The sequence below is a fragment of the Schistocerca piceifrons genome, chromosome 2 (assembly GCF_021461385.2).
Source record: "Schistocerca piceifrons isolate TAMUIC-IGC-003096 chromosome 2, iqSchPice1.1, whole genome shotgun sequence".
NCBI classification, from domain to species: domain Eukaryota; kingdom Metazoa; phylum Arthropoda; class Insecta; order Orthoptera; family Acrididae; genus Schistocerca; species Schistocerca piceifrons.
In genome coordinates, this window is record NC_060139.1 from 698,783,295 (window position 1) to 699,071,652 (window position 288,358).

At 40.2% G+C, this 288,358-nt stretch overlaps 1 protein-coding gene across 1 annotated transcript; it reads right to left on the reverse strand.

Annotated features, from left to right (window-relative positions):
• Window positions 1–115,919: 115,919 nt before the first annotated feature.
• LOC124776936 (neutral alpha-glucosidase AB) lies at window positions 115,920–236,339 on the reverse strand. The gene is made up of 17 exons (XM_047252156.1): window positions 236,116–236,339; window positions 224,000–224,095; window positions 212,155–212,391; window positions 211,881–212,054; window positions 208,751–208,957; window positions 207,288–207,389; window positions 199,890–200,139; window positions 190,463–190,602; window positions 176,242–176,429; window positions 167,877–168,115; window positions 167,366–167,623; window positions 147,184–147,433; window positions 137,232–137,383; window positions 136,972–137,085; window positions 122,444–122,553; window positions 116,349–116,452; window positions 115,920–116,261 (listed from the first exon to the last, which is right to left on the reverse strand). Exons 1-17 carry the CDS (start codon window positions 236,127–236,129, stop codon window positions 116,152–116,154), a joined length of 2,745 nt encoding a protein of 914 aa, XP_047108112.1. The 5' UTR covers window positions 236,130–236,339; the 3' UTR covers window positions 115,920–116,151.
• Window positions 236,340–288,358: the final 52,019 nt, after the last annotated feature.

A 288,358-nucleotide genomic window follows, 5' to 3' on the forward strand; every position in this document is an offset into this window, starting at 1 on the left:
TCGTGTGCGAAAACGTCGGTCGATTTGACCGAAGAAAACAAACTGATTCTAATTTCACCGATTATCGTCCGGTGTCTATACGTTCTGGAGATAAAATCGGCTATGGTGTGATCGCACACGTAGTGGCGTACTAATGTCAAAAGAATGGGCGTATACGGCCGATGTCGGTCGTCAGCGGAATCCTCCGATATTTATTTATTTATATTTATTTATTGAGTCCTTTGATCATATGTAGTACAGTGTACAGGATGATATTGGACTTATTACTAAGTGCAAAATGATACATATTTAAATAATCATTTTTCAACATGCTACCAATTTCAATAGTTGTAGTTCTTACAATGATGCAATGTTAAAAATTACAGTAGCTTTAGTTCTTAACAGTTATTCTGGTCCAAGTATTCCTTTACTGAGTAGAAACAGTGGTACTGTAGATATTCTCTGACAGATCTTTCAAAAGCATTAATATTTTGTAAGCATTTTATACTATTTGATAGTCTATTATAGAGTTTAATACCCAGATAGCATGTACCTTTCTGATACAAACTGGTATTGGCTGGAGGTACATGCAAGTTATATTTTACTCGAGTATTATAATCATGTATATCTTTGTTTTTTAAAGTATTATCATCATTTCCAATCATATACTTTTTTACTTACATTAGTGTGTCAACAATAAACATACACAGTAGAGGTAGTATATTCAGTGCTTTAAATATTGGTTTGCAGGACTGTCGAGCACCAGTCCCTGTCATAATCCTAATGGCTCTTTTTTGTATTCTGAAAGTCCCTTGAGCTGCTGGGGAATTTACCCAGAATATGAGTCCATACTTGAGATGGGCATTGAAGTACGCATAATAGGCACACAATATTGCCTGTTCATTTATGCATTGTTTGAGAACCCTAAGAAGATAACAGCCCGTGCTCAGCTTGGCATTAATTTGATCTATGTGTTTGTCCCATTTTAAGTCTCTTTGTATCCAGAAGCCGAGAAATTTTGTAGCTTTATCATTTGCAATAGGGTGTTGATTGATTTTTATTTCTGGATATATCAATGTGGTGTTTCGGTGGTTATGGAAATTTAAGGCTACTGTTTTGTTGTAGTTTATTATCAACTGATTTTCTGCTGTCCAGTTACTTAGATGTTTTGTAACTGTGTTTACTTCTTCTTGTATATCTTCATTTTTTGCTGCTTTAACCAGTATTGTCGTCAGCAAACAGTATTACTTTGTGGGAATCAATATGTATATCCAAATCATTGATATATAACAAGAAAAGTAGGAGTCCCATTACCGACCCTTGTGGTACCCCGTAAGTGATTGGGCTTTCTGATGATACATATTCTGTGATTATTCGTGCTTTATCATCTGTATGTCTGATGGATACTTTTTGTTTACGGTCGCTGAGAAATGAACGAATCCAATCATTTGCCAACCCCCTAATTCCATAGTGCTCTAGCTTCTTCAATAGGGTTTTGTGGTTTACCATATCAAAGGCTTTGGTTAGGTCCAAAAATATACCTGTTGTTTGTTGTTTTTCATCTATTGTTTTTAATACATTAGATATGCATTCATAGATTGCTGTCTCCGTTGATTTCTTGCTTCTAAAGCCATGTTGAGTATTAGATAGCACACTATTTTTGTTTATAAACTTTAACAACTTACTACACATAATTTTTTCTTTTACTTTTGAGAAACAGTATGTTAATGTAATGGGATGATAGTTTATTACTTCATCTTTGTCACCAGCTTTGAAAATACGGAAGACTTTTGATGTTTTTAGTTGATCTGGAAAGATGCCTGACTCTAGGGAACAGCTGCATAAGTGAGTAAGGGGGTCAATTATATTTTGTATACAGAGTTTTAGGATTCTGTTCGGTATACCATCAATTCCTGCTGAGTATGTTGTCTTTAGTTCTCTGACAGCCTTCAATGTCTCCTCCCTGCTTACTTGGTCCACAAACATTGAAAATTTATTACTGTTGCACTAGTTTACCACTTGATGCTGAGTTGAACTAAAATTAGTTTTTATTAAATATTCAGCTATCCCAGTGAAGTATTTGTTGAATATGTTTGCTGTTTCTGTAGGCTGTAAAATCTTTTTATTGTTGTGTATCAAGACAATGTTCTCCTCAGTTCTCTTATTTTTGCCATTTTCTTTTTTAATGATGTCCCACATAGCTTTCACTTTATTTGTAGAATTATTTATGTAGTAATCATTGTACATTCTTTTTGCCTGTTTAATGACCTTTTGTAAGGTTTTAGTGTATGTTTTGTAGTGAGTATGCATTTCCTCAGTGGCATTATTTTCTTTGCACATTATGTGGAGCTCCCTTTTTTTCTGGCAAGAAGTTCTGATTCCCTTAGTAATCCAACCCTTTCCTCTTGTCTTCTCTCTTATATTTACCATTTTTTGAGGGAAGGCTGTATCAAAATGCTTTACCATTTTTTCTAGAAAAATATTGGATTTTGAAGTCAGATTTTGCTTTTCATAGACATCAGACCAGTCTTCAGTATGCAATAGTGAGTTAAAGTGGTCAATGCTTTTCTGCCTGTAGATCCTTCTCTTGACCTTTAGTAAGTTATTCTTAACTGGTCTTCCTTCCTTTGTGGTGGTAAGTATTTGAGCTTTGTGGTCACTGTATCCTGTGTTAAACACTTTTACTGACCACTCCAATTTCTCTACAATAGTACTCAGCCAGAGTGAAATTGTGTAGGCAGACAGATTTAATTAAGTTCTCGTCAAGCCAGTGTTCTGAAAGACACATTACGGAAATATCCTCTAGTTCATGCATTAATAAAATATTTAGTTCTTCTACTTTATTGCTTAGGGACTGAACATTTTGGTGAAAGATCTTTATTACAGAATTTGTGGGAAAATCTACAGTACCACCTACCTTTAGTTTAAATGTTTCTTGTTTGTGCAATTTGTAGCTACTGCTTTTGGCAGTAAAAAAACATTCAGATGAGGAGGCTGCCTGATGTTTCTTCTAGTTGGGCGAGATGAGGCTTCCCTAGTGATCCATTTCTCCAAGGTACTCTGACCCGCAATCTTTTTGTGCTTCTTGTCACTCTTGTTTACAAGACGGCAGATTTCTTCAGCCAAGAACTGTTTACCGTAGTAATTCAAATGTAGGCCGTGACTGGTATGCATGTCTCTGTTTAATGTACTGACATCTATTAGATTCACATAAGGATATTTTTTGCACAGTTCATTTATATCAATGTTCACTCTTTCTATCAGTTTGTTTACACATGACCAGGGCGGTAAGTCATACCTATGGGGTTGATTTACCACAGTTACGTTTGTTTTGTTTAATTTGAGCAGTACACTGTCGAGAACTGTGATGAGTATTTTACCCTTATCTCTGCCAACGTCGTATGCGCCTGCACAAATCACGACACAGTCAGTGATGTCAAGATTTTCACATGATTTTGCAAGAGACTTCGTAACTTCTTCCATTCCTGCCCCTGGCTTTATAAAGGCTTGTACGCTTAGGTTTGACTGTTTGTCTGTCACTTTTTCCGCCAGTTGACGACCGTGACTATCGGCAAAAATTAGTACTTTTTTGTCTTTTTTGCGTTGGTCATGTTTTGAAACACTAGTAGATTTCACGGAACGTGACTCCTGCTGTTTTTTAATAGTTTCTTGAGTCACTTGTTTTTCAGCTACACTGTTTCCAGACTCGTTTGGAGTTTTGTTTGCCATCTGCATGGAAGATTAAAAGCGAGGCTTACTGTTAAAAGAAAAGAAAAATTCCTTGACGTCTATATTTATGTGCTGCTCCATGACTCTGCTGTCAATATCTTTATTCTTGGCTTGTGTGTAACTTCTGCTTTTTCTTTCAGTAAATGTGTTTTTTTTCGTATCCAGGGTGTAATTACAAAGCTAATAAAATGTTTTCTTGCCTTTAAATAATATTTTTCATCAGGTTATGGGCCCAGCACGCTTCCACTGCGCAACTCTGCTTCTTCTTCTTCACCTTCTCCAAGGCCAAAAAGTTCTTTAGCTTGGCACAACTGTTCTGGATAACCATCAAGTACATATCCCTGATTCTGACATGGGGCTGAAAGCATACGCTCCTTCAATAACCGAATCACATTCTCCTCTGCTATGCGTCCCATGTTTTCAGCCATTTCTGTTGTTAATTCTTCTAAACAAGCAGTGATGTCATCTATGGTTTCTTTTTCTTCTTCTTCTTCCTCCTCCTCTTCTTCCTCCTCTCCTCCTTCTTCATCATCTTCGTTCACCTTCTCCATTTCCGTGTAATATATGCAAACAATTAGGTCACTGGGCAGCAGAGTGTCCACAGAACACTCGTGACAGCAATAAAAGAAAAGAGAAGAAGCGAGAAAGTGAAGACGCTGCATTTACTTCATACGCTATGGGTGTGTGTACCAGTAATCACAGTGACCCAAATAAATGGTATTGCGACAGTGGCGCTACGAATCATATCACACTCACCAAACAGTATTTTGTTTCGTATAGTGAATTTGATGTTCCTCAAGTCATTTCATTGGGAAAACAAGATGTCAAAATGTGTGTGTACGGTCAAGGAAGAGTTTACATCCAAATTCGGCGAAACAATAAATGGTACAATGCTAGAATGGACAATGTTTTGTACGTCCCTGATGCAAGTGCTAATCTGTTCTCTGTGAGAGCCGTTGCCTGCAGAGGCTACAGTACTAACTTTAGTTATAATAATGTCTGTGTTCGAAAACAAGTCAGTGGCAATATTATTATGACAGGTTATGTGAAAAATGGGCTTTATGTGTTGAACATGCGTGTTGTTAGAAATGCAAAAATGAATCGTGTGAACTTGATGACTTCATCCGAAACATTGCAAGTGTACCATGATAGGTTTGCTCATCAAAATAAACAACATGTGAAGAATATTTTAAAAGGAATGAACATTAATGTGGAAGATGCCAAGAGTGAATTTTGTGACGGCTGTGCGGTTGGAAAGATGCATAGGCTGCCATTCAAAACACGAACAATACGCGCTGCCAGTACTGGGGAATTAATCCACGCAGATGTCAATGGACCAATGAGCACGAAATCTTTTGGAGGTAAGCATTATTATGTATGTTTCGAACACGATTTTAGTAAATTTCGTCGGATTTTCTTTTTAAGACACAAAAGTGAAGTGTGTACTGTGCTTAAGGAGTTTTTAAATGAAGCACAAACTAATGGACATGTTGTCAAACAATTTAGATGTGATGGTGGGAAAGGATTTACCAATAAGAATGTCTGTGAACTGCTTGCAGACAGTGGAATAGAGCTACTGATTCCTCCTTCTTACACTCCTGAACAAAATGATGTGGCTGAACGGGAAAATAGGACCATTGTTGAAGCTGCCCAGTCAATGCTAAATCCGAGTAAATTACCTAAAGGGTTGTGGGCAGAGGCATGTAACACAGCAGTCTACCTAATAAATCGTACTGGAAAATCTTCAGTTGAAAATAAAACCCCTTATGAATTATGGTTTAATCGACCAGTAGGACGACTTGATCATCTCAGAATTTTTGGCACAGGCTGCTATGTTCACATTAACAAACAATTCCGTTCCAAGTTTGATGATAAGGCAGTTTTTGGACGACATGTTGGATATGTTAATGACAAAGATGGGTTTAGAGTTGGATTCCATCTAAAAGAAAAGTGGTGTTGAGTCACGATGTGAAATTTAAGCCCGAAATTGTTTTTGATTTACATAGTGATCATGTTGAATATAGTGATCATGTTGAATTTGAAGTCCCTCAGGAAGAATTTAATGATCCGAATTCATCTAAAGATGACCAATGTAAATCTCCTAGGCTGTACACTTCTGGAGGAAGCCAAACTCAAGAAAAAATTGGCACTCTCGATTCTAGAGAAATTCAAGAGTCGAGTGAATCTGATGAAAATAAAGAATTAGCAGAATTTCTAAAAGCAGAATCTGCTGAATCTTCTAATGAAGAGAAACAGAAGAATAAAAGACAACGAAGAAAACCAACCTGGATGGAAAATGGTGAATTTTGTATGGCAACAAAAGTTGATGCACTTGAATACAAAGATCCAAACTGTTTTTCAGAAATATTGCAGTCAAACGAGAAGGAAAAATGGATGCAAGCTATTAGTGAAGAACTTCAATCACTAAAGAAAAACAATACCTGGGTGCTGGTTGACCATCCGAAGAATGCCAAAGTATTGCAAAACCGCTGGGTTCTACGGCGAAAGGTCGCAGTCAATGGAGGTACTCGCTTTAAAGCCAGATTGGTTGCAAAAGGCTGTATTCAGAAAGCAGGAATTGATTATGACGACGCCTTTAGCCCTGTGGCACGTTATGACACCATACGAACTCTGTTGGCTGTAGCTGCCTCAAAGAAAATGCTGCTAGAACAATTCGATGTAAAGAAAGCTTTTTTGAATGGAATACTTGAAGATGAAGTATATATGGAACAACCAGAAGGTTTCGAAGATGGTACAGGTCGAGTGTGTTTCTTAAAAAAGAGTCTTTATGGGTTGAAGCAAGCGCCACGTTGCTGGAACAAACGTTTTGTTGAATTCATGAAGAAAGCTGTTTTATCAAACAGTGATGCAGACCCATGCCTATTTTATCGTAGACAAAATGGAAATAGCCTTTATGTGGCAATCTACGTTGATGATGGCCTGATTGTCGGCAGTAACAAGAAAGAAATTGCTGTTTTTATGGATGTTTTACAACATGAATTCGAAATAACAACTGGCAGTCTTGACAATTTTCTTGGCATAAAAATAAAGCAATATGAAGATGGAGCCATAATGATAAGTCAAGAGAAATACACAGAAGAAATTCTGCAAAGATTTCGAATGGCAGAATGCAATACAATCTCAACTCCTATTGGACGTGAGGACAATAATCAAAACGAAGAAGTTTCGTCATCTGTACCCTACCGTGAAGCATTTGGTTGTCTCATGTACCTTTCAACAGTAACTAGTCCAGACATCACTTTTGCAGTCAATAAAGCTCCTCGAGCTATGGAGAAACCAGCCACTGAAGGCTGGAATAGAGTAAAGCGCATTTTCCGGTATTTGAAAGGGACCTTAAATTTTGGAATTGTATATAATAAAAAAGAAGAGTTAAAGATTTACGCTGATGCAGGTTTCGCAGGTGATAACCGGACAAGGCGCTCAGCAACTGGAATTCTTGCAAAGTACTCAGGTGGTGCAGTGTCATGGACAAGTCAGTTGCAGAAAGTAGTGGCCACATCCACAACAGAGGCGGAAATAATTGCAACTAGTGAAGGAGCGAAAGAGTTAGTTTGGTTACGTCGTCTGCTATCAGAATTAGTGGAAATGTCGGGGCAGCCTCCAGTTCTTTACATTGACAATGCTAGTGCATTGAAGTTGGCAAAAAATCCAGAATATCATCGACGTTCTAAACATATAGAGGTCTGACATTTCTACGTTCGTGAAAGATATCTGAACGGTGAGATTTTCTTGGAACACATTGATGGACACAACCAGTTGGCAGATATTTTGACGAAACCCCTTGAACGAGTTCGATTTGATTTCCTATGTTCAGAAATTGGCATGCAAGAGACAAAGCAATAATTTCAGGATTTTTTCTTTTGGAGGAAGTGTTAAAAGAAAAGAAAAATTCATTGACGTCTATATTTATGTGCTGCTCCATCACTCTGCTGTCAATATCTTTATTCTTGGCTTGTGTGTAACTTCTGCTTTTTCTTTCAGTAAATGTGTTTTTTTTCGTATCCAGGGTGTAATTACAAAGCTAATAAAATGTTTTCTTGCCTTTAAATAATATTTTTCATCAGGTTATGGGCCCAGCACGCTTCCACTGCGCAACTCTGCTTCTTCTTCTTCACCTTCTCCAAGGCCAAAAAGTTCTTTAGCTTGGCACAACTGTTCTGGATAACCATCAAGTACATATCCCTGATTCTGACATGGGGCTGAAAGCATACGCTCCTTCAATAACCGAATCACATTCTCCTCTGCTATGCGTCCCATGTTTTCAGCCATTTCTGTTGTTAATTCTTCTAAACGAGCAGTGATGTCATCTATGGTTTCTTTTTCTTCTTCTTCTTCCTCCTCCTCTTCTTCCTCCTCTCCTCCTTCTTCATCATCTTCGTTCACCTTCTCCATTTCCGTGTAATATATGCAAACAATTAGGTCACTGGGCAGCAGAGTGTCCACAGAACACTCGTGACAGCAATAAAAGAAAAGAGAAGAAGCGAGAAAGTGAAGACGCTGCATTTACTTCATACGCTATGGGTGTGTGTACCAGTAATCACAGTGACCCAAATAAATGGTATTGCGACAGTGGCGCTACAAATCATATCACACTCACCAAACAGTATTTTGTTTCGTATAGTGAATTTGATGTTCCTCAAGTCATTTCATTGGGAAAACAAGATGTCAAAATGTGTGTGTATGGTCAAGGAAGAGTTTACATCCAAATTCGGCGAAACAATAAATGGTACAATGCTAGAATGGACAATGTTTTGTACGTCCCTGATGCAAGTGCTAATCTGTTCTCTGTGAGAGCCGTTGCCTGCAGAGGCTACAGTACTAACTTTAGTTATAATAATGTCTGTGTTCGAAAACAAGTCAGTGGCAATATTATTATGACAGGTTATGTGAAAAATGGGCTTTATGTGTTGAACATGCGTGTTGTTAGAAATGCAAAAATGAATCGTGTGAACTTGATGACTTCATCCGAAACATTGCAAGTGTACCATGATAGGTTTGCTCATCAAAATAAACAACATGTGAAGAATATTTTAAAAGGAATGAACATTAATGTGGAAGATGCCAAGAGTGAATTTTGTGACGGCTGTGCGGTTGGAAAGATGCATAGGCTGCCATTCAAAACACGAACAATACGCGCTGCCAGTACTGGGGAATTAATCCACGCAGATGTCAATGGACCAATGAGCACGAAATCTTTTGGAGGTAAGCATTATTATGTATGTTTCGAACACGATTTTAGTAAATTTCGTCGGATTTTCTTTTTAAGACACAAAAGTGAAGTGTGTACTGTGCTTAAGGAGTTTTTAAATGAAGCACGAACTAATGGACATGTTGTCAAACAATTTAGATGTGATGGTGGGAAAGGATTTACCAATAAGAATGTCTGTGAACTGCTTGCAGACAGTGGAATAGAGCTACTGATTCCTCCTTCTTACACTCCTGAACAAAATGATGTGGCTGAACGGGAAAATAGGACCATTGTTGAAGCTGCCCAGTCAATGCTAAATCCGAGTAAATTACCTAAAGGGTTGTGGGCAGAGGCATGTAACACAGCAGTCTACCTAATAAATCGTACTGGAAAATCTTCAGTTGAAAATAAAACCCCTTATGAATTATGGTTTAATCGACCAGTAGGACGACTTGATCATCTCAGAATTTTTGGCACAGGCTGCTATGTTCACATTAACAAACAATTCCGTTCCAAGTTTGATGATAAGGCAGTTTTTGGACGACATGTTGGATATGTTAATGACAAAGATGGGTTTAGAGTTGGATTCCATCTAAAAGAAAAGTGGTGTTGAGTCACGATGTGAAATTTAAGCCCGAAATTGTTTTTGATTTACATAGTGATCATGTTGAATATAGTGATCATGTTGAATTTGAAGTCCCTCAGGAAGAATTTAATGATCCGAATTCATCTAAAGATGACCAATGTAAATCTCCTAGGCTGTACACTTCTGGAGGAAGCCAAACCCAAGAAAAAATTGGCACTCTCGATTCTAGAGAAATTCAAGAGTCGAGTGAATCTGATGAAAATAAAGAATTAGCAGAATTTCTAAAAGCAGAATCTGCTGAATCTTCTAATGAAGAGAAACAGAAGAATAAAAGACAACGAAGAAAACCAACCTGGATGGAAAATGGTGAATTTTGTATGGCAACAAAAGTTGATGCACTTGAATACAAAGATCCAAACTGTTTTTCAGAAATATTGCAGTCAAACGAGAAGGAAAAATGGATGCAAGCTATTAGTGAAGAACTTCAATCACTAAAGAAAAACAATACCTGGGTGCTGGTTGACCATCCGAAGAATGCCAAAGTATTGCAAAACCGCTGGGTTCTACAACGAAAGGTCGCAGTCAATGGAGGTACTCGCTTTAAAGCCAGATTGGTTGCAAAAGGCTGTATTCAGAAAGCAGGAATTGATTATGACGACGCCTTTAGCCCTGTGGCACGTTATGACACCATACGAACTCTGTTGGCTGTAGCTGCCTCAAAGAAAATGCTGCTAGAACAATTCGATGTAAAGACAGCTTTTTTGAATGGAATACTTGAAGATGAAGTATATATGGAACAACCAGAAGGTTTCGAAGATGGTACAGGTCGAGTGTGTTTCTTAAAAAAGAGTCTTTATGGGTTGAAGCAAGCGCCACGTTGCTGGAACAAACGTTTTGTTGAATTCATGAAGAAAGCTGTTTTATCAAACAGTGATGCAGACCCATGCCTATTTTATCGTAGACAAAATGGAAATAGCCTTTATGTGGCAATCTACGTTGATGATGGCCTGATTGTCGGCAGTAACAAGAAAGAAATTGCTGTTTTTATGGATGTTTTACAACATGAATTCGAAATAACAACTGGCAGTCTTGACAATTTTCTTGGCATAAAAATAAAGCAATATGAAGATGGAGCCATAATGATAAGTCAAGAGAAATACACAGAAGAAATTCTGCAAAGATTTCGAATGGCAGAATGCAATACAATCTCAACTCCTATTGGACGTGAGGACAATAATCAAAACGAAGAAGTTTCGTCATCTGTACCCTACCGTGAAGCATTTGGTTGTCTCATGTACCTTTCAACAGTAACTAGTCCAGACATCACTTTTGCAGTCAATAAAGCTCCTCGAGCTATGGAGAAACCAGCCACTGAAGGCTGGAATAGAGTAAAGCGCATTTTCCGGTATTTGAAAGGGACCTTAAATTTTGGAATTGTATATAATAAAAAAGAAGAGTTAAAGATTTACGCTGATGCAGGTTTCGCAGGTGATAACCGGACAAGGCGCTCAGCAACTGGAATTCTTGCAAAGTACTCAGGTGGTGCAGTGTCATGGACAAGTCAGTTGCAGAAAGTAGTGGCCACATCCACAACAGAGGCGGAAATAATTGCAACTAGTGAAGGAGCGAAAGAGTTAGTTTGGTTACGTCGTCTGCTATCAGAATTAGTGGAAATGTCGGGGCAGCCTCCAGTTCTTTACATTGACAATGCTAGTGCATTGAAGTTGGCAAAAAATCCAGAATATCATCGACGTTCTAAACATATAGAGGTCTGACATTTCTACGTTCGTGAAAGATATCTGAACGGTGAGATTTTCTTGGAACACATTGATGGACACAACCAGTTGGCAGATATTTTGACGAAACCCCTTGAACGAGTTCGATTTGATTTCCTATGTTCAGAAATTGGCATGCAAGAGACAAAGCAATAATTTCAGGATTTTTTCTTTTGGAGGAAGTGTTAAAAGAAAAGAAAAATTCATTGATGTCTATATTTATGTGCTGCTCCATCACTCTGCTGTCAATATCTTTATTCTTGGCTTGTGTGTAACTTCTGCTATTTCTTTCAGTAAATGTGTTTTTTTTCGTATCCAGGGTGTAATTACAAAGCTAATAAAATGTTTTCTTGCCTTTAAATAATATTTTTCATCAGGTTATGGGCCCAGCACGCTTCCACTGCGCAACTCTGCTTCTTCTTCTTCACCTTCTCCAAGGCCAAAAAGTTCTTTAGCTTGGCACAACTGTTCTGGATAACCATCAAGTACATATCCCTGATTCTGACATGGGGCTGAAAGCATACGCTCCTTCAATAACCGAATCACATTCTCCTCTGCTATGCGTCCCATGTTTTCAGCCATTTCTGTTGTTAATTCTTCTAAACGAGCAGTGATGTCATCTATGGTTTCTTTTTCTTCTTCTTCTTCCTCCTCCTCTTCTTCCTCCTCTCCTCCTTCTTCATCATCTTCGTTCACCTTCTCCATTTCCGTGTAATATATGCAAACAATTAGGTCACTGGGCAGCAGAGTGTCCACAGAACACTCGTGACAGCAATAAAAGAAAAGAGAAGAAGCGAGAAAGTGAAGACGCTGCATTTACTTCATACGCTATGGGTGTGTGTACCAGTAATCACAGTGACCCAAATAAATGGTATTGCGACAGTGGCGCTACAAATCATATCACACTCACCAAACAGTATTTTGTTTCGTATAGTGAATTTGATGTTCCTCAAGTCATTTCATTGGGAAAACAAGATGTCAAAATGTGTGTGTACGGTCAAGGAAGAGTTTACATCCAAATTCGGCGAAACAATAAATGGTACAATGCTAGAATGGACAATGTTTTGTACGTCCCTGATGCAAGTGCTAATCTGTTCTCTGTGAGAGCCGTTGCCTGCAGAGGCTACAGTACTAACTTTAGTTATAATAATGTCTGTGTTCGAAAACAAGTCAGTGGCAATATTATTATGACAGGTTATGTGAAAAATGGGCTTTATGTGTTGAACATGCGTGTTGTTAGAAATGCAAAAATGAATCGTGTGAACTTGATGACTTCATCCGAAACATTGCAAGTGTACCATGATAGGTTTGCTCATCAAAATAAACAACATGTGAAGAATATTTTAAAAGGAATGAACATTAATGTGGAAGATGCCAAGAGTGAATTTTGTGACGGCTGTGCGGTTGGAAAGATGCATAGGCTGCCATTCAAAACACGAACAATACGCGCTGCCAGTACTGGGGAATTAATCCACGCAGATGTCAATGGACCAATGAGCACGAAATCTTTTGGAGGTAAGCATTATTATGTATGTTTCGAACACGATTTTAGTAAATTTCGTCGGATTTTCTTTTTAAGACACAAAAGTGAAGTGTGTACTGTGCTTAAGGAGTTTTTAAATGAAGCACGAACTAATGGACATGTTGTCAAACAATTTAGATGTGATGGTGGGAAAGGATTTACCAATAAGAATGTCTGTGAACTGCTTGCAGACAGTGGAATAGAGCTACTGATTCCTCCTTCTTACACTCCTGAACAAAATGATGTGGCTGAACGGGAAAATAGGACCATTGTTGAAGCTGCCCAGTCAATGCTAAATCCGAGTAAATTACCTAAAGGGTTGTGGGCAGAGGCATGTAACACAGCAGTCTACCTAATAAATCGTACTGGAAAATCTTCAGTTGAAAATAAAACCCCTTATGAATTATGGTTTAATCGACCAGTAGGACGACTTGATCATCTCAGAATTTTTGGCACAGGCTGCTATGTTCACATTAACAAACAATTCCGTTCCAAGTTTGATGATAAGGCAGTTTTTGGACGACATGTTGGATATGTTAATGACAAAGATGGGTTTAGAGTTGGATTCCATCTAAAAGAAAAGTGGTGTTGAGTCACGATGTGAAATTTAAGCCCGAAATTGTTTTTGATTTACATAGTGATCATGTTGAATATAGTGATCATGTTGAATTTGAAGTCCCTCAGGAAGAATTTAATGATCCGAATTCATCTAAAGATGACCAATGTAAATCTCCTAGGCTGTACACTTCTGGAGGAAGCCAAACCCAAGAAAAAATTGGCACTCTCGATTCTAGAGAAATTCAAGAGTCGAGTGAATCTGATGAAAATAAAGAATTAGCAGAATTTCTAAAAGCAGAATCTGCTGAATCTTCTAATGAAGAGAAACAGAAGAATAAAAGACAATGAAGAAAACCAACCTGGATGGAAAATGGTGAATTTTGTATGGCAACAAAAGTTGATGCACTTGAATACAAAGATCCAAACTGTTTTTCAGAAATATTGCAGTCAAACGAGAAGGAAAAATGGATGCAAGCTATTAGTGAAGAACTTCAATCACTAAAGAAAAACAATACCTGGGTGCTGGTTGACCATCCGAAGAATGCCAAAGTATTGCAAAACCGCTGGGTTCTACGGCGAAAGGTCGCAGTCAATGGAGGTACTCGCTTTAAAGCCAGATTGGTTGCAAAAGGCTGTATTCAGAAAGCAGGAATTGATTATGACGACGCCTTTAGCCCTGTGGCACGTTATGACACCATACGAACTCTGTTGGCTGTAGCTGCCTCAAAGAAAATGCTGCTAGAACAATTCGATGTAAAGACAGCTTTTTTGAATGGAATACTTGAAGATGAAGTATATATGGAACAACCAGAAGGTTTCGAAGATGGTACAGGTCGAGTGTGTTTCTTAAAAAAGAGTCTTTATGGGTTGAAGCAAGCGCCACGTTGCTGGAACAAACGTTTTGTTGAATTCATGAAGAAAGCTGTTTTATCAAACAGTGATGCAGACCCATGCCTATTTTATCGTAGACAAAATGGAAATAGCCTTTATGTGGCAATCTACGTTGATGATGGCCTGATTGTCGGCAGTAACAAGAAAGAAATTGCTGTTTTTATGGATGTTTTACAACATGAATTCGAAATAACAACTGGCAGTCTTGACAATTTTCTTGGCATAAAAATAAAGCAATATGAAGATGGAGCCATAATGATAAGTCAAGAGAAATACACAGAAGAAATTCTGCAAAGATTTCGAATGGCAGAATGCAATACAATCTCAACTCCTATTGGACGTGAGGACAATAATCAAAACGAAGAAGTTTCGTCATCTGTACCCTACCGTGAAGCATTTGGTTGTCTCATGTACCTTTCAACAGTAACTAGTCCAGACATCACTTTTGCAGTCAATAAAGCTCCTCGAGCTATGGAGAAACCAGCCACTGAAGGCTGGAATAGAGTAAAGCGCATTTTCCGGTATTTGAAAGGGACCTTAAATTTTGGAATTGTATATAATAAAAAAGAAGAGTTAAAGATTTACGCTGATGCAGGTTTCGCAGGTGATAACCGGACAAGGCGCTCAGCAACTGGAATTCTTGCAAAGTACTCAGGTGGTGCAGTGTCATGGACAAGTCAGTTGCAGAAAGTAGTGGCCACATCCACAACAGAGGCGGAAATAATTGCAACTAGTGAAGGAGCGAAAGAGTTAGTTTGGTTACGTCGTCTGCTATCAGAATTAGTGGAAATGTCGGGGCAGCCTCCAGTTCTTTACATTGACAATGCTAGTGCATTGAAGTTGGCAAAAAATCCAGAATATCATCGACGTTCTAAACATATAGAGGTCTGACATTTCTACGTTCGTGAAAGATATCTGAACGGTGAGATTTTCTTGGAACACATTGATGGACACAACCAGTTGGCAGATATTTTGACGAAACCCCTTGAACGAGTTCGATTTGATTTCCTATGTTCAGAAATTGGCATGCAAGAGACAAAGCAATAATTTCAGGATTTTTTCTTTTGGAGGAAGTGTTAAAAGAAAAGAAAAATTCATTGATGTCTATATTTATGTGCTGCTCCATCACTCTGCTGTCAATATCTTTATTCTTGGCTTGTGTGTAACTTCTGCTATTTCTTTCAGTAAATGTGTTTTTTTTCGTATCCAGGGTGTAATTACAAAGCTAATAAAATGTTTTCTTGCCTTTAAATAATATTTTTCATCAGGTTATGGGCCCAGCACGCTTCCACTGCGCAACTCTGCTTCTTCTTCTTCACCTTCTCCAAGGCCAAAAAGTTCTTTAGCTTGGCACAACTGTTCTGGATAACCATCAAGTACATATCCCTGATTCTGACATGGGGCTGAAAGCATACGCTCCTTCAATAACCGAATCACATTCTCCTCTGCTATGCGTCCCATGTTTTCAGCCATTTCTGTTGTTAATTCTTCTAAACGAGCAGTGATGTCATCTATGGTTTCTTTTTCTTCTTCTTCTTCCTCCTCCTCTTCTTCCTCCTCTCCTCCTTCTTCATCATCTTCGTTCACCTTCTCCATTTCCGTGTAATATATGCAAACAATTAGGTCACTGGGCAGCAGAGTGTCCACAGAACACTCGTGACAGCAATAAAAGAAAAGAGAAGAAGCGAGAAAGTGAAGACGCTGCATTTACTTCATACGCTATGGGTGTGTGTACCAGTAATCACAGTGACCCAAATAAATGGTATTGCGACAGTGGAGCTACAAATCATATCACACTCACCAAACAGTATTTTGTTTCGTATAGTGAATTTGATGTTCCTCAAGTCATTTCATTGGGAAAACAAGATGTCAAAATGTGTGTGTACGGTCAAGGAAGAGTTTACATCCAAATTCGGCGAAACAATAAATGGTACAATGCTAGAATGGACAATGTTTTGTACGTCCCTGATGCAAGTGCTAATCTGTTCTCTGTGAGAGCCGTTGCCTGCAGAGGCTACAGTACTAATTTTAGTTATAATAATGTCTGTGTTCGAAAACAAGTCAGTGGCAATATTATTATGACAGGTTATGTGAAAAATGGGCTTTATGTGTTGAACATGCGTGTTGTTAGAAATGCAAAAATGAATCGTGTGAACTTGATGACTTCATCCGAAACATTGCAAGTGTACCATGATAGGTTTGCTCATCAAAATAAACAACACGTGAAGAATATTTTAAAAGGAATGAACATTAATGTGGAAGATGCCAAGAGTGAATTTTGTGACGGCTGTGCGGTTGGAAAGATGCATAGGCTGCCATTCAAAACACGAACAATACGCGCTGCCAGTACTGGGGAATTAATCCACGCAGATGTCAATGGACCAATGAGCACGAAATCTTTTGGAGGTAAGCATTATTATGTATGTTTCGAACACGATTTTAGTAAATTTCGTCGGATTTTCTTTTTAAGACACGAAAGTGAAGTGTGTACTGTGCTTAAGGAGTTTTTAAATGAAGCACGAACTAATGGACATGTTGTCAAACAATTTAGATGTGATGGTGGGAAAGGATTTACCAATAAGAATGTCTGTGAACTGCTTGCAGACAGTGGAATAGAGCTACTGATTCCTCCTTCTTACACTCCTGAACAAAATGATGTGGCTGAACGGGAAAATAGGACCATTGTTGAAGCTGCCCAGTCAATGCTAAATCCGAGTAAATTACCTAAAGGGTTGTGGGCAGAGGCATGTAACACAGCAGTCTACCTAATAAATCGTACTGGAAAATCTTCAGTTGAAAATAAAACCCCTTATGAATTATGGTTTAATCGACCAGTAGGACGACTTGATCATCTCAGAATTTTTGGCACAGGCTGCTATGTTCACATTAACAAACAATTCCGTTCCAAGTTTGATGATAAGGCAGTTTTTGGACGACATGTTGGATATGTTAATGACAAAGATGGGTTTAGAGTTGGATTCCATCTAAAAGAAAAGTGGTGTTGAGTCACGATGTGAAATTTAAGCCCGAAATTGTTTTTGATTTACATAGTGATCATGTTGAATATAGTGATCATGTTAAATTTGAAGTCCCTCAGGAAGAATTTAATGATCCGAATTCATCTAAAGATGACCAATGTAAATCTCCTAGGCTGTACACTTCTGGAGGAAGCCAAACCCAAGAAAAAATTGGCACTCTCGATTCTAGAGAAATTCAAGAGTCGAGTGAATCTGATGAAAATAAAGAATTAGCAGAATTTCTAAAAGCAGAATCTGCTGAATCTTCTAATGAAGAGAAACAGAAGAATAAAAGACAACGAAGAAAACCAACCTGGATGGAAAATGGTGAATTTTGTATGGCAACAAAAGTTGATGCACTTGAATACAAAGATCCAAACTGTTTTTCAGAAATATTGCAGTCAAACGAGAAGGAAAAATGGATGCAAGCTATTAGTGAAGAACTTCAATCACTAAAGAAAAACAATACCTGGGTGCTGGTTGACCATCCGAAGAATGCCAAAGTATTGCAAAACCGCTGGGTTCTACGGCGAAAGGTCGCAGTCAATGGAGGTACTCGCTTTAAAGCCAGATTGGTTGCAAAAGGCTGTATTCAGAAAGCAGGAATTGATTATGACGACGCCTTTAGCCCTGTGGCACGTTATGACACCATACGAACTCTGTTGGCTGTAGCTGCCTCAAAGAAAATGCTGCTAGAACAATTCGATGTAAAGACAGCTTTTTTGAATGGAATACTTGAAGATGAAGTATATATGGAACAACCAGAAGGTTTCGAAGATGGTACAGGTCGAGTGTGTTTCTTAAAAAAGAGTCTTTATGGGTTGAAGCAAGCGCCACGTTGCTGGAACAAACGTTTTGTTGAATTCATGAAGAAAGCTGTTTTATCAAACAGTGATGCAGACCCATGCCTATTTTATCGTAGACAAAATGGAAATAGCCTTTATGTGGCAATCTACGTTGATGATGGCCTGATTGTCGGCAGTAACAAGAAAGAAATTGCTGTTTTTATGGATGTTTTACAACATGAATTCGAAATAACAACTGGCAGTCTTGACAATTTTCTTGGCATAAAAATAAAGCAATATGAAGATGGAGCCATAATGATAAGTCAAGAGAAATACACAGAAGAAATTCTGCAAAGATTTCGAATGGCAGAATGCAATACAATCTCAACTCCTATTGGACGTGAGGACAATAATCAAAACGAAGAAGTTTCGTCATCTGTACCCTACCGTGAAGCATTTGGTTGTCTCATGTACCTTTCAACAGTAACTAGTCCAGACATCACTTTTGCAGTCAATAAAGCTCCTCGAGCTATGGAGAAACCAGCCACTGAAGGCTGGAATAGAGTAAAGCGCATTTTCCGGTATTTGAAAGGGACCTTAAATTTTGGAATTGTATATAATAAAAAAGAAGAGTTAAAGATTTACGCTGATGCAGGTTTCGCAGGTGATAACCGGACAAGGCGCTCAGCAACTGGAATTCTTGCAAAGTACTCAGGTGGTGCAGTGTCATGGACAAGTCAGTTGCAGAAAGTAGTGGCCACATCCACAACAGAGGCGGAAATAATTGCAACTAGTGAAGGAGCGAAAGAGTTAGTTTGGTTACGTCGTCTGCTATCAGAATTAGTGGAAATGTCGGGGCAGCCTCCAGTTCTTTACATTGACAATGCTAGTGCATTGAAGTTGGCAAAAAATCCAGAATATCATCGACGTTCTAAACATATAGAGGTCTGACATTTCTACGTTCGTGAAAGATATCTGAACGGTGAGATTTTCTTGGAACACATTGATGGACACAACCAGTTGGCAGATATTTTGACGAAACCCCTTGAACGAGTTCGATTTAATTTCCTATGTTCAGAAATTGGCATGCAAGAGACAAAGCAATAATTTCATGATTTTTTCTTTTGGAGGAAGTGTTAAAAGAAAAGAAAAATTCATTGACGTCTATATTTATGTGCTGCTCCATCACTCTGCTGTCAATATCTTTATTCTTGGCTTGTGTGTAACTTCTGTTTTTTCTTTCAGTAAATGTGGTTTTTTTCGTATCCAGGGTGTAATTACAAAGCTAATAAAATGTTTTCTTGCCTTTAAATAATATTTTTCATCACTTACAACGATAGAAACAAAACAAACGTGTAGCGTATCAGGCACTGGTAACAAAAGCAAAGGAAGTTGAGCCAAATGGTAATTGTGATATGGTTGTCAAAAAAAATTAATAATCTGCGTAGCTGTTACAGGAGATTATTTAAAAAAGTACACCAGACAAGTCGTTCAGGGGCAGGCAATGAATATACATGGTGCATACACTAATGTTGTGGTATTTTCAGCTTCTTTCTTATCCGCATGACCAGGAACTTTATTGGCCAACAACATCGAGCATTGACTCATCGGAATGTATGGTAAGCGAAACAATCTTGTAGACTTAATAAATATACCCTTTTTAATCAATGTGATGTGTTTGTACACATATAAAGAGTTATACAGATGAGATTAAGAAAAATGCACTTAGTGCTTAAAATACTCGACATTGCGAAGGTATTTCCAGTATTTCGATCATATTGTAGTGTTTTTCGCTGCGTAATATGCTATCAGTTTTTCTCGAATGGACACAGTTTCTAAAGAACAGTTTCTGTTGTATCCGATCAGTAATCATATTAGCTGACTTGTACCCTGGGATATAGATTCTTCCAAATCTTCTGATTTAATGTAATTTATATTAGATTAGATTTAGTTTTCGTTTCATAGACCCAAAACTGAGATGATTCTCGAGGGTCATGTCAGAAAGTATAGTCTAACATAAAAAATGTAGAACATTGAACAGAATACTCACTTCTGTGATCATCTGTCAGAAAACTGTCAAGCCATGTTTATATTACAGAAAACTGGAACTGCTAGTATTTACAGAATTATCATTGTGTCAGAATGGAACCTATTTACGCGCTTTTAATAAATTTATCATACACATAGTACCTAATCTTGGCTGTTGTGACCAATTGCTGTCATAAATGAAATCTAACAGTTATTTTTACTTACGTTAGTCTAACAATTCCTATTAATATACTCATCTGTAGAGTAGAGGGAGTTGCCTACGAAAAATTCTTTCAAAATCCTTTTAATCTGTGCTTCATCTGACACGTAAGTTTTTAATGGTTGTTGGCAATTTATTGAAAACGTGTATTCCTGTATATTGGACCAAACTGGACCAAATTAAGTGATTTTAGGTCTTTACATAAATTGTTCTTATTCTTAATATTGATACTATGTATTGAGCTATTGGTTAGAAACAGACATAGTATTTCCAACAAATTTCATTGAGGACTTGTGTCACAAGAAATTGTGCAGAACACAGTATGACATCACAAGAGCACCTGCGTGCTCTGGTTTCAAAGCAATTGCTGTGTGAAAAATCCTAAATTTTGTAGATAAAATCTCAAATGCGTTTTTCATAACTCTGCAAGCCCTTGAGAAATAGTTGTTGAAAACATGCCTGTCTTCTGTTAAATTGACTTAAGTGGTGTTCATAAATTTTGTTTGCAATGAAAACGCCTCACTCCAATGAAAACAAATGGTAGATCATCATCTAGTTTCAGGTTTTGGGAGTATTCAGCATATTTTTCTTTAGCATTATGTAGAACTCTGTGTATTTCAAAACACCTCCATCAGAAATGCGAACACTGACTCTAAAATCAACCATTATGCAATCGTAGTTAGCGTTGACTTTGTAGTTATAAAAGAATGAGTCTTTTTTGGTGGGGGAATAATCGATGCATGCTTTCTATCTATGGCCCCCAGGCATGTGAGAAATTCCATTTTTCTTCACACTCCTTAACGATGTGTCTCCTGTCTTCCTTAGAGTTTGGAAACTAAAAATGAAAATATGAACATATCTTCTAGTGACATCAAATAAATCGTAACAGAATATATTTCCTACTACCATACTTATTCCATAAAACTGTACATAATTTTTAAAAATTGATGTTTAATAAGTATTGTATTTCATAGTGTTTCAATTAATTTAAAAATAAACTGTCTGTAAGAGGATGTGGAAGAAACTCAACAACTAGACCGTTCATGAACCTGACGAACTAGAGTTTCTGCCAAAATATAGTGTTTGGGATGGAGGACAATCTTCAGTGTCAACCATAGACCCACCTACAACAAAACGTATAATGCCAAAAAAACAGTGAGCAAAAAATTAAATATGCTGGAAAAGAAGGTGCTACAGATGCTGTGGTGACAGTGTATGCTGATAAGCTTAGACTGTGGCAGCCATGCTGCAAAAATATGTGAACGGGCCAGAGATGCTCATGGCCTGCTCAAGTTATCTGCATTAGGTATTGGACGGTGCGCATACCTACCTGTAGGAAAAATTCTGACAACATTTGCCACACATGGGTGCAGGTAAGCAAAAAGCAAGTGCAGTGGAAACTGAGCCACTGTAAAGTACACCCACTTTTTTCGAGAGTCTACAATTTCAATCCACAGGCCACGTGAGTCGAGCTTAATGCAAGAGCACCACAGACGCCTACTGAAGTTTATTGGCGCTCTCTGTTCGTTTTTGCTCTCATTTCGTCGCGTCCGTGAAATACAAAGCGCTCCGGTATCGTTCCACAGATGCTTACTGAAGTTTGTTGGCGCTCTCTGTTCGCTTTCGCTCTCGTTTTGTCGAGTCCGTGAAATACAAAGCGCTCCGCTTCGTTCCAGACACGCGTCCATTGTTTTTCCATGCTCACACGATCAGACGAGGCAATTGTCGCCGAGGAGTGTACACCCTCCAGGATCAGTGTTTGAGAGGAACTGTTATGCGAACACAATTATGGCGATCACTAGTTAATAGACATTGCCATCTGATTTCAATTTTTTCATTTGTTCATTACTCATTTGTGCAGAATAACTACCTTTTTTGGCAAATGTGTACTTACCAATTCCTATTACCACTTTGTCACCTTAGCCTAACTCCTGAACATAGTGCGTAGGTGTGACAGTGAAGTTGGCTTACAGCACGACTGACATGTAAGTGGCGATACCCACATGTTCCATCTTCACTGGTGACCCCAACGTGATCACTAGGCTAAATTAGTATGAGTGACATGGAACCATGAGTGATTTAACACTTAAATCCTCGCGTGCAAACAGTGATTTGTTTGTGGACAAACCATCGAGAACTAGGCACTAATTCAAGATGATGACTTTGGAGGAAATGCAAAAGACAATAGACAAAAGACAATAGATGAGCTGCCAGCATGCAATTAATTCTTCAACCGTTTGTGGAGTCTCGCACTGTCTGACATGGTCCCAGACTATAGTTCATTTCTTTTATCTTGGCGGCTCACGCATGCCTGCCCAGATACGGGAGATTGCTGCGTTGCCAGTTGCAAACGACACACGCGCCAAGAGAAGCAGCGCCATAGTGTAGCATAGCTCGCAAACTTACGTTTATGGAGGAGCGCGCAGTTTATGAAGTAGAGCCACCACGGCCGCATTAACCCTTTCGCTGCTACAGAGACGTGCTCCCCACATTCCGCGCTGTGCGCGATTTTATCATCACTGCACTGCTCGCCTGTGCAGACACATGGTGTTCCGACTGCTTTGACACACTTATCATTCGATTTCACAAAAACTATTTGGGCCAAAAATTTGATTTTTACACATCTTCTTGACTGATACCTTCCCCCCATAAATGACTTAATTTTGTTTCAATGTTCAACGCAGTTATTGTGCAGCATTAAATGTAGTAAATCATTGCACGAAATTTTGAAGAGTTCGCAGAGGTAAAAGTTCACATCGTATACTTTCTGTATGGTAGATTTTAGTTGCCACAATGTTGAGAATGAAATGTGAACAAGATACACAAATTTCATATAAAATTTACTGTATAACAATATCTCATTTAATTTAAGTACCAGATAGGTGTCGTATGTAATATTGAGAAATATTCCGTCTTTCGCGACTGTAAAAAAAGTTTTATTTACACTGGGCGCGTTTGACTTTATTTTAAAGCACTTCAATCAATCAAAAGGAAGTAGACAAAATACATTGAACAAAACTGTGGGACATCCAATGATACCAAATCCGACGAATTTGTGGTCAAATTTGTTATAATTGGATGTCCCCTTCCGAGAGGAACTAATTTTCATTAGGTTGTCTTTTGGCTCTGTGTGTCATTTTCAAGAGATTTCAATGTCCCCAGTTAAAATGAACACCCTTTATAACATAAACAGTGTTTATAAATTGGGAAATATTCCATCTTTGGCGACTGTAATAAAACTTTTATTTATATCAGAGTCATTTCGCGTTTTTTTCTAAAACGTTCTGATTAAAACAAAGTTGGCGAAGTACACAAAACTGAATTGTGGACGTAATAAAACATAGAAAATAAAATGTATTGTCAGTGAGACGCAGTGTGCAAATAATTTGTGTTTGTCACAACGGACAGCAAATACTTGCCAAAACATAGATCAGTCGACGAAAACATTGAATATGATGTTGCCAAAGCAGAGAAGCAAAGAACTGCGTCAGACAATCAAGTAGCTTGGCAAAGTATGAGCCGAAATTCTGCTCTAAATAATACTTTTAATACTCTCGCAAAAGAATATATCTCAGTATGAACAGTTAAAAAAAATGGTTCAAATGGCTCTGAGCACTATGGGACTCAACTGCTGAGGTCATTAGTCCCCTAGAACTTAGAACTAGTTAAACCTAACTAACCTAAGGACATCACAAACATCCATGCCCGAGGCAGGATTCGAACCTGCGACCGTAGCGGTCTTGCGGTTCCAGACTGCAGCGCCTTCAACCGCACGGCCACTTTGGCCGGCTATGAACAGTTAAACAGCGTCTGCGGAAGAGAAGATATACAAACAAAGCAGATAACATGAATATTGTATGTGTGCCTTTTCACTGTTTTTAATTGCTGTGAAAAGAAATATTGGAGGACAAAATTAGAAAAACCGAAAACTTATTATGATTATAATGAAGAGCCAAAGCACTAGAAATTTAAAAGAATCACATTCAAACGAATAAAATTCATGAAGTAAGACACTTTGATATTGTTTTTAAATAGAGAAAATATTTTGCACCGAGCGAGGTTTGAATCCAGAACGTTGCAATTAGCAGCCATACACCTTAAACATTACACTAATGCAGCTTGTCATTCTACAGCACCACTGGAGGACTGTAAAATATCACGCAAAATACCGACAAACACTGTTGGAATGACTATGAATTACTCACGTTTCGTCGAAGTACAATGGGAAATAAACAATTACTGCTGTTCTTTATTGCGAAAAAGCGGTTCGTGAGAATGACACAAACACCTTTCCTTGCTAGCGCCTGAATGAGGAGGCTTATTGCATGTTTGATTTAATTAATTAATAGAATATGAAGCAATTGGTATAAAGAATGCTTTTTCCAAACTTTCTATAAAAGAAGGTCTGCTATCAAGACATTGCTTTTGTTCAGTTACTTTATTTATGACTGAACATTTCTAAAACTGAAGACACTCGTCCGTGCTCTGCACTGCAGTCGAGCTCTGGCAACATCGTTCACTGTTCATTGGCTGACTGTGTTTTGTGACGTCAGATGCGCAGAACGAACCTAAACTCGGCCGCCATCGTAAATGACGCTCACTGTAGCTGATGCATGTTGTCTGGCAGCGCAGCCTCTCAGCATAAATGCAGATGGTTTTCGCTGCGCAAACAGAAATGCAGCCGGACGCCATTGCAGACTTGGCTGATTGGATTCATGATGCTCTGGCAACATCGCCGATACCGCTCCCACAACAGCCTAAAATGACACAGGCGTTCCAGCAAACTTGACACTGCAACGACATGCATCTGCCGCAGCCACCTATCTGCACCACCTAGTTGAGAACTTGGCCACTCAGGTGGCAGCATTCAGCATGTAGGTCTACCACTTGGTTCAGTGTCACACAGAGGACAGCAGACACCGTAGCGGCAACAGATCCCACTATCACCGATCCGCCTCGCAAAAAATGTCCAAATGCGTGTGAGTTCTTAAGGGACCAAACTGCAGAGGACATCGGTCCCTAGACTTACACACTACTTAAACTAACCTATGCTACGAACAACACACACACCCAGGCCCGAGGGAGGACTCAAACCTGCGGTAGGAGGGCGCGCTGTCAGTAACATGGCGCTTCTAACCACGGGGTTACTCCGTGCGGCTCCGTCTCGCACAACTGGAAGTGCAGAACCAGCTAAGGATGGGCTAAATTGCGATTTTCCGATATCAGTGATTTCTATGAATGCTACTTTTCGTTAACAACGTGCATTCATCCACACTCCACTAATGCTGTTTCTGCGATTTCTGGAATTTCTGCGATTTCTGATCTTTACGCGATTCCTGTGATTTATCACTGGTAGATGTTGCACTGTCATTAGTCGCAAGTAAGAAATGAACTGCGTAAATACAATCAAGAAATATGTTATCGTCCATATAGGCGATTGCTTGTCAGGATCTAAGGTTAACGTTTCAACAACCCAACTGACAAAAAGTTACGTGAAATGATATTATTAATATTTCCAACGATTCTCCCTCATCTATTATATGATATACGAAAGACACGCTTGCCCACAGACAAAATTTCATATCGACAAAACAGTGAGCAGCAAGTACGTTTTACTTACGTTCTTAGCTTTAATTTTGTATTAATGGAATAAGTGTAAAAATACCGATAATATGACGTTGAGAATCATAACACAAATTACAACACAGTGCCATAAACGAGGATTCACACTTGCCAGAACGTCAGCGTCACGTTTTTCAACGTCGATGGTCAGAGGAATTCCTGGGCATTCACACTACATGGCATTTCAACGTCGAAAGAACGTCGTGACGTTACAGCTGGTTCATAAAATACTCACCAGAGGCGCTATTTCGTAGTTCATGGTAGATCGTCTTAAAACGCCTAAATTTAATTTAAAGCAGTTTGCAATGATTTCTGTTGCACTTGATGATGAGGAACAGAGAGAAAAAAGTGTCTAGGTTAGAAAAATGTTAAAAAATCGAGGCTGTGAAGGAGAGTTCCACACTTTATACAAGGAGCTGGAAGAGGAGGATCATCGTTCTATAAATATTTCAGAATGTCTATACGACCGTTTTTTTTTTACCTGTTAAGCAAGATACAAATACAAATTACGAAGAGAAGTTCAAGATTTAGTTGTCCAATATCACCTCAACAAAAGTGATGGTGTGCCTACGGTATGTCTAGATTGTCCGTTTTAGAGTACTTGAACTATGTTGACACATAAGTCTGATACCTACTGTTCGTCGTTAATTTCTTACGGATCTTATTTTAAACTTCTGAATGCCGCCTCAGCTTTACTCCCGGTTTTTCTCGTCTCTATTCCACTGGAAAAATCGTGAGTAAAGCACATTGGAAAATATATGTACCGTTTGCAGTGTATTCCTTCTGCGTATAAAATAAAACACTTTTACTTAGTATTATCTTCCAGTACACATTAAGATCTTGACGTGACGCTGACGTGATGTGGCGTGTCACGATGTTCTGTTGACGTCGTCTGTGAACGCCATCGCTGGAACTACAGAGGAGAATCTTTTGACCTGACGGTGATGTTCTATCAAGTATGAATCCACCTGAATTCATTATTAGAATACGGATTCTAACCACGTTGTTACATTCACAGGCATCTGAACCACATTTTCAGTCACTCGATATGGCGTCGTATCCATGATCAGTTTTCAGAAATTACTCTGCAGTTTTAGCTTTTATGACGAAAGGTGTGTTTAAATATGTCATGAAAATTCCAGGCTACACTATAGATCTATCTGTTAGCACAACCTTTATTTGGCATTCACATTCGTTGGTTGCACCAATTCTCAACCGAGTATAGAATTTTTCTCACAAGGGAACCTCCCCATCGCACCCCCTCAGATTTAGTTATAAGTTGGTACAGTGGATAGACCTTGAAAAACTGAACACAGATCAATCGAGAAAACAGGAAGAAGTTGTGTGAGACTATGAAAAAAAAGCAAAATATACAAACTGAGTAGTCCATGTGCAGTATAGGCAACATCTAGGAGAATCCGAGCTCAAGGGCGCCGTGGTCCCGTGGTTAGCGTGAGCAGTTGTGGAACAAGAAGTCGAGGGTTCAAATCTTTCCACGAGTCAAAAGTTTAATTTTTTTATTTTCGCAAAGTTATGATCTGTCCGTTCGTTCATTGACGTCTCTGTTCACTATAATAAGCTTAGTGTCTGTGTTTTGCGACCGCACCGCAAAACCGTGCGATTAGTAGACGAAATGACGTGGCTCTCCAATGGGAACCGAAAACATTTGATCGCAAGGTCATAGGTCAACCGATTCCTCCACAGGAAAACACGTCTGATATATTCTATACGACACTGGTGACGGCATGTGCGTCACATGACAGGAATATGTTGTCGACCCACCTAACTTGTACACTTGGCGAATGGGTAAAAAGATTCTTCTACCTTGCCCCATTTCGGTTTTCTTGTGGATGTGTCTATCACTCCCAAAAAAGTGATGAAAACATAAGAGTTTGTCACATAAACTGCAACAAATGAATGCAGCAGTTTCACAATCGGCGCAGTTACCTCGCATCGGACGAACGGACGGACAGATAATAATTGTCTGAAAATAAAGAAATTAACTTTTCACTCGAGGGAAGACTTGAACCAAGGACCTCTCATTCCGCAGCTCCTCATACTAACCACGGACCACGGCGCTCCTGAGCTCACATTCTGCTTGATGTTGCCTGTGTTGCACATGGACTAGCCAGTTTGTATATTTTGCTTATTTTTTCATAGTTCTACACAACTTCTTCCTATTTTCTCGATTGATCTGTGTTCAGTTTTTCAAGGCCTATCCACTGTGCCAACTTATAACTAAATCTGAGGGGGGTGCGGTGGGGAGGTTCCCTTGTCAGAGCAAATTACCTTCTTAGTTGATTTCTTCGGCCATAAGTATGTAATACATCCATATCGTGAGACACAAGGTTCTTACAATGGCGTACGAATGTAGGTCAACAGATGGCATACGGCATCTAATATTAACTGTTCTCTTTAGTTGCTACTTGCGACTTCTAGTTGCGACTTTTCACCGAAATCGCAGTTACACTTGATAGCGTGTTGCAAAGAAAAGCAGTAGAATGTTAACTGCATTTCTTAGTTGCAACTTGCGACTACTCACTGAAATCGCACCTAGACTCGGTAGCATAACACAAGGTTCACAGAAAGAAATAAGAAATTCGACCAACAGATGGCACACCACATTGAATGTCAAATGCTACCTGCGACTCCTAGTTGTGACTGAAATCGCAGTCAGATTCTGTAAAGTTATTATTGTGATATCTGTGACTTCTCAGTCACTGTGATTTGTAACAGATACGCGATTTCTTGCTCACCCCTAGTACCAGCCATTCGGGCAGTATGCCGCCTATGTCAGAGCAGCAGCTGAGCAGCTTTTGCTGGTACCATGCATACTTCAGCAAGAAAGTGACACAGTGTCGGCCTCCCTGCTCGAACCCAAATGCCAGCTGCAACTGGTTCTAGGCGCACCTGGCTGCAGTGCAACACCCATGCGTCTCTTCGCAATGGAACAGGCTGGCAGTGTGAACTATCTTGTCGAATCGGGTTCTTTTCTGACCGCTGGGAGGCTGAGGCAATGTCTCTTACAGTGGCAAATAGTTCAACAACAAAAACGTACAGCACACACATTGAAATCTGAACCTTGGATTGTGCCACACATTCGTGTGGACATTCACTGTAGCTGATGTCAATGAGCCAGTCCCGGGTGTGTATTTCCACAGCCACTACAACTTCCTAGCCAATTCACGAACACGTAACTGATTGATTCGGTAGCAAATTTGAAAATAAGGGAACAGCAATAGCAGGCCACTTTTTCAGTGTTAAATCAGTGAAGTCCCCAGGACTGTACATAGACGTACTATATAAATTTCCTGAGCTCACTAGCCTGTCTGTTGCAGCAGAGGACATCAAATATTTGACAGTCCTCCGTATCATGAATGCACCCAGTCCACCTTCCTCATGCTGCCCACGTTGACTCGTGTCCGAGTGACTTGCTTTAGCAAAGGCTGAGTTTAAGGGGATGTTGCGACTATCATGCAGTCGATGGTCCACTGCCTTGCACTTAGTCCCCAAGAAAGACAGTTTGTGGAGCCCATGCGGAGACTATTGTCCCTTAAATGTACGAACGGTGCAGGACCGATATCCTGTACCACACCTGCAGGATTTTAGCCATGCCTTCCTTGGCAGGCTCAGTTATATTTAGCAAAATTGACTGCACAAAGGCGTTCACTCAGATTGCTGTAGTGCCTGAAGATATTCAGAAAACAGCAATTATCACACCTTTCAGGCTTGTCGAAAGCTTATACATGATGTTTGGCCCTTGCAATGCTGCCCATAATTGGTAGTATTTCCTGGATGGCGTCTTATGAGGCTTATGGTGGTGGTTCGCGTATTTCGACGACATCCTCATCTATTTGACAACGACTTACACTGCTATCTTGGCATTGTAAATTTTTATCAGTGTCATCTGCCCAATGCCACCACGGTGCTGAAACTCCTGACTGTGGGGCTATACAGCCCTACCTCGAAGGGAAGGACTCCGGTTAACTGATTGGTTGCAATGGAGAGAAGCTTTACTGAGTCCAAACGGAGCCTTTTAGAAGCGACCATGTGCATGACAATGAACAGCCATAGGTGCAGTGCTTCAACAATGGTAGCTGGCAGCCACTCTGTTTCTTCTTGCAGAAGCTATCAGACTCGCAACGTGCCTGGAGTGCTTACGATTGTGACTTGCTTGCAGTGTTTGAGGCAGTAAAATACTTCCTCCCACCAGTAGGAGCCCACCCCTTCGTGATTTTCACCGACCACAAGCCCCTAACTCACGCGTTTCAGATCAGTAATACCATGTGTACACTGCACCAATTCCAGCAGTTGTGTTACAGTTATCCATTTACATTCACCAATTGAAAAAATCGTTGACGACTGCTTGTCCTGCACTTGTGCCATTATCTCTCCCCCTGTGAATTTTTAGAGGTTGCCCAAGAACAGGAGAATGGCAGACAACTCGACAGCCTCTGCCACAAAAAGTCTAACGGCCTACAGATCGAACTAGTGCCCATTCCCAAAAATTTTGTGCAATGTTTTAACAGGTATACACCGCCTGTTACTCCCAGACAAATTCTGAACTGTGCTTTCGACAACATCTACGGATTGTCACACCCCAGCATCAACACTACCAAGTCGGTCATGGACGTGAGATTCATCTGGCCCGGACCATGGCAATTCTGCCGTCAGTGGGCAAGCACCTCCACTATATGCCACTGTGCCAAAGGCAGAACATACCAAAACGGCCATCGCTGCCTTTCCTGACGTGACATGCCATTCTGAACAAGTTCATGTGGATATCATGGGTCCGCTCCCTCTGTCCCAAGGAAAGCGTGATCTGCTGACTACAGTGGACTGCTTCACACTGGCCAGAGGCAACGCCTATTGCGGTCATCATCACTGCCAAGACCATCGCCACCACCCTCGTTGATACCTGTGTGGCATGTTTCAGCTGCCCCAGTCACGTCATGATGGATCCCGGCCGCCAGTTTGACTATGTGCTGTTCACACAAGTCGCCGATTGTGTGGGGTGCAATTACACGGAACTAGCAGCTACTGCCTGGCATCTATGGGCATGGTTGAGTGGCTCCATTGAACACTGAAAGTCTCCCTAACTTACCATGAAATATCCTGGATGGAACCACTCCCACTGATATTACTGAGCTGGCAAGGAATGCCAAAAGAAGAGATCAGCAATTCACCTGCTGACATTGTGAATGGACAATCCCTCACAACCCATGGTGATTTTATGGAGCAAGTACCATCACCACACAATACCTCGGCCATGCCACTGAGAGAACATCTGCACACTCACATGGCCTGCCTCTGACTGTACACACCAACAGGGCATGGCACCAGCAAAGTGCTTGTACACGCCGACCTATGGTGCTGTATACAAATTATGCTGTGTATGCATATGGTACAGCCACCCCTTGGGCCGCACTACTCTGGGGGCCACCACATCATCACTTGTGTTGAGAGAATGCTCGACATCTAGTGCAATGGCAAGCTGTCCAAAGTGTCAATCGACAGAGTCAAGTCTTGACTACTCCTGCCACTCATCATCTCTTCAATCCAGTGGAACACATGTTACCAGACGATGCTTCCTCTGCAACCAGTCAGACAGAACCTGTACCTGTGGCCATCCATGATGTACAATGGCGCCAGCTGTCACCGCACCATCATGTGCGCTGCAGCCCAACCCCACCTCGTTCAGCTGGCTGATACAGCCATCGGGATCATGCCCACAATGGGCGTCAGCAGGCTATATCATGTACTCCAGCCACTACTTCCATTTCAAATGCCTGTGCTGCATCATAACAGTGCCCCAGCTGCTGCCTGCTGTAGACACACTATTTCCACTGTTCCGCATTGTCAGCATGTTTTCTCCAGCTGAGCTCCAGAAACTACCTCCCACTTAACCAGCTGCTTGTCTGTCATAGCTCCTGGACTCATGTTCACACCCCTGTGCCTTCACCGCATCAAGCATTGAGACCACATTAACTTCCGCACCAGTTTCTGTCGAGCTCTGAACATTGTACTTCATGTCACTGTGCTTTCCATCACAGTTACAGGCGTCACATTCACAAAAGGACACTACACTTGTGCAAGTATAGACACTTTGTGTGATCTCCATACCTCTACTGTGCTGAAGTGTCGAGTCCAGACTCAGTCCTGCCATGCTTCCACAACCGAGTATGTCAATGAACTTTGTACAATGCAACACATGAATGCTGTATTTCATTAACTTTTATTATTAGTGTTTTTTTGAGGTGACATCTTTTCATGTGAGTCACAGCCTTGAGACCAGCCACATGTTACCACAGGTAATTCACAGCCAGCACTACCTGCCACTATTGTCAGTAGCCAGCTGCATGAGGACATGCCCACCATGCTCCCACCAAGATCCATGCACTGATGACGTGCACCACCGCCCAATCACCGCTGACCAGCCCACCGCCATCGCGCTTGCACTGACATCACAATGGTATATGTAAAATCCAAACATCTGTCACACAAGCTGGATGCTCCACTTTCTCGCAGCTTCGAAGCCCTGCTCTCCAAGGGGGATCATGTGTGGCAGCCATGGTGCAAAAATGCGTGAATGGACCAGGGCCCCTCAGGGCCAGTCCAAGTTAGCTGCATCGGATATCCGTCGGCGTGCGTACCTAGCAATACGAAAATTCTGGCAATATGTGGGTCAGCAAAAAGCAAGTGCAGTGCGAAATGAGCCGTCATAAAGTACGACGCGTTTTTTGAGATTCTATAATTTCAATTCACAGACCACGTGGTCGAGCTTAACGTGAAGTCCCCACAAACGCGTATGGAAGGTTGTTTGACGCTCTCCGTTCGTTTTCGCTCTCTTTTCATCGCGTCCACGTAATACTTGGCGCCCTGCGATCGTGAGAAAAGTTCGTATCATTCCAGACAGGCGTACATTGTTCTCTCGCACTCACGCAATCGGACGACACTCTCGTCATCGAGGAGCATACAGCCTCCGGGATAGGTGTTCGAGAGGAAATACAATTATCGCGATCGGCTCTGATTTCATTTTTCTCACTTGTTCATTACTCTTGTGTTCAGAACAATTTTTCGGCAGATGCGTACTTAACAATTGCCGTCACCACACTGCCACCATAGCCTGCATCCAGAACAAAGTATGTGGGTGCAACAGTAAAGTCAGCTCACTGCACGGCTGTCGTGCGAGCGGCAATACCTGCACATTCCCACTTCAAGTCAGTGGGACCCATGCAAAGAGTTTTCGGCGAAAGGCTTATTAGCGAAGTTTTTTATGAGGCACAACTGCAAAACCTTACCAGAAACAGTATACAGCTGACAAACAGTACAAATCCTGAACATGGGAATTTTGTAACGCATGTTTTTGAAACGTACAACCCGAATGAGACTCTGTCTTACAATTTAATAGGCTTACATTCTCTATGTATAAATTTGTAAATAAATTTTTCTTACAAATTTGACAACTTCCCTTCACTGTACTAGAGTAAGAAATTCCATCACTCTAAAAATAAAATAATAAGGAGTTGTGATTAACTTCTGTTCTCACCTTCAAATGTTGCTGTCTTGATACTGATGTTCTTCGTCTATTCATAAGTAGCTGAACCAGTCATCTTTTCAAGATCATGGTTGCTTTAAAAGATTGACATGTGAGAGTGACATACATTTTAGAAGCCAGTCCATTGACAACTTTTGTGGACTCTTCCTTTTTTCAACTTCCAAAATAATAGCTGCAGACTGCAGGATTGCTTTATAAGTAAATTTACCCAGTTTGGTCATAGACTCTATAGTGTTGCCTGATGAATTCAAAACCAAGCAAAACTGTACCTATGGTCTGAACGTCTAAATGCAAAGTAAAATGTTCAGAGCCGATGCGCAGACGGTCGTGAATCTAGTCTGCACAGAAAAATTGGAAAGTGGAAAGGCTGCTACAGAGATCGTATTTTTTCTCTTGGGGCATAGTTACAGATCCTTCACAGGCAACAATTTGTCCTTGTACACAGTATCTACGCAGACAGATCGTTGGATGTGGACAGGCCTATAAGGCGTCAGAAAAACCTCTGGCAAGCGACTACACTCTCATACAGTAATGCCACAGTTGATCTCATTTATTCAGAAATGGCGGAAATTCTATTACGACTCTAGTGGTACATCTGGCTATAAAGTATACCAAGACGTCTCACTTTCCTCTTAGTAGACCGATGGAAGATGTGCGTGTGAAAATGTGACTTTAAATAGTAGTAGCATAAAAAGCATCTACCGTGTCTGGGATTGCTGGAATTTATGTGCAGATATGAGAAAGAAAAAAGCGAGCACAGAGCAGAAAGTGACGACAGAGGGGTCACTTGCACTTAGCTGTCGTACTTTGAGGTGCAGTGTACTCTAAAGAAGAAATAGGTCTGACGACAATGGTCGAGTACTAAAGAAAAATGAATGTTGTTGTTTAGACTCTGTACTATGCTGTCTCTAGTTAAGTATGAGCTTATGGTTTTGGTCAAGCACTGAAGCATCGTGTATGAACATGTTGTTTATTATCAGTTATTGGGTGTTGAGAACTTATTTGATTATAGAAGAATTGCACAAACAGTGTTTTGTGATTTCATAGTGAGTTGTTTAACCCTTTCAGGTACATAAGAAAACTAAAGTGCTAGTGATTAAGATTTTTGTATCTCTGTGGTAACTGGATATTTCAAAAACCAAATATGTTATTATTTCAAACATTTTTATTTGTACTGCTAAAAAAAAGCTGGGACATATTTGTCCCTGTGGTCCTTAAAGGACAGTTACAGAACACATTACACCTAATACATCGAAAAATTACAGAGGCTGTGTATATGTTGTCTATTTGATGTGAAATTCTGCAAAACAGTTTCTGCTTGAAGTAAAGCATAAATTAACACCACACTGTTCAAAAATATTGTATGTGCGGTTTTCAACACACTTTGAAGCACAATGAACACATCTCTTCCTTATGTCTGATTTTATCATTCGGTGTTCTGGACTCTTTGGATTGCAACTGGTCTGCAACCTTCTTGATGTTTTCACTACTGCTGATAAATTCCTTTGTCGACTTGAATAATTTCCAATTAGATTTCTCCCAATGCATTGTCTGAACTCTAGGGATGATAGTGTTGATCTGAATCCTGATTCTTCTGGCAATTTTGAATATATTACATACGCATTGTTTACACCAATGTCAAAAAGATCAAAGAAAATTCTCAGGTAATACTTAATCTTTGCCTTCCTGTCGATTTCATAGGTCACTTTCTTCTGGTCCACAAGGTCCACCCTTCCCATCCACTTGTTGTACTTTCTTATCATAAGAGGACACTGAACATTGATCTTTTCAGAAGGACCAGACTAACACCTCTTCACTGTCGTACATGGTATTGGGGAAATAAAATTAGTCTGTAGAAAAACTGGCTTGTTATCCATCCATTTGAGGATTGTCAGACCATTGCTACTGAGACTGTATGAATCACCTCTTTTCATTTCCTAGTCTGGAGGGTATGTCTTGGGATGTTTTTACGATTGGTGTGCACTGTTCCACAGGATCTGATATTTTGCAAACCAAGGTAATACTGCAAAGCTGGAGAGTTAAAAAAGTTATCTATGTAAATTTCACATCCCAGTCCAGATAGCGATTTTGTCAGTTGCAGAACTACTGACTCACCAAGACCTACTTCAGGACCTGAGGTTTTTTTTTTCCAGTGTATAAATCACACTCAAATACACTCCTGGAAATTGAAATAAGAACACCGTGAATTCATTGTCCCAGGAAGGGGAAACTTTATTGACACATTCCTAGGGTCAGATACATCACATGATCACACTGACGGAACCACAGGCACATAGACACTGGCAACAGAACATGCACAATGTCGGCACTAGTACAGTGTATATCCACCTTTCGCAGCAATGCAGGCTGCTATTCTCCAATGGAGACGATCGTAGAGATGCTGGATGTAGCCCTGTGGAACGGCTTGCCATGCCATTTCCACCTGGCGCCTCAGTTGGACCAGCGTTCGTGCTGGACGTGCAGACCGCGTGAGACGACGCTTCATCCAGTCCCAAACATGCTCAATGGGGGACAGATCCGGAGATCTTGCTGGCCAGGGTAGTTGACTTACACCTTCTAGAGCACGTTGGATGGCACGGAATACATGCGGACGTGCATTGTCCTGTTGGAACAGCAAGTTCCCTTGCCGGTCTAGGAATGGTAGAACGATAGGTTCGATGACGGTTTGGATGTACCGTGCACTATTCAGTGTCCCCTCGACGATCACCAGTGGTGTACGGCCAGTGTAGGAGATCGTTCCGCACACCATGATGCCGGGTGTTGGCCCTGTGTGCCTCGGTCATATGCAGTCCTGATTGTCGCGCTCACCTGCACGACGCCAAACACGCATACGACCATCACTGGCACCAAGGCAGAAGCGACTCTCATCGCTGAAGACGACACGTCTCCATTCGTCCCTCCATTCACGCCTGTCGCGACACCACTGGAGGCGGGCTGCTCGATGTTGGGGCGTGAGCGGAAGACGGCCTAACGGTGTGCGGGACCGTAGCCCAGCTTCATGGAGACGGTTGCGAATGGTCCTCGCCGATACCCCAGGAGCAACAGTGTCCCTAATTTGCTGGGAAGTGGCGGTGCGGTCCCCTATGGCACTGCGTAGGATCCTACGGTCTTGGCGTGCATCCGTGCGTCGCTGCGTTCCGGTCCCAGGTCGACGGGCACGTGCACCTTCCGCCGACCACTGGCGACAACATCGATGTACTGTGGAGACCTCACGCCCCACGTGTTGAGCAATTCGGCGGTACGTCCACCCGGTCTCCCGCATGCCCACTATACGCCCTCGCTCAAAGTCCGTCAACTGCACATACGGTTCACGTCCACGCTGTCGCGGCATGCTACCAGTGTTAAAGACTGCGATGGAGCTCCGTATGCCACGGCAAACTGGCTAACATTGACGGCGGCGGTGCACAAATGCTGCGCAGCTAGCGCCATTCGACGGCCAACACCGCGGTTCCTGGTGTGTCTGCTGTGCCGTGCGTGTGATCATTGCTTGTACAGCCCTCTCGCAGTGTCCGGAGCAAGTATGGTGGGTCTGACACACCGGTGTCAATGTGTTCTTTTTTCCATTTCCAGGAGTGTAGATAACCAATTTCCGAATCACATCTGCAGCACATTTTGAAACCACATTTGACTGGCTTATTTTGACATACTGTCACATAATATTATGTCCTTTGAATCTGATCATATGCTCATCTACAGATTCAGCCCTAGTTGCACTAAGAGATTCCTGGAAGGTTTTGTTCAAATGGGTAATTACAGGTCTCACATTGTATGTGTGGTCTTACTTTATTGACTGATCTGCATTGTTGGAAAAATGTTAGTACTTTCGAATCTCTCCAAACCGATGTAGTGGCATAATCTGAGCTACATAAGGAACACCTAAATCGGGTTCAGTTGCCCAGTAGCTTCTAAATGTAGGCAAAATATGGTACCCCGTTACCAGGTTCATACCAAGAAATGCCTTGATTTCATCTTCATTTGTGCTGAATGCATTTCCTGATTGTTCTGCATACAGATTACTTTCAGGAATTAATATATCATGTACCAAATCTTTTAGGCCAATAGTGGAAGAAAAAATTTCAAATAGCTGTGACATTTCACGATTTTCACTGATACTAACCAAAAGCACTCTCCCAAATTCATGATTCATGTTATCACTTAACTGTCTTGGTTGGTAAGTTCTGGATCATTTAAATTCTGGTAAATCTGGAAGGGAATCAGGTATCTCAGCATTTGGTTCTGATATTTCCTCTGTATGCCTTCTTTTGCTAGGTGGGATACGTATTTCTTTTTCAGGATCTTCTATAATAACATGTTCTCTTTCATCTTCCATATCTCCATCAAGAATAATTTTATCTTCTTCATCCAGTAACAGATTATCTTCGTCATCACTACTGCAAGCCTCCAAAATCCGCATAACACTTTCATCAGTGATGAAAAATTCTCTTTTTCTGGAGCACATGACGTAAAAGCAGATTTGAAATTATACCAGGACAAATTTTTTCCACTTATTTAATAAATCATCATCATCATCATTTAAGACTGATTATGCCTTTCAGCGCTCAGTATGGAGCATAGTCCCCCTTATAAAATTCCTCCATGATCCCCTATTCAGTGCTAACATTGGTGCCTCTTCTGATGTTAAGCCTATTACTTCAAAATCATTCTTAACCGAATCCAGGTACCTTCTCCTTGGTCTGCCCCAACTCCTCCTACCCTCTACTGCTGAACCTATGAGTCTTTTGGGTAACCTTGCTTCTCCCATGCGTGTAGCATGACCCCACCATCTAAGCCTGTTCACTCTGACTGCTACATCTATGGAGTTCATTCCCAGTTTTTCTTTGATTTCCTCATTGTGGACACCCTCCTGCCATTGTTCCCATCTACTAGTACCTGCAATCATCCTAGCTACTTTCATATCCGCAACCTCAACCTTGTTGTTAAGGTAACCTGAATCCACCCAGCTTTCGCTCCCGTACAACAAAGTTGGTCGAAAGACTGAGCGGTGCACAGATAACTTAGTCTTGGTACTGACTTCCTTCTTGCAGAAGAGAGTCGATCGTAGCTGAGCGCTCACTGCATTAGCTTTGCTACACCTCGCTTCCAGTTCTTTCACTATGTTGCCATCCTGTGAGAATGTGCATCCTAAGTACTTGAAACCGTCCACCTATTCTAACTTTGTTCCTCCTATTTGGCACTCAATCCGTTTATATCTCTTTTCCACTGACATTACTTTCGTTTTGGAGATGCTGATCTTCATACCATAGTCCTTACATTTGTGATCGAACTCTGAAATATTACTTTGGAAGCTTTCAATCGAGTCTGTCATCACAAATATGTCATCTGCAAATGCAAGACTGCTTATTTTGTGTTCACATATCTTAATCTCACCCAGCCAGTCTATTGTTTTCAACATATGACCCATAAATAATATGAACAACAGTGGAGACAGGTTGCAGCCCTGAAACTACTCTGAACCATGAACTCAATATACTGTCAACTCTAACTGCTGCCTGACTATCCATGTAAAGAGCTTTAATTGCTTGCAAAAGTTTTCCTCCTATTCCATAATCTCGTAGAACAGACAATAACTTCCTCCTAGGAACCCGGTCATATGCCTTTTCTAGATCTATAAAGCATAGATACAATTCCCTGTTCCACTCATAACACTTCTCCATTATTTGCCGTAAGCTAAAGATCTGGTCCTGACATTGATTTTCATCCAATTGGTCCTCAACTAATACTCGCACTTTCCTTTCAACAATACCTGAGAAGATTTTACCCACAACGCTGATTAAAGAGATACCTCTGTAGTTGTTACAATCTTTTCTGTTTCCATGTTTAAAGATTGGTGTGATTACTGCTTTTGTCCAGTCTGATGGAACCTGTCCCGACTCCCAGGCCATTTCAATTATCCTGTGTAGCCATTTAAGACCTGACATTCCACTGTATTTGATGAGTTCCGACTTAATTTCATCCACTCTAGCTGCTTTATTGCACTGCAATCTATTGACCATTTTCTCAACTTCCTCAAACGTGATCCTATTTCCATCATCATTCCTATCCCATTGTACCTCGAAATCTGAAACATTACTGATCGTATTTTCACCTACATTGAGCAACTCTTCAAAATATTCCCTCCATCTGCTCAAGGAATCCACAGGATTCACCAGCAGTTTTCCTGACCTGTCCAAAATACTTGTCATTTCCTACTTACCTCCCTTTCAAAGACTGCTAATTACACTCCAGAATGGTTTTCCAGTAGCTTGACCCAAAGTCTCCAACCTGTTTCCAAAGTCTTCCCAAGATTTCTTCTTGGATGCTGCAATTATCTGTTCGGCTTTGTTTCTTTCTTCAACATAACTTTCTCTGTCTACCTGAGTTCTAGTATGTAGCCATTTTTGATACGCCTTCTTTTTCCTTTTACAGGCTGCCTTGACTTTTTCATTCCATTATTTAATAAAATGAAAGATAATACATTTTCAACCGAATTTTAAATGCCATTCTGCTCGTTTTTCTTAACGTAACAGTAACGATTTCATGACATTCAAAAACAATTACACAAATTACCATTGTGGTACATTGGGACAACTACTCGTATGTCCCAAAGAATGAAAATAAAGATTTCCACTGATGAAATACAGTTATTTTCTAAATGAATGGTCTAAAGTAAAAGAGAAACTTACTTGAATATACTTTCAGGCTTTGACAGTAAGGCAGTGAACACAATACGCACACAATAAGTGAATAAATTTGTGTGTCTGCTCGAAGTGAGAAACACCAACAATAACCGACGACTAATGGTAGTTATAGTAATTGTTGCCACCAAAGATGTACGATATTAAAGAAAACAAATATCTCTGCTTCAAGTAGAGCATCTACAGCACATCAGTCCAATTAGTAAGGTGATTTATATGTGGGACAAATGTGTCCCATGTACGTGAAAGGGTTAAAATATGTAGAGGCTCTCTTATAGACCTCGCACCTCTGCAATTACAAAAGAAGTCAACGGTCAAATACATGGCACTCTATAGCAGGACCACGACATCAAGAGGAAACAAGACGGCTTTATGGAAATTCGGAAAAAAGGTAATTCTTATTACAGGGAAATAGTAAAGACTTGGTATCTCGCAACATATCGAGCACTTCAAGTCATTCCACAACAAGAAAAGTCCTAAGCGGACTAGTGGAAATAAAAGGTGAGAGCTATAACAAGAAATTAAAACCAAAATTTTATGAAAAACGGGAAGCTGTACATCGTTGACTACGGTAACAGAAGCAAATAAGCTCTCAAGAACTGTTTCGTAAGCATATTCGTTGTCACGGTATAAACGACAGCAACATTATTGAAATGATCGTATAGCATTCGGCCGACGTATTTCAAGTACTTTTTAGTTGACGCCACTTCGGCGACTTGCGAGTCAATGATAATGTTGATGAAGGACACACAACACCTAGTCCCTTGCCGGGAATCGAACCGGGGCCCCCTGCGTGCGAACGGCGCATGCGCGGTAGCAGAGAGAGGGCAAACGAAGTCGGCGTTGCCGAACTGCGTTGCTGCGGACAATAGTCAGACTCATTTGCCTATGGTACATCGTATCATACATTCAAATCTATGAGGGGAATAGTACATATTAAAACCAATTCCAATCAATCGTCACGAGAGAAATACTAATTCATGTCTTGACGACGTTGCGTCCACTGCTCCGATTTATTCTGCGTGACATCGGGAGGCGAGAACAGTTGACACAGATTTGTGGAGACGTGAAGTACAATTTTACTAAAAATGCTTACAATAATGATCATTTATTGCGATTTGAACTGTATTATAAGTACAAATTTACAACAAAATTAACTTCAAGCATAAACGGAAATCATTATATTTGCTTGGACAACAGCATCTACTCAATACAATTTTTAAAAATGTGTGAGGTATGTGTGTGTGTGTGTGTGTGTGTGTGTGTGTGTGAGTTTGACTATAGTTAAGTGCAATCACTGCACTTACAAAAGAAATAATGGTAGAAAAGACTAATGTAAAAGAATATTGTAAAAATGGTCAGTAAGATGTCATATTTTTCGCTGTTAATGGGCATTGTGACTGAAACCAACTCGTACGACATTGCAGTGACATACCGCATTCATAATCCATTGAACAAGCAAACAATTAACCAACGTCTGCAAATAACTCCAGGAAATGCTGACCAATAACATCGAAACCACCGATATCTCGACAAGGAACAGGTGCTGTCAGTTTGGTGCCTTATCCAGTTCATGCCTTGGGGTTCAAATGTGGAAATATCGGAATTCTGACGAATTTATCCAGCTGCATTCTCGTGTGTCATTAGAGCATACAACATGGTGGGAAAAGCTTAACCTCTCCTTGGGAAATATGTTGAACATTGTAGTCTGCATAATTCAAAGGATACAAAGTCCTAATCAAAAAGGCTAGGAAATTCTCATTATTATGTATGCAATTGATATGTTGACAGACATATTTTTTAAATCATAAGTTTTTAAAACCAAGAAACATTATTATTTTGTTCCAAAGTCTACATCGTAATTCCATTGTCACTTCTATTTGAGTCTGTTTCCAAACAACTTGATTTTAAATTTACGATGATTGGTTCAATGCTTATATCCATCATTGCTTCCCTGTCAAATTCTTCTCTCTGAAGCTTTGAAGCAAGCCGCACAGACTGTGCCCAAGCTATAGGTGGGATGTTGTTTATTGCCTCATGCGCAACTGATTCAGTATATGTTATCCTGAATGTTTTGTTTGTGTCTCCCACATAGTCTTAACCCATTGCCCAAATTAAATCCAAGGGGCTATGCTGACAGCAACACGTGAGTGAACGTAAAACTGTGTGACCCCATTCATGTGAAAGGAAGTCAAGTTTGTACGTTATCACCTGACTTGTATAAGTTAATGAGCTGCAGGAGATCGGCAGGAGTCTGGTTATACTGTGCTTATTATTTTTATTTTTAACCCAGGAAAAATATTCGTTTGTCTCGTGTTTATACTAGATGAAAAAGCAAATAAACTAGATAAGATGTCTAATAAAATGGAGCAATCAGATGAATTATCATAAAATAATAAAATTTAGACTATTTAGCCACAAAAACAGATAAAATTTTCAAATTAGAGGAAACCTTAGCTAAGTTATCTAAGCAGATCGAAACGAAAATAGCTGATCATTATGATATAGTTAGACAAGTAGTGAAAGTACAGTTCGAAAATGTAAATGATAAGATGACATAGAAAAATCACCTTTGAGGAACTATGAAACTATATATAATCATATCTCACAGATGCGAGATAGTATAGAAATATTAGAACCAAATAAAAAATCTTATTCAAATTTCTACTGATCCAAATACTTTAACTAATTTGGAGAAGCATCTAGAAGAAATGATAGAGCGAAAAGTACACGAAAAAGTAGATAGCAACAGCGCTATCTCTGATTTTGTGGACAATACTATTAATAATACGAGTGAATTATAGAAATTATGGCTACAATTAGAAGACACTAAACAGGAACTTAGAAGCAAAACAGCTACATTTAACATAGGATTAACGACAGAATTATTAGAAGAGTTACAAGTAGGAAATGCAGTTAGTTATGCTAAGCAGTTTCCAAAGTTTAAGCCAGAAGGGGAAGTACATCCAACGTATTTCTTAACAGTATTTTCTCCATCTATGCCTCAGAAATTGGATTATAGTTAAAAAAATTGCACTAGGACATTTACTAGCTGATATAGAGGAACAGGGAACATCTCATTCACAGGAATGTAAATTGTAGGAAGATATTCAGGTAAAATATTGGTCCCCAAGTTCGCAAGAAAAATTGATTCTAGAGTTATTAGATCCCAAACACTATAATAGTTCATGGGATACAATAAGAAGTATGCTGAGTGGCACCTGACGAGGTCTAAGAATTTAGATAACCTGCTAGATGAAAAACATTTGGTTCAAGTGGTGGAATAAGATTACCTTATTTTGCACGCAAGGAAATACTATATGGTGGATGGAATACTGTAGAACAATTATTGACATTTGTAGAAAGTTTGAATATCCTGCATAAAGTAAGAGTCGATTTTAATTATGCAGAAAATTGGAATACATGAAACAGAAATACAAGAAATGGGGGAACACTATGAATCTAAACTCTCCAGGAAAAAAGATAGTAATTTTTATTGTACAGATAGGAGAGCAAATAATGATACAATAAAAAAGTTTAAGTCCTCATGACAATCTGCCCTTTTTGCAGATTAGGTGCCATGACGACCACCACATTCTTAGTCAAAGCTTCATTTTAATTCCACTTTAGTTTTCTATGAGGCAATTTCTTCCTCTTTAACTGTTCTATTGTCTTTCTCTATCGTCTTAGAGGGATTTTGTCTTCATGAAGGTTATCTGTTAAAAAGGTACAGATTTACCTATATTTTGAATACACAAGTATAGTATAATCTTTGTAAGTCTTTGCAGGAGGGTAAATATTTACTATGATAACTGAAAAAATACCAGAGTACAGTAAAATTAGATATTTCTCTGTACACTCTTTATACAATGATCCAAATACTTTTATATGTTTTGTATGTGGGATTTTGTATTTTTTAGGTCACATGAGAACTCAATATAAAAGCGAAATTAATTTATGCATTGCTTATAATATAAGCCACACCGAATCTAGGTGAGTAAGTTATTACACACTACATCTTTCATCTTATTGGGGAAATCTGTAGTGGTACAAGTTGCTATAAAGGATAGCAACATGTCTCACTTTCCTTTTACTAGACTGATGAAAGATTTGCATTTGAAAAACGTGACTTTAATTAGTAGCATCGTAAAGAGTATCTTCTGTGCCTGGGTTTGTTGAAATATATGTGCATATATGACAAAGAAAAATATGGGCAAAGCGCAGAAAGTGACCATGGATGTGTAATTTGGACTAGCCAATGAGGGGTCACTTGCATTTTGCAGTCATGCTTTGGAGTTGGGATGGCCTCCAAAGAAGAAAGGGGGATGACAATGGTCAAGCACTAAAGAAAAATAAATGTTGTTATATAGACTCTATGGTGTGCTGTCTCAAGTTAAGTATGAACTTATGGTTTTGGTCAAGTATTGAAGCATCATGGATAAACATTTTGCTGAAAAGCTTTTTTAATAGCAAATTGTTGTGAGTTGCGAACTGTATGCAGTTATTATACATTAAGTGGCTTCTCAATTTTCACAATGAAGCATTTTCTCCTGTGGTGAGAATAAAAGATGAGATAGTGCAGATTCGTTAAATGATAGTTTTCTATCTCATGGGGATGTAACTGAACGAAACATGGTGGACATGCCCTGTCCCCTGAACACAATGCAATTAATGCATGAGAAAACAAGATATTTTGATATGAAATTGAACACTCATGCACAGCGATTCAATGATCCAAAAAATTTTACAATGAAACAAAAGCAAATATTTGACAAATTTGCTGAAAAAAATAGAAAATTTTAACAGTCCTAACCCCATAATGCGCAACACATTTCTCCATAGCTCCAAAAATTTTTATTTCACCAAAACCTCTTACTACTGTCTCTTTTCACTATTTTATATTCAATTTTAACACTTTTAACATTTTCCACCCCAAAATTTTAATGTAACATTGGTCACACCAGTCATTTAATTTTAATAGGTTTTGATCGCAAAATCTCTTTTATTCTTATTTTTGTGGAAAATTCTGTGTTGAAGAATGAATATATTATATCAGCTTCCTTTTAAATGCATTTACTTATAATTAATTCATATAGGATGAAGTAAATGGCTCATTATTATCGTACAGTAGAAAACCCCCACTTGCACAGCCAAGGTGTTATACACTACAAAACAGTAAAATAGAAAAAAGCTACTGAAATTATTAGCCAAGTCAGTTCGTCAGTTTTTATGTGAGAATTCTTCTGAAACAATTTCTGTCTTTAATTAATCACAAAAATGCATACATGTATGATACCATCCTGATACATACCTTGCACTGTCCACTTGTTTCATTCCATTAAGGTCAATGATAATATTTATCCTTCTGGCAGTCTACAACTGGGATAACTGTTGGGACAGCCCTCTTCTTCTTTCTTGACATTACATCTTTATTTGGGCGTTCTCATTTTGATTTGTCATTCCCTATCAGTACTTGTTCACCTGCTATTTCAGTTTGGAATTTGTGCAGTGTAATGTCATTCTTCAAGAAACTTCCAGTCGTTACAGTATTTGAGACAACTATTGACTACCATGACTTGGATTGTGTGCCAAAAGATGTATAAACACTACAGCCTTGATTTTATGTGGTACTGTAAAGCGATGACAGCATGTCCATGAAATCAATACCACCCATATAGGTGTTGTAAGCTGGGATCATGGCTGGTCTTAGGACAATGACATATTCTCTTTGGATTTGTCCCACCTGTTTGCCTTCTCTTGGGTCTCAACACCAACGAAAGATGACAGCAGAGTAAAAAGTTTGTTGTCAAACCATCTCACTACAGTGAATCGTCCTGTGCTGTCCACTAGGCTTGCTGTTGCTCCTAGTCCTTCACGTCCTTCCAGAGTGCCACCTTGAGGTGCAATTGGGATGGGGTGCCTGGGGCAGCCTCTGCTGTACTAGATGTGCAGGGGGAGGGGGAGGATGTCACAGCTCTCTGTCACTGAGCTGACCTCAGGTACGACTGAGCCGGCCAGCCCACCCTCACCTCAGTGTGGGTGGCGGAGTGTGTCGACGTCTCAAGCCTCAAGGTGAAGACTACATGGAAGATGCAGGGTCCTTCCAAATCCCATGCAATTTTGCTAATATATTCAATGTGCTACCTGATGCTTGTGAGGGGGAGGCTGAGCTGGATCAGAAAGCACTTTCTACCAGGATAGTGGCCGCTCCTTCAGCAAGATCTCGACAAGCATGTGGGGATAGGGCTTTGTTGGTTATTGGGAGCTCCAGTGTTAGGCAGGTCATGTAACCCCTCAGGAACATAGCGGCTAGGGTGGGGAAGAAGTCCAATGTTCACTTGGTGTGACTGCAGGGGGGCCTTGTCTGGGATGTGGAAGAGGCATCTTTGGTCGGAATTTAAAGGTATTGTCCACCACGAGCAGGAGAAATATGTGCCTAGCAAAAATATAAGGGAGGGAAAGGATCCACCTTAGTTTAACAAACATATTAGGAAGTTGCTGAGAAAGCAGAGAATTTTGCACAGTCGTTTTAAACGTAGTCACTGCCCCACTGACAAACAGAAATTATGCGAAATAAAAGCAGCTGTCAAAAGGTCAATAAGAGATTCTTTTAACGAATTTGAAAGCAATATTTTATCTGCATCTTCTAAAAATAACCCCAAAAAATTTTGGTTGTACGTAAAATATATGAAAGCTACAAATAATTCAATACCTTCTCTAGCTGACAGTGCGGAAAACGTAACGGATTATGATAAACTGAAGGCCGAAAATCCAAACCTAGCTTTCAAAAACTCATTTACAGTAGAGGACTGCAGCACCATTCCTCCTTTCAACCATCGAACAAATGCAAGGAGGACTGACATAGTGTTTAGTGTATCTGGGATGGTAAAACAGTTAAGATCCTTAGACGCCACGAAGGCCTCTGGCCCAGACGGTATCCCCATAAGATTTTATGTTGACTATGCTACAAATCCCCCACCATGAACCATGGACCTTGCCGTTGGTGGGGAGGCTTGCGTACCTCAATGATACAGATAGCCGTAGCGTAGGTGCAACCACAATGGAGGGGTATCTGTTGAGAGGCCAGACAAACGTGTGGTTCCTGAAGAGGGGCAGCAGTCTTTTCAGTAGTTGCAGGGGCAACAGTCTGGCCTTGTAACACTAACCAGAACGGCCTTGCTGTGCTGGTACTGCGAACGGCTGAAAGCAAGGGGAAACTACAGCCGTAATTTTTCCCGAGGGCATGAAGCTTTACTCTATGAGTAAATGATGATGGCATCCTCTTGGGTAAAAATTCCGGAGGTAAAATAGTCCCCCATTCGGATCTCCATGTGGGAACTACTCAAGAGGACGTCGTTATCAGGAGAAAAAAAAAAAACTGGCGTTCTACGGATCGGAGTGTGGAATGTCAGATTCCTTAATCGGGCAGGTAGGTTAGAAAATTTAAAAAGGGAAATGGATAGGTTAAAGTTAGATATAGTGGGAATTAGTGAAGTTTGGTGGCAGGAGGAACAAGATTTCAGGTCAGGTGAATACAGGGTTATAAATACAAAATCAAATAGTGGTAATGCAGGAGTAGGTTTAATAATGAATATAAAATAGGAGTGCAGGTAAGCTACTACAAACAGCATAGTGAACGCATTATTGTGGCCAAGACAGACACGAAGCTCACGCCTACTACAGTAGTACAAGTTTATATGCCAACTAGCTCTGCAGATGATGAAGAGATTGATGAAATGTATGATGAGATAGAAGAAATTATTCAGGTAGTGAAGGGAGACGAAAATTTAATAGTCATGGGTGACTGGAATTCGACAGTAGGAAAAGGAAGAGAAGGAAACATAGTAGGTGAATATGGATTGGTGCTAAGAAATGCAAGAGGAAGCCGCCTGGTATAATTTTGCACAGAGCATAACTTAATCATAGCTAACACTTGGTTTAAGAATCATGAAAGAAGGTTGTACGAGGTGTGGCTAGAAAAAAACCGGACTAGTACTGGTGAAACAATAAAACGAATGCAATAAGGCTGAAAGTCGCGTGGCCTGTCACATGACTCTCGCTCCGCCTACTGGTCGAGTTTCATCTGCCTCCTGCACTCAGTCTGCCCGTGGCGTCTGTTTTAAGTAGTTGACGTTTTGTCTGTACGTCGGAAAATGTTGAGTGTACAGAAAGAACAGCGTGTTAACATCAAATTTTGTTTCAAACTAGGAAAATCTGCAAGTGAAACGTTTGTAATGTTACAACAAGTGTACGGCGATGATTGTTTATCGCGAACACAAGTGTTTGAGTGGTTTAAACGATTTAAAGATGGCCGCGAAGACACCAGTGATGACACTCGCACTGGCAGACCATTGTCAGCAAAAACTGATGCAAACATTGAAAAAATCGGTAAACTTGTTCGACAAGATCGCCGTTTAACAATTAGAGCAGTGTCTGAGTTAACAGGAGTTGACAAGGAAAGTGTTAGGCAGATTCTTCATGAAAGTTTCAACATGAACAAAGTGTGTTCAAAAATGGTTCCAAAGTGTCTCACATTTGAACAGAAGGAATGCCGAAGAATGATTTGTTCTGACATCCTGGAAAACATTGAAAGTGATCCCACCTTCTTACAAAATGTTATTACTTGTGATGAATCGTGGTTTTTTTACTTACGATCCCGAAACTAAACGCCAATCGATGCATTGGAAAACTCCTGGTTCTCCACGACAAAAAAAAGCACGAATGTCAAAATCGAAATTCAAGGCAATGATGATTGTTTTTTTTGACATCAAAGGGATTGTGCACATTGATTGGGTACCAGAGGGACAAACAGTGAATCAGCATTACTACATTAGCGTCCTGGCTACCCTACGTGAGCGAGTACGGAGAAAACGGAACGATTTGTGGAGAAAAAAGTCATGGATCCTTCACCAAGACAATGCCCCAGCTCACAGTGCGTTGTCAGTGAAGACGTTTTTGGCAAAACACAACATTCCCATCTTAGATCATCCAACCTACTCACCTGATTTGGCCCCCTGTGACTTTTTTCTTTTCCCTAAAGTCAAGTCAGCTTTGAAAGGAACTAGATTTGAGACTGTTGAAGCAGTAAAAGAAAAAGCGACGGAAGTAATGTATGGACTTACCGAAAATGATCTGCAGCATTGCTATGAACAGTGGAAAATTCGTATGGAGCGGTGTAGAGACCGAGGAGGAGAGTACATTGAAGGAGATAACATGAAATTGTAAATAAATGTTTTTTCCAGCATCAGTCCGTTTTTTTTCTAGCCGCACCTCGTATACATGGAAGAATCCTGGAGATACTGACAGGTTTCAGACAGATTACACAATGGTAAGACAGAGATTTAGGAACAAGGTTTTAAATAGTAAGACATTTCCAGGGGCAGATGTAGACTCTGACCACAATCTATTGGTTATGAACTGTAGATTAAAACTGAAGAAACTGCAAAAGGGTGGGAATTTAAGGAGATGGGACCTGGATAAACTGAAACAACCAGAGGTTGCACAGAGTTTCAGGGAGAGCATAAGGGAACAATTGACAGGAATGGGGGAAAGAAATACAGTAGAAGAAGAGTGGGTAGCTTTGAGGTATGAAATAGTGAAGGCAGCAGAGGATCATGTAGGTAAAAAGACGCGAGCTAATAGAAATCCTTGGGTAACAGAAGAGATACTGAATTTAATTGATGAAAGGAGAAAATACAAAAATGCAGTAAGTGAAGCAGGCAAAAAGGAATACAAACGTCTGAAAAATGAGATCGACAGGAAGTGCAAAATGGCTAAGCAGGGATGGCTAGAGCACAAATGTAAGGATGTAGACGCACATATGACTAGGGGTATGATAGAGATTGCCTACAGGAAAATTAAAGAAACCTTTGGAGAAAAGAGAACCACTTGCATGAATATCAAGAGCTCAGATGGAAATCCAGTTCTAAGCAAAGAAGGGAAAGCAGAAAGGTGGAAGGAGTATATAGAGGGTCTATACAAGGGCGATGTTCTTGAGGACAATATTATGGAAATGGAAGAGGAGGTGGATGAAGATGAAATGGGAGATATGATACTGTGTGAAGACTTTGACAGAGGACTGAAAGACCTACTTCCAAACAAGGCCCTGGGAGTAGAACTACTGACAGCCTTGGGAGAGCCAGTCCTGACAGAACTACTATCTGGTGAGCAAGATGTATGAGACAGGCAAAATACCCTCAGACTTTAAGAAGAATATAATAATTCCAATCCCAAAGAAAGCAGGTGTTGACAGATGTGAAAATTACCGAACTATCAGTTTAATAAGTCACAGCTGCAAAATACTAACGCGAATTCTTTACAGATGAATGGAAAAACTGGTAGAAGCTGACCCCGTGGAAGATCAGTTTGGATTCCGTAGAAATGTTGGAACGTCTGAACCAATACTTACCCTACGACTTATCTTAGAAGAAAGATTCAGGAAAGGCAAACCTACGTTTCTAGCATTTGTAGATGCTGAGGGAATTGGATCAGGAAAAGAGACACTTAAAGTAGTAAAGAAGTTTTGCTATTTGGGGAGCAAAATAACTGATGATAGTCGAAGTAGAGAAGATATAAAATGTAGACTGGCAATGGCATATGGAATATAGTCGAATTAAGTCGGGTGATGCTGAGGGAATTAGATTAGGAAAAGAGACACTTAAAGTAGTAAAGAAGTTTTGCTATTTGGGGAGCAAAATAACTGATGATAGTCGAAGTAGAGAAGATATAAAATGTAGACTGGCAATGGCAAGGAAAGCGTTTCTGAAGAAGAGAAATTTGTCAACATCGAGTATAGATTTAAGTGTCAGGAAGTCGTTTCTGAGAATATTTGTATGGAGTGTAGCCATGTATGGAAGTGAAACATGGACGATAAATAGTTTAAACAAGAAGAGAATAGAAGCTTTCGAAATGTGGTGCTACAGAAGAATGCTGAAGATTAGATGGGTAGATCACATAACTAATGAGGAGGTATTGAATAAAATTGGGGAGAAGAGGAGTTTGTGCCACAACTTGACCAGAAGAAGGGATCGGTTGCTAGGACATGAAAAGAAAGCTTTTGACAATGTTGACTGGAATACTCTCTTTCAAATTCTGAAGGTGGCAGGGGTAAAATACAGGGAGCAAAAGGCTATTTACAATTTGTACAGAAACCAGATGGCAGTTATAAGAGTCGAGGGACATGAAAGAGAAGCAGTGGTTGGGAAGGGAGTGAGACAGGGTTGTAGCCTCTCCCCGATGCTATTCAATCTGTATATTGAGCAAACAGTAAAGGAAACAAATGAAAAGTTCGGAGTAGGTATTAAAATCCATGGAGAAGAAACAAAAACTTTGGGGTTCGCCGATGACGTTGTAATTCTGTCAGAGACAGCAAAGGACTTGGAAGAGAATTTGAACGGAATGGACAGTGTCTTGAAAGGAGGGTATAAGATGAACATCAACAAAAGCAAAACAAGGATAATGGAATATAGTCGAATTAAGTCGGGTGATGCTGAGGGAATTAGATTAGGAAAAGAGACACTTAAAGTAGTAAAGAAGTTTTGCTATTTGGGGAGCAAAATAACTGATGATAGTCGAAGTAGAGAAGATATAAAATGTAGACTGGCAATGGCAAGGAAAGCGTTTCTGAAGAAGAGAAATTTGTCAACATCGAGTATAGATTTAAGTCTCAGGAAGTCGTTTCTGAGAGTATTTGTATGGAGTGTAGCCATGTATGGAAGTGAAACATGGACGATAAATAGTTTAAACAAGAAGAGAATAGAAGCTTTCGAAATGTGGTGCTACAGAAGAATGCTGAAGATTAGATGGGTAGATCACATAACTAATGAGGAGGTATTGAATAAAATTGGGGAGAAGAGGAGTTTGTGCCACAACTTGACCAGAAGAAGGGATCGGTTGCTAGGACATGTTCTGAGGGATCAAGGGATCACCAGTTTAGCACTGGAGGGCAGCGTGGAGGGTAAAAATCGTAGAGGGAGACCAAGAGATGAATATACTCAGCAGATTCAGAAGGATGTAGGCTGCATTACGTACTGAGAGATGAAGAAGCTTGCACAGGATAGAGTAGCATGGAGAGCTGCATCAAACCAGTCTCAGGACTGAAGACCACAACAACATCCTGCAAATGTAGCACCATTCTTATCCATCATCTATCAGAGATAACTGGAACAGCGGAAAGTTCCATGGGACTGGAAAAAGGCCCAGGTCATAGCAATCTATAAAAAGGGGAGAAAACAGGATGCACATATTTATCGGCCAATTTCACTGACACCGTTTTCTTTTCAAGCCATGGAACATATTTTGCGTTCAGACATAAAGACCTTTCTAGACTCGGACAAGCTCATCTGCATAAACCAACACGGTCTTAGGAAACAGCGGTCATGCGAGACGCATCTGGCCCTCTTTGTGCATGATGTACAACAGGCTCTAGATACCGGCTCCCATGTTGATACCATATTCCTCAACTTATACAGGCGTTCGACTCAGTTCCGCACTGTCGCTTGCTCCAAAAAGTGGGCGCTTACGGTCTATCCGATGACGTATGCTTTTGGATAGAAAGTTTTCTAACAGACAGAGATCAGTATGTCGCCCTGAATGGGGAGACTTCAACAGAAACAAGCGTAACATCAGATGTGCCCAGGGTAGCGTAAAAGATCCGCTGTTTTTTACGATTTACGTAAGCGTTCTGGTTGGTGGTATTGACAGCGGCATTAGACTGTTTGCCGACGATGTTGTAGTATACAGGAAAGTAGTATCACACGAAAGATGTGAACAAATCAATGATGATTTGCAGAAAATAAATGTGTGGTGTAATGACTGGCAGTTATCTCACAACAAACCGAAAATCCCCATTAATATACGAGTACAAAATAAATGCCCAGTATTTGGAAGCGGTAACATCCGTCAAATATCTGGGTGTGACTATTCGAAATGATCTCAAATGGAACGATCAGATTACACAAATAACGGGTAATGCGAACTCTATATTGTGGTTTATTGGTAGAATCCTGAAGCGATGCAGTCCTTCAACAAAGGAAATTGCTTACAGTACTTAAGTTCGTCCAGTCTTAGAGTATGGTTCGTCTGGATGGACCATTACCAGTTGGGTCTAATTCAAGAGATTGAGACGGTCCAAAGAAGAGCGGCAAGATTCGTGACTGGTACATTTAGCCATCGCGAGAGCGTTACAAATCTCACAGGAAGTTAGAAGTGGGACACACTTGCAGATAGACGACGCTCTAAACGGAAGGGGCTGCCCACTAAATTCCAAAATCCGATATTCGCCGAGGATGTAGAGCATATATTATTACCACTAACTTTCAAATCGCGCAATGATCACCGTTCACAGATAAGGGAAATTAGAGCTCGTACTGAGGCGTTCAGATAGTCGTTTTTCCCTCGCGCGATCAGCGAGTGGAACAGAGGGGGGAAATATGACTTTGGCGCGAATAGTGTCCCCTGCCACACACCGCTTGGTGGTTAGCGGAGTATCTATGTAGATGTAGATATGTAGATGCCTTTTTCGTCATAATCTTTTATCGTCTTTGCTCTTACTGTTCCAATAAAATAGATACCTCTATTCGACATATACTTATCAAGTATATCACCCTTACAAAAGTTGTCAACACATACTTTGAAACCGCAGTTTTCTGGTAACGAATCTGTTAATTTTACAACCATTTCATATGCGAGCCTTTTTCCTGTTTCTCTCATCCTTTTTAGATTTTTTCCTGCAGCACCCTGATAGAATGTCAGAGTTATATAAGTAGCGAGATGCTCCTGCCCCACCTCACTTTTTGAATCCCCACATTACTGGTTTGTTTTGCATAAACTTTTCCAAGGTGTTTCCGCCTTTAAAAGTAACCATTACTTCATAGACACTGTGGTGTTCCTCTGGAACTATATTCAAATAATTTTTTCTGAATCGATTCAACCGTGGTTGAATTTTTGCAGAGTTTAAAATCAATTTTAGTTTCAAGAGCCACTAATAAATTATTTTTAGAGTGAGAACACTCAACAACTTTTCAAATCCATTTCATGCCATAACGCTACAAACCAAGATGTGGGCCATGTGGGTCTCCCAGTAGCAGTGAATGCTAAGGTTTTGAGCAAGTCCCATTCTCAGCTACATGCCTAATGTTTTTTCCAGTTCTGGCTTGTTTGTGTTCACTGTTGTTCCAGCCTTTTGTACACTGTACTGATTTCATTGGTCTATCAAGCTGTGAAGCATATCATCTGTCATCAGAGTTCGTGAAATATTACAGAGAACACATTAGTCTAGTCGGAGCTGACACAGGAACAAGAATAAATGGCTCAATAACTGGAGCAAAATCTTCCTTCTTGCACTGTAGTCGATCAAACTTGTCTGCAGCATTATCGTCCTTCTGTATGGACTCTTCAGCTTCTTCAGCTAAAAAACCTTCAGTATCATTTTCAGCAGAAAAAGGAATATTTGCAGATACTTGTTCATGTTCAAGTCTTCTGTCCTTTGCAGTTCTTTTATCAAAGTCATCATCAGCATCATCTGAGTACAAATCTTCTATGTCGCTGACATGAGGATGGTCCAGAAAAGGAAGTATGTCTTCAGTGGATAGCTACAAAAACGATGAACAGTGATTGCCACTTTAGCTTTTACAAGAGTCACACTAATTCGTAAAATGAAATAATTTGGGATTCATCTACAACTGTACTACTCATTGCCCAGTGTAACGTACTTGTAACATGCATTACAGCACAATACAGAATAGTTATTCCATTCCCAAACAATATTTACTATTTACTGTTTGGCATCATAAAATATCGGAATACACCAACAAATTGCAGTAATACCAAGACAGTGATTGCAACAATATTACCCGGCGTGACATGCTGCTCACAGCAGCAGTTGAATGACGAAACTACCTTGGTGCACTTTCTCTGCACCACTGATTCATATGAACGCCACCAGAGATCGATAAGGAGGCATTAACAGTAGCTCTACACAGGCTCTCTAATTGACACCTGTGTCACACCAGACATTCAGCAGAAAGGAAGCACATTTTAGTCTCTGCAGCACTTCAAACACAGAGGGACATATATGTCTCGCAGGGCACTCGAGGGTTAAAAATGAACGAAAACGGGCGTTTGACGGTATTAAAGTTAATATAACACAGCAGCTCAATGACCTTACTCAGAATTTACGTACTGAGCTGTCCAATAAATTAACGGGTAAACTCTTTAACAACAGAAAAAAATGAAAAGCAGAGTTGCTCACTGACTTATCCCAGGATACAAATAACTTGAATCAAAGAGTGTCATCCATAGACGAGGCACAAGGAAAGTTGGCAGGTACGTTGAAACGTGTAAGTGATGTACAAACTAAAACGCAACAGGCACAGTCGCAAATATGTAAGAATTTGGACACCCTGACAGTACTGTAAACGACTTGCAGTCAGTATGTAAAGGTTTACCAGAAGAGGTGCATGAATTGTCATTGCAACTAGATAATTTAAATTTAAACACTCAGTTTGTGCAAAAATAACAGGAAAGAACTGAGAAATTGTAAAAAAAAATGAAAATTCTAAAAGGTAGTTCAGGAGAACTGAACTCACATGGAAGTAGTCGAGGGGGTGATGCGAAAAAAATAGCATGAACCTTTGGCTAGGATAGATTCGGGCATTACAGCAGCGGAGGAAAATTTGCGGGGTAGCCTAAACAATGTTGCAAAAGATAAAAGAAGATCCGATTCCACGCAGTCAAGTGCCACTAGACCGGGTAGATAATCCTAGTACCTATCCGCTGTTTGTTACAAACCCGTCAGATGAAATAGACAGGAGCTACAAGATGCAGCAGGTGCTACCGATTACTGTACCTGTTGCATAGCCACGCTCAGAACATAATCTCATGTACCAAAACAATGCTACACCGATAGCAGACAGTGCTGCAAGTCTTTCCACCTTATTATCTGACGAAGGATTATTACAGCATAGACAGTTCCCTATTTTTTCATCAGAAGGCAAAAGACCGAATCCGGTGATGTTCATAAGGCCCTTTCACAATGTATTGCCTAGAAATTGAAAAGAGGCACAAAACATGCGTTTTGTAGTAGGACACACGCAAGGCGACGTCTTGCTATGGGCGGCAGATATGGCAGAAAGATGCCACCCTTATAAAAATTTCGAGAGTGGATTTTTGGATAAATTTTGGTCTGCCCCAGTACAGGAAAGTTGTAATATGAAGTCATCATTCAATAGCAAACATTGGGACTGAGAAAATACTTTGAGAGGTATTTGAATAAAACCTGGTACTGGACGAATCCGATCTCTCATGTGGAAGTGTTAAAGATTTTGAAAAGCTGTCTACCTGCACACACGTGTGAAAAATTAATTATCATTCCAGAATATGGCAGAGAGTATTTTTTATCAGTACTTTATTCCATTGACCTTATTTATGAGGAAGGACCAGTGCACACACAGAATGCCAATGCACAGGTTCAGGTCCAAGATTTAGAGAATAGCAGGGTGAAAATGGTAACAATGACAAACACAGCTGGCAACCCTACCCACTCACAACAATGGTAATAGCTGTTTGCCTGCACAAACGAGTGAAAAATTGATTATCATTCCAGAACATGACATAAGAGTATTTTTTATCAGTACTTTATTCCATTGGCCTTATTTATGGGAAGAGCCAGTGCACACACAAAATGCCAATGCACAAGTTCAGGCCCAAGATTTAGATAATAGCAGGGTGAAAATGATAACAATAACCAACATAGCTAGCAACCCTACCCACTCACAACAATGGTAATAGCGACCACTTCGGCAACGGGAAAGGCCAAAATTGTAAACGAATGAAGAACAATGAAAGAACAAAATTTTAATCAGTTGGGCTATAGTGATCAGGGAGGGTTCAGCACTGCCGTCTAGTGGCAATAACTGGTGCGGCAGTTGATGAGGATAAAACACAAACAGACAATCAAACACTCTGTCAAAAGCTGTTTATAGTCATTATAACCACAATTACATTTCAAATAGTGGGTAAGGCCATCAAGATTTCGAATCAAGAGTTGCACAAGACACCAATTGGAGGAACCAGACCAAAGCATACACTTAGTTGACATCACCTCAAATGAAGTCAACATTGTGGTTAGCCAGGAAAACTTAAACAGGTCTCAATAGGCCCCCGTTCGACGACCAATGAAGGGGGTGGGGGCATAAAGCTAATTAAAAACTGTTTTATTAGATATGATCAGAGTGGTCATATCAAAGATGAATTGCGCCAGGAAGATATCACTAATCATGAAAGGGAAAGTGAGGAAACAGCGCAAGCAATAGTTAACGCTCAAATATTTGACTTAAATGTACCTGTGGTACTAGATACCAGCATCACAACTGACTGAATATATCATGGAATGTTTGATGAATTGCAAAAGCGAGGCTGCATACCAACACTTCCAGTTCAGAATTGCAAAATACAGACCACAGTAGGAAGCAAGTCTAAGGGGGTCAAACTGCAAGCCTTAATCGCTGTTAAAATAAATAATACTTCTTTTCAATGTACTTTCCTTGTGGTTGAGAAATTGATAGTAGATTGTCTTATTGGTATGGACACTTTTAGCAAATATCAGGCACAAATTAATGTAGGAAAAGGGAAATGCTACTTTACAATAAATAACCAACAATTCTCAGTAGATCTGGTTAAAACAAACACCAATAAAAAAACAAGAGCACACCTCAGATATCTGTATACAATTATTTTATCCAGCCGTCAAGTTTTTAAATACACAAGGGGTTGAATAGCCACCAGAAGAGGACATACACCCTAACATCATACATAACAAGGTAAGTGAATCTGAGTGTCTGACCAAAGACCAAAAAGATGAACGTCAGGAACTGTTTGTCAGATATGTACATGTGTTTGGCGGATGCCCTGGTGTAATAAAAGGATATAAATAAAAAATGAAGGTGCACCTCCACAAAACCTTCTGTTTCTCTTCATACCCCAATCTTTGGGCGAGGAAGGAGGCAATGAGAGAGGAAATTATACATGATAGATTGGGAAATTATGCAGCCTTCTACCTCCCCATACTGTAGCCCTGTCTTGGAAACATCTGTATACAGGGCCATTTGTCATATCTAAAAATCCCACATCCAGGCCTATGTGAACAGTGGAAAGGACATAGGACTCTATCCACATAAGGATTTGTGGGAATTTGTGCACTAGGCAAAGTTAGCATCGGTTAAAAAACCAGGAAGTAGTATATATACGTATATATACACAAGGTGACACAGTTCATTTGAACATGTATATCACAATTTTATGCTCAGTATTAAGGAAAGATTTTTGTATACTTATTTCATATTTGTTAGTTGAATAGAATGTAAGTTTTAATTATTTAAGATTTCGATTAGATGCTCATGAGCCATAGAAAGCTCTGAACACACTTCCATAGCCAAGTGCGAGATTTATTTTTAATCATCTCTGCACTCTTTAAACACACTGTAGTAATATGCCTGAGACATAAAACGCATGATGCAATAAAGAGAGTGATACACTAAGCATGCACATTGGGGCTAGCTTACAATCAACAACTACTGTGCATGTGCACAGCACAATGTAGTGCGAGGCATTGCATAGCTGGCAGATTGAAGCAGCTTAGCAAGTGAACGCCAACTAAACTGTATTTTGGAAACTTTACAACATAACTTAACTACTGTAGAAATGAAGAGTCTAAACTACAAAACTAAAAGTAAAAGAAGAGAAGAATTAATCTGAGGAATATTCACAGTGGAAAAAAATCTACATAAATATCTACACACTATATTACTATGTACATTAAATATACATTTACAAGTGGCTATATACAAGCTACCCTAAACACTACTGGAGGATACGTATGTACAGTGAAGGAAGGAATAGATGTAACGTTTTGAATAAGCCATGAAAGAGAATGAGATTGTGCCCCGTCTACGACAACACTTTTATTTTCAGATGCGAAAGGTAAATCGAAACGACAGCTGCGCTATAAGCATTTGCGCTCTTACAAGACGAGATGATTGATGAACACAACTGCATACTGACGGAAAACGAATATGTTTACATTGAAAAAGTGATGCCTTAGTAGCCATTGAGCAACTATGTGCATAGTGTTAATGTAATACTAAGTTTTCTCCCAGCTAACGTGCTGGACCATAATTATAAATACACATGTGAATGTGATGGTGTGAATGTGTGCATGTGAAAAGGCTATATTACATCAGATGTTATAAAGGTTAAACTGAGGTCTTGTACTGCCATACCACAATGGGTCAGACCAGATACTATAAGTTGCTGATAAGAGAGCCAAGAGCATGTGTTCGTGGTGCATTTCCACATGATCATGAGCTACTCAAATATTGTTTTACAGGTATTCTCTGACATAAGCTTTGTAGCGACATATTTATGCACATAATAACACACAAGTGCGATATCCTGTAGTAAAAAGGTATAAGTCACAAACACTGAAGGAGAATCATTGCAGGTATTTTCAAACAGTCGATGTTCATGACTTGTATAACATGGTTTGTACTGTCAGAATTTACCAGTGGGTAGGAAACATAAAATAAGTGAGTTAACACAAAGCGAGTAAATGTTCACAAAGAATGTACTCAATGGTTCTCTTGTAGATAAATAGTGGGCTGTAGTAGCAGAGTAAAATGAATGCTTCTTTCCTTCCATTTAACCATTCCTGTAGGCTAGTAGACACCTTCTGAAGTGCGCGTCATTTACGACGGCGGACGAGTTTAGGTTCGTTCTGCGCATCTGACGTCACAAAACACAGTCAGCCAATGAACAGAGATCGACGTTGCCAGAGCTCAACTGCAGTGCAGAGAACGGAGGAGTGTCTTCAGTTTTAGAAACGTTCAGTCATAAATAAAGTAACTGAACAAAAGCAATGTCTTTATAGCAGACTTTCTATAAAAGAAAGTTTGGAAAAAGCATTCTTTATACCAATTGCTTCGTTTTCTATTAATTAATTAAACCAAACAAGCAATAAGCCTCCTAATTCAGGTGATAGCAGGTAAATTCATTCTCACTAAACGCTTTCTCGCAATAAAGAATAGCGGTAATTGTTTATTTCCTATTGTACTTCGACGAAACGTGAGTAATTCATAGTCATACCAACAGTGTTTGTCGGTATTTTGCGTGATTCTTTCAAGTCCTCCAGGAATTCAGTTAGTTGATAAGCTGCAGTAGCGTATTTGTTAAGGTGTTCGGCTGATAAGTGAAAGGTTCTGAATTCAAACCTTGTTTGGTGATTAGTATTTTCTTTATTTAAAAACAATATCGAAGTGTCTTACTTCATGAATTTTATTCGTTTGAATGTATTTTTTTGAAATTTCTAGTGGCAACTAAATTCGGCCATACAGAAAGTATATGCTGTGGACTTTTACCTCTGCAAATTCTTCAAAATTTCGTGCAATGGTTAACTACATTTAATGCTGCACAATAACTGCATTTTTGGGCCAAATAGTTTTTGTGAAATCGAATGATAAGTGTGTCAAAGCAGTCGGAACACCATGTGTGTGCACAGGCGAGCAGAGCAGTGATGACAAAATCGCGCACAGCGCGGAATGCGGGGTGCACGTCTCTGTAGCAGCGAAAGGGTTAATGCGGCCATTGTGGCTTTACTTCATAAACTGCGCGCTCCCCCCTGAACGTAAGTTTGCGAAGTATACTATACTATACTATGGCGCTGCTTCTCTTGGCACGTGCAACTGGCAATGCAGCAATCTCCCGCGTCTGGGCGGGCATGCACGAGCCATCAAGATAAAAGAATTGAACTATAGTAGGTTTGCAAGATTCATAGCTAAGTGTAACTATTTTGGCTTATCACAATTTATAGATCATGAAGTTTTCTCCTTTTCAGCATCTGGAATGACAGATGCTCTGTTTAGATAGGCCGCATGGATCGAGGCTTATGCACATCATGTGAAACTTATGTACACATATTCTCCTGTTAGTGCTGAAAGATGAAACTTAAATTGGGCGGACTAATGTCTTATGTAAAGCAGACCTATGTGAATGTGAAAATCCAATTGCTCATGATAAACATAAACAAAAAAAATGGTGTCGATCTTGAGCAAATGTTATAAAATTGCAACGTAATGCTAAAATGTCTCTGGGTCTGAGAGGGTATAAAGAATGTACACAGCAGTAATATTCTGAGTAGTTTAAAACAATAATGATACATTCTAAATTAATTTGTGTAGATTCCTTTGTAATTGAAGATTCTGGAATGCACCACTACTGTATACCGCTGTCCAGTGATAGTGGGCCATGTAAAAATACAGTAGTGGGGCAGTTGTGCAGGTACCTATTAGGTTTATCTCTAGTGACAAACGAGAATAATTCATACAGCTGCAAGTTGAATGCGACAAAGATAGAGGGTGTCCCACTCAAACCTCCCTGATTTCAAGGACCCAGGAGAGAAAAACCACAGTAGATACGACAATGAAAAATGCACCACATTGTAGAGCACCTCAAAGAATTTATAGTCCCTTATCAGAAGTGCCAAGTATCGTCGCCAGAGGGCAGCATGAAGTGAAAATGGCGACTCCACAGCAGTGCACTAGCAGCAGTGTGGTTTGCAGAAACAAATTCGCTGATTACTGTGCAAAGAAATTATCGTCGTGTGTATGAATGTGATCCACCTGATGTGAAAACAATTAAGAAATGGTATAGGAAGTTTCTGGCAACAGGAAGTGTTCTGAAACATTCTGGTGGTGCATGTTACAGAGTTTCAGAAGAGACATGGAGGACGTTTCTCAGAAGCCCACCTAAGTCAATTCTTCAAGCATCTAGGTAACTTGATGTACCTCGATCAACATAGCATCGTGTAGTTCACCAGCATCTTCGTATGTGTGCTTACAAAGTGCCAGTTCTGCAATATCTGACGTGGAAATACAAACCACGCTGGCAACAATTTGCTGCAGGTATGCGGCAGCGTATTGATGTGGATGCCAGCTTCCTGGAAAGATGTTTATTCTCAGATGAGGCGACCTTTAATCTATCAGGAAGGTTTAATAGGCATAATGTTCGGATTTGGGGTTCGCAAAATCCGCATGTCGTCCTGTCTGTGCAGGCTAATGCATGACAGGATTGTTGGGCCGTTCTTCTTTGTGGAACAAACAGTGAATGCGTCAGTGTACCTAGACATGTTGGAGCAGTTTGTGTACCCTCAGATACAAGACTTGCAATCCAACATCATTTTTCAACAAGCTGGAGCTCTGCCGCCTTGGTCAACGGCTATCTGCAAGTTCCTGGATAGGAAATTTCCCAATCGTTGGATCTGACATGGAGGACCCATTCCCTGGCCACCATGTCCACTCGACATTACGCTGCTTGACATCTTCATGTGGGGATTCATGAAGGACCGCGTGTATGCGACCAAAGTGGACGATATTTCTACATTGCGACATCATATCACTAATATAATTACATCAATAACAGAGGAAATGTTACAAAGAACTTGGTAAGAAATTGAATATAGGCTCAATATTCTTCGTGCTACAAATGGTTCACGTGTAGATGTGTATTGATGATAAATAAATAAATTCTTTGGGATGCTCTACAATGCGGTGCATTTTTCATCATCGTATCTACTGTGGTTTTTTTCCCTGGGTCTCTGAAACCAGGGAGGTTTGAGTTGGACACTCTGTATATTAGTTTGTATCACGCCACATTAACGTAATCTGAGTCAGTGGTGGAAAAATTAAAAACAATGTACCTTTTTTACAACACCTTTCTTGTATTAATGCTTGTAACATCGCTCTTTTGTTCTTGTCAGCCATTGTGTATGGATATATACTGTATGTTTTCTCTATGATTCCAACAACCAAAAAGTGGATAGCTCGTGAAAGAAAAGTATTTCATTTCTACAAGCTTCAAGTGCACCTGCACGTCATGAACCATTGCAGCAAATCTTCAGATGCACAGGAATAAGAAGACGACCACTGTTTCGTTATCGCCATTGTCGTACTACAAGAGAGAAGAGGTAATTATCATTAACAGGAAGAAAACTTTCATGACTAATCATTTCGAGTTCATGCTGCAGAGGATTGAAAGCGGTACCTATCGTCATATTGTGCATGGTGTTTTTTTGTAAAAGAAAAAACTTTACCAATCAACAGGCACTGCTGATTATGATACTATCCTCACACCTTTCTCCTTCTCCAAATTAATTGTATTTTTATACATAACAAAAGTGGTATCATCTGCAAAGAGTGTGGATGTGCAGTGCAAAGTGCCGAGCAAGTCGTTTACATGTATTATGAAGAGTTGAGGTCCAAACACAGAACCTTGTGGCACACCTCACATGATGTCCAAGACATTTGACGCCATATTGCTGAACTGCACAGGTTCTTTTCTGTCACTCAAGTAGTTTCTGATCAGAGGTGGTTTTCAGCCTCTGAAGTCATAGCAGTCGAGTTCTTCTAGCAATCAAACGCCTTGATGAGGCCCACAAGGATAGCACTAACAGATAATCTTGATTCAAATGACGATAGTATAAATGGAACAATATTTCCCAATATTTTCAACTGCTTTTATCATTTACAAACCGAACCTGCAGCCATACTGACAGTCACTGAAAATATTTTTCACAGCCCTATGTTGACTGATTTGGAGATATAAGCAATATTCCACATCTTTCAAACTGTTGTGCACAAAAGAGATTTGGCGATTCTGAGTAGTTTCATTTGCTATTGTAGTTCTAATTTCATACTATTTTACCTTTTTCCATTTAAAGACAGGAACTACAAAGAGTTTCCATAATTAGAGCTGTAGATGTTGTCATATTTAAAGCTATTTTCAATTTTAGGAGTGTTTTTCATATTGACAGCATTAATTAAGAAAGTTCTGGTATCATCTGGTGTTATGCAAGCATCACAGGAATTACGTTTGCACATATCTTTGGTTTCAACCAGATGGGTCTTGACAACCATCCAGTCTGCTTTACATTTAATTTGGGACTCATTCACACAATCGTAATTTGACTTGCACTATCTTAATCTAGTTTCTGCCTTGTATTTGTTCTTTAACCTTATGTCACTTGCTCTTTACACTTCACTATTCTTTGATTGGTCATAGGAAATTATTAACAGATTTCTAAGCCTTTGGAGATCAATGTGAAACAGATATGCACAGATGTGAGGCACTGTTTCTTCCTGGCAGTTCCCTTAATGTTTTCTCACTATTTTGGGGTAACATGTTTTGAATGTATGTGACAATGCACTGATTGCAGCGTACTTACACTGGGATACCTGAAATACTGTAATTTTTATAACTGTTTGTCTCATGTGGGATGTTGTCAATGTTATCTCAGTAATTTAAGTATTGTCAGTGTTCATTTGGTAATAGTTTTCTGTTAGTAATCACTTCCCTTGTTTCGGACGCCTCTACTGTATAATGTTTTATGGAGATGCTCTGTCTTTTGTGTGAAGCAAAACAGTGTGAACTTGTATCTCAATACAGTCTTTATTACATTTTTGGAGCAGAGTTTTATTTAGTAGGAGGAAAAAAATCCTATGTCGATTAAGATTCCTTCTACAGAAATTTTATATCACAAAGACGATGCCTTATCGACGTGATATGGTTAGAAGAAATTTATTTATCTAGTAAGAGGAAGGCTGCAGGAGAAGACTCTGGAGCTGCTGCTAACAAGAAGAAAGTTGGTAAAGCGATAACTTCCGTGGGCATTACTTTCAAGACATTGATGACAATTGGTAGTGTTTCAGGAGAATGTAAAAATAGCAGCTGTTTGTTCTGCCGCCCTCCCCTCATATCTTCAAAGACTTACCATTATTTATACACATTTTTAAAAAATGTATAACTAAATCATGTCACCCCTATTTCAACTGGTTACCAGTGACCAGACAGTGCTGAAGGAACATATAAGTGAGTAGATGAAAGTGCTATATTGCATACATTGCAAATTTTCTAAATATACTTCATTTCTGTGTTTCATATTTGCAGCTACTGTGTATGAATGAGACGAGAAAAAGCGAGGATGTAAAGAAAGCTACAGAGGAAAATTATCCTGATAATATACTGGAGGTAAACTGCCGAAAATATACAGACAACCATATTGCAAGACAGATAGGAAACATCCAATTATTACACTTGCATGATTATGCTTAGCTAGCATCTCTGTCAGTACTAAATCCAGCTGCTACCCTGTCCTAAAAATTTTGGAACTGTGATTATTATTATCAGCAGTAGTATTATTGTAATAAAAAATGCTTCACTACTACATAGACCATAATGCAGGCAACAATTAGTTGTCATTTGGACACAGTATAAATAGCACATAAAGTTTTTAAAAGTCTTATAATACATTGTAACAAATATTACTATTTTAATCTTACACAGAGATTTTTTAAATTGTCAATATGGAATCATTCAGTAAAGTTATTGTTCAGAATAGTGAAGAAAATTTAGGTGTAGAAAATGTCGCTGCTCACAGCCAGGCAACAAATGCTAGTGAACCACAAGATGTCTGGCAGCAGGGGAGTAGTATAATGGATCATTTTTTTTTCTTTTTTCGTTCTTTTCCTTTCATACATGTACTATACATAGATAAAAGCCATAGGTAATTTAAGGAGTTGCCTTGTGGCAGAGATAATGTTTTGATACAAAAAAGAGAAGAAGTACTGTTGATTAACTTCTGATCTTCACCTGTTTGTTTCTATAAGTGATAACGGGCAGACGTATGACGAGATCCGTCATACCAGTATTGTTTAAAACATGTTTATTTCAAATGTATATTAAAAGTATTAGAAAAAGTTACTAGGAAACTAAAGTTTTAATCATATATTCACATCGATCACGCGCCGAGAATCCTGCATCTGGAGGTTCGGAGCAGACAGGAGGAATTTGCGCGAGCAGTGGAGGAGCAATCCTGCATCGGCATTGTAATAATCAGGATTACACACAATGGCATTAATGGGAAGAAGTACATAGCTGAAATGATGAGTATTGATCTTAAATGTATTGACATCGATGGTCTGTTGATATTAGTACCAGTTAAAGTTCACCCACGATATGTGTACCTTCCAAATTCTTTCAATTATTCTTTCCAATTAACTTTTATAATTGTCGAAGCAGCAATTATTAATTAGTTTCCATTATTTATCCGGCCACCTATATGCCACTTTTCAATAGTCATGAACTTTATTTAAACTCCTCTCATGTAGGGGATGAAAATATACTGATGGGTGATGTAAAATTATTTACAGTAGAGGACATAAATTCACAAGCTACCCCAGGGAGCATTTTTTCCCAAGATAATAGCCGGAGACGCGTTAGCGTGGATTCTGAAAAAGGGATTTGTTCGATATTACATGAACAGAACTCGATCACGAGTGAACAAAATCTGAGATACACACAAGGCGTTATCAATGACCGTAATGCAAGAAATATTAAAAGCTATTTGTGACCTAAATACAAACTTGCGCAATTTGTGCACAGACTGGTACAATGACTTAACAGGTAAGTTTGACGATTTGAACGCAAAGTTACATATGGACCCGAGCAGAGATTTGGCGAGAGACTTAGGCACTGACATGCCCACTGACTTAAATAAGCTATATCAGAAGTTCTTGTCCATAGTTCAAAATCGAAAGGAAACCGTGGACAGGCTTAAAGTATAACCGAAGTTCAGAATAACTGATAAACCGCGCAGCCCGAAATTACTGAAACCGTGAAGGTTGTGAATGGAACTGGAATCCGTTTACAAGGACTTACTGGATGAAGTACAAAAACTATCAGGAGAGTAGGAACACTTGAAACTAGGTCACGAGTTCGTGAAAAAATAGCAAGAACGTACAGTGCTGGATATTAAGAAACTAATTCAAAGAGCCGAGGTTGGATTATTAGATAGCGACACAATGCTTGCGCAAAAGTTCACACAAGAGCATAAAACGTATGTAGATGTCGTAAAAAAAGTAATGACACAGAAGGAGAGCAAAATAGTTACTAAAATCGACTTAGATATTAAAGCAGCAGAAGAGCGAATACGTAAAGAGCTCGCGAATGGTAGCGGTAGCTCAAACGAGCCGACCGCAACCAACAATCAAAGCCGAATAGATATGTGAAGAAGTGGGAATGCCTACACGCATCCACCTGCGACTATATCTGGCGATGAAGAAAGAGAATATAATGTGCAACAATCTATACCAATGACATAGTTCCATAATGTGTTGCACACAATCGCATGCAGTCGGACACGGTGCCGCTGCCTGTGAGCATAGCACACATTTGGCATCTATTTTCGCAGATGGAGGTCTAATTAGGCATAGGCAGCTTCTAGTATAATAGACGGAGGTCAAGAAAACAAAGCCTGTCGTATTCACAAGGGCATTCTGGACTGTGCTGCTACGTAACTGGACGGAACCACAAAAGATCAGATTCGTAGTAGGCTATAACCAAGGTGACACTTTGCTTTGGAGCCGGCCGAAGTGGCCGTGCGGTTAAAGGCGCTGCAGTCAGGAACCGCAAGACCGCTACGGTCGCAGGTTCGAATCCTGCCTCGGGCATGGATGTCTGTGATGTCCTTAGGTTAGTTAGGTTTAACTAGTTCTAAGTTCTAGGGGACTAATGACCTCAGCAGTTGAGTCCCATAGTGCTCAGAGCCATTTGAACCATTTTGAACTTTGCTTTGGGCTGCCGACATGGCTGAGAGTTATCACATGTACGAACAATCTGAGCAGGCATTTCTTGAGAAATACTGGTCAGTCGCTATACAGGGTGTTACAAAAAGGTACGGCCAAACTTTCAGGAAACAATCCTCACACACAAAGAAAGAAAATATGTTATGTGGACATGTGTCCGGAAATGCTTACTTTCCATGTTAGAGCTCATTTTATTACTTCTCTTCAAATCACATTAATCATGGAATGGAATTACACAGCAACAGAACGTACCAGCGTGACTTCAAACACTTTGTTACAGGAAATGTTCAAAATGTCCTCCGTTAGTGAGGATAGATGCATCCACCCTCCATCGCATGGAATCCCTGATGTGCTGATGCGGTCCTGGAGAATGGCGTATTGTATCACAGCCGTCCACAACACGAGCACGAAGAGTCTCTACATTTTGTACCGGGGTTGTGTAGACAAGAGCTTTCAAATGCCCCCATAAATGAAAGTCAAGAGGGTTGAGGTCAGGAGAGCGTGGAGGCCATGGAATTGGTCCGCCTCTACCAATCCATCGGTCACCGAATCTGTTGTTGAGAAGCGTATGAACACTTCGACTGAAACGTGTAGGAGCTCCGTCGTGCATGAACCACATGTTGTGTCGTACTTGTAAAGGCACATGTTCTAGCAGCACAGGTAGAGTATCCCGTATGAAATCATGATAACGTGCTCCATTGAGCGTAGGCGGAAGAAGATGGGGCCCAATCAAGACATCACCAACAATGACTGCCCAAACGTTCACAGAAAATGTGTGTTGATGACGTGATTGCACAATTGCGTGCGGATTCTCGTCAGCCCACACATGTTGATTGTGAAAATTTGATCACGTTGGAATGAAGCCTCATCCGTAAAGAGAACATTTGCACTGAAATGAGGATTGACACATTGTTGGATGAACCATTCGCAGAAGTGTACCCGTGGAGGCCAATCAGCTGCTGATAGTGCCTGTACACGCTGTACATGGTACGAAAACAACTGGTTCTCCCGTAGCACTCTCCATACAGTGACGTGGTCAAAGTTACCTTGTACAGCAAAAACTTCTCTGACGCTGACGTTAGGGTTATCGTCAACTGCACGAAGAATTGCCTCATCCATTGCAGGTGTCCTCGTTCTAGGTCTTCCCCAGTCGCGAGTCATAGGCTGGAATGTTCCATGCTCCCTAAGACGCCGATCAATTGCTTCGAACGTCTTCCTGTCGGGTCGCCTTCGTTCCGGAAATCTGTCTCGATACAAACGTACCGCGTCACGGCTATTGCCCCGTGCTAATCCATACATCAAATGGGCATCTGCCAACTCCGCATTTGTAAACATTGTACTGACTGCAATACCACGTTAGTGATGAACACTAACCTGGCCGGCCGCTGGTGGCCGAGCGGTTCTGGCGCTTCAGTCTAGAACCGCGCGACCGCTACGGTCGCAGGTTCGAATCCTGCCTCGGGCATGGATGTGTGTGTTGTCCTTAGGTTAGTTAGGTTTAAGTAGTTCTAAGTTCTAGGGGACTTATGACCTCAACAGTTGAGTCCCATAGTGCTCCGAGCCATTTGAACCAACACTAACCTGTTGATGCTACGTACTGATGTGCTTGATGCTAGTACTGTAGAGCAATGAGTCGCATGTCAACACAAGCACCGAAGTCAACATTACCTGCCTTCAATTGCGCCAACTGGCGGTGAATCGAGGAAGTACAGTACATACTGACGAAACTAAAATGAGCTCTAACATGGAAATTAAGCGTTTCCGGACACATGTCCACGTAACATCTTTTCTTTATTTGTGTGTGAGGAATGTTTCCTGAAAGTTTGGCCTTACCTTTTTGTAACACCCTGTATAGGAGAGGTTGTGTCATGGGGTGTTTAACCTTCAGCCCTTTAAGAGTAAACAAGGACTATAGCGTTTATATTTTGAAAAATATCAACATGTGAGGTTGGAGTCATCTAGTAAGCCGTCTTATTGATCACGTTGGAATGAAGCCTCCAACCTCACATGTTGACGTCTTAAAGATACTCAAATAGCTGGCTGCCGCCACACATCAAGGACAAATTGCTGACAATACCAGAGAATGATCTCGAGTACTTCCTCTCTGTTCTCGACTAGATAGATCCATTTACGAAGAGAGTAACCTCCAGCTGAGAACAGGAATTTACAGATTGATACATTGCATAATGAAAACCACTGTAACAATAACAGTGGAAACAACCAGCACAACAGAACTATGGTAATATAGGAAACTATGGGTATCAGAGACGAGATATGAGAGAACATGATTAAAGTTACTGTGACTTAGTGCCTGTGGAACAAAGGGGTCCACATATCAGATTTCAAGGTCTGCCATCAGTAGACAATAAATATCGATATGGCAATTGGCCAGGACACAATAACAGGAAACACCCTAACAAAAAGAACAATGGTTACAGTCAAGGAAACAGGAAATATATAGAGGAGAAGGGACAAGGTCAAAGGGAAACAGATTCACGATCTGGGCAGGATACAAATTGGAAGAACACCGATCACAGTGCGCATTCAGTAGAGGTAACGCAAAGCAACGAAATTAATCCATCAGCCCCCACAGGAAAACAAGCCGGTTGTGATAAGCCCCCAGTCGTAAATCGAGGAGAGGAAGAGGAATTATGTGTGGAAAAAGATCGATATCACGTAAATCATACACTACATATATGAGGGACACCTTAAATGCACCTTATGAAAGTATCAGGTATTAAACACCTGATCAGAGCAATAAGATTTGGAGTTGCCATAGCACGATGCAAGTAATATATGCATGCCGGTCTTCGGTATGTGATTGCCATGATGTGGGACACTCCAAACACTACGGCTCGTGTCGGGAAAATTCAAGTATGCCCAGATGAAATGTCACAATTAATGAAACACACTGGTAATGTAATACCGCGCACGTACCAAACCTCTATACAATAAGCAGCGGTACTGACGTCAGCACAGAAATGAAGTTAATAAAATAACATGTCAATATGTATATAAAAGGATTAAAGTAATTTAGAAGGAGTATTTAAAAGGAATAGAGGAACGACAAAAGTATAGAGATAAAATAAAATAAACACTACTACACGAAACGGTAAACAAACGAACATCTACAGGAGAATGAAAGGGAAGTAAATTCAACAAATATTAAATCTAACTATGAGTTACACTAGTATTTACAGTATATACTGTGAGTTAAAGCTGAAGTTATCCATCATATAGTATAAGCTAACTACAGTATTTTAACAAAACTACAAACTGTATAAAATAACTGAAAACTGGATACCCTACATTAAAATAATAACTACTAGCTTATTTATGTTATGCAGTAGATTACAAAACGTAATACGGAAGTCATTTACATAATACAGTAGAAGTAAATAGAATAAGCGGCAGGTAAGTCGAGGGGAACTAGAATAACGATATTTGTGCTCATATTAAAAACAATACGTGTGCTCTCTAACACAAGGTTTAGAAAATAAGATTACTTTAAGAATTTAAGTCTGCCGAATGTATAAGTAAATAAAAAAGAGAATACTCTCACATACTGAGCCAGAATATAAGTAAGTGATTGACGGATGAATGTGATGCGAGCTGACCCACGAGCAGTTACGTACTTAGTACAGGACCGTATCAGCCGTATCAATGATACGCCCCCCCCCCCCCCCCCCCCCCGGGCTACAAGGGCTCCGACAGGTTTAGCAAAAATTCGTAAAATGTTTTCCATAATCTCACACAAGCTGAACGCTTAAGTCTTAGGTCTTACCCTAAACGCATAATTAACCAGGCGTCCACATGTTGGCAACACTGAACGTCTCAGATTTCCCGCGGCGCACGTCAGCAGACAACAATCATTACTGTATTTCTCTTTTTCAGTTAAATGAGAACAATCTATATACGTTTAGTTCAATCTGTGCACGTGGTTCATGACGTTCAAACGTTGTAAATCTAGCAATTATTTATTCGTTAATAAAGTTTAACTGCGAAACAAATGAGTGAAAGAAAGAGAGATTACACCAATGGAGGCCGGCCGGTGTGGCCGAGCGGTTCTAGGCGCTTCAGTCTGGAACCACGCGACCGCTACGGCCGCAGGTTTGAATGCTGCCTTGGGCATGGATGTGTGTGATGTCCTTAGGTTAGTTAGGTTTAAGTAGATGTAAGTTCTAGGGGACTGATGACCTCAGATGTTAAATCCCATAGTGCTCAGAGCCATTCGAACCCCAATGGAGCTATGAAAAGAAGAGACGAACAGAAGGAGGAAATGATAAAGAAATTGTCCAAAATTTCTTCATTTTTTTCAGTAATCAGATTCTGTGAGTGATTTACTTTGCAATGTAAGTACTAAAAACTTATCTCTCTCCACGGAAAAAATACTACTCGTTAGTAATTTACGTCACTTTATATAGTGTTCTACGCTGTGTTATCATAGGACTCTCAAGTTTCGTTACACGTTGTCGCGGAAATGTAAATCATATGTACGAGGGCAGTTCAATAAGTAATGCAACACATTTTTTTTCTGAAACAGGGGTTGTTTTATTCAGCATTGAAATACACCAGGTTATTCCCCAATCTTTTAGCTACACAACACTATTTTTCAATGTAATCTCCATTCAATGCTATGGCCTTACGCCACCTTGAAATGAGGGCCTGTATGCCTGCACGGTACCATTCCACTGGTCGATGTCGGAGCCAACGTCGTACTGCATCAATAACTTCATCATCCGCGTAGTGCCTCCCACGGATTGAGTCCTTCATTGGGCCAAACATATGGAAATCCGACGGTGCGAGATCGGGGCTGTAGGGTGCATGAGGAAGAACAGTCCACTGAAGTTTTGTGAGCTCCTCTCGGGTGCAAAGACTTTTGTGAGGTCTTGCGTTGTCATGAAGAAGGAGAAGTTCGTTCAGATTTTTGTGCCTACGAACACGCTGAAGTCGTTTCTTCAATTTCTGAAGAGTAGCACAACACACTTCAGAGTTGATCGTTTGACCATGGGGAAGGACATCGAACAGAATAACCCCTTCAGCGTCCTAGAAGACTGTAACCATGACTTTACCGGCTGAGGGTATGGCTTTAAACTTTTTCTTGGTAGGGGAGTGGGTGTGGAGCCACTCCATTGATTGCCGTTTTGTTTCAGGTTCGAAGTGATGAACCCATGTTTCATCGCCTGTAACAATCTTTGACAAGAAATTGTCACCCTCAGCCACATGACGAGCAAGCAATTCCGCACAGATGGTTCTCCTTTGCTCTTTATAGTGTTCTGTTAGACAACGAAGGACCCAGTGGGAACAAACCTTTGAATATCCCAACTGGTGAACAATTGTGACAGCACTACCAACAGAGATGTCAAGTTGAGCACTGAGTTGTTTGATGGTGATCAGTCGATCATCTCGAACGAGTGTGTTCGCATGCTCCGCCATTGCAGGAGTCACAGCTGTGCACGGCCGGCCCGCACGCGGGAGATCAGACAGTCTTGCTTGACCTTGCGGCGATGATGACACACGCTTTGCCAACGACTCAGTGTGCTTTTGTCCACTGCCAGATCATCGTAGACATTCTGCAAGCGCCTATAAATATCTGAGATGCCCTGGTTTTCCGCCAAAAGAAACTCGATCACTGCCCGTTGTTTGCAACGCACATCCGTTACAGACGCCATTTTAACAGCTCCGTACAGTGCTGCCACCTGTCGGAAGTCAATGAAACTATACGAGACGCAGCGGGAAAGTTTGAAAATATTCCACAAGAAATTTCCGGTTTTTTCAACCAAAATCGGCCGAGAAAAAAAATGTGTTGCATTACTTATTGAACTGCCCTCGTAAATTTCCAGAATGAGATTTTCACTTTGCAGCGGAGTGTGCGCTATAAGTATTTTTTTTTTATTTTTGTTATGGTAACAAACGCCAACACATCTGGTGTGGGAAGGGCGCTGAAAAATAAAATCAGTCAATGTAGATTTTATTAAGCACACATGTAATAAAATCGAATTTAATTTAATTACTGTTAACCTCGTTAGCGCGAAAGTGCTCAAGACGAACTCATGGTGAACGCGAAAAAAAATTTGGTCCAAACAGGAATACATTAGTTCTGGTAGTAAATTTTATCAGTTAACACGAATTTCGGTTTAGGCGAATTTCGAGCTCTTTTTTACAGTCCCAAGCGTACTTAAATTTCATTTTAACACAAACTTCCAATTTAACAGTATTTTTTCCGAATGCAAGAAATTTAACTACAGAACTATCCATTGCTGACTCGTTTCTAACGTATTGTAGGTCGGGAGCTTCGATTATCGGCGTGTAATATTCATTTTAACAAAGGATTTAAAACTATGTTTTACAGATATTTGCGCTTTGTCAGGCGTCATGGAAACAAAATAAGAGCTGATACCTCCAATAGCAAAAAATACTTCTTCGGGAGACCTGGCCCGATGGAAAATTCGTTATAAGTAAGGGCATCTTGCTCACTAGACGGTAGAGTTTTGTTAGGCCTGGCTCTCCCAAGGCTGTCAGTAGTTCTAATGTAATGTTGTCTACTCCTGGGGCCTTGTTTCGACTTAGTTCTTTCAGTGCTCTGTCAAACTCTTCACGCAGTATCATATCTCCCATTTCATCTTCATCTACATTCTCTTCCATTTCTATAATATTATCCTCAAGAATATCGCCCTTGTATAGACCCTCTATATACTCCTTCCACCTTTCTGCTTTCCCTTCTTTGCTTAGAACTGGGTTTCCATCTGAGTTCTTGATATTCATGCAAGTGGTTCTCTTTTCTCCAAAGGTCTCTCTAATTTTCCTGTAGGCAGTCTCTATCATACCCCTAGTCATATGTGCATCTACATCCTTACATTTGTGCTCTAGCCATCCCTGCTTAGCCATTTTGCACTTCCTGTCATCTCATTTTTGTGACGTTTGTATTCTTTTTTGCCTGCTTCAGTTACTGCATTTTTATATTTTCTCCTTTCATCAGTAAATTCAGTATCTCTTCTGTTACCCAAGGATTTCTACTAGCCCTCGTCTTTTTACCTACTTGATCCTCTGCTACCTAAACTATTTCATCTCTCAAAGCTACCCATTCTTTTTCTACTGTATTTCTTTCCCCCATTCTTGTCAATTGTTCCCTAATGCTCTCCCTGAAGCTCTCTACAAACTCTGGTTCTTTCAGTTTATCCAGGTCCCATCTCCTCAAATTCCCACCTTTTTGCAGTTCCTTCAGTTTTAATCTACAGTTCATAACCAATAGATTGTGGTCAGAGTCCACATCTGCCCCTGCAAATGTCTTACAATTTAAAACCTGGTTCCTAAATCTCTGTCTTACCATAATATAATCTATTTGGGTCCTTCCAGTATCTCCAGGCTTCTTCCATGTATACAACGTTCTTTTATGATTCTTGAACCAAGTGTTAGCTATAATTAAATTATGCTCTGTGCAAAATTCTACAAAGCGGTTTCCTCTTTCAGTCCTTAATCCTATTCCATATTCACCTACCACGTTTCCTTCTCTGCCTTTTCCTACTATCGAGTTCCAGTCACCCATGACTATTAAGTTTTCGCCTCCCTTCACTATCTGAATAATTTCTTTTATCTCATCATACATTTCATCAATCTCGTCGTCATCTGCGGAGCTAGTTGGCATATAAACTTGTGCTACTGTGGTAGACGTGGGCTTTGTATCTATCTTGGCCACAATAATGCGTTCACTATGCTGTTTGTAGTAGCTTACCCACATTCCTATTTTCTATTCATTATTAAACCTACTCCTGTATGACCCCTATTTGATTTTGTGTTTATAACCCTGTAGTCACCTGACCAGAAGTCTTGTACCTCCTGCCACCAAACTTCACTAATTCCCACTATATCAAACTTTAACCGATCCATTTCCCTTTTTAAATTTTCTAACCTACGTGCCCGATTAAGGGATCTGACATTCCACACTCGGACCCGTAGAACGCGTTTTCTTTCTCCTGATAATAATGTCCTCCTGAGTAGTCCCTGTTCGGAGATCCAAATGGGGGACTATTTTACCTCCAGAATACTTTACCCAAGAGGACGCCATCATCATTTAACCATACAGTAAAGCTGCATGCCCTCGGGAAAAATATTGGCTGTAGTTTCCTCTTGCTTTCAGCCATTCGCAGTACCAGCACATCAAGGCCGTTTGGGTTAGTGTTACAAGGCCAAATCGGTCAATCATCCAGACTGTTGCCCCTGCAACTACTGAAAAGGCTGCTGCCCCTCTTCAGGAACCACATGTTTGTCTGGCCTCTCAACAGATACCCCTCCATTGTGGTTGCACCTACGGTATGGCTATCTGTATCGCTGAGCCACGCAAGCCTCCTCACCAACAGCAAGGTCCATGGTTCGTGGGGTAGGTAGGGATTTATATCAGTAGTCAACTGTAGTTCAGAAGTGTTTAAAACTGAAATTTTTTAATACTATAAAGGAATATGGAATTGATTTGTCCAAATGTAGAGGGCAGGGTTGCGATGGAGCAAATGTTATATTTGGTGATGGATTACAAGCCCTTATAAATGAACATGCACCAAATGCATATTATATTCATTGTGTGGCATATGCACTAAATTTAATTTTAAATAATGCTGCTAAAATTGTTCCTGAAGTGTCAGTTTTTTTCGATACTTTGGAAAAAAATCTATACCTTTTTATGCAATAGTATAAAACGCTGTTCAATGCTGAGTAATGATAAATATTTAAAATATAAAATTACCCTTCAGAAAGTATACTCTACTAGATGGTCTTATCAGCTATAAAAAAATTATTCATTAATAATGAAAACTATGTGACAGGTAAGTTTAATTTCCAATAAAAAAGACAAATGTGATGAATGTAAAAGTATAATTAATATTTTAGAGATCTAGTGCTTGTCGCTGTTTTTAATTCATTATTTGAAATCCGGTTTCTAAGGTTCTCCAGCATGAAAATAATGACTTACAGAAAGCCAGTATTTTACTGAGTAATATTTTGATTAGACTGAGTGAAATAAGAAATCAAAAACTTATTCCATGGTATGATAAACAGTCTAAAGACCTTGCAAAAGAGTGAGGGGTAACAATGTTTTCAAAAATAAGAGATAGAAGATGATGAAGCTATATTTTGATGCGTTATCCAGGAGACAGACTTTTGGACCTGGAATCGTACTTCAAAGTCAATGTGTGTGATTGCTGTTTAGATATATTAATTCCTCTAACTCAACAAAGACTTCGAAGCCTCTATAGCCTTAGTAATACATTCGAAGTGTTACAACCAGAGAAACACTCTTATCATTTTCAAATGAAATAATGAGACAGGATGTGGGAAACTGACTGCTAAAATCAGTAAAGACATGAAATTTGATCTGGATAAACAATTAATTTCTTTGAAAACGTGCTTAAAAACTGAAATTCCATTAAGGAATCTACAGAATTATTACTGATTAAATTCAGTAGCCCTGCATCCAGTTTTCCTGATGTAATAACAGTACGTTTCCCACTTCTGACGCTTCCTGTAGCAACTGCAACAGCTGAAAAAAGTTTTTAGAAATTAAAGCTGATTAAAAACTATCAAATGAGCCAAGAACAGCTTTCAGACTTGTCAGAGCTGTCTACAGAGGCAGAACACCTCGAAAAACTAAAATCATCTTCAGCTATGGGTGATTTAATAAATATGTTTGCCAAAAAAGGCGAGAAAAGCATATATTTGAATTGTTTGGCTAACTTGGCTCTTAGGAGCATTCATTTTAAATAATTACTTCCCTATGTAACTTATACTTAATCAATAACTACAGTAATAATTTTACTCAAATTGAGACTTTTTGTTTCTTCTGTGAAAGATCTCAATCCTCAATTTCAGCTTCGCCACATTAGGGTAAAACGGCCCACCACAAATTTTGATACAGGGCCCACGAGAGGGGCAAGGTATTTCAGAAGTGTGCTGCAATCATGGAGCTGTCCAGACCCAGTTGATATTGCAGTCCAGCTAACAGTCAGCTGACAGAATTATGCCTTAGAAGCTTTTGCCAAGACTCTTATCAAACTGATAAGTGTTGACATAATTGATGAAATATAATATTATAACCACTGCTTCAGAGACTATCATATAGTGAATGTTACACTCTTTGTGTTTCACTCTCTTTGTGTCGATTTATACTGCTGGTAAAGATGAAGTACCTACAGTGATTTCTGAAGTATATTCAGAAGTTATCAGACTCTAAATTAGAAAGTCCAATAATTTGAGATTGGATATCTAGGAAAGATTAATTCTTCAAAGTGACTGGAAGTTAATTCAATGTAGGAATATAATTAGAGGTTCAAGAAAGGAGAAGAATAATTAATTAATGTAAAAATAAGAAAAAGAGGTTGTTACATACAGTAGTATCTCGAACTATAAACAGTTGGTTCAATAGTGGAGGTGATCATTTTTTGATTGTCATGTGGATTCATAGGCTGCACTTAAACTGTGAATTCAAAGGCAGAACAATTAAGAAGATCGAAGTAACTCATTATACTGAACATTCAACAGACAATTCACAATAAGTTTCTACTGAAATTATATTAGCAATCAGTAGTTTCAGTAAGAGTTAGTTGAGAACAATGTGTAATGCACTTCACTGATGGTTATGTCATTTAAAAAGACCGATTTGTAATCATGGGGTACACTGCACAAAGTTAAATGCCTTTTTTTAAAAAATCAATTTAAAAAAGAAATAGCGTTACTGTAGATATTGGACTTCTAAAAGGATTAATATCTCTGACTACGATTTGTAATTAAGGAAAACTGTGGTTGCAGATAAACTGAATTGTATTAATGGAATGCCTATGTCAACTGAAGATGTTTTTTTAAAATTCAGAATGTGATTTATCCAATTAGGGCAATCCAGAGTTGTGGGAAAAATGAGCTAAACAGTTATTGATATCAGAGACAACATTTAAAAATCTATATGACAGTTATGGCCTTTTGTTTCACGAGAATTCAAACTTTTTGGATAATGTTGATTTCATATGCCCAGCTGTAGGAAAGTCTCAGGGTTTTCTTTATTTGAGAGAAAAGGATCTGCAAGATTGAATTGTATCCATATTTGAGGAAGTTACATCATCATGAAGACTGATTTTTAAGCGTCAATCCTGTTGCTGAATTATGGTGACGCATATATTTCTACAGCTGGCAGCCAATGATCTAATCAAGAAGTAACAAATACAAACAAGGGCATCTCCATTTCGAATATCATTTCAAGGAAGATTTTAGGAGCACATTTTTATAACCATGCAACGGGAACTGAGTCATAGATTTGAAAACTCACGTCTACGAGTAGCATATTTCATGTTGGTTGGGCACAGTGTTTCATATTAGTTGTATGTCTGATACTAGGAAGTGACACATCTAGTGAACTGTGTGTCAACACTTGGTGGCAACCAAAGGAACAGTAAATCCAATACAGAGAACCAGAGAACTGAGTTGATTGTTGGTTGCCATGGGAAGGCAGAGACCAGAAGAATTCTTGGAATGAATGTGGAGAAATCCTGCATCCATCATGCTTTAAATTTTGTTCATATCGAGGGAACAGTTATAGCTGGGCATGCAGATTACGAAAGGCAGACTACTAGTGGTAGGAAGTGGAACTAGTAGAACTTCCACCACAATCCAAACGACGCCAAGTTTGCAGCAGTTGAGTGGTGGTCAGAGAATTGTAGTGATTGGGATGATGCATCAGCAGATCCAAGCCAAACCTACAGGTATCCAATAAAAGAGTGTTACCAGTGTGTCATTTTTGTAACAGCCTTTCATTTATGGGTGTAGTGGGAATATTAAGTGTGAAGTATATTAGCCAAAAGTGTAATACAATAGCCAGTAGTAATTAAGACAGAGGAGGAAGTTTCACGAATGTTAAAAGAAGGAGCAAATGGATAAGAATAGTTTTGAATTAAGGAAGGATAACTGGGACCTTAAAGCTGACTTTCAGGAGAGGATAATTGGTACCTTAAAGCTGACTTTCAGGTTTAAAACAGAATACAACTACTATCACAAATGATAAGAAGACACCCAGACAAGAAATGACCAAGTTTGGACAACAATTCCAGGCTCACACTAATGATTTGGAAGAAGAGAAAGCTCACTTACTTAATGAACTTAGTGGTTAACTGAGGATGTTTCTGGATTAAAAACTATAAGGGGTGTTCAAAAAGAAACGAGCTGCAGGCATAATTACAGAAACCAGTTCCTGTATGTTAGAAGTATTGACCTTTGATGTTGAGACACTTGTCCCACTGTGACACAAGGTGGTGAATGGCTGTCTCATAACATTCATACAGCTGGACGTCGTCGTCCGAGGTGAGTCATTTGCCCCTCAGAGCCTTTATAAGGGGACCAAAAATGGCGTAATCACAGGGAGAGAGGTCTGGACTATATGGAGGGTGGCCGAGAGCCTTGCATTCGAATTTCTGCAGGAGTGCCGCGACTGTGTTGGCCATATGGGACTTTGCATTGTTGTGGAGCAGAATGACCCCACAGGTGAGACTGCCAGGTCATTTTGATTTGATCGCTTGGCGAAAAGTCGTCAACGTTTGGGAGTAATGCTGGGCATTCTCTGTTGTCTCGTGTTGCAGGAAGTGAGTCAGAAGGGGGCCAAAACGAATCACTTCAGATGACGATGTCCAGCTGTACATGAGGAACTGGTTAACATTGCGCAGCCCAGGGAATTTTGTGAGACAACTGTTCACCCCCTTGTGTCACAGTGGGACAAGTGTCTCAACAGTCAGGGTCAATACTTCTAATATACAGGTACTGGTTTCTCTAACTATGTCTCTGGCTCGTTTCTTTTTGAATGGCCTTTATACTTTGGTTGGAGTACTAGAGAGTGAAACCAAAGTGATTCAGAAGGATTCGCTTCCAAATGTTGATGTAACTTCACTATAATTTATCGAGTCTATCTTCACTTTTCAGAGGTAAAACTAGAGACAAAAAAAAAGAAAAAGAACAAGTAGAACTTGAAGTGCTACGGAAGCAAGTCACCCCAGATGTGAAAAGAATTGATGGTTTATGAAGGAACAAAGTCATTGACACAGTAAGTTATAAAACTAGTTTGACCACATTAGAAGGGGTAATAGATAAACCAGTGGAACACACTGATTGTAAGCTTGGTGAGGAAGGAGGAACCATGGCAAACAAGTTTCACTAGCACGTTACAAAATGGTAATGGTGGACAGTCACCTTGCCACAGTATAACAATTATTGGCAAATGAAATGGCAGTGAAAGTGGGAGTACACATACTGTGCACATACTGTGAAAGCAGGGAAAATGTTGAGAGTACCAATGAGATAATTTCTGGGGCGAAAACATGATGTCAGACAGCCAAAGACCAGTGGGAAGTATTTTGTATTCAGCATGGGAGTCATTCAGCACAATAACTCCTGATCTTTAAGCCTGAAGGCACATTACACCCAATTATATTTCTTAGAACGTTTGAGGGTGTGTTATCCAGTTCATAGAATCACAGAAAAAGGGTCAAATTTGCAAAAAGTCATTTAGAAGGGGAAGCATTAGAGTGAAGAGTGTTACATACTGAAGTTTTTACAGGCTTAGAGAGATTCTGTAAACAGTTCAAAGAAATGTATTGGTCAGAAGCGGAACAATACAAATTAATGCCAGAGCTTTTGGACCCTAGCCCTTATAATCATGAGTGGGAAAGATTGAGGAAATACTTTGAGTGACATGCCACACACATGAAATTTTTGCTTGAGCCAGTCAGTGACAGACACTTAGTGAAGATTTTAACTATCCAATTGCATCATATGTAAGAGAGTATATGACAGAATGAGAATGTCTAATATCAATGCCATTCTGAGTTTTCTAGAACAACTAGATATATTAAATGAAACTGAGAAAGAAGAAAGGAATAAGTTCAGTTGGGATGAATATAAGTACAATGGAGGCAAAGGTAGAGGTAATAGGGCGGTCTGTAATGTTCAATATTATCAAGTTAAGAGATCTAAAAGCTCTGACTCTAATGGAGCAAAAGGGTGGTGTATGCAAGAAATTACCTATCAGGTTGGAACATTGATTATCGAGAATGCAGGAAATGTGGTATGTTTCCTGGGAATGGCCAACACCAGAGACCAAACGATCAAGATGGAGTGGCCAAACTGTTAAGCATAATCGGCCTGATGGAAGAAAAGTTGCTCAGGGCAGAATTACTGAAGAACTTGTTGCCTTGGTAGAAGTAAAATTTAATAAACCTATTACTTGGGGTAAAATACTATAAAATAAGGTGAATGTTATTGTAGACTTAGGAAGCATTATTTCCATAGTAGCTAAGACAGAATAAAGGCAACTATACAGTTCTAGCTGTTACAGTTATTGAGATTATTGGAATCACAGGTTCAAGGAGGAAGATGGTAAAGAATGAGGTACTTATAAACTTCACCTTAACAGACTGCAAGATGAACAATAGTTTGCTTGAAGTATCGTTGATGAATATTTCGTAACTACTGGGTTTAGACTAGCTGAAACAAATTAGCGTGATTTTGTAGCCAGAAGCAAACAATGTCTATTCCTTTATATAATCAAAGTGATGGTAATATAAGTAGTCAAGAAATGGTAAATTGGTGGTCTACACTACAGTCTAATGTAGCTGATAAGTGTGGTGATAGTGAATAAGTCATAACAGTGTTAACTCTGAGCTAATGGAAAGAACAGAATTGCTTAGTTTACAGAATAAGTATAAAGATAGCGGTTATGATAATTCAGGTAGTATGTAAGTGACAGTAGAATCCCATCGACTTTGAAATCTGCAGTTACATAAGAAATTCAAAACGTTGTTAAACAAGGCATTATGCAGGGTTTCTCAAAACCAATGGGTCAAATTGATGCAGGTGATAGCGGGTCCACAACCAGCTATATTGAGATAGGAAAATGGTCAAATATGCATATTAACATTGTTACAGACATGTACAGTGTATACAGCATGAAAACAATGTAGCTCACAGTAATTATCTAAAGCGATGACAGCCAATCTCAATGTATGGATGGCAATGGTGCATGAAGTTCTGCTACACTCTCTCAAAGACCGCTGGTGTTTTGTTGTACCAGGAAACAGGCAGCTTGGACCCTGGCAAGCAAGTCTTCATCCATTTCTACAGGGATTTCACACACCAATATCCTGATGTAAACCCAGAAGAAAAATTCCAGAGATATGAGATCTGGCTATATTGTGCTGACCATAGGGCAGGACCTCCCTTTTGAATTCAGTGATGAAGGTACACGAAGTTCAGTTGCCTGCAGACATTAACATCAAAATGGGCTGATGCACAATCATGTTGAAACCATATCCTTTCGCAAATATCAAGGTGTCCAGTCTCCAAGAACTGTGGCAGCACATCTCACAGGAACACCAGATAACATGAATCTCTCAAATGGCAAAGGAGCAAATAAAGTCCTATTATGTGATCTTGGACAATGCCCACCCATACATTTCTGATGGCCACCAATGTGGGTGGTATGGGGACTGTCCTCAATCCAGACATGGCTGTTGAAAACACCATCATGATGAGGCATCATCTGAGAGAAAAACATTGTATGAAATACATGAAATGAACAACCATCAGCTGCATAATGGAATGACAACAATGAAAATTTGTGCCAGACTGGGACATGCATGCATGTCCAAAGGAACATTTCAATGTGATTTGGAATAACACAGGCACTGCAATATCATGAACTGTTTGAAGTTGAGCACTCCAGTGGATAACCCATTGACAGAATTGAATGTGGGACTCAAAATCTGTTGGTCCCAGTGCTTGCACACATTCCTAATCATAGGTTTGTAATATTGTTCCACTGGTACTGTCCACACTGTGTCCTTCAAAGCTGGCTCTCTGTAGTGTGAATGCCCTCATCTGTCTTAAGTTGATATCCATAGAGATAAACTTTTTCCAGTTAGGATGACACCTGACACTATACATTCACACTGATTTTCTGATAATACATCTTGCCACACCATCCCTTAAATGCATGTCTGCCAACTCTCATGACAAGTAACATTCCATCTTTCACTATGCATCATGCATTGCACACAATAACACACCTTAATATGGACACAGCACAAGCTTTTCTGATGCTATGGACAACTGATACAAGAGATAGTGGTATGCGTGTGCAACAGGTTAATGCACTTGCGATATATGCATTTGCTACATGACATATGCACTACAGCTATGTTGCGTGCAATATGTCTGTCTGGTGCTCCTGGGTGCATGCTGTTTATCTCCTGCTGCCTGTTCCACTGTACAACAGACAGCCAGGATCTTTGTGAGAGTGCAGCATAACTGCATGCATTGTTGCAATAAATGCATTGAGACTGACAGTTGTTACTTTGGACAATTACAATGAGCTACGTTGTTGTTATGCGGTGTATGATGTGCATGTCCATAACACAATAAACATACATTTTTGATCATTGGTTCCCTATCTTAATTAGTTGGTTTTGGACCCACTATCAAATATTTCAATTTGGTCTAAAGAGTCTGAGACACCCTGCAGAAAGCTCAGAGTGTATATGCTGTAGTAATCCTTTACTTGTAGCGAAAAAACTGAATGGAGTGGTCTGCCTAGTTTTCGACACTCGCACTCTCAATCAGATTATTGATATGGAAAGAGGTAAACCTCTTCCTATGGAGGAGGTATTGGCAAAGCTTAGTGGGGCGAAGTATATCAGTAGCATGGATTTGACTCAGGGCTACTGGCACATAGCCTTACATCCAGATTCCAGAAAGTATACGGCCTTTTTATTTGAAGGGGGGTCCTTTCAATTCAAAGTCTTACATTTTGGACAGAATATATCAGTATTAGTCTGTGTAGGTGCTTTGGATATGCCTTAGGAGATGAACTGTTACAGAAAATCATTTTACACATTTCTAAGAAATGGATGGATCTCAAATCAGGATTCGAACAAGTCTTTGAAAAATTTCGACAAAAGAGTATTACTGGAAAGTTAGCAAAATCAGCCTTTGCAAATAATAAAAGTGAAAGTTTTAGGGCATATTATTGATGTTGATGGTTTATGACCAGAAACAAACACTGGATGTATGATTACATATTGTAAGTCATTGGATGCTGAAATGGAGGAGCAGGAAAACTGGTTGTTAAATTATTACGTACTGTACTGGAGTGGACGATTTGTGTGCCCAGCCATGCTGTTGATACACTTTTAGAGTACACATGTCACGGATATGGTCATTATGGAATACAAAGCTGTTTGAAACATATTCTGAAATATTAATCTTATAGAAAATTTGTAAGATTGTACTGGTTACAAGTGGTCTCATCCAAAAGCGTGAGATGATGTGATTCTTGAAATTTTCTCAGTGTTAAGAGTATTCCATGAAGTTTCATGATAGAAATGGGATGACATCTACTTCTTACCATGGTATTTTGGCTCACAATCATTAGCCTTCTTCAGATGAGTCTTTTTCACTGGAGATTGATAGTTCACATAATATTAAAAATTGGCACAGAGACATATGCACAAAGGCAGCCACTACACAAGCGACCACAGGCTCATAAATTGTTGTGGTATTGCATGTGCATTCTGTGTTAGAATGTGTGCTTGAGGATCTAAAATTCAAATGTCGAATTAATAAAATCAACAGTCACCAGACTTGTCATTAGTCATAATATGTTTTCTTTCTGAAGGTATTAAAGAAATCACCATGTCCCACACCACATCCAGCTGGAAGACGCCATTACAATTGATTATATCTTCCACGAGTTCCACCAGTTCTTTAACAATTGAATCCCAGAAGGATCTCAATGAGGCCAAGATCTCCATAGCAGAATAATCCATGGAAGGCCCTAAGGAGATACAATGCTTGGCTATGGCCAACTTACTGGACTGTGAAAGGCGAGTGTGGAGACAAAGTTCAATGCATCTTTTGCACACTGTGCATATTATCTGACCACTGTAGGCTTTGCCACATTGGCAAGGTAGCTACATCTCCATCTATACTCTGCAAACACTTTCAATATCCCAATAGACCTGTCTCGTACAGATCCCACACACACTCGAGCAATATTCTAGAAACAGTTGCACAAGTGATTTGTAAGACTGATTGCAGTTCCCCAGTATTCTATCAATAAACTGAATTCTACCACCTGCTTTACCCATGAACAAACCTATGTGATCATGCCATTTCATATACCTACAAAGTATTACACCCAAGTATTTATATGAGTTGGCCGATTCCAACAATGACTCATTGATATTATAATCATAGGAAAATAAGCTTTTTCATTTTCTCAAGTGCACAATTTTACATTTCTGAACATTTAGAGCAAGTTGCCAATCTCTGCACCATGTTGAAATCCTATCAAGATCTGTGTGAATACTCATGCTGCTCCTCTCAGATGGTACTTCATTATAGATAACTGCATCATCTGCAAAAAGACAGCTTACTATTAATATCATCTGCAAGGTCATTAATATACAACATGAACAGCAAGGATCTCAACACATTTACCTGGTGCACACCTGAAGTTACTTCTACATCTGACAATGACTCTCCATCCAAGATAATGTGCTGTGTCCTCTCTACCAAAACGTCCTCAACCAGTCGGAAATGTCACTTGATACCCCATACGGTAGTACTTTTGACAATACGCATAGGTGTAGTATTGATGCAAATGATTTTTGGAAATCGAGAAACACTGCAACTACCTGACTGCCTTGATCCAAAGCTTTCAGTATGTCATGTGAGAAAAGTGCGGTCTGGGTTTCACATTAACAATGATTTCTAAATCCATGCTGGTTGGCACTGAGGTCATTCTCTTCATGATAGCTCACTTGAGCTCAGAATACGTTCTAAAATTCTACAACAAATCGATGTCAAGGAGCAGTAGTTTCGTGAATCAGTTCTACTACCCTTCTTGTAGACAGGTGTGACCTGTGCCTTCTTCCAAGAATTGGTTCGCTATTTGTTTGAGGGATCTATGATAGATTATAGTGAGAAGATGGCCTAACTCAGCTGGAAATTCAGTATGGAATTTGATAGGGATTCCATCGAGGCCTGGAGCTTTGTCCAGTTTCAACAATTTCACTGACACTAAAATTTATTTCATTCATCTTTTCAGTGATACAAGGATTAAATTGGGGCAATTTTCCTCGGTTTCCCTTCGTAAAGGAACATCTGAAAATGGACTTAAGCTTTTCAGCTTTGGTTTTGCTACCCTCAATTTCAGTTCCTGTCTTATTCACTAGGAACTGGACACTAACTTTGGTGCCACTAACACCCTTTAAAAATGACCAAAATTTCTTTGAATTTTGCAAAACGTCATTTGACAATATTCTACTATGGTAGTCATTAAAGGCATCATGTATTGCTCTCTTGGCAGCCAAACGAGTTTCGTTCAGTGTCTCTCTATCTATAGCGCCACGTCTTGTTTTATACCTATTATACAGCAATCTCTGTTTCTTTAGACATTGCTTTACAGTGACTGTATACCATGGAGGTTCCTTCCCATTATGAACTGTTCTACTGGGTGCATATCTGCCCAGTGCGTGGTCAACTATTCTTTTAAACCTGAAACCGAGTTCTTCTACGTGCTCCTGACCTGTGCTGAAAGTTTCAAGTTCCTCATTGAGACACGACACTACGGATTTCTTATCTAATTTACTGAACATATATTTCTGCTTGTTTTAGTTGTTCATTGTACTTTGGTAATCATTGCTGCAACAACCGCATCATAGTCACTGATACCAGTTTCGATGTTGACATCCCCAAAGACATTAGACCTATTTGTTACCATTAGATCCAATATATTTCCAACATGAGTGGGGTTGCTAACTATTTGTTCTCACTGTTATCAATTTCAGGTTTCAACCAGCTTTCTGTATCTAATATTATGTGAACTTCACTGCTTTTCATGAGTGCTTCAAACTCTGGTATTTTGTTGTGAATGCTTCAGCAGTTTACCTTTAGGATTTTAATACTCTCACCAGTGGAAGGCATTTCTGTCAATCTTACACTGATACTTCTGGGTTTCCTACAACTACCATTATCTGGATTGAACAGTGTGTTGCCTAATCTAAAAAACCCTTGTGTGCACCCAACACACAGTCAGCTATCTGAGTAGCAGCCTCTGATGTGTAGTGCCCACCTGACCCAATTAGGGGGACTCCAGAGTTCTCAATCCTATGGTGAAAGTCAAGGAAGCCGCAGCCTAGCTTATCTCAAAACCTTTGAAATCTCCTCTTCAGTTATTCCACTCGACTCAGAGCAAAAGGTCCACGATCGGTTCTGCAAATTGTAAACTTCGTTGAAACTCCACACACAGGGCTGGTCTTCTCAACCTTCTCTGCCAGTCACCGGAATGACCCAAGAAGGACCTCTGATCTCAAACGACAGGCACCATTTGTGCCAATGTGCATCACAATCTGTAGTTGGTTGCACTCTGTTTCCTCAATGGTTGTCAGAATACTCTCTTCAACAAGCTTAGTGAGGCCCCCAGGCATACAAACTGAGTGCACCTGCTGTCCTTTCCTGTCCCTTGCTGCCATTTACCTAAGTGGTGTCATTATTCGCTGTACATTTGAACTGCCAACGGTTAATAGACCTCTACCCTTATGCGTTTGCCTCCTCCTGACAACAGACAAAACAGGTTTCTCCAAAATAGGGAAAGTGAGTCCCAAAGGCTCAGTTTCACTGAAAGACAGCACCTCAAATTTGTTGATTAGGAGGATCGGTTCTACACCCTGAGTCCTGCCTGGTCCCCATCTACCTTGTACCAGACGCCTAGCACTATCATTGACACACCACTCACAGTCAAGTGAGTACTTACCACAGAGGAGGCAGGATCCTCAGGACAGGATAGTACTTGAGTTATCTCTGGTACAGGTTTCACAGGTGCTCTTCCAACATACCGGTCCGCAGCTGCTGACAATCGTTTAACGGTAGTCAGGGCGATTTCCAGCTACTTACGAACGTCAACCCACTCAATGCCTTGTTTGAGAAAGCATTCACAGTGGGGCTGCATTTTAGCTGGTGCAGTGTACAACAAGGAAGTGAACAGCTAACTTTAAATTAAGCCTACTGATTATCTTTTAATCTGTTGAGCTAAAAAGTTGCCAATTCCATATAAGAACTCAGCAGATACACAAAACGAGATTTCTATTAGGGCAACACAAAAACCCGTGGTAAAAATTACTAGTTTCCTAAAACTTTTGATGTTAATTACAGTTGTTAGCAAACTCGAAAACCGAGTTAATTTACTATAAATGCAAAGATAATATATACGGCTACTCCTCTTTAAGGGAGAACTAGATGTAACACAATGTGTTAGAAAATCTGCGACAGTAACTAAATCACAAACGCCGATTTGTTACAAATTGCTAGTAGATTATCCAAAGGACGACGGAAGCTTCCGAAAATTCTCAAAATCGCACGTTTATTTGCGTTGATATGCAGTAAAATTCATGGGCGATGTACACATCTATACTTTGTCTGAACTGTGAGCTACAAACGCTGATTTGCTACGAATCCAAAACGCTCGTACGTTAATTTTCGAGAATATAGTTTTGTAAGTGTCCGAAAATTCTGACACTAACTTATTTCTCACGTAATTGTGCAACGAAATTTGAGTAAGATTGTTTTGAACGAGGATAGGCCAACTGTCCTCAAATATTTTAAAAGCGCACAATTACAATTGACGATAGCAGTATTAGTTTATCGCGGCACTCGCGAACGTTCGAAATTTCACAATACAAACGGGTATTGATACAATAAATGAAAGATTAAGCAGAAGTAGCTATGTGAACAGTAAAATATGCGAGTCTAGAACTTTAAGTCTGCGTATTTCACGGATTTTTCACTTCGCTGATTCAGTGCACATTTCTACACTGGCGTGCCGAAGAAGAACACTGCAGCGTAAGTTTATCTCGATCAAAATCGCTAAAATATGCAGCACCAACGAAGCACGTCTTCTGCCTATTGCAGCTAACAAATGCATAAAAGCGATTAGAGTAGTCTGTAGATTCCAGCCCTCAACAATACCAGATCGTTCACTGCCGAGCCGAAAGAAGCGCATGTCTGTGTAGAAAGGTGGAAGTAAGTGGGTACACAAGTTCACAACTGTATTGAACTTAACGCCTCATGTCAGTAGGGTTGCAGCGTCCGTAGAAGTTAGAGGTAGAGTTATTAGGAGATCCTCACTGACTATGTTAAATTTGTAAAGCTGGACAGCGATGATTAAGATAGAACGGAACCTAATTTTAACATCGGGAAAAGATTGGTGGATATGGAAGACGTTTGAAGTTAAACAGAGCAGTTGCAATTTTTCTCCCTTTATTTCAGACTTGGGTGATTGAAGTTCCTCACGCTAAAGTATTGTGTGTGTGTGTGTGTGGGGGGGGGGGGGGGGGGAGGAGAGATTCAGACGTACCTTCACTGCAACTGACTGGTTAACCCATTGGTCTGAAGCTACTTTAGTCATGGGCACTTCCACAGAAACAGCTGCTAGGGACATTCTTCGTTGACGCAGACAACATAATTACCACTAGTGCTACTTTACCTCCACACCGAACGTCAAGCAAGACATTGGTGCGTCCAAAGGTGAGACAGTCTATTGAGGGACACTGTAGCTTCCATCAGAGTTTTTCTTGCCACAACTATCCCTCTCCACACCAAAACTGTCATTCATACTGCAACAAGTTACAACTCTAAGCTTTGCCCTACACAGGCATCCCAACATTTTCATTTACAAGAATGTTATGACATGTTACATTAAGGACGCGTGCTGTCCACTTTCCAGTACAACCTCCTTACTCTGTCACCCACTGACACTCACCAATTTGACACTTCTGTCCTCTGTCACCAGATGCTACAAGAAAGACGAATGAGCACTCCATTTCAGCAACACCTACACCATCACCATGCCAAGAGCCCCCAGCTTTACCTTGCGAGGACAATCCCAAAGAACCACAATCATCACCGTCAGTTTATATAAGAGTTAAATGTTGCATTTGATAGCATTTCTCCTATATTCCCAGAGCTGCACTCTCCTGTAGGACGTTAGTGTGGGACTAGAAGTCTGACAACTGACGAGTGCTTAGAATGTAGCGTATTTTCCTTTAATTACAGGATGTATATAGTGCCACCTAGGTGGGACAGAATTATTGTCAAATTGACCATGGTTTTGACAGCTCTAAGACGGTCTTCATCTGAATAAAAATTACATAGGATTATCTAGAAAATATAATGACATGGCTCAAAAATACAAATATACTTAATAGGATTACTTCCATAAAATGTACTAAAGGTATACTTACAAGTAATCACATCATGGGTGAAAAACATCTGAGCAAAAATGCTTTTGTCAAATAGAAATTGTCACAAGAATAAAAATTAAAATGTAACACACTGGAATAAAATGTTCCATCGAAATACAAATGGCAGCCGTGAGATCGCTTAGGGCCAAGAACTGGATCGCTTAGGGCCAAGAACTGGATCTAACAGCTGCTACCATCACACTAGGCAGCTAACAGGTCAAGGCAGCCACGAGTTGGACATGAAAACAGATTTGCACCATCTCGCAATAAGTGATCGAATTACGGACAGGAGCAAATGAGGTACTGCATAGACAATTTTAAACATTACAAGCAACGACAGGAACCAGTGTATGAAACTTACAACCTACCATTACGGTCTTATTTTACAAAAGAAATACAGTTCAAATAATGTACATAGAAAATATGAAAATGGAAGGGAAAACGATGTTTAAGAGTCTAAATTGAGGAGAGTATCGCCATTCAGTTCATTTTTAATTAGCGGCTCTATACCTCGAAAAAAGGAGCCACAAATTAAAAATGGTCTGGATGATAGACTGCTCTGGTTTTGTAACATTATCCAGGACATTCTGCTGTTGGTATTGGGAATGATGAAAACAAGGGAAACTACAGCCATTATTTTTGCCAAGACCATAAAATACTGTTGTACAGGCATGGGTTAATGTGATGGCACCATTTTGATAAAATACTTCGGAGATGAAACAGACCCTATTCATATCTGCAGACGGAAACAGCTCAGGGAGCTGTTGTCATCAGAGAAAACAAAAGTGGCGTTCAAAGGGTCAGAGTATGGAATATTGAATCCTTTAGTCAGGTAGGTAGGGAGAGGATGTAAAAAGAGAAATAGATGATTTTAAGTTCAATATAGGGGGAATTAACGAAGTGTGGTGGCAGGATGAACAGGACTAATAGTCCGGTCAGTAAAGAATTATCAACACAAAATCAAAGAGGGATAACACAGGAGTAGATCTGATAATGAATAAAAAGCAGGACTGCTGATAAACTACTATGAATTGCATAGTAAATGCATTACAGTATCCAAGATAAACGTGAGGTCACCATCATCTGCTGTAATACAAGTTCATATGCCTGCTAGTACCACAGATGAAGAAGAGATTGAAGGAATGTATGATGAGATTTAAAAAATATATATATTTGGGTAGTCAAGGGAGAGGAGAATTATAATGAGGATTGGAATTTCATAGTAGGGAAAAAAGAGAAGGAAAATAGTAGGAGAACATAGACTGGGGGATGGGAATGAAAGGTGCCTGGTAGAATTCTGAATGGTGCCAACAAGTGGTTTAACAGGGTGTATACGCGGACAAGGAAAAAAAAATCCCAGATTTCCTGGTTAAAAATACACTTTCTCCCGCGTGAAAACATACTTTTCCCCTGTTAACTGACAGTATATGTTTCTCGGAACTGTATAACTTATCAGTCCTTTGAATGATTATGGTTTTATACATGGGCGTAGAATTTCCGGGCGCTTTAGAAACCGAAACACAGGGAAAAAAACATGTTTTGGGAAGATCTTTGATGTGCAGCAACATGTAACTGCATATTTTTGTATTACGAAAGCATAAATTCGAATTCCACCAAACACCGCATGTTATTTTCTGAAGCATTGAAATCGAGATTGCGATGCGCTTTTGTAAGCCAGTCATAGCTCATGTCACATGATCTTGCCAGCCGATGACAGTGGGTATTCAGAGCTAAAGACACGTGATGTAGTCAGCAAATAGCAACACCACTGTTAAGTAGTGCGAACACACAAACAGAAAAAGTTAATGGTTTAAATTAATATACATAGCATTGCTGCACGAAAAGCAAAGCTTTCACATATAATATTGTTCTATAAGATTAATACGCTTTAAGAGAAGGTAATCTTTCACATACAGTGTTGACCTTTTATGCACGTATTACAATTTAAATGTGCCAGTAAAATTTTTAATAACATAAATGTCTGATCTTCTGGGCTCTAAATTCATCTAAATGGCTCGTCATCAAAAGAGTTGATTTTTAAATGATAGTAAAACGCTCTGTGATTTAAGAAATACATCGTACAGCCTCGCACATAGTTTAACTTGCATAAAGGGAAATTTACTTTGACAGTAACGCTTTTCAAACCACCATTCGGAATATTTTCCCGCAACCTGTTACGAAGACATTCGTTTCTGCAGTTGCCAGAGAGCGCCAGATGACAGGCGTCACCGCGCTTGCTCAGCTACAATGTCGTAGAGAGCCCGTATGTTCGTACGTGTAAAACATTAAAAGATCTTACATTATGCCATAAAAGAAACAAGACATCAGAGGATACTCCAAGAGCATCGGAATTTCGTGACCCATACTAAAATGTGCGCATTTTAAGTTCATATTTGAAGTGCACATTCGTATGTCCAGATTCCCAGCGAAGTAGGCCACGACCTAATGTTAAGCTTTTCAATGTGGTTTTCGTGGTGTAATTTTCTTGGAGTACCAGTACTGCGTTATCTCATGTTTGGTTGTTTAACGTGGCGTAATGCTAGAAGTTGAAAACGTGCACTTGAAATGCAGCGAACAGTGTGTGGAATTAAACACGTTGTTTCAAATAAATTGTCTGCCTCAGCGGAAAAGATTATTAAACGAAAATTTCTTTAGCAAACTAAAAAAAATAACTGTAAGAAAGGTGGAAATAAAATCTGAAACTAATAACACATTTCAGCCTTCCGTAATTATGTGAATGTATTTTCATTCACTTATTAGCTCCTGGCCACAGAAATATGTTTTGTTTTCATATGACGTGAGAGCTGTAAACGAAGAGGTTAACAGCAAAATCACTAAACGTAAACACAGGTCACTTGGAGACTACCCACTATAACAGACTGCTCTGCACATCAGGCATCACCCCCGGACCTACGTATTTCCGAACCGGGGCAATACTAGACACTGCCCCCCGCCACTCCTACCTCAATCGCCTGAGATGGGACGTCAAAAATCGAATTTAAAGAAAAAAAAATTTAAAAAAGTTAATTTTGCAGCGTACTATTTCTGAAGAGTCTGATGCATAAAACGTGTGTTCGAGGAAATGTAAGACATGTTATTTGGTCTTAAGTGTCCCAAAATGAAGTGTCACACCTCTTCACACAGCATTCTTTTATAGCACGTAACTGTATTTCGCTCTGTGGAATTGAAACGTGTACATTTTGTAATGGATGCCATCAAACTATATTCAGGACAGTGCTAACAACTTGCTGCTTTGTGTGACATAAAATTAAATATAGGGTACATGAAACCAGTAAAGACATGAGACAAGCAAGACAATACACATTTCTTCAAGCCTTAGCTTCCTAGAATTTTTTTTCCCTCTAATCTTGCTACAGCATTACATGGCGTGCTTTCCTTTCTGCGAAAGAATCCATTACCTCACGAAAGTTTGTCAAACGTTTTGGTACATGAAATATCGTTGTCTAATACTGGTACTGAAAAAGCGGTTAATACATATAGGACCCAAGACTGGTGTGGTTTCTCGATCTGATTACGTCTATTTTGTCACTGTCTGCTAGATAAAACAAAATAGGCCTTTCTAATACTGCAACAATAGTAACACACATCAAATAAATGAGACTGCTTTGGCACAAATGGTCATTTATATAACGACAGAATAGCCGGTACGGTAGTCAGCGTGTTCGGTCAGAGGGTTTAGCTATCCTCTGTAATAAAAAACTGAGTGAATGGATCAACGAACAACCTGAACGGGTGTCATCGGACGTCCGCTTCGAACAAATTCAACGAACAATAAATATATAAAATTCACAACGTACTCATATCTCCTTCCTCGTTCTAACAAACAGTCTTGTTATCACTAATTCTGTAACTAATCCTGCCAATGTCAAAGCTCATTCGCCAGTTAACTTCACTAACTACGCCAGAATCACCGGTTTAGTTATCCCACGATTATTCTCCGGTTAGGTGTTACATGTTCGTAGAACGCGTTTTCCGCGCTACTTCCAGAATAGAACTTAAAGCAGCTGCTAGCCGGGGGATTGTACAACTGGCCCCTACTAGTATAGCAATCTGGCCAAAAATTTTCTGTCAAAATATCATTTTCTTGGATACACCGAGAAGGTAATACGTAATCTTTCTTACCTGTTATTCGTGCATTCATCCGTTCGGCCTTACTCTGCTCAGCTCGTATAGCACCTTTTGTCTGTAGGAAAGTTTGTTTCTACATGCGACAAGGATTCCCCTAACAGAGACATCATGTACACTGTGCATGCATTCACAAATCAATTTACGATTCAATCAGAAATCAACTTAGAATATGTTCAAAAACCCACAGGGAGTCATATGAATAATCGATAGACTAAAGGTCGTTGGATGCTAGGCGCTTTGTGAAACAAGGTTTATTTCCCCCCTCAAGAATATGAACTTCCCCTCCCCCAGATCTGGGCCAGCTGCACATGCACGGATCTGGCAGCTTGGACTCTCCTCCCAGTAACATCTAGCTGCTTACTGTGACTGCCTACACAGCCAACAGCCACATTTCTGTAGCCAGAGGCAGGACAAGGTACTACTCAACTGCGCATGCGCATGATCCCGCTCGTAGCTGCTAAAACGAATTTAATGTACACAGTTGTGACGTCACGCTCATCGGAGGCAATTTGTTGTTACGAAGCATTGCATACCCTTCCTAAGGCTTTTGACACATTTTGCTGTTGGCAGACGCTTGTATGAGCACTGTGTTTTGTCGCTGTGTATGGCGCATTTCCTTTGCAATTTAAGTTTTATTTTCACTTTTTCTCTCGTTCATGTTTTATTGCTAAGGTATTATTCTGCAGTAGCAAGATACAGTAATGTTCTTTGTTAGAGTATCGGTTCTTACCAGTCAAAATTACAAAAATTTAACTGAAAACAAAAACAATAAAAAATAACAGGAATTCAAAAAAATTCCTGGGTTTTTCCCGGATCGTATACACACTGTTTAAGAATCATGAAAGAAGGTTATGTTGTGACTTGGCAAGACAGCCAAGCCACTAGGAGAGGAAGCCGAAAGGCACGCGTTTAAGCTCACGCAGGCTGGAGTGAGGTCTGGAACAGGACAAGGTAATTAATATAGCCAATAACGTACGTAGCTGCTGGAATACTTAACTTTAATCCATAATTGGTGAACATCGGTCTGACGGTACATGCATCACAAGATAAATAGCAAATGAGAATGGCGCCTTGCTAGGTCGTAGCAAATGACGTAGCTGAAGGCTATGCTAACTATCGTCTCAGCAAATGAGAGCGTAATTTGTCAGTGAACCATCGCTAGCAAAGTCGGCTGTACAACTTGGCGAGTGCTAGGAAGTCTCTCTAGACCTGCCGTGTGGCGGCGCTCGGTCTGCAATCACTGACAGTGGCGACACGCGGGTCCGACGTATACTAACGGACCGCGGCCGATTTAAAGGCTACCACCTAGCAAGTGTGGTGTCTGGCGGCGACACCACAGGTTATTTATGTGAAAGAAGTCAGGAGATATCAGAATTTTTCTGACAGATTTCAAAAGTAGCCAGACAGAGATTTCAGACCCACATTTTAAACTGCAAAATATTTCCAAGAAAACATGTGGACTATGGTCATAATTTATTGGTTATGAATTTGAAACTGACAAAAAGAAGGAAATTAAGGAGATTGGACTGAAATGGGAAAAAGGAATACAATTGGAACCAAATGGGTAGTTTCGAGAGCTGGAACACAGAGATCTGTAGAGGATCAAACAGGCAAACATGCAGGGCCTAGTAGAAATTGGATGAAACAGGAATTTTAAATTTAATTGATAGAAGGAGAAAATATAAAAATGCAGCAACTGAAATAGGGAATAACTATTTCTTACTTATTTTAGACTGACACAATGTGCAAAATGTCGCAACAGGAATGGTTACCGGAAACATGGAAGCCCATAGAAGCTTGCAGGAATAAGGGAAACAGATACTATATATAGGAAAAATAAAGACCTTAGGAGGAAAGAGAATGGCTGTATGAATTTCAATAGCTCAGATGGAAACCCAGTTGTAAGCAGAGGAGGTAAGTATTAAAGGTAGAAGGAATACATAGAAAGGCTACACAAACTGAAATGAACTTTAAGAGAATAATTTCTGAAAGACCAAAATCCGAACAAAGCCCTTGGAGTATATATTTCCCCAGAATTAATGGGGTCATTGGGAGATCCACCTATAACAAAACTATTCCACCTGATGTGAAAGATATTCGAAGCTCACGAAGTAGCCTCAGACTTAGAAAAGAAGACAATAGTTCCAGTTACAAGAAGGCAGGAACTGACAGGAGTGAATATGACAAAGCTACCACTTTAGTCAGTCAGTCATAAAATACAACAATTATTTACAGAAGACTTGAAAAATAGCAGATTGGGTAAGATCACTTTAGTTCCAAGGAAATGTAGGAACACTTATGGCGATACTGACGCCACAACTTATCTTAGGAGATACACTTAAGAAAGGTAAATCCATGTTTATAAAATTTGTAGATTTAAATAAGATTTTTGATAATGTTGACTGGAATACACTTTTTGAGATTCTGAAGGTTACGGTAATAAAATACAAATAGGAAAAGTATATCTACAACTTGCATAGAAACCGGACTGCATTTATAAGAGTCAAAAGATATGAAAGAGAAGCAGTACTTAAGGAGGGTAATAGTCTTTCCCTGCTGTAATTCAATCTGTTCATTGAGCAGCAAGTAAAGGAAACCGAGAAGAAATTTGGAAAGTAAATTTACAAAATAAAAACTTTGAGATTTGTTGATGATGCTTTAATTTTGTCAGAGCTAGCAAAGCAGTTGGAAGAGCAGTTGAACAGAATGGATAGTGCCTTGAAAAGAGGTTCTAACAAAAGTAAAACACGAATAATGGAAATAGTCAAATCAGGTGAACCCAACAGAATCTTCTTCTTCTTCTGTGCTTCAAAATTAAGGCACTTGCTCCATCTTCTCTTTTCACTGACATCTCTTTCTGAGTCTTCCCGCATCCCTTATTCCTCTTGCCTGGTGGAGCATGGCCTGACGTGTGTTTCTCTGTGCACTTATTCTTTGTAGACGATTTTTCCATGGTGTTTTATTTTCTTCAATCTTATCTTTAATATTATAAATATCTTGTCCATTCTTACAGGGTGACAATTATTGAACTATATGAAAACATGTAAATTAGTTACAAATATGGCATGCACACATTTTATTCAACGTGTAAACAGCACTACAGATATTCGGATTTAGGTTATGACATGTTTGATATGCCTGTCATCATTGATGATGTGGCACAAATGAATAGGGAAATTATGCATGACCCACTGAAGTGTTGGAACATCGATGCTGTCGATGACCTCCTGAACGACTGTTTTCAGCTACGCAATGGGTTTGGGGTTATTGCTGTACACCTTGTCTTTAATATAACCCCACAAAAAGGAGTCACATGTGTTCAGATCTGTAGAATATGGCAAACAATTGAGGCCAATGCCACTGGCCTCTGGGCACCCCAGAGCCAGAATGCAGTCTCCAAGGTGCTCCTCCAGAACATTAAATACTTTCCTGCTTCGATGGGGCCGAGCTCCGTCTTGCATGAATCACATCTTATTGAAATCAGGGTCACTTTGGATAATGAGGATGAAAACATCTTCCAAAACATTCATGTAACATTCGGTAGTCACCATGCCATCAAGGAATAATGCACTGATTATTCCGTGAGTGGACATTGCACACCACACAGTCACTCACAGAGGGTGAAGAGACTTCTCGATCATGAAATGTGGATTCTCAGTCCCCCAGATATGCCCAATTTTGCTTATTGACAAACCCATACAAACGAAAGTGGGCTTCATCGCTAAACCATAGTGTGCATACTAATTCCAATGATGCCCCATGGCCAACCATGCAGTTTGAACGTCCTTTCTTACACTGAGATGAAAAAATGCTTTGGACAGTGCTATGTACATATACAGGTGGTGATAGTATTCTGTACACATGGTACAAAAGGGCAGTGCATTGGCAGAGCTGTCATTTGCACTCAAGTGATACATGTGGAAAGATTTCTGACATGATTAGGGGCACACAGCAGGAATTAACAGAATTTGAACACAGAATGGCAGTTGGAGATAGATGCATGGAACAGTCCATTCTGGATATCATTAGGTAATTCAATACTCCAAGATCCATAGGGTAAAGAGCATGCCAAAAATACCAAATTTCAGGCATTACCTCTCACCAGGGACAACGCAGTGGTTGACGACCTTCACTTATGACCAAGAGCAGCAGCTTTTGCTTAGCATTATCGCTGCTAACAGATAAGCAACATTGCATTAAGTAACTGCAGAAATCGATGTGGGATGTACAACAAACATATCCATTAGGATTTTACAGCAAAATTTGGAGTTAATGGGCTATGGCAGCAGCCGGCTGATGTGCATGCCTTTGAAAACAGCACATATTCGCCTGCAGCATCTCTCCTGGGCTCATGACCATATCGATTGGACCCTAGACAACTGAAAAACTGTGGCTTGGTGAGTTGAGATCCAATTTCAATTGGTAAGACCTGATGGAGGTGACGCAGACTCCACAAAGTCATGGACCCAAGTTGTCAACGAAGCACTGTGCAAGCTGGTGGTGGCTCCATAATGGTGTAGGCTGTGTTTACAGGGAATGGATTGGGTCCTCTGGTCCAACTCAGCTACCTGGATACCATTTGCAGCCATTCACGGACTTTATGTAGCCAAACACTGATGGAATTTTTTTTTTATGACAATGTGCCATGTCCTAGACCACAGTTGTTCAGGACTGGTTTGAAGAACATCCTGGACAAGTTGAGTGAACGATTTGGCTACCCAGATACCCCAACATGAATCCCATCGAAAATTTTTAGGACAGTCCAAGGGGTCTGTTACTTGCACAGTTATGGACAGCCATAGAGGTGGCACGGCTCAATATTTCTGTGTGGGACTTCCAATGACTTGTTGAGTCCCTGCCATGTCGAGTTGTTGTGCTATGTTGGGCAAAAGGATGTCCAACATGACATTAGGAGGTATTGCATGACTTATCACCTCCTGTACATGGTCTTACCAAATAACACCTCTCTCTTTCCTAAAAAAAAATTCATTTCTGCTGCCTGTAGTTTACTTTTATTTTGTTTTTTAGGCATCAGTGACTAACTTCCATATAGCAACAGAGGTGTAGCCACGGTTTCACAAAATTTTAATTTTGTTTGCTTCCATATTTTGCTCATCATTCCGTAAACTGATTGATATTTATTGATCTTATTTTATATGTCCTTGTCATATCACAGCTTATGTCACATCATAAAAAGCTAAAATTTGAGACCTGTTCATGGTGTAGACTATTACTTATTACTATTTTTGGGCAGATGAGGTATTTTCCATGGTGGGCCATGATTTTAGTTTTCTTTGTTGGTATCCAAAGGTTATATTCTCTTTACCCTTACTTTTCTTCCAAAATCATCTGCATGCATGTGAATATTAACATATTTATTTCTATTAATATGTATACCAGGATTTACAGGGTCTCCCGAGTTCTTAGTCAGATCATTATATATAATTTTGTTTGTTTGTTGGTGACAGGCAACACATTGGTAGTGATTTCTTCACTTATATTATTATCAACAGTTATCATCATTTCTGTGTCCACATATAAGCTAGTTATAGTTTCAATAAAATGTTCAAAGATATCCATCTTTAGTCATCACCTTAACGTTTATTACTATTCACACTGTCAAAAGATGTTTTGAAGTCAATAAAAGTTGTATGTGTATCTAAATTGACTTCCTGTTATTTCTCTCAAATTTTTTTTATTGTAATTATGTTATCACGGCATGAATGACCTTTCCGGAATCCTCTTGGTTCTTTTAATAACAGAATCTGTTATAGTTCTTATAAAATTATTGATTATTTTTGTAAATATTTTGTAGGCTGAGTTTAGGAGGCTAATGCCTCTATAATTTTCACACTTGTTTCTTTGACCTCTTTAAAAAGCTGATACCACTTCCGATATTTTCCAATAGTTTGAGATTTAAATAAATGTAACAATCCAAAATCACAATGGAATTTGATTAGGAAATGAAGCACTAAAAGTAGTAGACAAATTTTGCTTTTAGGGCAGCTATTTACTGAAGACAGCAGAAAAAGAGAGAATATAAAATGCAGACTGACAATAGCAAGGAAAGCATTTCTGAAAAAGATAAATTTGTTTGCAACAAATACGAATTTAAGTGTTAGGAAGATATTTCTGGTGATATTTATTTGGAGTGTAGCCTCATATGGAAGTGAAAAACGGACAACAAACAGTTCAGTCATGATGACATTAGAAGCTTTTGAATTACTGTGCAACAGAAGAATGCTGATGATTAGATGGGTACATAGAATAATTAAAGAGGTGGTACTGAACTGAACTGGGGCAAGAAAAATTCAAATAAAAGAAGGACCACAAGCGAAGCCATCTAGGAATCACCTGTTTTGCAATGGAGGGAAGTGTGAGAGGTAAAAAAACGCTGAGGGAGATCAAGGCTAAAATGGATGTAAGTTGCAGTAGTCATGCAGAGATGATGAACATTGCACAGGATAGACTAGCACATAGTGCTGCAGTTCAGTCTTTGGACTGAAAACCACAACAGTAACAACAATCATCCACCATTTCCAGAGTCTGAAGTTACTATTAATATTGTCTACCACATTATTAATATACAACATAAAATACCAGGGGTCCCAACACACTTTTTTGGTGCACGCTAGAAGTCACTTCTGCACGTACTGATGACTCTACATTTTTCCACTACTCCTACCAAGAAATCCTCAGTCCAGTCACATATTTATTTTGATACCCTATATAATCTTAATAAGTGCTGGCATGGCAGCTTTGAGTAGTTTCTTTGTTTGTGCACTCAGTTTCCTTAGGAAGTAAGAAAAAAGGAAGAACATCTGTATGTGTTGCTGCAAGCAGTGACATACCATGCAGAAGTGAGTCTGCATTCCTCTACCCTGTGCTGGATGTATGATATCCTGCATGTCTGTGGCCTGATGAAGAAACCCATGTACTGGAGTTTCAAACAGCGAGGAGGTAGAAGTAAAGCATGCACTTATTACACAGCCTTGCTTCAGTCCTGCCGCAGAGCACTGTAGTGTATGTGGACACTCAAACTGCAGCAGCTGGCTCTCACGTGTGCTGCAGTGTCTTCTCTACCCTGGTAATTGTCTTCTGGCATCTCCGAATACACTAAAGCAGCCTAGCGTGAAGGCTTCAAGCTGTGATTTTTTTAGTCAACAGTCCTTTGATTTATTTGATGCAGGAACAAAAATTTAGTGAGGAATGAAACAAACTAATCATCTTGTGTAAAACAGGATTATACAGGAGTAGAGAAATAAAATCTTACGATTTTTTTTCTTTCATTATTATGGTTTGTATGATTTGTAATGCAGTAAATGAAGGACTGGACTTTGCAGATAAGGAGGTACAAAGCAAATGCATGCAGTGTAAAAATATAACATCTGCTGACATACGTAGTGTACGGAGAAGATTCAACACTGCTCGTGATCTCTATCTCCATAGATTAAGGAAGGGGTTTGTAACAATAAAAGATTTAAAAAATAGTTGATACGAAGTCAAGTGCATGTAATACATAAAGAGCAACATTCACAGCAGACAAATATGTCTTTTAACATTACAAAGTATGAAACCTGGAGAAAAAAAAACACAATTTTAAGACATATTGCAGAATTGTCACTTCATGTAGTAGTAGTAGTAGTAGTAGTAGTAGCAGCAGTAGCAGGTTTGGTGCCGTTGTTACAGGGAACAAGAAATCTGTAGATAATACCCTTTATTAAAAACTGCTACAATGTAGAGTACTCTTTTATTGTAGAATGCATCATAAATATGGTGGTGATCTCTGATGTTAAGTATCAAATCAAAATAGTTAGGTTTACTCACATGCATTCTCATCAATGAATGATACTCATGAATGAAAGAATGATAAAACAAATTATTTTATTGGAAAGGATGACTATTGTGCCAATTTATTGCTTCACTGCTTGATGAGAACCATACCGAGGGACAATGCAAGTCTTTGAGATGAGACCATTGTTACAGTAACTTTATTAGAAGAAGTATTTGCATGGGCACTATATACAACCTCCGTGTATTGCTAGTCTACATTAGGAAAGGAAAAAGATAACTATGGCTGTACTGACATTAAAAAATACAAATTAGAAACTGATCTGTCATTTTGAATCCTTCATGCTACATGAAAGGACAGATTTAGTATTACCTGAAGGATATTATACTTATTTGTGGATAATACATGGAGTATATACAGGCTGTTTATAAATAAACTTTCACTACTGTAGCCAGTGTGAACAGAAAACTATTTACCATATGGAACCCAACTTTATAGAAATTATGTTCACACTATGCTGCAGGCTTTGTGTTTTTAATAGTGTCAGTTTCTTGACTTCTTGTTAGGCACTGACACCGGCAAGGCAACATAGATTTGAAACAAAAACATCAGTGTGCATTACAGTTCTAGATAGTTAACATGCATCTAGACATAGTGAGCTGGGCTTTACTCGTAAATTTGTTTTATCAAAGCAACAGTAATAGTGCTGCTGCTCTTTCTGTTATTGACACATTAAAGGAATACAAAGAGCTCCTTTTTCTGCACTGGTGTTGAAGCTAAACATTTCATGGTCCATCATTCAAGAAGTTCTGTGAATAATGTGAAATGGTATCTCTAATGAAGCTCCAGGGTGTTGTGGAAGCAGATGAGCGTTCCATTGAGCAGTGTTTGTAACACAGTATGTAAACATGGTACGCAAATAACAAATGTGAAAATTAAAATGTCTTTCATTCAGGGGTTTATTTGTCATTTCTCTTCCACATGTCCTTACAAACGTTTTCACAAAGTTTCATTGTCCTACATCACTCATTTTTACAGAGTCCCTCAAGTAGTGAAAGTTTAACTATAGCCACCCTGTATATGAAAACTGTCTGAATAATTACTGAAGAATAGTAGAAGTTGGTATATCATGTTGCCTTCCAGCAAGAGTAATTCAATCAGCAGAAGTAATCTTGTAATTTGCAACCTAGGCAAAGATCAACTAAGATGAAGAAGAAAGGAAGCACAATATTAATTCTCCACTGGATCCGGTAAATAAAAAGTCCATCAGGAAGCACAACAGTTGCTACATATAGAAGAAAAATACTGAAATCATCAAAAACTTCGAACAGTTGATAAATATTTTTCCTTGGTTGGGGATCACAGCTGTAAACACACTGAGTTGACAAAAGTCATGAGACAGCTATATGCACATATACAGATAGCAGTGGAATCGCAAACATAAGGTAAAGAAGGGCAGCGTGTTTGCGGAGCTGTCATTTGTACTCAGGTAATTCACAAGAAAAGGTTTCCAACATGATTATGGCTGCATGACAGGGATTAACAGACCTGAACATGGAATGGTAGTTGGAGCTAGACACACAGGACATTCCAGTCTGCAAATATATTAGGAAGTTAAATATTCTGATATCCACAGTATCAAGAGCCTACAGATTTCAGGTACTACCTCTCACCATGGGCAACACAGTGGCCGATGGCCTTCACTTAACGAGCCATGGCATTTGCGTAGAGCTGTCAGTGCTGACAGACAAGCAACACTGTGAGAAATAACCACAGAAACCCCTGTGGGACATACAAGGAACATATCCATTAGGACAGTGTGGTGAAATTTAGTGTTAAGGGACTATGGCAGCAGACGACCAATGAGAGTGCCTTTGCTAACAGCACAACATAGCCTGCAGTGCCTCTCCTGGTCTCATGACTATATCGATCAGACCCTAGATGACTAGAAAACTGTGTCCCGGTAAGATGAGTCCTCATTTCAGTTGAGAGTGCCTTCGCTAACAGCACAACATAGCCTGCAGTGCCTCTCCTGGTCTCATGACTATATCGATCAGACCCTAGATGACTAGAAAACTGTGTCCCGGTAAGATGAGTCCTCATTTCAGTTGGTAAGATCTGACAAGGGTTTGAGTGTGGCACGGACTCCATGAAGCTAGGACCCAAGTTGTCAAGCCATTGTGCAAGCTGGTGGTGGCTTCACAATGGTGTGTGGTCTGTGTTTATGCGGAAAGGACTGGGTCCTCCCGTCCAAGTGAAACAATCACAGATTGTAAATGGTTAGTGTTCGATGCACTGTGTGTGCATTAACACTTGTACTCTCAGCCCACCATTAAAGTCTGATGTTAGTTCCGCCACAATTTGCCGCCTGTCCTGTTTTACGACTAGGCCCAGTCTATGACGTCCGACATCTGTAGTAGTGAGTGGCTGGCCAACCCCAAAATATTTTAATGTGGTTTCACCTTGGTTTTGCCACATATTGACGACACTCACTGCAGCACTCCTCAAACAACCGACACGTGGTGCAGTTTCCAGATAGGTCGCACACCTTGCCCATTCTACAGATGGAGAGCATGCTCATTGATACTACATGCACTGTACATGTGCCCAACTAGCAGTCATTCCTCACCATGTAACGCTGCTATTGCCTGGGTGGGTTTATATCGATAATAGGAAAGAGGTCATAATGTTCTGACTGATCAGTGTACATACGAGTGATCTTATCATAATACCCGAGTGTGAATTAAAAATATTACTCACTCTTCAATATACTGTGCTGTGATAATGCTGGCTGGCCAACACTGCACTGTGGCAAGCATAACAATGGCCAAACATCATCAAACACTGATGTTGGTCTGTACCTCATAGATTATTATTCATGTAACAACCACAATATAAGCTGCATAATCTTTGGAGTGTCAGTGCCATATTAAGGAAGAGGAACAGTATCCACAGTATCTCACATAAATCCAAACCATTAAATGATTCCTAATTAAAAATAAATAAATAAATAACTTTTAGAAATAAACGAATCATGGTCCTGAAACAGTAAACATATATATCATATCCTGAGCTATTCTGCTGTGGTTAACATAAATGAATGAGGACAACACATCCGGCAAAAACAACAAAATGCATGGTGATGTACAGTCACTTCGACAATCAATGCCAATATTAACACATATAAATATGCAGCATAAGTAGCAATCAACGCAGCTAAAAAACATATATAACATCTTACTTAAGAAGATGGAAAGGGGGAGTGTAAAAGGGGAGGGAGGGGAGGAAGGAAGGCGAGAGGGATCAAACAATATGAACATTTGCCAACATGTCTTTATTTCCTGCAATCATAGTGCATAAATGTGCTGTATTCATATTCATGCTTGAGTGCTGTGAACATGTAAATAACAAGAAACTGCAGTGCCTCATATAAAATTATATCTACATAGCTATGCAATTCCATACCACTCACCCAATGCCTAATGGAAATACAAAATATTTGGAAAATTTCAATTCCATGCACAATTGTGAATTTATAAGACTATGTCGAATGCCAGGCAGAATGAACAGTCTTCCATTATAGTGCACTGGTACTGTAAAGAATATATAGCTTAGCTCATATTGTGGTTGTGACTCGAAAAATAATCTCTGAAGTATTGCAAACGAATTTTGATGGTCACAGTTTCTGTGTACGACACTACTGTGCTGGCCAGCATTATCACAGCACAGCACAGTACCGTACAGCACATTGAAACGTAGGTGCCATGTGTAATGTTAGCTGTAATCCAGTTTTAAATTGTCACTCAGATCTTATGATGAGATGCCTGGTATATAGGTCCACATATGTTTTGTAATATTCTGATGATATGCTATTTAGACATGTCTGATATTTACTAACTTTTTAAGTAGCACTCCTTAAATTGTCTTCATTTAATGTTGTAATATGATGCCTTGCATTTTGCTATCCACACATTTTATTGGTTTCAATTTTCATCTTCCACTTGAAAATGACTCCACACTTGCAATTGCAACAGTGAAATAAATAAATAATGAAAACTTGCAGTTAAAGTTGCACTCAATGATTTCACAAAAAAATCAAACAAACCGTGCCTGTGACAAGTTGGTTTTATGTTGATGTGTATTTAGAAATTGCATTAATTACATTTATATTTTGCTCTGCCCCTTCTTTCGTCACAGGCACACACATTGCCCTTCACGAAATTTAGAAGACTCGCCTGGAACCAACTGGTAGTTATGTGGAAGTTAATATGGTCGCAGTCTGAAAATACTGTCACATTAACATCAAGTCAGGACTGGTGTACTAAGTAAAGCACATTCTTGGAAACCAAAAGGTTGCAGGAGTCAAAGCGGTCGCACTAAAGATTTTTCAGTCTGCATTTTAACATAACAATCACTCTCAATGATGTGGAGATTAACCACTGGGTTCCAAATTAAAACTATGGATCTCCTTTCCCAAGTAGAATAAATAGGGTAAGTTGAGACACGCAAGTTACCAAGTGGCGCCAAATAGAAAGACTTGCACCCGGCCACTGAGCCACATGAAATTATTATTAACACTTTGTACAATTTTAGTAAATAAGTATTTTATACTCTATTCCGCTTACAGAGCTAAAATGTTACTTGGAATTGTGCCCATTACAATAATTAATAATCAGAACAGTTCAGCAGATCATGTTATAGCAAATTATAATGATATAATTTGCTGGGTTTAACAACAAATGGGACATTTTCTTAGAGTTTTAATTAAAACATAAGGCTATACATTAAAGTATTTCTTTCTTCTTGTCACAGAACTGAATTCCAGTTTTCAATGTTACACTACCAATATCAGTACATATATTCCGCATGCCTTATCTAAATATTAGCCTCAAATGGCTCAAAAACTAGTTAAATACTTCGTAGGTGAGTAGTCAGAGTCACCTACTTATAATCAATTAATACACAATCTCACTGTTCAATGTATCCAAATTGGTCAAGTTAAATATTTTCTGAAAGTATTTGTCTTGAGTGTAACATCATATTGAAGTGAAACAACGATAAATGGTACAGACAATAAAAGAAGCTTTTGAAATGTGAGGTTACAGATGAAGGCTAAAGGTGAGAGAGCAAGTTGGGATTCCAGTAAAGTAGTACTGAATCGAGTCAGGGAGAAAAAATCTTTGTGGCACAATTGCAGAGGGATGCCAAGGCTTGATTGGTACACAGGTTCCAATGGATTGTGGTTGCAGTAAATAAGTAGAGCTGTTGATATTTATGCATGACAGACTAGCATGGACCATTACATCAGATCAGTCTTGAGATTGAGGATGATGACAAAAAAAAGCAGGCTTGAGTGGAATCTAAATGTCACATCAACAAGAAGCAGTTCCTGAACAAGTTGCTCCCCACTGCTCGACCCCTCCTGCAATGCTGTGTCCACATCTTTGACAAATGTAGATCAACTAATCTCCTCCCTCTGCCACACTTCACTTCAAAAGCACCTGCCTTTTTTGAATTCTGTTATCATTTTTTCCACACCCTTAGCAGACTTTGGACCAATGCCTTCTTCCATACCCTTGAGTGTGCAGAACTTCTTGCACGATTACTGCTGCACAGTCACCATTCTCGTAAAACAGTTTCCCCAGCAGTGCGTGATCCTTCATGGAGGCAGTCGTGTTGACTGTCTCAGAAGCAAATTGGAGAATAGCCATGTGCTGCGCATCTGTTGGTGTGCATATTCTGATGATTACTGTGCCATCTATTGGTAAGATTTCCATTAAATTTTTGTTGTTCCATGACGTTTCCCCCTGCATCAGTAATACACTGTTCAAAATTGATGTCATTCTGAGCAGTGCTTCTCTTTCTTCAGCTTTGGAAACTATAACTTAAATTACCGGTATGGATACCCTGTTTGTACAGGAAAGGGGGGTGGGTTACAGAAATATGGGAGGCAAAAAATTACTTTGTCTTATACGGTCCAGGAAATCCATTGGCTTTCAAAACAGCTTCCAGTAGTCTCTGGAATGGCTGAATACTGGTCCCGTATGGTTTTGAGCAGAATCTTACACCAATCATCTTGCAAAACAGTGGTAAGTTCACATAATAATGATGGTGGATAGCGAGCATGCACCCTTCTCTCCAAAGAGAGACCACAAAGTCTCAATAATATTGAAATCTAGTGACTTTTGTGGCCAAGGGAGATGTAAAAATTGATCATTGTGCTCACAAAACCAGTCCTGGATGATGCAAGCTGTGTGAATAGATGATGTGTTGTCTTGGAACACACGGTCACTATTGTGGAATGATGTACCATGGGATGGATCTGATCAGTCAAAATGGTCTTACAATCCTTGGCAGTAATGTGACCTGTTAGAGTAACCACGGAATACTATGATATGGCTGCCCAAGTCATCATTAAACCTCCAGCAAATTTCACTCTTTGGTTGTAAACTCATTCAGAATTTGAAAATGCATGAAACAAGACTCATCTGACCAAATGAAGTTTTTCCATTGCTTGGTAGTCCCAGGTTGTGGTTATGACAACGTATTTTCCTGTTAAGGGCATTTGTATCACTGATGAGGGGTTTTGGAATTACAGCTTGTCCTGCAATTACCAGATTCTGAAGCTCTCGTGTTGTTTTGGTGCAGACAGGATTCACAAGTGCGACACTGAGTTCTGCATTGACTTTTGCAATCGTGATCCTCTTATTTTTTGTCACAATCCTCTTCAATGACCATCGTCATGATCACTCAACACACTCATATGTGCAGTGTTTCAGCAGGTGAGGTATCTTTGTCCACAATTCTATCCTCTTTAAAGAACACCAGACATCCATTCCTATTAACAACTGCATATTGCCAGTAAACACATACATCACTGAACGGATTACTCTGATACCTTCTGTAAGTTACAACGTCCCAACACAGAATTTCCAGTTAGAAATGACACCTAAAGAGGAGTTCATTTGTCTCTTTAAATCAATGAAGAACCAGGGTTGAAATTATTTATTTATATCTTATCAGAACTTGTGCACCTCTTCAAAGTAGGTCACCAATCTCCCGAACTCATATATTCACATCCGAGCAGGTATTTTCTCTCATGAAGTTGTTGCGATCGCTATTCCATTTTCAAGAGAAATCTCTTGGCACAAGCAAGTAAAACAAGAACCCTCCACAATATCTGTGTTTTTACTTAAAGTACATATGAAAACTATAAGGTAGTGTATCATTCATTAGTAAGAAGACATAAGGACACACAACTTGTCTGTAGTGGTATTTACCACCACAAAGGCCTTGTGAAACATTAAGATTTACCAAGTTCCGGGCAACCAGCAGTAGCTACACCACCTCTGAATGTCACATGCACTAACCACCATATTTGGAATAAGTGGTAGACATAGCGAAAGATCTTACCACAGAATTTCCTACTGTATAGTTTAAACAATGGAAAATTTGGGATGGAAAAATGACACTATTATGAAAAGGATAGATTGCTACTCAAAATATAGGAGATGCTGAGTCGCAGACAGGTACAAAAGACTGCTAAGCAAGTAAGCTTTTGGCCAAAGGGCCATCTTTTAAAATAGATTAGATTAGATTCAGTTTTCGTTCCACAGACCCAAAAAATGAGATGATTCTCATGGGTGTGGAACATTTCAGAAAGTATAACATAAAACACTTGAATATAATACATACTATCTTGATCATTTCTCACAAGATTGTCAAAACAGGTGAATACAATGGGGTAAACTGAAACAGCTAATATTTACAGAATTAACACACTGTCAGAATGAAACTTTGTTATTCACTATTAATAAATTTATCATACACAAAATACCTAATCTTGACTGTTGTGACCAAGTGCTGTCAAAATGGAAATCCAACAGCCATTTTTACTTAAGCTTACTTAATAGGCTCTGTTAAGATATTCATCTATAGAGTAGGAGTAGTTGCCATTCAGAAAGTCCTTCGAACTGTTTGAACTGTGCTTTATCTGAAACCAAGTTTTTAATGGTTGCTGGCAATTTATTGAATATGTGTGTTCCTGAGTATTGGACCCCTTTTAGGACCAACGTAAGTGATTTTAGGTCTTTATGTAGATTGTTCTTATTCCTAGTATTGATACTATAAATTGAGCTAGTGGTTGGAAATAGAGATACTGTAAAACTTTCTTAAAATGGAATCGCCTGGGACTAAAATAATTTTCCAAATTGGATAAGTTTCCAGATTACATAAAACTCACTGGGCTACATAAAATTTGTCAGGTATCACGCACAAAAGTACTTTAAAAATTTTAAATTATGCATATACTGTATTTACGTACCTTCACTCCAGCACAGTGTATGTTCATTTACTGTATATTGAACAACAGAACACTGGACTATTGATAAATAACATGGTATTTCTATATTTTTACTCGAACTTTAAATCCCTTTATTATTGTATTGATATACATATTATTCCAAGTTTATTTTCCTTAGATTTCACTTTTTTCGCCACATATCAATGAGGGAAACTTGTTTTAATTTCCTGTTCAAAATTGTTTTCTTCTACGCAATTTTTTGCACCTTACAATACTTCCAACAAGTTGGGAGAATTTGTGTGTGCTGCAAATTGCATAACATCATTTATGTATTCAATGGCTTCTTCAGGCGTATTAATTTTTCTAGGGACATCATTTTGTTCTTCTTCTTCCTTTGTTTCTTCATCAACATCCTCTGTGTTGCAGATTTCTATTAAATCTGTTGCTGAAGTGAAAGTGGAGTGAGTTGACAAAGTCATAACATTGAATGTAATCATCTGCACTACATGAAATGTTTCGCATTTTCATTAATTCTGCAATTGTTGCTGCATTTTCTTGAACTTCGATGGCCACAGAAGTGCCCTGTTCTTGACCCCCAAACCCTGCGTTGTTGAAGCACTTGGTGACAGTTTCGGGTTTTATTTCCTTTACTATCAAGCCAATCCAACATACTGCATCCAGGACAGAAACTGACCGTGCAAGAGCAAATGCACTTTTGGCTTCTTCAACACTAAGAAAAAGAGATTGCATTAGTAACTGCCTATAATGACACTTGAATGTGTAAATAACCCCCTGGTCCATGGGTTGTGTGGGGCTGGTTGAACCTGGAGGGAACCAAGCCAATTTCACGTTTGATAACATTACTTTCGGGTGGCAGGTTGCATTGTCTGGGAAAAGTAGAACTTGGTGATTTCCTTTTTTCATTTTGGCAATGAAAGAGCCCAGCTATTCTTTCATAAGACCACTCACCATCCATGCCTTTTTATTGCTTCGCCATGTGACTGGAAGCTTACTGATGTCTGTTTTGAAACAAAGAGGTTTTGCTGCCTTTCCAGTCACCAGTGGCTTCGCCATTTCACCTAACACATAGCCACACAGCAGAACAGTGAGTCTTTCCTTGGACATTTTTCCGATGGTGCGCTTTTCACCTTGAACTGCTAGTGATTTTGAAGGCAGCGCGCAATAACACAGTCCTGTTTCATTGGCACTGAACACGTCTTTCAGGCCATTCACAATTAAGTTGGACAGCATTGTCTTCCATTCTGTTGCTACACTTCCCTGTACATTCTTAGCTTCCCAACATACTTCATTCCACACAATGCTGTGCCTAGCTTTGAAACTGTCCAGCCATCCTGCAGATGCCTTAAACTCCATAATTCCAAGCTCTGTAGCGACTTTTAGAGCCTCACTCTGCAGCATAGTTGAGATGATCTTAAGTTTCTTGCCCGCGCATTTACGAACCATTTCCACACCATTTCGATAATTTCTTCATTTGCAATCTTCTTTTTGAACGGTTTGGCACTTATACAGTCAGCTGTTCCAAATAGCATTGGAAAATAGCAGGTGCGGAAACAAAAGGCAAACACAAATATTTAAACAAACCCAAATGAGTATTTGCTACACACACACACACACATTTGAGACTCTTTATCAAGTGGTATTTGAAGAATCGCGCCGCACAAGTCAATTTTTGAAAGGTAGCATCCAGCGTCTAATCTGTGTGCCAGAAAATTGTTAGCCTTGCCTAAATTTTCAGAAGAGAGTTCCGGGAATTCTTTTAGTAAGTTAGCTACACTGTCTTTTGTATAGAATGTAGACACTGACAATACATTGTCCTGAATGTTAAAGCCAAACAAATCAAAAGAATCAAGACCAAAAATGTTCTCAACTTGAGTGACTGTAGCACCAGGTAAGTCACAGTTCACGTATGTGAGCAATACATGGCAGGCAATGTACATTTTCCGAGAACGGGAATGTCTTGTCCATTATAAGCCCTCAAGTGCACACTAGTTTTAGACAGGTGTGGGGAGCCTAACAGTTCGTATGTGTGATGATTTAACAATGTGAGAGAGGCACCTGTATCCAGCTGAAATTTCACATGTTTCTCACAAAGAAGCAAATGGTTCAAATGGCTCTGAGCACTATGAGACTTAACATCTGAGGTCATCAGTCCCCTAGAACTTTGAACTACTTAAACCTAACCAACCTAAGGACATCACACACATCCATGCCCAAGGCAGGAGTCGAACCTGCGACTGTAGTGGTCGCGCGGTCCCAGACTGAAGTGCCTAGAACCACTCGGCCACACCAGCAGGCAGAAGCAAATGAACTAAAAGTTTGTTGGACTTGCGCATCACTGAAGAAACTGCATGCTTGCTTGTTTCGTTAATGCCTGTTGCCGACTTTGAATATACTGCATTAATTACATGGGCCTTGTGACTAGATTTTGTGAGTGGGCCGAATTCTTATATTTGTTCCGTTACAAACAAACGGATTGTACATGTCCTTTCCTATCCACATTTGCCCCTGGAAGTGTCTTACAATTTAAAACCTGGTTCCTAAATCTGTCTTACCACTATATAATCTATCTTAAACCTTTGAGTATCTCGAGGCCTCTTCCATGTATACAACCTTCTTTCATGATTCTTGAACCAAGTGTTAGCTATGATTAAGTTATGCTCTGTGCAAAATTCTACCAGACGGCTTCCTCTTTCATTTCTTACCTCCATTCCATATTCACCTTCTACATTTCCTTCTCTTCCTGTTCCTACTATCGAATTCCAGTCACCCATGACTATTAAATGTTTGTCTCCCTTCACTATCTGAATAATTTCTTTTATCTGATCATACATTTCAGCAGTCTCCTTGTCATCTGCTGAGCTAGTTGACATATAAACTTGTACTACTGTTGTAGGCATAGGCTTCGTGTCTATCTTGGCCACAGTAATGCATTCACTATGCTGTTTGTAGTAGCTTACCCGCACTCCTATCTTTTTAATTCATTATTAAACCTACTCCTGCATTACCCCTATTTGATTTTGTATTTATAACCCTGTATTCACCTGAACTGAAGTCTTGTTCCTCCTGCCACCAAACTTCGCTAATTCCCACTTTAACCTATACATTTCCCTTTTTAAATTTTCTAACCTACCTGTCCGATTAAGGGATCTGACATTCCACGCTCTGACCCGTAGAACGCTAGTTTTCTTTCTCCTGATAACAACATTCTCCTGAGTAGTCCCAGCCCGGAGATGCACACACACACACACACACACACACACACACACACACACACACACACACACACACAAGCAAGTGCAACTTGCACACACATCCGCGGTTTCAGAGAGCAGAAACTACACAACCCTGTCTCACTCCCTTCCCAACCACTGCTTCCCTTTCATGCCCCTAGACTCTTATAACTGCCATCTGGTTTCTGTACAAATTGAAAACAGCCTTTCGCTCCCTGTATTTTACCACTGCCACCTTCAGAATTTGAAAGAGAGTATTCCAGTCAACATTGTCATAAGTTTTCTCTAGGTCTACAAATGCTAGAAATGTAGGTTTACCTTTCCTTAATCTATTTTCTAAGATAAGTTGTAGGGTCAGTACTGCTCTCTGAAACTGCAGAAAGCTATGATTGCGTGAATCTTTTTATGGTGTCTATCGCGACTCAGCACCTCTGCTATATGGTGAGTAGCAACTCTCCTTCTCCCGTATTTTACATAAGAATCCTATCAAACACGATCCACAGCTCTCACCATTTTCAGCAATTTTCCCTTAATTTTTTTGCCATAAACAGATTTCCTGTTTTACACTTAGAATGGATTACAGTGCTTCAAAGGAATCAGAAGAGTATACCTTCCAGCCTACTATACCACCCCGTTCAGGAATACACCAAGCATTTCTGCACAATGTCAGCATTGCTGAAAAATAAGACTGACTCTTAAAATATGCTACAAGCAGAGTAACCTCTTGTAATTATCTTACATATGACCCTAAAGAATTACATATGCTAGTGAAAAAGTCCGAGCTACAGCTGGAAAAATAATAATTTAAACATTTCAATCTTACAATACACATGCAGTCATTCAGAACACAAGAAACCAAAAAAAGACATTATCCCCCATATACATTTGACAAGTTTAGAATAGCTCATACTTTAAAAAATATGGTAAAACAAAACTACTGCAACTGACATACTTTCTCAACATGGTTGATTGATGAATTCTGTAATGTGATTTTGAAACTCTATAGAGGTGATGTATCTTCTCAACAAATGAACAGGTGCAAAATGTTCCATAACTGATTCTTTTATGTGTGTGTATTTTTCATTCTTAGAGATGTATACAGCTGCAAAATACTTACAATATAATTCAACTGAAATGTTTTGTTCACAATGGAATGTGATTATAGATACAGTGATCAATAAGGAACTGTATTCAAAATTCAGGATGCACATTAAACACATGCAAACAAATAAAAAAATATCTGTACTTCATAAACAAATATTCCTAAAATAAATACAAAATATACAGGCACCCCTCACTTCAAAACTTTACTTTAAGTAAAAAAGTAATCCAGTATTGACAATAAATCTCTTAAAAACACTGTTCTACCACTTTTAACTCTTACACTGACAACCCATGTTCCCTAAAGACAGTCAGCCATTTTTGGCCATACAAAAACAATGAGAGCTACAAAAATCACTGCAACAATATACTCCATTCTTCAGCCATATTTATACTTGGTTTTCGCACTACTAGCACATTGCTGTTGTTGTCATATATAGTATTTACAGTTATTTTTCCAGTACCTGCAATAAAAAATAAAATTAAAAAATGAACAGTAAATAATTGGAACCATAGCGAAGACTATGAGGGGTAGAGAGATTATAGCTTACCTTTACTTTCAACAACTGCACTCTTAATTCCTGATTCAATACCCATGATTACCACCCTTTCTAGCCAAGATTTGGTTGAAAAACTTCCTTCTTTCTTGATTTTCCTGTAAAGAATGGAATAAAAAAGCAAAAAGTTAGTTTACTTGGCAAAAAATGTTTCACTTTACTAGTATTATTAGCAAAAATTAACATTTCTTCTTCAAATTAATTAAATCATTCATTGCAATAATGCAGCAAAAAGAAAATAATTATTGGTCTCCAAGTGTACAGAAAACACTGATTTACTTCTTTTTGGTGACACAGGACAGGTTAGTATTTGCAAATAAAAATGCACTACTATCCGCTTTCCAATTATGTATATTATTTAAATTACAGGTAACCCTTCTGATGTCAACTATTAAATTTTATATTTTTCATCATACCATTACACTATACATTTTGTTATCATCAGAAATTAACACTTGGCTGCTGATATTAACTATAAAATTTATTTTAAATTATAATGCTGTTTCAATTAAGATTCAAAGCATTTGAACATAAGTATCAATCAGTAAACTTGGTGGCCATACCTTCGATCACTTCTCTCTACTTTTGATGACTGGCTATATATGGAGAACACTGACAATACTCCTACCACTAGAAGCATATGCAAAGGACATTATTTGCTTTTTATTATTTCTTCAACTGGATGATACATTGAGGACTTTAGCAACATGTAATGCTTGAAAAAAGCATTTGTCACAGGACAATGACAAATGTTTGCTTAAAAAAAGAGGCAATTTTTGCATTTAATCAATAAATACACTAACATACTATCCAGATAGTCTGGATTTATTTTTCTGGGGTGAATTTTATACAAGGAGTACTGGAAGAAGCTTCAAATTAGATGTGTGTGCTGGAGTATTGTTCAAACAAGGATAATTCCTTTTTGTTGGTTGCACTCAGATGGTTCATTTGGAAGAGCAGATAGAAAGCTGACTCAGACCTCAGTCAAGCAGGCAGTTTTAATATGTTGCAGGGGTTCACTGTTGTATATTCTCTGCTACAAAGAGAAAGTTTGAGAATAGAAAATTTGGTAACAGAAAGTACCTAAAAAGTTGAACAGTGAGAATGTATTTTGGGTTCCACCAGCAACTTAACAGAGAGCACTATCAGATTTCAAATGATTGAATTTTTTATTGGAATTAAGGAGTACATAACTGTGCTCTTCTACTTGTATGAAAATTCCGTTGTAAGGTATAAAAAGCCTTTTGACACTTTTTTTGAATGGATATTAGAAATGTGTATCTTTATTCATTCATACCACAGACCAAGTTTTCTTTCAGCCATGGTTCACACTGAGACAATATGATATGCGATACAACACACTGCAATGAAGATTGAATGGCATGTTGCAATAATGATCACTCGCCATTATGCTTATCAGTTGACACTATGTTCCCACTGGGATGATCCGATATATGGTGGACTCTCCATATGACGATACAGCAGGAATCAAGTTTCCGTTTGTTGCAATCGTGAGCTATTCTGAAGAGAACATTATTGTGGCTTATGATTTAATGCTCAATAGCCTGAAAAAGAAAAGGAAGTACTTGGTGTACCCATACAATGCTACAAATATCAACCATAGTTTGGCTGTGGTATCCCATGAGATCTTCCAACACGAACATAAATTCCATGTATTCTACAGAATGAGTCTAATATTGGCTACTCTGACAAAACAGGACATAAATTTTTGACATTTTATTTCTCTTGTTGAGGAACTACAAAATACAATAAGGTAAGCTGATGAAAGTGTGTGAATGACATTAAAAATGCAACCAAGAAAAGTTTATTTTTTATGAGACCACCTAGTATGGTACTTTATTCAAGGTGGTACATACATAAATAATAGTTACAGATTAATCAACTGCAGGCAGCACTTCTCAACAGTACTGCAGGCAGCACTTCTCAACAGTTCTGTATCATAAGGTAGTATGTGATTCAATTTGAGGAGTATTCAGAAAAAACGTTGCTGGACTTGAAGTGAGATCAGTCACCATCGAAGGTGCAGCAGTGGGTGATGAACTCTGCACAATGGCAGAAAATGTATTTGAAAAAATGGGAGAGTCCCATGACAATAAGAAAAATCCTGTTTACTTCTCCGCTTTGTCCAGCTGCATGAGCAACATTCATAAGTGACAGGAATTTAGTTAAGTTCCAGATCTATTTTATGCCTGTCACAAAGTTTAATGAAATCAGGACGCTTAAACTGGGGGAAAAAAAAAAGAAAAGAGGAAGCATCCAGTCAGCATCAAAAGCTGATGGCTCCCGGTGTCTTTTCACTTCAGCAAGATTTTCGTTTGCAGCTTCAGCTTGTACTGGGAGCATATGAAAAAGAGAAACATGAGGCAGCACCATACTCTGCATAGCAGTGGCAATAACAAAATGAGAGGCACGTGACTGCCAATCTTGTGGCAAGCAACCTCCAATACATCTCACACATCTTTTTGAGAATGTAAATAGATATTGTTCTCGTTCCAACATTAGAAACAATTTTGATATGACAGCTATATGTGGCAATCTGAGACCTACAATCCACCAAAGTCAAACTAGTCCACAACTACATTCTTCACAGCAACCTTTCCAAAATGTGCACGGTAATTTACTTACCGGCAAATTATCACAATAACAACGGGCAATAACAAAAAGAAAACCAATTCATTATCACTCTGTGATGTAAAACTATAAGATGTGGAAAAATCAATTTTTTTCTTTTTCTCTTTCTTTTTTTCTTTTTTTTATGAAAAAGTATCCTCAGATTCAAAATGAGGAGGACTGCATAGTGGAGAACATATGCAAATCCCACAAGCAGTATTTAATTTTTTACACAAAAGTAAAAGTTTTACTAAGAAATGAACTAGAGACAGATGTAGCTTTGCTTCATCTACAAAGTTTGTGGCACATCATATGACTTGGGTGATACAGTTTTCCAGCAAGAACCAAAACAATTTTATTTGGCACAAAATTAGAAGTGGCACATGGATATTTGTCATAGAATTATGAAATATAAGCACTGGTCTGAAAAATAGGGCAAACTCAGCTAATTTTGTAGTACAGCTAATTTCGCAGTACCATACATATCCTTTCACTGCGAAATTGTACGAGCTGATTTTAAGTACGAACACTGCACCACAGGTGGCAGCACCTATCAGCAGCGTGTGATTGAGAAAACAGCTACCGGAGAGCATCCTTGTTGCTGTGACAAAATTTTTTCCAGTGTGGTTGAGAATATTTTCAGTGTAGCACGTGTTCGGTGACAGATTTCTGTTTTTTTTTATCGATACTGCTGATATAATCTGAAGTGTAAGTATAAGACTTTTATTGATGGTTTCTTCACAGTCCTCTATTTACTTTGAGGTCTTGTTCACCATTTTGACACCAATAGTTTGCTTGTAATTCACTTTTTCCAGTACTGAAGTTCTTAAAGATTTGGTGCTGCTGGCGGGGGCATAAAGCAGTTCGAGAAGCACGCGAATCAAATAAAAGAACGTATTTTACATGTTGTTATGCCGAATTAAAGTGCTTTCATGATTTGAACACAATACTGACACTCATAAAGGAAGTCTTAAGGTATTTATTGGTTTAGTTTATTACAGATGTCTAAATCTAGAGGCAAATATGGAGAGCAGTACAGCAGAAAGGATTTGGAAGAAGCTGTACAAAGGGTGTTAAAGGATGGCTGGTCAATTTATAGATACAGTAAAGATTTTGGCATACCTTACAACACCCTAAAGGATAGACAAGAGTTTATGCCAATCCTGTGGAGTGTGCTCTCATGAAAAAGGGGTGCTCCTTCTTTTTAACAAAAGGAAGAGGAAACTAATCGGTTAAGTATGCAACTGAAATGCAAGAACTGGGTTTCGGACTGTCGGCAAGTGATATGCGTTGTTACGCACGCAAATTAGCATCAGAGATACCTCAGGGGAACCCATTTGGGAAAGAAAGAGACAAGGCAGGATGGGACTGGTGGAATTCATTTAAGAAACGATATGGCTTAAGTTTACGTCATCCAGAAAATCTGTCATATCATAGGGCCGCAACTTTGAATCGTTCTAATTTGAATGATTTTTATGATATATACGTACTGTGTATGAGAAAACATGGCTCGGGACAAAGCCAAATCTAATTTGAAATCTAGCGAAACAGGATTTCCAATGGTGAATAAGCCAATAAAATTGTTTCATTGAAAGGAGGGAAATGTGTCAATCAGAAGACAACTGCTGAAAAGGGGGAGACCAACAGTTATGATTGCTGCCAATGCTATGGGACAAACAGTGCCTCCCCTGTTTATTTTCAAGGGGGTTTGTGTCACCGATAGCTTGAAGGAAAATGCTCCCACTGAGCCAGTTAGCAGTCAAAAAATGGCTGAATAAATTTGGAAATGTTCTTGGAGTCCTTGAAGCACTTCATTAATCACATTCCTCTCACTTGTCCTGTTCTGCTATTGATGGACTCACATTCTAGCCATGTCTCTCCAGAAGCTCTACAATTCAGACATGATAATGGCATTATTTTTGTTATCTTTCCATCACACCACTCAGATCTTGCAGCCGTGTGATGTGTCCATGTTTGGCCCTCTAAAAATGGCTTAGAAAGGAATGTGAGATACTTTATGAAAACTGTGGTTACGAGTCTACAAGGATGGATTTTTACCATCTGTTCAAGAAGTCCAAGGACAAAACTATATCTCCAGCCACCAACAAGAGTGGTTTTTCTAAAACTGGAATTTTTCCCATAAATAGAGATGCCATTCAAGATGTCACTTTGAAGGTTTCCCAAATTCATGTGACCTTCAATGCGCAGCAAGTAGAGCTACCTGAAAGAACAGTAGATGGATGTGTACCAGCACAGCAAAAAGAAGCTGTTCGTAATGTGCCATCTGAGATAAAAGTGTCAACAGATCAAACTGAAAATATCTGGGAAGAAATTAACATGCCTCTTCCTAAATCCATAAAATCATGGAGAAAGAGGAGACATGCAGCTACTTCAACCAGAGTTATTGCTGATGAAGGCATGTTGGTTGCATGAGGCCTGAAGACCCCTGAAGAAAGGGAAGCAGAAAGAATAAATTCCAAATCAAAGGGGAATGTTCCAGCAGAGAGGCAACAAGGAAAATGAGTACTTCAAAAGTTAGAATGGGAAAATAGCAAGCGTGCACACAAGTAGTTCCTTCAACAAGATGATGTATGCCTGTACAGAGAAGATTAATAAGAAATGCAGGAAAGGATGACAACATTTGTTCATCGTGTGGTGGAAATTACAAAGATGATATAATGATGGTCAAGAGTAGATTTGTTGTTTGAAGTGAGAGTGCTGGTTTCATCTGTCTTGCCGAAGACTGAAGGTGTATTATGCTCAGTTCACATGCTGTTTATGCAGTGATGCTGATTCCGATTAACTTTAATCACATTTTCGATTTTAAGAGCTAGCTTCAGTTACATTTCCGATTTTAAGATTTTGTATGACTGCAGTAAATAATTTTGTTTATTTTATTATTCATTTTTATGTTAAAGTATGTAATTAAATGATCATATTACCTTTGATTACATTACTTATACTACTGTAGTAATAGTAAACAAAGTAAAGTAAGTTCCTATGGGACCAAACTGCTAACGTCATTGGTCCCTAGGCATACACACTGCTTAATCTAACTTACACCAAGGACAACACACACACACACACACACACACACACACACACACACACACACACACACACACACACACACACACGGGAGGACTCGAACCTCCGATGGGGGAAGGCGGAGTAATATAGTAAATCAGCACTATTGTAAGAAAGCTTTTTGTATCTGAAATTTAACTTTCAATATTTAACATTTATATCAACGAATTAAACTACTTTTACTTATCATTTGACACAAAAATTCCATTTTTAATATTTCTTTTAAATACTAGAGGCAAAAAAACCTTAATACTGCAAAATTAGCTAAGTTTACCCTAAATAAATATATTACACAATCCCATTTCTCAGCTTCTGTCAATGGTTTTATACAAATATTGAATTAAGAATTTTCTCTATCTTTTTTCAGTTACCTTGATGTAAGTTTATTTCCAGCAAATTCAAGAGATAAATACAAATATGCTCCTTTCTTGTATTCAAAGGTCTCTCCATCATCCATGTATAATCGGCCAGAAGCAGTTTTCTAAGGGCAGAAAAAAGGAAGACAAATTTAATAACTAAATTCTTTAAATATCACTGTGCGTGTACAAAAATACAGTAACACCTGCAGGATGTCATAGGAGGAACGCTCAATGTTCAGGGTTACAGCAGGAACAATCACTGAAAGCAAACAAGTCTATTAAACCTGGGCTCTAAAATGCATACCTCGAGAGATAGAGCACTTTTTCCATCTTCGATACTATGAACAAATCTCTTCTACTGCAACTCCTTTGCTCTCCATATTTTGAGAGGTGATAGTACAGTCCAAAACAAGAAAAAAAAATTCCAGTAAACATGGGCTCTGAAGTGCCTACTACCTTGAGAGGTATGAGGACTTTTTCATCTTTTCTAATTTCAAACATCTCCGTGCTCATAGCCTTTAGGGTATGCATTTTAAAGCCCATCTTTACTAGAATTTTTTTTTTCTTTGAGTGGTTATTCCTGTCATATACCTCAATATTGACCATTCCTCCTGTTGCACCCTGTATAATATTTAGTATAAAGTCTGAACAGCATGTAGCAAAACATCAGAAGACTACCATTATACAACAGAACATTGCAATGCATTATGCATGATTTTCAATAACTTTATAACAGTAATCACATTAGGAAGAAAACTTATATTTCTATTCATCAACATTCTATTAATTAGAGTTTCATTACTTTTCAGTTTCTCAACAAAAATACATTGTATTATCTGAGTCCATAAAATACAATATCAGAACTGTGCATGTCAATATTACTGATATTTCTGCAAAAACAACTGCACATTATTTAAATCTTCAGGTTTGACATTTAAAATACCTTACAAGAGCATACCTATATTGCTGATTGTATTTGATCATATTGAGATATGCGTGTATAACCTTGTTTTTCTAAAGGTAAGAAAAAGAGTAGTCAGAAAGTTCAGTTTTCTTTTACCCAGTAATATGGAGTAATGCATGCATAAAATATTCATCTGCAAATGTTATTCATGAAACAAATAAGAACCAGCTGAAAAATGCTCCTCTCAGAGCACAAAGTCATTAAAAGACTTGACAGAAAAGACAGGAACCAGCTTTGTCAATCCTCATTCTGCCTCCCTCACCATACTGTCTCCTTTAGCCTTTCTGTCCCATGGCCACTGTCTCCACTATATCTCGACATCTTAAAAATTCAGGGGGGGTGGGGGTGGTTGTGGCGTCCAACTCAGTTCTTCCACTATACCCTATTTTGCTCCAAAATGTGTCCTCCCCCATATCTACATGTTTAAGTTCTCTGGTCTAGAAGTGCCCAGACTTTCCAAGTCTATATAAGGTCTCCACTCATCTGTATTTTTCATTTCCACTGTCTCTTCTATATTTTGCTCCCACTCCCACTGTTTCACTCTCCATCCATTTCTCTTTTACTTCCACTGTCCCTCACTGCTATTGTCTTCACCCACCTCTCATTCTCTTCACCATGCATCTCTTCTCTCTTTCTCTCCCACTGGCACTGTCTCCTTTCTCTCTGCCACTCTCTTTTGGCACAAAACGTGTGAATATGTTTGCATGCCCAAAAGTTTTGCTGAGGAAAGTGGAATGAAGACCAGAGCAGTTGATTCCCAATTTTCAGTCCTAGTTGCCTTTTTTTTTGTGATCAGACTGCGTTTTTCAGCTGGTTCTTTTCTTTTCCCTGTTACAGCGGGGGGGGGGGGGGGGGGGGCTTACATAAAATGGATCCTGTAGGTCAGTCAAGTTTCGACTTTTTATATACTTCAACACATTTATATACTTTGATGCACATAAACAACAAATAGGTAGGAATAATAGATTATCACAGAATGCAGAATAGAAATTATTCTCATCCAAATGGGGATTGCCTTTTGTTTCATCCAAATACAATAAATAGAGTCCTACACTAAATTAAAAAAATAAAACCACCACCTTGAGGAATAAAAAAAGAAAAAAATTAAAGCAGTACCACAGAAGTACAATCCGAAGTGACCACGCAACAAAATATAAGCTGCTTCTAGTTTAAAGTGAGCACAGGACTCCCATCCTAAGCAAGTTAACTTTACACTACTTTATATTCAAATGCACAACATTTTTAGGCCACAACTAGAGCATGCAGTAAAATCGCAATGTCTGAATTTCATGTGATAAAATAATTTTTTGTAAGTTACTTATGCAATGAGTTGGCACCGTTGAATAATTTCCAGGTCAAGACAGCCTGTGTAGGTGTGAAGTGCCCATTATATAGAGACAGCATGTCACAGTTTTGTTGGTGAAAAAATGACAACTAAAATTATAGTTCGGTAACCTCGGAACCCTTCCTATCACCTCAGAACCCTTGCCATGTGTCCAATACATTAGTTAAACCTATATTTATGCCTCAGAGTGGATATGTTTTTGCGGCGTAAGTATGGTAACTTTGAACCTCTGTATCACGGTAATGAGTAATGATGCCAAAACAAGTTTCAAACTTCCTTTAAGGATATCACCTTATGAACATAAGGTAAAACGTTTTACAATCTGCCATGAATAGAAATTATAGAAGGGAAGGGGCCATCCCCAAAACTGGTACTTTTCACAAAAAACATTTTTTGGGGGGGAGGGGGGGTCTCAAGAACTGCCCAGAACAAATAGTGTCCACCTTAGACCACACCTAATGGCAAAATAATAAACTGATTTGCTCAATTTGCCTGGGACCAGGATAACATTGAGTGACAAGATGTACTAAGTTGTTTTAAGGAGAGATCAGCAGTACCAGGATTGGATGTGATGGTCTGGGAAATCTCCTTTTGAACTAGGCTGGTGGGATCTGAACAAATACATTTGCCCCAAGTGCAAAGGCTGTACGGGAGGGAATGTTTGACATTGAAAGGATGGAAACTGTCAAAATATGAGAACTGCTGTTTGTCAGTATATTTAATAAAAACAGAAATGTGTAGCTGACCCTCTGTGAGACCGAGGTCAACATCAAGGAACATGCCATGGTATTCGAAATAAGGCAGTGTGAAATTTAACTGGGAGAATGTATGTAGAGATTCCACAAATTTTAACACGTTAGTCACACCTGAGTCGATATGGAAAGATGTCATCAATGTATCTAAACCAAACCTGTGCCTGAAGGCTTTTGGGTAACATGAAATCGTCCTCGGAGAGACCCAGGAACAGTTTGGTATACAAGGAGCTGTCCTGATTCCCACAGCCATGCCCCTGATATGTTTGTATGTCTCCCCACCAAAGATAAGGTAGTTGCTGGCAAGAATGAAATTGATTACTGTGACCAAGAAGGATGTCATATGTTTGGAATCAAGTGGGCATTTATGGTGGTAATGTTCAGCAGCAGTACATGGGGGATGTTGGTATAAAGGGAGGTTCCTTCAATTGGGAAGCAAAGTGTGTGATGGGAGTGGGACAGGCACAGATTCAAACGAACTAGTAAATGGTTGTGAACTAATAAATGGTTGGCGTCTTTAATACAGAAGGGAAATCTTTGTACTATAGACTGCAGGTGTAGATCAAAATGGGCAGATATACATTTGGTGGGTGCTCTGAAGCCAGCAACTATGGGACAGGTAGGGTAAATGGGTTGGTGGATCTTAGGAAGAAAGTAAAAGGTGGAGATGTTTGGGTGGGATAATAAGTTCTATGGATTGAGCTGTTAGTTCTTGTGAGAGGCCTGGCATTTTAAGGAGGGACTTTAGATCTTTCTGTATCATAGGGATGCAATCTTTATGGCAGATCCTGTACAATGAGTTGTCAGACAGCTGGTGTAGATCCCTTGTCCGCTCAGTTGATAATAATGGAATCATCAATTTTTAAGGGACAAAGAGCCCAGAGTTCTGCAGAGGATAGGCTAGGATCATGTTGTAGGGACCTGAGAAAGGGATGTGAAGCAATGCCAGATGTTACGGATTTCTTGTAAGACTTGTAAGGCGTGATTTTGAGGTAGTGGTGGTGGGTCAATTTGGAATCATGGTTAGAACTGTTTAAGGCAAGGTTCACTGTCAGGTTTGCTGTTGAAAAGGTTCTGGGTTTGGGTTGCAAAGAGATGTTTCCAGTTGACACTACATGTGAAGAGAATAGGTCCTTCACCAAACCAGAAATGTATGTTTAGGGCTGAAAGTAAGACCCCCTCCTCCAGGTTATTCAGGAAGTGCAAGTGCCTTAGATGAAAGGGTTGAGAACACTATACTGATGTGGCTGGCTCTTGTGATCATGAGTTACCATTGCTCTCAGAGCCAGTGTTGAAGGCTAGGGAATGTTAAGAATGTTGGCCAAGCTCAGTTTGTAGGAGAGAATGGTGGTTGATGGTGTGGCTGTTTTGGGAGCTGAAAAGAAGTTGGAAGGAAAACACCACTGTTGAGGTAGTTTAGCATAAGATTGGATAGCTTTTTGTGGTGAAGTCTGGCTTGTTATTGTACAGTTTGAAACAGGCTTGGAAGATGACACCATCCACGGAAACAAAGAGTGGCAGGTAACTGCAGATTTTGTACAATGAGAGAGATGCAAGACCCATGTCAGGCCTTATCCTCCTCCTCCACCCATTTCCCTATCCTACAGCTCCTACCCCTGTGTCTGTCCCTGCTGTAAGACTCGTCCTATGCACCCTCCTGCCACTACCTGCATCAGACTTGTTGCTGGTAAAACATACATTATCAAAGGTAGAGCCACTAGTGGAATGATGAATGTTGTGTACCAGCTGTTATGTAAACAGTATTCGGCCTTCTATATTGGTATGACTAGCATCACGTTATCAGTCAGGATGAATGAATCTAGACAGAGGGTATATACTGGCAACACAACATCCTGTTGCAGAGCTCACTCTACAACACAACAGTTGTGACCTCGTGCCTGTTTCATCATATGTGCCATCTGGATTCTTCCCCAGACACTAAGTTCTCAGAACTCAACAGATAGGTACTGGCATAACAATGCCACCTGGCCTTAATTTACATTAATTTCTTCGGTATCAGCATTTCTTCTTAGTAACTATTCCTTTCATTACTCTCTTTTAGTTTTCTATATATTTTTTGCCTGTCTATTTTCCCTCCACACTCCACCATGCACTTGGCTTTTTGTTCTTATTAACTCTTACACAATGTTTTGTCAGTAACCTCTGTGTTGTTTATTATGCTCTCTGACTATTCTAGACTCTCAAGTTTTCAAATCCTGCTCAGTTTATTCCTAACAATCTTTCCTTTTCAACCTATCCAGTAAACCTCCCCTAGCCCAGGATTCTGGACAACTTTTCGAAACTATCCCTATTTCCTAAACAATGCCAGTCATTTTCCTTCATTCTTCTTCGTTGCTCCTCAACTCTTCTGCCTGAAAAAGGAGCTACTAGCTCTGAAAACTTGCAAATTTTGTTAATCTGTGTGTGTGTGTGTGTGTGTGTGTGTGTGTGTGTGTGTGTGTGTGTGTTTCTCCTGCTGCCACTTGGGGCATAGATTTTCGATCTACCCAGTTACATAATACACTCCTGGAAATTGAAATAAGAACACCGTGAATTCATTGTCCCAGGAAGGGGAAACTTTATTGACACATTCCTGGGGTCAGATACATCACATGATCACACTGACAGAACCACAGGCACATAGACACAGGCAACAGAGCATGCACAATGTCGGCATTATTACAGTGTATATCCACCTTTCGCAGCAATGCAGGCTGCTATTCTCCCATGGAGACGATCGTAGAGATGCTGGATGTAGTCCTGTGGAACGGCTTGCCATGCCATTTCCACCTGGCGCCTCAGTTGGACCAGCGTTCGTGCTGGACGTGCAGACCGCGTGAGATGACGCTTCATCCAGTCCCAAACATGATCAATGGGGGACAGATCCGGAGATCTTGCTGGCCAGGGTAGTTGACTTACACCTTCTAGAGCACGTTGGGTGGCACGGGATACATGCGGACGTGCATTGTCCTGTTGGAACAGCAAGTTCCCTTGCCGGTCTAGGAATGGTAGAACGATGGGTTTGATGACGGTTTGGATGTACCGTGCACTATTCAGTGTCCCCTCGACGATCACCAGTGGTGTACGGCCAGTGTAGGAGATCGCTCCCCACACCATGATGCCGGGTGTTGGCCCTGTGTGCCTCGGTCGTACGCAGTCCTGATCGTGGCGCTCACCTGCACGGCGCCAAACACGCATACGACCATCATTGGCACCAAGGCAGAAGCGACTCTCATCGCTGAAGACGACACGTCTCCATTCGTCCCTCCATTCACACCTGTCGCGACACCACTGGAGGCGGGCTGCACGATGTTGGGGCGTGAGCGGAAGACGGCCTAACGGTGTGCGGGACCGTAGCCCAGCTTCATGGAGACGGTTGCGAATGGTCCTCGCCGATACCCCAGGAGCAACAGTGTCCCTAATTTGCTGGGAAGTGGCGGTGCGGTCCCCTACGGCACTGCGTAGGATCCTACGGTCTTGGCGTGAATCCGTGCGTCGCTGCGGTCCGGTCCCAGGTCGACGGGCACGTGCACCTTCCGCCGACCACTGGCGACAACATCGATGTACTGTGGAGACCTCACGCCCCACGTGTTGAGCAATTCGGCGGTACGTCCACCCGGCCTCCCGCATGCCCACTATACGCCCTCGCTCAAAGTCCGTCAACTGCACATACGGTTCACGTCCACGCTGTCGCGGCATGCTACCAGTGTTAAAGACTGCGATGGAGCTCCGTATGCCACGGCAAACTGGCTGACACTGACGGCGGCGGTGCACAAATGCTGCGCAGCTAGCGCCATTCGACGGCCAACACCGCGGTTCCTGGTGTGTCCGCTGTGCCGTGCGTGTGATCATTGCTTGTACAGCCCTCTCGCAGTGTCCAGAGCAAGTATGGTGGGTCTGACACACCGGTGTCAATGTGTTCTTTTTTCCATTTCCAGGAGTGTATTTTCAAAAACTGAAAATTGATTATTTTTGTTGATAATTAATTTTTTGATTGCTTGTAAGCACAAGTCTATGATACTGGTAAACATTGAAATGTTTGTGGCACAGAACTCTAGCATACCAGTAAAGGTGCCAAAACAAGAGAGACAGCCCTCAGATGAAAGTGGAAACAGACTGTACCAATGTGTTCTGGATCCTCTAGCAATATGCAGAACTTGATGACTATCTCAGATATACGCTAAAGTGTATTTTTGTTGGACCATCTATAAAAGTTTCTTTCCATTCCACTCATGGATCAGATGTGAAATGCAATCTCCATAAGACAAATACCGAGGAGGCGAGGCTGAAGAATATTCACAGTTTCTACCAGAAGATCTAGTTCTTTTGCATTGTCTCAGCAGGTTCTCACAAAATTTGGTCTCTCTACTTAAGTGTCTTTTAGTTATGACTTATCATTATTTTTGTTGCACCCCACCGTCAATGAAACAAACCTGCAAACATCTTTCTTGGCATATGCTCAATGGTACTTGTTCCCTTAGTTGTTTCATAGGCAATCTCTTTTCCCAACAAACACCAGTTTCCCACAATCCTGTCATTTACTGCACCTGCAATTGAGCCTATTTGTTTGTTCTACCCTACAAGAAAGGCATGCATCACAGAGATATTTACAACTGAAATTCTGAGGCAGTATGTTCTGGGTAGAGTCAGATTGCGTATTACTTTCTCCCACATGTCTCACAAAATAATGACAATGAGAACATTCAAGAAATTAGGGTTGTTAACAAAGAGGTTTACCAACCATCATTCTTTCCAAGCACCATTTGCAAATGGAACAGGGGAAGGGGGGGAAGAGGTGGGGATGATCAGTTAGTGGTACTAAAGTACCCTCCCTCACACACCACTAGGTGGTTTGTAGAGTATATACGTAGATGTTTATCTCTAAACACACTACTACTCCGAAGTATTTGCGCAACATGACTTTACTTTTGTCAACATGACTGTCTACTTTTGTCACGACTGAAGACAATTCAAAAATTGTCCACAGTTCCAGACTCTGACTCGGAACCTAGGAATCAAGTTATTAAGAAGCTTACCCAAAACCCTATATGATGGTACACAAGACACTAACTTTCCATAAAAACTCCAAGACTATCTGCTGGAAAAGGAATTTTACACTGGTAAAGAGCACACATTAAATTAAATTTGTATATATTGTTCTTAATAACTAATTGTGTGCAAGAGCGTATAATTCAAAATGGTTGATTCTTTGGAAATAAATGACTTTGAATGTCTTCTGTTGTTAATGTGTCCTATATTACACATGCACTTGCTGAACACACTGTAATTCTACAGGATCAAATACAATTCAGTTAAATATAGCAGTTTTAAGGAAATCAGGGTCTACATTGATGTATAATCTCCTAAGAGAATCATGACATTTACTACGAACTACTGATCTCTGGGATTTTATTAACTGTAGGCTCTTACTGTATAATCTTCCACATTTGCATTGCACCACAAAAATTTATATTAAAGACCTGATCTATGGTATACTACAACTGTTGCTGGACAAGCTACCAAGGTGTCAGGGATTATGGCAATGAAAGTTCATCAGTAAATTAAAGGCTTTCATCCTCTAGAACCAGTTACTGAATTTAAATTTCAGGTAACACTGACTGAACAGAATACACTTGTTGCTGCTGTTCAACGTATTCAGTGCCCAGAAGTCACTTCATGGAATACAAATTTTTTAAGATAATAAAATGGTTGCACTACAGGTAGATCATCTCAGGGAATTATGTCCAGCATTAGTAAATGTTTAGAACATGCCTACAGCATTATGTGGACAAAGGAAACATCCTAACAAAACATTAAAAAAAAAAACTATAGAAAAGGCAAATAGTCTAAGGTTGTATAATGTGGAATTTACTCAGTGTAACAGTAGCAGTAGCAGTAGTCAGTGTAATTATAATTTTCCAGGCAATTATGAATTCTGAATATGAAACAATGGAGCCTCCAGGTAAGAATATCAACAATGTAGGAAAAGACAGATTGCTGCTTACTGTAAAGATTACATGTTAAATTGCAGACAGACATGATTAAAAGGTCACTTACACATAAACTTTCGGTCATAGTCTTTATTGGAAAAAGATAAACACACACCATCCATTCACACAAGCAAGCAAACCTCATGCAAACATGACCGCCAATTATGGCAGCTTGCGCCAAAATGCATTCTGGCTCGAGCTGCCAGAATTGGCAGTCATATGTACGGTCTGTGTTTCCCTTTTTCTGATGAAGGCTGTGGCTTACAGCTTGCGTGTAAATGTCTCTAATTGTACCAGTCTGCAATTTAATGTGTAATACTTATGGTTAGTACTGATCTGTCTTTTCTTACATTGTTAATTTTGAATATGAGACAGATCTGAAATAACATGGGCTTGGCATTTCAAGGGGGGAGGGGGGGGGGGGGGGGATACATGGGAAACACATTTATTGGTGTTGTGGAAAATGATGCTTAATGGCTGAACTGTTTAGAGCAGGCTTATAGTCAAAGTTAATTGTCAGCTCAGTACAAAATTGCATAACATTTTAGATGGACGTGGTATATTACACATTTGTCACTAATGAAAGACAGTGCTATTTCTATTGGCTTTTAATTAGTTTTTTGGAAGAGAGATTTTATCTATGGATGGCGCAAAAGGAGTGGGCTGTGGGGAAATTAAGATCTATTATCCCTGTGTAGCACAGAAACTGTTATAATGATTTAAAAAAGATATTGCTTAAGTTATAAAACTTTAAAATTTGGTATATCATGTATGGAAACACTAATTTGTATCTGAAATTAGACCAAAAATTTCAATGCAATTGAACACGCTTCACATCTTAGTGAGACCATGAAAAGAAGAAACATAGTACCACATAAAGAGCCCTAGCTACACCTACATCTACATGACTACTCTGCAACTCACATTTAAGTGCTTGGCAGAGGGTTCATCGAACCACAATCATACTATCTCTCTACCATTCCACTCCCGAATAGCGCGTGGGAAAAACGAACACCTAAACCTTTCTGTTCAAGCTCTGATTTCTCTTATTTTATTTTGATGATCATTCCTACCTATGTAGGTTGGGCTCCACAAAATATTTTCGCATTCGGAAGAGAAAGTTGGTGACTGAAATTTCGTAAATAGATCTCGCCGCGACGAAAAACGTCTTTGCTTTAATGACTTCCATCCCAACTCGCGTATCATATCTGCCACATTCTCTCCCCCTATTACGCGATAATACAAAACGAGCTGCCCTTTTTTGCACCCTTTCGATGTCCTCCGTCAATCCCACCCGGTAAGGATCCCACACCGCGCAGCAATATTCTAACAGAGGACGAATGAGTGTAGTGTAAGTTGTCTCTTTAGTGGACTTGTTGCATCTTCTAAGTGTCCTGCCAATGAAACACAACCTTTGGCTCGCCTTCCCCACAATATTATCTATGTGGTCTTTCCAACTGAAGTTGTTCGTGATTTTAACACCCAGGTACTTAGTTGAATTGACAGCCTTGAGAATTGTACTACTTATCAAGTAATCGAATTCCAACGGATTTCTTTTGGAACTCATGTGGATCACCTCACACTTTTGTTATTTAGCGTCAACTGCCACCTGCCACACCATATAGCAATCTTTTCTAAATCGCTTGCAACTGATACTGGTCTTCGGATGACCTTACTAGACGGTAAATTACAGCATCATCTGCGAACAACCTAGGAGAACTGCTCAGATTGTCACCCAGGTCATTTATATAGATCAGGAACAGCAGAGGTCCCAGGACGCTTCCCTGGGGAACACCTGATATCACTTCAGTTTTACTCGATGATTTGCCATCTATTACTACGAACTGCGACCTTCCTGACAAGAAATCACGAATCCAGTCGCACAACTGAGACGATACCCCATAGGCCCGCAGCTTGATTAGAAGTCACTTGTGAGGAACGGTGTCAAAAGCTTTCCAGAAATCCAGAAATACGGAATCAAACTGAGATCCCCTGTCGATAGCGGCCATTACTTCGTGCGAATAAAGGGCTAGCTGCGTTGCACAAGAACGATGTTTTCTGAAACCATGCTGATTACGTATCAATAGATTGTTCCCTTAGAGGTGATTCGTAATGTTTGAATACAGTATATGCTCCAAAACCCTACTCCAAACCGATGTCAATGATATAGGTCCTTAGTTCGATGGATGACTCCTACTACCCTTCTTAAACACTGGTGTGACCTGCACAATTTTCCAATCTGTAGGTACAGATCTATCGGTGAGCGAGCGGTTGTATATGATTGCTAAGTAGGGAGCTATTGTATCAGCGTAATCTGAAAGGAACCTAATCGGTATACAATCTGGACCTGAAGACTTTCCCGTATCAAACGATTTGAGTTGCTTCGCAACCCCTAAGGTATCTACTTTTAAGAAACTCATGCTAGCAGCTGTTCATGTTTCAAATTCTGGAATATTCCATTCGTCTTCCCTGGTGAAGGAATTTCGGAAAACCGCGTTCACGAACTCCGCTTTAAGGGCACAGTCATCGGTAACAGTACCATCGGCACTGCGCAGCGAAGGTATTGACTGCGTCTTGCCGCTTGTGTACTTTACATATGACCAGAATTTCTTCGGATTTTCTACCAAATTTCGAGACAATGTTTCGTTGTGGAACCTATTAAAGGCATCTCGCATTGAAGTCCGTGCCAAATTTCGCACGTCTGTAAATTTTAGCCAATCTTCCGGATTTCGCATTCTTCTGAACTTCGCATGCTTTTTCCGTTGCCTCTGCAACAGCGTTCGGACCTGTTTTGTGTAGCATGGGGGATCAGTTCCATCTCTTACCAATTTATGAGGTATGAATCTCTCAATTGCTGTTGCTACTGTATCTTTGAATTTGAGCCACATCTTGTCTACATTTGCATAGTTAGTTCGGAAGGAATGGAGATTGTCTCTTAGGAAGGCTTCTAGTGACACTTTATCTGCTTTTTTAAATAAAATTGTTTTGCGTTTGTTTCTGGTGGATTTGGAAGAAACGGTATTGAGCCTAGCTACAACGACCTTGTGATCACTAATCCCTGTATCAGTCATGATGCTCTCTATTAGCTCTGGATTGTTTGTGGCTAAGAGGTCAAGCGTGTTTTCGCAACCATTTACAATTCGTGTGGGTTCGTGGACTAACTGCTCGCACAAATTTTCGGAGAAAGCATTTAGGACAATCTCAGAAGATGTTTTCTGCCTACCACCGGTTTTGAACAAGTATTTTTGCCAACATATAGAGGGAAGGTTGAAGTCCGCACCAACTATAACCGTATGAGTGGGGTATTTATTTGTTACGAGACTAAAATTTTCTCTGAACTGTTCAGCAACTATATCATCGGAGTCTGGGGGTCGGTAGAAGGAGCCAATTATTAACTTAGTTCGGCTGTTAAGTATAACCTCCACCCATACCAATTCGCACTGAGTATCTACTTTGACTTCACTACAAGATAAACCAGTACTGACAGACACAAACACTCCACCACCAATTCTGCCTAATCTATCTTTCCTGAAAACCGTCTGAGACTTCGTAAAAATTTCTGCAGAACTTATTTCAGGCTTTAGCCAGCTTTCTGTACCTCTAATGATTTCAGCTTCTGTGCTTTCTATTAGCACTTGAAGCTCAGGGACTTTCCCAGCACAATAACAACAATTTACAATTACAATTCCGACTGTTCCTTGATCCAAGCACGTCCTGCACCCTTTGAGATTGCAGCCCACCCCGTACTTTCCCGAGGCCTTCTAACCTAAAAAACCGCCCAGTCCACGCCACACAGCCTCCGCTACCCGTGTAGCCGCCAGCTGAGTGTAGTGAACTCCTGACCTATTCAGCGGAACCCGAAACCCCACCACCCTATGGCGCAAGTCAAGGAATCTGCAGCCAACACGGTCGCAAAACCGTCTGAGCCTCTGATTCAGACCCTCCACCCAGCTCTGCACCAAAGGTCCGCAGTCGGTTCTGTCAACGATGCTGCAGATGGTGAGCTCTGCCTTCATCTCATAAGCAAGACCGGCAGCCTTCACCAAATCAGATAGCCGCTGGAATCCAGAGAGAATTTCCTCAGATCCAAAGCGACACACGTCATTAGTGCCGACATGTGCCACCACCTGCAGCTGGCTGAACCCTGTGCTCTTCATGGCATCCGGAAGGACCCTTTCCACATCAGGAATGACTCCACCCGGAATGTACACAGAGTGCACACTGGATTTCTTCCCCTCCTTAGCCACCATATCCCTAAGGGGCCTCATTACGCGCCTAAAATTTGAGCTCCCAACTACCAATAAGCCCACCCTCTGTGATTGCCCGGACCTTGAAGGCTGAGAATGATCCTCTGAAACAGGGCAGGCAGCAGCATCTGGCTCAGCCAGAGACAGTGCCTGAAACCTGTTTGTCAGACGCAACGGGGAGGCTTTCTGATCAGCCTCCGGGGATGTCTTTCGCTGCCTACCACGCCTTGGAACGACCTCCCAATCAACCACAGGCGAGAGATCAGCTCCACTGCAGGCAACAACCGGGGCAACCACAGCGGCAGACCGATCTGGGGACAGACGGGACGAGGTTGCCATCCCCGTGATACCCAAGCCCGGCTCCCCACAGTGGTGCCGATTGGCAACAGCCTCAAGCTGCACGACCGAAGTCAGCGCCGCTTGCAGCTGTGAGCGAAGGGATGCCAACTCAGCCCTCAGCCGAACACAGCAATCACAGTCCCTGTCCATTCTAATCAATGTTGAACAACAGTTACTGAAACACGAGTCGGTGCCTAGAAAACGCAAGGGAAACACGCAAAGAATGTATGAACTAACCTGTACAAATGCCTAACGACTGCGCTACAATCTGCCTCAATTTACGATTACAGTAACTAAAACTCGAAATTACACCTCCTATATGAAACTCACACGCAATTTAAGTTAGAATCTACGAAGTAAACACTGAAGCGCGATGCTACAACTCTCAAATACTATAATACGGCCGAAATTTATGAATTAAACAATGCAAATACCCAAAAACACGCAAAGAAATTAAGAATTAAACTATGTAACAAGTAAGTGAGCTAGGAGTATACAACTTGCTCCTGGCAGCTGCTTATCCAACGGCGGCAGCTAACTTCTGAAGAAACACAGGCTGTAAGATAACACGTTTAAAATGAAGTCTGCACTGGCATAAACAGCAAGATAGCTGCAATTTCTTTGAACTTCCATATCGTTTTTATTTTCAGTTTAGCACAATGTACTGCAACAGTTACAAAGTGGCAAACAATTTTTCCTTCACAGTTTTCATGCATCAATCAGAATAAACAGATTGCCAACTATTCACAACACATACTTATAATTAAATATATAAATAACAAACAGCTGATAATTTAGTAGTTCAAGGATGACACTGAAAATACTGTTTCCCTTTGCGGTCTTAATCTTTTTTTCAATTATAAATAAAAATCAATAAAGATCTATGTCACATTCAATACTCACATTTTGATTCAGTGCCACATACAATGTAAATGGATCATTTAAAGTCAATGTTGATGCCCTCCTTATTCTTTCTTTCTTTGGAATGATTTTCCCTCCTCGTTGATACACAGGTATCTAGTCACCAGGCAAACAAGTAAAAATAAATAACAACAATGACATAGTATTCAACATCATGAGGAAATTAACTACATCTATAGTGGCAAAACAATGAAGTTATATCATGAGTAAAGGTTTCATGTAGTGTACCAATTTTGTTTTACCTTGTCAATGGTGACTGGAATTTTTGTATGCTTTCCACCTTCAAATTTCTGGTAAGTATCCACATCATACCAAATCTCTGACACGCCTGGGTGGTACACTGTCACTTCTGTAACCCCAGGACTTGTTACGGGATGAACAAGCAGAGAATCACCTGTAAAATAACTTATGGTGACTACTCATTTGTATGATTTTTGGAACACTACTGTACAGCATCTTTAGCAGTTAAATGGTTCAATGATGTGAACTGGTCAGGAAAGAAGCTTTGGATTAGCAATGAGTAGACTTCTGTCAGCTATTTTGTGAATTTATAGCATTTTGTAATAAAAGGGAAGGTGTGAATGAACAAGTGGACACACAACTGTACCAGCAATGGTCCAGAAAGAACAGAAAACTAGGAAGAAATACAGGCAAAGTAGCCTTCTTCCACATACAGTAGTGCTCACACTTATAATAACAGAAAACAAAGTAAAAACTATAGAATACAATTGATTACAACATACAAAGTGTTCCGGCGTAATGTCAAGCGCAAGCTTGACAGTCAAGAATGTTAGAGCCAAGAGGGCTGCGAGACGACATCAGCCAATAGTACATTGACCGACCCCTCTTTAAGACAACACTGAGACAGCAGCAGCCTCTAGGTGATGAGAACATAAGCACCGTTCTGCCTGGCCGCAGCCCAGTTGAAGACTAGCTGTCTATGAGATCTAAAGCAGTGACTTAGGAACTGTATAATTTCACTTGTATTAGGCACTTTCTATACTGATGAGATTTCTAATTTGTCTGTTGCCATTTGCTTGCTTGTAGACTGGCAATGGCAAGAAAAGCGTTTCTGAAGAAGAGAAATTTGTTAACATCATGTATAGATTTAAATGTCAGGAAGTCGTTTCTGAAAGTATTTGTATGGAGTGTAGCCATGTACAGAAATGAAACATGGACAATAAATAGTTTGGACAAGAAGAGTATAGAAGCTTTCAAAATTAGGTGCTACAGAAGAATGCTGAAGATTAGATGGGACACTAATGAGGAGGTGTTGAAGAGAATTGGGGAGGAGTTTGTGGCACAACTTAACTAGAAGAAGGGACCAGTTGGTAGGACATATTCTGAGGCATCAAGGGATCACAAATTTAGTATTGGAGGGCAGCGTGGAGGGTAAAAATAATAGAGGGAGACCAAGATACACCAAGCAGATTCAGAAGGATGTAGGTTGCAGTAAGTACTGGGAGATGATGAAGCTTGCACAGGACAGAGTAGCATGGAGAGCTGCATCAAACCAGTCTCAGGACTGAAGACAACAACAACAACAACAACAACAACAACAACAACATTTGCTTGCAACCCATCATTGTAAATGCTCAAAGTTAAGTACTGTCATTTATTTTCTGTAATAAACTTCATTAATATGATTTGCTTGAACTGTTGTCTAGCAATCTGAGAAAGCAGGTTTCTCAGCCACCTCATATTGGACAAGTGGATCGGACACAACATTGGCAACGAGGTGGTCAAAGGATTCCATAGCAACACCCTGAGCCTGGCTGCCAGAAATTTTCTTTTGAGTTTTGCTGGCGCATTAATTCTTCATTTGCTTCTCTTTGCAGGGGTGTGTTTACTTGCTTTAACCATCTCTTGTAGTATTTTTGCTAATCAGTGTTTTCAGGTGGGCAGTGCAGAAAATTTCTTTACTTTTGTACTCATTTTTTCTGCTTGCCTTGTATGTTTATTGCCTTTGTATTTTCAAATATTAGCAACCCACTTCACCAACCTCAATCCCCCCCCCCCACACACAGGTGCCTCAGCTTCAAGCGACAGATGCAACACACCTCATACAGATGTTTCAGCTTCAGACGCAAGAGATTGCATCTCTACTCAGTACAGTACAACAGCTCCTGGCGAATCAAATGAATGCAGTAGTACAGCAGCCACCTACAGCAGCTCCAAGTGCTATACTGCCTTCTCACCAGTTCCATGAACTAGAAGAAGAATTGCTCTAGTGGTTGCAACTGTTTGAAGCCCATGTAATTGCTCACAATGTACCAGGTACAGTGAAACTTTTCTATTTCTTGTCCATGGTAGGAAAAGCAGTGTTCAGAATCATCCTAACACAAACCTGAGTAAACTTCCGTATGATCAGGTTGTACATTCGCTAACTATTATGACCAACAAGTGAATGTGGTAGCAACTATGTGTCAATTCTTTAATTGCAAGAAACGGTCAGAATAAACTTATCGTGTGTAATAGATTTTCAGGGTATGACGAGGACATGCAAATGCAAATGTGCTTGTGGTGCTTTGTATTCAGATGTGATGTTGCATGATGAGATTGTGTACAATGTAACTGATGTCAGATTCAGCGAACAGATTTTGAAACAGTCCAACCTATCATTTCAGCACGTAGTGCAAATACTAGAACAGTATGAATCTGGTGCTGTGTAGGCCGATAAGTTTGAGCATTAGGCAGCGGCAGCTCGTGCACGCCACGCTGAGCAAACAGCTCTTTAGACAGGCGATTGGAATTAAGTTATGCCCTTGGTGCTATTCACGACACAAATGCCAAGACTGCCCATCCCAACATGCATGATGTTATGCTTGTGTCATGAAAGGACATGTACCATCCGTACGTTTGCATCGGAACAAACTTAAGAAATCTGCCCACTCACAAAAATTTCGTCACAAGGCCCTTGTAATTAATTCAATGTATTCAAAGCCTGCTGCGGGCATTAGCAAAACCAGCAAGCGAACATTTTCTTCAGTGCTATGCCAGTCCAACAAAATTTTTGCTCATTTGCTTCTTTGTGGAAAATGTGTGAAATTTCTGTTGGACACGAGTGCCTCTGTTACACTGCTGAATCTTAACACATATGAACTGTTAGGTTCCTCACATCTGTCTAAAACTAGCATGCACCTGACAGCTTATAATGGACAAGACATTCCCATACTTGGCAAATTGCCTGCCACATATCACGCGCATATGTGTACAGTAACTTTCACTGTGCTACAATCACTTGCTTGTGAGAACACATTTGACCTTGATTCATTTGATTTGTTTGGCTTTAACATTCAGGACAATGTATTGTCAGAGTCTGCATTCAATGCAAAAGACAGTGTTGCTAGCTTCCTGAAAGTATTCCCAGAACTTTTATCTGAAGATTTAGGCAAGGCTAACAATTTTGTTGCACATATCACTATCAAACACAATGCTCAGCCGAAATTTTGATGGGCCAGAACTGTTCTCTCATTACATTACAGGACAAAGTCACTGCTAAACTTCAAGAATTGCAAGATAGCGGAGCTATTGGGCCCATACAATCTAGTCAATGGGCAAGTCCACTGGTTTTCAGGTCACATTTGCCTCTTTATTGACTTTAAGTCTAAAAAAAAAAAAAAAAAAAAAAAAAAAAAAAAAAAAAAAAAAAAAAAACAACTGTGACTGATACTTACTCATTGCTACAGCCAGAGGATCTCGTGGACAGATTAGGTGCTGGTTGTTACTTTTGAAAAATCGATTTCTGTGATGCATATCCTCAAATCCCACAACATGAAGAATCTCAAAAAGTGTGTGTTGTAAATACTCGTTTGGGCTTGTTTAAATGTTTGCCTTTTGGCAGTGCTTCTGCACCCGCAATTTTCCAATGAACTTTGGAACAGCTGACTGCTCAAGCACCAAACTGTTCAAACTATTTGGATGATATTGTCAAAGCAGGTCATAAACCTGAAGAACATATTGCAAATTTGCATGCTTTGTTTCGTGTATTACCTGATGCAGGACTAAAGTGCAGACTGGACAAGTGTGATTTCTTTCTTAAACCTGAGTTGCAGTATCTATGTCATGTCATCAACAGTCAATGTGTACATCATCTTCATTTGCATTTGTTCGCCATAGGTGATTTGCCAGTTCCTTGCAATGTCACAGAATTGCAGTTATTTTTAGGGGAAATGAACTATTATATTCGGTTCATACCAAATGCTGCACATGTTCCCTTTGTCTGGACAGATGTGTGTCAAGAAGCTTTTCACAAACTAAAAAGATGCATTGCTCAGTGATTGCTGCTTAGATCATTTTGATCCTCAAAAACCAGTTGTGTTGCACGTTGACGCTTCAGGGTATATATGCGGACAAGGAAAAAAATTCCAGGGTGTTTCCCAGATTTCCAGGTTACAAAATACACTTTCTCCTGGGTGAAAATATGCTTTTTCCATGTTAAGTGACAATATACTTTCCCTTGGGATCATAAAACTTAGCAATCCTTTGAATGGTTAAGGTTTTACACACCGGCATAGAACCTCCTGCTACTTTAAGAAATGAACCCCAGAAGAAAAAATGTGTTTTGGAAAGATCTTTGATGTGCAGCAACATGTACACTGCATATTTTTGTATTACGAAAATATATAGTCAAATTCCACCAAACGACAGAACGTTTGTTTCTAAAGCATTGAAATTGTGATCACAAAGTGTTTTTGTAAGCCAATCATAGCTCATGTCACGTGATCTCACTAGCCGTTGATAGCAGATATTCATCGCGTTTACATGGGGCTCTCAAAACTGGATTTTGTAAACCGGTCTCCCAGTACCGCTCCTGGGTGGTCCTGTAAACATTTCAAAATCCGTTCTGGAAATCCGCTTCTGGTTGCTGGTTTTCCAAACCTGCAATCAATTTTTGCTCCCATGTAAACACAACCTCTTTCAAAATGTGCTTGGGCTATCAGGTTTCATCTTATTTTTAAAAAATTTTGGGTAATGTGGACGGAGTAGCTTTTTGTAAAGTGAATGATAAGTAGGAATGTTAGACTAACTATCTACAACTAGTCTACTTGAAGTGAAATAGCGATTGTGCTGACGAAATCAGAAACTGTAACAGCTGTTTTCCAGGTGCTGTACTTAACCGCGCTGACGAATCCACTTCACACCTTAAAGTGTAAACACGATAGTGAAGAACAGTTTCCGAAATTCTGTTTTCGTCTTTCAAAAAACGTGTCGCATGTAAACGTAATGATTCAGAGCATAGGACATGTGATGTAGTCAGCCTATAGCAACATCACTGTTAAGTAGCGCAAACACTCAAATAGGTAAAGTTAATGGTTTAAATTAATGTACACAGTGTAGCTACAAGAAAAGCTAAGCTTTCATATGTAACATTTGTCTTTTTGCGTGTGTTACACTTCGATACATCACACAAATGTGTCAGCAAAATTTAAAGTAATGATGCAAATGTCTGGTTTTCTGGGTTCGAAATTCTTCAAACGCTCTGTGGTTTAAAAAATTCAAAGCACATTCACACAATTGACATAACTCATATTGTGTACAGTAAAATGTGGTTTGAAAGTAACGCATTTTCAAACAACCAATTGCAATATTTTCCCGTGACCTGTCAGAATTCGTTTCAGCAGTTGTCAGAAAGCACCAGAAAATAGTGTTACTGTGCATGCACAGCTACGATGATGTTGGTAGCCTGTATGTGTGTACGTATATGGCATTATGTGATAAATGCAACAGGACATCAACAGATACTTCGAGCATCGGAATTTCGTTCAAAAATGGTTCAAATGGCTCTGAGCACTATGGGACTCAACTGCTGTGGTCATCAGTCCCCTAGAACTAAGAACTACTTAAACCTAACTAACCTAAGGACATCACACACATCCATGCCCAAGGCAGGATTCAAACCTGCGACCGTAGCAGCAGCGCGGCTCCGGACTGGAGCGCCTAGAACCACACGGCCACCGCGGCCGGCTCAGAATTTCGTAAATCAAACTAAAACTAATAATTTTACTTGAAGAGAACATTTGTATGTCCAGATTCACAAAGAAGTAGGTTTTCGGAATGCAAATTTTCTTAGAGTACCAGTACTGTATTATCTCATGTTTAGTTCTTTATTATGGCACAATGCCATACGTCCCCAAAGATAACAACATGCACTTGAAATTTCGCACATAGCTGACACTAGCCAATAGTATTTCAAATATATTTCGCACATAGCTGACACTAGCCAATAGTATTTCAAATATATTGACTGCCTCTGTGGAAAAGATTAATTAAGTCCAACTTTTATAGTAAATCGACAAGAATAACTCAGTTGTTCGGCAAGATAATTAATAGCCAATTGCCAAAATCCTAGAAATAAAATTAAATCAGAAAACTAATAACATATTTTAGCCTCCCATAATTATGTGAATATTTTAATTCCCTTTATAGCTCCCGGCCATAGAAATCCGTTTTGTTCTTGAGAGCTGTAAACCAAGAGGAAACAGCAAAATCACTTAAACGTAAACATCGTTCACATGGAGACTACCCCTCATCCCACTACAACTCAAGACTGCTCTGCGTATGTGCAAATCTGGCAGCTTGGGTGCGCCAGAAAAATGTTTCCGGGTAGCATTTGGCTGCTTGTTGCTATTGCTGATACAGCTCATGTCTAGTTACCTTGATACAGCTAACAGCTGCATTTGAAGCAGCCAGAAGCGGGAGAAGGTACTGCTCATACGTAACTCAACTGCGCATGCACAGAAGCCCGCTGGCAACTGCTCAAACGAACCTAATGTAACATGTTGTGATGTAACGCCCATCGGAAGCAGTTTGTTGTTATGACATATTGCATAGTTTTCGTGCTAAAGCTGTTGGCAGACGCTTGTGTGTGCACTGTGTTTTGCTGCTGTAAATAGCACATTTCCTTTGCAACTTAAGTTTTATCTATTTTTTCCTCATTTATGTTTTATTGCTGCAGTATTATATTGCAGTAATGAGCTAAATCAAAATTCTATGTTAGAGTATCAGTTCTTACTGGCAAAAACTAAAAATAAATTTAACTGAAAACTAGGAGAATAAAAAATTCTGGAACACTTAAAAATTCCCGGGTTTTTCCCAGTTTTCTCCCGGATGAAAAAATTCCCAGGTTTTTCCCAGATTTCCCAGTTGTCCCGGAGCATATACATCCTGCGCTTCCTCTTACGGAATCGGGGCAATGCTTTCACGCAGCACTGGTTATAAAGACAGGCCTATTGCTTTCGCATCAAAAGTGTTGTCCAAAGCTCAGTGTAACCATTCACAAATTGAGAAAGAGGCTTCATTGCTGTTTCAATATCAGTACAAGATTGTGTAACATCCGAAGGCTCAATATGGTAATGCGGACGCACTTTCATGTCTTCCGATTGGCTCTGATACAGACTTTGACGCTTCTGCTGTATCCTGTTGTCACATTGATGATCAGGATTCTGAATTGCTACAATCTTTTCCTCTGAACTATTGGAAAATTACACAGGCCACAGAATCTGTTTCAAATTTGAACATTTTGCTAAAATACATTTGCACATCTTGGCCTCACTCACTGCATAGCGTACAGAACTCAGTTGTGCACTGATACTTTGCACATCAGTATAGCCTTGCTATACAGCAAGGTGTGATTCTTGTTCAAAATGACAGTGGAAAGTCACGTGTTGATCCCTAAGGCTTTGCAAAAAGAAGCGTCGCAGTTACTTCACTAAGGACACTGGGGGGATTGTTCATACGAAACAGTTAGCGCATCAACACTTGGCAGGGTATGGACACCCAAATAGAACAGATGACATCACAGTGTCATGCATGTGCGGAAAATCAGTCCGCTCCGCCACAAAAGTTCTCTGCTTGGCTTATGTTGCAATCACCATGGCAATGTGTGCACGTAGACTTTGCAGGACCCTTTTGGAACATTCGTTGGTTAATTGTGGTAGACTCTTATAGTAAGTTTCCTTTTGCTGTGCCAATAAACTCAACAATGTCACAAAGCACAATTCAGGTGCTGTACACTATTTTTGCCTCGAAGATTTGCCAGAAATCAAAGTGTCGGACAAGTTTACGTTAAATGAATTTGAAACATTCTGTGAATGCAATGGCATACAGCATCTAACTACTGCACTGGTCCATCCACAATCAAAAGGCAAAGCATAACATTTTTTTAGAACCTTCACGCAGCAGATGGCCAAACTTTGCACTGCACACAACAGGGATCAAGCACCGCAAGTGTTTCTTGCCTCCTATCGTTTGCATCCACGAGATGGACCATCGCTGGCTGAATTAATTCACGGCCGCCGCCACCAGACACTGCTCCATATGCTCCACCCTCCTCAGCATCCAGTGCAAAAGGAAGGCTGAAAGTATCTTTTCGCGTCGCATGATATTGTGTTTTTCACACTTTTAAGCAACAGCAGATGGTGGACCGAGGCGAGATCCTCCATCGACTTCACACATGCATGTGTCTCATTTCAGGCCCAGACAGGATGCAGCACCGACATCACTAACAAATTCATCACTGCCATGTGCACAGTGATCCTTCTGTGTCACTTCACCCACATTCACAGATCCCGAGGACAGCGGAGCCACAGCAACTGCCAGAGGGTGTCGTCACAACATCGCGGAACAACTCCATGGAGACAGAGCCTTCACTGCCTCCGCCTGCATTCGTCCTACCAATGGAGCTGGACCTGCCCACACCGCAGCACCCAATGCCTTCTACGTCAGGTTATGGGCCTCAGGAGGTGGATGCGTACTGTTCTGGTCATTTTGCGGGGGACATTTCCGCTAGAGCGAAGGCTGGATGGCAGGGTACGACCAGAAGCCTGACGTCTCTTGCATCCACAGCTTCTGGTCTAGCACAACGTCCATACTCCTGCCTGCCCCTACCCTGCAAGCTCCCTATACTACGATGGTCCGTCACTTTGGGGGAGGATGTTCTGGCGTAACGTCGAGCACTGGCACGTCAGTCAAGAATGTTATTAGAGCGGAGAGGGCCGCGAGACAACATCAGCCAATCGTACGCTGACCGACCCCTCTTTAAGACAACACCGAAATAGCAGCAGCCTCTAGGTGAAGAGAACATAAGCGCTGCTCCGCCTGGCCACAGTCCAGTTGAAGACTAGCCATTTACAAGTGCTACAGCAGTGACTCAGGAACTGTACAATTTCACTTATATTAGGCATTGTCTATACTGATGAGACTTCTTATTTGTCTGTTGTCATTTACTTGCAACCCATCATTGTAAATGCTCAAAGTTAAATACTGTCATTTATTTCCTGTAATAAACTTCATTAATACAATATGCTTGAATTGTTGTCTAGCGATCCGAGAAGGCAGTTTTCCTAGCACCCTGTATTTGACTAACAGGCATGACACAACACAAAGAAAGTAGGAACACGAGAATAGAGTGAAGAACAGGAACTACACAGGCCATATGGTGCACATAGTGTTTTCAATTACTGAATTTTATGCTTTATTTCAGTATTAATGTAGTTTTGTATTCTTCATTTCACTGGCTATCTTAATCCCTATCTTTCAACCCTCTTCTGCATGTATCTACTTTATTCCAAGATTGATCTGCATTTGTAAACACAGGCCCACAAAAAATTCTTAGTCATCTAAAGTAAGTTTATCCTCAATTTACCTTTTTTGCAGGTACTATTCAAGCGTCATTTAGTCTGACCAAATGAAAGGCTAGTACGAGTCAATGGATAAATAACTGGTGATAGGAAAGGATAGACGTGCAGTATTACAGAAATTTTTCTGTCTCCACAGCAAAATGAAGACATCGACACAACATGTCATATCTGTCTTCCAAACATTACTAATAGTAACTAATTTTTGCAGTAAATAAACAACTGAGCAAAGTGCTGCTCTGCATAACACTGGACTCTCATTTCTGAACATAGGAAGTTCAAATAACTGTCCAGTTACTCTGATTTACATTTTCATGTGTGTTTTCATCCACTCCAGGAAAATGAAATTTATCTTCCAACACATTTGCAACAACAATATGGGTCACAAACTCCTTGGTTTTCCACATCTGCCTTAGAGAGTTTAATGTTTTATGGTAAAATATTTGGCAGTTATGACAGTTTTATGAAACCATTTTCAAGTATGGTTAGAACAACACAAGCTGGAGTATATTTTCAAAATTCTATTAATCAAATAGAAAATTGAACTGAATCTCACCTAGAAGATATTCATCGTCTACAGCAAAGACAGCTGTTTCAGATGGAAATTCCAGCCACAATGGCCACATGACTGGTAACCCTGAAATTTCATGTTCAAAAAACAAGGTGTAAATGTATGGAAGCAATGCATAGCGCTTGTTCAAAGCTTCCCTAATGTGGTGCAGTGTTGCATCATCAAACAACCATGGCTCTCGACGCTTTGTATCAATATGAGAGTGGGAGCGGAAAAATGGTTGAAATGCACCAGCCTGCAACATCAATAAAACAGGTACTTAGCTAATAATACAGCAAAAACACAAAGACCTTAAGCATGTTTATACAAACTTCTAATTACAAATTATTACATTAAAAATACATGGCACATTAACAGCTTTGCATTCTAGTTAATTCTGCAAACAATCTTTGAAATACAGGGTGTCAAAAGAACGGGAAATTTTGGAATGTGTTGTGGCAACACTGCGAGGCAGATGGCACTGAATGATACATAGACTGCTGCTTGCATTGTCTTGCAATTCAGTTAACAGTAAACAAGGAGCAATGGAATGGTGTACAGCATGCTTTTGTGGTAAAAGGTTATTTCAAGAATGGAAGTGTAAGGGCTGCACATCGACAATTTCACCATCATTTCATTTCAACATCTGATGGTATAGTGTTGTCCCCTCAGCACACGCAATCAACACAGGGGTCACCAATTTTGAAGCAACAGGTTCTGCACTGACGTAGCAATCTGCAGGGAGACCCCATACTGCTCATACAAGAGACAATATCAAGGCTGTCCGAACTGCTTTCATAAGAAGCCCACAGCACTCTGTTCAAAGTCATGCAATTTCTCTACAGTTGCATCACTGGAGTGTTCAACAAATAATGAAAGTGGATCCAAAGTTCCATTTGTATAAGTTGAAGATCATTCAGCAACCTCTAGTGATCTGCTAATGCAGAGACGATATGCTGAAAGCGTGTTAGCAAAAGTGCGAAACGAGAACAGTTTCATCAACAACCTGTTGATGTCAGATGAAGCTGCTTTTGCCTCAATGGCTTTCTCAGTAGACAGAATCCACATCAGCTACACGAGTGTCAGTTGTGCAACCACTGTAATGTCTGTTCATTATATTGTCATTACGGAAAGTTTTCTTGCGCATGAATTGCCTCATTTTCCTGCCAACAGTTGGTTTCAACATGAAGGAGCAACGGCACAGATACTGATGGAAGCCATGGGATGGTTGTTTGGTAACTGTGTGATATCAAGGCACAGCAACATTGCACGGTCCCGAAGATCGTCTGACCTGACAAGGGCCACTGTAAGAGTGCAGTTTATCGCACTTGACCTCCTATGACCAAAGAACTTAAAATCAAGAATACGAGAAGAAATTTCCGGGATTCCTACTACAATGTCAAGTTGAGTCATGCATAACACTCCTATCAGGCTGCAGTGACGTGAGCACTGATGGGGAGCTCATCAATTGGATGTGATATTCAGGAAATAAAATAAAAACGCTTGTGACATTAAATAATGGCATACTTTGTATTATATATTGATATAAATAAATATGAGTAAAGTAATTCTTCTCATCCATTAACCTTCATTACAAAATTTCCTGTTCTTTTGAGTCATCCTGTATATTTCTTCTTCTTTTGACATGCTTGGTGTAGTTAAGACATAACAAGACCATTTTACTTTTCATTTAACAATACACTCACTCACACATAAGCTATTTCTTTAATAATAGGATTACATTGTTTCTGACAAAGCAGTAATTTATATAAGAATTATCTACTAATTCAACTGTGAGGAGGATCAGTATACGCTCGAAATACAAATGTACACTGATTGTTCCTGTTGAGTAATTGGATAATTCCTTTTCAGAAAAGGCTAGTGTAATTAAAATATAGATATAAGCTGGAATATATTATAGAAATTTATGGTCAAATATTTCATGTCTCACTATTTTAGATGAAATGCAAATTAATCATACAAAATCCTTATTGCTACATCCTCATTCTTTAGTTTTTAGTGCAATATATCATGTACAATGCATTAAAATTATTCACTTCCTTATAATACACTACTGGGAGAAAAAAAAAGTACACCTGGAAAGACTTATGTCGATTTTGATCCAATGATGCCACATGTACTGATAGTGGTTTCAACATCATGTGCCATCAGAGAGTATAGTCATACAGCCAACAGCACACGATCAGTGTCTACCCTTTAATTGGGAATGCTTGCAGCCAGAAGGCTCAGCGTGGTGAAAACATATGAAGCAAGCAGGTAACCACGCCATGGAGATGCTGCACACATGCTTCCAAGAGCCATTTGAGTGAGTTTGAAAGGGGTCAAATTGTTTCCTTTCGTGTGGCAGTGTGGTCCTTTCTAAGAATTACCATACAAGTTAGATGTGGTGCGTAAGTTATGCAATGTTGCTGTATCACTGGTTACACGATCATAATCACACCTGCAGAAGTTCTGGATGTCCACGCAGCACAGACACCCGCCAGGATTGTCATATTGTAAGGGCAGCAGTGGCAGATCATACAGCTACCAAAGCAGAGATAAGGATCACTTAAGATGGAATGGCATGTCATGGTCTTCAGCAATGATAGCAAATTCTGCCTGTATACAAGAGACGGTCATTTGCATGTACGACCTAGACCTCTTGGGCACTGCCTCATAGAGTGCATTTGTCCAAGAATCACCGGCCCCATCCGAGCCCTTATTATCTGGGGTGCAATAAGCGACAGCTCACATTCACCTTTCGTGTTTCTGGAGAGGACATTAGCCAGCGCTCAGTATATGCAGAATGTTATCAGCCATGTTCTTTTGCTGTTTTCGCAAGAGGAAGGTGCTATGTTGTTCCAATGGGATAATGCTCACTCACACACTGCCTGTGAAAATGCACTCTGCAAGATGTGCAGAAAGTTCCCTAGCGAGCACGATCTCCGGACTTGTTTCCAGCCGGGCATGTGTGGGATATGATGGGACAAGAAGTGACTCGTGCAACTCATCAACCAACAACTATTACAGAACTACGCGAACAGGTCAAGCAGGCATGGCATAATTATCCCAGGACAGTATTCCACATTTGTAAAATTGGCTGAATGTCAGAGTTAGCATGTGTGTTGCATGTGTGTTGCAACCCATGAAGGCTATACCATGTTCTAATATGGGTGTTTCAGCATGGGTTGATACCTAATACTCAAGTACCACTTGTGCTATTGATCTGTAATCCATATGTGTTGTTGCAACAATAAATCTTTAGTGAACTGGAAACCTTTGAAAGTGTGCATTAATTTTTTTCCAGAAATGTAGTTAAACGTCACTGTTAATGAGCCAGTAAATCTCTTTAAATGTGATTTTATGTGCAAGCAGCAAAAATACAAATATTGTACTGTATTCTATTTATAAAGTCAATTATGGTATAGGAACTTAGGAGCTCACTTAACATATTTCTTTAGTGGAATAGCAGTTTTATTTGGTTTGACTGCAAATACAAGAATTCAGTGGGACACATACATACCGCACTTAAGTTTCCTTAAAGACCTGGATATTTTCTGATAATCTGCTTAAGATACACAAGTAATGTAAGCTACTTTCTAGTAGTTGGTGGGAAGATATATTTTGCAGCTAATGAGAGGTGCTACAACAGGTGAGGTTTTTTAAAGCCAAGACTGGGAGCACACGAATGTTGGTTTGTATGACCACAAAAAAAGTGGGCTGCAGTAAAATATCTGCAATGGTCTGCACATATACTGGCTGCTTTGTGTGTGTGTGTGTGTGTGTGTGTGTGTGTGTGTGTGCGCACGCACGCACGCGCGCGAGCGCGCGCGAGCGCGCGCGTGCGCAACACAAGTCCAGTGTCTCTTAACTACTTCACTTTTCATATAGAACTTAGTGGACTGAAATTTGTGGTGCTTTCCAGCAGCCTGTGGCCAACCACTTATCACATGGAAGAGCAAGATGCATCACTTACTTTCATTCACTATGAATTTACTGAAGTCAGGAGTGTAATATTCAGAGACTACATTAATGGGACTCTCGATCAACTGACAAATTATCTTTATTTTGATAATTTTTTTTCTAAAAATACAAATCAGCTGCTCTCCCTCCCCTACCCTTCTTTCTCGTTCGTAACCCTTTCAATTTGCTATGATTTGTGTGTGGCAAAATTTAATTTTACTGGTACAATCTTAGCTTAGTTGTATGAAATTCTCACCATCTGAATATAGTCGTATATTGGATTTATAAAGTCACAATGAGACATAACGGCTGGCCAGTACCTACCTTCATGAAATGAAATTCTAAATAGTACCAATGCAGCCACACAAAAGCAGAAAAAACTATTAGAGCTTTACGAACTGTTGGATTATTCCTCAATGAGGAAAATGGGATGGGATGGGGAAGGTTAGAAACGAGACCCCAAGCTGAGCAGCACCCACCTTCTGCAAAGATGATCGGAGACAAAGATGAAGCAGGAAGCATCAGAGAAAGTAGGAGGTCCAAGATAATAAGGTAGTTAGTTCTGTGCCACCTTCAGTCCAAAGACGAGGGGAGGAGAGGGAGGGGAGGGAGGGGAGGGGAGGGGAGGGAGGGGAGGGGAGGGGAGGGAGGGGAGGGGAGGGGAGGAGAGGGAGGAGAGGGAGGGGAGGGAGGGGAGGGGAGGGGAGGAGAGGGAGGGGAGGAGAGGGAGGGGAGGGGAGGGGAGGGAGGGGAGGGGAGGAGAGGGAGGGGAATGGAGGAGAGGGAGGGGAATGGAGGAGAGGGAGGGGAGGGGAAGAGAGGGAGGGGAGGAGAAGAGAGGAGAGTGAGGGGAGGGGAGGAGAGTGAGGGGAGGGGAGGAGAGTGAGGGGAGGGGAGGAGAGTGAGGGGAGGGGAGGAGAGGTAGGGGAGGGGAGGGGAAGAGGGGAGGGGAAGAGGGGAGGGGAAGAGGGGAGGGGAAGAGGGGAGGGGAAGAGGGGAGGGGAAGAGGGGAGGGGAAGAGGGGAGGGGAAGAGGGGAGGGGAAGAGGGGAGGGGAAGAGGGGAGGGGAAGAGGGGAGGGGAAGAGGGGAGGGGAAGAGGGGAGGGGAAGAGGGGAGGGGAAGAGGGGAGGGGAAGAGGGGAGGGGAAGAGGGGAGGGGAGGGTGAGGCAAAGAGGGGAGGGGAGGGGGAGGCAAAGAGGGGAGGGGAGGGGGAGGCAAAGAGGGGAGGGGAGGGGGAGGCAAAGAGGGGAGGGGAGAGGGGAGGGGGGAGAAGAAGAGGGGAGGGGAGAGGGGAAGAGGGGAGGGGAGAGAGGAAGAAGGGAGGGGACAGGAGGATGGGAAGAGAGGAGGGGAGGGGGAGGGAGGGGAGGGGGAGAACAAGTAAAAGGTAACAGCTTTTTCAAGCAATTTTATTTCTGCATTTTTTCTGTATTTCTTCACTGTGATATAATAAGGAAATGAAACCGCTTCAAAAAGGTCTGAAGCACAACTTAAATACACAAATAGATTAAACATACATAAAAACATCATAGCTGAATCAAAAAGAATCCTTATACACAAAGTAGAAAGAAAACAAGCAGGCTAAACATTGGTCTAACAAGAGAGCTTGTACCCAAAGAAGTCAAAAACATAATATCATAAATGAAACAAAACACTGTAAAGCTTTGTACAGAGTCCACAACTCACAAAACTCAAAAGGAAACTAGGAATATAACACCACCGAATAAAAGCGAAAAAGGAAACACAGCGGTACTTATGAACAAAGAGCTCCGCGTTAATAAGACCTGAGTTTATCACAAAAAACAAAATTACAAAACCAAAATCAGATCCACTGAACAGCTGCCAGACAAAGTTGAAAATACACAAAGACACATTAGAAGACAAAGAAAACAAACAGGTTACAAACAAGACCCAGCGCATCCTCCCCCTGTTACTAACTTAAGTTATAGAAGGAGGACCTCAGTCAGACTTACCATGAGCTACCAGAATGTTCTCACCAACTTACTTGAAAGACACGTTGAAAATGTCATAACACTATAAATTACAAGTTCATAGAATTACAAGAAACACCACACAAAAGCACAGCCACCCCCCCCCCCCCCCATCTTATGTAAGGAATGTGTATTCTAATGTACCAATAACAGAAACAACAAATCTGGTAGAACAAAATCTTAAAACACACAGAACATGTCCACATTAATGGGACAAAGAAGACAAGTTGTTAACTGTTGATAACAGAGCAGAACTGTTTCCAATTCAATAACGATTTCAATTTGCAAATTGAATACTTATCAATGGGATTACCAGTGTCCAGAACATAGCAAATATATTTAAGAACCATAGAGAATATGTCATATTTGACGAAGTAACATCAGATTTATACATCATCATGAACTGGATTATCAATTTAGGAAAAGATAGATTGCTACTTAACCCTAAAGAAGACATGTTAAGTTCCAGAGAGGTACAATTAAATGACACTTAAATAAGTTTTCTCCACAACCTTTGTCAGCAAAAGAGAAACACACACCATTCATATACACAAACAAGCACACCTCATCCACACATGACTGCCAACTCCTCTGGCACAATGCAACTATAATGTGAGATACAAGCAGCAATCTGGAGGAAGGGGGGGAAGGGCAAGGAATAGGAGAGACGAAAGCTGTGAGGCAGAATGTGCAGGGACTAGAATGCCAACAAGTGCAGCATCAGGAGGTTGTGGGGTAGGGAGAGTGGGAGGAGGGTGGGTGGGGGGAGGAGCAGAAAAGGAGAGGAGCTTTCACTGTTTGAACTGGATTAGATATACTGGATTAGATATGCACAGATGGCATTCTATGAGGTGTGAATGGAAAGTTTTATGAATGGGCTTGTAATTGTACAATGGTGGTACTTACATGCTACTGTGACACATCTCCTTCAAAATAGCCCCCTTCTGACTGAACACACCGACTCCCCTGGTGTTTCCACTTTTGGAAACATTGCTGGAAATTTTTTTCCTGAAGTACGTTAAGGATGCTCTCCGTATTTGCCTGGATGTCTTCAATTGAGTCAAATCACTTCCCTTTCAGTGAAAATTGCAGTTTAGGAAACAGTCCAAAGTCCGCAGGGGGCCAATCAAGGGAATATGGCGGTTGTGGAAGCACAGGAATGTTGAATTTGGTCATAAATTCAACAATGGAGAAGGCATGATGAGCCGGAGCGTTGTCATGGTGTAGCACCCGACTCCTGTCTTTCCAAAATGCAGGCTTTTTCTTCCACACCTTCCTGGGCAGATGCTCAAGGACACATTTATAGTATTCCTGGTTAATTGTCTGTCCTCCAGGGGTAAATTCATGATGCACAATACCAGCAGAATTGAAAAAAAAAAATCACCAAAATTGTCTCTACCTTCGACCAACTTTGCCATGCTTTTTTCAGTCATGGTGAACCTAAAATCTTCCACTGCGACTGCACTTCGGTTTCAGGATCACATCTGTAAGTCTCAGAAATTTCACACAAACTCGTTGCTCCGTTTTTAAATCAATTTTCACGCAGACAAAATCTGGCAACAAGCCCTAACAGACCCACACTCAAGCAGCTGCCACAATGAACTGAATAAAGGAAACGCAGTTTCCGGTCGGAGGGTGTTCAAGGACAAGGCAATGACTCATTCCCCATCCTCTGTGTATCTGCCTGCCAAACCAGTAAGCAGTAGCAGATCCATTCTTAAAACTTTCCAATCACATTTCATATGCCACGCAGATGAACCAGAAAGCTTAATTGACCAGTTACACAGAGTCACAAATCTAATCCATGATAAGATGAAATTTTGCAATGGAGAAAGAGCAAAACAGACAAGATTTCTTAGATATTAGCATAAAGACTCAGAACAACCAGCACATGTGCAACAACTGATAACTAATACACCAAACATCAAATCACGCAAACTTAAACAAGCAGCACTTCGAAACATTCTCCTCAGCCTAACACAATACTACTAGACAAATACAACAAAGAACCGTACCATAGTAAAAACAGCAACCAACAATCGATACTAATAAAATACAGTAACAAAGCTGAGCAACAAAATTAAGAAACAAAAATCAATAAACACCTTAGAATGAAATTTTCACTCTGTAGTGGAGTGTGCACTGACTCCAAACTTCCTGGCAGATTAAAACTGTGTGCTGGACTGAGACTCTAACTCAGGAACCTTTAACAGACAAGTGCTCTACCAAGTGAGCTACCCAAGCATGACTCACGACCTGTCCTTACAGCTTCTGGAAACATCCCCCAGGCAGTAGCTAAACCATGTCTCTGCAATGTCCCTTCTTTCAGGAATCTAGTCTTGCAAGTTTCACAGGTGAGCTTCTGTAAGATTTGATCAAGGAACTGGCAGAAGTAAAGCTGTGAGGACTTGTCATGAGTTATGCTTGGGTAGCTCAGTCAGTAGGATATTTGCCAGTGAAAGGTCCTGAACTAGAGTCTTGGTCTGGCACACATTTTAAATCTGCCAGGAAGTTTCGGTAAATAGCTGCCTACCAGGAACACAAGGGCACAGTTCTTCACAAATGAACATAAAAGACAACAAGAGCAAATGACAGTGAAAGAGATGAAGAAAACAAAAGATGGTATACAATGACATAAAACCATAAACATATGAAAAAGTATCTCAAATTTTCAGAAAACAAGAGTTCAAAATAAGACTAAATATTACTCATTCCATTCAAAAAGCACACTGGTCACTTTAGAGCTCTTTACAGGTAGATGGTGTCTATCTGATACTAGGCAGCCATATGAGCCTCCACCTGCTGCAAGTTACAGCAATGAAATGGTGTGAATGTGCCACTTGGTTGTATGGAGTCAGTGCAGTAAGATGAGTGGGTATGAAGACATGACACAATGGCAAAAAGAAGCTATCATGTTTGCAAGTGCTCATGATCACAAGATGAACACAGTTGTCCAATCTGTTGGAGCATCAACATGACTGTCCAGTGTACCTACAGGAATAATGTTCCACTGCCAACAGTTCACTGTCAGTGTAAGAACACTGTTTGTAAAAAGAATCAACTAACAGGGAGTAGAGGAGAGAGTCACTTAGTGTCAATGTCAATCTGTTTCAAACCTGAGATGATTTGTTGCAGTCAGTGAATACATGTCCATCCAATGCCTGCAATGAACATCTGGAGTCAGGTTTCCTAGCAAATTGCCGTTACTCGGAGTGGTACATCAGCTGCATATCTTTAGTTGGATACACAACACAGGAACTGGACAATAGTTGATTTGAGCATGTAGTGATCTGGCAAGTAATGATTTTGCCTCTCACCAAATGATGGTGCACTCAGTGTCTTGCAACAGTCCAGTTTAACTCGTCATGTGTGGAGCATGTAGTTGAAGCAAGAGGTGGTTTTGAGATGTTCAGGGAATATTTCTTGTTCCATGACTTGGCCTTCTCATTCATGTTACTTTGAAAATAAACCAGGATGTTCATTTCAACATCCTCTGTGAGCAGGTTTTGCACTTTCTTCTACATTTACATGATGAATACGCTGTGGGCACTCATCTTCCAAGACGACAACAGCCATGTTCACAGGAGTGCATGCATATATTCCTGTTTTGACCAATATTCAGGAACCTACAAGGGTGATTCCAAAAGTAAGGTCTCCATTTTTTTTAAATATAAAGAAACATTTATTCACAATAAATTGTACATAGTTTTCGAGGTTGAGTATTTTTCCACTTTTCCACATAATTGTCATTTCAATTGATGAATTTCTGGAAACACTGTAGCAGCTTTTGTATGCCCATGTCATACCAGCCTGCCACCGTGCTATTGAATAAGCATCGGACCTCCCATCTTTCACCTCACTGTTGTCACTGAAATGCCTTCCAGCAAAGTGTTCTTTTAACTTGGGAAACAAGTGGTGGTCACTGGACCCTAAGTCTGAACTATAGTGCGCATAAGTGATGATGTCCCATACAAACTGTTACAGAATATCCACAGTTTGACAGGTGATGTGATGGGGCAAGCGTTGTCATGGAGAAGGCTTATGCCGTCCCTCAACATTCCTCTTCTTCAGTTCTGAATCACCCGTCTGAGTATTTTAATGTTTGACAGTATCTGTTGGCATTTATTGTTGTCCCAGGGACCATGAAGACAATCAACAATATCACATTTCGATCCCAAAACATGGCTGCCATGACTATACTGGCAGACTGTTCTTTTGAAATTTCACGGAAGGGCGAATCGGAATTCCATCACACACATGATTGTTCTTTGGTCTCAGGTGCGAAATAGAAAGCCCAAGTTTCATCACTCATGACTACTGAATCAAGAAGGTTGTCCTTTTCATCTGCATAGCGTTGAAGAAATTGGTGGGAAGTTTCAACGCTTAGTCATTTGTGGTCTTCTGTCAGCATTCTTGTGAACCATCTTGTGCACACCTTTCGAAATTTCAACACTTCAGTCAATGGCCAGTGAATGGTGCTTCGAAAAACTTAAGGAACAACATTACAGAGCTCATCAAAAGCAATATGCCACTCTTGTAACACGATTTGTCCAACCTTTGTGATTGCGTCTTCACGGTCTCCCACTAACTTTCGTCAACATGAATCTCAGTACGACCATTCACAAGCTCTCTACACACCTTGCGGATGTTTTTGACATCCATATGTGACTCTCCTTCCCCCCATGAACCATGGACCTTGCCATTTGTGGGGGGGAGGCTTGTGTGCCTCAGTGATACAGATAGCCGTGCCTTAGGTGCAACCACAATGGAGGGGTATCTGTTGTAAATAAATAAATAAATAAATAAATAGGAGTGCAAGTAAGCTACTATGAACAGCATAATGAATCCATTATTGTAGCCAAGATAGACACAAAGCCCATGCCTGCCACAATAGTACAAGTTTATATGCCAACCAGCTCCGCAGATGATGAAGAGATTGAAGAAATGTATGATGCGATAAAAGCCCTGACAAAACTCTACCATCTGCTGAGAAAAGCAGGTGTTGACAGGTGTGAAAATTACCGAACTATCAGTTTAATAATTCATAGCTGCAAAATAACAACACGCATTCTTTACAGACGAATGGAAAAACTAGTAGAAGCCGACCTCGGGGAAGATCAGTTTGGATTCTGTAGAAATGTTGGAACACACAAGGCAATACTGACCCTACAACTTCTCATAGAACATAGATTAAGGAAAGGCAAACCTACATTTCTAGCATTTGTAGACTTAAGAGAATGCTTAGGACAATGTTGACTGGAATACTCTTTCACATTTTGAAGGTGGCAGGGGTCAAATACAGGAAACAGAAGGCTATTTACAATTTGTGCACAAACCAGATGGCAGCTATAACAGACAAGGGGCATGAAAGGGAAGCTGTGGTTGGGAAGGGAGTGAGACAGGGTTGTAGACTATCCCCGATGTTATTCAAGCTATATGCAGAGCAAGCAGTAAAGGAAACAAAAGAAAAATTTGGAGTAGGAATTAAAATCCATGGACAAGCAATAAAAACTTTGAGGTTTGCCAATGACTTTGTAATCCTGTAAGAGACAGCAGAGGACTTGGAAGAGCAGTTGAGGGAACATCAACAAATGCAAAATAAGAATAATGGAATGCAGTAAAATCAGGAAATGCTGAGGGAATTAGATTAGGAAATGAGACACTTAAAAGCAGTGGATGGATTTTGCTATTTGGGGAACAAAGTAACTGATGATGGCCGAAGTAGAGAGGATATAAAATGTAGACTGGCAATGGCAACGAAAGCATTTCTGAAGAAGAAAAATTTATTAACATCAAGTATAGGTTTAAGTGTCAGGAAGTTCTTTCTGAAAGTATTTGTATGGAGTGTAACCATGTATATAAGTGAAACATGGATGATAAATAATTTAGACAAGACGAGAATAGAAGCTTTCGAAATGTTGTGTTACAGAAGAATGTTGAAGATTAGATGGGTAGATTCTGTAGCTAATGAGGAGGTACTGAAGAGGAATTTGTGGCACAATCTGGCTAAAAGAAGGGATCGCTTGGTAGAACACATTCTGAGGCATCAAGGGATAACCAATTTAGTACTGGAGGGAAGTGTGGGGGGTAAAAATAGTAGAGGGAGACCAAAAGATGAATACACTAAGCAGATTCAGAAGGATGTAGGTTGCAGTAGTTACTCTGAGATTGAAAGACCTACGTTGAAGTAAGCACAGGATAGAGTAACATGGAGAGTTGCAGCAAACCAGTCTCTGGACTCAAGACAACAACAACACACAACTCTCGATACACTGCCATCAACTGTCAATAAGTGTCATTGGTTTAACGCCTTTCGCACTCAAAAAGCGAATAATTGCGTGAACTTTGTACCTGATGGTAGTGGTTAACAAGAGCTCTATTACAACAGGCTGCCAAAACCAAGACTGAAAGCTCCAGCAGCTGTGCGGTGGTTTCTGAACAGAGTGGAGGCAGCAACAAAGAAAACAGTGTGCTCATCAGCTACGCAAACAGCTTCCCTGTGGCCCCACCACTTTGGAGACCTTACTTTTGGGATTAGCCTTGTATAACACCTGAACTGGGTCACTGAATCATCTGATCTTAACCCAATAGAAAATGTCTGGGGATATTTGGACCAGCAGATGAAATGTAGCAATCAACATTCCATGAAAGTGATGATTCGATCCTGTACACCTATATACGAGAGGCTTCGGGTGAATGAGGCATGCCTGAAGAAAATTGTTTACTCTCTTCACCACAAAACTGAGGCCGTTATCAAGATTGTAAGTGTAACACAGCAGTAATATGTTTTTTCTGGGGTATAACCAATTTTTTTGTCTGGTGTACTTAATTCACCAAACCAACAACTCAATGAAAACACATTCCCATTAAAGTAACAGGGAAAGGAACAGATCTATATCTGGAATCATGAACCTACCAACTGAGGTGTAATACTTGTGGTGGATGTAGGACAAAACAATACAGGGCTATTTCATGTAAAGTAGAACACAGTTACGATATTTAAAAGTTCAGAATTTGGTACTTTTTACATATTTTTTGAAAAGGCTGGACTTTTTACTGTATGGCAACAATGGTTTGTGGCTCATTATTGCTTTCCCTCCATAATTTGTAGCCAGTTTTATAATGCAATATGTTTTTCATGTGATGAGAGTGTGAATTATTGGAGATTCTGGACCTTCATTTCAACTAATTGGCAGGTAAGAATTAGCATATCATTTATGTTACTGTTACATACCCTAATGCATTGCACAAAGAGTATAAAACAGAAGTAAGTGAATCATAGGTTGGGGTAAACAATATAACATAACAGCATGAACTTTCATGTAACATGAGTGACTTTCATGTAATTAAGTTTTTACACCAAGAGAGATATCAGAGATAACTTTATCTTGTTCAGTAATTTGCTTTTGAGAGTGAACGTTTAACTAATATCACTACTAAAAATTTCCCAATTTCAACCAATATTGTAAAAACAGAAAATGAAATGTGTAACGTATGCCACATAATCTGAGTCACAGTTGTATTACTTTAAGATTAGAAGAACAAGATGCCCGCAGCAGCAGAAAGACCGAGTAGGGGGAGGGAAAAGTTAGGGTGAAGAAAAATATGAAGAATTTAAGAAGAAATATCTGGAAGCAGCTCAAAAAAGCTAGCAGAAGCAGAAACAGAAGTTTCTACAGTTGAGCCAACATAAGCAAGGGCTGTTATTAGAGGAAAGAAGAGTTAAAAATATGAAGTGTGTTAGAAAAAGATAGGCAATGTAAGATGTAAGATCAGCAACCTAGTAAAGCAAGTTTGTCACCATGTAAGTCACATAGTGCTCTGGATAAAGCCATGGCTCAAGTGCAGCAATTGCTTACGTTAGAAGGTACTGCCAACTATGCATGAAAATGTGAAGGTAGTTTCAATCTGATCAGATGGACCTGCCTCACAATTTAAAAACAAGTATATTACCGCTCCTGTACCTCAGTTTCAGTAATTTCATAATGTGGAAAACTATTGGAACTTATTTGCTACATCCCATGGTAAAGAAGATGTATATGGAATTGGTGCAGTTGAGGAACGGCTAGTGGGAAATGCGGTAAAAAAGCAAAAATTCATAGTAGGTGATGCATCAACTTTTCACTCAGGTAGCTGCAAGTAGCACAACTATGCAGGTTTTTCACGTGTCTACTGCTGAAATTAAAGGAATCAAAGTGAAACTTAATCTGGCTCCAATATTTTCTTCGGCACCATCATTACAAAACATAAAAACCATTCACTGCTTTCACTACGAGAAAAGAGTACTACAAACATATCTGCCGTCTCCAAAGAATTTTGCTGCTGCAGATCATCATCCTGAAGACACTATAGAAAGTGTGAAAATTGGAGACTGGTACAAAGTAGACTATGACAGTAAATTCAATGCTGGAGAATTACGTGCAGTTTTTGGAAATTCTTGCTTAATCAGTGCAATGGAGTGTGCTGATCACTATTAAAATGGCCTGTAAAATGTGATGAAATTATAAAGAGAATTAATCCACTTGATGTTGTCAATGCAAGAGGATATTTTTCAGTTCTGACTCAACTGAATTTACAGTTCATTTTCCCAGATGCCATGCTCTTATAACTTTTCATAGTGTTTGAAAAGTGAAATGTTAATGTTAAGTTTATCTTGTTTGGCACATAATGTCATATTTTCATTTCTCTGCTTGCAGGAAAAAAGTTTTTCCAACAAGAAGTAGCAAGTAACATGAGTCATGTAACATTGAGTCATACACCTTCTTCAATATATTACTATATTGAAAATTGTATAAATATTTTTAGAAATCTGTAACTCTGTCATTTGAGTGCCAATCTAATATGCATCTTCTGTGATAAAAACCAGATTCACACTCCTAACAGTTTGAGGACACTTTTGACCTAAAATGCACATTAGGAATAGGATGTCCCAAATTTTTGACATGAGTCACAACATAAATTACATTCTTGTTCTTTAATTTTAATTCTCTTACCGGCTTAAAAAAACACTTCAAGATCTTTGCCTGAATAACACAATTTGTTACAAAAGAAAATGTCGTTTTATAGATTGATAAGATGTCAACATAATAAAACACTGATTTCAAAATGTAACGTGAGTCACCATGGAATCTACCTACAATATTTGACATCAGATTCTTTTTTAATTGCAACTCTTGCTGAACATTTACACCAATACAAACATAAAATTCCCAACACAGGCACAATCACAGAAATCATGTTATTACTCAACTAACACAACAACAAAACTACCACCTTCATAAAAGCACAAGAGAAATGAAACATTTCATAAATGATCAGACCAACTTGGCAACCAACAACACACACCTCTCTTGACGGAGCCTGTATGCTGTACGTTGCTTTGTTTCCTGAGTGTTTGTAATGCGAATATGTATGCTGTATGTTTCGTAAGTGGAACTGGCGGCTGGGGTAGTTCATTTCCTTTCGACAGAGGCCACTAGGAGTCGGCAGCTTGAGAGTAGGCAACACACAATTGGTTTTCAAAGGTACAGTCACATAACTGGATTAATACTGTTGAAAAATATTGTTACAAAATAGTATGCATGTTACTATAAATGCAAATATTGACTCAAATTATTTGGATATTTTTATAGTGGTTTATACGTGTATTTATTTATGGACAGATGAAGATGAGGGTTCTAGTACTGATGCTTGTCCTGATACACTGCAAAATGTGATCACTGATGTGAGCAACTGGCCAAGAGTTGACAACCAGGCTGATTTCCCAATATTCAATAGTGCTAGTGGTGTAATTTTGCAAATGGATGAAAATTTTAGTGTATCTGGATGCTTCTCAGCATTTTTCGAAAATGAAATGATAAAAACAATAAAAGTTGAAACAAAAAGGTATGCAAGACTAAAAATTTATGAAATGAATAATAAGTAGTATATGAAAAGGAAGTCTATGTGGCAATGGTGGTCAACAGAAAAGATACATGAAATGTACTTGTTTTTCTGTATTATTTTGCATAGGAGTGTAGTGAAGTTGCCAAGAATGAGTGATTATTGGTCAAAGGATGCATTTATAAAAACTTCATGGGCGAAAAGGTAATGAGTAGGGACAGATTTCCTTCAATTTTGTTTATGTTGCACTTGAACAACATGAAATTCATAAAAGGACGTCAGCTAGGACACGATCCACTGTACAAAATTAGGCCTTAAGAATAACTTCAAATCACACATGAACCTTCAGAAGCAGAACAGGATTCAGAATGTATGCAAAAAGCAAACCAAATAAATACAGAATCAAACTTTATTTACCGTGTGACTTAACAGGTTATGCTTTGAATTGTGGTATTTACACAGGTAAAGCAAACAATGTAGATAACTGTCTTGTCAGTAACTGGAAGGTTGTGTGAAGATTATTTTGGCAAAGCACATGGCATTTATATCGAGAGGTTCTACACAAACCCTGCTGTGTTGGACTATCTGTAGCAGAATGAAACCTTCGCTGTACACGCTGCAATGAAAAGTGGGAAGGGTCTACCTAATCAAATGAAGACTTTGAAGGTTAGGAAGGGGGAAATGACGTTCTGGAGGAAGGAATATTTACTTGTGGTAAAATGGAAATCAACCAGGAATGTGAACTGTATTTCGACCAAACATCTAGCAACTTCAACTGCTACTAGTACCAGAAACAAAGGAGGACAAATATACAGACATAAACCAGATGATGTAGTAGATTATATAAAGGGAAAAACTGGAGTAGATATGGTCGACAAGCTATCAATCAATTATCCTTTCTCTCAGAAGACATTGAAATGGTGGAAAAAGGTTTTCTTTCATTTATTTCTTTTAGCAGTAGCGAATAGTTGTGTTGTGTACAAACAAACAACCTAAAAGGCAACATATCTGGTGTAAATAAATCAAGTGGACAGATAAAAAAACTACTCATCAAGCAGCAGCAGAACACACACATAAAAGAAATTTATAATTAGGCAAGCTTTCGGAGCCAGTGGCTCCTTCTTCAGACAGAAAGGTTGAAGAGGAAGGAAGAGGGGTGAAGGAAAAGAACTGGTGAGTCTAGGAAAAGGGGAAGATTTCAGGAAAGTCACCTAAAACCGCGGGTCAGGGGTGATTTACCAGGCAGGATGAAAAGGAAAGACAGTCTTTCCTTAACTGAGCCACAGCCCAATCTCAGTGATGCTATGACCACCGCAACCTTAAATGACGATGTCATTAGGTCAACACAGTGAACACACAGGGGACTGTCTGCTGTGGAACTCCATGTTCAACAATGCGCACTGAACAATGTCCTCTGAAACACTTGGGCCAACACCGTTGTCAGATGTGCCACATATCACTGCTTGTCCTGCTTTACAGAGTGGGCAAGCCTCCAGCTTCCACGTTCTGTGATATGGTGTGGATGTCCAACACCTTACTGCCTGCTTCACCAACCTTCAGCCATTTTCCATATATGCTCACAAGAGTAGCACATGAACTCAGACATGATGCCATAACAATCTGTCCTTTGCCTAAGTTGATTATGGTAGATTACCCCATTTATGGCTCATGTGTGGAGAGAATGATTTCAATTTGTCTCTGTTCTTTTTTAAATGCTTTGCTTACTGCTTCATGTGCCTGCAACACCACCAGGCAGCATCCGATCTTGAAGAGGGCTGGCACTGCTCTCTCTCTCTCTCTCTCTCTCTCTCTCTCTCTCTCTCTCTCTCTCCGTCTCTCCGTCTCTCTCTCTCTCTCTCTCTCTCTCTCTCTCTCTCTCTCTCTCTCTCTCTCTCTCTGTGTGTGTGTGTGTGTGTGTGTGTGTGTGTGTGTGTGATCACCAAAATACAGGTTTCTAAGGAAAATCACGTTCCATTTTTGTCTTCTAAGGGCAACGAAAGATGTTAATGGAAACTGAAAACATAGTCTGGGTAGTTGTTAAGTGTGGAAAATCCCACTGCATGTGCCCTCATTTGATGTATGTACAGATGGAAGCAAGCGGAAGTCACCTCAGCATATCAGCAAAGCCCAATGGCGACTGCACACCTCCAAGTGCTGCAAAGGCCCCCCTTACGCTTTGCCATCACGGCTGGGAAATTGAGGAGAAAAAGAACGCAGAAAGAATGTAAATGATGTAACAAATGAAGAGAACTTGAGAACTGTCATTCTGTCACTTCACTATCAAATGTCAAAGCATAGAAAACACCTGTTGTAAATTACTACTTATGAACCATCTGCATCACCGGCCATTTTAAAAGTAAATGTGCTGTGGGAAATATGGCTGTTATAATACAGAAAAGTTATTGAAAACCTGATTACGTCATTTCTGTAGCTTAAATAGATCAGAGCTCTCTTTCAACAGCCACCCCAGCTGCAAAGGAGAAGAAGTCACACAACATAGCACCTCCACAACAACAATTAACTTCAATAATGGTTATTTGGAAGGTAAAGTTGACATGTAAAGTTGTGTGACAGATCATGTATGGAGTGTGCGTTTTTCTACCTACACAAGACAGGAGAAAAGATATCATCAATAAATTTGTAGAAGCACATTTTTTTAAATTTTCATTTCCTCCACACTCACAAAAAGCACCACCTGTTGTCGGTCATATGCTCTTGGTGATATGCAGCACACACCAGTGTACTATGAGACTTGTTACACAACTTTCAAAGAAGGAAACATTAACTAATGGAGCCATATCATCTTCAACACTCCTTTACTTGTGAAACTGTTTTAAATAAGGTTCACCAGCCTCGCTTTGCCCCACAAGGCAAAGTTAAATAGTCTTAACTCTTATTCTGATAATTGGGAACTATGGCACTGACTTCTACTTAGAAAACCCCACAAGTTTGACTACTGGCAGAGAAGATAACAGGTGCCAGTTCAATCTTCTCTACTTGTGTCCTGCAGAACCAACAATGAAATATGTGAATGGATGGTGGCGACGGTGGTGGTAGTGGTGTAAAGCGGCAGGAGGAAAGCTCAGCACAACAGTTAAAAGCCTTTGGAGTTGAACAGACATTTTATACTGGAAATAATGCCATTGAAACAAGAGAGTTTATTCAGCTTACTCCAACCTAGAGAAGTGTGTTCTTTTTGGCTGTAGCCTCCTCCAGTTGGTGAACACTGTCCTCTTACATAAATGTGTCACAAAAAAAGACTCCTCCCCTTAGACTAAACAACAAATTCTCTCCAAACACCCCTTATACATTAGATGTCCACAAAAAGAATTGTAATCTCATTGCATGCTTCCTCCATATACTGTAACTGCTAGTCTATTTGACCCATAATTACAATCTTAAAATCCCATGCAACTATGAAACTCCCAACTCACTGTTCACAGGACATTGACTAACTCATCACTTCAATCTCAGGTAATTTTATCACGTCTCCTTCAAGATACAGATCAGTGTAACTATAGATAACTGACACAAATTTTGGTCTTTCAGTCAATAAGAGCAGTAGTCACAGTTTGAATGCCTCCTGACTATCATAGTTATGTAATCACATGAAAACTATTGGCAACCAAAGCAAACACAGAAGCTACTCAAACAACACACCTATTATGCTAGGATAACAAACGAAGCTCTTAAATGATAGCTGCAAAATACTCAAATGGTATGCTGCCAAGTATCACAAATTTGCTTTGTGTATATACAAAAATAGACTCTTCATAGGTGTCAAGAGTTATAATCAAGAGAAATTCACATTTCTTTCATTCCTCGCATAGTTTACAATTTTTCTTATTTAATCCTTCCGTATTCAAGTTATGCAACATCACAATCTATGTTAGCAATTGTGAATCACTTCCATAACATAGTAATAGTAACAGCAATAATAATAATAATAATAATAATAATAATAATAATAATAATAGTAGTAGTAGTAGTAGTAGTAGAAGAAAAGTGCAACTTAAGTCTCTCCTCCATATTTATTTTTCCTTGTCACATGTTGCACAGCTTAACAATGATCAAAAGTGTTAAATGTAAAATCACTGTTAACTCCCCCTCAGCCCCTTGCCTTCACATAAAATTTTTTAAACTAAATCTGGCTAACATGTGCCCACTTAGGCATGCATTCAAGAAGAAAAGATAATGGAAAAAACACCATCCATATTATTAAATGTTTATCTAATTGTAACATCCTATAAATAAATAATGTACCCTGCAACATTCAAGAGAGAGAAGCTTTTTTTTAACAACAGAAACTTATTTTATGTACTTATCTTCTTAATGTCTATTGTCTACATACCTGGTACCATCTTGTTATCAATTCCGAATTTGGGTTGTTGAAGAAACCACCAACATCTGCTCCACAGAATGGGTAACCAGCTACAGATACTGATAAACACATGGGAATGCTGATTTTTAAGTGTCCCCAATCAGCAGTGTTATCACCTGTCCACATAGCTGTGTAACGTTGGGATCCAGCAAAAAATGCTCTCGTCAGAATAAAAGGACGAAATTTTCCATTACTTCTTGCCATCAAACCTTCATATGTAGCTATTGTCTGAAAATCAAATACATAAACTGTAGGTCAAATATGGAAACACAGGCAAACAGTTTTGATTTTATTTTCAATATCTATCTCTTAAAACAATGTACTGTTTTAAGCATTACCATTTTCTACTCCTTGCAAACCACAAATTTGTTGAGCTTTTTCATACATTTTGATATTCAAATAATTTGTTGACCATTCTCAATAAATGAAACAAATGTTTAAAGGCCCTAACACTCCATAAATGATTAATCAACTAACTTACATACATAAATCCGTACTGGTTGTGAACATCACGATTCTCCCAGCCACCAAAGTGAAGAACATCCTTAGGAATAGTTACTTCAGGCCCATTGAAAACAGAGGGTTCATTCATATCATTCCAAATGTGCATGTCTAATGTTGAGCCATGGTAATTTTCTAATAAATATCTTGTCTTATAATAGTCACGGACTGCAGGGTTGAAGAAGTCTGGGTAACTGGATGATCCTGGCCAACACCACCCTGTAAAAACCATGAATACATTGAAATAAAGCTTGGTTCTTATAGTTACTGTAAACAAAAGTCTGTTCTTAACTGCTAATAATGTTGGCAAATATAGGTTCAACACTACATTAGAATCCTTTTAAAAACTATAAAATACTGTGTTCTGTCACTGCAACTGAATTCAATATCATTTGTTCTGACTTTCCAAAGGGCAAACCGTATCATGAAAATAAACTGAATGAAAGTACTGTATATAATTAATCTAATTGAGCATTATGTGATGGAACATACAACCTGAGCTATCAAGCCATGACCATCCTATCTTGTGTCATTTACCGATTGTAGATAGCATAGGGGAAAAAACTACAAGTACAAAAACATGTAACAAAATATTTAATTGCTTGGAAGTAACCTATGCATGTCTCCTAAATGCATAAGCAACAAAAAATGTCTGATGCATCTGTGTGTTTTAGAGGGAAACATTACACGTAGGAAAAATATATCTAAAAACATGCATCTGCTTGTGTCTGTATATGTGTGGATGGATATGTGTGTGTGTGCGCGCGAGTGTATACCCGTCCTTTTTTCCCCCTAAGGTAAGTCTTTCCGCTCCCGGGATTGGAATGACTCCTTACCCTCTCCCTTAAAACCCACATCCTTTCGTCTTTCCCTCTCCTTCCCTCTTTCCTGATGAGGCAACAGTTTGTTGCGAAAGCTTGAATTTTGTGTGTATGTTTGTGTGTCTGTCGACCTGCCAGCACTTTCATTTGGTGTGTGTGTGTATATATATATATATATATATATATATATACACTCCTGGAAATTGAAATAAGAACACCGTGAATTCATTGTCCCAGGAAGGGGAAACTTTATTGACACATTCCTGGGGTCAGATACATCACATGATCACACTGACAGAACCACAGGCACATAGACACAGGCAACAGAGCATGCACAATGTCGGCACTAGTACAGTGTATATCCACCTTTCGCAACAATGCAGGCTGCTATTCACCCATGGAGACGGTCGTAGAGATGCTGGATGTAGTCCTGTGGAACGGCTTGCCATGCCATTTCCACCTGGCGCCTCAGTTGGACCAGCGTTCGTGCTGGACGTGCAGACCGCGTGAGACGACGCTTCATCCAGTCCCAAACATGCTCAATGGGGGACAGATCCGGAGATCTTGCTGGCCAGGGTAGTTGACTTACACCTTCTAGAGCACGTTGGGTGGCACGGGATACATGCGGACGTGCATTGTCCTGTTGGAACAGCAAGTTCCCTTGCCGGTCTAGGAATGGTAGAACGATGGGTTCGATGACGGTTTGGATGTACCGTGCACTATTCATTGTCCCCTCGACGATCACCAGTGGTGTACGGCCAGTGTAGGAGATCGCTCCCCACACCATGATGCCGGGTGTTGGCCCTGTGTGCCTCGGTCGTATGCAGTCCTGATTGTGGCGCTCACCTGCACGGCGCCAAACACGCATACGACCATCATTGGCACCAAGACAGAAGCGACTCTCATCGCTGAAGACGACACGTCTCCTTTCGTCCCTCCATTCACGCCTGTCGCGACACCACTGGAGGCGGGCTGCACGATGTTGGGGCGTGAGCGGAAGACGGCCTAACGGTGTGCGGGACCGTAGCCCAGCTTCATGGAGACGGTTGCGAATGGTCCTCGCCGATACCCCAGGAGCAACAGTGTCCCTAATTTGCTGGGAAGTGGCGGTGCGGTCCCCTACGGCACTGCGTAGGATCCTACGGTCTTGGCGTGCATCCGTGCGTCGCTGCGGTCCGGTCCCAGGTCGACGGGCACGTGCACCTTCCGCCGACCACTGGCGACAACATCGATGTACTGTGGAGACCTCACGGCCCAGGTGTTGAGCAATTCGGCGGTACGTCCACCCAGCCTCCCGCATGCCCACTATACGCCCTCGCTTAAAGTCCGTCAACTGCACATACGGTTCACGTCCACGCTGTCACGGCATGCTACCAGTGTTAAAGACTGCGATGGAGTTCCGTATGCCACGGCAAACTGGCTGACACTGACGGCGGCGGTGCACAAATGCTGCGCAGCTAGCGCCATTCGACGGCCAACACCGCGGTTCCTGGTGTGTCCGCTGTGCCGTGCGTGTGATCATTGCTTGTACAGCCCTCTTGCAGTGTCCGGAACAAGTATGGTGGGTCTGACACACCGGTATCAATGTGTTCTTTTTTCCATTTCCAGGAGTGTATATATATGTGTGTGTTCTGTTTCTAATGGTGCGTTCTTGGTACAACGTTTGGACACCAACAGATAGCTGTTTTCAAGCAACTTTAGGGGAAAGGTTATGCAGTAAAAAGAATCTGTGTTCATTGATGAATCAATTTTTGCAGTAAGTAGTGACAGAAAAAAATAATTTTGCTTGTTGCCCAGTTTTTTTTTTTCTGACTACTTACTTTTCGATTACATTCTTTATTTTTTACTTTTCGATTACATTCTTTATTTTTGTCATATTTAATTATTTTTTTTAAGTCTTATGCTAAAGATGGATATATATCTATCAATTAGATTTATTGTATCAACACAAGTAATAAATTTTTAAAGATATGATGGATAGATAAAAAAATCTACTCACTCTTCCGCTGCTTGGTGAGTAGATCTTTCACCTATCCAATTACTTATAATTACATTTATTGGCATTTCACATCTTATTTGGTTCCACATTAAAAAAAAACTTTACTTCAAACCCATTAAAACTAATCAATTTAAGAACAGACACTTCCACATCACACAATGTTGCTAGTTTTTTCAAAAGAAAGCATTCTCTCATTACTTCAAATTGATATTAAGAAAAAATATGTTGTCAACAGTTTAATACAGGATGACATATTTATCTTTCCTGCATAAAATAATTTTTCATTCAAAAGCACAATAAAAAATGTATGCTGTGCATGGCGAGCAGACAGACCGAGGGATTAATGCACCAAACTTTTTTTCAGTTTCTTTGTTACATTACATTATCTAGAACCTCGTCTTGTGTAAGAACTGTGGCTGGGCCTGCTCTGGTGTGGTACCAGATGCTGGTAGATAAGCAGCTAACCATGCTCAGTTCAAGTGGCGGCATTCCCACAGCAGGTGCTGCTGACAATGGGATGCTATTACACTATTACTGCTGACCGAAGGATGCGCATAGTGCCCCTTGACCACCTAATGGAAGTGCTGGAAATTGTCATGTGGGGACATGGAGTGGATTGGTGAGTGTGTCCCGATATCAATTAGTCACTCTTTAGCCTGCCAGGTCTTCTTCTGACTGGACAGGTTCCCAGCTCCTCCTTTGCTTCCGGGCAATATGCCTTTCAATCTGGCTGCCACAGCCCTCTGTCTCTGCAGAATGCTACATAGCTGTGCCCCTTAGAGAACATGTGTGGATCAGTAAAAAAACTCCACTTTTGAATCTGCGAACTGTCTGGTTCTGAATCTCTGCCAAAATTATCCTGACAAGCCGGATGCCCACTTCCCACTACCACCAAACCACAGCCATTCCCCATACAAACTGGTATCAGTTCAGTGGGATTTGACCTAATGTGGGTTTAGTAACTGGCATGAATTCCTTTTGCAGATAGTCACCACAAATATCCTTACCAGTAAGAGATGGTAGTGCACGGTTAGCCCGTAGTTTAACTACTGTGGACTGGGCTCGCGAAAGCTTGACTTTCCTCTTTTGCACTTGGAAGCACACACCATACATTTTGTCACATGCAAATGCGTGTGGGGCATACAGTTGCCATGTTGAGGATAGATGACCCCGTTGGCACATGGGTGTGCTCTCAGGGTCACCGTGCTGCTGAGATGTCTGCATGCCACTCTGGTGCACTCTGCCGATGCAGCCGTGCTGCGCCCATGGCGAGTCCTGCAATTATGTTGCTGAGGGTCTGTGCTGTCGTTATTGTCACTGTCAATGCAACCACCATTGCCATCACCAAGCTCCATGCCATGTTGCTGATTCACTGACACTGGCATCTTCTCGCCACTTCAACCAGTGCTGAAAACTAATATAAGTCTTGCTGCTATACGCACATACTTATCACTATCTTCCTTTATGCAAGCTTCCATCCTAGATAGGTTTAGTATTTTTCTGGGTACACTTGAGAGCCCTTTTCCTTGTAAGGTCATTGGTTTCTACAATTGTGATCCTAAAGCTGTATTCATGCCTCATTTGCATTTTATCAGTTACAAGAATGGTCGGAAATGGCTCTTGATGCAGCTGCTGTGGGAAACATTAAGCTAGACCGTCTCACTCTACTCCAAGTGCAAATGAAAACCCTAGATTTGGAAAAATTATAGCTACTGGTACAGCTTAACACTGTGATGCATGAAATTGATCACATCACTAGACAAGCTTCAATCAAACAGCTGCATGCTCTTCAAGGGCCGTTGCGGTACATACAGTAAACTACACGCCAGGTGTAGCTAGGACCCTTCTGATAGTCTGTTTTGTGCCTTCTTTTTCCAGAAAACCTGGCGAGAACATGATCACATTCCTGCAAAATGTTCGACATGTGAGATGCATGTGTTCATGGCCAGTCAGTTTCCTATTAAATATGAGCAAATTAAAACTCTCAAGTGATGCTGGCACTTGTGTAGAATCCGTAGATGTGCTATGTGAAGCAATTACAATGCAAGCAGAAGCCATTTATAGATAATTTGTACCACTCTTATGACAGCCTTAACAAATTGATGAATAAACACTGTAAGCAGATCCAAAGAATATCTTTTCTAACGTTTGTCCTGACATCAGGGGCCACTCACTGTCTTTCATGATTTGGTAGTTTTACTTTATTTCAATTTAGTGGTCTGATGCTCTTCCTTTCATCATCATCTGTTAGCCTCAGTCATGGAAATTGTGTCCTCTGTATGTAAACTGTGTAAATTTTGTTCTGTGTGTTTATGTACAGTATTATCTGAGGTAGAGTTGGAAACTAGCCTAGAATTTGCCTAAATTAGCATGTAAAACCACCTAAGAACTATACTTAGCTTGGCAGGTGTGACAGACCAGCAGTCGTTAATCTGGCAGCAGATTCGGTTCAGACCTGGCTCACCTCCCAGTCTCTAAAGCTAGCAGGGTGTGTGTTACGCTGTATCACCAGACCACACAAGATCAGAGAAATGACCTCCACTACAAGCATAACCTAATAAAAAGCCTTATGACCCAATATTCAAGTTACCTGTAGCAAGTTCTTATGAAAGAGAAACATTATACAGACAGATTTTTGAATTAAAGTTAAATTTGTTATGAAATGGTAAATTCTAAATTTTTGCAGGAAATGTATTATGAGAACCTGTTCATCTTTTGGCTACAAAATCATAAAGCTAATTACACTCTCTATAAACCAATCTCTTATGAGTATCCCATTGGTGGGTAAGAAAGAAATAACAGTTTACTCTAGAACCTGATAAGGATTTTAAAAAATGTATTCCTGTAATTCTACACAGACTTCAGACTGGAAGCACGGCATGTAAGTGGTGATTAAGCTTGCAGTATCTGTTAGTCAAAAGCAATCACCAATGAAGTATAAAATGAGATATTGTTAACAAAGAGGGAACAAGAATCCATTTGCAGAGCATAAAATTTTAATTAGCACAAACTGAATACAATATTTATTAATGCCTCCACCAAGTGTTTCAGTCTCACTGCCAAATCTAAGAACACAAATTCAGAATTTCCAGGTAAATGAACACCAGAAAGAAATTTAATAACAATTTGTGAGATGAATGTCGTTAACGTAGTGAGTGAACCTGCAGTAAAGATACTGATTTCGTTAACTTTTGATTTACTCATTCTTATCGCAAAAGCCCTGAGTCATCATAAGAACACACACAATCTTGTGTAGCCCTAAACAAGATCTAAATTATAATCTTGCTTAAAATTTTTAATACAAGAATCACGCAAGATAACACAGACTCTCAAATGAAATGAAAATTAGAAATTTGTATACTTTCTGCAAATAACAAGTGTCAACTGGAATATTCAAAAGAGCTTTCAAGTACACGTGAGAATTTGAGAATTTTTGAAGGAGAAAAACTAAAACTGGAAATGATTAAAAGCTTTTATTGTTTGCAACATCCACAAATTAGTAACTGACAATTTTCTCTTACTTGATCCTGACATAGTGTATATATAGGGTAGCAATTCTCTCACAAAAAGAGGTGGGATCAACTTTTTGAAACAATCTATACACTGATGTAGGATAAGGTCCAAAGAATCACACCCTGCGATTGCCACCAAAATCAGATTTACATCTTGTAATTAAAAAAAAAAAATACATTTTGACACCACTACACAGTCAATACAAATATATTACTCCATCTTTTATTTTTTAACCAAAAGATCAGCAATTTTAAATGTTTAAACACTGTAATAGGTAAATAAAAGTAATTAAATTTACATGTTCAAAAATTCCAATTTGAAAAAGAATGATAGGAAGAAACAATAAGAGCAAATGAAGTTCTCGCATTGATTAAAATAATGTGACAAAGGAATACAAATAAAAGAAACCACATATACGTGAACTGCATAAAAACAGTGATCAAAGTCATTTCGAAGAAGATTAAAAAAAGAAATCCAGTGTACCTGATGAGACTCAAACAGAATCTTAACAATTACACAATGCAACCACTCTGTAAAAAATGTTACTATCCTTCAACCTACAGACTGTAACACGAAATTCTGATTTCTTTTTTCTTTTTCTTTTTTGTCGATTACTTACAAATGAGGGCTCACCAGGCTGAACGACTGCAATGTGTGATTCCTTGGACCTTAAGCTACACCAGCATACAGGTTGTTTCAAAAAGTTTATCTCACCTCTATGGACCTCTCCTTGTTAGATTGCAAAAAGGTATTCAGACTACAGACAGCTGCCAAGAAGTCATCCTAGGGAGTAGTATGAAGATAACTGAGGAAAGTAAGAGTCATTTCTATGCCGTATTCAGATATGTTTGTGCTACATTTCAAGTCGGCTCAGGATTTCTTAGTACAATGATGTATTATGTTTATTTCAGACATTACTCCATTATGAGCTAAATCTACTACCTTGTCACTCAAGATGGCTTATCAATAACACGTGAAGAACAAATAAATACATAAATTCTTTTGATGTGGTTTTCTTGACTCATCCGGTAAACTGTTTCGAAAAACCACAAAGTGTATGTGTGTCCATCCAATTGAAGCATCAATTCTAAATATAAGTGAAGTTGAGGTTCTGTTACAGTACAGAAAAGCATACATAAATTATGTCAAAGCTGTTTCAAAAATGGGAAAATATTATTCCACAGAAAATATTGTCCCTTGCACTCCTTTTATTGTAGTTCTCTGTTCTGCAACTCAACCAACAGAAAACCCCTGGAAATATGGTTCAGCTCACATCTCTCCAATCATCTTCCAGTCCCCTGCTCTTGCTAGCATAATTGTATATCCAGTTTCTATTCATTCATCATCTTTTATCTTCTGTTTTCCATCCTCATATTCAGTTTATATTTTGTGCATCTAGTTGAAGGTGGAAACTTAAACACTCTATTCTTTCTTCACTTGTGAAGGATGACTGTTTTTAGCTAACATGAAGAAAACTTGCTTCCTATGGGCTAACAGTTCTAGCATTAATGACATAACAGGTTAGGTTTTCCTTCCTCTGACTGATTTCCTAAACAATTTTAATTTTTATGTTGTTGCTTTCAAAAAACAACTGTCTACTGGAATTTCTACTTATACTTTTGATACTACTTATCTGCTTTACTCCTATCAGAATTTTATGCATAAGAAATATCATTGTGCCTGAAACTGTTTCGTGTATTTTACAATCCATTTCTACTATTATTCAGTTTATAGTTTGAATCTTTAAAAGCTAATGCAATTCATACAAAGAAGTAATGTTTATAAACTGCAAAATCATTAGATTAAGAGAAAATAATTTAAATAAAACCTTTCAGTTTCATGTTTTGTTAAAAAAATTGTTACTGACTTTTCAAAACAAATTAATACTTGTTTTGTAACTAACCACAATTTGCAGACAATTTTTGGTATGAGTCATTCTGTTCCAACTGTTTGTCTTCTGCTTTTCGACATTAAGTGACAAAACCAACATCTAAAAAGTTTGAAATAGTTACCTTCATAGATTTTTCCATCTTTATTTTTAATATAGAAATCATTGTTTTCGGCATCATTGTGCAGGAAGTAGCTGTTATCTCTTTTGACATGAGGATCTACAATGGCAACTAATTTTCTTCCTTTTGCAGTTAAATTATTAATCATTTCAGCTGGCTGAGAGAAACGCCTGGAGTCCCATGTAAAATACCTAAAAAGCAGTGAAGCCTTGAGGTTATCCACTCTCTCATGATCTTTGATGTCTAACATAACAAATCGATTGAAATTATACACAAATATACTAAAAATTATAATTTACTAGGCAAATGTAAATCAAAAATAAAATTATTCATAATCTGTAAAGTGTGAGTTTCAAATATCATGCAAGCCTAAAAACTCATGTTGATAAACAGTAAGCGAATGTGTTCTCAGTACAATTACATAAAGAGAGGTTTTGTTTTTAATATTTCTTCGCTCACTCACACCAACAAGTGAGCAGTCTCCTTACAGTGTGGTACAAACGGCACCCCCTTCACTCCCCTATGTCAGCTCACCACATTTCATAGGGCATTGAGAAATGTATGGGCATGTGGGCATGTGACCATTGCTACTGAACACTCCTTTCATGGAAAGAGGTCACTTGGACTGATGAGTTTTGGTACATACTGGTACACAGCGATGGTAGAGCACCAAAACAACATAAACCACATGAACATGTGTTGGAGGTATTCTATCATGGAATATCTTTATGCAGAAGATGGGAATAGGTCCGCGATATACCTTGCAGCATCTCCTGCAGGCATACAATACAGGAATCTACTGTCCAGTTATGTGGTATCCATTAGTTGACCTACAGCACCATAAAGGTGACCTGCACCTTTAAAAAGACAATATACCCAAACTGCTACCAAACTGTTGTTGTATAATTTGTGTAATATTCCACATGTAGTACAGAAGCCAGGCCACCTGAATTCAGTCCCACGCAGTACATATGGAGGCGCCATTGAGCAAGATGGGAGAACCTCAGATCCAGCTCCGACTACCTCCATGAGATGTTGGCAGTAGTTGAGTGGTCTTGGATCAGTGTGGCTCCCAAGCACCTTTAATCTCTTGGGCAGCCCACTGCATGGTGCATTTCTCCCATTGTTGGGCAGGTATGCTTCACTCTACTAGGCAGGTCTGTGTAATTCAACTGCTTAAGAGTGTATTTTGGATCTACTAACGCCAGCACAAATAGTTGACAGAATATGAAGTGGTCAGATGTATGAAATTATGAGACAGAGTTGCTGGCTATTATGTGCCACAGATGGAAAAAAATCAGTACTTCTCAGAGACAAATATAAAAGAACATGACACTACCCTAGATTTTTTGTTACACCCTCAGAGAGAAGATAGGGAAAAGTTGGGATAGGTTAGAAAGGAAAGGCAGATCACTTAGGCTCCACGATGAGAGGACATGTTATAACACTATTATTCAGTTCGTCATCTCGCAATTTTTTTGCCTTAAAAATTTGTCATGACAGTGATATGCAAAGATTATATGGAAAGTGTGATATATGTGATGTTAAAATGCTTTGCTAATGTATGTTTGTATCTTATGTAAAGAAATATGTGAAATGTTTAATTTACTAATTAATATTTTGTCATGGATTAATGAAATGAAAATGTTCTTACAAGTTGTCATTGTATAACATGGTACATGCTTAGGGAGAATGTGTAGGATATGTGTTATGTAAAAGATGGAGTGCTTTGTACTGTACAGAAGTTACTGTGGGAAGCACAAAAGGTGGACTGGGTTTTTGGTGCACTACCTGTAGAGTGAGAAGGAATGAGAGGACACAGTCTGTAGACAGCAGTGAAAGAGGCAACACTCAGAAGAAGCAGGGGATGCCTTGCCTGGAAATTGTTGCACAATAGTCTCGGATGACAATTGCTGCATTATTACGACCTTAGTAGAGGTCATCGGACTATGTTATGGATGTTAAAATGACAAGAAGAAGAATTAATTAGTCCATACTTCAAGAAACTTGTACACCATACCATGGGTACTGTAGCCGCCATTACTATCTGCACACCCAATGATTACAGCCAACAAGTTACGAACTTCATAATTAGAGTTGTAGAAGCATTAGCCATTATTTAAAATTAATTGTTTTTGAATAATTATTGTGCAAAACATAAAAATTGGTTCACCCTGTTATTTTATTCCTAATCATTCACCTATATATGGTTCTTTCTTGGTGTTAGATGATGTCTGTATATAATTGCTGCATACTATCTTTTAAAGTGCTAGTAAAAGTACTGTATGACTTATGTAGTAGAAATGATGAAGTGAAATTTTGCTTTAGTACGGAAGTAGCTGTTTCCATAAAAATTTAATGATTTTAATATTCTTACTCTCTTTGTGGTAATAGGTACAGTGAAAGCAAAAAAATAAGTTCTGCTAAAAAAAGTCAAACTTGTCATATATAAACAATGAGGTTTTGCAAATTTAAGTCTTGAGTAAAGTAAAGATAAAATTCTTTAAGTTATAAATGAAATTCAGTGAAGTACAAAGTACTGTAAAAAGAAAGTTGCTTACGTGGCTCACTAACACTGAAGTAGGGTTGCGTAAAAATACTGAATGACAATATGGAGTTATCACACCCTACCTTTGGCTTTTGATGGATTATTTATTAAGAGAAAGGTATAAACAAAGTGCCTTAACACATTTAAATGTCTGTATTAACTATTAGAATATTTAAGTACACAAAATACAAACACAGAAGTCCCTCCTGGCCAAATTTTTTTTTAGCACATAGTGACGATTAAAAAATCATGGGCTTTCTAGATCAGAACTATGTATGCATGTGGGTGTAGCAGCTGAAAGATTCCTGTGTCTTTCTCAGAACCATATCCTGAAAAGTTATATTTATTTGTGAAGTTATGTTAGGGAACAGCAGAAAGTAGCCCAAATTTACTTCTGCTTTTCTGAAACTTAACCATTTCTTTGTCTACATAGGCTGGTGACTGTAAATCCATTCAACAAACCACTTAATGACCTTGGTACAGGAAGGTCCTAGCTTCAGTGTTATCCCATTTTTACTATGTTCTTTCTAACAACTAGAAAATTCTTAGAAAAAGAACTAATAGTCTGATTTCCATACCCATTAGTGACATCACGGTCAAAGCCTGTAAAAGGGTGTAACAGTGCTGGTGTAAGCTGGTGCCAGCATATCAGGCAGCAAAGAGGTTGCGAGAAGATCGATAGAGGCCAAAGACAGACTCTCACGAAACGCGTCACCAATGCCCTCTTGGCCGCCAGTATTTAGATCACCGCTGCAGCAGGGTGCAGGGTGCAGTTTGATCCAGTCTGTCACCCAGTGAATCACAGAGACTTCAGTTACAGCCCAGTCACTTGCAGTCACACACAACTGTAGGCAGCACATAGCGACCAGAGTAGTGTTCATAGCGGACTTTTACTTCACCAGTGGGGATGCTAATGTGGTCTATTACGGAGAGCTTTAACTACAACACCTGGACTATCTTGAGTTAATTAATTTTCTATTCTTATGAATAACGTACCAAGTTAATATAAGTGTGCAGTTTATGTTATAGAAGAAGATACCGGCCACCAAACAACATCCACTCCACGCTTCCCATGGTACAGCTCTATAGTGACAACGAGACAACATAAAAAATGGAAACGAGTATAATTCAGTGCAGATTTTGCTTGCTTCTCTTGTGTTTCAGATTGCAGAGGTGATCATAGTTCACAGTTCTAATCAAATTTCCCTTTTCGGAGGCTTTGCTTGCTTTTTTTTGCTGTAACATATTTGTGTGAACCATGGCTAACCTGCCCCCTCCACCCCCTGCCCCTGCGCCTAAGCCGCAGACGGCCACTGTGATTGATCTAACACAAGCTTTTCAGTTTCAGAACCAACAAATTGCTGCTTTGTTGATGACAGTATGACAACTTCTGGCTGCACAAGTCACGTTGGCTGCACAACAACAACAACAACAACAACAACAACAACCACCAACTTACTAGCCCAACAAGTGCCGCTGACCAGCATACCAACGTTCCGGCAATTTAACGGCACCGAAGAGGAATGGCTCAAATACCTGACAGTTAGTTCCAAGCACATCGTAATTTTACTGTCTACAAGGTCCTGTAAAACTACAATACTTCGTTTCGATTGTGGCGTCCCCAGTGTTCAGGTTAATACAAAAACTATTCTCAACTGTGTCTCCTGACGAACACAGTTATGACCAAGTAATCGCTGCATTAACTCAATATTATGATCAGCAAGCCCAAGCAGCTGCAGCCAGATATCAGCTCTTTCGCTTGCAGAAAACGCCAGAATAGATGTACTGCTAGTGGTACACGGAACTAACGGGAATGACTAAGGAGTGTAAATTTAATTGTAGTTGTGGCAACTTTTACAGTGATTTAATGATTAGAGATGCTATAACATTCAATGTCCTCGATAGTAAGGAACAGAGCCTAAAGTACTCTGATCCATCACTTCCTCAAGTGTTGCGAATCTTAGAGCAATATGACTCCAGCCGATAAGTTTGACTGACCAGGCCCCAATTTGTCGGGTCGAGCCGCCCCCTTCCTCACGAGCGCTCCTAGCAGCCCCTACATTGAGTGCCTACACAGCTGCGCGGACAGCCACATAAACATGTAAACAGGCCTGTGAATTCAGTGAAGTCTTGTCCTACATGTTTTGCTCACCATAACACAATGTGTTGTATGTGTGCAAAAGAAGGCCATGTCCAAGCAGTTTGTTTGCAATGGCACAAAAATGCCAATTTTGCCTGCTCCCAGAAAAAACAAGCTCATACCCATGCAGCGAACATTGTGTTTTCTAAACCTACAACAGGTTCTGACAAAAGTAAGATTAAGATTATGTCTCATTCTCGCCCTAGAGCTGTGCAATGACGTTCTAACCAAATATTTGTCTCATTAAGCATTGCTGGCAATCGTGTTAACTTTCAGTTTGACAAAGGTGACTCAGTGACTTTGTTTAATCATGCCACGTACAAACAGTTAGGCTCACGATGCCTTTCTAAATCAAGTGCTCGTTGGAGGTTGTTTGTGGGAGGATACCAAACAGCGAGGTCATCGGTCTCATCGGATTAAGAAAGGATGGGGAAGGAAGTCGACCATGCCCTGGCAAAGGAACAATCCCAGTATTTGCCTGGAGCGATTTAGGGAAATGACAACATTTTCGGTTTAGATGCCTTTGATCTGTTTGGCCTTAGCAACCAAGACAATGCACTTCCCATATCAGCTTGTGATCCAAAAGAAAGTGTTGCTAGCTTGGTTAAAGAATTTCCTGAACTATTTTCAAGAGGAATGGAAAAAGCTAATAACTTTGTAGTGCATGTTACATTTTCTAGGTCCGGACCATTCCAATTGCTTTACGAGACAAAGTAGCCAGTTAATTGAAAGAATTGCAAGATAATGGTGTGGCAGTGTAATTGCTCCCATTCAAGCTAGGCAGTGGACAAATCCTCTCATTTTGTTGCCTAAGCCCTCTGGTGACATCCGCATTTGTGTTGACTTCAAGTCTACAGTCAACCCACAGACAGTAGTTGACACTTATCCATTAGCTTGCCCTGAGGAAATCATGGACAGCCTTGGTGCGGGATGTTACTTTTCTAAGATAGATTTGTGTGATGCATACTTGCAAATTACATTGGATGAAGAATCACAGAAATTGTTTGTTGTAAATATACACTTAGGACTATTCAAGTATTTGTGTTTGCCCTTTGGCAGTGCTTTGGCACCTGCCATTTTTCAGTGTTACTTGGAGCAGCTGACTGCAAAAGTGCAATTTTGTTCAAACTACCTTGATGATATTGTCGTCTCAGGCTGTATGCCAGAGGAACACAGTGCCAATTTGCGTACTCTTTCTCGAGTGTCGTCAGAAGCAGGACTCAAGTATTGTCTCAAAAGTGCGATTTTTTTTTCAAACTGAACTCAAGTACTTTGGCCATATGATAAACAGTCTGGGTGTGCACCCCCTCCAATCTCATTTGCTTGCAATCCCTGACCTGCCTGTTCCTCACAATGTATCTGAACTGCAGTCAGTACTAGCCCACATGACATACTACAATCGGTTCATACCGAATGCTGCTCAGATTGTGGCTTCATTGCATCATTTGCATTGGAAATATGCACCTTTTGTGTGGACTAAAGACTGTCAAGACATTTCAGAAATTCAAAAATGCCTTGCTCATTGACAGATGTTTAGTACATTTTGACCCTGCCTAGCCAGTAGTTTTGCAAGTCGATGCTTCTTCCTACGGAATCAGCGCTGTGCTTTTGCACAGAATAGGTGCACAAGACAAACCTATTGCTTTTGCCTCAAAGTTGTTAACTCAAACTCAGTGCAATAATTCTCAAATAGAAAATGTGGCTCTCACTATTGTGTATGGTGCGACAAATTTGTATGGTTGCAAGTTCTATTTAGGGGCAGATCACAAGCCTTTGCAGTCCTTGTTTCATCCATCAAAGCTGGTTCCTACACGCACTGGTTAAAAATTGCAATGATGGACTTTTGTTGCTTTCACAGTATCAGTATGAAATTGTGTACAGACCTATGGCAAAGCATGGCAATGCAGGTGCCCTATTTCACCTTCCAATTGGCCCACACTCTGATTGTAATGAATCTGCTGCATCTTGTTGCCAAATCAATGTGCAGGACTCAGAATTGCTGGAAACTTTTCCCTTGCACTATGGAAAAACTGCACAGGTCACAGAAGCAGAACTAGATCTCAAGATTTTGTTGCATTACATTTGAACGTCTTCGCCTTGCTCATTGAACAGTATCCAGAACTCAGTTGTTTGCTGATATATTGCACGTTGGCATAACCCTTCAGTTCAACAATGTGTGACTGAAAATGACAGTGGACAATCGCTTGTGCTTATTCCCAAAGTATTACAAAAGGATGGGTTGTGACTGCTCCACCAGAACATTGGGGAATTGTTTGCACTAAACAGTTAGTGTGATGGCACTGTACTTGGGAGTGCATAGACGCCCACATTGAACAAATGATGTCGTGCATGTGGGGAAAACCAATCCACTCCGCCACAGACATTCTCAGCTTGACCTAAGACTCAATCGCCATGACAAGGAGTGCACACAGACTTTGCAGGGCCATTCTGAAACACTCATTGGCTCATAATGGTAGACTCTTTTAGCAAGTTCCCATTGGTGGTGCCTATAAACTCTACATCATGTAGCCCCATTCAAGTGTTGTCATCGATATTTTGCATAGAAGGTTTGCCAGAAGTACTTGTGTCGGACAAAGGACAACAGTTCACTTCACATGATTCTGAACAGTTTTGTGAATGAAATGGCATTTGTCATCAAACAAGTGTTCCGTTTCACCCACAGTCCAATGGAGAAGCACAATGCTTCGTATGCACTTTCAAGCAACAGATGGCCAAGCTTTGCTCCACCCACACACGGGGAAAGGCACTGTAGCTCTTTCTCGCCAGCTATTGCTCCCACCCTTGAGACGGATAATCACTGGTGCAACTTCTGCAAGGCTGCCGCCATTGGATGGGGTGCTACACCCACCACAGCATCCGGCACTGCCAATGGTCCGCAAGTATAACTTTACGCCGCGGGATATCATTCTCTTCAGGATTTATGGCAACTGTGGGTACTGGGAAAGAGGCGTAATCCACGAATGCATTGGTTCTTATATGTATTTGATTGCAGATACCAATGGTTTCCAGGGCCCCACCACCAGAACCAACTCCGCGCATGTCATTTGCCCCATGATTCTGCATCTTTTCTTCCCCCTGATCCACAGTTTCACAGGACTGCGTGGCCTTCACATCCGCCTGCTGGTGCCACCAGGGCACCACAGGAAGAGCGGATGGATGATGCACCATAGCCCCTGCGTCCCCACTCGCTGACTCCATGGACCTGAACTCACCAACGCTGTCGCCGTCATTGCCCCAAGAGACGCCCTCAGGCCTGGACGTGTGCCCTGGAAGCAGTTTTCAGGAGGATTTTCCTACTGCTTCGCAAGCCAGATGGTGGGGTACAGTTGGAAGTATTCCATCCTCAAAGGCTACGGGTACTGGTTCATCTCTATGTCCAGCGTCCTGCCTCCCTCCCCGTTGTTCACAGCCTCAATGCATGACAATGATGCGACATTTCGGGGAGGGAAGGTGTTGGAGGGGAGCAGGAGGAATGTGCTGGTGTAAGATGGCACCAGAACACCAGGCGACAAAGAGGTTGCGAGAAGATTGATAGAGGCCAAAGACAGACTCGCACGAAATGCGCCACCAATGCCCTCTCGGCCACCAATATTTTAGAAGTGGACCAGAGGGCCCAGTCTGTCATCCAGTGAGTCACCGAGACATCAGTTGCAGCCCAGTCACTTGCAGTCACAGCCAGTCGCAGGCAACATGTAGTGACCAGAGTAGTGTTCAGAGCAGACTTGAACTTCACCAGCAGTGAGGCTAATGTGGTCTATTACGAAGAGCTTGTACTACAACACTTGGACTATGTTGAGGTAAGTAATTTTCTATCCTTATGAGTAAGGAACCCAGTTAATATATGCGTGCAGTTTGTGTTATAGAAGAGGATACCGGCCACCAAACAACATCCTCTCCTTGCTTCCCACGGTACAGCTCTACAGTGACCGAGATGACAGAAAAGTAACATTGAACGACAGTTGTGGGAAGCAGGCATGTTTATGATGTGTATACTATATGCACAATTCTCTGTATAATATTGTTACACATTGTTTTCTCTGGAACAGGACTATTTGTTCTGTTGGCATATAGTATTATACCACCTGTTGTGAGACTGAAGGGAGAAATTGCACAGTGTGTGCACATTGGCACCTTCATCACCTAGAGCCTTTATTAGTCAGGAATTCTAAACAAGTTAACAGGCTGAACGTTGGTGGAAATTTCTCCAATTAATTTCCAGGGACCACTTCAGATTTTTCTCCAATGGAAAAGTTTGGATTAAGATAATACATGAAGAAATAAGCAGACATTGACACACCAACTGCCAAAACAGTGTCATATCAAAATTATTGTATCCGCTGTAAGCCAAATAACATTATGGTCACCATTACTATTAAGTTGGATCAATACAAACACTGAAGAGTCTGAGAAGAGAGTCAGATCTGTCTACCTGCTATGACACTATCAGAGGAATGGTCAGCAAACTGCAGTGGGAGACATTACAAGGAAGACAGAGTCGGACATAGGATTACTCTTAAAATTTTGGGAGCATACATACATTACATAAAAACATACATAAACAGGGTGTATACGGGGACAAGGAAAAAAAATTCCCGGACTATTTCCGGATTTCTCCCGGATATCCCGTTTAAAAAATATGCTTTTTCCACGGCGAAAATACGCTTTTTCTGTGCTAAGTGACAGTAGGTTTTCCGTAGATTTTCCCTCGGAACTGTAAAACTTATCAATCCTTTGAATGGTTAACGTTTTATACAATCGCGCAGAGCTTCCCGGAAAAAAAAAGAAAAGACGGGACAGAGAAGTTTTGGAGAGACTTAATAAAAAAAAAAGGAGAGAAGTTTTGGAAAGACCTTTGATTTGCAGGAACATATACGCTGCATATTTTCGTATTACGGAATTATAAATTCGAATTGCACCAAACACAGCGCGTTAGTTTCCAGAGTGTTGAAACCGAGGTTGCGATGTCCTTTTGTAAGCGAGTCATACCTCAAAGCCACGAGATCTCGTCAGCCGATGACAACAGCTATTCAGAGCATAGGACACGTGTTATAGTCAGCCAATAGCAAGATCACTGGTTACATAGCGTGAACACGCAAGAGGAAAAGTTAACGGTTTACATTAATGTACACAGTACCGTATATCTACATGAAAAGCTAAGCTTTCACATATAATTTTGGTCTCTAAGATTAACACGCTACAACAGAAGCTAAGCTTTCACATGTAATACTGATTTTTTTTGTGAGTGTTATACTTTAAGATACATCACACAAATGTGCAAGTAAATTTAAAATTCTGACATAAATGTCTCAGCTCGAAATTCTTGTAAGTGCTGGTCCTCAAACTGTTCAGTTTTGAACGCTTTGTGATTTAGATATCCATCCACTTTCTCACACGGAACATAATTCATCTTGCGTAAAAAGAAATTTACTTTGAAAGTAACGCTTTTCTAACCACCGTGCGCAATACTATCCGGAGACTGTTAGAAATAGGTTCGATTTACCAGTTGCCAGAGAGCGCCAGAAAAGTAGGCATTATTGTGCATGTGCAACTGTAGTGGTGTAGGAAGCTCGCATGTTCATGTGTATAAAGCACTAACAGAGCTTGCATCACACCATAAAAGAAACAGGGCGTCGGAGGGTACTCCAAAGAGCATCGGAATTTTGTAAACCATACTAAAATGCATAATTCGGCTTCAGTGCAAATTGGCTTTTTCCAGATTGACAATGAAGTAGGTCGCATCTGATATTAAGCTTTTCAGTGTGGTTTTTGGGATGTAAATTTTCTTGGAGTACCAGTACTCTGAGATCTCATTTTTGGTTCTTTATTATGGCATAATGCCATATATGGCAGATGATGATAACATGCACTTGAAATTCAGCAAACAGTTGGAACTAGGCAATACTGTAGAATGAAACACTTCGTTTCAAATAAAATGATTGCCTCAGCGGAAAGATTAATAAAGCCAAATTTCTTTAGCAAACTTGCAAAATTAACTTCACTGTTCTGCAAGGCGATTAATGCTTGACTGCTACAAACTTGGGAATAAAATAAAATCAGAAAACTGAAATTAATAATATATTTTTGCCCTCCGTAATTATGTGAATGTATTTTAATTCACTTGATAGCTCCCGGCCACAGAAATCCCGTTTTGTTTTCATTTGCCGTGGGAGCTGTACACGAAGAGAAGCAGCGAAATCACTTAACGTAAACACGGGTCACGTGGAGACTAACCCCCTCCCCACTACAACTCAGACAACTCTGTGCAAGCGCGAATCTGGCAGCTAGGGCGCGCGAGAAAAATTTTTCTCGTTTGCATCTGGCTGCTTGCTGCTACTACCGATACAGCTAACAGCCAAACTTCAAGTAGCGGGAGAAGGTACTGCTTATACGCGAGTCAAATGCACATGTGCAACAGACCGCTGGCACAAGGGTCAAACGAACCTAATGTGAACAGTTGTGACGTCATGCTCATAGCAAGCAGTTTATTGTTACGAAGAATTATAGTCTGTGCCCTATGGCCTTTGACATATTTTTGCTATTTGCAGACGCTTGTGTATGCACGGTGTTTTGTTGTTGTAAATTGCACATTTCCTTTGCCACTAAAGTTTTATTTTTTCCCTGTCGTTTATATTTTCTTACTGCAGTATCGTTCTCCAGTAGCAGGATACAATAACATTCTTTGCTAGAGAATCAATTCTGCAGTCAAAAATTACAAAAATTTAACTGAAAGCTGAAACAATGAAAAATTCCCGGAATTCCGAAAAATTCCCGGGTTTTTCCTGGTTTTCTCCAGGATGAAAAAATTCCCGGGATTTTCCCGGATTTCCCGGTTGTCCCGGGTCGTATACACCCTGATAAATATATACATACAACCATACGTATATCTTTATAGACTTGAATATCTAATTTTACCATCACGATCATTATGTAAAAAGTATGTGTAAAGGAATCACCAAATTATTTTTCTGCAAATAATCTTCAGATAGGCAGGAATATAACAACTCACCACAAAATGTCACACAACATTTTTTGCCAACATATGCCTATATACAAGTAGTAGCACTTGCCAGGGCTATGGTGGTGTCTTTCTAATAGATGTGACAGCAGCATCTGGAACTTTCCAAAGAGGGCTGCAGTGATATGCATGGAAAGCTGAGTCTGGCAGCTCACTGTAGCTCTGGGCCACTGTGGGATGGAGTGATATCAAGTGCCTATATTAGTCGGCGCCACGTTTAAAACTGGCACTCCCAGCTTCTTAGAACCTTTGTTTTTGCTCGATATTTCCTACTAAATGTGTACCCCTGGTCTATTAAAATTGTTGCGGTTTATTCTAATCTTACAAACTTCCTTTATAACGGTATCCCAATATAACGGCGCAACAGCGAAGACTCTGGAATTTTCAAATTTTAGTTTGTACCAAATGGTAAGACAGTATGGAGCTTTGGTAAGTGAGGTCATATGACGATTTATTCTGAAAAATATTGTCACATTCTCAAATCAATATAGATGCAAAATATGAAAGGTGAATCTATTGCCCCATTAGCTACATGCAGCTGACACTTCGCCAGTGTGTGAGCATTGGACACACACTGCCACAACTGGCAGTGGTCTCAATCTAGACTTTAGCCCAGGAGACAAACTAATGTTAACAAAAATATGTTACACAGAGTAACTGATAAATAAAACTTTAGTTTTAATGACAGTTCTAAAGCTGCCACTGCTCTACAGCATTTCTGATGTGCAAGGTCAGCTACAGTATTAATCTGAAGTTGTACAATTTCTGACATTTCAGCTGTAGGGAGCTGGAAACACATGCATTGTTGTCATTCAACTTGCTTATATTGACAGCACTGTAAGAACTGTAAATAGTAGCAATCGATAATCGATACCAACTACAACTGTGACTGAGTCGAGAAGCACAGACCTCTGAGTCCAAAACAGTTCCTTTGGTTTATGCAGACAATATTATGTTACTTTTAAGTTAATGGTGATTTATGAAGCAGAGGTCACATACAACTTTGCAGCAGGAAGATAATTTGTGTCAAAGAAGTGAATGTTTGAAGGTGGTGTTTAATGAACATACTAAAAAAAAGCCACCTCTACTTGCCAAGTAGGAATGGTTTCACGAAATGGAGCAGCAGGTTGCTCAGTACATGAAAGGGAAGTGCAGTGAAGGCTTCCCAATTACTTGAGAAATTATCCCAATAAAGGCAGTAGAAATAAGAAAGCATTTTCCAACTGCATATGTTCCAGAATTCAAAGCAAGTACTGGCTGGTGCTTGAGGATGGACAGGGTTTACTTCAAGTCACCGAACAATGCTTGCTCAGTGGTTCCCCACAGCATATGGCAAAAACTACTTGCATACAGTGTCATACAATCATTTGAAGGAAACAGCATGACTATTTGTTAGGTCATATGGTAAGCGATGATCAGATGTCTGTCTATTTTGATGTGATGTCAAAGATTACTGTTGATGTGGAGGGGATTAAAAGAGTTTGTATAAGAAGTTCTGGCAATGAAAAAGCCAGATAACAGTAATGTTGGTACACTACCAAGGTGAAGGAAGATGCCCCCATTAGCCATTCTTTGATAGTGAAATGAAACCTACTCGCAGATATTTTTGATATTTTAAGACGCAAACAAAATGGAATGTTGATAAGTGACCTGTTGCTAGATTGGTTGAAAGTTGTTTGGACCAGAATACTACACTCTTTGCTTAGCAGAAGGAGAATGGTGCTTGATTCTTTGAGAGGACAATTCTACCAGGAAGTTAAGTATCTGATAGCAAAGAACAACACAGATCTGGTAAGAATTCCTGGCAACATGACATCACAACTTCAAATAATGGATGATGATGTGAACAGACCTTTCGAGGCTCACCTGTGACAGCTTTGTAGTGAGTGGCTTATCCAAGGATACCATGCCTACACTACAGCAGACAGTTAAAGAAACCCTAAATATCTACGCTTGGCCAAAGGATCCTTACTGCCCATGGCAGAATCTGAAGTGAATCTATTATGAGGGGATTCACAAAAAGTACTACATATCCAATGCTATGGATGGTTCACAAGATGATATGATATGGGAGGAGTATCAGGAACGAAAAAAAAAAAATGAAAATAATGATATCAGTGGTGGTGGTGGTGGTGGTGGTCATGGTTAAAAACAGTATACAACAGAATTGTCTGCAAACAAAAAATGAAGCAAAGATAAAAATTAAGAGAAGCCATTTCCTTATCAAAATGTAGACAATAAATGGCACAAATTTAGAATAGTTGTAATGCTAACTCTTTTAGGCATAACTTTTATATCAACAAAAAGCTTATTCATCAGAACAAAATATATTAAATACAATTTTCTCAGTGAGTCTTAAAACATAAAAAAAGTGGGGGTCATACTATATTCAGTGTCATCATCTAGTCGAGCAAATATGGTATTTTGCCAGCCACTTTGCTTTCACTTAAAATGTAAAAATTGAAATTCAATTTCAAATAATAATTTTATAGTAACTTACTTTTTGTTATCAGTGTGCTCTATATCCAACCACATCACATCCATTGGTAGGTTGTATTCATCAAATTTGGCATCAACATTTCTTACATCGTCTTGGTCGTTGTAATTCCATCTTGACTGGTGATATCCTATAGCAAAGTACTAAAAAAAAATTAAAAGCTTACAAAAATTTCTGTTATACAAGGAACTACAACACCAACATTCTCTTTAACATGACAGTTATATTCTATACAAACTTTTGCAAAATCCTGAAAAAAATTGACATTTCTGTAGTCAGTGCAATCTATAACTAAGCTTAAGTTATGACTAAACCATTGTCCATCACATACTTTCTCACCAGGTATTACTTCTACACTGTAAGATACTATCTGTGAAGCTTACAGGAATGAGAATAAAGTTTCAGATCATAAAGTGTATTATAGATGAAGGGGATGGGGGGGGGGGAGAGAGGGGGGGGGGGAGAGAGAGGGAGAGAGAGAGAGAGAGAGAGAGAGAGAGAGAGAGAGAGAGAGGATAGTGCCTAAATCTGTCAAAGTTTTAGTTCATACACCAGAATGAAATTTTGTTTCGTAAAGCATTAGGCCTGAACCTTTCTAAAGGTATAGAAGTAGTGCCAGAATTTATCACACCACTATATATATACACTTCAAAAATATTTCCACAACCAGACAGGGGTGAATTTCAATTACACAGAGAGTAACGTTTGATTACTGAGAAAATATACTGTAAATGATGCTACAGAATGAAAGGTTTAATTCTTTAATTCCAACACATCTTTCTTATTACATCATAAATCCATAACGGCTCTTTGTAGAAAACTGTGGGGTGTGGGGAGCGGTTAGGGCAATCTCACACTACATTAGTGTTGTGTTCAAACAGCTGATCAAATGACAGAACTAGTACACATGACTTAGTTGCTACAGCGAAGTGCACATGAAGTGCCAGCGTAAATACTACACCTTTCTTAATCAATGATCTCAGCTGCAGCTGTCCTGTGGAGGGGGTGACTATGTCAGTTGACACTCTGCGTGCCTAATCATCCATGATAAACTATGAATCCATAAGTTTCACTGAAAAGATTCTGCCGCTATACACCAGTTCCTGGGTCATCACTGATGAGTTACAGAAATCGCCATCAACCTGCTGGCCAACTGGAGGCTTGACCAGCAAGGCAAAGGAGCTGTTTGTCACCATCCGCCATTGTAAGGTGGAGCCACTGTTGCTGCTCACCCCAATTACTGCAACCAACACTGATGCTGTTGCCTGTCTCATAGCTGGAAGTTGCGAGTTGAACTTTTTATGGCAACAAGTATTTCAGGCTAGCGTGTAGGGCAAGTCTCCTGGATGCATGTCTTTGATGTCAATGAGAGCACTTCGAAGATCAGCTCGCATAGCTGCTGTCCACTGTGTCCAGTGTGTGCCTTGCAGGCTACGACATCAGGAGCACCAACTGGGTGTGACATAACAGCTGTCACACGAGCCGTCTACTAGCAGCAGTACCACCTTCCACTGCTGACAGGGTCCACATACAATCAGTCCAACTGAGCTACCAGAGCTCTGGGAAGACGCCTCTGAGTTTCTGGGCAATAGATATGTCACTGGAAGGAATGTTTTCTCGGCACTCTTCAAGTAAGCAGGTTCTCATCTCACACTGCTCAGCACAATCCTGATAACTGTGGGAGTTTAGACCAGTACCCTGTATCTGGTGTCAGCAAGTGGATGCCAGCGGTTGAGACAACTAGGCCTGGTGCAACACCCACACATTTACAGCAGCAGTAGCAGCTGCTAGCACTGTCTGCACAGCTCTGCTGTAAGGTCAACGGCTACGGATTGCAGTTCGCTGCATGTAGTGTGATATTTGTTGCCCTTCTTCTTGTGTCTTTTGTAGTGGCCATTTTGAGTCATACAGATCTCCACAGTACGTTAAAAGTGTCACTTGTAAGCCCTCAAGAACCTATGGATCTGGCTTTCTTCCGTGGAAATAGTAGGGTGGTTTGCCTGCAGCCAGTGAGATGTCCGTATTGTCATTTGTCCGAGCATGAGATGCCACTCGCATTGCATCAGTTACATATAGCATGTATAAAAGGTATGGTCACAAGACACAGCAGGGGACAGTCCCATTGGGCTAAGATAAGGTGCAAAGATTGAGTGCAGTTTTGTTCTTATTTGTGTATTGGGTGTATTGTTTCCTTATTTTTCTTGTATAATGGCAGACATGCAGGCAGTGACCTTGAATGACACAGTGGAAGCCCTGAAGGAGCAAATAGCCACATTTTTGGAGACAACAACAGAACAAGAGCCTGACAATGAGCCATTGCATAGGAGAGTTAGGGATAGGAAACCACTGGTGGACAAGTATGTTCTGATCCAGGGGAGACCAAAACTGTGTTGAGTGAAGCCACCTTCAGTTGATCCTGTAGCAGCTAACCTTATATTTTTGGGGAAGCAACATAGGACATATCTGCTTTTATTGCCAATGTGAAGTCTGCTGCTAATTTCCAAAAATGATTGGAGGAAACGGTCTGCAATAAACACATAACTAAAGGAAATCAACATTGCCACGTGGAGGCAGGGTGATTGTGGTGTTTTCTTGTCTGAGGGGTAGTGTTATAGATGTGGGCTTAGGGGCCACATCAGGAAGTAATATCAGCTGAAATGTTATAAAATGTGGGAAGGTGGAACATAAGGCACATAATGACTGGAAGAAAACATGGGACAAGCAATGTCCGAATAATTGGTTCTTACATGGGAATGGGAGTCTCTCATCCATTGGACAGCAATGCCAGTAGAACACGAGACTGCACAAGTGTATGTAGAGACAGAATGCTCCTTGCTAGGCAAAGAGAATAGTAAGGAACATAAATTTCTAGTGGCACAGCGGCTCACGTATCGGACATCAGTCTGGATCTCTCAGGCAGAAAAAGACTGATGTCTCCACAGCATAGGCTGTGGGGGTGGGTGATAATTATGTGAGGCCATTAGGGACAACACTGCCCAGTTTTCATGTGGGAAATAAGCATTTTTGGGAGGATGTGGAAATGTCGTCACATATTGAGGAAGGATACTGTGCGATCCTGGGACTAGACTTTCTTGTTAAATATCACAGAAAAATGTACCCATCACAGCACACAATTGAACTTGATGGGACATTGTTTCCACTATGCATCAGCCGCAAGTTTTATGATGTCGCAAGGTGAAGGTGGTATCAAACAAACTGTAGACAGAGGCACTGAACACCAATTCACACGATACAGTACCGCAAGGTACAGGGAAGTTGATCAGGGTTAGCACGGGCACGGACTTACCAAAGGGTTTATTATGTGTTGTAGAGCCATTGGAAATTAATGAAGAATTGGACAAGCCACATTGTTTTGTATGCATAAATATAGCACACATCAGTGAAGCAAATGGAGATTTTATTGTTCCAGTCAGACTCAATAATTTTGACATGGATAAAATGAATCTGCCAAAGAGTTTGTTGATTGCCAAGTTAGATGTTTTAGAGGAAAGTGACACATATAGGTAAAGTGAGTACCTCTGCCGCAAGCAAACCTTCAACACATTTGCATTACATGAAAAAGTAAAACAATTACGAGAATACAATAAGAAAGCAATGGAAGCCTTGTTACTGCAGTTCATGAATTTATTTAATCCAAGTTTTCCATTACCAGCAGTGTCAGTCATACTGCACACAATACCAGCAGGGAATAACGTTGCATACAGAATTCTGAAATGTAAGCAACTGGTAATGTAAGAATTTATTAACCAATGGCTACCAAACAATATTACTGAATATAGTTATAGTCCGTGGAGAGCACCAGTCATTTTGGTCCCAAAGAAGTCACCAGATAGTACAAAAGAAACACTAGGCAAGTGCGAGTAGAACTTGTGTTCTGAGGGTTCCATACCATGAGCGGTGCATGGCTGCTTACTCGCTTCCCCATTAGCCACATAGACATATAGATGTCTGAGCATGCTCAGAACACTCGCCACTGCATGGAGCAGAGAATATCAAACAGACGCTCTCAATTCCACAGCAATGGGTCATGCCACAAGAGACATCATTATAATGGAAGCATACATAATCAACAGAAAACACTTGCATGGCTAAAACTTATCATTTTATGTTTGCATGCAATAAAATTTTTCTATTACTCAGCATTTAACACATCAATATTTTTCACACACTTAGAGCCAAAATGGTGTCCCTCAGTTCTGACACCCCAGACAAATGTCCAAGTTGCCCACTCCTAGAGTGGTCTCTGACTACAAGTGCAAAGCTTCCTTGTAAATCAGTCTACTATTAAGAAAAACCATATCCAAGTTTCAACGACTGTTCCTGACACTAGCCTGGACATACAAGAAGAAGCGGGCAGGGGACTTCAGTTTATATACGTAGAGACAGAGGATTTAATATTTCTTATTTACTTACTAAAACATGACTATAGCTTACATTTTATATTTGCATGCAGTAATACTTTTCTATTATGCTTTTGACAGATGACGAATGCAACGTTAAGCTCTAATGAAAAACATATCTTTTGTGATGTAATTAAAATTTAATAATTTTTGGATTTTTTCCTTTATTCATGCTGTAAAAACCTGCTTCTTGCCAAATTTCATGATTCTAGATAAATGGGTTTCCAAATATCAAAATACGTGTTATAAATGGCACACTGATTTAGAAACTTAAAGTTTTCGCAATGCCAAGGAACCACAGACCTTAGCATTTGACAAATTTCTGCTTGATGCATCTAACTCAACAGCTGGATGGACAGACACGAAGACAACAACATGATTCTATAATGATTCCACTTTTATCAACTGAGGTATGGAATCATAAAAGTACACAATTTGCTGTGACTGCCAACACCTGAATGCATGAACAATCACTGATGCACATGCCTTACCAAATGTAATGGAGACTTTGGACAATTTGGATCACTGTAAATATTTCTCCACCATGGATTTCAAGAGCTGGTTTCATTAACTGATGATAGCACCAGAAGATCAGCCAAAGACAGCGTCTACCATCCCATGGGGCCATCTTCAGTACTGCTGACTGTCATTTGGACTCAAGAACGCACCCACAACTTTTCGAAGGTTGCTGGATGGGTACATAGAGGACCAAAGCCGAAACAACGTATGGTTTATGTTGATGACATCATAGTGTTTTCAAGGACGTGGAAGAACATGTATGGTGGCTGGAGGAAGTGTTCAAAAGACTGTGGATAACACGACTAATTCTAAGTATTCCTAAATGTCATTTTGCAGCAACAGAAGTACAACTGTCTTGGGCATGTGATTAGTCAGGATGGTGTGATGAGATCCACGCTTAATCTCAGCAGTTCGAAACTTCTCATAACCAGAGTCAGCTAAACAATCGGAGCTAAACAATTGGAATCTTTCTTAGTTCTCTATAATCATCATCATAAATTTGTGAAGAACTCTACTGAAATTGCCAAACTTCTGAAGAATTTCTTATACAGGGTGTTACAAAAAGGTACGACCAAACTTTCAGGAAACATTCCTCACACACAAATAAAGAAAAGATGTTATGTGGACATGTGTCCGGAAACGCTTAATTTCCATGTTAGAGCTCATTTTAGTTTCGTCAGTATGTACTGTATTTCCTTGATTCACCGCCATGATTTCGTACGGGATACTCTACCTGTGCTGCTACAACATGTGCCTTTACAAGTACGACACAACATGTGGTTCATGCACGATGGAGCTCCTGCACATTTCAGTCAAAGTGTTCATACGCTTCTCAACAACAGATTCGGTGACCGATGGATTGGTAGAGGCAGACCAATTCCATGGCCTCCATGCTCTCCTGACCTCAACCCTCTTGACTTTCATTTATGGGGGCATTTGAAAGCTCTTGTCTGCGTAACCCGGTACCAAATGTAGAGACTCTTTGTGCGCATATTGTGGACGGATGTAATACAATACGCCATTCTCCAGGGCTGCATCAGCGCATCAGGGATTCCATGCGACGGAGAGTGGATGCTTGTATCCTCGCTGACGGAGGATATTTTGAACATTTCCTGTAACAAAGTGTTTGAAGTCACGCTGGTACGTTCTGTTGCTGTGTGTTTCCATTCCATGATTAATGCGATTTGAAGAGAAGTAATAAAATGAGCTCTAACATGGAAAGTAAGCATTTCCGGACACATGTCCACATAACATATTTTCTTTCTTTGTGTGTGAGGAATGTTTCCCGAAAGTTCGGCCGTACCTTTTGTAACACCCTGCATAAAAGAGAAAATTTTAATGAACTGTCAAAGGTCAGTGTTTGATACTTTGAAACAAGTGTTACTGTCAAGTTCCAAAGTTTGAAAAAGAATTCACTCTTTCTTCCAATGCAAGCAATACAGAGGTTGGTTGTGTCCTTGGCCAGAATATAGGTAATGAAGAACACAATGTGGCATGCACCTCGCTGAACAAAGCAGAGTGAAATTATTCCACAACTGAGAAGGATATGCTGGTAGTTACCTATCTTATTTCTTTCTTTTGCTGTTATTTATGTGACCAAAAGTTTAAAGTAGTGACAGTTCAAGCCACATTAAAATGGTTACTAGGATTGAAGGGCCCTTCCAGTATACCGACAAAATGGGCCCTACAACTGATTATACAGTGTGTTAATGCATAAAGTTAACTGCTGGCACACCAATCAAAAATGAGTGAGCAGAGAGGGCTGTGAAGAAGACGTCAGCCAGTTGCACGCTGACCGACCCCTCTACAGGATGACAACACAATGGCAACAGTCTCTATACGAAAAGGACATAAGCACCAACTGGCTGCGGCCATTTCTATAGCAGCATCAAGATTAGGCGCTTCCAGAGCAGCGACTTACGAATTGTACATACTGAAGAGATTTCTTATTTGCATGTCGCCCTTTGCTTGCGGCGCTTCTGTGTTACTGTCAAAGTTAAGTACCGTCATTGCTCATTTTGTAATAGAACTTATTAATACGATTTGCTTGAACTGTTTGTCTAGCGATCCAGGAAAGCAGGTTTCTTAGACACCCCACATTTGATGAGTAAGCAGGATTCAACGTATTACGCAAGACTAGGAAAAGGCATATACCAATGCAGATTGTTTGAGTAGGCAACTGCATTTCTGCAAGGACTGGGCAAAAGCATTGCTGTGTGGCAAAATGACCTAGCGGCTGACACTCTCTGATATTCAAGTCATGATCACAGTTGGTTATGCATGACAGCTTACTGTACAGAACGAAGTGCAGACTCTGAGTGGCAGGACCTGCAGCATTATGGGAAAAAGTTTTGAAACAAGTACACGACCATCTGTTGGGAGGCAATGGTTGACGGAAATCGACTAAAGATGGATTGCTGAATAATTTTAGAGGGGGCCAGGAAATGAGACATTGAACAATGTGCCAGGAAATGTGTACCATGTGAGCAATAGGCAAGTTTTTCTGGAGAGACTGCCACTACATGGTGCAGTGCCAGTTTCTGGGTCATGACCAATGGGGTGCCCAGACCACTATCAACCTGTTGGCCTACTGGAGGCTTGACCAGCAGGCCCAAAAAGCTATTTGCCAACTGCCACAGTGAGGGGAAGCCACTGTTGCCGCTCGTCCCATTCTTGTGGCTGACACTGATGTTGCCAGCCTCTGTCTCGTAAATGGAGGTCATGGGTCGAACTCTGCACAGCAATGAGTATTTCAGGTTGGGCTGGAGGGAGAGTCTCCAGGGTGCACATCTCTGATGTCAATGAGAATGTTTCAGAAATCAGCTCACACAGCTGCTGTCAATCAGCATACAGTGTGGGCTATGACATTGGCTGGGACTGTCTGGGCATGTCATAACAGCTGTCACATGAGCCATCCACTATGCAACAGTGCTAACAGGCAGATGGGTGCCAGCCACTGTCGACAGGGTCAGGAGACCCAGCTGCCAGCTCTATGGGAAGATGATTAGACATTTCTGAACAACAAATATGTCACTGTGAATGATGTTTTCATGGCACTCTCAAGCATAAGATGATTCTCATCACCATACCCTGCTCAGAACATCCTGACGACTGTCGGAAGTCTTTGATCAGATGCCTATATTAAGAATAAACCTTCAAAAAATTTCTGCAGTTGTTCATGCATAGTTAATAAAGCTCAACTGTAAAACATCCTGAAATGTTTCAGGGCATCCAATTTTACACTTCCTAAGTATTGATGATGGAAACTTATCATATCCATTATCATCACACAACAAAGTTGACAATTTTTCTTTGCTCATTTTGTCTCCATCACACACATCCTCCTTGATAAGATCAGATTTCTGAGAGAACTGAATTGTATAAGACCACAATGTCCCAAACTGAAAATATTTCCTTACATTAGCCTTAGCAAAGTCCTGTTTTTTCAATATTCCACAGACCCATTTCCTCCATTTAAATTTACGACGTTTTTTAAAACGATCCAGCCCCACATTTTATGTGCTCAATCTTCAATCCCAGTCTCCAGAAAAATTTCTCCCCTTCTTCTCACACTAAATTTCCACCCAAATAAACTTCTTCGCACCTTATTTCATGGAACCAGTTTATGAAGGTAGGTATCTCTTGAAATATTGCACACCAATATATTTCATTTTCACTGCAGGCCAATCTTTATTTCCAGTATTTGGAAAGGTCTTTCACTAGATCACACAATGATGAGTCAAACATTGAGGTTTTCAACAAACACACCAAACAATAGTTTACTTGTATCAAATAGTATATTCTTAATTTACCACCATAAAGATATTTCAGTTAGATGAGCCAACATTTTAATAAGTAACAGACTGAGGGCAGGGACGGCAGAGGTGACATTCAGTTATGGCAAGACCAAGGACATTAAGAATACCCGCATTGAGGGAGGTGAAGTGGACACCAATAAAGCACCAGAAGGTGAAGGGACACGAACTTATCTGAATTCTACGTTGTGTTGTATGGGGGAGGGAATCTCTGGATTGTGGCATATGTAATAGAGTGCTAAGGCTTTGGCAACTACCAGAGATTGATGGTGACGTTTGTTGGAAATCATTGAAGTGGTATTCCATTAATTAACAACTATTTCTCCCTCTGGCAATTCTTCGAACTATGTGATATATATATTGCCCTTTTATCCCTCACTGCAACTGTCATGTAGTAAGCTCAATTATGAAAGGAAAATGTGATTTATTTATTCCCCCCCCCCCCCCCCCAAAATGGAACTTACAGCACAGTCTTAATACCACAGCGAATACTGACCACTATCTACGTAAAAATACAATAACAATATGTTAATTCATGTTTGTTGTGTAGTGTAACCTGTTACTTGTAATGTAATCTGTTGTTATAAACAGAGCAACGATATTTGAATTGATATGTAATTTGTTCAAAATTCAGTGTTGCATGCAAGATTAAGCACAGAAGAATGTTTAACTTACTGGAGGCAGAGGGGTAGTCCCTGTCAGTTTTGCATATTGCTGAACCACATTCTTAGGTTCCGGTCCCAACATGAAAAATACATCAATAATTCCACTCTCTGACATGAAATGTGCATTAACTTCTGGTGTACGCACAGACCCAGAGACAAAGTTCACTATAGATGACATTACATTCTGATCATGCGTGCCTTCTATATCAACCCAGGTTTCTGCTGCATTTAACCAGAAAACTCCTGATGTTATTGATGGCCTGAAAACAAAACAAAATAAAACAGTCTTTCCATATAATTACATTTAACACATAGGGCATATTCTAAAAAATTATCTACATGTGAAGTATGCTTCAAAGGCATAAGGTACTATTAACACTACATACGACGCCAAAACTTCTGCAGCACAAAAATCACCAGTTACAGACGAAACTTAACTGGTTTATAGAGTAAGGAAAGAAGCTGTGTCCAAATACAAAATCCAGTGTGAAAATGGCATGACAGTAATGCTAACAAGGAGGAAATACGCGTAGTGCAGGAACTACAACAAAAAGGTGGTTGTAAAAAGTTAAACACCTAATATAAGACACACTAGTCACTTATTCTCTAGGTTTTCATCTAGCACTAACTGTGTTGCATATCACATCTAGTGATATGATAATTAAAGCACACTTAACCCTGTATCTTTAATTTGTGCCATTTTAAATGGCTTATTTTACACAAACTGTATACACACGATGAGCAAGCTTGGTGTCGGCTGGGGTTTCACAAGTGATGTTATCTCATTTGTACTTTAAGATAAGGTAGCAAGACCTCAAATTCTACTGGGAACAAAGGAAAGATTAGTATTTCAGGGTGTATAAGTGGACGAGGAAAAAAAATTTCCGGATTTTTCCCTGATTTCCCGGTTAAAAATACATTTTCTCCCGGATCAAAATACACTATTTCCGTGTTAAGTAACAGTATACTTTTCCTCGGAACTGTAAAACTTATCAATCCTTTCAACGGTTGTGGTTTTATACACAACCGGCGTAGAATTTCCCAGCACTTTGGAAAACGAAACTCAGGGGGAAAAAAACCTTTTTGGAAGATGCCTGATGTGCAGCAACATAAACAAGGGTGTAAGCCAGTCGTAGCTCATGTCAAGCGATCCCGCCAGTCGATGGCAGCGGATATTCAGAGCACAGGACATGTAATGTAGTCAGCCAGTAGCAATATAGAGGTTACATAGCACAAACACACAAAAAGAAAAGGTAATGGCTTAAATTAATATATATAGTGTTGCTACAAGAAAAGAAGAGCTTTCACATATAATATTGGTCTCTAAGATTAATAAGCTGCAAGAGAAGCTAAGCTTTCACACTATATAGTGATATTTTTTGCGCGTGTTACACTTTAAGATACATCACACAAATGTGCCAATGAAATTTTTAACAATGACATAAATGTTTGGTCTTCTGGGCTAGAAATTATTCTAAATGGTCATCCTCCAAGAGTTGATTTTTGAGTAAGAGACAAACAAACGCTCTGTGATTTAAGAGGTTCATCGTACATTCGAGCACAGAGTTCATCTTGATTAAAAGGAAATTTACTGTGAAAGTAATGCTTTTCGAACAACCGTTTGGAATATTTTTCCGCAACCTGTTACAAATAGGTTCGCTTCAGCAGTTGCCAGAGAGCGCCAGATAACACGCGTCACCGCACTTGCACAGCTACGATGACGCACGAAGCCGGTACATTCGTACGTGTAAAACATTAAAAGATCTTACATTTTCTCACAAAAGAAACATTAGAGGATACTCCAAGAGTGTGGGAGTTTTGTGAACCATACTAAAATGCATAAATCGGCTTAAAGTGCCATTCATTATGTCCACATTCGGATGTAAATTTTCTTGGAGTACCAGTACTGTATCACCTCATGTTTGGTTCTTTATTATAGCATAATGCCATACGTGCTAGACGATGAAAACGTGCACTTGAAATGCAGCAACAGTTGAAACTAGCCAATAGTGTGGAATTAAACACACTGCCTCAGCAGAAAAGATTAATAAAAGTCAAATTTCTTTAACAAACCGACAAAAATAACTTCATTGTTCTGCAAAGCGATTAATGCTTGACTGTCAGAAAGGTAGAAATAAAATAAAATCTGAAACTAATAACATATTTTAGCCTTCCGTAATTATGTGAATGTATTTTAATTCACTTGAGAGCTCCCAGCCACAGAAATCAGTTTTGTTTTCATTTGACGTGAGAGCAATAAACGAAGAGGAAACAGCAAAATCACTTAACATAAACACGGGTCACGTGGAGACTATCACCTCCCCACTACCACTCAGACTGCTCTGTATATCGTGTCCGGATCTACGATATTCCGAACCGGGGCAATATTAGATAGTGGTGCTCCCCCTCCCTGGAGCGTTTGAGGTAGAACGCCAAAAATGTAAAAAATTGACTTTTCAAAAATATCTGGATTTTGTAGCGCACATCTTTCTGAAGCGTCTGATACATAAAGCATATATCTTCAAGAGAATGTAAAACATGTTATGGAACGTAAGACATGTTATTTGGTCGAAAGTGTGCCAAAATGCAGTGCCATGCCTCTTCACATAGCATTCTTCCATCGTATGTATCTGTATTTCAGTCTGTGGAATTCAAATGTGTAATATTTTGTAATGGGTGCCATCAAACTTTATTCAGGCCACAGGAAATTAAAATATCCTGTGGTGCCTCTCCTGCTTCCAGTCGGCCGGGTTGACTTTCTTGACCCCTCTTTTAAAAAATAAAATAAAATAAAATAAAATAAAATAAAATAAAAATAAAAAGAAAAATACAATTAATACTGGACGGGATTATTTGTAACCGGCAGAACAAGAACTCTTCAGAAAACTTGCAGTCTTTATTGCATATTAGCTAATAACTCGCTGTTTTGTGCGACGTAAAATTAAAAATATATACATAAAACTAGTAAAGACAAGCAAGACAGCACACATTCTTCAATCCTAAAGTCCTAGCATTTTTTCTCTCTTATCTTGTCACTGCTTTATATGGCGTACTTTCCTTTCTGGGAAAGGATCGATCACCTCATAAAAGTTCCTCAACGTTTTGCTACATGCAAAATGAAATGTCGTTGTCTAATACTAGAAAAGCTGTTAATACAAATAGTACCCAAGACTGGTGTGGTTTCTCGATCTGATTATGTATATTTTGTCATTGTCTGTTAGATAAAACAAAATAGGCCTACCTAATATTCCAGCAATTGTTACATACACCAAATAAATGAGACTGTTTTCGAACAAATGGCCATTTTTATAACACAACGGAATATAATTAACGAAGTACCAATATCAAATGCTTATTAGGCCTACTATACAAGCAAAAAGTTTTGTGTTAGGAAACAGTTTCACATCTCATTCATACTATCTAGCTTCTGAGCGTAAGATCGAAAAGTGGTAGTACAAAATTTTTATATAAATTTGGAATTGTCACATTCTTCCATAATTTGTATGAGTCCCCGTTTCTTCTCCTTCCCCGTTCTAACAAGCGATCCTGTTATCACTAATTCTGTACCTATTCCTTCCAGTGTCAAAACTTATTCTCTTGGTTAACTTCACTAGCCCTGCCACAATCACCGGTTTAGTTATCCCGCATTTATTTTCCGATTAGGCTTTATTACGTGTTCGTACACGTTTGCCGCGCTACTCCCAGATAAGAACTTTAGCGGTTGCTAGCCTTACTAGGGTAGCGGTCTGATCAAAAATTTTTTGTCAAAATTTCATCTTCTTGGATATATGGAAAAGATAATATGTAATCTTTGTCACTGTTATTTCTGTTAGTCATTTATTTCCACTCTGGTAGTCTGAGTCTATGGATTTCACTATTAATTATAACAACGCTGATCATTTGCAAACCCAGTCAACCACATAATAGCGAGTAGCATTCACACGTTCGGATTTATTCTGCTCAGCTCGTATAGCCCCGTCCCCTTTTGTCTGCAGGAAAGTTTATTTCTAGATGTGACGGGGATTCCCCTGGCAGAGACATCACATACACTATGCATGTATTCAAAACTCAACTTGTGGTTCATTCAGGAATCGACTTCAAATCTGTTCAAAAATGTTCACAACAGTGATGCATTTCAAAATTATATGAATAATCAATAGACCAACGTGCACTGGATGCTACGCGCTTTGTGAAACAAAGTCTTTTTCTCCCTGAAATTGCCGCTTGGGGCAGACACCCCAGTTTATCCCCACCCCCTAGTTCCGGGCCTGTTGCGCATATGTGAATCTGGCAGCTTAGGCGCACCAGTAAAATTTTTGAGGATAGCATCTGGCTGCTTGCTACTATTGCTTATATTGCCACACTTCTGCAGTCAGAAGCGAGAGAAGGTACAACTCATAGGCGACTCAACTGAGCATGTGCTTGAGCTCACTCGCAACGCTCAAACGAATCTAACGTTAACAGTTGGGACGTCATGCTCATAGGAGGCAATTTGTTGTTATGAAGCATTGCATAGTCTTTCTAAAGCCTTTGACACATTTTTCTGTTGGCAGACACTTGTATGAGCACTGTGTTTTGTTGTTGTCTATGGTGCATTTCCTTTGCAACTTAAGTTTTATTTTCTTTTTTCTCTCATTCATGTTTTATTGCTGCATTATTATTCTGCAGTAGCAAGATACAGTAATATCCTTTGTTAGAAAATTGGTTCTTACCAGTCAAAGTTAAAAAATTTAATTGAAAACTAAGACAATGAAAATTCCCAGGTTTTTCCCGGTTTTCTCCCGGATGAAAAAATTCCCGGGTTTCTCCCGGATCTCCCTGTATTTAACACCCAACGAGGTCATTAGAGACAGAACTTTGGCAGCTTCAATGATGGGGAAGGAAATCGGCTGTGTAGAAACCAGCACATCACTTCATCTCCGCCGCCATTACCGTGGTGAATGTAATACATTTGACTATCATGCTATTTGGCTACTCCAGGCCCCCAACAGAGGCCGTCAATCATGGACCTCAATTACCTGCAGCCAATAGCCTGGCAGGCAAAATGGTCTTTTTACTGCTGTGCACTGGCTCTGGCTGCAGTCTTGTACATGCCACTAAATTGTATTGCACTACTAATGTGTATGCTGTGATCTACTAAACAGTGGTTTCTTATAATAGTTTCATTTACTGAATTTGGTTTTCGAACAGGCCCTTTGAAAGAAACCATCCCAGAATTTGACAGGAGCTATTTAGGGAAATCATGACAAACTTAAATCTGGATGGATGACTGGATGTGGATTTTAGCCACCGACCTCCCGAAAGAGCCCAATGCGCTAACCAATGCACTACCTCACTCAGTAATTCCACTGGGGAAAGGGAAATACGTAGAATTTTCATAACAATGTGGTATGCCATGAAAAATACACAATACATTAGACTTTACTAAAAACAAATACATAAATTTTATCTTTTTATCTACAAAAATTAAAGTACATAAAAATAGCTTGTAACATTGTACTGTGTCATTACTATTCACTAGCTGACAAACCCGGTATTTCCCGGATATTCAATTTTCTATTAGAAACAAAAATAAAAAATGAACTGTGTTTGTAGCAAAGTATCGAAAAAATTTTATTTCCCTGTATTCATGAAAACGCCTTTGAAATTATGAAACAGTCATAGAAAGAAATATGCATAACACACAAATGTATATGTATATGCCCTTAAAAAACATGATCCAGGAAAGTGTCTGCACACTGGGCACAGCTGCTCAACATGTCTACCACACTATTATGTAAATGTCTCCATGGAAATGCGTCTTTGTAGCTCTGCACATGGCAATCATTTTCGCCTACAGCCATTTGCACTTCACAGTTGAAAGCTGTCCAAAGTGCTGTCAGATGTCAAGGACTTCCTTATGTAGACTCAACTATAGGAGTTTCTTAGTGGTAAAGAATAAATGTATTAAAACTTCATGCACTATTCTGTATTTTTTCGCATATTTCAGTATTTATGACATCATATCTCCTGAACTACCTGTCATACAAGGTATATTCAGTGACCTATGTGGATACTGTCAGCGAAATATGTTGCAAATAGAGTTAGTATCAACAAAGTAATAAATTTAAATGTCATACACAATGTGGCAGTTTTCCATGTATATCTGTGTTTATGACTTCATATCTCCTGAACTTTTGTGGTACCATGATATACTTCTGCAAGTGCATTTAGAGGCACATTTGTATGCTGCCTGAAAAATTTATTACAAATACAAATAGTAGCACAGAAGCAATACATTTAAATGTAATGCATAATGCAGCTTCTTTTCATTGTTTATAACATCATATCTCCTGAACTACAACAGGTAGGTCGTTCTTACCACCACAGCGATTGTTGTCTGACAGTAAGGGATATGTGTACGAAGTTTGATTCAAATTGGTGCAGTGCTTTAAGAGGAGATGGGGAAACACACACACACACACACACACACACACACACACACATATTTTTATAATATCAGATTGAGCAGAGGAAACATGTTTTTTAAATCACAGCAATGTGTGGGGGCACTGATCTTATGCAACTGTTGGCAGACTTCGCCGACAATGCAGTTTCTGTTGCTATGGAGCGTTGGAGCATGAGCATCGTGAGTTCATGGTTGAGTACTCCTTTAGAAACAATGATTCTGTGGTCATGGTTACACGACTTTTCTGTCAAACAATTTTATGTCGGACATTGAGATGCAGTCAAAGATCGAAACACTACACTCTGATGGGCTGCAGTCCTTAGAAGTACTGGATTTGTGATTGCAAGGAAACCACTTGGTCTTCTCCCTTCAGCTCCGACTCTGGAAAACTTAAGAATGAGAAGAGCAGTTCTTACTAGTCTGAAACAATCTGCCAGGCGACTGGCTGTATCGCTGGGTATGTCATGTCATTCACTACATCACATCTTACATGATGACTTCAAATTTCACTCTTACCAAAATAGTGACTGACCAGAAGTTACATGAAACTGGTTTTTTGCAGTGCAGAGAATTTTGTGACATAATAGATGGTATTCTAATGGAAGATACAGATGTCCCAGTATTCTTGAGTGATGAAGCCCACTTCATCTGGATGCTTATGATAATGTACATTACTGTCGGTGTTGGGTGTCAGAGAACCCACACGAACAACGCCAAAAATGTCTCCGCAGCTAGGACTGTCTTGTCATAATGTTGTTATAAAAATGTTGTATATATATAATAAAAAATTTATTTAAATTGTTTATAATAAAACCAAGTCAAAACTGAAGCAGATATTTTCAATCTCACCATACAGCTCAGTTGTGGATATTCTGTAAACAAAATCCTTGCTTTTAAAAGTTTATGAATATAAAGAGAATACAGATGTTTATAGGCCTTAAGTACGCTACTTTTACTTACCCATGTGCAACCAGCATTGGAATTGATCCATAAAGAGCCATAGGATTATTTAACTCATATTCAAAAACATCGAGATTAAAGAGGCGATATGGATCACCATTTCTGCAAAATAAATGACATGCAATTTCAAATATTAGATACCATCTTTCATGAACACACGGTAAGATAGAGGAGATGTAATTGGCAAATATTTCCTTGGAACTTTCATATATATTCTTACATACTCTAAAACACTGATGTGACAAAAGTAATGTCAGACCACCTTTTGCCCAGCATAATGCAGAATCTCTGTGTGTCCTGGACTCAACGAGTCATTAGAAGTCCCCTACAGAAATACTGTGCCATGCTGCCTTACAGCCATCCAAAATTGTGAAAGTGTTGCCAATCAATAATGTCCCATAAATGTTCGATGGGATTATTCATGTTGGGCGATATGGGATGCTAAATCATTCATTCAAATTGTCCAGAATGTTCTTCAAACTATTCGTGAACAATTGTGCCCCAGTAACATGGTGCACCATTGTTTGGGAACGTGAAGACCATGAATGGCTGGAAATTGTCTTCAAGTAGCCAAGCATAACCATTTCCAGTTAATGACTGGCTCAGTTGGACCAAAGGACCCATTCCATTCCCTGTAAACACAGCCCACACCATTAAGAAGCTATGACCAGCTTAAACAATGACAACTTGGATTCATGGCTTCATGGGGTCTGCACCACACTCAAACACTACCATCAGCTCTATCAACTGAAATCAGGACTCATCTAACAAGGTCAGGTCAGGTTTCCCAGTAATCTAGAGTTCAACTGATATTGTCTTGAGCCCAGGGAAGGCACTGCAGATAATGTCATCCTATCAGCAAAGGCACTTGCGTTAGTCATCTGCTGCAATAATCCATTAATGCCTAAATTTTGCTCTACTGTCCTAACGGATACATTCTTCAAACATTGATTTCTGTGATTATTTCACATGGTATTGCTTTTCCATTAACACCAAAAACTCTATGCAAACACTGCTGCTGTTGCTGCTCTCGATAGTTAAGTGAAAGCCTTCAGCCACTGCATTGTCCTTGGTGAGAGGTAATGCCTTAAATTTTGTATTATCGACGCACTCTCGGCTCTGTGGGTCTCAGAATATCTAACTCCCCAAGGATTTCTGAAATGGAATGTTCCATGTGTCTAGCTTCAACTACCATTCTGCGTTCAACGTCTGTTAATTCATGTCGTGCGGCCACAATCACACCTGAAACCTTCCGATATGAATCACACGAGTACAAATGACAGCTCTGCCAATGTACTGCCCACTTATACCTTGTTTATACAATATTACTGACATCTGTATATGTGCGTATCACTATCCCTTGACTTCTGTCACCTCAGTGTATATCACACCTCCACCAAAAGATTTTACACCACACTAATGATTTTAGTACAATGTACAATTCAGGATAGAACAATACTTACTTTGTTGACTTTAACGCAAATGAATCTGCATGTAAAGGAATTCCATAAGCATAATGAGCACCCGCAAAAGTGAAGTCCAAGGCAACCGCAGTTGGACCATTAGGTTTCGAATCATGATGGGATTTGAAATTTTCCTCCCAGGCCCCTGGATCTGAAGCTGTGTCATCGTTGACCTGGTTATCAGGCTGTTCACTGCCATCATCCTTGCTGTGAATAGAAGAAAATTAATTGCGACATATATCTATGTTTTCAATTAATCAAACACAGATAGCTTCTTACTGCAGCTGAAAGGATCAGAAATCATATGAATTACACACTTTGAAACAACAACTTTTTTGATCAAATTTTGTTGACAGTCGCAACTTTTCAATTCCGTTTTGAAAAGAAAATACACGTGTTTCGCAATTATTATTCTCTGCTTAGTTTTAATGAAGCTATTAACTATGGTTGTATATTAAATGTTTTATGAGCTCTGAGGGTATGTTAAAAAAGGTTTGCCACATTAGTAAATATTTGAAGTTAAACCAAAAATTCAACTATCCAAGTTGTCAGCAGAAAATATCAAATTTTGACAAGGAAATATCTTGAGAAGCATTAGGTATCCACATCAATTTTGTGGTACCTGCGCACATGTGCAATTATACTAGGGAGCTGCAAAAGTGGCAGCTGGAGGGACATGCACAAAAGGCACCAAGGCATCCCTCCCCCATCTCTTCTCCAAACTTCACCCACTAAACTTCTCGCCATACATTACAGTTGCCACAACTTACTGGCCTTCAGCCTGAGCGTATCAAGCTGAACAAAGCAAACTTTGCTATTAGACAATGCCATCTGGCGCACTTATGCTCAACTGCATTACAAAACACTCACTTGAATATCATACGATACCAAAGACTGGCAGATAGCATAGTGATATTACATACAGAAGTGGTCAGATGCCTATTTTAAAGAGTTTATTATGGCTGAGAAACATCATGTCAAGAAATGTTTAGAAAACACTGTAGTGAAAACACAGCCTCTCTATATTAATGTACACTCATGTATTTTAAAAGGTATATTTTAGCCAAATACATTATCACTGTTCCTTTGTTGAATGTTAAAAGCTTTTCAGTTTTGATTATGAGAACATTTAAGCATTCTTTACTTTTGAATGTCAGTTTTAGCCCCAGTACAAAGCAGAAAACACAGGTGTAGGGACAGGGAACAGCATTTACAGCTTTGGGAAGAAGGAAGAAGAAACAAAAATTTAATGCAATTTGTTGCTGTTTAATTGTACTGTTTTGAAGACTCATTATTCGAGAAATCATTTGCAGCAAAGACAGTGCTTTCAACAAATTTCTCTTGGATGACCTCCTTGAGAAAGCTGCTTGTTTGCAAATTTTCAGCACAGCATACATACTTAATCTAGTTTTCCACCATGACATCATTATTTGCTTACTTTTTTCATTCTGAATCTGCAATTTCTGGATGTGATCTTTCATTTTCATACATTTTGTGTTTGCCTATATTGCTAGGGATACGGGGAAAGGGAGGGGGGAGAGGGGGGGGGGGGGGGGGGGGAAGGGGGAGCAGAGTCACAACCCTGTGGTGCAATTCTGCTTAAGTTCCAATTGAATGTAAAGGTGCTTGTGCTGCTTGACTTCGTCCACCCACCATGATGATCACACAACCTTCTTCTAAACCATTAATAAATCTAAAATACAGTGCTTAAATGCATCACTAAAATCCCTTCATGATAATCACTGGATTTGCAAAATGTAAATATTAGATTTGCACTTTAGATAAAGCCATGTTCCGGCAATCCTGGGCGACAGACAATATGTATTTCCATTTATTTTTTGTGTATCTATTTTGTATGCTATTCTGACACTCCAAACTGAATGAAATGCATTTTAAAGATAATCCAACACAGCTGCTTTTTTTTAAATATATTTTATTTACTGCTACTGGTTTCGATTGTAGCTCATTTTCAAGTCGAACACAATATCATAAATGCTATTTTTCATATTTGATGTCTGTTTCCTTTGCCACTTGGCACTTTCAAATCACTATTGCCCTTTGACTGCTCCAAGATGTGCTTCCTGGAGTGATTTTGGTCAGTTAGGTCTCATCAAGATAAATAATGGAGCAACAATGACTTTCTTTTCTTATATTGCGCATTTTTCTCAGAAAAGTAGCCCTGGCTGCTAAAATAGCAGAGCTCTCCATCAGTATGATACTCGCCATGATCATAAACTTACAAGACAGTACAATGAACTGTCTTTCTAGAAATAATCTAAATCAGCAACAGTTGTTTCTAAAATACAGGTGTGTGTGTTCTCCATGCTTTTGCACATTTTCTCTGCACAGTTTGGAGTGAAAAAAAAGCACACAGCTTTGCTGTTGCTGTAAATGGTGTCAATGATTTTCTCTCTTCTCTTGTCCTTAAGGTCATTAAGAAATCCATATACCTCTTACATGACTGACTCTGGCTGTCCTGAAACACACTCATCTTAAATTTCAAACAAAAATAGCAATACTATTCAATGTACAGCTCTGTTCTCTTCACAAAATTGGACGCCAATGCAGTGCATGCTTGAACGATTGCTGCACAGTGGATAGCAAATGGACAGTGGACAGCAACAAAGTGGCAAAGCAATGCCAGCAGCAGAATAAATGAATTAAGCACAGTCTAACTATATAAAAATTCTTGACAATAGGTGCGTTTGATAGATATTGCTTCTTACAATGACACCTGAGTGGCATCTGTGGCAAAAATGAGGCTGTGGCCACAGTGTGAGCTTTTGAGTCACAGGCCACGCCAGACTAGCCCAAAGGCTTCTACTGACACTTGGAAACCGATGGAAGTTGAGATATGGGAGAACTGACATACCCATCCCAGCTGCCACTTTCACTGCCCTGTAGTATAGAATAGTATTTTGTGGAAAAATATGCTGATCCTAAATTCTTCAGACTTTCTAAAACTTTTAGGTATCTGAAAATAAATATTACACAGCAAGAGGAGGAAACAACAAAATGAGAAGAAAAATGGAGATTAAAATCTGGCGACAGACCAAACAAGGCATCTTTTGGCTAATATCAATGCAGCTATACACATATGAAGAGAGTTCCAAATATTGTCACACCTTACCTTTCAGGTTTAATGCGAATGTGTTCAAATTTCATTAAGCCTTTAGCATTAGCAGTAATTGCTAAGCTGTCTCCATGATAGAAATCAACTCTGAATGGTGTTCCGTAAATTTTTACTTTTATGTTGCCAGATGAGACAATGATATACTCTGCTGCTCTTTCTTTAACTTCAAGCCTGAAGCATACAGATATTTACAAGTAATTACGACATTACTGACAAAGACTGAATTAAATTGTTTGTAATAAATAATGTTTGCCATTAAAATATCAGTCACCTTTCTAGCTGAGGTTCACCTACTAAGACATGTTCAACTTCATAGCGTGGTTTCAATGGTGACAATTCATTTATTTTCATGCGGAAAGTTGCATCTGACAAGGAAAACAACTCAAATTTGAATTTTACCAAGTTCTGTGTGTTCTGTATCTCAGCACTCACGACACTGTCTTCTATTTTTAGCGTATTCAAATGAAGGACATACACTGATTTATCAGGTTCCACTGCACGGCACCTCCTGTAAAAACAAAAACACTATGCCTTATTCATACGTTCAGTTTAACCTTAAAAATCTATTTATAATGTTAAAGATTTCAATAAAAGTAGATTTTCAAGTACAAATTTGAATCATTTGCTGAAACTGAAAAACTTATTAAATCCTGTGACAAATCATGTAAGTTAAAATTTGTAAATCCATAGGTGGTAAAGTAGCATTAAGAAATGTAAAAAAGCAAAAATTCAAACTAAGTTAGAGCAAACACAATGTTTCTACTATCTTGAATAGATGTGCTGAAAAATAAGTTCTAATATTGGAGTCTGCTATATGTTTGAAAGAGCCCTGTTAAATCCCCCCAGAAGAGCAGTGTTCAATGTAGTGGCCAAGCTTTATTTTGAGAGTATTCATTTGTTTCATTTTCTTTCTATGTGGACCATTTATGATGATGACTGATTAATGTTGATGCAAAACGTTTATTGCAACACAAATGATTACAAATCCTGTGGGTTCATTTTCATGAATTTCTTACATTAGTATTTTGTCAGTTCAATGTAGTGGCCAAGCTTTATTTTGAGAGTATTCATTTGTTTCATTTTCTTTCTATGTGGACCATTTATGATGATGACTGATTAATGTTGATGCAAAACGTTTATTGCAACACAAATGATTACAAATCCTGTGGGTTCATTTTCATGAATTTCTTACATTAGTATTTTGTCAGTTCTTTGCCTGTTACAAGAATGTCCTTAAATTATTACATTTTTATTCTTCCTTCTTACATCAATTCAAAATTCACAATTAATGATTTTTTAACGCAGGAAGTTCACATACTGAGAATATTTATAGAGATACTTTATTGCATTTTGACTTGCACAACAAAACTTGGAAGAAAATTTCTCACAATTTCTTCAGGTGTAAATTAAGTGGAATTTTAGTGAACAGTGCATACTGCAGTTGTTGACCCTAAAAAAAACTTTTAGTTGCAGAATTGTCATACTAGCTGCTACATACGTTTGTACTGATGGGTCTCTTGCCTAACACTCAAAATATTTTCATTTCTTCACTTTCTTGGCCCTCTACTGCCCCACAGCATTCAGCACAGGTGAAGTATCAGTCCTCGAACAAGACTGATACTCTGTTCATACAATTCTTCTGGATTGTAGACGGTGTTGTGTTGTAAAATGTAAGAACATTTATGTTACTATTGCAAATGGCCTTCATATTAAAGTGTAATACAACTGCGGCAGCACTGCTTTTAATTCTTAAATACTGTCTCCACTACTGCTCGTGTAGTCGCTGAAAAGCAGCACTACCTACATTCATCACACAGCTGGTTGTCAGAAGTAAAGAGAATGTGATCTGATGTTCCTTATTGTCTGTGATTTAAAATGGAATTTTACTGGCCCACATTGGTGAACCAGGAGTGATCTGCTTTTGGGATGTGGTGCTATTTTCAGTGTCTGATGGCAGTTAGGACAGGCCAGCATGTTGTATGCTTTCTGCGGGAATCTTTACAGTCGCGGATGGTGGGACGACTGACTATCTCTATCACCTCCCTTATATTTCTTTTGAAGGTACTCTGTTGTCTAGCTAGCATACATGTCACCTTTACACTTTATGTTTTATGCATTCATTATGGTGTTCTGGTACTATAGATTTATGACGACGTCCTAACTTTAGGTGACTCTGGAAACCTTTAAAATGTCTTCTGATAGATTGTACCATCTCGCCAATATAAATTACTCCACACTTGCATCTGACCTCGTTAACTATCAGTGTGCATAACGTATAAACTGCATCTTCTGCTGAACCCAGCAAGAGTCTAATTTTGTAGTTGCTCTGATATGTTGGTCTGTTGCTCACTCAGTAAATAAATTTTTCCCACTCTGTCGCGAACTCCCTGGACATACAGTACAGAAGTGCTGCATGATTGTTCAATCTCTTCGTCTCTTTTGCTCTTATGCATTTTTGGGTGTTATTTTGTGTTAATTTCATTTCTGTATTTGTTAGCTCTGATAGTACTATGAAGCTTGTGAGTTCAACTTTAAATTATGGACATCTGAGATCCAGTGAGCGATATTATGTAGTATATATAAAACTGAATTCTTCAGCTGTGTGGGGTGGTGTGATATTTTGTGTTGATATCTACCAGTGCTGTTGAGCTTCCTATGGACTGTGTGACTACGAGTACCATCTGGCAACCTGTTAGGTATTCCACCAAGTTGTATGTTGACGAACTTATCCCATTTACTACTAGTCTCAGTGGAAAAGCCTTTTTATGTATATTTTGCATCTCGTATATTCTAGACACATTTGGGACTCCCAGAATTGCTCTAATGGTTGTGTTGAAATTTATTTTGGTCTTTGTTGTAAACACAAAAACACACAAGCAATGAAGACCTATCACTGTATTATGTTGGGAAATAACTTGTACAACAGGACACTTGCCACAGAATGGCTACACTACTAGTCTGATAATCGTGATCATAGTCAGAATGTCAACAGGAAACTGAGGGCAAGGCTGACCGGGCCCGACTCCATAAGCTGTTGGCCACCCGGAAGAGTGCATAGAGGAGAGGCTGCCTCTGACTCTTCTAGTGTCTGTCGGGTTCTGTGGTGTATCAATTAACTGTGTGCACAGATCTCAGGTGTGTAACCTATGCGGTTCACTACACTCCTTCCCCCTTGGGAGGAGGCAGAGCATCGCTAATTCCATGGGCAAGATGTGACGGCCGTGATGCGGAGACGACATCCACGTCCATGAAGATATCACAGATGAGATGGGAGATCAACTCCTGGTCCTCAGAGGCCTTAGAATACAGGCGAAAGTGGTCGGCACAAGGAGTGCCCTGAAACACCCTCCCCCATTGGAGCACGAGATGACAGGACCGATGACAGGACCAGCGATGGGCAGTCCAAGCTGGAATCTCTGGTGACATCCAGCAGCGGTGTTGAAGGTGGAGGTGACTCTGCTGCAGGCTGAGGCTGTGCAGGAGACATGAATCCCACAAGGGGTATTTCCACCAGTTGGAGGGGCATTGGAGCTGGTGCCATACAAGTTGTGGAGTAGTAGCCTCATCAGACAGAGGTGCTGATGAGTGTGGAAGAGGTGGCTGGATACACTACATCCAGTGACCGGGGCGAAAGCAGTGGTGCATCTGAAGAGGGGGTGGGGGGAAAGCAGCATTGGAGGGGGGACAAGGTGAGGGGCTGCATACCCACACATGGGCTCCTGAGCTGATTTGTGGCGGCAGACTTCCTGGCCTCCAGTCCTGATGGTGTAGACACAGCAGCTGTCCTGACACACGATGACTGCTGGTAACCAGTGAGGGCACTGCCCGAAACCACAGGCACAGACTGCCATCCCAGACAGAAAGCTTGGTATTGTGGGACACTATGGCAGGCAAAATACCATACTTAGGAGGTGGAGCAGCATCTTTGACTGTGATTGGTGCCCATAGAGAAGCTTGACAGGGCTACAGGAACCAATAGGAGTCACCCAGAAGGCCATCAGAAAAAAACTGTAATGCCTCCTCAGTGAGGAAGTTCTGCAGATATTTTTTCATCTGTGTTTTAAAGGTGTGAACCATGCCCTCGGCTTCCCTGTTAGGTTGGGATGAAAGGGAGGACAGTGAACATAGAAATTACCTGACCGCACACAGAAATCGCAAAACCCTTGGGACAGGAGACAGGAACTGAGGTCCATTATCAGAAAAGAGAGTGACCAAGAGACCTTACACATTGGGATGGTGCCCAGTGAGGTGAAAATGAGTCTCATAGTTGTATTTAGAGAGGGACACAGCCCACCACTGCAAGCTGTGAGCCACCTTATATGTCCTTGACCTGGGAGTAGTGGGCATGGACTGGATGAAAACATCAGTGGCTGCTCCGAACCACCTGCATTCCGATGGATGAGAACTGACCCCATAGCTTACTGCAAGGCATCTGTAGTCAAGACAAATGATTTGTTAGGATTGAAAGTAGTTAGACACAATACTGACCTGAGCCATTCCTTCAGCATGGTGAAGGCCTGGTCGCAAGTCAGAGACCAGACAAAAGAAGCACCTTTGCACAGTGAGAGTGAGAGTGAGTGGAGAGAGAGAGAGAGAGAGAGAGAGAGAGAGAGAGAGAGAGAGAGAGAGAGAGGCGGGGGAGGGGGGGGGGGGGGTGCGGCAGGCAATGGTGGATGCCCTAGGAATGAACCAGTGGTAATAGGCAATTTTACCCAGGAAAGCCTGCAGCTCTTGCAACAATGAGGAATGTGGCAGGTCCGTAATGGGCCAAATAAGAATCTCCAGAGGTCAGAAAACCTGACCCGAGATGCTGTGGCCAAGATACTCGAGGGATGGCTGAAAAAAACTGGGCTTCTGCGCAGTGCAATGCAGACCTACATCCCAGAATTTTTTGAAAAAGGGTCCAGAGCTTGTGCATGTGGCAGCTTGTAGTACATCTGGTAATGACATTTTCATCCAGGTACTTGAAACAGCACGGAATAGCAGATGTGACCTGTTCCATGTAGTGCTGAAAAATTGCAAGGGCACTTGCCACCCCAAAAATCAACTGTTGGTATTGATAGAGGCCAAAAGCAGTATTACAAACAATGATATGCTTGGACTCCTCATCTAGGGGTAACTGGTGATATGCTTTGGAGAGATCTAGTTTCGAGAAGAACTGAACCCCTAATAAGCATGTGAACAGTTCATCCGGACGTGGCAGTGGGTACGTGTCTACCATGGGCTGAATTCACAGTGACCTCAATATCACCACAAAGTCACAATTGACCAGAGGATTTCTGCATGATTAGAAAGGGTGTGCTCCTTGAATTAGAAGAAATGGGAACCATAAACCTGGGAGAGAGGAGCTAGTCCAGCTCCACATTGACTTGTGAGCATAGAGGCACAAGAATCTACCTAGGATGAAAAAATCTAGGATGAGAGACTTCTTCAAGGTTATGTGGGCTTGAAAGTCTGTGGTGCACCCTGGGTCTTCCATAATGATATCCTGAAATTCTGAGCACAGAGATTCCAATAATTGATAGGGGACTTTGGCAGATAGCAACTGTATGGAGTCCGTGACTGATAAGTCAAAGGCCTGAAAGACATCAAACATGAAAAGGTTTGCTGAACTAGCATCAAGGATGACAAAGGTAATAGACCAAGTCACTGACTTGTAGTAACTTCAGCTGTGAATTGGCCAAGCAAGAAGATTCGCTGTTTACCATAGGTGCCTGTTTACCAGCGACAGTGGCAGAGAGATAAGGTATGAATATTTTTGGGCATTAGGCAGGGAAACTGCTGTGCTAGTCTCTAACTGTAGGTGCGGTTGTGAGAGAACCAAAACCTCGACAAAAAGGTTGTCGGAATCCTGATCAGAAACCAGCCCTGACGACAACACTTCCTGGACATCCATATCCACACTATCTGTTGGAACGTTCTCTGAGCTAAGTGGCAGACTACCACAAGGTTGTCTTTTCTTTTTTACACTTAATGACAGACAGCCCAATACTAGGGACACGCTGATCTGTTATTTCAGTAGTAATGATGGACAGGATGGCAAGAGAGAGTGGTGGCTGGAAAGCCGTTTTTGTGCTGTGTGGAAATCGCCAGATTAGCCTGCTTGCATTGCCACTACATCGTTCTGCCTGGAACACAGTGTATGCAGTCAGGCCACTGTACCGCCGTGACACAGCACCAGGTTTCCAGCTGCTCTGATCGGCAGCTGGAAACCTGTTGCGGTGTCACGGCGGTACAGTGGCCTGACTGAATGCACTGTGTTCCAGAAAGAACGATGTAGCGGCAGTGCAAGCAGGATAATCTGGCGATTTCCACACAGCACAAAAACAGTGTTCCAGCCGTCTAATAAAACTGGAAAATTGACAAAACTTGTTCAAGGGAGGGGTTCTCTAACTGGAGGGTCCGTTACTGGACATCCTTATATGGGGCAGAACAGTTGTTGATACTGCAAATCGTGATGCCTGCATACAATTCTTTTGACTTGCCTGTGACAAAGTGGCACTTGCGATGAAGACCATGGAGGGTCGTGGCCCAGGCATGATTAGACTCATGAGGCTGTTTGTTGCAGTGGTAGAATTCAACCCTAGCTGCCACGATCTGAATGCAGCAGCAAGAACAGGAAAACAACCGTGAGCACAAATTGTCAAATGACGATGAGGAAGGTTCCTTCAATGGGGCCAACAGCCACAATACCCGATACATGACAAAAACAGTGCACGATATACCTCCACATCCGTAACATGAAATGCACGGAAATGTTGCCACAGGCAGTTTTCGTACACTTCCCAATCTTCTGTTGCCTCATCAAATGGTGGGAGCAGAGGAGGAAACAGAGCTGGAGACAAAGGTTCAGAGAGCAAACCTGGCAAAGCCTGTTGCATGACCACGATGAGATCCTTCCGTTGTTGCACCAAGGTTTGACACTCCGTGTCACAACAATATGCGAAAAGCAACCACACAACAAAAAACATGTGAAAATACAACCCTACTCATTGACAACGTGTTCTAACCACAAGAACCTACACACGATGATGGACACAACACTACTGCATCTAGAAGTAACTTGTACAAGAAGACACTTGCTACTGAGTAACTACACAACTAGTCTGAGAATCCTAGTCAGAATGCCAACATGTAACTGAGGGCAAGGCTGGCCTGGCCCAACTTTGTAAGCTGTCGGCTGGCCAGTAGAATGCACGGAGGAAAGGCTGTGCGTGCATCTATGAGTGGCCTCTGACAGTTCTAGTATCTGCAACCTGTGTGGTGCACCTTACAACTGTTTGCCCGGATCTCAGGTGTGGAATCTATGTGGGTCTCTATAGTCTCCTTAAGCAATGCACACATCTTTCTGATAATCTGAGCCATAGAATCTCCTTTAAGTTCCATATATATATATGGGATCCCTGAGTACCTCTTACATTCTGTGGTCATTTTTCTATCAGTTATCACCATACAGGCATTCTCCTTGTCGTCTGAAGGATTATAGCACTGTTGTTTCATAGTTCAGTAAGGGCTTGTCACTCTTGTTGGGACCCTCACAGTTTATTGTCTTTCACAGTCACAGTGTCACACTTTTCCAATCATCATCTTGCCTTCCTGAGAGCACATTACTCATTTCAACAAAAGAAACTCCCACTTGGATAGTGTACGGGTAAGGGAAGTAATATATGCTTCATAAATATCTTATGCTTTGTTTGGCATATACATTGGTTTGCCCTCCATGTTTTTCATAACACAATATGTTAGAAGCAAGGAAAAAAAAGCAGTTGAGCTGTCTGGATAGCCCCAAAAATACAGTAGTATCTAGTACATGATAAGTGATGATCCACCTATACTCGGTCTGTCGTCGCCCTACATATCAGCCTTACTCTCCTGATTCTACTACAAAGTCATATTTTAAAATAAAATCACTCTGAAAGCACTGCCAACTGAAATCTGAATAAAAATGGCAAGCATTTTGTTTGAAAGTATCACTGTCTGAACTCTCTCAAATTTCTTCTTGAATATAGATCACATCATCCCCACAATCATCTGCAACAACATCTACCACAAAATCAGTCTCATTATCTTCAAAATCATAGGATTAATCTAAGCAATTTTAACAATGGCAAAACTGCATCTTGGCATATTTATGCAACAAAACTAACACACATATAAATAGACCACAGTGAAGAGACAAAAGGAAAGAAACATACAGGCTACTTCAGCACGACTTTATCATTAGCAAACAATACCTTAATTACAGTCTCCACAGAGGCACCTGCATGTGCAGGAAATATTAAAACACACATGGAACTATGTGAAAAATTGAGAAAGAGAGCCAGTAAAAACATGGTCCACATACAATCCTGGAAATTGAAATAAGAACACTGTGAATTCATTGTCCCAGGAAGGGGAAACTTTATTGACACATTCCTGGGGTCAGATACATCACATGATACCACAGGCACATAGACATAGGTAACAGAGCATGCACAATGTCGGCACTAGTACAGTGTGTATCCACCTTTCGCAGCAATGCAGGCTGCTATTCTCCCATGGAGACGATTGTAGAGATGCTGGATGTAGTCCTGTGGAACGGCTTGCCATGCCATTTCCACCTGGCGCCTCAGTTGGACCAGCGTTCGTGCTGGACGTGCAGACCGCGTGAGACGACGCTTCATCCAGTCCCAAACATGCTCAATGGGGGACAGATCCGGAGATCTTGCTGGCCAGGGTAGTTGACTTACACCTTCTAGAGCACGTTGGGTGGCACGGGATACATGCGGACGTGCATTGTCCTGTTGGAACAGCAAGTTCCCTTGCCGGTCTAGGAATGGTAGAACGATGGGTTCCATGACGGTTTGGATGTACCGTGCACTATTCAGTGTCGCCTCGACGATCACCAGTGGTGTACGGCCAGTGTAGGAGATCACTCCCCACACCATGATGCCGGGTATTGGCCCTGTGTGCCTCGGTCGTATGCAGTCCTGATTGTGGCGCTCACCTGCACGGCGCCAAACACGCATACGACAATCATTGGCACCAAGGCAGAAGCGACTCTCATCGCTGAAGATGACACGTCTCCATTCGTCCCTCCATTCACGCCTGTCGCGACACCACTGGAGGCGGGCTGCACGATGTTGGGGCGTGAGCGGAAGACGGCCTAACGGTGTGCGGGACCGTAGCCCAGCATCATGGAGACGGTTGCGAATGGTCCTCGCCGATACCCCAGGAGCAACAGTGTCCCTAATTTGCTGGGAAGTGGCACGGCACTGCGTAGGATCCTACGGTCTTGGCGTGCATCCGTGTGTCGCTGCGGTCCGGTCCCAGGTCGACGGGCACGTGCACCTTCCGCCGACCACTGGCGACAACATCGATGTACTGTGGAGACCTCACGCCCCACGTGTTGAGCAATTCGGCGGTACGTCCACCCGGCCTCCCGCATGCCCACTATACGCCCTCACTCAAAGTCCGTCAACTGCACATACGGTTCACGTCCACGCTGTCGCGGCATGCTACCAGTGTTAAAGACTGCGATGGAGCTCTGTATACCACGGCAAACTGGCTGACACTGACGGCGGCGGTGCACAAATGCTGCGCAGCTAGCGCCATTCGACGGCCAACACCGCGGTTCCTGGTGTGTCCGCTGTGCCGTGCGTGTGATCATTGCTTGTACAGCCCTCTCGCAGTGTCCGGAGCAAGTATGGTGGGTCTGACACACCGGTGTCAATGTGTTCTTTTTTCCATTTCCAGGAGTGTATTTTCAGACAGGCCCATTACATTACTCACATTTTTTTGGGCACTGACTCCAAGTGTCAAAATGTTACTAAAATTGGGCAGGACTCATTCTATCTCGTCTTTCCCCACTTGTCTAAATAGAAAATATAATTATAAGCACCATACATTGGTCATTTGTGCAGGAAGCTATGCATCATTATCTGTGTAACATACACAGTCATGTTAAAACACTTCCACTATGAGAGGCTGAAAACAGGGTAACGTCGTGATTAAGCAGTTGGCTTTACCAACTGCAGCTCATTATCATTTTCAGGCACTCTTCCTCCTAAGTGATCATATTTCAACACTGATCTTGCTTCAGGTAAGAGGATGGCGTGTTGAGATACAGGATTTGCTATACAAGCTTACCTTCACTGATATATCTTCAAAGTTACTTCCCTCACTCACCATGACCTTCTAAGTCTTTGTAAGTGGAAGAGATGACCATATACTGCACTTAATAATCTGCTAAGTTATTTAATGACTACTGAAAATATATTAATCATCTTGGAGGCCGACAATAATGATATTGGTTTTAGAGCATGCAATGGGATGGTCATAAGCATCCTTGCTGAATATGAATACTGCCTGTGAAGCAAGCAAGGATATTACAGTAGTGGTGCACCACAGAGATATATTAGCACTTTTTTGGAAATAAGAAATCATATCACCATGTGGGAGGACCATGTGAAATGGCATCCCTACAAAACGAGCTAGAGGCAGGAGACCTGTTTCCCACATATACACCAACATTAACACTGCCCAGAACAATATTGACTCAGATGAAAGATTATACTGAGCAGCTGAATATAAAAAATGTAAAAGTTTAATTTCAATAATTAAAATTATAATTATATTTGTGTGTGTGTGTGTGTGTGTGTGTGTGTGTGTATGTGTGTGTGTGTGTGTGTGAGAGAGAGAGAGAGAGAGAGAGAGAGAGAGAGAGAGAGAGAGAGAGAGAGATCACACATGCTCAAACACATGTCCTCACAGTTAAGTAAAATTACTGCAGTCTTAACTTAAAATATGTTTTCATGAAATGACACTACTACAGATACATGTCACTGACTGATCACTATTGTTAAGAGTCACAAATGATGATGGTTGCATACTTCGACAGGCAATGAGCGTTCAGTAGTGTTCCGAGTGCTCTGCTCTGAATGCCGTAGCTAATACAAGCATTAAACGTGATTGTAGCGAGTTGTTTAGTGAAATTTCTATTTCATGTGTTGCGAGTTATCACTGCTGATGGTCGTGGTAAATATAAATTCTACATAAGCAAGTGAGAGAGAGAATTTGCAGGATATAGCTTCCCTCAAGTCTTCAAGTGGAAAGCACACGCGTAAGCGTACTGCGACAGTTGCTTGGAATCATCAACAATGCCAGTCCCCTCCGTGTCTTAAGTTGCGTGAACCGCCATCATTTGTGGATTGGAATATAATTTGAGAAACATCAAAAAATCAGCCACTTAATCATTAAAATCTATTCCCTATCATCTTAGGAGTCATGCTTTCCCACAAAACTTTAAAATCCTTGTCCAATTGTTACTTAAAATCACAGGCATACCTCTGGTCAAACCATTTAATACCATCTTATCACTACATGAACCAATGTCTCTTGATGGACAACATTCACTCACGTAAAAAACTTCCTGCAGAGAGGTCAAGAATAGAGTGGTGTTATCTTGAATAGAAAGATAGCGAATCCACATTGGAAACTTCTAATGAGCTGCTTCCTCAATCTACATATATCTTCCTCAACCTACATATATCCAACCTGGGATTCTTTGGTCTTATACAGCTGACATTTCAATCAAAAGTGTTCTATGCTGATCAGAGCAGAGCAACTCAGGCATGCAGAAACAGTAAAAATGCTGTACGGCAAATTGACAGCAACTGAGAAATAGGCATACTTGCAACATCGCAGCACCAATTAATTTACAGTATGATTAAAGTAAAGCTTCATGAAACACATGATAAAAGAATGTATATCTGGCAAAAGAGGAGCCTGACTCAGTTGCCATGGTAACTCCAATATGAAACCACCTTTCCCTTCCTGTGCCACTAATAGTTCAGCTGGTACTGTGCAATCTGTTGCCATACCATCAGTAAGTAGCAACGAGTATCAGTGGTTTCTGTGTGACACGGTCAGCACACACTGGCAACAGTTCTATCCAACACTCCCTGTATGTCTAACTGTTAAGGGTCAGAAGTCATTCTAACGCACAACAATCAAAATCTGAATTGCATGATGTCACAATACAACCCCTTTTAAATACTTTTTTTAAGCAACTAACGTGAAATTAATCTAATAATATGTGAAATTTTACACTCGCACACAATTATATATTTACATACTTGCAAAAGCTGCTTTGATGACATGCTTTGAAATTTCCTCTGTCCACACCTAGTGAACTGCTTAGCAAAATCAGAAACACTAGATGTAGATGCAGCCTGAAACAGAACATAAGTCACATGAATGTTAGGATTTAATAAACACACGGAAGGGGGGGGGGGGGGGGGGCAGGAAAAACACCTCGCAACAAGGCTGAAGAGACAAAAAAACATGGTATCAAGAACAAAAAAGCTATATAATTTATCTTAAAGGTATATCATGGTTGCCTTCACAATTATTCATAAAAAGATGCCAGAGCTTTTATGTTTAGAAAGTAATTTCATTTTATTAATTTAAAATAGTGACATTTATGGCAGTTTTGTAAGTACACTAAAAAAAAAAGACACACCACGAAGGAATTATCTGAATGGGACAAATCTGTAGACGTGATGTACATGTACAAACAAAGAGATGACTACAATTTCAGAAAAATCAGATGATGTAATGCACAGGTCCACCTGTGGCCATTAAACAAGCAGTTATTCAGCTTAGTATGGACTGATAAGAGTTGCTGGATGTCCTCTTGAGGGTATCATGCCAAATTTTGTCCAACTGGCACTTTAGGTGGTCTGAGCGCCCTGTCCATAATGTTTCAAATGTCCTCAATTGGCAAGAGATTTTGCAATCTTGCTGGCCAATTTTGGATTCAGAGCATAAAGATAGGCAGTAGAAACTTTCACCGTGTGCGAGCAGGCATTATGATGCAGAAATGTAAGCCCAAGATGGCTTGCCATGAAGCGCAACAAAATGGGGCATATAATATCATCAACATACCACCGTGCTTTAAGGGTGCTGCAGGTGAAAACCGAAGGGGTCCTGCTGTGAAAGAAATAGTACCTTCCATCACCACTCCTCATTGTTGGTTGTATAGCAGTTTACAGTCAAGTTGGTATCCCACTGCCGTCTGAGGAGTCTACATACATGTCTTCGCTGGTCAGTGGTGCTCAATTAGAAGTGGGACTCGTCACTGAAGACATTCTACACCAGGCCACGAGATTCCAGGCTACAGACATGTCCGGAGACACCTCCGACAGTGGTGGGATACGAACCTGACTGTTGCCTGCCATACGGCTCAACAATGAGGTGTGATGAGCTGGGGTGCCATTTCTTTTCACAGTAGGATTCCTTTGGTTATTATGGGCAGCATCCTAACAGCGCAGCGGTATGTAGATGATTTTCTACGACCTCTTTTGTTGCCCTTCATGGCAAGCCACTCTGGGCTTATATTTCAGCAAGATAATGCCTGCCCCCATACGGCAAGAGTCTCTACAGCTTGTTTTTGTGCTTGCCAAACACTACCTTGATCAGCAAGGTCACCAGATCTCTCTCTAACTGGGAATGATTGGAGTATTATGAACTGTGCCCTCCAACCAGCTCAGGATTTTGATGACTTAGCGCATAAACTGGACAGAATCTGGCATATTATCCATCAGCAGGACATCCAACAACTATCAATTAATGTCAAGCTGAATAACTGCTTGCATAAGGACCAGAGGTGGACCAATGCGTTACTGACTTGTGCTCAATTTCTGAGGCCCTTTCTCTTGAATAAATCATCCAGTTTTTCTGAAAGTGTAATGATTTGTTTATCTGTACATCTACATCACATCTACAGATCCCCCCATCCATATAATTCCTTCATGGCATGATTTTTTTTTATTTTAGTGTATTTTGATTCAAATACAAAGAAGTGATATCAACACAAACAGAAGCAATAAGTTTACTCAATTAAAAAGAAATGTGCAATTCCACATTAATTCAACCCAGCACTCATCCAGACACACTTAGATTTCTTTCAAATTTGGTTCATTCAATGGTCCAGATAAGTTGGTTGGTTTAAAAGAAGGGGAAGGGGGCAAACTACAAGGTCATCGGTCCCTTGTTCCGAAGGAAACAATGTCACAAGGTTGAAAATAAGACAATGAGACTTAGAACACAAAACAGAATGAAAGGAAAAACCACAACGACTGAAGGGCAACAAACACTGAAATGGACAGAAGGGGACAAGAAAACCACAAAGACGCAAGAAACAGGTAGAAGAGCTTAAAACAAGAAAGCAGGTTACCATAGCTGGCTGACCATGAGGATAAAAAGGAAAAGCCAGCCACCCTGCAACACATCAAAACCTCCACCCTGAAAGCACTAGGGTGGAGGACGCACAGGGACAAAGGACATATACTAAAACTTAGAGCAAATGATAAAACTCACCTCGCAAATATAACGTAAAACTAAAGCTGCTGTTGAGGTATCGTCACAGAACACCAAAGGTAGGGTGCTGGGAAAGTTAAAAATCCACCGCAGAGTGGCTCAAAGTGAGCAGTCCAGCAAGAGATGAACGACCAGCATTCGTGAGCCACAGCGACACCGAGGTGGGTCCTCGCGACAGAGGTGGTAACCATGTGTCAGCCACGTATGGCCAATGCGGAGCCGACAGAGAACTACAGAGCCCCTGAAAGAGGCGCGCATTGAGGTCTTCCACACATTCATAGTTTCCTTAATGGCGTGCATCTTGTTTTGCATACTTGGGTTATGCCATTCTGTCTCCGAAAGCAGCAAAACCTTGTGGCGTAATACTAAACGCAGATCAGTTTCAGAGAAGCCGATCTCCATAAGCAGTTTCCACGTAGCCTGTTTGGCCAGCCTGTCGGCAAGTTCGTTGCCTGGGATTCCAACGTGACCTGGGGTCCACACAAATACCACTGAATGACTGGACCAGTCCAGGGTATAGACGGGCTCCTGGATGGTCGCTACCAAAGGATGATGAGGGTAGCACTGGTTGATAGCTTATATGCTGCTCAAGGAGTCAGTACACAGGAGAAATGACTCTCCTGGGTGTGAACAGATGTGCTCAAGAGCACGAGATATGGCCGCCAGCTCTGCAGTGAAAACACTGCAGCCATCTGGCAAGGAGGGCTGTTCTATGTTCTCCATGAACATAGGCAAAGCCAACGTGACAATCAGCCATCAAGCCATCGGTGTAAACCACTTCATGGTCCCGGTAAGTGTCGATAATCGAGAGGAAGTGACAGCGGAGAGACGCACGGTTAACTGAATCCTTAGGGCCATATGAAAGGTCCAGGCGAAGCAGCGCCCTAGGTGTACATCATGGAGGTGTTCGTGAAAGAACCTCAAGTAAGGTGGTAAAGGCAAGGACTCCAGTTCGGAGAGAAGGGATCTCACACGAACTGCAATTGTAAGCCCTGACCTGAGCCGCCGATGTGGGAGATGAACCGCCGTGGGCAGGAAAAGGAGACCATAATTTGGATTCGCAGGAGAACTATGAATGTGTGCAACATAATTGGAGAGCAATTGCACACACCTAACCTGCAATGGAGGGACTCTGGTCTCACCAGGACACTGGTCACCGGACTCATCCAAAAAGCTCCTGTCGCTAGGCGAACGCCACAGTGGTGCACTGGGTCAAGTAAACCCAACGCTGATGCACCGCCAAACCATAAACCAGACTCCCATAGTCAAGGCGGGATTGAACAAGGGCTCTGTAGAGCTGCAGCAGTGTAGAGCGATCTGCACCCCAGTTGGTGTTGCTCAGGCAGCGGAAGGCACTGAGGTGCTGCCAGCACTTTCGCTTACGCTGATGGAGGTGAGGAAGCCAAGTCAATCGGGCGTTGAAAACCAGTCATAAGAATCGATATGTCTCCACTACAATGAGTGGATCATCATTAAAGTAAAGTTCTGGTTCTGGATGAACAGTATGGCAACGACAGAAGCACATAACACACAACTTTGCAGCCGAAAACTGGAAACCGTGGGCTAGAGCCCATGGCTGTGCCTTGTAGATGGCTTCCTGTAGGCACCGCTCAGCAACACCAGTACTGGTGGAGCAGTACGAAATGCAGAAATCGTCTGCATACAGAGAAGGTGAGACGGATGGCCCTACAGCTTCTGCTAGACCATTAATGGTCACTAAAAATAGACATACACTCAATATGGAGCCCTGCAGGACCCCATTCTCCTGGATATGAATAGGGGGGGGGGGGGGGGGGGGGGGACTATAGGAGGCACCAACTTGGACACGGAAAGTACAAAGTGACAGGAAATTTTGGATATTTAAAAAAAAAAAAAAAAAAAAAAAAAAAAAAATCTGGAGAGGGCCTTGGAGACCCCACTCGTATAATGTGGCAAGGATGATGTCGCCAGGTCATGTGATACGCTTTTCGTAAATCAAAAAACATGGCAACCAGGTGTTCGGATGGTAGACTTGAGGACACAAGACTATCAGTGGTAGAGCGACCCTGGCAGAAGCTGCCCTGACATGGAGCCAGTAGGCTACGTGACTCCAGGACCCAACCCAACTGCCGACAAACCATACATTACAGCAGCTTATAAACAACATTGGTGAGACTGATGGGCCGATAGCTATCCACATCAAATGGGTTTTTACCAAGTTTAAGCACCAGAACAATGGTGCTCTACTGTCACTGCGATGGAAAGATGCCGTCGCACCAGATCTGGTTGAGGATGATGGGGGAGATGTTGCTTGTAGTCAGATGAAAGATGTTTAATCATCTGACCATGGATCCGATCTGGCTCAGGAGCTGTGTTGGGGTAATGTGCAAGGGTAATGAGGAGCTCCCATTCTGTCTGTAAATGGGGTATTATAGGGTTCACTGTGGCGTGTAGCGAATGAGAGGACTTCCCTTTCCATCCACCATTTGAGGGTGAGAAAGGCTAGGGGGGCAGTCTCCGATGCAGAGGCTCGAGCATAGTGCTCAGCAATCGCGTCTGCTTCAGTAGATAAAATGCCACTGATGTTAATGCCAGGGACACTTGTTGAGGTCTGGTACCCAAAAAGATGTCTGATCTTCATCCAGACTTGGGAAGGTGACGTATGGCACCCAATGGTTGAGACATGTATCTCCCAACACTCCTGCTTCCGTCTTTTGATAAGCTGGCGAACGTGGGCATGGAGCCCCTTAAAGGCTATGAGGTGCTCCAGGGAAGGGTGCCGCTTATGCCGCTGTAGAGCTCAGCGATGCTCCTTAATTGCCTCAACGACTTCCGGCGACCACCAAGGGACCGCCTTTCGCCGGGGCACCCTAAAGAGCGAGGGCTCACGTTTTCCAACACAGTAACGATTGTTGTAGTCACCTGCTCAAACATCACATCAATGCTACCGTGTGGGCGAGAGTCAACAGTGACCACAGAGGTGAAAGTTTCCCATTCTGCCTTGTTTAAAGCCCACCTGGGCAAGTGTCCATGAGCCTGATGCCAGGGCAGTGACAGGAAGAAGGGGAAGTGGTCACTGCCACACAGGCCATGTGCTCTCCAGTGGCTAGTTGGGAGAAGTCCTGGGCTGCAAATGGATAAAACAATGGCTGGGTAACTACCACGACCCACACTGAAATGTGTGGCAGCCCCAGTATTTAAGAGGCAGGGGTCGAACAGAGACAGTAAAGTTGCGACATCTCTGCCTCGGCCAGTAAGCAAGGTGGCACCCCACAAGGGGTTATGGGTATTAAAATCTCCTAAAAGTAGGAATGGTTTAGGGAGTTGATCAATCAGTGCAGTTAACACATCCAGAGGTACTGCACCATTTCGAGGAAGATATACACTGCAACAGTTATTTCCCGTGTTTTCCTTATTCTGACAGCCACAGCTTCAAGATGGGTTTGAAGAGGCACAGTTTCAGCGCAGACTGAGTTTAGGACACAAATGCAAACTCCACCTGACACTCGATTATAGTCGCTATGGTTCCTGTAATATCCCTCATAACTGTGGAGGGCAGGGGTCCTCAATGCCGGGAACCAGGTTTTCTGGAGGGCAATGCAGATAGCAGGTGTAAAGCTTAACAGCTGCAGTAGCTCAGCCAGGCAGTGGAAAAAACTGGCGCAATTCCACTGGAGGATGACGACGTCATGAGATTGGGAAGGCATGGAACATTCAATGACGCAGTTTACGTCTCAGGGTCACCTGCTGCCACCGACTTAGTGCTTGAGCAGTCTACATCCATTGTGTCTGAGGGTCCAGCGAGATCTAGGTTCTCAGCGGACACCAGAACCTTCACCCTATCCCCCGACACAGAGCTAGTAGGTAGTGGTAGTATCAGTGCCACCACAATTTCCTTGGTCTTAGGGGTCTTCTTTCTGGACTTTTCTAGCTACTCCTTAGGTTTCTCTGACTGGGAAGGCTTCACTGATTAAGTCTCCAGGACTGACGATGAGTGTGAAGCCCTACAACCATCTACTTTTGGGCTCTTCAGCCTCTGGCAGGTGCCATCTTTCCCAGTAGCAGAAAGCTGGGAAAGGGGTGACCCAAGGGACCACTTCCTGGCGAGAGGAGCCGAAGAACACTTATGCTTCTCCAGCTGAGAAGTGGGGACTGGTGTCCCCAATGTTTAGGGGGGGGGGGGGGGGCAGTGCTCCCGAGGTACATAGTGCAGGAACAACAATGGTGGAAGTGCCCCTCACCATCAAGAGGGCAAATGTAACCTTCTGGCTCTGAGACCTGACTGGAATTCGCGGAACTGATGGGGCTACAACTGTTCTCGTAGTGGTGGCGTATGAGGTGGTCATAGCCACACGATGTAGGCACTCATGTTTTCTGTTAGCTTCAGTGTAGGTCAGACGGTCCAGTGTCTTGTATTCCATTTTTTTCCCTCTCTTTCTGTAAAATGCTGCAGTCTGGTGAGCAAGGTGAATGATGCTCTCCGCAGTTGACACAGATGGGAGGCAGGGCACATGGAGCATTGGGATGTGATGGACGTCCGCAATCTCGACATGTGTTGCTGGAAGTACAGCGGAAAGACATATGCCCGAACTTCCAGCATTTAAAGAACCGCATTGGGGGAGGGATATATGGCTTGACATCACAGTGGCAGACCATCACCTTGACCACCTCGGGTAAGGTGTCACCCAAGATGAAGGCACTGGTGGCAACCGGATTATCCCTCAGACCCCGATGGATGCGCTGGACAAAATGATCATCTCGTCACTCTAAATTGGTGCGCAGCTTGTCATCAGATTGCAAAAGAAGGACCCTGTGGAATATAATAACTTGGACCATATTTAAGCTCTTATGCAGCATGATGGTACAGAATCATCCCCCAACTTGTTACAAGCAAGTAAAGCCCATGACTGGGCGGAGGATGCTGTTTCTATCAAGATTGACCCAGATTGCATTTTTGGACAAGCCCTCCACCTCCCCAAACTTGTCCTCTAAATGCTCTACAAAAATCTGTGGCTTCATCAAAACAAAGGATTCTTCATTAGTTCTCGTACATACGAGGTACCAGGGTGAATAAGGTTCGCTGAGATCCTTAGCCTGGTGTTCCTCCCATGGTGTGGCCAGGGAGGGGAATGATATACAGTCATACGTTCTTGCATTGTACTGAGACTTGGAATGCTTAGAGAACTGCTGGTGTTTGATCACCAGCAAGTGATGCTTCATTGCGCGTCATCTGCCCTGATGCCACCCACTCCAACCAGGGGCCCTCCCTACGGGTGCCACCCAGCTGCTGCAAAAGCCACCTGGCAGGATGGCCTTTGCTGAGGGGTCCCGATGCCCCAAAGTGATGGCCATCTACTCCTTTGCATATGTGGGGAGTTAACAGCGCAGGTATCAGCAGGGCGATCCCTATGTTGTCAAGGGGCTACAACTAACAGGGTACATAGGGGCCCCACCACAACAGACTGGCTACGGTGCAGGATATGAGGTGCAAAGAAGACCATCCTCATCGCCGGTGGAAAAAGCAAAACTGCATAGTGCATGGTGGAAAATGCAACCAGGAAGTTGTTCTCACCCAAGAGATGGAGAATGAGCTGGACTGCAGTGCGACGACGATAAAGTGGGCTAAAGATTTCAAGGTACGATGCACCATGTAATGTTCCCTTCCCCATTTGGCTAGCTCTTCAGGAAAATTTTGAAAAATGGAGGTAAAACCCTACAGGGAACCATCACATAAAGGCCAAAATGTGTGAAACTTCTTTTAGTCACCTCTTACGATAGGCAGGAATACCTCAGACATATTCTAATCCCTGGACCCGCAGCGGGGAGGGAAGGGGGGGGGGGGGGGGGGGGGGAGGATCCAAGTAAGAGATGGAAAATACCAATTTGTAACATTATATGACAGTTGTGAAGAAACTTATAGGTCTGCTAGTTTGGAAACTGTGTGAAATTTACATGCATATGTCTCAACATAAAAGATTATAATTCTGATTCTAATCCAGATAAAGCAATGAAACTTACATCACCAAAACGATAAAGAGTAGAGCTTTACACTGGTACGCAACAGGACAGGTTTCTACGAATTTACATGTTGAAGCTCATTGACTTTAACCTTATATACCTCAAAACATAATCATCAATTTTTTTGAAAAAAATGTATTGAATTGTTCCAATACATTACTATACAGATGGTGTATATCACGATGACACACCAAAGGCATCATGTCCACAATTTATTCTAAGCAACTGGTGAACATTTCTTCTTGTGCACAGCTAATCAGAGAGACTTTTTTTTTCAATCACTAATCATTAACTTGCTTCATGAGTGTACCCAACTTGCAGTGTATAGTTGCTGTAGTATTTAGGAGTAGTTTGCAAAAAATGGATTCCAAGTAGAAATTATATTGCAATTCGACTTTAAAGGAGGTCACACAAGAATACAGAAGAATTTGAAGCATGTGTCAAGAGTGGATAGTAAAACATTATCCTAATGTATTGCTAGGTGGAAACGTTTTCAGCAAATTTGGGAAGCAAATATCTCAAAACTCATCAATACCTGCAGGTGTTGCTCCAGCTGTACTACGTACTTCCAGAGAAAATTTAACTGAAGATGAAACAGCATTGGATTGACACTTTATTCTTTAAATACTAGCCTTCAGTATTTAGGTGAGTCTCCTGTGAAGAAAAGGAGGCTTCAGAGTGAGATAAAGTACCCAAAGCAAAAACTGAAAGAGATTGCCTCAGTGTTGAAGCATACTTATGTGGCACAACTGGAAAAAGAACAACGTGAAAGAAATTGAAAAGGAGAAATCAAAGCCCAGCTGAAAGATTATTTGAAGGGTTCAGATTGCATGTATGACAAAATACAAATTTTGATAGTACTTCCAACGAGCTGGAGTAAAGGGAAACTATGAAAGAATTTTCTGCTTCAGATTACATCATTCGAAGAGCAAATCATTTTATAGCAAAACATGTTATACTAGTGACACCAAATCCAAAGCCACGTAAGATACTGTGTGAGAAAACTGTTCAGCATGTACGTGATTTTTACCTTGATCATAATGTGAGCCATTTGTCTGGGTTTTGGAATGGAAATGAGGGTTGGAGGGTTGATTTGGGGGAGGAGACCAACCTGCAAGGTTGTCGGTCTCAATGGAAATGACATGTGGTAGAGGGCACAGCATATGAAGAGGTGGCATGCTTTAGCGGTATATGTTATTGCTACGCGGGTCTAGATTTGAACTATATAGGTTAAGTGGAGACTGGGATACCGCCTTTTGTAGTTGTGGTGGGGGGAAATGGGGGGTTATTGGTATCCTGGACTAAGTTTGAGTTAGGCTATATAGGTTACCTTGAGTTTGGGATACCATGACCTTATGTTGCATTTTTTATGACTTTGTTTAGTTTTATTTTTTGATGGTTTCTAGTGTTTTGTTTTTTGTGGAGTGTTGCACCTTAAACAGTGTTTTTGTTCCTGTCATTGAATTCTTAGTTTGTCCCCATCCACAACCCCATTTTCCGCAGTTCACTGGGCTTAGTCACTGAACTACTTCGTATGTTACCTGTGGTTTTGCAGATGTGTTGGTAGCCACGTTGGATATGTTCGAAATAGGGGTTTTTGGCATGGTGATGACATCAGTGGTCAAAGCAGGTGGGTGGTATCCCAGTCTCTGTTACTCCTGTGTTTCACACAGAATGGTCCTGTTTGATGTAATGCCCGAATGAAGGGATTCATTAACAACACAAAACTATGCCAATAGAGAGATGACATCACTAATAACACAAATGCACGCTGAATGAAATGCACTGCTTTACACGATGTATACCTAAATGCACAGTCATGTGCCTGTTGCAATGTATATTACTGCACAGCTTACTGGATGATTTGATAATGAGGCTGGGCTCACAATTTGTAATCAAGTGATTAAAAAAAAAAATAATAATAATAATATTGCAACTTCGACAGTTCTCTGCAATTTATTGCATAATTTGGCACAAATACACAAACTGTCAGGACTTTTTCAGGAATGCGAGAAGAGGGCAGGAATTTTCATGTTATTAGAAACTCAAAACCATCAGATCACAGTGGGAAAAACAGCAATTCTGAACGCAGAAGTAGATTCAACTATGGAATACGCACTTTATATCCAAGAAAGATTGTCATGATACGTTAGTTTGTTTCGCCCTCTCTTGACCAAATTGTCAGTTTCGAACCTAACTCAGACTTCAGTCCAAGCTACAGTTCAATCTGTCAGCACTTCAACATAAAAACATATTGTATACAGTCTGGTATACAACACAGTCTAAAAAAATTTCCCTCAAAGGATTTATATCTTCATGACACCTACATGGACATAGTGTACAACATGATAAGAATCACTGGCTGTAAGAAATAGGTAACTTCTAAACAAAACCCACAGCAGTTGTCTTCAACTGAAAAATACAAACCAAAATATCCAAGATATGCCATCTGTGCAACTTCAAAGAATTTACTGATAGCTTGCATTATTCACAAGACACCCACTAATTAGGTGTAGTCCATTTCTTGACTCATCCAGCTAGTTACTGTGGCTCAAACAGATTATCTGAGGCAACTTAACCCGTCAATACCGGATAGAAACTTCGCCCCGCGACATGATGATGATGTGGCATGTGACATCATTCATGCACAAACAGGGAGTGGGGGAAAACTGGCTTTTTTAGCATTTATATTATGTCAGTGAGGTAGGTTGTGGTGACCAACTTATCCTGTAGTGTGCGTCAAGATATGGATTAGAGTGAAAGGTGACAAGTCTTGTTGTGAGCTGACATAGTGGTACCAAAGGCTTCAGTTTATCAGACTTTACACATACATAAACATTGCTAAAACAGCAAAAAAGATCCCACAGCAGCCAAACCCTGATAACTTGATGGATTATCTCAATTCCCAATGCAGGTGACAAAGCACTTCCTTAACAGAAGAACGCATAATATTAGTGCACAATGTCATTTATAAAAGGTGAAACAGAAGAGTAAAACCATACACCCCTCTGCAGATTAACAGGTACAACAAACAGCAAACGTTAAACACCTAGAAAGTGAACGAACTAAGCAGTACAGACTTTCTGAAAACCATCCTTCAACAATGATAATTTGATAAATGTCAGAACTTACGTACTGATCCACAGTTTGTATGATCCAAAACGATTTGAGAGAGGAAACGTAGCTCCAAACTTCGGATGGGGCAGACTAAGGCGACAAAGCTTAGACTATTATGAGAAGAGGCGACGACAAATATAGGTAGGGGGGGGGCTTCGATTTTCTTAGCGAAGCAGGAAAAAGTCCAGTTATTACACTGAGGATGAACAACAAAACTGGACACATTCCTGCAATATGCCAAATGCTGCCACAGGAGCCCACAGTGACGGAACTGAGAGGTGTATCTCGCAATAGCACTTAGCTGAAAAGCCTTTCTAATAGCTGCAGTTCAGGCACTAAAAAAACTTGCCCTGATTGTTTAATAATCTCGTTTGGGCACGAATCACGAAATCTCAAATAATACATTGGAGTAGGTCTACGTATCACTCATTTGCAAATTACATTCCATACAACTAGTGTTATATTTAAATTTCACGTCTTAAATATTAATGTACAAAACACATATTCGGTAAAACAAACTCGCTGGATGGTTTGTTTTATGTAAATACTGATACGCAAAGTTGAGAGACGATTTCGTTGACATAAGGACACAACAAAAACACAGTGATCTGCGAAACAGGATAAGAAAGACTTGTAGAATAACCCTTCTAACTTTTCAGGGGTTCTCAGATATACACAGTTAACGAATTTTTCTAGCGGAAATCATATTCTACGGTCATAAATTCCTAAAGTTTGTTTATATTTTCACTTTACTTACACTCTGCGCCACATCTTGCCGGCTCTAACTCACAGTCACGACTGCTTTTCTCCTTACCAAACGCAGTAACGATCAAAGATAACTATCCGTGAAGATTGCGTGCAGTATGAAAAATGAGATCGCCATCAACTAATTTTTTTTAAATTTTTGACTCAATGAAATATATATTGTTTCCCTTTACTGATAACCACGTTGGCTGCAATCTGATAAACCTGATTACAAAACAGCATCGCTGCACGAGGCATTTCTGTGAAGACACGTGTCCTCGTGCGCGGTTTATTGACAATACGACATAACAGAGGTTTATTCGTGCCAAGAATCAAGACTCACTAACAATTTACTGTTTCGTTGTACGTACAACGAAAACGATGCGGTGTCGCACATTTCTACAAAGAATCAAGACTTACTAACAATTTACTGTTTCGTTGTACATACAACGAGAACGAAGGACTGTCGCACATTTCTACAAAAATAATGTTTCTTTGGTTTAGTACCCGTGTCATTGCTTAAGATAGAAAGATAGATCTTTATTTGCTCACCTACTCGTGCACTTCGAATTTGAAAACAGTTAATTGCCTCTGAAACGTAAAAAATCGAAAGAAACACTGTAATAAAATTTGCTAAAAATTACCCTAACCGAAGGAAATAAACATCGTAAGATGAGTTTTCCGTATAAAATATAGTTACCTCATTAAAAATGAATGAAGAGATACACTGTTTCATATTTATGTAAAACATCAATATGCAGATTTAATGAAGCCCTAAATGTCGGGAAAACATTATGTTGATATTAATAGTCTCAATGAACTATTTGTGGTTATTTCAGCTTACATTTGAAACCATTAATATGTGACACACAACTTGAATAAGACCAGAAGCATCTCACTCTGTCTCCGCAAACACGAGTATACAGTGGCTTATAAATATTCCCTGTGATGTGACTATACTTGGAGTCACGAGCGATGGCGGTCGAGTTTAGGGTCGTTCCACACACATGCATCATCATTCACCGACAGCCAATGAGCGCACAGCTGTGCTGTGAATGTTGTATGCAATGCGACCATTTAACACGATAGCAGGTAGTTATTTAGTGAATTTTTATTTCATTTGTTGCGAGTTGTCATGGCTGATGGTGGCGGTAAGCGACAAATTCTACACAAGCAAGCGAGAGACATAATTTGCCGGATAAACGCTTACATCAACCGCAAATCAAGCGTATGGGCGTGCCGCAAACTGTTGCTTGGAACCGGCAACAATGCATTCCCCGTTCTGTCTCGATATGCGCGAACCGCCATCGTTCGTGGATCTGACTGTAGTAAATGTCGTTCCATTTACTCCTTAACGTTAGAAATACAAACCATTCCATGCCGCTCTTTACAGTAACTGTATAGCCTTGGCCGTTTGTAAGCTATCTTGCATAGACGTGTTTTACGTGGAAATAAATGTTCAACTCTTATCAGATACCATAGATTTGGTGATCTCGACGGGAACACAAAATACAACCGCGTCGGCTTCAGCGTTCACACCTCATCGTAAAGTGAACATTCATTACTTCCGCATCAGCCGCGCCGCGCTTGTTCTCGCACAAAATGGACATTCCGCCAGTCAACACAGAGCCAGCTGCGAGCAGTAAAATTAATAGGGCTACTATTAAACCGCCGCCCTTCTCGCAACACAACCTGATGTGGTTTGCGCAGCTTGAAAGCCATTTCGTCCTTGCACAGATATCAGCAGACGAAACGAGGTCTAGCTATGCAGTCGCAGCACTAACAGAAGACTTGGCCGCTGTGGTACAAGATTCCTTGCTGCACCGTCCAACGCTGAACGGTATGCGTCAATTAAGAACGCGCTAGTGACGCGCATGTCACCGTCGGAAGCGAAGGGACTAAAGGAGCTCGGCGATCGAAACCCGTCACAGCTTTTACGCCGTTTGCGCACATGTGGGTGACGACGTGCTGCGCAATATCTGGTTGTCCTGATTACTCTCGGACACTCAAAAACTTCTGACGGTGTGCGCGTGTGATTGAAATGCACTAGCGTAAACGGCGAACAGGATCGTCGAGTTGTAGTCCGCAACAAATGTGGCAACACTGTCATTGTGGCAAGAGAATATGTCTGCAGTGGCACTAGCATAACAACAGTCGCAATTAGCGGAGCTAGCACGCAAGTAGCTGCATTACAAACAACGCACACACGTCAGCGACCGCGCCCCCGGTCGTCCAGGAGTCCGCATCGGCACAAAATTTGTGCTAGTACCACGGAAAAACTGGTAGAAGCCGACCTCTGGGAAGATCAGTTTGGATTCCGTAGAAATGTTGGAACACGTGAAGGCAATACTGACCCTACGACTTATCTCAGAAGAAAGATTAAGGACAGGCAAACCTACGTTTCTAGCATTTGTAGACTTAGAGAAAGCTTTTGACAATGTTGACAGGAATAGTCTCTTTCAAATTCTGAAGGTGGCAGGGGTAAAATACAGGGAGCGAAAGGCTATTTACAATTTGTACAGAAAGCAGATGGCAGTTATAAAGAGTCGAGGGACATGAAAGGGAAGCAGTGGTTGGGAAGGGAGTGAGACAGGGTTGTAGCCTCTCCCCGATGTTATTCAATCTGTATATTGAGCAAGCAGTAAAGGAAACGAAAGAAAAGTTCGGAGTAGGTATTAGAATCCATGGAGAAGAAATAAAAACTTTGCGGTTTGCCCATGACATTGTAATTTCAGAGACAGCAAAGGACTTGGAAGAGCAGTTGAACGGAATGGACAGTGTCTTGAAAGGAGGGTATAAGATGAACATCAACAAAAGCAAAACGAGGATAATGGAATGTAGTCGAATTAAGTCGGGTGATGCTGCGGGAATTAGATTAGGAAATGAGACACTTAAAGTAGTAAAGGAGTTTTGCTATTTGGGGAGCAAAATAACTGATGATGGTCGAAGTAGAGAGGATATAAAATGTAGACTGGCAATGACAAGGAAAGCGTTTCTGAAGAAGAGAAATTTGTTAACATCGAGTATTGATTTAAGTGTCAGGAAGTTGTTTCTGAAAGTATTTGTATGGAGTGTATCCATGTATGGAAGTGAAATGTGGACGATAAATAGTTTGGACAAGAAGAGAATAGAAGCTTTCTAAATGTGGTGCTACAGAAGAATGCTGAAGATTAGATGGGTAGATCACATAACTAATGAGGAGGTACTGAATAGAATTGGGGAGAATAGGAGTTTGTGGCACAACTTGGCTAGAAGAAGGGATCGGTTGGTAGGACATGTTCTGAGGCATCAAGGGATCACCAATTTAGTACTGGAGGGCAGCGTGGAGGGTAAAAATCGTAGAGGGAGACCAAGAGATGAATACACTAAGCAGATTCAGAAGGATGTAGGCTGCAGTAGGTACTGGGAGATGAAGAGGCTTGCACAGGATGGAGTAGCATGGAGAGCTGCATCAAACCAGTCTCAGGACTGAAGACCACAACAACAACAACCACGATAAATTCGGCAATGACGCGCAAAAGTGTATAGCACCATGCAAGTGGAAACAGGAAGCAGAAACCGTAGTAGCAACACCTACTCATGCCGGTAATGTGTGTCGAATTTTTATCACAGGCCGCAACATGAAAGCATAATACCTAATGGACACAGGGACAGAAGTGTCGGTGTACCTGTTAACTCGTGTACCACGCCAGAGCTGCGACGGTTCTTGTCTGTTTGCAGCTAACAACTCTTAAGATTAAAACATACGGTCAGGTCACATTGTTGTTCTACCTTGGACTACGCCATACACTTGTGTGGCGCTTCAAAGTAACAGATACACCACAGCCTATCATAGCAGTCGATTTCTTATCCTTTTATGGTCTGATACCTGACCTCGGACGCAAGCATCAGTCAAATTCCTCTAAAAACATGCATAGTCTAAGGAAGGCCTCACTCCAATGGCGGTACTTACGGTTGCAGAAGATATGCTGTACACGTGATTACTAAAAGAATTTCTCGAAATCATGCAGCAGTCGCCTGCTCTCCCGTCGGTTAAACACACAGTGGTGCATCACATTTTGACCGCGCCAGGCCCGCCATCTGACGCTGGGCCTAGATGTTTGACGCCAGAGAAGTTGCGAGTGGTGAAATAGGAATTCCACAGCACGCTGTCAATGGGTATTTGCAGAGTTCCGAGTAGCAGCTGGGCAGCCCCAATCTATGTGGTATCCAAGAAGAACAGATGGCGTCCGTGTGGCGATTACCGGCAGTTCCATGCAAGGACCATCCCAGGTTGGTATCTGGTGCCACATGTATGAGACTTCTTTGCTACTATTCATGGGAACTCTATACATTCAACTATTGATCCAGCCCAGCATGTTATCAGTCCCCATTGCCGTGCAAGATATCCCCAATACAGCGGTGACGACACCTTTTGGTCTATTCGAGTTCTTTAGGATGCCTTTTGGTCTGTGCAATGCGGCACAGACGTTTCAGCGTTTCATGGATGAGATCACTAGGGATTTAGGCTTCTGTTATGTTTACATAGATGGCATTTTGGTGATATCTGCGATGGAAAAAGAACATTTAAATCTACAGCTACATCTATATAGATACTCTGCACCGTACAGTGCGTGGCAGAGGGTACCCTATACTACTACCTGTCATTTTCTTTCCTATTCAACTGCAAATAGAGCGAGGGAAAAACGACTGTCTGTATACCTCCACATGAGCCCTAATTTCTCGTACCTTATCTTCATGGCCCTTAGGCTTACTTCACATCTACCTGGCAGCCGACAAGCCGGCATTCTTGCCGGGCCTACACAAGAGCCGCGTCTCTTCGCACTTACCCGACAGTAGCACAGCATGCCCTCCGGTGCCGTCCTTCCACCAGCAGTTGCTTTCAAATGATAAATGGAGCCCGACCAGTTATTATCGTGGCTTGTCTTGTACAGACGTTTGAAGAGAAGAAGAAGAAGAAGAAGGTTGCATTGGGTTCATCCACTCAAAGTGAGAAGAGACGAAGTGGGTGCATTTTTTGTTCTTTTTGAGGATAGGGAAGATGAAGATAAGTTTTTTTAATTATTTCCGGATGAGTTTACGAACTTTTGACGATCTACATGATCGAATGAAGAGTTCCATTCAGCGCCACAACACGTTCTTCCGAGAATGTATCCAGTCTAAACAAATGTTGACAATTACGATCAGGTTAGTGGGATAAACAATAGTTAAATTTTTAAAAAGTTTATTACTCTGAAGGATGTGCATTTTTATAATCATATTAAAAAATTGAAACATAGCTTAAAAATTGAACGACCCAGCACATGAATTTTCAGAGGTTTGTGATGGCGTAGACGATCTGGAACATGTCCCTGAAAAATTACTCCACTGCTTGTTGGTAACACTGTGTGTCGGTTGTGGGTCGTTGCCTATTGACTTCTGCATTTGTAATTGCTTGTACCTCATAAAGGGGTAAACGTGTGTATTCACATGATGTACTAGGATGAGTGATAGTATTATTTTTATCCCACAACTTTTTACGCTGTTTAATATCAGAAGTAAGTCTTAAGTCTGTAAATAGTCGAAGTTTAATTTTAAATCTTGTACATAATCTGACTGTTCTTAACTGAGGATCACTGAAATGAATAATTTACTTTAATTACTTGGTTGTAATAGCCAAGAAACTGGCAAGTGTCTGAATGATGGAATTAATGAAAGCAGATGTAAGTATTAAACCTGTAATTATTAGAAGTTTAAATTTAATTCATGTACATAATTTTACTGTTTATTGACTGAGGAGCATTAAAATTAATGAAACTCAAGTTTTTCTAATTACATTTTTGTAATGTGTTTATCTGACATGTTCCACACCCAGAAGGATTCCCTCTTTTATGGGTCTATGGAATGAATAATTAATCTAATCTAAGAAACAACTCTTAATTGAAACTTTACAACCTTATCGTCATCAAATGTTACCAGCGTTGGAGCTATCCCGCTGAAAAAAGACATATGGCGATTGGATTTTCTGTGTAGTGCATTGATCAGCTCTACTTCTACAGGGTCAAGCTTCCTCTTCTTGTTACTGCGTGATTTCGGTATGTCAGAATTACGTACTTCCTCTGTGAATGTCTCATTACAATCAGTTTCTGGATCCTGAGTATCGTCAGTGAAGGAAAAAGTGTCATCAAAAACTGGTCTTTCCGTGGTCGCATTTTCAGTGAGCGAGAAACTGTCGGCAGTCGGACGTGCTTCTGTCGTTTTCTTCAAAAATTGAAGCTGTTGACTGTATATGTACGTTCTGGGTGGTTGCCTCTCACTCCCAGATTTTAGAGATGACTTATACATTCTCTCGCTTCTTTGGAAAGAATCGCGAATATTCGCCCACTTCTTCATATCCAATTTGCCTGAAACAAAAATGCTAACTGAAGAGGTACATCACACTACCATCCTTACAAAAAGAAGTCTAATGGTTTTCAACCTGTCTGATATAAAAGCGTTATGAAAGCCGGAAAAATTAGAGTGTCTAGTGGTTCAGAAATTAACGTTTTTAAAAAATCAGTGTTGTCTACAATATAAAAAGTATTGGAAAGCAGTAGGAAAATGAAATTTTGCATTGTAAAACCGTATGTTGATAAGTTATTACACACGAAGTTTAAGGTTTATCGTGCAATCGACATATGAAAAGCCTGACCTCACACTTCTTTCAAGCGACTACTGTTTCGTCAGTCTTCTTTTCAAATCGCCTTTATGAAGATTGGTAATGCAATTTTTTTTTGTTATTTCATGTAAGAAGGTCAAAACGTTCTACAATATGTCGTAGATTTGTTTCCTTCACAAATATATTGCCAGAGATATATCTCAATGTTGTCAAAAAATAGGGGCAGACTGTTGAAAGGTGCACAATAGGGGAAAATATTTCCAGAAGTATTTAATTGGTTAACGTTAAACATTGCCATTTGTCATTGGTGATATTGTGTCAATGTTCATACAAAATTTAATCAAAATCTGTGATGTTCATGCAGGAATACTTTCCGATTTTAGATCACTGTGCATGGATTGGGCCTATTGTAGGATAGTTCATTTTATTGCTTACGTTACAGCACATGCTATATTCAATTAACTTTTCCAGAAAGCTACACAGACATTCTACAATACTGAAACTTTCTTTTCAGATATCTGACCATTGGCTGTACGTTCACAGATCTTCATTATAGTTACAGAGTTGGCATTTCCACTATCAGTAAAATAGTCAGATATGTGTGTCAAGCTATTTGGCGTCTACATTGTGAATACATGCCTCTACTCACCAAAGAAGACTTCGAAAACATTGCTGCAAAATTTGAGCAAAGAGCAAATATTCCTCATTGCATGGGGGCTGTAGATGGAAAGCATGTTCGTGTCATCCATCCATCTAACTCAATGTATTATAATTACAAAAGATGTTCATTAATAGTGCTGATGGCTGTGGCAGACTCAGACTATAATTTTATCTACGCACATATCGGCAGTTATCGCAAAAAGGATGACTCTACTATATTTGAAGAATGTTCTTTCTGGGAATCATTGATGGAAAAGAAGCTGGTAATTCATGAAGACAGATGCCTCCCTAGTACAGTAACTCCAAAGGTACCTTATTCTTTTGTTGGTGATGAAGCGTTTGAACTGCAACAACACCTTCTACGACCGTTCTCCGGACACCAATTAACAGCTGCTAAAAGAGTCTTCAATTGTCGCCTTTCAAGAGCCTGGAGGTATGTAGAGTGTTCATTTGGGATACTGACTAATAAATGGAGGATTTTCCACAGAGCTATAAATTTAAAACCCGATTTTGCTCTTGACATTGTTAAGGCATGTGTTGTTTTGCACAATTTTGTTCTTAAAAACGAAGGCTACAACTGCAAGGATGTTCTGCCCATAACTGGACTTGAAAGTATAACAAGAAGTGAATGTGCATGTGGGGGAATTTCTGCCAATAATGTACGCAACATCATGACGGACTATTTTATAACACCTGAAGTATCTGTGACATGGCAATTATCTAAAATTTAATGTGCCATTGATTGTAAAAAATGTTGTGAATGAAGGATCTGTGAAATGGCAATTATCTAAAATTTAATGTACCACTGATTATAAAAAATGTTGTGGGTTTAACATAAAAAATAAAGATATGTACTTACCATAGTTGTCTCTATCCTGTCACACATCCATTCAAAACCTTCGTTCAATTCTTTGCAGACTTCGATCCACGCATTCCTGGTTTGTATTCTGTCCTTATAACTACTTAAAGTCTTTTCCCTTAAAACTGGTCGATCCTGCGTTAATGTTATCAGAATTTCGACATCGATTTCCGCCATGGCACACTAGAAATCTTCAGAACAGGCTGAACCAAAAGAACAAAGCAAAACGCAACTGATCGGCAGACGACAGTAGATGTGAAGTCCACTGTTGCCCGTCCCACTACACGCGCCGGGTGTTCCCCACGACAGCCGGCACCAGGCCGACACAGTAGGGGCTGCCGGCATCCCACGGCATCGGCCCGGCTTTCGGCTGTCGTCCTGCCGGCCACGTCGTCTGTCGGGTAGGTGTGAAACGTCCCGTAAGCTCTTCACCTCCATAACTGGGCAGCCGGTGTCGGCTGCCAGCTGCTGGGTAGATGTGAACACAAGCCTTGAGCGCATTATATGTTGGCGTCAGTAGAGTCGTTCGGCAGTCAGCTTTAAATGCCGGTCCTCTAAATTTCCTCAATAGTGTTTCTGGAAAAGAATGTCACCTTCCCTCCAGGGACTCCCATTTGAGTTCCCAAAGCACCTCCATAACACATACTGCTCGAACCTACCGATAACAATCTAGCAGTCCGCATCTGAATTGCTTCGATATCTTCCTTCAGTCTGACCTGGTATGGATCCCAAACACTCGAGCAGTAATCGAGAATAGAGTAGGACACTACTAATACTGTATCCGAACATTACAGGTTTGATCTCCCTACTCATACGCATTAACTCACATTTTCCCACATTTAGGGATAGCTGCCATTGATCATACCAATTGGAAATTTTGTCTAAGTCGTCTGGTATCTATCTCCCTACAGTCACTCAACTTGACACCTTACCGTACACCACTGCATAATCAGCAAACAACCGCAGATTGCAACCTACCCAGTCAGCAAAATCATTTATGTACATAAAGAACGTCACTCGTCATATCACACTTCCCTGGGGCAGTCCTGATGATACCCTTGTCTCTGATGAACAGTCGTCATCAAGGAGAACAAACTGGATTCTATTATTTAAGAAGTCTTTGAGCCACTCACATATCTGTGAACTTATGGCATATGTTCATACCTTCATTAACAGCCTTCAGTGGGGCACCGTGTCAAACGCTTTCCGGAAAGCTAGATATATGGAATCTGAATGTTGCCCTTCATCCACAGTTCTCAGTATATCATGTGAGAAAAGGCAAGCAGCTTTTTAAAACCAAGCTGGTTCGTGCACATAGGCTTCTCAGCCTCGAGAAAGTTTATTATGTTCGAACTGAGAACATGTTCAAGGATTCTGCAGCAAACAGAACTTAGGGATGCCAATCTGTAATCTTTGCGGATACGTTCGTTTACCTTTCTTATACACTGAAGTCACCTGCGCTTTTTTCCAGTCGCTTGGGACTTGGCGCTGGGTGAGAGAGTCACGATGAATGCAAGCTAAGTAAGGGGCCTATGCCGTAGAGTACTCGTTGTAAAATCGAACTGGGATTCCATCTGAATATGGTGATTTATTTGCTTTCACATCCTTCACTTCAGCTTTCGTTTTGCTATCTTCAACTACCACACCAGACTACTCAACAAGGGACTGAATGGAAACTTTAGACTCGCTTAGCGAATGTAAATATGACCAGAATTTTCTGGGGTTCTCTGGCAGATATTTTGCTAAGGTGTGACGGTGGTAGTTAACGTAGAGTGCAACAGCGTCAGCTTCCTAAGCATCGCCGAATTTCGTTATTAAGCCACAGTGGGTCTTTTCCATCCATCATCCAGGCATGTAACTCTCCAGACCACGATTTACAATCTGCTTAAACTTTGCCCATAATTCCGCTCAACCACTTTACTAGAATTAACTGATGCCAATTCATTGTCTAAGTGAGATGTTAAAAATTGCTTATCTGCTCTACCTAGCAGAAACGCTCTCCCAGCCTTCTTCACTGATTTATTAACTTTCGTAATCATAGTTGCTATAATAACATAATGATCGCTACTCACCGTTTCTATACTGACGTTGTCGATAAGGTCCTACCTATTTGTAGCTACAAGGTCTACGATATTTCCATTGCATATAGGCTGCCGAGATAGCTGGTCAAGAGAATTTTCAGAAAACGTGTTCAAAAGAAAAAGTATTTCGCGTGAATGTCTGTCTGTACCCCCCCCCCCCCCCCCCCCCCGCCCCAAAAAAAAGAATCCATATACATTACACTCTATACTTGGCAGGTTAAAGGCGTCTCCAGCCAGTGTTGAATGATCTGGTTATTTTCGTGCTATTGACTATAGACATTCTTTGAAGACTCTTGAACTGTCAGGAGAATCGGGTTGCCAGTAAAAACATCCAACAATTAACTTGGTTTCCTCTCTGGGGGACACCACCTTGATGAAGCACTGTCTGTGCAGGCGGAGACGCTTGCATATCTGTGGGAAGCTGAGGGCTATGCTGAAGGTAGAGGACCTACTGCCGGAAAGGCCTTAGCCGATGGATCAGGCTAAGAGTGTCCCACAACGTCCCATCTTCCCTATCCACTTCTAGTCCTACCCTGTTCCCTGACCCAGGCCAAGGTGTGATGCGATCCGTGCCGAGAGGTGCGTGGCACATGGGAAGATGTGTCGCAAACGGAGCCTCAGGGATACTGGGTGACCTCTCTGAGTAATTAGCCTTACACTGAGTGGGGCATTCGTGGTGTGGACCTTCTAGATCCCCAAATCTTGTGGGACCAATGTGGACACGATTATAGAAAATAAAGAAAAACAAACTGAGGGGCAAATTGAGACCTCAGATACCCAAACATCGGGGACAGAACCGATGGAAGGCATTCCCACTACTGAATCAGGGTCTAGACCTGAGCCAGAAGTGCGAACTGTAACCGAGAAGCTAGACCAGATTAAGATCAAAGGCTTGTCTGGAGCCCAGAGGAGGAAGCTACTCAGGGAACAGAGGAAAAAGGAAGGGAAAGAATGGCTTCCTAAAGACAAGTGGAGGGACTAGAACCTAAGACCCCTAGGAAGAAACTGTCTCAGGTTGAAGGGGATATGCAGACCCCCACAACGTCAAAGACAGCTAGTAAGCGGATAAGGGAGGAATCAAAGACTCCCTCCTCCCTGGATAAGTGAGTCCAGAAAAAACCGAGGCAAGAAATAGGGAACAGACCTATAGTACTCCAGTGTCGGTTTTTAGGATGGCAGTTATCCAGGAAGGTTATCCATTGGTGGCCATCACCTTGCAGCAGTAGGAACTGGTACAGATGGCCCTCTTTGAAAAGATTGGGGGGGGGGGACGCTGGTCCAGGACCCAACTTCAGGAGGGTCTATCTAGATCGTGGTGCACTCATTTTTGTCTGTGAGGGAGTGCACACGGTGGAATGGCTCAAGGACAAGGTGCCCATGATATCCCCGTGGGAAGATGCGAAGCTGCTGGTTAAGATGACAGCGGAGCTTCTTAAGACCACAAAGATATCATTATGGGTACCCAACATCCTTAAGGAAGTATCTCCCAAGACTCTGTTCGGGAAAATAGGGGCCCAGAACACAAAAGTCTCGACAGAATATCGGAGAGTGATTAACCAGAAGGTTGCTCCGGAAGGACAAACCCTGATGGTGGAGGTCAGTGAGAAGTCCCTGAAGGTGATGTGGGAGCAGGACCTGAAACTGTTTTTAGGGTTCTTGCAGGTCACCATCAGGTTTCTCGAAAACCTCAAAGATGGCAGCAAGATAGATCCTGGAGGTGCTGCAGATTAATCTGCAGCACAGTAAAGGGGCCTCTGCTGCCCAGACGCACTGCCTGGGGAGACAGGATGTGGACGTGGCCCTGATACAAGAACCCTATTTTTACAAAGGGGGTACATCAGGACTCGGTGGCACTGGATGTAAGCTGATCTATGCTAGGAATCTAAGAAACTCCAGAACATGCATCTATGTAAGAAATGCCACTGATGGATTTCTGATCTAGGGACTTAATGACCATTAAAATGGAGCAATGTGAGGAAGGTATCACAAGGGAAATTATTTTGGCCTCAGCATATCTTCCTTACAAAGACAGCTCTCCTCCTCCTTTGGAGGTGAGGAGACTGGTAGAGACTTGCCATCGGCAAGGTGGTGGGATGCAATGCCAATGCCCACAACCTAGTGTGGGGCAGCAAGGACACCAAGAGTAGAGGTGAACCTTCTTGAATTGCTTTCAGCTAACTACTTAGAAGTCCTGAATAGGGGCAATGAACCTACTTTCAGAAATAGCTGAAGGGAAGAAGTAATTGACATTACGTTTGGTTCCATGACAATGGATAGCTATGTCAAACAATGACATGTGGTGTTGGAGCCATCCTCATCGGACCACATGTATATCAAATTCAAGGTTGAAATGGAAACCAGACAGACCATGACCTATAGGAATCCCAGGAAAACAGACTGGGAAACATATAGCAAGGACCTTGACTTAGGCTCATCAGAAATTAAAACCTCAATAAGGAATCCAGTAGAACTTGAAGAAGTAGCAGAGGCTGTTACCTCTGTCATAGTGACCTCATATCAGGGCAACTGCACAATCACCAGGAAGTGCACAAATAGGAGTGTTCCTTGGTGGAATAACAAACTATAAATGCAAAGAAAACAGGTATGGAGACTGTTTAATATTGCGAGACGTAAAGGACAATGGGCTAAATACCGTGAGGCTCTTGCAAATTACAATCTTGCAATCAGACAAGCAAAGGAGGCATCCTGGAATTCGTTCTGTGAGGAAATGGTAAGCACAGTTGCACAAGCCAGACTTCGAAAGATTCTCACTGGAGCACCAACGAATCCAGGAGGAATGTTGAGGAAGGACAATGGGGAATATACAATGACAGCATATGAAACACCGGAATTGCTCTTCAAAACTTACTTTCCTCAATATGCTCTGCCGGACAACACAGACCAGTATGTGACCCCAGAGAGACAATAGTTCTTAGGCACTTGAAGAGAGGACTGGGAATCAGCCAAGGAGTGTGTGAACTTCAACAAAATGCAGTGGGCGGTAGGAACATTCCAACCATTCAAGTCACTTGGACCAGATGGACTTTTTCCAGCTCTCCTTCAACAGGCAGGAGAAACGCTCATAAGAGTCCTGGGCAGGCTATTCAGGGTTAGCCTAGCAGTAGGAATCATTCCCAATGCCTGGAGTGCAGTGAAGGTTGTCTTCATTCCAAAGCCAGGGAGAATTGATCATACCAAGGCCAATGATATGAGACCAATCAGTCTGTCCTCCTTCATTCTCAAAACATTGGAAAAACTGGTTAATGTATATGTTGGGGAGAGGAGGCTATGTAGGGCCCTTCTACACTCGAACCAACATGCATACCAACCAGGTAAATCATGTGAGACAGCTCTCCACCAACTCGTTGTTAAGGTGGTAAAAGCACTTCACTTCCGAGAAATATCCCTCTGCATATTCCTGGATATCGAGGAGGCCTTTAGTAACTCGACCTTCGATTCCACGGTAAGGGCAGCAGAGGTGCATGACCTGGGGGCCACTGTATGTAGGTGGACCAGGGCCATGCTTAGTGGAAGGAAGGTAGAGGCTACCATGATGAACGAAAAGATGGTAGTTAAGACCACTAGAGGCTGCCCACAAGGACGAATTTTGTCTCCTCTATTGTGGAATCTAGTGGTGAACGAACTCATTGAGGAACTAATTTCTAGACAATGCTTCTGCCAAGGATATGCAGATGACCTTGTCATAGTAATACTTGGCAAATTCACTAACACAGTTAGGAATATGGCGCAAAGAGGATTGGACATTGTGCAAAAATGATGCATTAAACAGGATCTGAGAGTTAATCCTAAGAAGACTGTTGTAGTGCCATTAATGAAAAGACATATTCAAGACTCAAGTTGGAATCTAAAGCTCTTCGATGAAACTCTACCTATGAAGGGGATACTGAAATATCTAGGGGTAACCTTGGATGAGAAGCTAACTTGGACCCCTCACATTAAGAACATCTGCTCCAACGCAAAAAGTACTCTAGTGAGTACTGGGAGGGCTTGTGGCAAAAACTGGGTCCTAAGCCCCAGGGGTATGCACTGGATATACACCACAATGGTTAGACCTAGGATTTCCTATGGGGCTGTAGTGTGGTGGAAGAAGGTTGAACAGTGGGTTGCTACTAAGGAGCTTGCTAAGGTAAAGTGATTGGCCTACTTAGACATAACAGGCGGAATTATCAGCACACCAACTGCTGGAATGGAAGCCATGCTGGATATGCCTCCACTTCACCTTTGGGTCAAGATTGAGGCAGCACCTGGGGCACACAGACTTAAAACTGGCAAAAACTGGGTCTTATTCGGATATCCAGAATCACACACTAACATAGTGAGTGAGGTAAATATAGGAATGGCTGGGGAAATGCCTGCTAACTATGTAATAACTTCCAGCTGCTTCGACAAGCCTTACAACATAATAATTGGAAGTAGGGAGCAGTGGGAAAAAACCATTTGACACCATACGGGGGACATCATTTGGTTCACTGATGGGTCGAAAACAGACCAAGGCGCTGGGGTAGCGGTGTACGGGGTTCAGCCAAGACTGGAGAGCATCATCTCGCTAGGAAACTGGTCTCTGTATTCCAAGCTGAAATTACTGCAATCAGGGCATGTGTGGAGGAGAATATGCCTAGGTGCTGAAATGGCCATAGTATCTACATCTATTCAGACAGCCAGGCAGCCCTGAAATCATTGGCAGCTCCTGCAACAAGATCTAAGATTGTTTCCAATTGCCACAGGGCTCTAGTGGAGCTAGGGGGATGCAATAGGGTAAACCTAGTGTGGGTCCCTGGCCACTCATGGATCGGAGGAAATGAACAAGCCGATAGGCTAGGATGGGGGCAACAAATCCATTTATTTGATCGGAATCTGTCCTGACAATCACCAAGGCTATGATCAAATAAGAACTACGGAACTGGCATAGGAAACAGCACGTAGGATACTGGACCAAGTCCAAAACAAAAACATGGTAAGGTAATGACGACCAAGACATGTTTTAAAAGAAGCTCTGTAATCCTGGGATTGAACAGGAAAGAGATCAAACTCATGACTGGACTGATGACTGGCCATGGGAATTTCAGAAAAACACCTACACACAATGTGTATAACAGAAGAGGACCCTAAATGTAGGATCTGAAGAAATTGTGTCTAACAAAAAACTGGTAGAGGGACTCATTGTACTATTTAAGGGCACTGGCTGGCTTTACTGTATATACAGGGAGTGATACCGCACAATAAACCTAGTTTCGGTGAGAGCAGTGGCGGGTCAGACCTAAGCTGTTTTACCTTCCCTGTTAAAATCAATCAATCAAATTAATCAACTTGGTTTCACTTACACTTGTTACACATCTGGCACAGGTACTTAATCGTTTACTCACACAAAGCTTGGTAATTAATCCTTCAAAGCGTACTTTAGGAGAGAGGGAATTGCATTTTCTGGGTTACACCGTAGACGGGATGGTATTCGACCGAAGCAAGATAAAATGGAAGCCATAACCAAAAAAAGTACCCTCGCCCCATTACAATCAGAGAGGTATGCTGGTTACGCTGGATTTTAAGGGTCATAAATCTTTACCAAAGATCTGTATGCAATTACGCATCAGTAATAGCTCCCCTAAAAGAATTTCTTAAGGACACTCCGAAGCCAAACGACAGGTTGCATTGGACAAGCAAGTCAGATGACGCTTTTCAAGCCGCGAAAATAGCAATTGCAGAGGCTGCACAATTAGCACACTTGCACTAATGGCTGATGCCTTGTCTACTGCCGTTGGCGCTGCACTGCAGCTACAGGTCAAGCACTATTGGCAGCCCACAGCATTCTTCAGTAACAACTTGTCACCTTCACAGCAACGCTGGGCAACTTATAACCGCGAACTGTATGCAGCTTACGCGGCAGTCAAAAAAACTCAAGACACTTACTAGAGTGCCGAGAGTTCACTATTTATACAGATAGTAAGTCGCTAACGTACGCGTTTTCTGTAAAACCAGAGAAAGCATCGCCGAGGCAACTATGCCATGTAGATTACATTAGTCAATTCACCACTCGCATTATTTACATACAAGGAAACATATCAGCAAATGCGCTATCACGTTTAGAGACTGTGAATGCGACAGCAGACACTTGCTCATACGCTGAAGCTGTAGTAGCTATCATTGATTTTGATGCGGCGCAGGATTAGCTGAGCGGTCTCAAGCGCTGCAGTTATGGATTGTGCGGCTGGTCCCGGCGGAGGTTCGAGTCCTCCCTCGGGCATGGGTGGGTGTGTTTGTCCTTAGGATAGTTTAGGTTAAGTAGTGTCTAAGCTTAGGGACTGATGACCTTAGCAGTTAAGTCCCATAAGATTTCACACACATTTGAACATTTTGATGCCCTCACACAAGCTCAACAACGCGAAGATAAGTTACAAGATTTGTTGAAACAAACAGGACGACTGAAGTTTCAACATGCTGTGATACGTGAAGCGAATGTTGAATTGTGTTGTGACCTATCTGGATTGAAAGCATGTCCATTTGTACCGCAACACTTTCGAGCACAAGCAATTACATCAGTACACTATCTGGCACATCCAGGAGTACAAGCGACTATTAGACTGGTCAAATAAAGTTTCATCTGACGTGGAATACGAGGTGCATTCAAGTTCTAAGGCCTCCGAATTTTTTTTCTAATTAACTACTCACCCGAAATCGATGAAACTGGCGTTACTTCTCGACGTAATCGCCCTGTAGACGTACACATTTTTCACAACGCTGACGCCATGATTCCATGGCAGTGGCGAAGGCTTCTTTAGGAGTCTGTTTTGACCACTGGAAAATCGCTGAGGCAATAGCAGCACGGCTGGTGAATGTGCGGCCACGGAGAGTGTCTTTCATTGTTGGAAAAAGCCAAAAGTCACTAGGAGCCAGGTCAGGTGAGTAGGGAGCATGAGGAATCACTTCAAAGTTGTTATCACGAAGAAACTGTTGCGTAACGTTAGGTCGATGTGCGGGTGCGTTGTCTTGGTGAAACAGCACACGCGCAGCCCTTCCCGGACGTTTTTGTTGCAGTGCAGGCAGGAATTTGTTCTTCAAAACATTTTCGTAGGACGCACCTGTTACCGTAGTGCCGTTTGGAACGCAATGGGTAGGGATTACGCCCTCGCTGTCCCAGAACATGGACACCATCATTTTTTCAGCACTGGCAGTTACCCGAAATTTTTTTGGTGGCGGTGAATCTGTGTGCTTCCATTGAGCTGACTGGCGCTTTGTTTCTGTATTGAAAAATGGCATCCACGTCTCATCCATTGTCACAACTGACGAAAAGAAAGTACCACTCATGCTGTCGTTGCACGTCAACATTGCTTGGCAACATGCCACACGGGCAGCCATGTGGTCGTCCGTCAGCATTCGTGGCACCCACCTGGATGACACTTTTTGCATTTTCAGGTCGTCATGCAGGACTGTGTGCACAGAACCCACAGAAATGCCAACTCTGGAGGCGATCTGTTCAACAGTCATTCGGTGATCCCCCAAAACAATTCTCTCCACTTTCTCGATCATGTTGTCAGACCGGCTTGTCCGAGCCCGAGGTTGTTTCAGTTTGTTGTCACACGATGTTCTGCCTTCATTAAACTGTCACACCCACGAACGCACTTTCGACACATCCATAACTCCATCACCACATGTCTCCTTCAACTGTCGATGAATTTCAATTGGTTTCACACCACGTAAATTCAGAAAACGAATGATTGCACTCTGTTCAAGTACGGAAAACGTCGCCATTTTAAGTATTTAAAACAGTTCTCATTCTCGCCGCTGGCGGTAAAATTCCATCTGCCTTACGGTGCTGCCATCTCTGGGACGTATTGACAATGAATGCGGCCCCATTTTAAAACACTGAGCATGTTTCTATCTCTTTCCAGTCCGGGGAAAAAAATCGGAGGCCTTAGAACTTGGATGCACCTTGTACATGCAGATTGCAAAACATTTGTCAAGCAATGCATTGCGAGTCAGAGGAATAAGATCACGCATTATGTCAGCGCACTGCTAGGCGCATTTCTGGGCCGATTCAACGTTTCGAACATGTGCATGTCGATATCGTAGGCTCGCTCACTGTCTCAGAAGACTGTAGTTATTGTCTTACAGTTGTGGACCGATTTACAAGGTGGCCTGAAGCAATCCCCATGAAGGATATCACAGCCGAAACCGTGATGCAGACATTTTTTTCGAGGTTGGATCCCCCGATTCGGTGTACCACTGCGCATTACCAGAGACCAAGGACGAAAATTCGAAACCTAGCTCTTCCAAGTATTAGCTACATTATTAGGCGTGAGATGTACACACAACAGCCTATCATCCTGCATCAAATAATATAGTTCAACGCCTGCATCGCCAACTGAAAGCAGCTTTGCTAAGTCACGCGATGGAGAATTGGATGGAGGCACTACCTATTGTACTCCTCAGACTGCGGACGTCATTCAAAAGCGATCTAAAGGCTGCGGCAGTAGAGACAGGGTACGAGCAAACGCTACGTCTGCTGGGAGAGTTCTTGCACAGCATGGCAGCAGATACACTCCATGCCTCAGACTTTGCTGCTACATCATGAGAGCACATACGCCAGTTCAGACCACTGGTGCCCCGGTACTCCGGCTGGGAGACGCTCGTTTGTGTTCGCAGATCTTTAGAATTGCGCAGACTTTTCTTACGCAGTGATTCAGTATGCAAGCTATTGCAGCCACCAAACGATGAACGACATCAGGTGATTAGCAGAGGGGGCCACACATTCAGATTAGAATAAATGGTATGCCTACCACCGTCACACTGGGCCGACACAAGCCCGCTTATTTCCGCGCATTAGACACAACATGTACTGCAAGAGAGAAACTAGAAGACAAGAATGTAGCACCAGAAAAAGTACCGCACAGGCACCATTAGACACTACAGGCTCCAGGCGCCTCAGAGAAAAAAACGAGGCCGAAGACTATTATCTCACTTCCCACTGGAACCACCGACTCCTGCGGCACAATGCCAGGTTTCAAGAAAGCAGTGGTAACGTGTTCAGGACGACACTTGAAATTTAATCCGCGATATAGTTAACACTAGGGAGGGAGTCATGTATCATCTGTCCTCGCAAACGCGAGTGCACAGATGTGTATACACATTCCATGTGACTAGTATCTGTCATTACAGGAACTCTTCAACATTAGAGATACAGAGCATACAATGCTGCTCTTCACAGTAACTGTAAAGCCCTCCATTCTTGTAAGCTATCTTTTACAGACGTTTTTTATGTGGAAATAAATGTTCAGTTCTATCAGATACCACAGATCCATTCATTCAAGACTGGTGCACACCAAGCCCGATCTCTTGCAGAAATCTGAAATGACGAGTGAGGGGTTATACTGTAGGTGACGCTATGCCCTTAGTGTGTAAAAGGCTGGGAATTTAGCTCGGATGGGAAGCGTGCTCGGATGGCTGAGGCCTTTAATGCTGCTTCTTTCATTAAGGGGGAGATCCAGGTTCGAGTCCAGGTTAATTCATTTCAATGACCAAATGAGACTAATGTCATCGAAGACCTCTGAATAGAAACTGTAAAATTATTACAATAATTATTATAAATCCTGAGCAATGTTATACAACTAATTTATATAGAACAGGGTACAAAAATTTTCCAGGAATGCTTAGTGTGCTAAGATTTGGTACCATTGTGTGATAGTACCACTGAAGCAGACAGTTCGAACGATCATGTTACAGAAGCGGGTCTTGCTGAAGTCACTCAAGCCCGTGGAACTCTCACAAGAATGTCGTTGTCCACTGCAGCGCTCCATGCGGTAGAACGTCCAACCACAAAGTACCGTTTATACGGCACATGCCACGGCGTCTGCTTCACATGTTTGCTCTTTGTTGGAAACTTCCAGCACATGAATCGATGGCTTTTGTTCACTTTTGAGACTTTCGGGTATTTTATGTCTTTTTCTAAGGGTACTTCATTTATTTGTACTTTAGATGGTCACTACTGAATTTAACTGTTTTCACGTAGTTTATATGAAACTATAAGTCGCTCACATATGTAAGCGGTCTCGTTATAAAAGCCGCTTTAATACTTTCAAAAGACAAGGCTCATAATGATGGAAGAAGATATTGCCTTGGTGTTATTACCGTAGCTAGGGTTTTCATCATAAAGAAAAAAATCGGAAGAAAGACGCGACAAAAAAAAAGCTGCTGAGTTCGACCATGGCTTCAAAGAAGGGGCCAGGAAAAAAAACTATTGATGAAGGATTTGAGACTGGAGGACCCACTTCAGTTTAAAATTTTGTGAGAATGGATGCAGCTTGTTTTGACAAGCTGTCATCCTTCATTGACCCCAATATTCGCCTGCGATACACCGTTATGAGGGAAGCAATTTCGCCAAACAGAAAGCAAGATTTTAATTTTGTATGTATATTATTTCATACTATATTAGCCGAAAATTATCCCATCTTAGTCCTTTCCAGGTTAACAGTTACATTGCGATTCCTGGCGAATCTTACAAGAGCTTGTTGTATGCGCATGGTATTTCAGTTTCGAGTCTGTCTAAATGGATAATAGATGTATGCTGTTAAATCCGTAACTCTTTGACGGATAAGTATTTGAAGGCACTTGTTTCTTGTATTTATGAACGTAAAGAAAAGTGAGAACTTTACTTCACTTCTACTTTCTTAGAGGCTCCAGCAACTGAAGAGGAATGGCCAAGAATAGCAGCAACATTTGACAAATTGTGTAACTTAGATAAAGCTTCAAATAATACACTACTGGCCACTAAAATTGCTACACCACGAAGAAATGCAGATGATAAACGGGTATTCATTGGACAAATATATTATACTAGAACTGACATGTGATTAGATTTTCACGCAATTTGGGTGGATAGATCCTGAGAAATCAGTACCCAGAACAACCACCTCTGGCCGCAATAACGGCCTTGATACGCCTGGGCATTGAGTCAAACAGAGCTTGGATGGTGTGTATAGATACAGCTGCCCATGCAACTTCAACACGATATCACAGTTCATTAAGAGTAGTGACTAGCGGATTGTGATGAGCCAGTTGCTCGGCCACCATTGACCAGACGTTTTCAATTGGTGAGAGATCTGGAGAATGTGCTGGCCAGGGCAGCAGTCGAACATTTTCTGTATCCAGAAAGGCCCGTACAGGACCTGCAACATGCGGTCGTGCATTATCCTGCTGTAATGTAGGGTTTCACAGGGATCGAATGCAGAGTAGAGCCATAGGTCATAACACATCTGAAATGCAACGTCCACTTTTCAAAGTGCCGTCAATGCGAGTAAGAGGTGACCAAGACGTGTAACCAATGGCATCCCATACCATCACGCCGGGTGATACGCCAGTAAGGCGATGACGAATACACGCTTCCAATGTGCATTCACCGCGATGTCGCAAAACACGGATGCGACCATCATGATGCTGTAAACAGAACCTGGATTCATCCGAAAAAATGACGTTTTGCCATTCGTGCACCCAGGTTCGTCGTTGAGTACACCATCGCAGGGGCTCCTGTCTGTGATGCAGCGTCAAGGGTAACCGCAGGCATGGTCTCCGAGCTGATGGTACATGCTGCTGCAAACGTCGTCGAACTGTTCGTGCAGATAGTTGTTGCAAACGTCCCTATCTGTTGACTCAGGGATCGATAACGTGGCTGCACGATCCGTTACAGCCATGCGGAAAAGATGCCTGTCATCTCGACCGCTCGTGATACGAGGCCGTTGGGATCCAGCACGGCGTACCTATTACCCTCCTGAACCCACCGATTCCATATTCTGCTAACAGTCATTGGATCTCGACCAACGCGAGCAGCAATGTCGCGATACGATAAACCGCAAACGCAATAGGCTACAATTCGACCTTTATCAAAGTCGGAAACGTGATGGTGCGCATTTCTCCTCCTTACACGAGGCATCACAAGAACGTTTCACCAGGCGACGCCGGTCAACTGCTGTTTGTGTATGAGAAATCGGTTGGAAACTTTCCTCATGTCAGCACGTTGTAGGTGTCGCCATCGGCGCCAACCTTGTGTGAATGCTATGAAAAGCTGATCATTTGCATAGCATAGCATCTTCTTCCTGTCGGTTAAATTTCAAATCTGTAGCACGTCATCTTCGTGGTGTAGCAATTTTAATGTCCGGTAGTGTACTTACCGAAAATTGCAGACGTTTTACTTGTTAACTTTTATGAGACGAAAGATTTCCTGTACTACGTTTAGCTGAACAGGTGCAAGGTATCCAATTCACACAGAACTTTGTCCCGTTTGTCAGCTGTGCTTCCAACTTGGTCGGTTGCGAATGTGCGAAGCACGCAAATACGCGTGAGAATAGGATCCGCCCTATTCCGCCTTCTAGCGATCGTACTCGTCGACTTGGTGCAAGTGGCCCCGTCCATACGGTAGGCACTGGCGGAAATGGTGCGTCATGGGTAATCTTGCAAGCTCACAGGCCCCGTGTAGAATGGACTTAAGTCTTCCTCTGAAAGCATTCGGAAGTGACGTCAGAATGACGTGTACGGGCCAGCCGCGCGTGAATGCGTAACCAACCAATCGGTTGCCAATTCCGTGATACATAGAAGTTGGATTCCGTAGAAATGTTGGAACACGTGAAGGCAATACCGTCCCTACGACTTATGTTAGAAGATAGGTTAAGGAAAGGCAAACCTACGTTTCTAGCATTTGTAGACTTAGAGAAGGCTTCTGACAATGTTGACTGGAATACTCTCTTTCAAATTCTGACGCTGGCAGCAGTCAAATACAGGGAGCGAAAGGCTATTTACAATCTGTACAGGAACCAGATGGCAATTATAAGAGTCGAGGGGCCTGAAAGGGAAGCAGTGGTTGGGAAGGGAGTGAGACGGGTTTGTTGCCTGTCCCTGATGTTATTCAATCTGTATATTGAGGAGCAAGCAGTAGGAATTAATATCCACGAAGAAGAAATAAAAACTTTGCGGTTTGCCCATAACATTGTAATTCTGTCAGAGACAGCAAAGGATCTGGAAGAGTAGCTGAACGGAATGGACAGTGTGTTGAAAGGAGGATATAAGATGAACATCAACAAAAGCTAAACGAGGATAATGGAATGTAGTCGAATTAAATCAGGTGATGCAGAGGGAATTAAGATTAGGAAATGAGACATTTAAAGTAGTAGATGAGTTTTCCTATTTTGGGAGCAATATAACTGATGATGGTCGAAGTAGAGAGGATATAAAATGTAGGCTGGCAATGGCAAGGAAAGCTTTTCTGAAGAAGAGAAATTTGTTAACATCGAGTATAGATTTAAGTGTCAGAAAGTTATTTCTGAAAGTATTTGCATCGACTGTAGCCATGTATGGAAGTGAAACGTGGACGATAAGTAGTTCAGATAAGAGAATAGAAGCTTTCTAAATGTGGTGTTACACAAGAATGCTGAATATTAGGTGGATAGATCACGTAACTAATGAGGAGGTACTGAATAGAATTGGGGAGGAGAGGAATTTGTGGCACAACTTGACTACAAGAAGGGATCAGTTGGTCGAACACGATCTGAGGCATCAAGGGATCACCAATTTAGTATTGGAGGGTAACATAAAGGGTAAAAACCACAGAGGGAGACCAACAGATGAATACACTAAGGAGATTCAGAAGGATGTAGGTTGCAGTAGTTAATTGGAGATGAAGAACCATGCGCAGGATAGAGTAGCATGGAGGGCGCATCAAACCAGTCTTTGGACTGAAGACCACAACAACATAGACCAACAAACTATTTGTGCGGTTGCCTGTTTTGCCATACGGCAGTCAATCGTTTTCTTCTGTGATCTGGGCTATAGCAATAAGTAAATATCGGCTTTTGACAAAACCGTTTCAGCAAGTCATGCATGGCAACAAGCTTGATTTGTAACTACAAAAATATAAATTTTGAACAACTGAGCATTTATTGACTCTGAAGAAAGGCTCTTCAAATACAGAAATCAACTTAGGTCCTTGTAAGCATCGCTCTACAAAATTCACAAACAATACAAATCCCCTAAAGCCTTGACACAGAACTATAAACACAGCATGCTAGTGTTGTTGAAAAGCAAATCCCAATACTCATATCTGGCTAGACCTATTGACTCACCTACATCCTTCTGCTTAATATGGGGCTGAGAGATTCGACTTTCACTTCAAGTTTTCCTTTGCATATGTTCTTTATTCTCCAAAAATATTAATATTCCTCATTATTTGCAACATACAGTTTCAACTTGAACATGCCACTGAATCTTTCCTTTTTTTTTTATTCAGTAACCTCCTCTTTTAATACTAATGTAAAGATTCAGTTACTTAATCTTACACCCAAAAAACACATATCTCTGAAAATTAACATAATATTCTATTTGATGACCAAAGTAGATGCAGTTAGTTCTAAATTTTCCTCAAAAATCATTTAAGTCTGTCCCATCAATTCAGCTGTAGCTGTGTACTAAAGTTAAATAACCTCTCGTTTATCTGGAAATCAGGTATGTTTACAGATAACTCAACTTACTTTGCTGAATCTTTTATTCAGTTAGTTACTGATGTGTTCCTCCAATATTGCAAGAGTGGAACCTGAAGTTGCAGTTCATCCGAATCTTTTTTTCCTATAAACAATTTAGTCTTCCACATCTAACTCTATATCTGCAAAGCACTGTGATGTGGACGGCAGAGGGTACATCCCATTGTACCAGTTATTAGGGTTTCTTTCCCATTTCATTCATGTTTGGAACATGGGAATAATGATTGATTAAATGCCTCCATGTTTGCTGTAATTAATCTAATCTTGTCCTCAAGATCTCTACAATAGCGATACATAGGAGCTTGTAGTATATTTCTAATCTTATTGTAGTGTCTGAAATTTATAGGTGTACCTCAGCAAATTCACATCTCTAAATTGTTTGTTTGGCTCATTCATTAGTAAATCACACAGTTTAACTAACTCAGAATGTAATTCCTGCTTTAAATTTTAGAAATTACATAGTAATTTTCTGTTTATTATTTATTTCAACATATTCCTGATAGGAGTCTGTAACATATAGATCTGTTTTACTGTTAGTCATACCTAGTTTCACATTGTCTCAGTATCACATTTTTCAAATTTAGCCCCTTTAACATATAATGTTGCATTTAACTCAATCTTTAAGTCAGCACTAGAGGTATTTAGTTTATTATTTAGTTCAGATTTTAACACAGTACCTTGCACCTTTAAGTCAGTAGTGTATTTTATTAACTGCCCAATTCTATTATTTAGCTCATAGATAGCTTTTAGCATTTCCTCTTCCTTTCTAGTTATTATTGGTACACAAACAATATTAAGTTTCAAATGGTTCAAATGGCTCTGAGCACTATGCGACTTAACTTCTGACGTCACCAGTCACCTAGAACTTAGAACTAATTAAACCTTCAAATGGTTCAAATGGCTCTGAGCACTATGCGACTTAACTTCTGAGGTCATCATCACCTAGAACTTAGAACTACTTAAACTTAACTAACCCAAGGACATCACACACATCCATGCCCGAGGCAGGCGTCGAACCTGCGACCGTAGCGGTCGCGCGGTTCCCGACTGTAGCGCCTAGAACTGCTCGACCACTCCAGCCGGCAATATTAAGTTTATAAATACTTTTCCTAATTAACAACAGTCACAAACACTCTGTTAGACAGTTTCTACTAAAAAATAAAATTAACCAAACACAAATTTAAAACATTATTGGCTTCAATACAGCTCCCCAAACTTAGTTGAGCAACACACCACATCATCACACTGAATGATGCATTTCACTGCAGTTTAGTAAAGCTTTGGGATGGTAAACTGTTCCACAGCTGCCATTGATACAGCCACCTGATGTATAGTCATAGGGTGTCAGTTGAAAACAGTCATCTGCCAATATTCCGACTCATGGGTTTAATTCTCTTCAGTGACATATATTATGTCAGTAACTTTATTCATAATTTATCAGCAATTTGTTCCTTTTCAATTGTTGTCTGTGACTGTGAGTTTAGCTATGCACTTCTTGACGATCTGTTATTGACTTGTTTTTTATTGATGTACCACATTGTTTTCATATAAATCTTCACTCAAAATTATTCTTAAATAATTTCATTTTCTGATTGTTAGTATTAGTATTTCATTTTCTAATTCTCTTCCAGCAATATATCACTTAAAGTCCTGTCATGATTACTAAAATGTAACATTCACATGTTAATAATCTTCTCAAAGTTTAGTTTCCTATCTAACAATGAATGATTATTGCTATTCTGCTTGATGTTGGTTAATTATGGCTACAAAAGGCTCAAACTTCTTAACTAACTTATCCAGTGCATGCTGGAAGACAAGGGTGAGCAATATCAAATAATCTTGAATTAAGTGTGACAACATTTCTCAGACACCTGCTGTACATTCTTTCATTTCAATACAAGAATTTTGTACAATTACATGTATACTCCCTTATGATGTGTGGAAGAGGGTACTTTGTGTACCAGTGTTATTTCCCCCCTTTCCTGCTCTGATTACATATGGTTTTCAAGAAGAACAGTTGCTGGTAAGTCTCCATGTGGGCTCGAATCTCACTAATTTTATGACTCTATGAATGATGCTCACAGGGCTTTAGCAGTAGATCATACCATATGATATGGGATATCTCTCTTGCAGCATTTGATACTGAGGTTGGCTGACTATCTCTCTAACACTTGCATGCTTACTAACTGAACCTGTAATGAAATGTGCTGCTCTTCTTTGGATCATCTTTATTTCCTCTGTCAGTTCTATCTGGTATGGATCCCACACTGCCAAGCAATATTCAAATATTGGGTAAACGAGTGGTTTGTAAGCTAATTCCTTTGCTGATGGCCTACATTTCCCGAGGATTCTTCCAATGAATCTCAAGCTGGCATCTCCCCTACTCGCTCCATAGTATCAGAATGTACAAGGACTAGGCTACAAAATGTGTGAGATAGAAGAAATTTTAAACTGTAATCTTAAGGAGGTTTCTGTGCTGTGTATCAGTGACCACTGGCTCCAGGACACTCAGATTTGTGCAGCAAATATACCAGACTTTGATTTAATAAGTATCTTTTGCAGGGAAACTTATAAATGTTAAAACATTATTTTGTGTTAATTCACTCATCGTAGCTGGCTATCTGTCGCAGCACCTGGTAATTCTCCCATGATACAATTTACACCCTTGTAAGTAAGTTAATGTTTTAGGAACTGTATAAACTTTGACCTCATGCCCAAACAAATAACTTTTAAATTTTTTGAATCCCCATACAACTGCCAAAAGTTCCTTCTCAGTTATCATGTAATTTCTCTCATGTTTTTGTAATGTTCTGCTTGCAACTGCTATAGAATGATGTTCAGTATTCCCATTAATTTCTTTCTCTTGGAATAAATGCACCCCCAGTCCACAATCACAACTGTCTTCATCAAACAAAGTGGTAAAGATAAATCAAGTCTATAAAAGATTTCACTTTCTACCAATTCCTTCTTAATTCCGTCAAAGGCTAACTGGTATTCATCAGACCAATCCCACACTGCATTTTTTCTTAACATGTTGTTCAACAACTCAGCACTAAATGCCTGTGTTTTCACATATTTTCGATAGAAGTTTACTAATCCAAAATAAGACTTTAAATCTTTTTTATTTCTAGGTTTTGGGGATTTTGCGATAGCCTCTATCTTTTCTCCATCAGACAAAATCCCTTTTCATTTATGCAATGGCCAAGAAATTTTAATTGTTTCATTGCAAACTTACATTTTTCTAATTTCTAAGTTATACCCCCTGTCTCATTTTCTCTCCAATTTCCTCTAAAATCTGAATATGTTCCTCCCAGGTCTTACTTGACACCAAAATGACATCCACATAAATAATTAACTTTTCTAAGAGTTCTTTACCCAAAACAAAGTTCAATCGCCTAATAAATTCTGCCACAGATACATTTAAACCGAATGGTACAACTCAATGTTGAAAACATTTCCCATCAAACAAAAATGCAGTGTATTTTCTAGAATCTCTTTCTAATTTAATCTGATGAAATCCAGAAATCAAGTCAAGGCTAGTCATATATTTTACATTTTCAAACTTATTTAGTAGGTCATCTATACTTTCAGGGTGGTCAGTTTCTCTCTCCAAATATTTATTCAAGTGTCTAGATTCAGGCACTAAACGATACCTAGTATCAAGTTTTCATTCAGATCATCAATTACTAAGCATCCTTGTATAAATTGTATATAATTAATCTTAAATTCAAGTAAGACTTGTCTGGTAATCAACTTACTGCTTTTTCTTGATGCCGCTTATATCCTTACCCCTGTTACTGGAAATTCTGTGAAATTTTTATTATTTTTGATCACTTCTCTTAGCTTTCTTGATATTCCTGTAATTGGGCTGCCTGTATCCAGAAGACAGTTTCCTATCCAATCATTAATCTGTACTACAATATATGGACTTCCAAGTTCTTAACTCATTTCATTGACCTCATTTTCAAATAACAAATCCTCTTCTATGTCCCAATAATTGACCCCTTAATCGCAATCACTACCTTTTATTACAGATTCTACTCATTGATTAATCATATTACCACCAGGAGACTGTGCCATATTTTTCATGGCAATTTTATCGTCTGAGTACACACTTTGACAAATTTCACTTAAGACCTTACACTTTTGAATACCATACTGACATTTGCTTCTATAGTCATTGAAATACAGTTAGTACTCTATCACTAATTAGATCTTCTTTTCCATTTTCACAAACACATTCAGACACAACATCACTAACGTCAACTGGTAACATTAAACTATCAGGCACTGCCCTACTGGTGTCTAACTCATTACTCGAACACACACCAGAATTTCCAGAATCATTCAGCATAAAATCTTCAACTTTAACTTCTACATATACCAATCCATCTAATTCTGTAAGTAATATATTAATATCAGCATGATTATCATCATCATCTGAAACATTCTCATCAGAAACACCACACTTAATATTATTTTCAACACCAAACTCATTTCTCTCTTCACACACTTCTTCAACAACCTCAACACAGTGAGTACTCTGTTCTACCACATCCTCATTTTCCTGTCTATTATCTACTGCAACGTCATCTGGAATTACTCTGTCATTCTCATTTCCATTGCCAAGCACATGACATCAGCTTCCACACATACAGCACCAGTATCAGCTTTTTCACTCATTTCACAGTCACTCAACATTCTCACCAAACCATACTCATCAGAACTGTTATCATTACTATCAACAACTACTGCATTACTATTGTCAAAGAAATTTTTCAAAGTGTTTTCTTCTAATATAAACTCAGATTTTCTACTTTTTTGTTCATCTTTGTTTCCAGTCAAAAAATTTTCCTAAATTCCATATCTAAGTTCATTCTATTCACTTCTGGTTGTATTCTGGGTACAACATTATGGTATGTTCTATTTGTTCTGCCCAATCCCCTTCCGAAATTACTACAATGTGCCTGATTGTAATCCCCATATCTATTTGCCCCATTTTGCCAAGCTCCGAAAGAGGCAGGTCTTTGTTTACTGGACCATTTCTTCTATTTTCAAAATTGTTACTATTGTTTCCCTGATTTTGCCCCCCCCCCCTCCTGCCTATTTCTTGGTTCGAAATTCCTGATCTCTGGTCTCCGCCTATCATTTCTCTCCCCATTTCTTCTGTCGTCATTTCTGACTCTCCTGTTATTGTTATTCCTGCTATCATCAGGTCTGCCTTTACATCTGTCATTTCTCTCCCATGCTAAGTGTAATTTATCTATATATCTAATGTGCCTGATTGTAATCCCCATATCTATTTGCCCCATTTTGCCAAGCTCTGAAAGAGGCAGGTCTTTGTTTACCGGACCATTTCTTCTATTTTCAAAATTGTTACTATTGTTTCCCTGATTTTGCCCCCCCCCCCCTGCCTATTTCTTGGTTTGAAATTCCTGTTCTCTGGTCTCTGCCTATCATTTCTCACCCCATTTCTTCTGCCGTAATTTCTGACTCTGCTGTTATTGTTATTCCTGCTATCATCAGGTCCGTCTTTACATCTGCCATTTCTCTCCCATGCTAAGTGTAATTTATCTATATATCTAAGAAATTGTTCAATTGTATCATCAGGTCTGTAGAAAAGACTCCACTGTACCCTGTTGGACAATCTATGTTTTAATGCATCTATCTGGATCATCTCATCCAGTGGTTTATCAAGATGCACCGAAGTACATAATTGTTGTTGACAAAAGATTTTCATGCATCCACTACCTTGTTTGAAATTTGACCCATTCAAAATTTCTGACTTAATTTTGGCTTGTTTAGTTTCTGACCAGAATTTGTTCATGAAAGCTCGTTCTACCTCATTAAACGACATTTCGGCTTTGATTGATTGGTTCGCCCATGACAAAGCCTTCCCATCTAAAAACTTTTAAAAAAAAATTAATTCTCAAATTATCACTCATTTTGCCATTGAAATTGGTACATGAAATCAACTGAATGTATATTGCCCTCCCCTGAAAATGTTTTTATGTTGACATTGTACCACAATGGACTGTACCTCACAGCAACAGAATCTTCAATTTCTTGGAATTTAGATTTGAAGTTCACCTAAGCAAGTGCTAACTTTCTCTTTTAATTCTGCAAAATTCTCATTTGCAACTTTAGTGAAATTTTGTATACTTTCGTCTGTTTCTGTGAATTTCTTTACGAAATCTTTATTGAGCTTTTTCAATTGTAACACTTCAACAGTAGCAACTTTTTCGAAATTTTCCACGGAATCTAGTCTCTCTTCGAATTTTTAGTGGTCCTGCTTCAAGGTGACCATTTCCCCTTCTATAGTCGATACATTTCTGGTATTTTCGTCTAATTTTTCCAAGCATTTTTTTAAACTCTCTTTTGTCTCGTGAATTTGGTTTCCCTGTTCGTCTAATTTTTTATCTACCGAATCAAGCTTTTGATCAAGAGTGATTCTATGCTCATCAGTTGACTGCTTTTGTCTTTCCATAAGGTGAATTAACCTATTCAAGGCTGATACATTAGGTTCAAATCCACGAACGGGTTAGCATACACTACTATGATCACTATCCTCTCTGGTTTCATTGTCGCGATTAACAACATTATTACTAGTAATATCTACGCTATTTTGCATGTTTCCATTAACCTCCCCATTATGATCAACTTCCATATTGTTGTTAACCTCCCTATTATTCTCCGTAATGAGAATGCAGACGAAAAAACAATTTCCAAAAGTAAAAATTCAAATAAGTTTTGTATTTACGGTTAGTTCTCCAAGTTAGGTTTTCACATAAGTATCATTAAGTCCTTTGTAGTGTTACTCACTTTCTTCATTGTTCACTTTTCGAAAAAAAATAGAATAATATTTCAACAAGCGAATTACCTTTCAAACAAAATACAAGATTAGTTTACTGAATTACACTGCATCCCAGCTCCATACACCACATAAAACGATACTATGCGATAATTTACTCATCGTAGCTGGCAATCTGTCAATGCAGAAGTCCTGGAAAACAGCAATCGTACGTTTTTACTATAAAGTAAAATCAGTATTTAATCCAGTACAGTGTTTCATCTGAATATTTATTACAGTCTCAAAGTAAATAAAAGCATCTTGAGAAATCTGAAATAAGTTGTATCATACTTACAATAATGAAATGAATTATGCTCAATAAGCTACATGTTTTCCGTCCAAATATACACAAAGTACTGACCCCCTTTGCCAACATGGCTGTAACTATTTATACTTTCGTAACAATCCTGAACAATCCTCGGCATTGTTCAGAATCTTTTTTTGATTAATTAACAATTAAAATTGACATAGAAAAACTGAAAATACATATATAAACGTATGTTCACTCCAGAACAGCTAATGCACTACGATATTAGTACATGTCTGTTATTTTATTCAAGAATAACTTCTCTAATATGTATTTACAATAATACATTTACATTTTTTATTAATTAGTAGAGACTCCCTTCAAGGGAATTGTACCTTCCATTTACAGAGCTTCTACACTTTGAAGTGAACGAGATAAAACAGTGATTTTTTCAGTTATAATTTTTTTCATAACAAGTTACATATTTTGTTTACATGTGCGATCCTGAATAAGACTGGAAAATGTTCGTTTTAAGTGGGTCTTAGTGGGATGTTACGTTTCAATGTGGAGGTGTATGCATCTATATTAGAAGTAATATTAAATCTAAGGAGGTACAACTTAGCAAAGGTGAAGTGTACAGTAAAAGATTTTGAATATTGTATTTGTAAACTTACAGACTGTCAAACTATCATTGCTTGCATCTATGGGCCCCCATCAGGTGACTTTACCCAATTCTTATATTATATAGATGATCTTTCAAATGAATTGAGAGGCAGGTCAAATTGCACAATAGTTCTTTGTGACTTTAACATTAATTTTAACAAAAGTAATAAGAACAACATACAATTATTAAATCTGTTTAACGCATATAACATGCGACCTCTTGTGCAGGAAATTATCAGATGTGGGGGATGGGTCTGAAACAACACTTGATCAGATATTTACCAACAAACAAAGCTGTGAGTACAATATTGAAGTAACAGATACAGGCTTTTCTGACCAGAAGGCTTTAACACTGATAATAAGGAATGGGAAAAATAAGAAATGCTAAGTTACAGAAAAATATGTACAAAGAAGACTTATTAATGCAAACAACATAAGGGTATTTAATAGTATGCTAAAAAGGGTGTAGTGGGGCATAGAACAAACTGATGATGTAGACAAAAAGTATGACAGTTTTCTCATTGATTATAAATATTGCTATAATGTAGCATTCCCATTAAAAAGAATTAAAGTCGGGGAGAAGACAAACACATTGGTAACACAAGGGATTAAAAAAATCATCAACCACCCTTAGAAACCTAAGCAAACATGCTAAAATAAATATAACAATAAAACCATACTATAGGAAATAAAGAAGAGTCTATAGGAAAGTTTTACAGTTGGCAAAAGGTCTAAGCAATTATTCATACATTAATAAGGGAAATAATAAATCAAAATCGATTTGCAAGATTTTAGACAACAGCATAGGAGAATTTAAAACCAAGACCCATAATTGCAAAATTAGAAGTGAAGGTAAAGTGATAGAAGATGCTCAATAGGTAGGCAATATATTCGATTAACATTATGTGAACATAGCACCGAACCTAATTTAAGGACTGTGCAATTCAAACAACAAAAACATAATAGTACCAATTTCTGAAAATACAATGTTTCTGTACCCAGTAACAGAATGTGAAGTTACAAATGATATTAATAAACTAAAAAATAAAATGTCTTGTGGTATTGATGGAATTACAGACAAGGTAATCAAACATAGTTCTACCAGTATACGTAACCACATAACTGACATTATTAATACTTCTTTCAAGACAGGGGTGTTCCCATCAAAACTAAAACTCTCCATAATAAAGCCAGTTCACGAAAAGGATAGTACAGTTCACATAAATAAGTAGAGGGCAGTGTCATTATTGTCAGGCTTCTCTAAAGTAATTGAAAGAGTAATGTGTGAAAGGCTAGCTGACTTCCTGAATATAAATAAAATACTGACTAATGCTCAAAATGGGTTTAGAAGGAACAGATACACAGTTACGGCAGTCTTCCAATTTATGAAAATGGTTCTACATGCCTTTGACAAGAACGAATTAAGCTGTAGGACATTCTTAGATTTATCTAAAGCGTTTGATCTAATCAGCCTTCACTTATTGCTTATGAAACTAGAATTTTATGGGGTCTGGAACTTGCGTTCAAATGGTTTGAGTCTTATCTCTCTGTTAGATGACAGAAAGTGCAAATATGTCATGACGGCAAAAAGTATCTTTCAGATTTCAAAAAACGTGCTACAGAGTGCCCCACGGTTCTGTGTTAGGCCCTCTGCTGTTAAGGATGTACAGAAACGATTTGCCAAACCATCTGACAGTTGCGGAAATGGTGATGTCCACTGATGACACTAACATTTTTATAAGAGGACACACTGAGGATAATTTACAGCAGAGTGTCTCTAGGAAAATAAATGAGATAGGTAAATTGTTTAGCGATAATGCTTTAATCATAAATAAGGATAAAACGGTATTGATGAATTTCAGTTATATTAAAAGGAAAGCTAGAAGAAAAGTAAAAGGTGAATTAGCCAACTATGTTATTGCACAAGCTCCATACACAAAATTCCTAGGTATATGGGTAGATGAGCACTTGAGATGGGAAAAGGATCTAGAAGTTTTGAGTAGAAAATTAAGTAAATGTTGCTCTGTGCTAAGAATGCTTTGGGATTGCTGAATCACTGCTGTGTGCCTATTATCCTTACATGAACAGTTTGTTTGGATACAGTGTGATCTTATGGGGAAATACAGGTATGGCAAAACAAGTTTTCAAACTTCAAAAAAAGGGCCATAGGGATAATGTAAGGCGTTCCCCGCAGAGTGCCATGCAGGGAAATATTTAAAGAATTTGAAATAATGACTCTTTCTAGCTTATACATCTATGAATGAGTATGCTTTCTGAAAACTCACCAGGAATTTTCAACATTAAATAATCAGGTTCATAACCATGAAACAAGGAACAGGGATGATTTTCACAGAGACACCCACAAAGGAGCACTCTACCAAAAATGTGTAATCTACCAGCTCAAAATACTTTTTAGTGCATTGCCTTCTACAATAAAGAAAATTAAAGAATTTCATATATTCAAGGTAGATCTTAAACAATTTTTACTAACACATAGTTTTTATAACATTGAAGAATATCTGAATATGGAAAAGTAATATTACTTATATATACTGATATAAAATATTTTTATTTGTTATCCAAGTTTTTGAAACAAATTAAATATAAGAAACTATATTGTAATTGACTACATCCATGCAATGTATATTGTTAATGGATGTATAAACAGATCGAATTGAATTGAAAATAAGTTTTTATTGACTGGTTTCGACAGGTAAGGCTGTCATCTGCACTATGTATTTCGAGTGAGAAGGTTCCACAGTCTGCTTCACTTGTCATGTAAATGTAAACATCGGAATAAATGTGCAGTTTTACTATATATTGTGCATTTTAACAACTGTCAAGCATCAAAGGAGTGCTACATGTCTAGACATGCTAAGTTCCTCACAGTGCATTTTAGCTGTGTATATTTTTACTTGTGTCAAACCTGACTTTGATTACAGTTTTTACAAACCTGTGTAGAATTTGCATCATATTCTCCACCAAAATGTTAACATGGCACCAGTAATGAATGCATAATGGAACATGAAGTACAACCAAAAAATTTTTTGATGATCTGAAGATAACTGTCTTATCTTCTGGTGAACCTTCCGGGATGTAAGGTCGTGGTCTATGAAACTCTTCAGCTCCCGGAAGGTTTACCAGAAGATATGTCATCCGGTTGTGAAAGCTTTCATACTATGATAACTGGTCTTACCTGTCGAAACCAGTCAATAAAAAGTAGTTTTGAAAGCGATCATTTCTATACAGATTTCTTTAAAGTACACACAGATCGCTTCTTCCCCCTTCTGATTTTGATGAACTTCAAACACCTTACTGACTACAGCTTGAGAGAAGACTTAATATGTAAAGCTTTTCTTCAGATTTTGTTATAGAATTTTTTCTTGTAATTTGCAGCTCTATAACATAAAATAGAAAAGAAGAACCTAGAGTGCACAGGTCTGCACCGCTTAGAACTGACAACTCAACACTACCCTTGCATCGCAAGCCTCATAATGCAGCATTAAAGATATATGCATTTGTTACTTACGTGAAGTGCGGCATTACTGGAGTCCAAAATTAAATTTTCAAACCATGATCTCATTTACATGAACATTATGTAGCCTAAGTCATCAAAATTGTAAGGCAACACGAAGTGAATTAGCAGAGAAATTCGTGACCTTATATGGAAGTAACTCACTATCATAGGATTGCCAAATATTTGCAATGATGTTGCCACTTCTTAAATGTGCCAGGGGTACCTATGTAGCAAAATGCTTTCCATACTCATCTTATAGGGACTCTCAGATGGAAAATGCTAGCGCATTTGCTTTTTGTGCAGTGTTATGTTCAGATAATTTCTAACGTTGGTCATCCAGCTGCCTATATTCAGACTTTCAGTCACATTTAATGTTTAAAGCTTTCTGGAGTGCAAGGAGGCTGTTAATGCCGGTATTATATGTATGATTTCAACGCAGGGACAGCAAAGCTAGTGATGTTCGTATTCGCTCATGCAACATACAGCATGTGAAGTACTGAGGTATATAATTTTTCCATCATGATCACAATTTTCCAAAATACAAACGAATGAAACACTTACTTTGATAGTTGGCAACGAAAATTTATTTCAATGGAATAAAAGATAATTGGAAATCAATCTTGGCCCACACCTCACGACACAACATCAAACACTTTGCTCCTCAAAATTGACTGCATCTGTATGTACTGTAGTCTTGGGTCATATACAAATAGAATTTAACGACTACCATGAGATTGCAGAAGTATATTGGTGGGGCTGATGGTAAGAAGAGAAGGTACTAACTGTTTATTCGATGTGAACCAGTAATCACTTCATTTGACGATTCAGAAGGGAAAAAACCGAAATTTATGTTACACTGACAGTAAACTGTAAACGCTGACAATGTGCAATTGTGCGCTTTCTTATGTTTACCTTGAGATCTATACATATAATGTGTACTAACTAGCCTGTTCCCATTAAATATCGAGTCATGGTTGCCGGAAGACTTAACGAATTGTATTAGGTTGGTGCCTTGTATTAGTTCATGGCACTTTTGTTTTGCATATTGGTGTTCCCGTTGTTTTGGGTTTATTTATCGACCGTTATTTTTTATTTGTAGTTCACTGTTGGTATTTGGGTTTAATATATTGTCATTTGGAGATGTTGAATGGAGGTGTGGACGCTAGAAAATGTAGTGCCAAGTGGAGAAATAGGAACATTTCCGACATACTCATCTATTTGAGTAAATAGAGAGGTGACAGCAGCAGAAGCAACCTGAAACATTTGCACCATGTCTTATGATAATGCAACTGGCCAGAGGACGGCAAGAAAATGGTTTTCTCGTATTAAGGAGGATACTTTTGACGTTAGTTGCTCTCCACACTCAAGAAAACCTCCAGGGTTAGATGAAGCTCGCTTAAACGCATTAATCCACAATGTGAGACCCAAATGAGTGTGTTTGAGAACCAGCAAATGTGATCAACTGTGATGATTCCACCATTGTGCGACCTTTGCATGCAATGGGGAACGTTCAAAAATAGGATGTGTGGGTATCACATGCTCTAAACCATCATCATCATCAACAACAACATTTAAGACTGATTATGCCTTTCAGCGTTCAGTCTGGAGCATAGTTCCCCTTATAAAATTCCTCCATGATCCCCTATTCAGTGCTAACATTGGTGCCTCTTCTGATGTTAAGCCTATTACTTCAAAATCATTCTTAACCGAATCCAGGTACCTTCTCCTTGGTCTCCCCCGACTCCTCCTACCCATTACTACTGAACCTATGAGACTCTTGGGTAACCTTGCTTCTCTCATGCGTGTAACATGACCCCACCATCTAAGCCTGTTCACCCTGACTGCTACATCTACAGAGTTCATTCCCAGTTTTTCTTTGATTTCGTCATTGTGGACACCCTCCTGCCATTGTTCCCATCTACTAGTACCTGCAATCATCCTAGGTACTTTCATATCCGTAACCTCAACCTTATTGATAAGGTAACCTGAATCCACCCAGCTTTCGCTCCCAGACAACAAAGTTGGTCGAAATATTGAACGGTGCACAGATAACTTAGTCTTGGTACTGACTTCCTTCTTGCAGAAGGGAGTAGATCGTAGCTGAGCGCTCACTGCATTAGCTTTGCTACACCTCGCTTCCAGTTCTTTCACTATGTTGCCATCCTGTGAGACTATGCACCCTAAGCACTTGAAACCGTCCACCTGTTCTACCTTTGTTCGTCCTATTTTGCACTCAATCCGTTTATATCTCTTTCCCACTGACATTACTTTCGTTTTGGAGATGCTAATCTTCATACCATAGTCCTTACATTTCTGATCGAACTCTGAAATATTACTTTGCAAACTTTCAATCTTATCTGCCATCACAACTAAGTCATTCGCATATGCAAGACTGCTTATTTTGTGTTCACATAGCTTAAACTCACCCAGCCAGTTTATTGTTTTCAACATATGATCCATAAATAATATGAACAACAGTGGAGACAGGTTCCAGACTTGTCTTACCCTGAAACTACTCTGCACCATGAACTCAATTTACCGTCAACTCTAACTGCTGCCTGACTATCTATGTAAAGACCTTTAATTGCTTGCAAAAGTTTCCCTCCTATTCCATAATGTCGTAGGACAGACAATAACTTCCTCCTAGGAACCCGGTCATATGCCTTTTCTAGATCTATAAAGCATAGGTACAATTCCCTGTTCCACTCGTAACACTTCTCCATTATTTGCCGTAAGCTAAAGATCTAGTCCTGACAACCTCTAAGAGGCCCAAACCCACACTGATTTTCATCCAATTTGTCCTCAACTAATACTCACACTTTCCTTTCAACAATACCTGAGAAGATTTTACCCACAACGCTGATTAATGAGATACCTCTGTAGTTGTTACAATCTTTTCTGCTTCCATGTTTAAAAATTGGTGTGGTTACTGCTTTAGTCGAGTCTGAATGGACCTGTCCCGACTCCCACGCCATTTCAGTTATCCTGTGTAGCCATTTAAGAGCTGACATTCTACTGTATTTGATGAGTTCCGACTTAATTTCATCCACCCCAGCCGCTTTATTGCACTGCAATCTATTGACCATATTCTCCACTTCCTCAAATGTGATCCTACTTCCATCATCATTCCTATCCCATTCTACATCGAAATCTGAAGCATTACTGAACGTATTTTCACCTACATTGAGCAACTCTTCAAAATATTCCCTCCATCTGCCCAAGGCATCCACAGGATTCACCAGCAGTCTTCCTGACCTGTCCAAAATACTTGTCATTTCCTTCTTACCTCCCTTTCGAAGGCTTCTAATTACACTCCAACCTGTTTCCAAAGTCTTCCCAAGATTTCTTCTTGGATGCTGCAATTACCTGTTTGGCTTTGTTTCTTTCTTCAACATAACTTTCTCTGTCTACCTGAGTTCTAGTATGTAGCCATTTTTGATACGGCTTCTTTTTCCTTTTACAGGCTGCCTTGACTGTGTCATTCCACCAAGCTTTTTGCTTCATCCTACCTTTACACACTACTGTTCCAAGACATTCTTTAGCCACTTCTAGTACTGTGTTCCTGTACCTTGTCTGTTCCTTTTCCAATGACTGTAATTGCCTACATTCCACTAACTGGTACCTTTCTGAGATCACTGTTATGTACTTGTGCCTGATTTCCTTATCCTTCTCCACTCTTATCCTCCTACATATGGACCTGAGCTCCTGCACTTTCGGCCTCACAATACCAATTTCACTGCAGATTAAATAGTCATCAGTGTCATCAAAGAATCCTCTGAATACACATGTGTCCCTCACAGCCTTCCTGAATTCCTGATCTGTTATTATGTAGTCAATGACAGTTCTGGTTCCCCTGCCTTCCCAAGTATACCGGTGAATGGTCTTATGTTTAAAAAAGGAGTTTGTGATTACTAAGCCCATACTGGCACAGAAATCCAAGAGTTGTTTCCTGTTCCTGTTGGCCTCCATATCCTCTCCAAATTTACCCATAACCTTTTCATACCCTTCTGTTCGATTTCCAATCCTGGCATTAAAATCAACCATGAGGAGAACACTGTCCTCGTCCTTTACTCTAACAACTACATCACTGAGTCACTGAGTGCATCATAAATACTATCCATCCTATCTTGGTCTGTCCCTTCACAATGAGAATATACTGACACAATCCTAATTTTCTTGCTAGATACTGTCAAATCTATCCACATCAGTCATTCGTTTACATACCTTATTGCAACTACGCTGGGTTCCATTTCTTTCCTGATGTAAAGCCCTACACCCCATTGTCCTATTCCTGCTTTGACTCCTGACAGGTAGACCTTGTATTCTCCCACTTCCTCTTCTTTCTTACCCCTTACCCGAATGTCACTAACAGCAAAAACGTCCAACCCCATCTTACTTGCAGCCTCTGGCAGCTCTACCTTCTTCCCAGAGTAGCCCCCATTGATATTAATAGCTCCCCATCTCGTTACCATTTGTTTGCTGAGTCGTATCTTAGGATTCCCTGGTTTGTCAATTAGAGGTGGGACTCCGTCACCTCCAAAGGTCCGATGCATTTTGCTCTGATTGTTGGCAGCATCATATTTAAAGTACCAAGCAAGCAGGTTGCTAGCCTTACTTGCCCCAGGTCCCATTGAGTTTTATCCCTAATGGTTGAGGGACTAACCGGTGGGTTTGGTAGACTTTGCCGTCTGAGCACAAAGGTGACCACGACTCAGAATATGTCCGAGATGCCCAGCCTTGTTCCAAAGTAACTGGTATCCCGACTGTCAGAACCACTTACTTGGCCACTCATACGTTGCCCGTGGTTCATGAACTAGGACATGACAACAGGAACCCACACCATGCTAAGCCAAAATCACAAAAATCAGCAGAAGGCCATATGTGCATCAATCAATATGTCATCAATTTTTTCATGACCAACACCCACCACTCCTATCCTGTATTGTTACTGGTGATGACAAATAGTGTCTTTATTCTAACCTAAGGAAAAGATGGGAATGGTTGAACCCAAACAAAGCAGCAATTCACCATGCAAAGTCCTGCACACATTCACGAAAGATAATACCATGTATATGGTGGAACAGCGATGGTTTTATACACTACAAATTGTTTCCCAGAGGTGTAACCATCACCGCTGACATTTATTGTCAACTAGTGAGATATCTTTGCAGATGCATTCCAAGAACAATGGACAGTTAGACTGGCGCAAAGTGAAGCTACTTCTTTATGATAACGCCTGCCAGCATTCTGCTAGATATTCACATGATCTTACACCCTTACGTTTTCCACTCTCCATCGAACAATCTTCAAAGAACTTCCTTCCCAGATGAAAATGCGCTCTGAACATCGCTCGACTAGTTCTGCGCCTCAAAACCAATTGATTTCTACAGTCGCGTTATGAAATAGGTACCACACCGTTGACAAACTGTTGTAAATAAAGTCTCTGTTAATCGTATCTGTTGTATTTATTAAACCAGCGTTGACAGGCTGTTGTAAATAGTGTAGGAAAATATATTATTGGTGGCTAAAGTCTCTGTTATGTATATATGTTATGTTTATTAAAATGACAGAAAACGCTATAAACTCAAGCTTCAACCCAATATTGAATATTACAAGTGAAACACGTAGTTGGCTACTCAGAATTTCCATATCATTTTATGTAGCTGTGTAAACAAAAGCACAATGAAACATAATTTATCCATTGGCATAACACACTGGATCAGCAACAGAACAAAATTCGTGAACATAGTCGTTCATTTACAGTTGTAACACTATAACCAGCAGCTGTGCCAATGGTAAAAGCATGGTCATGGTCACAAATACAGAGTTATATGTGACAGTGACCGAGTCCACACTACATATTCGACTGTTGAGTAATATATTAGTGAACTACAATATTATTGCACCTGGGAGTCGGCTTTTCTGAATTTTTTATTTGATATCTCACGAGCACATGCTGAACGTCTTGACATTATGTGCACAACTACCTTGAAATTGCGTTATCCTTAGTCACCACCACTGTACTTGTTTCACTGTAACATCACAGCACATGTCGGGCCAACTGAAGAAAAGAATACAACTCTTCGGCTTTGACTGATGATGTCAAGTTTCAGTCATAGGTAATAATTTTTTTTATTTTCGAGCCATAGATAATAAATCTGTTATCTTCCATGGTGAAGTGTCATAATTGCAAATAGAAATAAATCAGTGCGCTATTAAAAGACAGATGTTGTGTATACTTTTGGTGCTGGTGGTATTTTAAATTATATATATGTATTTTATATATGTATTTTATATATATGTATTTTAAATTATATATTTGAATTATATCTTTGTTCGATAGTTAAAATACCTTGCTATGTTAGGTGCCATTCAGTTTCTGGCTGATATTAACACGATGGTGTACTGAATGGATTTCACGTTTCTCTTACTGTTGCCTGCCTTGATGATTTTGATGTCATCTGGCAGTTTAAACTTAATGCAGACATGCACAAAACTTTTCACTGTTACATAGCATCAAATCGTTTTACCTTCAAGCTGCGATTTATAAAGCGATTCAAAAATAAAGAATATCTGATATCTGTGGAGCAGATTGGATGTATTGAACCGATATTGCCCCTGACAAAGTCAAGATCATGGAACACTGTAGACACTGATTGTCAACTTGTCATAACAGTGGTTTGAAGGTGTAAAACTGATTTATTCTGCTAAATTCGCTTGATGTTTTCTTGTCATCTCAGTAAAATATGCGGAAAAATTTCATCTTAAGATATCACATGGAGTTTGTAAAGTCTATTTTTTTCATCCCAAAGTGGTCGTTTCATACATAAGCTACCCCTATTCTCATCTTTCATATTGTGAGCTATCTACATCAGTTGAGAGTGCTGCAGCAATATCTCAACCACTTAGTTGTGAGGTGTTCATTTTTTAAAACGGAAGCTGCTTTCTAAATCAGTTCCAGCTTTGCTGCAAAAGCTGTACCTTATCACTTCCTTTTGCTACCACTTTAACAGCACTACTAACTCTCCCAAATGAGTTACAGCTCTTGACCCTCCATGTCATAAGTCTCCTGGTGACATCACAGGAGTAGCCATAGTCATCTGCTACGCAAATAGCAAGTTACATCACCAACAAAACAAGAGAAAATCGAGGGAACTGTCAGTGCCACATATTTATATATTGCCCATTATCTCGGTATCAAACAAAGTGGGAAAAGTTACACATTACCTAATGTACATCTAGAGTTGAAAACATATGAAAGTGCTCAACTGCATATTTGCCCTAATTCCTCTGTTTTGCTTCTGGTTCAGAAGTCATACACTCAATTTTTTCTTGTGAATCTAGAATCTGATTTATTACTCCATGACAACGATGTATTAGTCTGTTATCCATATTACATTCACATTTTGATGGTGTTCCTGGTTTGGATTTGTGAATGGTAAGACTGGATGTAGATAGAGTCCATTTGAATTCAACAGTGCATAGTATCTTACTGTCTCTTGACATTCTGGTGAATGTCATTTTGCACACATTTTTAGTTGATAAAAGGCAACAGTTGTTGTTGATTCAGGTCTCATTGGACTACTGATGTGTACCACTTAAGTTCTTTTCGTTATTTTTCTGTACAAATACCCAGATAAATCCTCCTACATAAATGGACATTTTTGGGATTGATGGTACAGCCAACCAATGGCTAATGTTCTATCCAACCAACAGAATGTAGAAAGTTGTATTTAGTAGTTCAAGTAATGTAGTCTGGGGACATAATTGTGACTAGGGAGAAGTCATGTAGGCAGTTTCCCAAGGCCCAGTCTTAGGCCGGCTAGTGTTCCTCATACATGTAAAAAAGCATAATTAGGTCTTTTTGCAGGTGACACTAGTGCTATAATAAATTCAAGTGTATGTACAGAGTAAGAAAAGTGGTAAAAAAACTTCTTAAAAGTATCATTGACTGGTTTTTGGCTGATGGTCTTAAACTTCATTAAAAAAAAAAGATACAGCATATTCAGTTCTGCAAACCTAGGGGTACTACACCAATGATGTGTAACTCATGGTGAGAAAATAATAAATATGGTGGAAACTTCAAAATTCTTTCTTTATTGAAGAGAATTTAAATTGGAAAAAGCACATTTTGTGTCTCGCAAAACAACTTAGTTCAGCCACATTTGCACTTAGAATCATTGAAAATCTTGGGTAGAGACAAATCAATAAGTTAATACGTTTTGTATTTTTTTCATTCAATAATTGGAATATTGTTCTGGAGTAACTCATCTTTAAGAAAGAAAGTCTTCATTGCACAAAAACGTCCTATAAGAATGGTATGTGGTACTCACCCACAATCGTCTTGTAGACATCTGTTTAAGGAGTTTAGCGTTCTGACTAGTGCATTAAAGTATATTTAGTCCCTCATGAAGTTTCTTATAAATAATCTAAAAGAACAATGAGATTCATAATTACAATACCAGAAGGAAAAATGACACTCATTACTTCACATTAACATTATGTTTAGTGCAAAAATGTGGGCACAATCCTGCAACAAAAATTTTTGATCTCTTACCCAGTGGTATAAAATGTCTGATAGGTACCAAAGTAAAATTTGAAAACAAACTGAGAGTGTTTCTAATTGACAACTCCTGTTCCACATAATAATTTCTAAATTGTAATGCATAATAAGTGGTAGGTAGGAATTACTAACTCAACCCTGTGTATCTTTTTTCTTTTGTAGTAAAAATAAAAAAACTTACAAATGTTCAGAATGTAACAGTATGTACAATTTAATTTATAATTTGAATGTAAAATGATTCATTCCACATCATTAGGACTTATCATGCAGAATCATACATGGAACATGTAAGTATGTAACTAACTAACAACAACTGAGTAACAAAATGCTACGACAACCTTTTCATTGCGCCAACCAGATGATTAGTCAACTTTTATTTTTGATTGTCAATATGCTCTTGTAACGCAATAAACTTCATTCGTTATTATTTTGCAAGTTACAGTTTTACAACTGTAAATGGAAGACTGATTGTTTTGTGCTGCTACTTTCCAATGAGTTATGCCAATGGAGATATTAGGTTTTCATAATTTTCTTCTTTCCATACCTATGTAAAATGATATGAAAATTCCCAGTAGGCATCTGTGTGTTTCACTTGTAATATTGGATATGAAAACAATTCATAAATCTCATGGCAACTTCAATCCAACGCCTCAAGGGAGCAGACACAGTGCTCTACTTTGCGAATGCGAAGCAACAAATAAAAAGTGTCACTGGAAAAATTATATGGAATGATAAGTGATATGGATTTGGATTCTTTGCATCCTGTAGGAACCAAACAAGAGAGGAACATCATGCCAGCAATGAAGAGGCTGGTTACCATGTATTCTATGTATACACCTCAAGGTGAACAAACTGAAGATGAGATAGATGTGTACTTTGTCCACATATACAGTTTACTTTGTGGGTCACGTAATTTTTAATTTGTTCTCTTCTGAATCCTCAAATGAACTGATTTCTGCCTCACACCGAATAATTAGGTAATACCTTCTCTTCTTGCCTTCATTACCACCAACATACTTCTGCATTCTCATGGTAATCATTAAATTCTATTTGTATGTGGCTCAGGAATACATTCAGACACCATCAGTTTTGCGGTATTAAGTGTTTGATATCTTACTGTTTATGAGGTGTAGAAAAGGCTAATTTCCAATTACTTTTTATTCCACTGAAATAAGTCTATTTTGGAAAATATCAAAGTAAGTGTTTTATTCGTTCATATCTTGGGGAAATTGTAATTGTGATGGGATATTATATACTTCCATATTTCACATGCTGTATGAAACATGAGCAGAAACTAGTATCACTAGCTTTGGTATCCCTGTGCTGAAATTATACAGAGTGTCCCATATAAAAGCAGTATACATCATGTAGTGGTTAATCATCTCTAGTCAAAGTGCTTGTGAAGTGGTCACTGTCTCAAATGCCCATGACCACCACTTCAAGCATCTCTGATAAACAGGCAACTAAATGTTTTGTATATGAGAGACCCTGTATAACACAGGCTTTAACAGTAAGAGGAACACTAGTTTAAATCTAATTGAATGCCTTGGATTTAGATGGCTGGATAGCCAATGTTAAAATTATCTGGAAACAGCACTGCATAAAACGCAAATATGCTCACACCTTCCCTCTGAGATCTTATATTAGATGAAAACAACGTGCATTTCGCTACATAGCTACTCATTTTTACTTAGGGGCAGCACATAACCCCAGTACAAATAAGGCACTGGAACTGTTACAAGCCAAATACAAAACGTAAAGAAAACATATAAATCTCGAAGGAGATTGACAATTGTACAAAAATTTGCACCGGAGTAGCAACTAAACCTTAAACAAACAGTTTTTCAGGGGATGTGATGGCACCTCGTAACATAGTGTTCCTTTTAATGGTTATGTGTGCAGTTTGACGTAACAAATGAACAAAACTGATGGTTGGACTTTCTAAAATATAAAATGTAGTTTTCTCTTCCTCAAGCTCTTTGCATTGTGTGTGAAATTTCCCTTTGTGGCAAGTAATGACATTTTTCGGACCCACATTCTTCTTGTGTTGTTTTGCACTTCTGCATTCCTTCTCTATCATATGTGCTGTCACTGCAAGCTCCAAACTATTTAAGTTCCATAAATGCCATTTTCGTGCAAATGTGGACTCTGTAGCCCACGTCACGTAGGACGGTGCTTCTGTGTATAAAATGAAATGAAATGAAATGATCGTAAGGCATTTATTGGCCGGGATATCCCCTTGAGGCGGAGCGATGGGGGAGCGTGGAGGGGATGAGGTCTGCACATGCATCGTGGCAGAGAGAGGGCAAAGTTAGTGTTGCTGAAGTGTGTTGCTGTGGATAACAATCAAGTTAATTTGCCTTCGCTACATCGCATTATACGTTCAAATCAATGAGGGAATAATACATTTTAAAACCATTTCGATCAGTCGTCTACAGGAGAGAAATGTTACTTCACGTCTTGAGGTTGTGTCCACTGCTCCATAGCAACATTTGTATGACGTAACAGCTGACGCAGTTATGTGAGATGTCAAGTACAACTTTTCTCAAACCGACGATTGTCTAACTACAAGATCAACGAATATCGATACAATAATAGTCATTTATTTCGATTTGGACTATATTATGAATAAAAAAATACACAACTAAATAAACTTCAAACTCAAAAAACTGAAATCATTTTATCTATTTGACAACTGCTTCTCCTCCATAAAATTGTTTTAAATGTGTCTAATGCTCATATGTGGGAATGTTTCGTTGCAGTTCAATGTACATCATTATGTGTAAAAAAGAATTACTAGTATCAGAGACTAGAGCAGAAGACTATCGTAAAAATGGTCAGTATGTTGTCATATTTTTTGGTGTCAACAGACATATGAGTTTAAACCATTCGTTCGACGTTACAGTGCGGAACGCATTTATGACCCATTGAACAAGCAAACAATTACCCATCTTTTGTGAATAACTTGGCGGAATGCTGACCGATAACGTCGAAAACCACCGGTATCTTGACACGTGATCCTCCCTTTCATTTTAAGGCATTTTACAACCCATGCCTTGATAATGACAGGGGTTTCCTTGTCGAAATATTGGAGTTTTGGATGAATTTATCTGATTGCATTCTTGCGAGTAATTACAGCATACACCACAGTGGGAAAAGCTTAACTTCTCCTTGGGCAGCGTGTCGAACATCATAGTCCGAATACTTCATAGGTTACATATTCCTAATCAATAAAAGCTAGGAAGCCCTCAATTACTACGTTTGCAATTGATATGTTGACAAAAAAATTTTAAACCAAGAAGATTATTACTTTACCTTGTTTCAAAGTCTACATCATAATACCATCTGCTATCCGAACCATCTGATTGTAAATTTAGTATGATAGGTTCAAAGCCGTTATCCCCTGCCAAAGTCTTCTTTCTGGGATTTTTCAGCTTGCTGCACAAAGTGTGGCCATGGTGAAGGGGATGCTGTCTGTTGCTTCATGCACAAGCGTTTCAGTGTCTGTTATCTGGTATGTTTTGCTTTTTTTCCCCCACATAGCTTGTAACCCGTGCGCAAATTAACTATATTGGACTATACTGATAGTGATATGTGGGTAAACGCAAAAAACTGTGTGACCACATTCACATGCAAGAAAGTCAAAATTGTACAGTCTGTCGCACGACTTTTGCAAATTAATGACCTGTAGCAGTTCAGCATGAGCCTGGCTTATATTGTCTGGAATATTTTTATTTTTCAGCCAGAGCACAAAATCCCCTTTCCTGGTGCTTGTACTTGGTGTTTTCTCTGTAACCGTTGAATGATAACTGGCAAGGCAATTACAATGACCAACTTCAAAGCAAGGTATGGCGAGAACTGTTCAGTGAACCACTTCCTGAAAATGGCAGCTTTTTTCCCCGAATGGTAGTCACTGCTGTTTTCTTACACCTAAATACAAGTTTACTCTCAGGAACCAAATCAGAAGAAGTATCCGATAACCTGTTCCTATGGGAATTTCAAAACCACCAGTACCATCACTCATTTTCCAGCAGGTATTCACGGAATGATTCTGACTCACCCACATTTCATCAATACAACACACTGTAGAACTAACTCCTCTTGTATCGAGCCTCTTTATCAGGGACACGGTTCGTGCTGCTCCTTGTCACTTCTTTCAATTAAAAACGCTCTTCTTAACATTTTTCAACCAAATATCTTCTAATTCTTTGCACTGACGAAGCGCTACCCTTGAAGCCAATTTGCTCAGGCATAATTGTAACAAGTTTTTATGATGTCTGGTACTCCCTTATTAAACACATTTCAAACACGCAGTGCTTCAAAATATTGTTGTCAAAACCATCCACAGGTATTTGTGTTACAGGTATCTTGCGATTTCGAAGCTTTCCAGGCGACAAGCAAAGAAATTTTCTTGAGGTTTCTACAGCGACGACACTATTGTTCACTATTCTCTGTGCAGTACTCTTGCCAACATGTGCTTCTGCAAGTCTTCAAAACGTCAAAAACAGAGTCTGGCTCTCGGATTCAAATTTGAAAAAGTTATAAATGTGGGAGATAAACCTCCACGTCTGCTTGTGAAGCATCTACAACTATATGATCACTCTGCAATTCACACAATTAAGTGTTTGGGAGAGGATTCATCGAACCACCTACATGCTTATTCCCTACTGTTCCACTCTCTAATAGCGCGGAGGAAACATGAGCACTTTAAATCTTTCCATGCGAGCTGTAATTTCTCTTTTTTTTTTCTTCTTATGATGATCATTCCTCCCTATGTAGTTGGGCGCCAACGAAGTATTTTCACACTCCGAGGAGAAAGCTGTCGACTGAAATTTCATGAGAAGATCCTGCCACAACGAAAAATGCCTTTGTTTTTTGATTGCCACCCCAGTTAAGGTATCATATCCGTGGTAGTCTCTCAACATTTCCTGATAATACAAAACGAACTGCCCTTCTTTGAAATTTTCGATCGATCCAATCTTCTGTGGATCCCACACCGAACAGCAGTACTCCAGAAGAGGGCGGAAAAGCGTGTTGTAAGTAGTGTCTTTAGTAGACATGTTACGTTTGGTAAGTATTCTACCAATGAATCACAGTCTTTGGTTTGTTTTCCGTACAACATTATCCATGAGGTCTTTGTAATTAAAGTTATTCATAATTTTAATACCTAAGTGTTTGGCTGAATTTACAGCCTTTAGGTTTGTGTGTATTATGCTGTAAACCGAAACTTAGCAAATTCCTTTTAGTACTCACATGGACGACGTCGGACTTTTCACTATTTGGAGTCCATTGCCACTTTCCTCACCATATAAATATCTTGTATAAAGCATTTTATAAGTTCTTTTAAATATCTGATGACGTTATAAGACGGTAAATCACAGTATCATCTGTAAACAGTCTAAGAGGGCTGTTCAGATTGTCTCCTAAATCATTTATTAGATCAGGAACAGCAGAAGGCCTACAACGCTTCCTTGCAAACGCCAGATTTCACTTCTGTTTTAGTCGATGACTTTCCGTCAGTTACTATACACTGTGTGCCTTCTGACAGGAAATCATGAACCCAGTCCCAAAAGTAAGACGCTGCTCCATAGGCACAGCAATTGTTGCTTGTGAGGAAATACAAGTTTATTGCCGCCACCTGACATATTCATTTTGAAATCACACTAAAACATTTACAGATACACTTTCACAGCTATACTGGTATAAGAAAGTAACATCGACATCTGAATGAATAATTCGGTCGCTCTGAATGATGCTGCATTGTCGCGGAATACGGCAACAGGGAAGCATGCAGGAGAGAGATTCTCATAGTATAATTTTGTAACTCGTGGCTAGCGGCTCGGAGAGAGAATGAATCTTATTGGCTGCTAGAAGTTATCAGTGGAGGATTCGCAGAACAGCTGAAAGTAGGGCTACCTTCTGCATGACGAGAACTATAGCATCCACGTCTATAAGCTTCCATATTGTGAATGTGCACTTCGCGTGTAAAAACAGTTGAAAATCACGTTGCGAAGATTGCAGTTACCGCGAAAATAACAGTTGCAGGTACGTATGTGAGACGATATCACGTGACAATTGACTTGACATGCCGTGATGTGACGGACGTTGTGAATACCCCTTGAAATGATGGTGCTGTGCTGGCCAATGCGAGGTGGCGTTAGTTGAATACCTTAAATATCACTTTTCATCAAATTTAAGTTATCTATGAATCCATACATGGACCTCAAAACGTGCAGTGTGCCTCAAATATTGCAGAGCAAGGTATTCACAGTTTATCACATGCATGTAGCGTAATAAAGCGAACAACGGAAGTAAAACACATTACACCACAGTTATTCACTGTAGTTTGATAAAAAATACGAATTCCTGACAAAAATGGCGTGAAGGGCCGGTTTTAATAGGAAAAGAAACGATATAGAACGTATTAATAATAACACTAAACAATGTAGTGAGGTATTGTGATTGGATCATAAACTATAAAATAAGTTTTGAGCCACACTCATGTCTTCCATATTAGTGTAATACAACACTCATCATACTAAAAATGGTCCTCTGTGTCCATTGCTATCGAGCATTAAATGCAAATCATAGACTTTTGTGGAGCATTGTTCACCAGTAAATCACTTTATACTCTCCAAAACGATGAACGGTGGTAGTAGTAGGGCCGAAAGAGCGTCACCCTACTCTGCATTGTTGTCAAATTTATTCAAGATAGCGGATCCAAAATGGTGGCAATAGATATGGCAACATCGCAGTGAGGTAATGGCGGGAAGTTCAAATTTGGGTGGGAAAATAGGTCAATTAGGCTAACTCTACTAACCTAAGAAAATGGCGGAAATTAGGTCATTTGGGCTACTTCCACTAACCTAAGTCATCCGACCAGCACCTCTTCCTTGGATTGGCTGGCAAGGGACTCAGCCAGGGCTGGGCTGCTGAAAAGGATGGACGTAAGTCTTTATTTTGCAGGCAGTGTTTATTTAAACAATTTGAGGCAGTAGACCATCCAGTGTGTTCACCATGAAGTCTGGAGTGCAACTGACTTAGTGCACAGTACCACCACCAGAGGGCGCTGTCATCCCTTCCATGATGTAATCCAAGATGGGGGTCTGTGGGAAAAATGGAGGGAAAAGCACTCAGCCTGTTCTGGGCTGCTGGATAGGAAGGAGTGTATTTTATTTATTATGGAACAATTTATTTAGGGATGGATTTCATGTAGTTTATTTATGACACTGATAAAAAACACGCGCCCTGACGTGCTTGGGCTCACAATACAGACCTGCAAACTACTCGTAGGTCATCGAAATAATGCAGTAAACTGATGAACAGTCATGAAAACAACTTGTAAATTGTCGAAATAATGCATGTAAGATGCTTTGCAGACACGCTCACTAATCCTAAACTGTCCAAATAATGCATAGCGCAGCCTACAGACACGTCCACTACACATGAAATTGTCAAAATAATGCATATATAACGCTCTGCCAACACACTAACAGTGCTTAAACAGCCGAAAAAAGTCTACTGCACAAACACTCATTGCAAGTATAAAACGCTTTCAAACTATCGTCAACAGCAACGTATCAGAGGCTCCAATGTGCAAACGCACCGACACTGCCACGAGCCACCTCCGAAGAGACAAATGCAG

Excerpts from the sequence above, each read along its gene's own strand:
- LOC124776936 (XM_047252156.1), bottom strand. Across the intron at positions 207,390-208,750 it reads TTTGCGTTAAAGTCAACAAA|AAATGGTGATCCATATCGCC; the intron begins GTAAGTATTGTT and ends TTTATTTTGCAG. Across the intron at positions 116,262-116,348 it reads TGCAGTTGTTGAAAGTAAAG|GTACTGGAAAAATAACTGTA; the intron begins GTAAGCTATAAT and ends TTTTTATTGCAG.